At 38.4% G+C, this 288358-nt stretch overlaps 7 protein-coding genes, 2 long non-coding RNA genes and 1 pseudogene across 19 annotated transcripts; 5 read left to right on the top strand and 5 right to left on the bottom strand.

Annotated features, from left to right (window-relative positions):
- Positions 1–5462: 5462 nt before the first annotated feature.
- Positions 5463–125669, bottom strand: ksr2 (kinase suppressor of ras 2). Of its 3 annotated transcripts, XM_026187933.1 has the most exons (22): positions 124083–125669; positions 111542–111682; positions 110588–110738; positions 95709–95744; positions 93440–93941; positions 64668–64840; positions 48433–48502; positions 47127–47210; positions 46701–46786; positions 45675–45695; positions 45277–45386; positions 42326–42494; positions 41857–41898; positions 37355–37424; positions 33111–33159; positions 31771–32132; positions 28239–28335; positions 28011–28144; positions 22998–23132; positions 21301–21430; positions 18861–18994; positions 5463–10386 (listed from the first exon to the last, which is right to left on the bottom strand). In XM_026187933.1, the coding sequence occupies exons 1-22, from the start codon at positions 124254–124256 to the stop codon at positions 10380–10382; spliced, it is 2877 nt and encodes a 958-aa protein (XP_026043718.1). In that variant the 5' UTR covers positions 124257–125669; the 3' UTR covers positions 5463–10379. The 3 variants fall into 3 exon arrangements, with proteins under 3 accessions (XP_026043718.1, XP_026043717.1, XP_026043719.1); XM_026187932.1 differs by lacking the exon at positions 5463–10386 and having other exon boundaries at positions 15687–18994; XM_026187934.1 differs by lacking the exons at positions 5463–10386; positions 95709–95744 and having other exon boundaries at positions 15687–18994.
- On the bottom strand, positions 97251–97666 carry LOC113033817 (uncharacterized). The gene is made up of 2 exons (XR_003274085.1): positions 97541–97666; positions 97251–97464 (listed from the first exon to the last, which is right to left on the bottom strand). It is a non-coding gene; the product is annotated as an uncharacterized LOC113033817 (long non-coding RNA).
- A 562-nt stretch (positions 125670–126231) lies between the features above and the next one.
- Positions 126232–131660, top strand: rfc5 (replication factor C (activator 1) 5). The gene is made up of 11 exons (XM_026187938.1): positions 126232–126441; positions 126983–127047; positions 127352–127488; positions 127597–127676; positions 127806–127879; positions 128369–128528; positions 129180–129261; positions 130161–130290; positions 130570–130647; positions 131060–131114; positions 131252–131660. The coding sequence occupies exons 1-11, from the start codon at positions 126395–126397 to the stop codon at positions 131349–131351; spliced, it is 1008 nt and encodes a 335-aa protein (XP_026043723.1). The 5' UTR covers positions 126232–126394; the 3' UTR covers positions 131352–131660.
- Positions 131624–138735, bottom strand: wsb2 (WD repeat and SOCS box containing 2). 3 transcript variants are annotated; one of them, XM_026187936.1, is made up of 9 exons: positions 137973–138735; positions 137588–137756; positions 135704–135906; positions 135480–135611; positions 134863–134963; positions 133422–133618; positions 133032–133121; positions 132828–132944; positions 131624–132213 (listed from the first exon to the last, which is right to left on the bottom strand). In XM_026187936.1, exons 1-9 carry the CDS (start codon positions 138010–138012, stop codon positions 132000–132002), a joined length of 1263 nt encoding a protein of 420 aa, XP_026043721.1. In that variant the 5' UTR covers positions 138013–138735; the 3' UTR covers positions 131624–131999. The 3 variants fall into 3 exon arrangements, with proteins under 3 accessions (XP_026043721.1, XP_026043722.1, XP_026043720.1); XM_026187937.1 differs by lacking the exon at positions 137973–138735 and adding an exon at positions 137837–137966; XM_026187935.1 differs by lacking the exon at positions 137973–138735 and having other exon boundaries at positions 137588–137830.
- A 1521-nt stretch (positions 138736–140256) lies between these two features.
- Positions 140257–154921, bottom strand: vsig10 (V-set and immunoglobulin domain containing 10). Of its 2 annotated transcripts, none has more exons than XM_026188162.1 (9): positions 154618–154921; positions 154234–154539; positions 150595–150900; positions 146735–146986; positions 142432–142716; positions 142078–142191; positions 141896–141905; positions 140547–140689; positions 140257–140459 (listed from the first exon to the last, which is right to left on the bottom strand). In XM_026188162.1, exons 1-9 carry the CDS (start codon positions 154667–154669, stop codon positions 140365–140367), a joined length of 1563 nt encoding a protein of 520 aa, XP_026043947.1. In that variant the 5' UTR covers positions 154670–154921; the 3' UTR covers positions 140257–140364. The 2 variants fall into 2 exon arrangements, with proteins under 2 accessions (XP_026043947.1, XP_026043946.1); XM_026188161.1 differs by having other exon boundaries at positions 140258–140459; positions 142078–142194; positions 154618–154918.
- Positions 154922–156890: 1969 nt separating this feature from the next.
- On the top strand, positions 156891–159091 carry pebp1 (phosphatidylethanolamine binding protein 1). Its single transcript, XM_026188229.1, has 4 exons — positions 156891–157132; positions 157432–157541; positions 157767–157867; positions 158409–159091. Exons 1-4 carry the CDS (start codon positions 156998–157000, stop codon positions 158624–158626), a joined length of 564 nt encoding a protein of 187 aa, XP_026044014.1. The 5' UTR covers positions 156891–156997; the 3' UTR covers positions 158627–159091.
- A 556-nt stretch (positions 159092–159647) lies between these two features.
- taok3a (TAO kinase 3a) lies at positions 159648–224121 on the bottom strand. Of its 4 annotated transcripts, XM_026188223.1 has the most exons (22): positions 223840–224121; positions 199455–199568; positions 198740–198791; positions 191945–192184; positions 188327–188398; positions 187467–187568; positions 186798–186843; positions 185674–185770; positions 185078–185191; positions 184453–184544; positions 184164–184257; positions 181873–181954; positions 177966–178133; positions 176586–176783; positions 173811–173948; positions 168519–168755; positions 167516–167644; positions 166451–166654; positions 165611–165850; positions 164989–165201; positions 164317–164499; positions 159648–161037 (listed from the first exon to the last, which is right to left on the bottom strand). In XM_026188223.1, the coding sequence occupies exons 4-22, from the start codon at positions 192074–192076 to the stop codon at positions 160876–160878; spliced, it is 2703 nt and encodes a 900-aa protein (XP_026044008.1). In that variant the 5' UTR covers positions 192077–192184; positions 198740–198791; positions 199455–199568; positions 223840–224121; the 3' UTR covers positions 159648–160875. The 4 variants fall into 4 exon arrangements, with proteins under 4 accessions (XP_026044008.1, XP_026044007.1, XP_026044009.1 ...); XM_026188222.1 differs by lacking the exon at positions 198740–198791; XM_026188224.1 differs by lacking the exons at positions 198740–198791; positions 223840–224121 and adding an exon at positions 223562–223779.
- Positions 224122–227152: 3031 nt separating this feature from the next.
- Positions 227153–237008, top strand: suds3 (SDS3 homolog, SIN3A corepressor complex component). Of its 3 annotated transcripts, none has more exons than XM_026188226.1 (12): positions 227153–227372; positions 228956–229025; positions 229153–229208; positions 229799–229870; positions 231084–231103; positions 231223–231379; positions 231596–231691; positions 231838–231899; positions 231997–232018; positions 232213–232318; positions 233126–233210; positions 236133–237008. In XM_026188226.1, the coding sequence occupies exons 1-12, from the start codon at positions 227261–227263 to the stop codon at positions 236229–236231; spliced, it is 957 nt and encodes a 318-aa protein (XP_026044011.1). In that variant the 5' UTR covers positions 227153–227260; the 3' UTR covers positions 236232–237008. The 3 variants fall into 3 exon arrangements, with proteins under 3 accessions (XP_026044011.1, XP_026044012.1, XP_026044013.1); XM_026188227.1 differs by lacking the exon at positions 227153–227372 and adding an exon at positions 227424–228138; XM_026188228.1 differs by lacking the exon at positions 227153–227372 and adding an exon at positions 228810–228832.
- A 43170-nt stretch (positions 237009–280178) lies between these two features.
- On the top strand, positions 280179–281562 carry LOC113034188 (uncharacterized). The gene is made up of 3 exons (XR_003274129.1): positions 280179–281118; positions 281219–281390; positions 281474–281562. It is a non-coding gene; the product is annotated as an uncharacterized LOC113034188 (long non-coding RNA).
- Positions 281563–286483: 4921 nt separating this feature from the next.
- Positions 286484–288358, top strand: part of LOC113033353 (uncharacterized) — a 4331-nt pseudogene continuing 2456 nt past the window's right edge.

Consider the following 288358-nt stretch of genomic DNA (forward strand, 5'->3'; position numbering starts at 1 on the left):
TTTGTTTTTTTGACTGCCACAGTGAAAACAATATGGCCAGATACATTGTTGTCCATATGAGTGTGCTTTCACCCATTACAAATCTAGAACTTCATTCAATTGTGGGTTGAAATTGTTTTCCAAAATTCCACTAAGGCATTATAGTGGGCTCTATGGGGGTGGCAATAATTTCAAATGCATAATCTATAAGTCAGAGCATGAGCCCACTGGTGCAATTGATCTTTGAAACTTTTAATTCCAAGAACATGTTCCAAATGAGCATGAGTGTGAATTCTGTTCTGTAGTGCAATGATGTTAAACAGTTGATGTAGTTGTGGCAAACAAGTATAATGGGTTCTGAATTTCTGTAAGAACATGGCGTAAAATGACATCCAGCTAATGCCATTATTTAGTTCATTTTTAACATTATCGTCATGTTTTAAAACCTCTGAAAACCACTTCCATTTTTATTTTAACATAACTGTTATAAGGATGATAGATAAATGTTTATTTGAAAATTTAAAAGCTGGTTTTATGTATAGTTTGTGTATTTTAGTGTGTTGCATCTGCTGCAAAACCCTGCACCTGAGGCTAATCAGTAGTGAGCTACGGTCAATCAGAAAGTTTAGAAAAATTAACTTTGAAAATGCCACCACTATTTTGTTTTTGGTTGTTTGCTAGTTTTTAGATTAGACATAACCTTTAAAAAGAGAAATTAACACACAACAGTTATCACCTAAGGTTAGCAGTGGATTGCTAGCTTGTTAGCAAGGCGTATCAATAATTCAGTATGATTTTAGTTGGGATGTTAAGCTAAAAATATATCTCCCTCTCACTCCTGTTCCTCAGGCTTGGGTCCTCTACCAGAGGTCTGGGAGTTTGAGGGCTTATAGGAGTATCTTAGCTGTTCCTAGGACTGTGATAATCTGAATAGAGACTTTTGTTATGCCTGGAATTTACTGGAGCCACTTCAGGGTTACAGCTCCTAATCCTACTATACCACTGGGGCCACTTTACCCTTCACATCTGCTCCAGTTATTCCTTCAGCTCTTAGTACTTTTGCATTTTCTCTGTCCTTCTTCCTGATGTCACTCTCTACTGCCACATATATCAAAACTGTTCTTCTGCTCCTTAGCTCAGCCACCACTATGTCTGGTTGAAACTCGAAGTCCTAAAGGACCTTAGCCCTGTTTTTCTCAACTACTTTTGGTGGTGTCTTTTATCAGTTTTGGATGGACTTCTAGTCCATATGCAGCACAGATGTTCCTGTTCACTATCCCAGCCACTTGGTTGGACTTGTCAGTGTAGACAGTTCCAGTTTTCATCTTACATCTACAGAGACCAGAGACCAAAAGACTATAGACGCATAGACGTGTTTCTGCTGTAAAGTCTTCATTTTGTACCGAGATCTCGCAAAAGTTTTACATTTGGGAGATCTCACAAAAGTAACTCGGGATCTTGCAAAAGTTGTGTGAGATCTCGCAAAAGTTCATCTTTATTTATTTTTTTTCTCCAATGTCCCTTGTTATGGACATTTTGACATGGGTGACTGTGGGGACTAACCTCTTGGAGAAAACTCCATGGGGTCATGTGAGAAACTCTTTGATTTAGATAGGTCAGTATTCTCTTTCCAGTTCATCATTTGTCATCAAATATTATTCATTAATTGAGTGGATAAATAACATACCTACTTTAAACAACTGCAATCCTCATCATTATATGGCTCAACAATGTTTTTCATGTTTGAAATCATCAGATTCTGCTGCACACTGTATATTTCATCTCTTTTTTCAGTATCAGATTTCAACTCTGTGGTTGCTGAGTTGATCGCACAACTTTAGAGACTTGCTACTTTTCCATCCAACAATCAAACCATCAGGGACTAATATACAAGAGGTGAATGCAAGGTGAAATCCAATAACTGCATTTAAATGTAATTAAGCATACTTACGCGGCATTAATCAGCTATCAGAAGCATGTTGTTCAACTCACAAACCCTAACAAAACATTTTGCACCGCAAAGGTAAACAGAGAAAAAAAGCACAAGACAGAGAGTTAAACTCTGTAGAACCTGATTTAAAGCTAAAAGATACCTCTTAGGAGAAGGATAAATATAATCAGTTCAATTTCATTTATATACCGGGAATTCAGAACAACAGTTACTTCAAGAAGCTTTATACAGTACGATAAAGACCATGCAATATTATAAAGAAACTCCAACAACTATACAATATCCTTGAAGCAAGCACTTGGTGACAGTGGGAACTAATAACTGCCTTTTTTACAGGAAGAAACTTCCAGCAGAACCAGACTCACAGGGGGGCAGACAAAAAACAAACTAGAGAGTTTAATAATTGATTTACTTATGATTAAATGCAGTAAACTCATCTCTTTTCACTCTCTGATAGAGTGAAAAGAGATGAGTAAAACGCTCACTGAATCATGAGAAGCTGCCACAACAGCATAAGCCTTTTGCAGCATAACAAAGCGATGGTTAAATGTTACCTGATCCAGAGAGCTTTATCAAGAAGGAAAGCTTTAAGCCAAATCTTAAAATGAGAGAGAGTGTTTGTCTCCAAAATCCAAACTTGGAGCTGGTTCCATAGTAAAGAGGTCTGAAAGCTCTGCTTCCCATTCAGACAACTGCAAAGAGGCATGTCGAACCAGATTCCCTATATTGCTTCCCAATAGTGTACAGTCCAGTACTTATCCAGCCAAACACAGTGTAGACACTTCAGCACTAGTTCTCACAGAAGGTAAACAAATCACAACAACAGTCACCTCAAGGCGCTTTATGTTGTAAGGTAGACCCTACAATAATACATACAGGAAAAACCCAACAATCATATGATCCCCTATGAGCAAGCACTTTGGTGACAGTGGGAAGGAAAAACTGCCTTTTAACAGGAAGAAACCTCCAGCAGAACCAGGCTCAGGGAGAGGCGGGGCTATCTGCTGCAACTGGTTGGGGTGAAAGAAGAACACACTGCACGCAGCCAATCTCCAGTCTCAAAGTTTAGTGCCATTTGAACTAGGCTTCTGTTTTGGCTGCCATGACTGCCCTTCACTATCAGGTCTGTTTACTCTGATGTCAGCAACATGTTCACTGGAACCAGGTATGCTGTTTGTACCAAAGTAACCAAGACAACCACTTTGGCTTACTTGCAACAAACACTGGTTAAAGAATGGAATGCCATCCCACAGCAATGTGAGACCAAGTTGGAGACCAGCATGTGGAGGAGGTGCCAGGCTGTTGTGGCTGTGCATGATTCTTCCACAGGCCCCTATTTGTTATGAATACATTTTTAAGTTGCCAATATGTCTTCTTTCTTCAGATTCCAATCATTCAGCAGGATTAGTTGTTTATTTACTGTCAGAGAACATTTGGCAAGTTTTCATGGGTGCAACCCAGATAGTCCACTGTGCTGCTTATACTACAGGTGCATTTTAATTGTAAATGAGAGAGAATTTAAAGGGTAATAAACAGTCTCTCTAGTGGTATAAGACTTATTGCCATGAAGCATTGTTACAACAAAGAAATAAACGACCAAACACACATTTCTTTACTTTCTGTGTAAAGTTTAGTTTTTTGGAGTTTTGTTGTATTTTCATGCTTTCTGTGTGCAGCATCTTTTGTTTAACTGAGTCAGGAGTAAAGTCTATTTTTACCATCTGGTCATCAGTTTTTTTTGTCAGCCATTGGGTCAGGACTAAGAACTTTGCCCTTAAGTTGACATAATTAGGTCATTCAAATGACAATTCGAATTTTAAGGGAGGTGAACAGCAGTGCAATATTCATGCAGCTCTTCTCAACAAGGGACTTCAATTTTGTGTTACTTTTTGTTTAAACATCCACTTTCTTACAGCAATGACTGACATGTGAAAGTGCACCTTAGAGTCTTATGCATAACTCTTTGTTTCTTTATTTCTATTTTGCAATAAAGAACAGATGAAAGGTTATAATGATAAAAGCATCATAATGTATAATTTTTTTCATATCAAATCAACTAAACCATCAGTTTTTGGTGGTCTGAGAGAGAACGGGTGTTTACCTATGGTAATATTAGGCTGGGCATGCATAAAGGCATGGAGGTAGTTTCAATTTTTCTTTTATGTCCAGTGACTTTCTTTTCCTCTTTGAAGTCTGAAATTACTGATCATATCCAATGTAGAGGCTCCTGAGTAAAAGCTCACCTCAAGCTGACAAACAATTTGTGCCATTCCCTTAAGTGTGATCACTGCATTCAATTCAGGGTCCGTTTTTTTTAAACTGAGGGGAAACATGACCCATATACCAGAGCTGTGATCAAACTGAAATCTGTAAAAAAAAAAAAAATTTTTAAAAAATTAAATAAAAAGCTGGAATTTAAACTCTGAAGATAGGGATAAAAGGATGTGACTCCTATCAAAGATTAACATTGTTACAAAAGCCAAAATACCAATGACTACTTATGTATGTTGTGTGTATTTGGCTGTGAGGAACAGAACAAAAGCTGTGCCTGTTCTGGATTCATTTGTCCAGTTCATATATTTTCATGGTAATTTTGCATATTTCTTATTTTTTTTGTTCATATTTCTCACACTTTCTGTCATTAACTCTGTGAGTGGTAGTGGCTGTGTGTACCAGTTTGCTCACATTATCATAATGAATATTAAGCAGATGCAGTGTTTACCATATTCACAATTACAAAATCAAGATGTACCTTTTATTCTAAAGGTAAGCAAGCTTTTCTATCTTTAAATACCTTATTTAAAGCACATTTCATAGATTAGATTTGACTTGCATTAATAAGCAAAAAACATGAACTTAATCTAACATTTCATCCTTTTGTCAATCTCCAAAATAATGCAATTTATGAAAAGGTTTATTGGGAACCTTTGGTCAGATACAGACATTAATTGTCGCAGTCTTAATAGCCTGTATGATGATTTCTGTCCACATCCATCTTTATTCTCCTTATTTCTTATCTATGTACACTCACACTTCTAATCAACTATTTAGTAAAAACATATGTACGTTCGCTATCCATTTAAAAAATGGGCTTTAATGTTTTCTTTTAGCTGTTTGAATACTGACCAACAAATTAAAGTTGCCCCCAACCTGCCCCCAAAGACTGAAACCTAGTTCAAATGGCACTAAACTAATTAGTATGGATGTATTGAGTTCTGAGGTTTTAACAAGCTAATAGATTTTATCATTACTGTTGCCTCACAGCAACAAAGTTATAAAGTAAATACTTTGTAGATAAACCCTTTGCATCCCTACGATAAATGAAAGGGTATCCTGTAGGTGATGGAAGAACAAATAGACCGTCAGGACTTCTGAACGTGGACAACAGCTTTTAAAAGGCAGCCTCGTAGCTGTAAAAATCCAACAGATGATTAACGAATTCAACAAGACCTAATATTAATAACTCAGCTTGTAAATTGCCCTGTGTGTGTGTGTGTGTGCGTGTGTGTGTGTGTGTGTGTGTGTGTGCGCGCGCACGCGCGTGCGTGTGTGTGTGTGTAAATGTAATCCTTCAAATTACTGCCACGAGCTATAATAAAATAACATCAAATAAGTTCAGTTGGCCTTCCTTGGTCAATATCAAGAGAATAATAAATGAGCTTTCTAACTCTAATGTCAGTGCAACATAAGCTGCATTAATAGCAACGTTAATGATGTCTTGGGGCCTAACGTGAGTCATACTGTTTGCTCTTTTTTTTTTCTCTCTTTTCCATCAATCTATTCTTGCAGAGCAAACAAGACAAAAACTTGAATAAATAAAGTCAGTGGACTTCAGTGGTATTCTTAAGGGCAGGTGCTTCATCATATTTCACACTTTTAGATGTCAGATGCAAACTTCACACAAACAGCATGAACTTATCACTTAAATTTTTTATTGACTTTTTTTTTCCTCTTATGAACAGTAGAACAAACCCAAATGCTGCACAAAAAACACAAACTTTATATCAAGGCCTGCAAATGTATTTTTTCTTTGACATTCAGTTGAACAGCAGAAACTAAATCATTTTTGAAAGGGTAGAAAACTTTTATAAACTTTACTGTACAAATTATACAAATGAAGTTCCATTACAAGCTTGAATGATAGATAGGCTCTTTTGAATGAGGACAACATTATGTGTTTTTGCTGATGTTGTTATGAGGATGATAACGCTGATGACCACAAACAACATGACGGTGACTTTGATGATGAAAAAATGTATGATTTCTTTTTTTTTTTTCATAATCAAAATCAGAAATCTGGAGGGGGGGGGGGCATCAAAGTGTTGCATTATGACAGTTGCAGCCAAGCATTTTAAGGTAATAATGGCAACAAAAGAAGCAAAAAAGATATGCTTTACAGTGAGATGAGGCCTGGACAAAAATAATACTCATATACAACAAACAGTATCCACTCAAATGCTAACGACAGATTCAGAGTACATTTGAATCAGCAGTATGAGCAGTTGTCATCAGAAAGGAGGTTGTTGTGTAAATTCAGGATAATATGTTCTCTCCTTTTGGAAAAGCTGCTTGTATTTGACATCATCCTGTACATTCTCAAGTTTGACTCATTTGATGACAGATAGTTGAGTTTAAATCTTTCCAAACAAAACTCTGGGAAAAAAATGACAGAAGTATTGTAAGAAGCCCTTTCAATGCACTCCCTGGTATAACAGTCAGATTGAAACACTTTCATGGTGTTTCTCAGCATTCCTCATTACACTACAAGGCTGCATCATTCTCACATGTTTAGCCTACACATCAGCCTCATATGTATCCAGAGTTCCACCTCTCTGACCCTGCCTTGTTTGTCTGTCCTCGATGCTCTCGACAGTGAACCATGAACAGTTCTCAGCAGGAAAATAATCACCTTCTCATTTTCTCAACTGCATGTACTCATCTGTATTTGTCATGGAAAGTGGGTTTACATGGATCACTGTGTTTTGGGTCACCTGAAAATATTTCATTGATCAATTAGGCATGCAGAGGAGCTGAGAACACCTCATTTTGCAGTCTGGTGCTGCCTTTCTTCTTCTGTGAATCATTTTTTGAAGCCCTGCCACAGTGTTTGATCTCCACGGTGCCCTATTAGCCAAGTGCATGTAGGAAGATTAAGAGGAACTGCTGAGAAATAGGTCTAATGGTGGTTGTCCTCTGACCACATTGTGTACACTCACACAGGATGCAGAATACTTCATTGTCTGAAAAGCACTGTGCTAAATCAGCTTCCGCCAGCTAGGACTTTCAGACTTCTCACTAGTGTGGCTGATGTTCGCTTCACAATTCAAATTAATACCAAAGACATGGTGGAGATTTTTACATGAAAAATGGAAAGTATATAAATTGGTCTTTTTAAAAATCTTGGATTATTAGATAAAACTATTACCACAAGATAGGGAAGTGAGACTTGAACTAACAAGTATTTTATTACTTGGAAATTCTTGATTGCTAGAAAAATAGACTCACCATATACATCCTTTAATGCCAGGACACACATGGAACAGAAAAGTTGTCATTTCTTTAAGCGATCCTGTTCCAGGTGTAAAACTAAGGCAGTAAAAAGGCAGTACAGCTTCAGGCAGGATGCACATAACATAAGAGCTTGTTTGTGTCTCTTGGTTGCCACTGCCTCAAGCTTTTTAGTGGAGCATACTGAAAAGAAAAAAAACAAACCAAACCAACAAAAAAACTTTCCCCTTTTATGTTCAGCCATCATTTCACTTTAACACACACACACACACACACACACACACACACACACACACACACACACACACACACACACACACAAACATAATACATCAATCACAAAAAAGATTTCATTAATTGGGGAGGGGTGGGGGTGCTGTCACAGTATGAAACCACGTCAAAGGCTTAATCAGGCTCATGCTTTGCTCACATTATTGGTAATAATGGCATTATTGTGTGCATATAAAAGTAGCCATTCAAACAAACAACTGCAAAGCAATTTCAGGCAGAACAATTCTAATTCATTTTGTCCAAGGACGGACAAGTTTACATTTGAATTCTTTGCAAAGGGAACAATAGAGCACGATGCCATATTTAGCTATGTTGTGGCCATGAACTGAGCAGTACAGCGCCAATCCTTAAAAGTATTCTGCAGGCAGCCTCTGTAGACACTTATATGTTTCTAGTAGTGAAGCTTATGGTGGATGTGGCTTTAAGTGTTCTCACTAAAGAGTGCACAGGGAGGTCACTGAAAGCTCCATCTTAATTAGCAAAACATCATCCTTTGAGGATATGACTCCAATTTTCTGCACTATGAAAAAAAGTGACACCATCCATCAGTTCTATGTAAATGTTCGAGGTGTACTCAAAGACAAAAGTTGACTCTGACTGCTAAATAAATACAAAACACAAAACTGTCACTGATGATTATTTATGTCCATTGCTTTCATTGCATAGCTGTGAGGTCATTAGACACCTGCATGTGTGGGGAAAGTTTCAAATATTGTCTTGTCTTTCATAAACACAAATATAAATATTCCGTCCAAATAGCACATTTTTTGTCTCTGTAATTTGCTCACATAGCATGTACACAAAACATTTCTCATCACTCACAGATTCTAATATTGTAGAAGCAAATCTCTCAGAGAAAAGCAAAAACTCGCATTCATTTCACTGGATGTGAATATCAGCAGAGGTATTTTAACATTCGTCTCGTGGGTATGGAGTTTTTGGAATTCATTCCATTCTTCTTCACTCACTTGGAAGAGATTAATTTGTCACTCCAGACAAATGGGTGTGTCGATTTCCAAGTTAGTAGACCATGTAATGGAATCAATTAAACTGAGATGCTCTCATTGGAAGGTTTGATTCCCTCCACCAGCACTGCACTTCTCCATTTTTTCTTTCAAAAGCAGTGACTTGTTCAAACTTGCCTGGTAAATTTGAAAATCTTGGATTAGATTTTGAAATGCAAAGCTTTCTTTCAATCTATAATTTCTCTGTGCAAGAAGAGAAATAGAAACTGTCTGATGTGATGATTTCTGGTTTGTACAAACAGTAAAGTTCTCACATTTGGATTCAGATAGAAATGCCGAAAATCAACTGGGATAATATGAGTGACAAAAAAAGAGTCACCTTTTTGCTTTGCTAACCCCTGCTGCTGAGATGTCCTTGAAAAAGGCACTTGACCTCCCAACTGCACAGATACAGCTGCTTAGTGACCACAAGTTGTGTTCAGAATGTTCAGACGTTTGATGTTAAGAATCACATCAACCCAGCCTCTATAAATTTTACATATGGGAACTTATGAAACATGATCACTGCCTTTCTTGAAGCCTGCGTACAGGCAATGTCACGTGTATGACGCACTACATTTTGTAGTAGTGCAACATGTATGTACTGGCATAATCTGCAAGTGCTGTATGGCTGGGGTTGATGGTGGGTTTTGTTCTATAATTTATATTGCAGTTGTGATGCCAAAGGCAAGCATTTGCGTCTGTATTTTAGCAGTGACAGCATGTGTGGTTAAATAAGAGCAGACCTTACAGTGTTTTTTTAAGACATTTTGCCCTTAAATTAAAACAAAACAGCGATCTTTTTTCTTTAAACACTGACTAAAGCTTTGTGTCATACTACATCTGAGTTATTCATTCGCTGCAGATGTTCTATTTCATCGTTCTCAGTATGTTTCATAGAAATGCATTTTTTGTGGCAAGTTTGAAACATGTTATTGGTATTTCTAGAGGCCAAGTTTGTTAGCTATTACTGGTTACAAGCACAGAAATCCAGAAAAAAAATGAAAAATCAAGTGGTGCAGTGGAAATTATACATAATTTGGGTAGGGTTAGGGCCTTCAAAAATGATTTACAAATCAATTTAAAGTGTTAGAAATATCAAAACAAAACAAACAACAACAACAACAACAAAAAACAACTTGCAAAATGAAATGTTGCAGTTAACAATTTTGTAGCGAGCTGCCGTGAAAATGTCCCCCAAGAGCAAAGCTTAAAAAGCTAAGAAGGATATGTTGCACAGTCATGATATTGGAGAACATACTTGCAGCTGAAAATGAGTTGCAACGTAGCATGAATGGTGGTGTATGGATTGTTGAAAGTGTTCAACAGAAAGACACAGGGTGTTTTAGGGAAGGGCTTCAGGCATAGAGCGGAGAAAGGCCTCTCTGTTTGAAAGTCTGCGGTGTGTTTTGTCACCCACTCTGGGAAAGTGGGCCAATACTGACCGCTAAAGGGTCCATTCAGGCATGAGGGGGAACGTGTAAGAGCTGGAGCAAGAAGAAGGAGCAGGAAAGGTGAGAGTTGTGGAAGCAAGGTGGGACAAGAGAGGGTGGGTAGGTGGGTGGCAGGCAGGCAGGCGGTGGAGCAGATGTGAGCAGAGCTGAGGACGAGCTTCACACAAAGACACTGTCCCATCGATGTCTCCATTACAGCCTGGAGCAGGAAGGGGAAGGAAAACAAAAACAAGATTAAATTCTCCGTCTTAACACACAGCACCACAGGAGTCCACACTGTTAGATGTCTAACTGCTGTCATCTAACAATGCAGAACACATGGAAATCAAATTAAACACATCCTAGAACTGTATTCCAAACAGTCTCTTTCAAATTGTCACATACTGGCACTTTTCAGAATTGGTGTAAGTCTTCAGATCTTGATGCACTGTCAAGATGTGAAGGGTGTGCCTTCAGACTTGTAGCAGATTTAAAGCAGTTATTTCTATATGTTGTGCAGATAAGACATCCAAACTTTGCGTCCATGAAAGTGACAATGGATCTTTGTGAGAAGCACTGTTGTTACACATTATCAGCCAGATGGGCCAGCATAGGGCCTGCTGGAGGGGAAGACAGGGTCACATCCTCCATCCTTTGGATTATGTAAAATTTATTTTTGGGATCTACAGTTCAACCAGTGTGGGTTTGCCAAGTGGATGTCAGGCAGTGAACCACTCTCAGGCTCTTGAGCATGATGTGAAATTACCACAGTTTGACCACCAAAAACTTCTTCCCCAAACATGTCACACAGACTACCCTGCTGGTTGCAATTATTTAACATTTTCACCTCATTTGACGGGGAATGAGTCCCACTTTTGCATGGGATTTAGTGCTTACACACAGGTGTTGCCAGTCTATTTTGTCTTGGGGGGGGGGGGGGGTTAAGCTTCAAAGCTTAATGAGTATTTTCTAACTGGCACGACTTTTGGCTCAGGCAAGCTAAACCTTTAGGACATCCCCATTGTATGGCACACTTTGTAGCTCTTCTGCTCTCTCTTTCTGTTTGACTTCCAAACCCCTGATCTAATGAAATACATCTCCAGCATAATAAACCATGTGGGTGTCTTTAAATGAATAAAGAGAGCCCTGCAGTCCTTGGAGGCTGTGTGACAGAGCTAATCTAAATTTGCTATTTTCGAAATATTTATGCTGTGTGTTTTTGTAGACCTATATTATATTTGCAAAGGTGAGCACAGAGTTGGCATAATTAGCCTCATTAAGCCAATGAAGTGCCAAGAAGAACATTACATGACAAATAGGCTTTGACGCAACTATGTTTGCACGTTTAGGTGCAATGCAACTGGTGGCTGGATCAATTTCAGTGGCAATATTTTTACTTTTTTACCCCTATTTTTAATGATTGAATGGGAAGAGTTTGGGGTGGATCGTATACCATATGCGACTATGTTTAGCCAAGAATGGCACGTTGGTTGAGGTTATGGAGAAATTGTTCTTGGGGCTAAATATAAATAAACACATTTTGCACATAACTTTGGATTTCTTCTGCATTAACCCATACCACAGTTTTTCTGCATCCTTCTATGATAGCCAATCATTTAGGGAGAAAAATTGTTTTAGCTTATACACCAAAAGAGCAGCTACCTTTGCAGTGATTTTTGTGTCATTTTGAAACACATTCAATTCTCATAATACATCTTTAGTTACACCCTCTAAATCACTCTGCAATTAAACTTTATTGAAATTCTGCTGAGAATATAGTGTATAATTTTCCATTCCCTTTATTATAGTGCATGGTTCCTGTTTTGTGCTGCCATAAGGACCATCAATATTCAGTATAGGGAAAGTATTTTTTAGTTTTATTACCTGCAGCCGTGTTGCTCTTACAGTATATTTTCCTTATGATTAGCTCTGAAAGTACAACGATCTCAAAATGGAATAAATAAAAAATGAAGATGATGGACAAAATATTACGAAGACATGATCAAAGGTATCAACCCAATGCAAACATCAGAAAAACATTTTATTTTAAATGAAATAACTTGACATTTATAACAGGAAAGTGATTTTCTTTTCCAATAATAATGAATAATTTCCTAATTGAATTAAATTAAAATTATTATTTTAATATAAAAGCATCCACTTGCTTTTATACAGTCTTGACAATAACTTTTTCAAACCTCAATTTTTTCAAATCTTATTTATGAAACGTTGAGCGCAGAAAGAATTACAACTTAGTATTTGCAAGAACTTGCGTATCACTTTAGAAAGCTGTTAAGCCTGCAAATCCATTGTTCCTTTAGGTTTTTTAAGGAGCTGTGTTATTATTGTTTCTTTTTTTAATTAGGATTTTATTATGATAGCCATCAAGTGGATTATCCATAATAATCACAGCAAAGGAACATTTAATTTAATGACCTTGTGAATCCCTGTTGTTTTTATTTTTGCTTCTTATGTCAGTATATACTATAACAAGAAATGCACTGAACCTTATCGGGTTTTAACACTTTTAAGAATGTCGACAGAAACCAAACATTCATGCTCTGGTGGGCTTCAGGCCTTCCTGAGATTGGGTGATGTGGATTTTTTACACTTCGGTGACTGAGGCTGGACTTTAATGTTGGATGTAGAGGAGGAGGGCTGGTTGTCCACCTATCTATCATTTCATTTTTCTGCTCCATGCCCTCACTAACTCATTCTGTCTATTCAACCAGTGAGTCACAGGTCTGACACTGTATGACACAGATACTTGCACACACATGCACACACTATCATCAGTATGCCAGTTTGTGCACGAAAGACTGGAAATAAATGAAAGAATTTTTGTACTATTGGAACAGCTTCACTGACGTGAATGCCACGATACATGTTCAAAGTAATTCTGATGTATATAAAGTTGATATATTCAATATCCTTGGTTTCCTTATGTTTGTCTAAAATGTGCTATGAATAAGCTTCTAACCAAGGTACACAAAAAAGTATCACAGATACTTATGTATATAAGTTTAGAGTTGTGAAAAGTTAAGATAAATGTTCATCGAAATCAAGACCCCATTTTTGCACATCGCGCATTGTTATATGATTATTATCTTGATATCTTCATCATGTATTGTTGAAGTCAGATGTTAGTGCCCATGGGGATCTTTCATCATTGCCTTCCTACAGCCTTTGAAATAAATGGTTTCTTTTCATTTTAGGGGACAAAAGACTTCAAGACAAGTACAAACTGATACAGTCTACTGTCCTTTCCCAAAAAAACCCTCATATTTCATTCACAGTAGATTATAGAAAACATCAAATATTTCAGCTGAGAAAATGCACCAATTTAAGAAAAATATTAGCTCAATTTAAATTTAATGTCAACCCTACATCTCAAAAAAGTCAGGATAGGAGAACAAAGCACTGGAAAGGTAGGTGGTACTAAAAAAGGAACAGCTGTAGCAAGATTTTGCAACTAATAAGGTTAATTGGCAACAGAATGATGTGCCATCTTCGAGAAGAAAAGTTTCTCAGAGGTAAAAACAGGCAGAAGTTCACCTCTCTGCAAAGAAGAAAAAACAAACAAACAAACAAAAAAAAACAAAACAACAACCCCAAACTGCATCACAAATTCTGGAACAATTTCAGAAAACTGTTCCTCAACATAAACTTGCAATGACTGTAAATCATAACCTACAGTACATAATGTCACCGAAAGATTCTGAGAATCGGGATAAATCTATGTGTACATGGGATAAGGGACAAATTAATACCAGATGCTCTTGAGTTTCAGTTCCTCAGTGGCACTGCATTAAAAACAGGCATAAGCCTGTCATGAAAACCATTGCATGGGCTCAGGAACACTTCCAGAAAACCCTGTTTGTGAACACAGTTCGACATGGCACCTGTAAATGTTAAGCTTCATCATGCACAGAAGAAGCCATATGTGAACATCATCCAGCAACACTGGTGTCTTCTCTGGGCCATATATGCTTGTTTAAAATGGACCACACCTAAGAGGAAAATTGTTCTGTAGTCAGACAAATCCAAATTTGAAATTAGTTTTGGTAAGCATAGACACTGCATCGTCTGGACTGCAGAGGAGAGGGATCATCTGACTTATTATCAGCACTCAGTTCAAAAGTCTGCGTCTCTGATAGTATTAGTGTGTGTTAGTGCCTGCCTGCTGTCCACACATTTCACTAACTGAAAACATTTGGTGCATTATGAAACACAAATACAAAAAAAGACCTAGGACTGCTGAATAGGTTGAATCCTAAGACATATAGGACAGCATTCCTCACCCAAAATTCCAACAATTAGTCTGCTCAGTTCACAGATGTTTACGGCTGTTAGGGGATGGTAAACATCCCAGCTTTTTTGAGATGTGCTGCTGCCATGAAATTTAAATTGGAGTTTATGAAATTTGCAAATCACTGCAGTTTCCTTTTATTTTTACTTATCTGAGCTCATTTAGAGTTGGGGTTGTACATTATTTAATAATGGATTGCATTTATATAGCGCTTTACAATTCCACTATTCATTCACTCACTGGTGCAGGCAAACCACAGCTGTAGCCAAGGCTGCCCTGGGGCAGACTGACAGACGCGAGGCTGCCGTATCGCGCCATCAGCCCCTCTGGCCAACACCAGTAGGCAGTAGTTGAAGTGTCTTGCCCAAGGACACAATGACCAAAACAGAGAGAGCTGGGGGATCGAACCAGGACTTTTAATGAATTACCCATTTATTTTTGATTTTCTAAAAAGGGCAATCAATTGTGTTATCTTACTGCATGCAGGCTGAGGCATTTCCACATGACAAACCCAGCTAAACTTAGTTTATGGGTGTCATGGAAACAGTTCACTGGTAGAAAAAGTAGAAATAAACCTGTAGATTTCAACTGATGTCTTTAACCTCTTAAAATAATGGCTCATTTAATAGATCCTGTTGTGGATGTGAAGTTGGTTTTAGCCTATTCTTTCAAGATTTTCTTGAAAGAATATCACTTTAAATTGCTTTTCACTACAATTGTGTGCTGCTGATTGCTTCAGTTAATTTTTTTTCCAAAGGATGGACAGCTGGGAATATTCAACAACTAGAGAATTCATTTAGTTTGTGAGCACCTGCAGAGTGGCTGCGTGCTTTGGCACTATCTCACTGCACAGCATCTTACAATAAAAAACAGGATGTTAAGAGTTGCGATGGTTCATTGGTATTTTATCTTCATCTCTGTATTATTTTTCCACCATAGAAACAGCACATTGACTAAAGCTACTGTTCTATGTGACTAACAGCCATCTTATAAGCCTGCAAATTATATAAAATAGATATTTCAATTTTATTATGACAGTTTATTAGAAATTGAGAGCAGATCATCGAAATCTACATTTTACTTTTACTATATAAGACTGAATTTTAGGAAGTGCATTTGTTTGTGAAGATGTGTTAAAAAATTGAACCAACATAAAATATGGATAAGGGTCGACTAAGATAAAAGATGTCATAAAAGAAAGAGAAAACGTCCAAAATGAAAACATCTTTTTATTGTCATACACTTTTTAAAGGATGAGTGCAAATAAAAGAGCTTGTGATCAAAATCTACTCATCACTAAGCCATGGACCATAAGGCATCATTAAATACAAGCTTTTTGGAGCTATCATCTACATTACAGGGACGGAATCAAGGAAAAGAAACAACACAGCATCAATGCTTATGCAATTAGAAGGAAAATGAAGGAAATAAATTAAAATGAACAGATAACAAAGGCAACAAAAAACACAACACAATTTATACATTCAAAAGAAAAAGTTCAAAAAGTTCACAAGGAATATTATTATCACGGCAAGTGACGATAAAACATTGTCTACAATCTGTTATGTACACTTGGCACTAATGTTATATCTTTGATTGTTGTCCAGTCGGTTTGTTGTCAACTTAAGCATGTGCACAGGTCGTAACTTTTTAAATTTTAATTCTAGTATAATCATTTATATAATCTATAAATATGCTGCAACAATCATTCTCTCGAACAAAGCTGTTGAAAAGTTTTGCAAAGCCTGATGTAAAATTTGAGATCAAACTGCTCAATGGACAACAGGTCATCAGAAAAATGCTCACATACTTTTTATATATAGTATTGAAGGATTTTTTTTTTCTTAACAAGAATCTATCTTTGATAGTCCATCTCATGCACTTTAAAGTTGTAAACAGTACAAATATAAATGATCCACTTACAATATTTGAATCTGAGCAATTCCAAAATAGACAGACTCCCAAAAACAGCAGCAGATTGTTTGTATGCATTTTCCAACACTGGCAGATGTGTATATAATGAGGTGAAAATGGCTATTTAACATGACTGGATTGTCTCCATCTATTCAACGTGGCTAGACAGAATCAAGCAGTGTACAGCTCAAATTATGCCACAGCTTCCAATTTCATGGTGATATGACTTAGCTAGTTCTCTATAACATACATTTAAAATATATTTTGATATACAGTATGAAGTAGAAAAATGGCCAGGGGTGGTCTTCAGCATCCTGATATGTTTTATTTATTTTTTTCCTGATATGTTAAAGGGAAAATTCAGCCAGATTTAAGTTACATGATTGCAAGTTTCAGATTATTTTTAAATGTGCTCCACAGTCAGCTTTATACCAGTGTTGTTGTCAAAAATAACCCATTCAAAGCCATCATTGTAGACACAGATGGAAAAGCTGTTGTGTCTAATTAAACAATAAACCTGGCAAAGAAGTTAACACTATCAAATCTTGCCAATTATCACAGCAAATAAAGACATATATTCATTTTCTACTGCTCCAGTTTTTCTTATCCTTTAGAACTTTTATAGCATCTGATGGCAGGTATATTTAAAAACAACATCTAAGGGCAAACAACGATTTTTAAGTAACCATCAGAGAGGAACATTACATTTTATCTGCTTGCATTCACAAGGAATGCCATATTTCTGTTATATTCATAAGGAGCAGGTAGCTAAGAAAAATCACACTGACTCTGTATACCAGATGAGAATTAACTAAAATCTTACAAATGATAATTTTTTTAGTAATGCAGAGTGGTGCAACCATAACTTACGGTGGCTGACATTAGCAAAAAGCAGATTTACCAATTTATGCAATACTGGAAGAAGTAGCTTTAGCATTATCTCGTAACTCCTCAACAACAGTTGCAAAGTCCTGCTTTAATTACCTACATCTTACAAGAATGTATCATTTGTATGCATCTCTTTCTCAGATATGAATGCAGTCAAGCTGCCTGTAAAATTCATTTTGAACACACAGCTGATTACAAGATTATTTATTCAGCTTGGAAGAGTAGATCTTAAAACCTGCCATCCGAGAACAGTGCAGAGGGAGGGATTTCAATAAATATTTAAGATTAGGAAGAATTTATTTGAAGCGTTCAGTTTCAAAGTGACTCCAACACTGCTTTTAAGAAACTTTGTAACCTTTTTTAAATTTTATTTTGCTATTCAGAAGCCACATTTTTCTCAATCTATGTCCAACAGTCACTTCAGTGCAGAGATGGGGATTTTAAGCTTTTTAAATCTTTTCCATTGGATACACATATTGAGTAAACTAATGTGTAACTTGTAAAACTTTGTGATTAGGGTCTACAACTTTAAAATAACTTAAAATTACTGTACCGACTACACTGTAACAAGCTTTGGATCTATATTATACTGTTATCTGCCATTATCTATTTAAAGAAAAATAGTATACAGTGATTTATGGGAACTGGGGAATGGTTTTTTGGGGGGGGGGGGCTCAGTGACAGCACTACCGAAAGGTAATTAGTTCAGCTGACGAAAACTACATTTCAAGTGTCAGCAATTTCACAGAACATCGTCAAGTAGGGGATTCCTGGTCTGACCGGTGGCTTTTTTTTTTCTTTTTCTTTTTTTTCCCAAAGGCTGTTATTGTTCAAACATCTAGCTTATGTTCACAGGCAATATTCAAAGCACAGGCTGATCAGAGAACAGTCTCCCATCAAAGAACTGGGCCAACACATCCCCACACAAACAGGGATGCTGGCTTCTTCACATTCAAATGGTACGGTGTAAATAAAAGGGCATTTTCAGTTAGACAAAACATTTGAGACAAAGATGAAACCTGGACATCCACACATGAGACAATGAGGTAACGCTGACAAAATGGTCTACACATTTGACAGACATAAGGAATGGCAACATAATGTTATGAATATATACAATATGTGATGTTCAACGTTTACACTCATTCGAACCAAACGAGAATAAAACATGGAAAATAAACACAAAAAACAACATTTGTTCAAAACTTTTTTTTTAAGTCCAGGATGACGTGATCTGTTTGAAATTACAAGCAAGATACAGCCAAGAAATAAATATAATGACGGGAACAAGTCAATAGTAAAAGACAAAAAGATAAAGGAAATATATCCAGTATGGTGTGAATCAAACCAAAGAAAATATGAGTCCCGACTGCTTTGAGAAACTGGACAGTCAACGTATCTGTACACACACATGCCAACATTCCATGAAAATACACACAGCATGGGCAGTTTTCATCACTGGGCTGGCTTTTGGATTCAGTGCATTCTTTAAGGAGGTGGGTTATTTATGTGGAGTTATGGCGGCTGCTTTTTTATACTTGCTGATTGTTTGCCGTTTTATGTCCCTAACTTATTTGACATACTCAGCTGACTTCCAGAAGTGCCCTGGGTGGGAAAGGCGGCGGTTCCTTTTTGGCAACTTTTCCAGTAAATCTACCAGCTTGGAGAAGCTGGGTCGCTCCTCTGGCTTGTATGCCCAACAGAGGAGCAGAATATCCTGGAAAGCAAAGACACAGAAAAAAAAACGAATTATTTGATCTTTTTCAGGTGCTTATGTGATGAAAGAAACAGGTGTGTCCAGGTTGTCTAAAAACTTCATGAAGCTAGTTGGTGTAATTTGGCCTGATTATCTTATAGTGAACTGTAACACAAGCAGACCCAGCAATGGTTTTGACTTACATTTCATACATGCAAACAAGGCTGGCTGGCATATGAGCTAAACCAAGAAGATTGAAATTTGTTCCTTAAGCTGGGCTACACAACCTAAGTGTGCAATCTGTAAAGAAATATTTTCGTTCAAATGGCATTTGACAAACTTTACAACCACATAAGGGACTACCAAGACGAATGCAAAGACAAAGCCAAATATCTTCAAACAAAGGACAGTGTTTCCAACCTGACTGTGAAATCTGACTTGACACCCTTAAAATATTAGCACACTGTCATCTTTACAGAGATTTTTCAATTTCAATTAAAAGCATTCTTCAAATACCTTTTGTTGGTGTCATGTGAAAATCTACTTCAGATGAATCCAACCTGCGATTGCTTGAGCTGTTTCTACACATAAACTCATTACAAAGTGAGGAGAATCAGGACACTGTCTCCGGTCGCCTTTCTCACATTACTGTAAACCCAAATAAGATGACTGAACTCAGACAAGTTAAAGCAAATGATTGCCTTTAATTTTTCAAGTTGATGAACTTGAAAGTCAAGTGTTTATGCTACATGTAGTATTTAATTACCGTTTAATTTAAGTATTTACAAAGTCATAAGCTCTTTTCGAGCCCAACATATAACATTTCTCCCACATTTTGCAGATGGGAGAAATGTGCCTTTTAACATATGCTTTATATATGCTGGGAAAGACCTGAGTCTTAATTTATTGACTAAAACCTAACAAAATAGCATCAGAAAAAGCAAAAGTAAAATAAAATTCAAAAAAGAGGGGGAAAAAAGAATAAGTCATCCCAGTTGGGATGAAAAACTCTGATTTAAAGTCCATGTGATTAAAGTATCTGCCACCTCACCTACCTCCTGAGGCAATGTTATGACAAGTTTAGATTTCCCTCACATCGGAATACTGAATGGATATCCCTAATCATGGAAAGGGGCTAGCAGCTGCATTAACATTTCTAACAAAGTGTCCATACATGCTAAGCTGGGAGTCAGAATGTCATGGAAGTCAACATTAATATACTCAAGTCAATAAAAATTTAACCTCAATGGCAGATATAATATATATATATATGTACACATATAAATATATACACATACAAATATATACAGATACACACATATGTGTGTGTCTTTATTTTCTTTCTTTTTCTTTTTTATCTATTTAGTTTTTTACACTAAAACAATGTAATATTACAATTTCACTGCTTTAGGTAGACAAAAGTAATGTTAACTAATTAACTTCCTAATAAAATATTTAAAAAGATGTATTAGTCCTTTGACTGGCATGAAACTTTAATGGTAAGTGATGACTCATGCTTGACAAGCATCAGCACAGCAGTTTAAGGTTCACTTCACAGGTCTTCATTTTAGCACTGAGCAGGGTATCACTCTGTACATTAGTGACTGTGCTAACATGGGGACCGTAATTAACCCAACAGCTCACTTCATTCATGCTACCACAGCATCACTAGTCTAACAGGAAGAACTAAAAAACACAATTATGCAAATGAACTGTAAACATACTTTGCTCCATTATAACAGAACATCTACTCAGGAAAATCTATTATTAAGAGACAAGTGCGGACTAGCAGACAGATAGCAGAAATGGTACAGTAAAATGAAGTTATACTTGGAGTTTACTTAATCTGCTTCATTTACTTAACAACAACAGAAAAAGTGACAAAAACGTAATAATTAAATTCAAAGAATGTTTTGAAAATTTTCACACTACTTAATCTTTTTACTAATTTAAACATTTTGGTTTACAATAGCACACAGCAGGAGAATTTTCACACCAAATGCATTCTCTGAAAATAGTCAATTTGGCTAAGGCAGGGGTGCTTCATGGGGAGACAATTACACTAGACAGCTACTTGCTCTCATGGGATCAATCACGCATTGCATAAACTTTGCAACTGGGAGCCAGAGGAGTAAAGACATCTACACTTTTACATAAAGCTCTGACAGATGATGTACCGCATGTGTGAAAATGACCTTCCTGTCTTTATCAGGCAAGGTAATCTTTCAATGAGTGCTTAAACACGAAAATTATAAAGTAGCTAATTTTGAAGGAAAAGGTGATTCATGAATAGTGAAAAGTTAAAAAGAAAAAAAAGAAGCTCTTACTAATATCTCCTTCCCCATGCCAGTTTGTGCAAGATTGGGTTTCATCCCACTGCCGATCTGCCATATGATCACCTCTGCTGGTTGACTCTTGTAAGGCCATTCACGTGCGTGTAATTCGTACCAGATGGTGCTGAGAAGACAAAGAAGCAAAGTAGATCAGTGTTTTAAACTATCTGGTCATAAGAATAACAGCGTCTTCGAAAAACACCTATGGAGGATTCTTATCCAGGCAAGAGTAAGGACAACTATAAACTGACAAACTTTATTTTTGCAGTTGAATAAGCAGCTGTAGATGATGCATAATTGGATCGTGGTATGTGCAAAAGCATGATTTTGTGGATGACTTTTTGTCAGTTTAAATTTTTGAAAAACAATTAAGCTAAAAAAAACAGTACATTTTTAATTACTACTCATGGAAAATTAGCATTCACTACCTTCCCTGTGCAAATAAGGTGTTTTCATTCTTCTCCTGCGTGTCGAGTTTGAGTAGAATAAAAATAGCTCTTTGCCAGGAGTAAGGGGGAAAAGATGATGGCTGATTGGTGATGAATATGCAAAAAAGCCACGAGGGTCACCTCTAGGTAACACAAATGCTAACAGAGCAGCTGGACATGGTGCACCAGTGTTGCACTCTTCTTCCCTTTAGAATAATATAGTGATGAGACCTCCATATGGGGAACCATCTGAGAAAGCAATTGTGTTAGGAGTCAACAGAGCAGGGTCCACCCCCTCAAATGAAGCAGTAATGTCACTGGAGAAAGAACAGGAGCCAGGGGGGCTTTTTTAATCAAGTTAGGATGAATTTAAAATTGGGCTTCAGAGGAGGAGCTGGAGGACACCTTGGCTTGAGAAATCAGAGTGACACTCAGACAGGAAATCTGTATGTAATAATGGAAAAAATCAGTGAGATGTTTTCGACCAAAAGGAGCGCATGGAAAAATACATCATGCGTCTGAGCACACCTTCAGTCACAAACTTCTATTCAGTCCTCCTGCTTAGACGACTCCTTTCGTTTCTCACCATCACTATTGCAATTATTCAACCTGCAATTATTCAATCACTTTTGCACATTTGCAAAGGCAACCCCCTCTTGGTTCGCATTATTTGCTCAAATAAGATTTTAACACACACGGATGCACCAGTCGCTAATCAGTGTGCATTTTATACTTCAATTCGTTTTCCCAGTGTTCTGCTGTCTTTCAGCTGCTATTGCTTATTTGTGCATTACCCTAGCCCATCTTTATCATAAATATAGATCCAATCACTCAGTATTTCAGTCAAATCACGTAGATTAAGTGTTTATTAATCAGGTGAGCAATGCCAAGTGGAGTCTATGCCAAAATCATAATTTTACATAATTAGGTTTTAACACTGTTAATCCCATTTTCAGTAAATGCTTATGAAATGGATGTATAAAGACTGGAAATAGCATAAAAAAAATTCATTTATTATATCAGATTACTATATTAAACATGTCTTTGTACACTAGTCTTTGTACAGCAGTAAAAAAGCTCTATCTATAATGAGATCTTAAAAGTGTTAATGAGAGTTGCCTCATGTGGTGCAGAGTATTTATTAAGTTCACACACATATTTGGAGTTTGTAAACCCTCTTTGTCAACAGTCTGCTATAATCCTCCAGGCTCGGATGCCGTCTGGACAAACAAACTAGGGGGCATCTGGCAAGAGGACTCTCACCCAAAAGCAAAGACATCTGACTGCTTGGAGAAAGGAAGCTTGTCCTCTTCTGTTTCTGGAGAGAGCTGCTGGATGATTTCAGGGGCTAGGTGGCACAACCAGCCGTTGGGGATCCTCAGTTTATCTTCTCTGCGGCTGTAGAGAGAGAAAATGTGCAGATGGAGACTTGTCAGGGCTTATTGATCTACTGTATCATGCTGCCAAGCTATTACACTGATTCATTTTCATTATAGAACACTGTAGATACAAAAACCACCAATAAGATGAATCTGTAATGCTTTTCAATTACTGTTTCATATAGCTGAGCGTCATTGTTGCTGTTGCATTACTGGTAAGTTGGTGTAATTGCCATTCTATTTTATGAACATCATCTTTTACTTTTCTGTTTAACTGTTACAGTGGTTTTATCTTTGAAATAAATTGGTGATGTGTAAATGACAGTTTTCAAAGTTTTTGCAAGTCACACTGCAGGAAATTAAGTCTTGATCACAATCTGTGTTAAAGTTTTGAAGCGCATCAGATTGTGGATTTAAAATCCACTGAATTGCAACGCTACAACATAAAAACAAGAAAAGGAGATAAACAAAGACTTATCATTGTCTTACTCTCAATGTACAGTTCTTATGTTTTAACAACACAACCAAAATATGCACAGCTCTTACCTTATTGGCGTCACTTGAATTCGTGAAACTTGTTATGATTAGTGTGTGCGTTACCCATGCTAAGATGGCACACTTATGTTACGCTGATAATGGCAATATATCCAAATGTCAGCAGATGTTGTTAGAATGCTAGTGGGTAAAATTTGATCATTATTCATAGTCACAGTGGTCAAAACTACATAAAGTGCTCTGGCTAGTATTTATCATAATTGTCCAAACAGATCAGCCAGCTGTGAGGGTGACAATTTAATAAAATCACTGCTTCAAAACAAGTGACAGGGAAATAATCTTACTTCTTTTCACCAGTATTTAACTGAGAGCCATGCTAGGCTCAGTGAGACTCTGCTGACCCTGCCGCGCGGTCATGTAGGCTCTCCACAAGCTTGGTTTTCTGTTCTTTGTGTGTTTGGATTAAAAAATGTTAGCTACCGCTCACCGCTCGTCTGCAGGCTTTATTTAAATGGAAAACTTCCACAACACCATGAAGATCTTTCATCACAAAAAAGCTCTAATTACCTTCTATAAAACAAGATTAGAGGTATTTGGGGGGTTTTGTTAACTTTGGGAATGACCAGCTTTCTCCAGTTTATGCCAAACTAAGCAGCTACAGATCATAGCTTCATATTTATAATGCAGATGTCATAATGACATCATTTTGCTTCAAATGAGATGCCAAATAAGCTTATTTTTTCAAACAGAAAATGCTGATGTTGTTGCTGTTAATATATTGGCATTTGGTCTGCTTTTAAAAACACTAAATGTAACCACAGATTAAAAATGACTTATCCCTTTCAACGAGTGCAATTACTACAAGTGCAAGTACATCGTCGAAGTTTTGAACACCATATCTGTTTTAATGATAATATCTCGCAGTAAGTTTCCAGTGTTTATGCTATACAAAACTCATTAACACTTGGCTCTAGTGTCATGATGAATTGCAGATTTGAGAGAGATGAACATGCAAAAATCAATATGAATAAAATGCTTTCGTACACTCAGGTGTACGAGGTGGACTGGGAAGTTTTGCATAAACTTCTCCATAAACTCTGCTGTGATCTTATTCATAGCCTTTTCCTTTTTTTTTTGCTTTAGGTCACGAGCAGTTGTCTAAGCATTTCACCGCATATCGTACTCTGTATGACTGTGTACGTGACAAATAAAATTCTTCTGGACAGAGATCTCAGATGTCATTCCTGATACCTGTGTGAGCCACTTGCCCAGTTTGGAGGCCACTGCTTTGGGTGTTCTGAGTACCACGAATACCACTGTTGATTTTACCCTCCTCATTTCCTCTAGCTCCTCTCTGTTTTATTTCTCAAGCTTCTTGTTGATTTTATGTTCCTTCTTCCTGGTACAGTAATCATTTGGTATAGCAATATCTATCTACCATGTCCAGTTCGTTAGTATCACCTGTTTGTCCGTCTGTATCTGGAAGTCCCACAAGATTTTAGCTCAGACATTCTTAACTACCCTAGGGGGCATATCACATTTTGATTTAGGAACTTGTCACAGATGTTCTTGTATAATATTCCAGCCTGGTGGTCTTGCCTGGTGTGGTAGACCCCAGCCTTTATTGATCTAGTGCTTAGAGCTTGTTCCTGCACTGCAATAATTATTTTTCTCAATTTTCTGCTGGGTGAGGTATTCACTAGGCACATAATCAGGTGTGGCCATCTTCCTGATTAACTCATAGATATATGTTGTTTCATCATGGATAGTGGCCCTAAGACTTTCTCTAGTCCTTGGCCTTCTTCTTTCTGCTTAGCCTTAGTCTCAGAGTTGAGGGGTGACAGCTTCCTTGGAGTTTTCTTGTCTTGATGTCAGTGGCTTCTATCTGCTGCTTTGGCTAGCAGGGTATCTGATCACTGGCACTGCTGATTGCCCAAATCTTGTTCTTCCCATTCAGCTAACTCCTTAGGACTTGCCTTACTCATGGGAGATATTTGGTAATTGCGGCTTTCCTAGCAGGCTCTTCATGACTCCCATTTGCTTGTGGGATTCCCAGGTACTTGTAGCTGTCTTCAGTGTCTGCAATGTTCCCTTCTGGTAGTGCAATCGCCTCCATTCTGATTGCATTTCCTCTTTTTGTTACCATCCAACTACACTTCTCCAGTTCAACTGTAGATAAAGTATTGCAATTTCAGGAGCAGGAGCACGCCTCCAAACATGCTCCTTCCAGTTCTCATCTATATAGGCTCCCTCAGTTCTACAAGCTGTTCATTCTCGTTTACGTGCCTCACCCTCCCTCCCCTTTTCAATCCTTTAACTTCTTCACTTCTATTTAGTACATGGGGATCTGCCAGGCCCTGGAGCCGCCGTCAGTCCACTTCAAGGCCTTCCCCAAACTGCAGCTCAATTCATGCCCAAGCCATTCAACTCTACCCACTCAAACATTATCAAACCTAAAATGAGGACATGGGTCCAGCTAGTGAAATGGCAGCCCGAATTCTGTAGATCCTAGTCGTGTGCATCGGTGGTATAGAGCTTGATGTCATTGATATAGAGGAGAAGGCTGACATTTGCTCTATGCTGTAGTCAGTATCCTAGTTAATGATTTATCTGAGGTTATTTAAATCTATGCAGAACAACAATGGTGACAAAATATAAACACACTTATGCAACTAGCTTAAGGTTTACCTCCAGTGTTTTTCACCACATCCCCCACTGAATTCCTGTTGAAGGCTCTTAGGGTCCTGTTGATCAGTTCTAAGCATTCCAGGATCCATGTGTGAGACACTGAGTCATAGGCATTCTTGTAGTCAATCTAGGCAGTCCACAGGTTGGTCAGTCTGGTCTTACAGTCTCAGATGACTGATCTGCTACCAGTAGTTGGTGCTATGCTGATTCCTTTCCAGGCCAAACTGAGAAACTGAGCCATGTGCTTGTTCATCTCAGCCACTATGATGCCTGAAAAGGCACTAATGCAGATTATCGGCTAGTAGTTGGATGGAACTAGGCCCTTCTGGGGATCTTTGACTATCAGGACTGGTTTTCAGTTAGCCATTCCAGGTGGGTCTCATCCATTAGCAGCGGCCAGATGTTCATGGACCACAGTTAGTTTCTTTAGTCAGTAGGTGTGAATCATATCAGGTCCCAGTACTATCCAGCTTCACACTTGAAGTTGTTTCTTTTATATCTGCCACTCTCATGGTTACTGGGTCCTGTTCAAGGAAGTTGCTGTGACCTTCTCTTAGATTTGCAAGCCACTGAGCATTGTTGTGTTGCAATATTCTCCCATATGCTCTTCCAGTATTGCTCTGTGTTCAGCCTTGGTGGGGTTGCTCTCCTATTGTCCTCCACCTTTGAGAGTACACCTTGGATGGTTCAATGGAAAACAGCTAGTTTATTCTTCCGGCTTCTATCCCTCTGGTATAACTGAAGATGTGCAGAGGTCAGTCTTTGGTTGGGCTTTTCTAAGGCCTAGGGTATGAGCAGGTTGTTGCACTTTCTTCATCACACTTTTACTATAGTTTTAATAATTTTGCTAACTTTCCTTTACTACCTTGAGCTTATAGCAAAGCATCTAAAGGATCACTGTTGGGCTCTGTACCTAATTTTGGAGGGTGGTAATGATGATATCTCCCCCTGGATCTGATGTCCTGGCTCACCATTGCTGTAGTATAGTATGTGTAGTAGTATGTGTTGTACCTTGTCAATCTCTAGTTACAATGCAATTGTTTCTTACAGATGTTAAAACACTGAGCTACTAGTTGTTTCGATGTTAGTCTAGATGTTGGGTGTCATACATATATATTTTTTCATTGGCATGGGAAATAATTTTGAGCATTTTAACCATTGCTGATGATTCACAGAACAAATAGTTCTGCTGTACTGTTTGTAAGGGCAAATTTATCCAGCCATTATTGAATTTATTTGCTCCTCCTTGACCTGGTTACTCATGTTTTCTTTATATCTTGGACATTTCTGTTTAACACTGTTTGAGTTCTTGAGGGGACAAGTGTGAAGCTTTTATGGGAACTGTAATTACTTCCAGAAAAAAAAAACAGTTTTCAATTATTTGCGCATGAATGTAATCTTAATGGCAACCGTTATGTAAATTAGACATGTTGGAACAGAGGTTTTCAAAAACAGAAAAGGAAGCATCACCATTCATTATAATTGAACAGTGTTAAAAAATGTATGCAGTAATAATAAAAAAGTAGGGTTTAAATACATAACAAGATGACATTTTCATCACACAAATGTGCAGCGTATCCACTGCATGGACCAAAGGTTTTGTTGTCTCTGCACTACACGTGTCAGAACTTTCAGTTTCTCTCCAAGACTAATTCATGTATTGCAAATGCTAACGAAAGCATTCCTGTCCCATAAGTGTATTGAACATAATTACCTGCCAGCCTGCAGAACTCCAGATATGGTGAAGAGCCCAAAGTCAGTGATGACGACTTTGCCATTGTCATAAAACACATTCTTGGACTTCATGTCTTTGTGTAAGATCCCCTTTGCGTGGAGGTAGCCCATCCCCTGAGGACAGAGAGAGGGAGGGAGGGTGGGACACCTTGTAATACGTGGCATTCTGCTGAAGTGTTTTGGAGAAATCAGTGCCGAGTTATTTTACCTTGACCATCTCTTGTGCAATCTGTCGTGTCTTGTTAACATCCAGGACAACTTTGGCATCTCGCACTACAGAATAAAGTGTCCTGCCTTTACAAAAGCTGGAAAAGACAGTAAAATTCAGGGTTTACATCAATGCCAATAGGTAATACAAATTTGATAAAATCACTACATTATTTAGATGTTACAAGTCAATCTTAAAAAATTCCTTTCGAAACTTTTAAATGAGTATTTTCAGCTTAGTTTGTCACTGGTTTCCTGTCATTCCAATATGTCTCAATCATGCTTTGTACATCAACGTTGCAAAGAGAAGTGATTCATTAAGCTTGTAGAAAGCAACTGATAAGTGCAGGGCTAAAACCTCGTATACAAAGAAGTTAAAATAAAGGACTCCTGTACTGCTCTCCTAAGAATAAAAGAAAAAAATTCATACAAGATAAGTGAATATGGTAAATGGACTGATACTTATATATTGCTTCTAACCGAGAATTCAAAATTGTTTTGAAATCATATTTTAAATGAAATGGAGCAAAGAAGCAGAAGAAGCAGGGAACTCGAGCTGCACTATTTTACACACATATCGTGCCTTTCTGTCCTCATTTCATATACCAAACATGGCCTCCCATTTTGGTGGTCTAGTTAAGCTACAAAAAATCTCCAATGTGTCCCTCTTACATGTCAGTGTCCACTACCCAGCATTGCAGCCTACTATTTAAACCCCTCCACTGCCCCAGTATCCACCTGTAAACTCAGGGGAATAGTTAATTATAAACCCCCAATTTTACTTACATATTGATGAGTGGTGAGCTGGGTGCCTAGACTGTGAACACACACTATGCTGTGCTGCTGTAATTAATCATCAAAGTATCAACAAGCGCCTGACATGTTTATAGTCTGAACAATGTGATGTAAACTTAACTGCAGGCTTGAATGAGTCTCTTTGTCATCCCTAATAAAAACAAATACATAAGAAATGAGACTAATACTGAAACAGTCCACAAAATGGTTAACTGTTAGAGTGTTCAATTTTCACCTCTCTCCACTTCATCTAATCCTCATCTTTTAAATGTTCAGTGTTACATAAACAGAAAAAATATTTGTCTAGAAGTTCACGAGTGTGCATTACTGGAGTTTGAGACACTGTTAGAGGATAAAATGCCATCCTATGAACTAAAAGCGAAGTTCACTGTAAGCCAGAATGGAGCTAGACTGTATTTCAGCTAGACAATGTGATATTTCTGGAGGGGTGCCATCAAAATGGCATTTTAATAGGCAGCTCAACAAACACCCCCTGCCTCACACTTGAAGCCCTCAACCCCGACTGTGCCATGCAGGTGACCAACAAAGGACCCGAAGCTAACAGCTCATACATATTCATTCCTGAAACAATCTCATGACAGCCTCATTTTTTATATTTAAAACCTCTCTTTACACGTCTTTTATTAAACACAGAAATCTAACTAACAAATGCTGGCTGGTTAAATCTAAAGCCAGTTGAAATTTTTTATGCAGACATTATGTTTTATGACAGTTACTTTTATACCTACGGCAAATATGATATGGATAATCTAGTCTAAGAAGAAAGGGTGTATTTAATGGAAGACAAGATGATGGAGAACTAATGAGTCCACCTTAACATTCTGAAAATCACCTTTGTGCTTCAAAATGAATTATGCAATTTACATGAATAAAATACAGCAGTAATATCACTGTATCCTCTATGCCCAACAAAATCAACCAACATAAAGGAAAAAGTTAAAGGAAAACGTTTCAATCAATATTTATGTTCCTATTAATGCAGCCTGAAATCTTTAATAAACCAGTGTGCTTCGTTTTGCACTTTGGTCTACATGATTAATATGAAGACTATTTTGTAGTAACTTTTTTTATCCTTGTGGTGTGAGAAGCAGAGTATTAGTGGATAACAAAGCCACCTGTTGCACTGACATTCGCTATTATTTTCAGCAATCACCAGTGAGGATTTCTGAGAAGCAGCCAGCTCACCTGTTAGCTCCCCTGTGCATACAGCAATTTCAACTGGCATCAGATGCAATATCTCAGAAATCATACAACTGGTCATTTAAAACAGTAAATATGATGGAAGGGATTAGTGCATTTGTGCTAAAGCATATTTAAAGTTGTACATTTAGTAAGAGATGGACAGTCCCTTCAAAACAAATATATGCAGAGACAATGTATAAAAATTGCAAGACTTCCTTGTTGTTCACAGCCTATGTAGATGACAATAGGACGGGCAATAATTTCTTTCTGAACGTCATTAGCTCTGCTAATTAATTAAATGAGAGTACTTCTCGTGGCAAAATACTTACAGTACTTAAATCTGCCTAAAAGTAAACACTAATACATGAAATAATTAAAGAGAGAGAAATCTTCACGTCCACTCTAACCTCATATTATCTGCTGTTGCACTGTAGTGAAGACAAATGCACTATTGCTATGGTGAGTGGTTGGTTCATCTATTCAGCAACAGCAGCAGCCTGCTCTAATCATAACCTCTCCACATCCCATTGTCAGACACTCTAAACGCATATTTCTAAAGAAGGGAAGGTCTGTGGCTGATCTAGAATGAATGCTAGGTGACCAGGACTGACTGTCAAAGCCATAAAATGGTCATTCTCTCAAGTTCAGAAGCAGACCAAACTACACATTTTAGAGCTGTGAAAATGATGAACGGATGGATGGATGGACGGACGGACGGACAGACAGACAGTTACCCTGGTTAGAGTTGTATAATTTTTTTTCCTACAGATAACCCATATGAACATTTCTGCATTTTATCTGCGATGATCCATTTATGGAGTCTCATTATATTGCTTTTTATAATTGCACTGTACTTTCATTTGTTTTATGGTCAGCATTCTTTTCATTGCCATCTGTATATTATTTTTGCAGCCTGCTCAAACATGAAAGCTCAAATGAACCATTGTGTACTATAACATATTCTAATATAGGGCTATTGATGGACACCATTATGACTGCAATTATAAAGAACAATAGAGGTCGTTTTAAAAAGTTCTTCAAACTCAACTTGTATTATTTTAAAGTGGCACTTTAACTAACCTTTTAGGCCATGCAAATATTGTAGTTTCCTTATTATTCAATATTATTTCTGGACATTAAACTATAAGACATGACATGTTTACAAGTTAATTCTTTAAGGTACTCAGATTACTTTCTCGTTAATTCTGAAATTCAAGTCATTTTTTATTTAGTTTCTAAATTAAGTAATCTGTTGCTGGTAAACTGTTTGCTTGTATCCCTTTTTCTTTGCTGCCACGTAACAAAACAAAATATAAAATCCTCAGTGCATTTGTTCATGTTTCTCTCCTAGTCCTTAACAGGTAGCTACATTCAAGTGTTCATTAGCTGCTTTTTGTAGTGAAGCTCAGCTTGTGAGCCGGTAGAGAGGACAATCACACAATATAGCAAACAGTACTTAAGTGTGATCAATGTCTGTCAGAGGTGTAGAGCTTTATCAAGAACACCTTAATTCAAACTTAGATCTTTATCCTTACCTGGTAATGATGGCCAGATGTGGTGGGCTCATGCAGGCCCCCATAAAGAGCACCACATTTTCATGGCGAGTGTTTCGGTAGGCCATCACCTCACGTTTGAAGGCCTTCAGCTGGTCTTCGTTATCACGCTCAATGTCAATTAAGCGAATGGCGACCTCGCCATGCCATCGTCCATGGAAAACCTTTCCAAAGCGACCCTTACCAATCATCTCCCCAATCTCTAGTTGCTCAAAGGGGATGTCCCATTCCTGCAGGAAGATACTGGTCTGACTGGCCTTACGTGGGAAGTTTCGAGCCGACAGGAGCGACAAGTTCATCTCCTCAAACTCATCACCAGAGTCCTCATCATTGCCTTCCTCATTCTGTGATAAAGCAAAATTGAACTGTGGGTAGCTTGAATTTCCTACACATGTATGGAATCAAAATGCCATTATACACAAAAAGATAGTGTTAAATCATTCCAGCAAGATAGCAGATGGATGTTTTATTATATTTTTTATACAAATGCCATTTAAGAGAAGCATAATTATCGGCAAAAAGCTTCTCCAACCCACCAAGCTTTAGATGTAGCAAAAGCTCTGTATTCCCAGGATGAACAGTTTTTATCAGATGGTAATGTCAATTTTTCATTTTATACATACATACATACATAAATAAATCATCTTTCCTTGTAACAATATATATTTTACAATGAGTATAGCATATGATGTGATATATTTTAGCTTATAAGTAAATGTATTGAGTACTATTTTACTTATAAACAGGATTGTATATGAAAAAAAACAAACACATACTGTATGTCTGTGTTGCCTCTATATATAATGATTTTTCTGTGGCTGTTTGCACTTGAAATACTGACTGTTTAGACTGTTACCAATAAAAAATAGACTGATAAAAAAAAAGGGAAAATAACCACAGGGAAAAGTGGTTGATTTACTCTGATTTGATTTTAAATATAATGCACCGCAAGAGAGAAAATGACCTACTCCAAGGCGCCTGCTGGAATATCATTCAACGCAATCTGCATCACATTTTCTCAAATTATATCATTGTTATAGAAATAGCAATGACGAGGAGCGAAGATGTCTTTTCCTTCTTGTTGCTTTTGACGCATAACTTACCTAAAGGCTCCTCACAGAGCTGAGACAAATTATGCTAAATGAGAGAACAACGCAAATGACTGTGACAAGTGTTGGTGAGAGTGGTATTTAGTCTTCATTCGCATTCACCAGCAATTACACACTGATATTACTGGCATAATTGTCAGTACTATCAGCAATGCAAGGACTGAACAAAGCTAGATCCGCACACGCTGAAAGCACAACAAAGGTCATACTCACGTCTGATGTAGGTTCAACTTCGATTTGAAGCAAAGGGTTGCCCTCATTGCTAAAATAAAAAGGAGGAAGAGAAGAAATATATTCATAAGGAAAAATATCTTTGCAGGTTTTAAATTCTTTATTGAGTGTATACGTTGATTGTGGAGTATGAGTATTAGTATAAGCATGTTCTAAAGCCATCTATATGTATGTGCATCTGAAACCAAAGTATTTCCATGTAAAACGCTTTGAGATTCAGTGCTATATAAATAAAACTGAACTGAACTGAGTTAGTATTGCTGTAATATTTGTATGTTTCAAATAGTTATTATATTAAATAGTTTTCATGTGTGCTGAGAGCAGAGATGGTTTTGCGGTAGATATCAGTAATGTAGCCTCTACACAGAGATGTGGTACTCACACGTATGATCAGACAGGCTGATTTTTATCTGGACGACTATTGTGTGTGCACTGATGTGTGTCATTCCATATGATGTGTCACCACTACAACCTCTAAATCATTTCACAAACAGATAATGAATATGTCTGAATACCATCTGTGGATGGCAATATACTAACGCCTGTGTCATATTAAGTCATGACAAATGTTTAGGTTCTCACAATAGTTTCCAACTATTGAGGAAGCAGAAAAGTAAACACAAAAAAGAATCAAAGATCACTACAAAAACTACAACAAGAACTGCTGTTGCAGTTTTTTGTCTCTATACCCAGATGAACTGATTGCACCTGCACCTGATATATTCTAATTGGCAATAGATAACTTCTCTTGACACCCTTTCCCCTGTGTGTCTGTCACAAAGAGTGAATTGCGCTCTGTTTTACAACACCTGGTTGTTTCTGACTAAAAAGTAGGAATTTTCTTTGTTTTGTTTTTTGCTTTTTGTTTTTAAAGTTGCTATTAAAGTAGAAATGACTGAATGTCATTTGTGATGCCTTTTGGGTGCTGGAGCCCTCTCCATCGATTAAAATGCTTGTCCAGGGTTCACTGCTGTTTTGTTTTGTTTGTACTTCTTTGTACCACTTTCACAACATTTTTTTTCTTTTACAAAATGTGTTACTTTGCTGTCAGTCGATTCAACTTCCTACAGAATAACAGCAATAGATCAGTCTCGTGTTCCTGAGAGATTTTGTAGAGGCAAATGTGCATATCAGAACCAGTGATTTTGGCCAGTGTTAAACCGATCTCGGTACTTAGCATGAGAATGGCACATGAATATTTTTAAAAAGGTCTGAACCCAGAATCATTAAGCACCAATGAAGCTCTGAAGGTCTGAAATATTTGGTTTTAGTGATACTTTTTGTGCACTTTTAAACAATGCAATAAATATCTGCAGGCAGCTCTGAGACCTGCAATTTAAAAGCTGCATGCCACCTTATTTTCTGAGCCGGTAACCTTTCTATTGTGCTTTTACCTAGACACCAAAGAAGAGACATGCTGTAGATTCAGAATCCCATTATAACACATAAGGTCTTTTATAGAGGCCATTTCAATGACTATGAGATGAGCTGGTCTTTGTGAATAGATATTTTGTTATTAGATTTGTCTTATTTTAAACATTAAAAACCAATATTTCTTTTCTGATATTTCTAAATACTAGATACAGATCTTTTTTTTTTTTCACCTCTCGCAACTAGTCTATCTCCAGTGTTTACTTTATTATTAATCGTGTTTCCTTTTGTCAGTGTGTTTTTCAGGAGTTGCATTTATTTTCATTCATGCACAATTTTTCTTAGCAATGTGTCTTTTTTTTTTTTTTTACCTAAAAAAGCTATTATTTTTTTTGCACACATTACAATAAAAAGAATTACTGAACCACAGGCTTTTATGCTGTGAATCATCTGCAATGTCTCAGGTGGCAAAAAGACAATGATACTGTGACCATTTAATAGATAAATAACTACAATGTGAACAGGGGGAAATGTAAGAGAGAGGTCTTCTCATTAGTGGCAGCCTTTTTCTGACCCTAATTTTTATTTTCACATTCATTTTACGAGTTTTTAAGTGCATTTGCACCCTGTGCCCTTATTAATTTCTGACCCAGGCGTGTCCATTGTCACCTACAGCCACTCACATGACATAAATGAATCCGTTTCCCTTATTCCACTCAACCCCCACTGTCCACATAATCGTCTGTGTAACATCAGTGTATAACTCCCCACATTCTATGGTATATTAACACTTGTTCACAGAGCAACCCTTGACTGAAAAGACCATAGGTGAGGCAGCATATAAAATAATGTGATTCCTGTGGCGCCAAGGGCTGCTACCACCGGTTCGATCTCTGCTCTAATGAGGGAATCCTGCAGGGCGTTCGGGTCTAAAACAGGCCCTCATTAACCCTGAGATGAAGCTATTAAGGGCAAAGAAATCTGCCAGCTGCCACTGTAAGAGCATACAAAGAAGGGACAGGAGGGGCGATAGCATTAATTAAATCAGAAGAATGTGGGTTTTTTAACCACGCTTATGCATTCCCATTTGTCAAAAAGGCAGGGAACGATGAACGGGAGTGAGAAAGGGGAAAAATGGAGAAAAGGTTGCCAAAGATATGGGTTTTTAAATGAGTTTTCTCTTGCTCTTTTCTCAAGAGATTCATGATTCCTAAATATTTAGCTGTATGTGAATGCCCAAATCAAGAATAAATACAGATATATTATATGTTAAGAATCTAAGGTAAATTATGATGCATTTATTGACTGAAACTAATGGAGAATTTTTTGGGGGGGCATTCAGGTCAGAGTGTGCAGCCTTATGAGTCAGCTAGCATTTCTCAGTAGTAGTTGTACATTTTGTTTTCTTAATTTACTGTGGTTCATGCCTTTTCATAACTTCCTACAAGCTGGCTCTGGTAGAATTTGTTCCCAAGTTATGAACATATTTCTATGAAAAGCAAAAATAAAATACAATGTCTCAAACCTTGAATGGTTAATATTGGGGGAACAGGTAATGACTCTTATCTATTTCCCCAAGAGAGAGTACAAGGGGCTTTTCTTTGTCATTTAATTAGTGTTTTATATACAGTCTCCTGCTGCTCTGATTTCAATAAATGTTAAAACCCCGTTTTTCTTGTTGACAAACTAATATCAAGTCTTTTAGTTCTTAGCTGTCACAGTCACATGGGTGTTGTTAATTGTTAAAAGCCTAATAACAAAATAGTTGGCTTTTCATTGTGGGCTGTACACACTTTCCTTTCCTGTATACCCTTTTGGCTGTGAATAAATTCAGTCTATTAGTCTCAATAAAAATGAATATTTTGTCCTCAGTGAGATGACAAAATTTGCCAGCTGCAACTCATTCACAATCAGCCCCGGAGTGTACACAGAGACCAGTATAACAACAAAACAAAACTCATATGCATGCATTTGGAGCACCTTGTGAAAAACTGACAGTGAAGCTTTACAGCTCAACGCCTGAATGTGGTTTCAAGATACAGAAAACAATATTTCGCATCACATTATAATGATTATGGTAATGAATGTAATGCTAAATGCTAAACTATCCCAAACATGGAGTCTATTGTTATGTATGCATGCCATTATTTTTGTATGATTCCTATTATTTCCAGACTTTGCCTTCCTGTTTTTTAATCTCAAATCTGGCAGCTGCTATATAAATGAGGCATGATGACATCAAAGACAGCTTGTACATGTACAGCCCCGTACCTCAGTGTAAAAGTCATACTTTCGATTTTTTCCCAGTCTTACTACCATGTTGATTTTTTTTTAAATATAATTATTTGTTCTTGATGAATCTACTCCAGTCTTTCAGCATGACCTGTATTTCATCACAACTGATCATCTTCCTATAGATTCTTGCCCCGTTTCATGCGATATATTGAGATCTGATTTAATTAACATCTGGGTCGAGAGGCATCTCATCACTAATCCTTCTCTTCCGGTTGTCTTCCTATGACCACTGGCTTCCTCAAAGAGCTAGTGAAAATCCACTTGGCATCCCAAGTGTAGCGTGAACTAAAGGCCATGCTAACATTAGTCTCTGAGTAATCATCATGTCGTCCCTCGCATTGAAATTGCCACCCAAATATCTGTGCTCCAATAAGTTCAACTTGGCCTCTGACCAACTACCCCAGAGAGAAAGGGGGAAGAGGGGAGGAGGAGAAGGAGAGAAAGCATGCAGATGAGGAAAAGGCTGACTGACAGAGAGAAAAGATGATCGGTAGTACTTTCTTTCTTTAAATGTATTCATGCGGTTCTACTGAACTATTTCTGTCATTGATTTTACTTACCCTGGTTCAGAAAGAACGGGATGCAGAATGACCTGCGGAGCTCGGCTGGGAGGAGCCTCGGGAGCAACATCTGGAAGCATTCGAGTTACAACACATCAAATTAATGAATTGAAACAAAACTGCATTCATTAAAAGTCATTATTAACATTGGTGGTGCTGCTTATCATGTAATAGAAAAGCTAGGGAACACCAGCTACAACAGAGCCACAGTGGTGACTGAAATACCAGCTGTGTCAAAACTGTGATACTATTAAACAAGGCAAGAGTTTTTCTTTCCCAGTAAAATGCAGTAGTAGCAATGCTATCATCATTGTAAGCCTTCTGTTTTCAGCTATCATTGCTAACTATCATAATGGAAGAAGGAATACTATTATTCCAACTGTTGTTGTGATTTGGCGCTATATAAATAAAACTGAATTGAATTGAATTATGGTGTAATATCCTACTTAATGACACAAGGTAACTCTTCCTACTATACTTTGGAAAAAATAATTAAAGCATGATGTCATCTACCATAGGGCTAATCCTGTGGCATTGCTATGAATAGGTGAAATCTGATGCCAAATTATAAATTAACTCCCATTAACCTCTCCCATTAAACAGGATTTGAAGACTTCCAGGGTGCCTGTGAGTACATGGAAATTTTCAAACACACTTGGCATCTACAATACTTATTCACACAATGAAATTATGACCTTCATTATGTCAACAAAGAGACAGACTGCCATTCTGTTTAAAGAGCACCTAAAAAAACTATGACTTTATAGATTCTAAATGTTTACACAGAATTTTTTCTTTGTGTGTAAAAGCTGTCTATAATGATATGCAGTGAATTGTGACACAAATTATGAAAGGCAACACGAATTCTGAAACTCTCACATAAATACATTCTCCTTTTACATGCTCGCACTGTCATTTTTATATCATTTTCTTTTTAATTCTCACATTCACCCCTTTTACTTATATATTTCAATGCACATATTCATACATTTTTATTCTGACATTTTTATATTTTTCCTCATATGTAGTTCTCATGCACATTAATTTAATATGCATTTAATTCTATAAAGGATATGTGGACGTAAGAAGAAAAAGTGTAATTTATTTGTGTCTAACAAAAGAATACACTAGATGCTTAAAAGCACTGGACCACCTACATATGACATCGACAGGAATTGTCTAGTCATGCAAATGCATATTTAGTCAGCAGAGCTTGACGAGATTGGAATGTAACTTTACGTGATCTATCACTTCTTGGCTAGGTTCCTATAGTTCCTAAATGCTTTGCAATAATACCACTTATAGTTCCAAATGGAAGAAATTTCATGAACTGACTTCTTGCTCAAATTCAACACAATCTTTAGAATCTTTATTAGACCCATTCTTCTGTTTGCAAAGGCAGATTGTATGACTAGGTGCTCGGTTTTATACACCTGTGGAAACTGGGGACTCCAAACACAAGAAACAAGGAATACAGTGGAAATGGCATGCAGGTCATCCAATAAGAATTTACAGATTAAAAGATGAGCTGAGTATAGATCGGTTATCACGTTGAGTTATTTTTTTACTCTAGGTGATTGGTTGCTACATTGGCCTAAGCAAAGCTGACTTATTTTATTTTAGGTTCTTCATATATAAGATGTATTTTTTTGCAGGCATATGTTTGTCCTCCTACAATAAGAAAAAAAACGATGTGATCAGCTAATGAAAATTACATGTTCTCTAACTATGGCTAAATAAGCAATACTGTGATAAACAAAACAGCAGTAAAGACATTTTTTAACATTTACACTTACATTTTATTATATCCAGGCTACTGACTATAAGGACAACACAGGTTCAGTGGGGCATGTGCAGAAGATTGACACTCATATCCATCTTCAGACAGTTTCACCAGTTCAACAGCTGCCTTCCTACCAGACTGTACTCCAGATTGTGGTTACTCCTCATCACTTGAGTGTGAGAGTTATTCATTCAAACTTCTGCCTTGAACCATCAAAGCTGTATCTCACCCAAATACAGCAGCACTTACAAAGCAGGTTCCTTTAGCCAGCAGCTAGTATGCTCATTGGAAATCAGCCCTTCTAGTTTCCAGCCTTCGATGTCATCATTTGGATGTACAACTTCAGTAGTTTTAACTCTGGCACTCACATCTCAAACTAGCTCAAGTTCACACTGCCAGACTCCATTAAATAAAATTGCTTTGACAGTTTGATTTTTAAAATCAAGGATAATTTTTTAAGATGCATTATTAAACTTCATTGCAGTATTTTTCATCATAAAAAAGCTTCCCACCATAAATTTGTAGGAAATTTGCATGTATTTATTGTTAACATATGACTACAGGAATAAAATTATTTTTCCCCACATTAATGGTGTAGATTTAATTGCAATGTTTGATTTGTCATCATTATGCTGTAATGTTTAGCAGTCAAATATGACTATTTTACTGCTGCAAAAGCCTTTAGGCAGATACTTCATGATACTGAAAACCATAATCAAAGGCATTAGAATATTTTTGGAGGAAGCAGTATACTTACGATAAACACAAATAGAGCAACAAAAAATACATTTGTGTATAAAATAAAATGAAGCCATAAATGGCTTACAGAATTAAAAAGATAAATCCCCAAACATATATTCCTATCACAACTTTAAAGTACCGTGAAATTGATGACAATCTTTGAAAAATGAAAAATCAAGCTGCATCTAAGATCTGGATCTTTGTCTGGTTTTCAGAAGTCACTAGAAAATGAATTCATCTAAGCATAGGGCCCTAATGTATTGATAGCGTCTGTATTTCTTGAACCATGAGATTCTCTGGGAATATGTAGCACCTATCTGCTCAATACATTTTAATACATGAATGTAATTTCAGTTGCTACTTAATTCTTGTCAGAGACCTGTATTCGTTAAATTGAATGTGTGTATCTGAGAACAAAGAATGTATAAGCATGGGAGTCCAAAGACTCATACGTAAGAGGTAAAACTATGTATGTATTGAAATGAGAAATATATATATATATATATATATATATATATATATATATATATATATATATATATATATATATATATATATATATGTAATTATGAGTCAAAATATATGCATGTGAAAGGAGATTGAAAGTAGCTACAAGCAGAATCTACACATACAATATGTAAACAGAGAATGTGTGTATGTAAGTGTGACAATTTATAAATATGAAAGGGAAATGGAAATATGTGCGAGTGAAGATTTATGCATGTGAAAAGAGAATATCTTGATGTGAGAGCATCAGAATGGCTTATATGGGCTCTTGTATCAAATGCTATATCTAAAGTTATATCCAGCATTTATTTTTCAACTCATCTGCTGTTTTCACTTAAATGCTTCGAAGATAGCTCTACAACCAAACTTTCTGACATTCTAATAGTGGTGATAACACCATATTCTGCTGTATGAAGCACATAGAAAATAGTTTGCATAACGTGTTATACTGGTGGAGATGTGAACAGGTTGGATTCTCCCAACTATTTTTTGCAAGCATTGATCTTCAACATGCAAGACAGAGTAAGGTCAGCTGTGCTGTTGTATCCACCTCTGAAAGACATCAGAGGATTCACTGCTAGACTTGTTGTCTGTATTGGCACACTTTGACTTTTTTTTTTAATGCAAAAACACAAAGAGTGAGCCACAGAAACTGTTCTCTTTGTAGCATGGTGCATTATAAGCTGGCACCATCTCCTCACAGCGAGGGACATGTTTTTATTTTCTGTGTGGAGTCTGCACTGATGTTGTTGTGGATTTGCTCCAAAGACCTGCAAGCCAACAGGGCTGAAAGCTCTAAACTGTCCAGTGTTGGGAATCGGAGGCCCTCATATAATGATATCGGTGATCCATTTGATATAATGTCAAATTTTGTGTATCCCATGCCAGCAGAATCTCTGCAGACATATACTCAACCCCACCAAAGTGAACACTTGTATGAAGACCACATATTACTACATTTTTGTAGTCTTTTCAGAATAAGAGAGAGCAGTAAATTTGAGATGACTAAGACATTACATCCATGTATAGATTTTTTTGATTGATGGTGAACAGTAAGAAGTAGATGTGTTGTTACATAGTTTATAAAGGTAGCTGAAGTAAAGAGCATGTGTGGCAACAATAATCAGAACATGCTGCAGCTTGCTGAGCACTATAATTATGCATTTCCAAAAATCTGTCTCTTCAGATTTCACTCTTTACCTAACACCACTCCAGCTTGTCTCAGCTATAATAACCTGCCAAATGAGCAAAGACTGTATGGTACCAGTGTGGGCAAGAGCAAAGCGTCTGGATATTGACAAATCATTAGGAAGCCCAAATGAGACAGCATGAGTGGGTGTAGAGATTTTTCAAGCAGGCCAAGGTGAGGGGATGAAAACCACCAACAACATCAAAAGGGCCCTCCTTACTCATCCTTGGCTAGATGCAATGCATTATAGGAAGGGGAAATAATCAATTTTGAGGTACTTACCGGGGAATATGAACTGTTGCTTGTATTTGAAATAACTGGAGGCTGTGGAAGGCAACAAGAAGAGCTAGAGTTTGATAAAAGTTGGGTAGACTGTCCAAGTTCACATGGCAATTTGTTAGTTTAGTATTCAAAGTCAAATTAGTTTGAACCAATCTATGTTGCAATATCTATTTATTTGAGTTCATAATTTCAACTCAAGGTTCGGTTCTCAATCCCTTCTTTGGCATTTTATTTACTTTTAGCAAAGGAAAATGCTTCTATGAGAAAAAGAAATTAGCTCACAGTTGCAATTACTTAATTTTGCTTCAGCTCTGACATTCACTTCAGTCATTAGCATAATTCTTGCATTGCCAAATGCTAAGCTAAAACAGCCAACATACCTTCTTTTAGCATTGTTATTGTGGGCATGCACCAAATGCACCAAACTTTTAGAGGGGAATAGGAATTATATGTGTATTAAATAAAATACCTGTTAAGTTGAACTGTTTCTGTTGCCTTGCTGACTGTGGGGAGGGGTGCAGAGGGGAGGGTGGCGTGGCACTGCTGGGCAATGGAGGAGCTGGGGAGGAAGGAGTGGAGGAGGTGGTGGATGAGGGGTTACTGCTGGAGTCCGGTTGGTATGGGACTGGGATGTGATCCTGAGAAGAGACAGAACAGATAAAGATAAGCATAGGCTTTATTCAGACTTAAGTATTTGTAATTTTAAGGTGAATTTATAGAGTCAAATTTACTAAGTGGGGGCAAATTAGCGTGAGGCTGCAATCGCTAAAAATGCCCCCATGAGAGACGATAGCTCTGTGGTTGCTCTACGAACAATGAGCTCATTTAAACCACAGTTGAGGTAATGACCAATGTAATCTACCAAGAGCAGCAAAAATTAATGGAACAAAAATAAGCAGAGCCGATGAGGGAAAGAGTAATGTACTAACCAAAATAATATAGTGTGAGTGCAGGTTGCACACGTGTTTCTCTCTGGAAACAGCATGGCAATTAAGATAAACAAGAGGCAGTTGAAGAGGAATCAATGTTTTTGGCAAACTCTGTGGTTAGAAGTTTCCAGGGACAGTATGAGTGTATATATGTGTGTCATCGCTGGGTAAATCTGACAACTCGGGTGAAGCACACGATTTATCAAGTGCATCGCTGCCTTACCGCAAACTCTTCTACTTAAAAAAATTGAAATGTGTGTGTTTGTGTGTGCGTGACTTGGGTGCATATTAAAGAAGTTGCTGTTTCATGCATCGTTTTTGTTTTCTCTACACAGCCAACTTAAAATTTTGTAAGATTAGACATTCATATAACACACGTAAGTCCCTTTCAGCCCCATTAACTGTTGTTTGGCATTAATTGTAGACATGCAATAGATCCCATGAAGATCTAAAACAACACGTGGCTATAAGTGTGTGCGATGCAGAGAAATACAACACACACAGAAACTGTTTTTATTGTGAGTTTCTCTCCAGAAATGTGGCCTAAATCTCCAAAACTGCAATGTACAATGTTGCAATCTGCAATGAGGCTGTCCACACCTTTCAGTTGCACAATTGACACTGCACATATTTAATAAACACCAACTGTAGCTTTTAAAATCACTAAAAGAGAGTTTTATACTGACACAGTTACCAAATCTGGCCCTCAGTTTGTTAATTGTAAAAGGCTCTCACTCTGCTTTATTGTTGAACTCTCTCTCCGTCTAACTTGGAGCCTCTAGACTGATTTTCTACCTTCAAGGCAGAACTTTTTATTCATTTCAGTACAAAGTAAACATCAGAGACTTGGAACTTGCCTGGCAGATGTAATCCATCACAATGAGAAATGTAGTCAACTTTACTTTTCTGTAAAATGTTTCTCATCTTCTCATCTTATTCTCATCACATCAGATCAGTTCTTCAGCCGAAGATTTTGCAAAAATCATTTCAGATCTAGATGACAGCCCCTGACTAGACTCCATCTAGTTTAAATTCAAATAGTTACTTAATATAATCATTTCATACTGACGTCTAGTCATCCAAAGACTTGGGTGTAGCATTTTATTCATTCAAATAATTCAATTCATTTAATTTTCAGTGAAGTTCTTCCTGACTTTACAGACTTAAAATCAATTTAGAAATTAAACAATTTAGAAATTTTATCCAGAAAGCAAGCAAAAAAAAAAAGAACTACCTGATATTGATGAAAAATAGACAATATTTTTTTGTTCAGCAGCCAACTGTTAAATCTCAGGTGCCCTTGAAATGCACCAACACGTAGAGATTTCAAACTGTTATCCAAAGAGAAAACACCAGACAAAAATTAGGCTTTTCAATATGATGGATCATCTTCCTCAAGCAAATTTATATAGTTTCTGCTACTTGATTTTGAAAGCGCACTGGATAGAGAGAAATCAATGGCTGCCTGGAAGGTGGTAAAGCAACCTGAAGAGTTAGGGAATACTTTGTAAAAACAAAAAGAAAAATAAATCAGAGCATCTGTAGTTTGTAACAAATGATCAAAGTCTATTGTATAAGCAATATAACAATCAATCAAATGCAAGTTAGATTTTAGGAAGATATCATCATCTCCTGCAGAAAAAGATTAACTCTGAAAAATTATATTAAAAAGTAAAGATAGTATCAATGTGGTATGTGCAGCTCAACTGGTGCACAGCAGATTGTGCACTGCCATATATTTTGATACCTAACGTCATTAATTTAAATTATGATAGAACCACAGTTTGAATTTGCAATTTGAAAGAAACATACAAACACAAGAAAACTAAATGAATTTAGTTTCTAATTCTTTAAGTAATTATGATACGAACATGAAATAAAATCCAGGGGTTAAATGGTTATTTTTTAATTATAATCACTCCACAAGATAATTGTTCCTAATAAACTTTAAATTACATTTATCACATCTGAAGAAATTAACAGAATTTAGTGATACCACCATTTTACTTTACTTAAGAATATTTCAAAGTTTATAACCAAGATTTGAGTTTTGGAAAAGTGAATCCATGAGAAACACAAAAAATATGTGTGTTGACAAAACTAACACACTCCAGTTTCTGAAAACCTCAAACTGTTAGACAAAGGCATACATAAAAGCTGTGGCTTACTCACATGTTCACACCTGCCCATTATTTCCTAACAAGCGTGTTTGTTTCACAGTCTTTCCAGCATGGTGTTACCACCATGGGAATTTAGTGATAAACTTTTTTCTCTGGAACTGAGCTGAATTTGATAGATGTGCTGGCTGTAAAATATCCAGTGTAGGAAAACAAATCCATCTGTGTAAACATCAATATTGCTGAAGATATTTTCGTATGGTTTCCTGATTCCAAATACACAATGACTCACAAAGCTCCCAAAAATAAATGAAAGCGATATGTAGGACAAGAAATACGCAGATTGTAATACACGGTTTATTTTTTACCCTTACCTTGTTGATTTTGTTGGTTTTGGGGAGCGTCTGACTGATGTGCAGGTCTGTGTACCTGAGCGGGTTGTTGATGTCACATGGCACTGATTCAGTCCGTACCAGACGAGCTACTGCAGAAAGAAAAAAAGCATAAAGGAACAATGAAGCACTACGGGAGATTGACATTAAACAATAATTGCCTAACAGCTTTAGGAAAATTAGACAAATTCTTTATCAGACACAGCTTTTAATGTGAAAAAAATGAACAAACTGCCTCTCCTTTAACACCATCCATCTTTTATCACACACACACACACACACACACTGTTAAAACAAATTTCCTTGAGCAAACTATGTCATTAATAAACTGTCATTTTCTCTTACGAAGGCAGAGAAGACATCTAATTAATGCTCTTTACCTTGAGTTGTTCCTTGATGATCTTATTTTGAGAAGAAGGAAGGCAGAGAGAGGACAAAAGAAAAAAAGAATCTTAATTCTCATTGCAGATAATAGGAATTTCTTCAGTGCTGTCTGTGTCAGTATAAACAGCTTATGATGCACATTTGTCAAACCTATATGGCTTAATTAATCAGGAGATAGCCTATACCTGCAGAAGCAGTTTCACTTTTACAAATGAAAGCTGAAAAAAAATATAACTTCATTTGCTCAGTGGAATCAGATATGTCCAAATTTAGTTAATCACAAGAGCTGTAGAGCCATGCCTTTGGGTTGCCTAAAACAAATGAGAGCTAGATAGCTTCACAAGGCTTGACAAAGGCATTAATCCTGGCTGAGCTGGCTAATAGTTAGGCCTCCCGTACTCTCACACAACGGTTTTAGAAGTCTTGTTAACCATTTATTTATTGCTTAATTATCTGTTAAACATAATAAAATAAAAACTAATAGTCAACAAGTGTAAAATAACGTCTTGATGCATGCTCAATCATCCAGATAAGTAAATCCCAAGAGGTTGATTCTGTTCATCTGGACGTCACGTTTTCAGTGGGACAAATGTTTCGTCACTCATCCAAGTGACTGACTTTACAACAATGGGCTGTAAAGTCAGTTCCTTGATCATTAATATGCAAATTCTCATGGCCATTGATCAACAACTACTGATCAAAGCCCATTGATCAATGGCCATGAGTACCATTCACAGAGAGTTGGGGAATGGCTGCAATCACAGCATTGTAAGATGGCAAAAGATGTACCCTTAGGCCCCCTCCTGGATTCAGAGATGGCCCTTCCCTTTTCACATAAATGGCCTCCTTGACTCCACGCTCAAACCTGGAACGCTTTCGCCATCTTACAATGCTGACAACTCTCTTTAAATGGTACTCATTGCCATTGATCAGTGGTTTTTGATCAATGATCAACAAAATGTGAAAGTCCGTCAATTTTGTATAAACATAATATCAACATTGGAAATTACATCAAAAAATACCTTTGAGGGATTCCCGTCCGCCTCGCTGAATGATCAGTAAATGGCAAGGTGGGGCTTCTTTGGTGCATTTGTTGTGGCACTTCAGCCTGAGTATGCACGAAACAGAAACTTGATTAGTGTGTGTTTTGTTGTTATGTGGTGTTTATTACACAGCAATAACACCTATGCAAAGTGGGTGGAAAAAGAGACAGATGCAAATTGGAAATTTATTCAAGTAAGCTGAAAACAAAAGGGGTCACTGATGTGTGTCATGTCGAAAAACAATCAAAAGAGACAAAGAGATATAATTGAAAAACAAGCGGGATGGCACACTAATTAAACAAAGTAATGACAGGAATATAAGCGAATGTGTGGGATTAGATATTAATTACTAATGTGGACACTGACAACAATGGGTACTCAGCACTGACCAGTACTGATACCTACTTGCAGTTTTTACATTTCAGTCCAAACAACATTCCCTTTCCACATACTATGCATGTCTGGGACATCCAGTATTTCGTGGAAAACCTACAAGCCAAAAGAAGAGAAAGTGAGATTCCGAAAAAGGGCATCGATTTTTCACTTGTTGCACATCTATATGACATGAAGGAGCTGAGGATTACAATGAGAGGAACACGGGTTCTGACCTTTTGCCTTTCATAACGTTCTCTCATTCTGACAGAAGGCTTTTGGCAAACATATCTCATTCCCTGCCTAACCTTTCTGCAAGGATAATAGATGCCTGAAGAAGCTACTCCTCTGAAAGTGTTTACCTTCCTAATCTCTCTCACCTCCTGATTTAATTTGTGGCCATTTCATTTTCATCTTCCAGTAACACTGTGCGAACGAATAGGCTGTATGGTTTTTACATCAATATAACAATCAGTTTGAGTAACGGGGGTTCACAGGCCTGTGTCGCTGCTGAGGATTCCAACACAGTCTCTTCTACAATAAACAAATCCACAATGTACTTTGGTACCAACAACCAATTCCCTTCACACACTAAGTGGTCTGAGCACATATGTGACTATTGGCTGATGCAATGCCAGCAGTGTGGCTGGCTAATGGCAGGTGACTAATGTAGTCTGACAGAATCAAAATCTCTTTATTATGCCAATCTTTTTCATCAACTGAAAGGCACAACTTACTCCAACCAACTCCACCTGACTGATTTCTTTAGTAGGCTGTCAACTATGAGTGATAATATGAAATTAAGAGCCGATTCTGCTTAAAAAAATTTATCTTTCAGCACAGGAGAGGCTCTAAAGTGGTGGGTTATTCACTACTTTCCTAAATACATTTATCATAACATGCCAACAATATGATCAAGGGCACACTTCTGAAAACTGCAAACTGACATCAAGGAGGCTGCTGGATGGAATAATGGTATTTCTTAAAACCATTAATCACCTTAATCTTCAAATAACAGCTATATACATTACATTTGTGCTCAGTTTGGCTCCGTATAAAGATGCTTAGAGCTCCTCTTTCCACCTCACAGACTTTCAACAGGAAAAACACCCACGATCTCGAGGTTGCTAAAATCCTCCAACTAATACTGTAGCTATTGTTTTACTTTTTAGATCATAAGCACCCTGCTTGGAGTCAAGCAGGGTGAGAGTGAGAAAGAAAACTGAGTAAGTTACACAAGAAGCCCTTTTTAATTGGACTGCCATTCTATCACAGATGTGAGCATATGCACAGAAGGAACCTCATCCACACTCACCCACATATTTTCCTTTAGGCCTACCTGTGTTTTATTGAGTTTCCCAGATCTCGTCGGGGAATCTGTGGGGACCAGCGAGGCACTGAGAGAGTGTCTGGAGATAGAGTGGAAAGGAGAGGGCAGAGGCATGGTTTTTACTTTTTTAAGTCTGTCAGTATGTCTTTCAGAATTGACTAAATGTCTGGTATTGTGTATCACATTTAGCATGTATGGCATTTCAAGGAATAGACTGTTTTTGTAGCAACAAACTGATATTTTGGTGTCAGCTTTAATTAGCTGTAGAGAGTCAGGTTTAACAAAATGCTGTCCTTGTTATCAAGATAGAGTAGGTAGGTAGGTAGTAGAGGCAGAGGGAAAAAATCAATAGAGTATAGCGTCATGATATTTTGCATGGCAATATCTTATCGATATACTGACACAAAAAAATCCATATCTTATTATATAAATTGCAAATACAATTTGTTAGTACAAATGCTACAGAATGCTACTCTTGGCTGCTCCCTTATTCACAAGGGGTTATCACAGCAGGTAGTGATGCATGTTTGATTTAACAGAGTTTTACAATGGATGCTCTTAATGACACAATCCCAAATAAATTTGTGTCTCTTCCTGGGGGGTGTTCGCTTGTTAGGATAAATATAGTATTTAAACCACTACACCATAGATTAATAAAATCAATTAAAGTCCACCGGATGGCACTGTTAACTTTTTTCTATTAAGGTTAGCAGAGGTGACAATGTGCTGGATGAAGTTGGTAAAACAATATTATAGATTGGAGAAAGCCAAGGAAGCACCATCCGTGCTTTAACAGGGACGAGACAAAGACGATGGATGTGACACATCGCATTTACAAAGTCAAATCTCCCACACCACCATCATATGATAACAATAGCCAAGGACACCAAAGCAAACTTTAAATCAGCTCAAGAAATATGCAGTGAGTATTAAATGAAAACTAGTTTCTACAAAACCTCCTTAGTCTAATAAGGATCTCACTTTTTCCATAAAAAAGGAAAACCTTATTGTATCAGTGGATAATTAGCGGGAAAACCTGGATTCAAAGCAGAAGAACAGCTGTGTAAATAAATGATAATCTGATTGTTCTACCAGTTTTCCAGACAATTTAAAAACAGGCAGAATGCTGATGGGGCACCATCTTTGTGTATGGGTGTAACAACAACTGATTTCCAAATACCTGTGTCTCTCAGATCCTTCATCATTATTGTGCCTATACCAAAAAACATCACTAACTCTGGAACGTTGAAATAATTTAATAATTTTGAGAACCTCTAATCCTGAAAAATACCCAAATTTAAAGTCTGTTTGATCTGAGCGCATACTGATGTCACTGACTGAAAATCCCTGAACAATCGTGGCTACTGAAATAGAGGTTAATAGACTGCATTACTTTTACCAAACTATGTATTAAGTTTCCATTTATTTGAATTTTGAAGGGTTTTTTTTCTTGACAATATCATCCTGTCATTTTATTTAACTGATCCCAATTTTACTTTGAGTTGCCTTCTCCTTTTTTTTTTTTAATTAAAGAAATCGGGCTTTTCCTTGCAACTCCTGTCTCTCTCCTGTAGCTGTTGTAACCAGCCACATTTATTGCAGCACTGGCGCTATTTTCATTAATCCAGGTCTCATATAAACATAGGAAGTCCAAATAGGGGCTGGGGATGATAAACTCCCCCACTTTTACACTTTATGCTAGTTATATTCAGATTCTTCCTGAAAGATCCTGCGGCTTAGCTTTAGAGCCGCAAATAACTTTGGAAAAATTTTCTACTAGCAGTATTAACAGTCCATGGTTTACTGATGCCTGGAGCTGGCTTTGAATCTTGACTTCTGAAACCAGAAAAAGTTGAACAATGATGTTTTAACATCATCTTCAAATTCACTGGAGTTTGCAATTGGCATTTGAACACTGTTTGACACCGTGCTGACCTCCTTATTTTTGAGTGGCTGCTTTTCACTGGAAATTCTTCATCCTCAAAGGCCACCTCCAGTCCTGCCACAGAGTTAATCAAGTCAACACCACACAGGTGAGCCAGGTTATACGGCGGCCGCTCCATTTGTGCTCCCTCTTCTCCAATAGCTTATTCTTAAGCGGTCCAGGAGATGGATAGATATCCCCAGGGAATAGCAAGCAGATTGTAATGATCAGCACATTGCTCTGATGCACTTTGTGTTATATTTTAGCATATTACTTTTTCCCGTTGTTTATGGAAAACAAAGGTTTGTGGCCAAGGCATGCTCTCCATATCCAACACTCTTAGCTCCTTTTAATTGATGGCCGACTGTACTAAGTATATAACAGCTGTAACCACATGAAACAGTATTACCGCAAACTTGAAATTGTTGTAATAGATTAAAACATACTGATGATTAAAAATAAACCAGTAGAATCACAACCAGAACTGATCCCCCTGTAACAATCTTAGCATCTGTACTGCACTGTGCTGAGATTTTTAACTGTCTTGAATGTTTTCCATGTGTGAATAATCTCTTGTAGAGGGGTGGACTTCAAATTGCTTGGTTTTATAATCCTTCTCAGACTGAGAAGCAGCAATAATTGCTTCATTGATCAGAAACCATTGCTGATACAGTTCCTCCTTAGCTTCACAGGCATCTGAATGCTCCTCGACATCCTCCAGCAGTGCCTCCACAGGTCTGCATTCAGTGAAATTAGACTAGACTAATGCAAACACTTTAGTTTGTCAGGTGCATGCCAAATTTATGACACGTTTTATCAACAGCGTTATTCAGTTGGTCTGTTTGATAGACTGATAAAACAGGTACTGACAAAGTCTGCTTTTGGAGATACAATTTCCAATTGAAAAAGCAATAAATTGCAATATATGTTATTTCAATACTTAGTATATTGCAAAAAATTTTAAACTGCAATAATATTTTATTGTGCATTAATGATAAAACCATATTGTGGAGTCTCTGGTGATTCCCACTTTAAGCTCGATTGGTATCTATGTAGGCAGGTAAAGTAAATAAACAGATGAGTATATGAATAGGTATAAATAATAAGTATTGTATGAAACGAGCGAGACTACACAATGTAATACATAATAAAAAACTTCTCTCTAATGCCCGTTGCAACCTTTTGGGATGAAAACAGAATAAGCTGAATCAGTACCACCTGTTTGAATTGTTTGCTGTAGATATCCCTTGATAGCCAAGCTACTTTAGTGTTATCTGTAATCTATTATAAAGAATTCTGGCTTAAAAAAGATTTTTACCACGAAAACCTTTCACATGGTCCATTAGTGCTTTCAGTAACTGAGCAGCCCGATTCATTCATAAGCCACCTCTTAATACCAGGTGAAAACAGCATCCAACACTGAATTGCCTGTGAAGGCGGCTGGATGTGGTAGATATGCATTGAGATGATATCACACTCTAAAGATGTGCTGGCTGCAATAATTCAGTAAGAAAAGAGCAATGCTGAAAAATGCTGACATAGTCAAGGGTCATGGTGGAAAAACCCATAATAAAAGCTCATTTTTGGGTGTTATTTCAATTTCTGCAGAAACTGCACTACCACAAGTCCACAGGTAATTTTCAGTTACACTTTTACCAAAAAAATTAAGAGGAAAACATATCAAAAAAGCCATTATAACACTTACATATTTCTCAGAAGAGTCTATTTTTTTTTATTAAAGATGTTATGTATGTTATGATAGGAATGCTAGCTAGAGCAGTCTAAAGCTGACAATAAGGAGCAGGCTGCAGATAGAAAGATGCATTTCTAATAATTATTTCTAATTTTCAATATTATTTTCACACTTGGCTCTAATAATTCAGCAATTATAAACAGAAATCTGTCATAATGTGTCACAAATGTACATGTCCCACATTGGGAGAATAAATTTGTTTCATGAAAACACCACAACTGTATATATGCAGTATTTTGAGATTGTCAGTATACACAGTTTTATTTAAAATGACTCCCAGAAACTTTTGCACAACTGCAAATGCTTGTGCCACCAGAGCACGATGAATGCGAGTTTCAAAGCACTTCCATCTTTTATACTATTTATAGTTTCAATGCTCAACTTTTTATGCTCAACTGACTACCAGAATACACATAGTATTTATAGTTTCATAAAGATTTGGGTATCTACTATATAGCTAAGTTCATCCAGTCTTGCTAATAACACTTGCTAGCATTAGCGGATAACATAGCCCTACACCATCTCAGTCAAATACGGTCACTTTTGGCTTAAATAAAACCAACGTGGTGGTGATCAAATTTCTAACATTAAGGCATCCACATGGAGTTTTACAAAACTCTGTCCTTATCCATTCAAATCTAGTAAGGGTTTAAACATATTGGCATAAGCCTGATACCCAAGTCATTGGCATTGAAGCAAATTAAAGTAAAAAGAAGAAGAAAGTTTTATATTATGTTATTTTTTATAATGATTTATATTTACTAAATTACTAGGTTTTCTTTAAGTACATTAACAATTTTCTTAGATTTTTGTTACTCGAACAAGGCGTTTATCACACAAGTTTCTAAATGGCCTAATGTACTTTTAGTAACACTTTTTCAGCACGAGCGACTGGTGTTTGAAGTTTTAATAACTGCAAGTAACAAAGATAAGGAATCTTATTTTTTTCATCTGTTGAAAGGCACAGTCAGTTCTATTAATTCATTACAAGGCAGCAAGTAATCAGCAGCTGTCGACAGTGCTAATGTCATGGCCCTGGTGCCTTGAGCATTTCCTGGTTCCTGAAACACCCTTCCTCCACTCCTCCTCCACTCTCTCCAGGGGCTTGGTGTCTTCTCTCCACACTCCGATGCATTGCTCAATTACACTCAATCAACCTGATAACTCAATATAAAGGGAACTGACATCATCTGCTTCTTGTCCCCTTTGTTGGCAACTGGCAGATGATTGGGCTTGTCAGTGGTGGGACCAGAGAGGTTTGTGTGTGGTTTTAACAGCGATGATTTTCTTTAACAAAAATCTTCTATGATCCTGGGACTCCTACAAGAGCAGGTAATGAGCATTTATGTCAAGAGAACACAATGAAGGCAGTCAAGTAAAAGCATAAGCTTAAGACATGACAGAATATTCTGTTTCGAATATGCTTTGCCCTCAACAAGCTGGTGCAGTTGGCTTGTGTCTACTAATGTTTTAATTTTTCAGTTTCACATTTGATTGTGATAAAATTAGGTATATATTAGATACAGATGAACTACATTAGCTTGAAATCCACAGGAACTGTCTCATGATAACAGCCCCCCTTTTACTGTTCAGAAGCTGATCATTTTAAAGGCAGATGCCCTGTTGGTGCTGCTTCAAATTCAACAAAATCTTTAATTACACAAAAATCAGTGGAAAAGCTTGACTCTTATATTCATTTTTGTTTTTTATGTTAAGAAATACATGGAATAAACATGACATGAGCCTCAGCAATGAACTACAGGTGGTTGGGTACACACCTTCATCTCTTTAACAAGGTAAACAGCTTTACTGACCCCTGCTGCTGGGTGGAATCGACAGGTGGCATGTGCAGCATGAGGTCGTTGTGTGGCTGCTATCACTTGTCTGGCTTCTTTCATACGACAATATGAGGTTGCTTGACTGTACTGTTATATATCAAATATATCAGCTGCTCTTGTATTGCTCCATAAGAACTTGCTATACCATTAAGTGTACTAACTTGCACCATGCCTGAGAACCATTATCTGCAACACTACTCCCCTGCTGCAGTTACAATGTCCTAATGATCCAGGTCGTAATAACCTAAAGTTTGTTTCAGCATTACAGTTTTTGTCCTGGTCTAATGTCACAACTAAACACGCATTTGTTACACTTAGAAGTAGTCGTGTTATCTCACTACGAATGAAGGTGAAATAAATGCAGTGGAGTTTTAAAGACTCACACACAAACAGAACATTTGATCAGTAAACAGAAAATTAAACTAATTAAAAACTGAAATTGAGCATCTGCGGAGGTGCCACCATATCGGTTTAACAGTCCGGGGAGGAACAACAAAGTTGAAGCAATTTGACAGGGGTAAAAGAGCACATGTCTGCGTACGTGGTCACACATGGGTGACATCTAGTCACCTGCCGAAACTATCAAAACTTTGAAAAATCCAAAACCATCATAGAAATATAAACTAGGGTCCATTCTTTCTAAGTGTTTGCTTGTGTGTGCTTGTGTGTGTGACAGATGAGCCTCCAGGAGCTGACAAACCCCAAGGCGCCAGACAACAGTGTCCTCCTCCATCTTCTCTTATTGGCCTCAGCCTAATTAAGCTGAGGCCTTCCGTCCCCCTCCTCCACTTGCTTGTCATATGACACGCGTCAGGCCATGGGGTTGAGCATGTGTGTGTGTGTGAGAGAGAGAGAGCCGATGTGTATGTGTGTGTCTATTTTTATGAAAGTTAAAAAGAAAAATCTAACTACACAGAATCGCAGGGATACGCGTTTCTCTTTGTCCGTGGGTTAAACAGATGGGGCGGGTGTGTGCATGTGTGCAGAGATAAAGAGACTGCTCAAGTCTAGGAGCCTACTTACAGCCAAATATAGTTTATTTGACGTTAGACTGAGATGCCTCTCTACCTGATTGACTGAACGCTAAACACTATTCTCCATAGAGAAGAAATTTGTACTGCGGGTAGAGGAGAGAAAAGTGAAGCGAGCGACAATTGAAAAACACAGAACACAAACAACATGAAAAAAAAAATCAGACACAAATTCTAATCATTCTCATTGTCAATGCTATTACCAAATCATCTCACCCACACCTACTCTCATCATTTTCAGAATTATCAAGGTCGAAGAGCTCAATGGACAGATTGCAGCACTTTGGCAGTTTGGATAAAAGCTTCAATCAAATGGTTGAATGCAATCAACGGCACACATAACTGGCACAGTACAATCAAGAGATAATCAATAGCTTACGTCTGGAATACCAAACAAATACAGCAGAACACACCATTAGAACAGACAGTTTCTATGAGAATGTGAAGCATGTTTAACAAGATAAGGGTCTGACATGAGGGTATACATACAACGGACTGGGCAGAGCAGCAGAAAAAGTCAACGGGACTGTAAAACTGTGTGGGTGTTTGCTGCATAATGTGCTGCATTATTGTACATGAGTGTTATAGGAGTGACATGTTGCACACTCCATCTTATTATTCTTATTGTTCCCCAAAAATTACACAGTTGAACAAAGTATTGTATTTGTTTGTGGAATAGCACAAGACATAAATGAAGGAAGGGGTGATAATTTTTTTTCCTTTTCTATTCCCATGTGACAAAAAAAAACAAAAAACGAGGAACAGGAGAAAAGCAAGGTTGCACAGTTGCTATGACAACAGCAACACGCCGATCTGGCTTTTTTTTTCTTTGCAAATATACATATATATATATGAGTGTGTGTGTTATCATCTTTGATAAACAAGAACACATAGATACATAACTGCAAATAGCATATATGCACATGCACAAAAGCTGTGATACACTGACAATAGCAATCACAACGCTGGAAAAACAGCAATTATCTTGAATGAAACAAGTATCTCAACACTGCCTTATAGATGGTGGGAGTCTTTTAAGATTGCCGGTTTAAGCATGCCAGTGAGGCAGAGGGAGGAGGGATGGGAGAACAGATGATGCCTGGAGGTCTTATGGCTCGGTAAAGACTTCCTCAGTTGGAGAACTCGAGCTTCTTGGAGCATGCAGACAAGCAACCCAACCAACAGGCACAGCATGTTTTAGTAGTGAGGCAAATCTTAGCCAACAAAAGGCTTTCAGGTTCCACCTTATGTCCCTATGCACACATGTTAAGGCCCATTGCTTTTGGAAAACACTGACAGCAACAGCTATTTATTGGAGTAAATACAAAAATTTGCTGAGCAAAGTGAGCCCTTATGCCCCCCCACGTGCCACTCCATCTTATATAAAACTGAATAAACAAAGTAAATTAGGGGAATGCTTCTGTGGTGCACATATCACTCTGTAACTTAGGATAACTTTAGAGGCTTTTGTCAATTTCTCAAAATCGGTTGTTTTTGTTACATTATCCTGCTGGCTAGTTGTCTATTAAACCATTTTGTTTAGATTAGCTGAGCTGTCAGTGGGATCTTTTGTACACACAGTGTTAAGAAAGACTCCTCTGACTTGTGGCATTTCTTTCTAACACCTTTGAGCTAATATAAAGCAAGGATCAGTCTGACACTAACTAACCAGTGTTTATGGACCCATCTTCAGAGTTTCAGGGTAAGACCTCGATGAGAGAGTTTTAAGCCAGATTGAAAGTAAATTAGGTCCTGCTAACAAACTTTTACAGTCTGGAAAGCAGTTTTTACTTAGTAGTCTGATGGTACAGGACAAGACAATTAAATGAAAAGTTATTATATAGTCTTAAACAACAAACAAACAAATAACAACAAACAGTAGGGGAGCATTGGTTGAGAGGCCAAAAACAGATACACATCCACACTTACAGCAAATTTTAGAATTGCCAGTTAACCTTGCATGTCTGCAGACTGTCAAAGAGAACATACACATGCAAAAAAAAAAAAAAATTGCAGTCAGGGAAACAAATATGTATTAGGGCAAAGGACAGTGCACTACTCTACCTTCTTTCAATGCTGTATTTATTTTTTTTATTAAAGTATTCTGATCTTGTGGTTTTGATCAAGAATAAGAACAATTGTTATAAAAATGTGGTTTAGTAAGTTTTACTAGCCACAAAGCAACAAAGTGATGACTCTCCAAGCCTGAGTCATCATGTCAACAGTCTTTTCAGTTTTATGTACTAATAGCTGTGTATCTTTCCTAGAATACTGAACTGAGACCGACTAAACCGTTCTTCTTAGATAGCCAGTTTTCCTCACGCTGTTTTAATTTCAGTGGTTATTTAGAGCCCTTATCTATTTGCCAATTCTCAAAGGGACCTCCATTGTGGTACCACATTTGGTTGCTAGGAGATCTGTGACGCAACACGCAACTGCAAAGCATCTATGCAAGGTTAGGCAGAGTGGGTGACGTCACTGGCAAACATGTAGAATTAAAAAGAGTGAGTTGTGTACCAAGCACATGAACATTTAAGCCATTTATATCCACAAGCACACACTCTCAGACTCCCACACTCTCCATCCCTCCCTCTCTCGTTCTATCTTACTCACGCACAAATACACACATCAGTTTTGCAGCAGGCGTGTGTTTTGGTCCGTTGCCAGCGCTTGTACTGGATCTTCAAGTGGACACAAGGCATCATCACAAGCTAGGGAGTCTATCTAAGCCAACTGTGTGAACTCAAAACAGCCTGAGGCACTAGAGGTGAGCTGCCCATACAAAAATGTCCCTCTGTGGCTATCATAACTTTTCAGATTGGACAAACAATGACTTATCATACCACCTGGAGCGAGAACGAGAGCTCAAGAAAATGAACTCTCACTGGCATAGCCATTCTAATGTTTATTGCGTGTAGGTGTTTGGTTATATGTGGTGTACGTGTCAAAACGTCAGTAAATAGTTTCACTTTTTAGAAGCAAGAATTTTCCCCTTTTTTTCTTGTTTCTCTGTTTTTTTTGAAGGGGCATCGGTGGATAATGAAGTTGCAGAAACCTGGGCACAAATGTTTGCTTGGCAAGAGCCACTTGCTTTTCAGTAATTAGACATAATTTCGAACGGGATAAACTAGTTCATCATCAAATCATTATAGAGAGCAATTTACCTCACTGGATAATGAAAAGAACCCATCACAATACAACTTCAAATGAAAAATAAAGCAGACTTTTATCTTTTTTTTTTTCCCCCATCAGGAAAACTTTCTGCAACAAGATAAAAAAAATAAAGTTCTTTAAACCAGCAATCACACTTACACTGTGTTCTCCGGGTCCAAAGAAGCAACATTACACTTTCACAGCTGTTTGTTATGTTGGCAGTTCAGCTATCCTGGCGATAATGTGAGGTTAAAGGAGTTTATGCGCTAATAGAGCTTTTTCACAGCAGACATTTTGGCATACCATAGCATGAAAAGCACAGCTGTGATTAATACTATAAATGATGAGTGCCTTCCATTTAGGTGAGCCAATTCCAGAGTCCTAATAATGACCATGTTGGCATTGCTTTCTGACTCAGTTACTAAAACCCGACTGCTTTAAAAAAAAACATTTCACCTGCCATATTCATGCTCTGATGAGTCAAAATAGCTCCTCTTAGAGTACTGTGCAGTATCAAGCCATCCCTCATTTCTTTATGTTTTACATAAATAGAAATACAGTATATAAGGCAAAAACAGTTTGCACAATTAAAAAAAGCTTGAATGTCATTATTTAATTCTTCAACAAAGCCTGAACTCTCTTAGGTAAGCCGGTTTGTAATTTCTTTAAGTCGTCTTCGGGACTAGTTCTCCAGGCTTCTACAAAGCTATTCTTTGCATGTTGGCTGCCTTTTGTTCTGTTCTCTGTCAAGGTGATCCCACATTGCTTCAGTGTTGATGTCCAGGCTGTGAGGAGGCCAGTCCATGACTGATAGTGTTCCATTGTGTGTTTGTCTGACTAGGTATGCTATTACTGTATTGGCAGTCTGTTTGGGATCCTTGTCATGCTAAAAAAAATGAAGCCGCTGCCAATCAGATGCTTTCCAGATGTTATTGCATGGCAGGAGAAAATATGATGGTACTTTTCTGTGTTTATAGTCCCATAAACTTTGATGAGATCTCAGCACCACTGGCTGAAATTCAGGCACAAACCATTACAGAGCCTCAACCGATGGTGGTAGACTCCAGAGGTGTGGACTCGAGTCACATGACTTGGACTCGAGTCAGACTCGAGTCATTAATTTTATGACTTTAGACTTGACTTGAAAAAATGTTCTAAGACTTGTGACTTGACTTGGACTTTTACACCAATGACTTGGGACTTGAATTGGACTTGAACCGGTTTACTTGAAAAGACTTGATATTTTACCCCAAATATAAAATTTAACATGCATATTATATAGAGATTGAAAATGTGACGTCATTCACGGGTAGAACCGCAAAGGATTCTGGGAACTCGTGGCAAGAGGTACTAGCGCACACAGACTTTCAATTGAAATCAGTCACACAGCGATAAAAAGAAACACAAAAATGGCAAGAAGCTGTTGTATTATTAACTACAATAGCCGGTCGCATGACAGCCACGGGAAGCCGACGGGTAAAGAGATCGGTTGTTATCGGATTACGTCGTTGAAGAGAAATTGTTCGAGCCATGTTTCCGAAGTAACAAAGAGGCGACTGGATGGTCTGGATTGCAGCCATTCAAAGATCAAATATAACGTCCCAGAACCCTCCAGCTCACAGGTTAGTCTGCTCCAAGCATTTCCACAAAGGCAAGTCTGCTGTTGTAGTTAATACGTCATTTTCATAACATAATTGGTGATATAGGTTACAAGCAAGTCTGGCGCTGAACAGAAATTGTCTCGCTATGCTCCTTTGTTTATTGTGCATAAATAGTGAATTGTCCTGACACAATATTGCGTTTCGCTTCTGTTATTATGGTACATTGACAAAAACATACTTTTATTCACAGGATAAAACGGGTTTTTTTGTATCACTAATTGCCCAGTACGATTACAGCATACAATATTATTGTCACTGCTACATTTCTGTGATGCTACCAGAAATTATTTCCACTACTAATTAATTATCGTTGAGCTCAAAGGTCCTATTAATAAACGGTTAAGGAATGTGTATTTATGACGACAGTTTGTGAGACTGGTAAACTTATGATACGTACGATGGTCTTTACTTTCTACACGGTGCATTTCAAGGTCCTGCACCCATCCATCGGTAAACTGTACCTGGGCTTGTTGCAGTGACCGGAAGTTACTAAACTTCATGAGTGTATGCACTCACTCCAAGAACCGTATAATTATAAATATGCATATAAATATGCTACGATGAGATAGCTGACTTCATCTAACTAGCAAATGTTGTCCAGGCTACGTTGGTGATGCAGTTTTTTTTTAATGTGTATGATATTTTTGTCATGCGATTTTAAAGCCGGTCCTACAACCGCATCCAAGAATAACATGCAGCTTATCTCAGAACTGTCAGTGAAAATTATTCTTGGAGCTAGGTTTAATTGAGCTGCATTTTAAAGAGGTGCAATTTCACAATTTGTGTATATTTTCTAAGTTCACTATTTTGTCATGTGTTGAGAAAAACACAGATTTTAAAATTACATGGTCTAATATTTACATTTAGCATATAACTGCAACATGCTTTTTTTCGTTTTTTTTTTTTAAAGACTCGAAAGGACTTGAAATTCAAAGTTTCAGACTTGTGACTTGACTCGGACTTTTACACCAGTGACTTGAGACTCGACTCTGACTTGCCTGACATTACTTGAGACTTGACTTGAGACTTGAGGATAAAGACTTGAGACTTACTTGAGACTTGCAAAACAATGACTTGGTCCCACCTCTGGTAGACTCACACTATTATACTCCCTCCTTGCTAGATTTTTGCCTTTTTTTATTATGTGACTTTTAGATACTGTATATTTACTCTAGATCATGTTTTAGGCCTCTTACTTCTTCTTTATCCTCCACTTAGTCAGTTTCCAAAAGTGTTTTAACCTCCTAAGACCCGAACTCTTCCACAGCATGCATTTTAAATTTTTCTTTGATATTTGGGCTGATTGGGGCCCGATGAGTGTAAAAACAAAGAATTACCAGATTTTTTTTAACCTGATTTTTGTTTCTAAGAAAAATAAGAGCCACATATGAGGATATTCATTTAAAATTTTGATAGAACAGTAGCAGTATAATGTCCTCGTAAGTGGATATCAGGCCCTTGTAGAGCAAAATTCAGTATTTTGGTCTAAATAACCCAAAATGTGATGTCCACATATGTGGACACCAGGTCCTAGGCGGTTAAGGACATACCACATGCTATACTGAGATGCCACGATTTTTTCTAATAGTTCTTTGGGAATCAACCTTTTTGTGCAAAAAAACTGTGTTATCTTTGGCATTTTTCCGAGATTCAACTGAAGAAACTAGAGCATATTATGTGTTTATTATGTGCTTTTGTGACAGGCTGCTAGGAAACAAAAACAAATCCTAAAATTAAGTTCAAACAAATTTCTCTAAAAATGCACACGTACAAGGACCACACTAAAAATAAATGAAAAAGCTGCCAATGTCTGAAGAAAAGGTCCTTCAGAAGAACTATTGCTCAAGGCCTCCTAAAAATGAGAAGGAAAGTCCAGCACCTAGGAAGCAAAATATAAAGAAATTAGGTCTGACTGAAGATTTTTGCACAGTTCTGCATGCGATACACCAACGTGTACATGTAAGATAAATCAATTTTATCACATTTAGGACAGTCATTTAATTTCCCAGCCAAGTGTGGATTTACCATGTGCAGTGCATTTGAAGTGCATAGCATGATGGTATTATTTTTACTGGGGCTTTTTAACTCAAATAGCTCCATTAAAAACTCAGCTTACAAATATCCTCCCTTAGATGTGATGCATCGATTGGAATCACCCAGTAGGAATGGTAGAAATGTCAAAATGCAAGCGACAGATGATTAATAGATATAATATGATAGAATAATAGACTTATTATTTTAAATTGAATAAAGATCAACACACACAATAACCAGTAGCTGCAGATTAAATGAGAAACTATCTGCAGCTTGTCTCCAGAACCTAACAATGTGCCAAGGAGTGCCTGAGCCGAAATACACCACTGTAATGGAATTATATTTGTAATCATAACCAGCTTCTCAAGGTGGAAAGCCAAACAAACTGCTGACGTCTCAGCTTCAACTGGGCACTGACTCATCCCTGGCAGACAGCGTTTGGTCCTGGTTACCTCAGCCAGTCTCGTAGCTCCTCCGCATGTTTTGATTCAAACGACTTGCAAGATAAGTAATAACACTGCTGGCTGGAGGGCCCTGACGTATGAGATGGCTGTGATACCATAAACCCAAACATAGACACGGGATGGATGTTTAGCCTGGCTGACCTGGCAGTTGCATACTTGCCCAAATGCTCACACAAGCGTTCACACACACACAAACAGATTGCTGAACTACTATTCCTCTGGGCAACTTTGTAAACATTGTTTTTTCTCTGCTCTGTTATTTATAATGAAACACAATGAGCAAATAGTGATCTGATGATTCACGCTGTCTTTTTTCGTTAAGCACAATTTTGCCATGCCGGTCATTGTGTCAGCTATTGTGTAAAATTTTGTTTGTTATTTTATCAAACAAGTACATTTTTCCACCTGGTTATCAATATGATAAAATAGATTAAGCAGATTTTGTAAAAGCTTACAGTTAATTTAACACAGATAGACGTACTCCCTTTTTTTCTTTTGCAGTCAGTGCTCGAGTTGTAAATAAATAAATAAAGTTCCACATAAAAACAGAACTTGGATGTTGCCCTTCAGCATTTAGTGTAATTGACACCGGCACAAACAGTCTTTCTAACAGTCAGCTGTACTGAGGAAAACTGCAAAGCACGCCTCAAGGAAATAGCTCACATTAAAGTGAGAAATCACAGGTGATATTTCAGAGCGAGCAAGCTCAATGACTCCTCCCAAAGAGCCTTAAGGGTGTATGAAGCTGTACGACTCCTTCAAACTTGTCCACAGTAGAGCGCTTATTTTGGATTGCGGGTATAAAGGCAGGTTTCCAAACCAAGCTGTGATACCCACCGTGTCTAATAATGCTTTCTAGTACAACAGGATAAAAAAAGGCAATGTGTACTTCCTCCAACTCCAAAACTCTTTATCTACGTAAGAAGTTTATTTGTGCTATAGCCTAGAGCAGACCGTGTTAACTTGGACGATGCAGTTTGGTGGTTTTTCAGTTCGCACTCCCACGACACATACGGGAGGGGACATATAGAAGTATTTTCAATGAGAATAAAACAGTAAATCCATTCTCTGATCGATTTATGTTGTGTTTTTACAAACCGTGCTCACCTCACAGAAGCCACCACTTCTTATTTGGTCAAGCTTAAAGCTCACGTTGCAAGTTCTGATTTGCACAGTGTGAAAAAAGATACTTTTATTGTGGGTATTCACAGTCGTTTACAGCATGCTCACTTTAATGTTCTCCAGCTGCATAAAAGGATGTGCTGTGAGAGCAGATCTGTTGCTCAGGTAGCATGATGAGTTGACTAGAATCATCATCAGGACAAACCTACTCTTCAACATGGTGAGATAATTACTTATTTGCTTAAAAAGAAACACTGCATCTTTTATATATTATCTGTGGGTATAAGCCAGCATCTCTGGCTTAAAATATCTGTAAATAACTCACAATGGAGGCACCAGGTTTTCCATCTCTTATTAAGCTAATGGAAAAACAAATCTGAATTAGAAATAATAATTCATACATCACTGTTTTTCCTTATAACATACTTATTAATATTTTATTACCGGTAATAATTTTCTATCAGAAATCAAGTATGAACCTCCTTAAACCAGAGATTTTTACAAGCTTCGTCCTTTTTATGTTATTAAATAACTGATAGTTTTGGTCCAAACCTTGGACATCTGTACCCGTTTTGCCATACTAAATGCATTAGCATTTGAGACTATGCCATTAAATTCACATATATCAATTTCACCTTTCACCTCCTTTTTTTCTTTTTCTAAATGTGTGATTATTCCATGTCATGCCTCAACCAACAAGTATGCACAGCTTTGTCCCTTATACCAGTTAGTGAAGTTTTGCATGGATTCCGAACACTGAGTGTTATCCATTCATCACCCGTTTCATTGACAAGACTTCCATTACTTTGTTTCCCTGCATTTCCCCCATCCCCATCTCCTCAATCTAATGGCTTCCGCAGAATGTCTTAATGTATCAGCCAATAAGGCTGCCAGTGTGCAGCAACACACAACCTCCGGTCATTATTGTCACGACCTGATTGTCTATTTATTGCATTTACCAGCAGAGCTGTACTAAAGCATTTTTTAACAAAAATAATTACTTTCAGCAGTTAAGTAAGAGCAGTTAAAGCAAGTGGTTTCTGCAGGTGGCAAGGCATAGTGACAAAAAACTGATGAACCAACTGAGACTTGACCCAACTAAAAGCAGAGCAACATCCCAGGAATGAAACATTGCCAGAGAACTAAATAATCAGAGTAGCAGTAGAGTAGATTATGAAAGGGATACGTTCAAAGTATTAAGAAAAATGTAATTTCATTTTAAAAAATCAGTGTGCGATATTTAAAAAAAAAGATGTTCACTTACTTGCAGAGGGTGTTTCGGCATGAACAGGTGGTGTAGAAGGGATGAAAGAGGGGAAGAAGAAGGATCGCAGAGATCGTTCAGTGTGGAGGGGTGAGCGCTGTGTGGGCAGGTTCTCACAGCTGCCCACACTGCTGTGGATCTTAAGGTTCAAGGGCTTGGTCTTCTTCTTGGCTCTGGTGGACAACAGACAAGAGAAAAATATAAAATTGAGACATTAGAGGTGAGTGCAGCAAAACTAAACAAGAAACCAACATGTTCAAATGATATTTACTATAATTAAACAGTCTGGACTATTTGTTTTTGCAAAGACGCACAACTTCAAAGCTGGACAGGAAGGCTGCACAGTTTTTGGGGTATAGCTATTCCTGTAGTCACAACCAAGGTACAAACACTGCAGTCACCATCACATAGAAGAGAAAACGGAATTCTACACCAGAATAGTTCACATATGGAGAACATAATACAGTTTAGTGGCAAGAAATATTGCATATTAAGTAAGGGAAATGAAATGTACCTATCAGCCACCATCATTATTATTCTCACACCTATATATAATGTACACCCTACACCTGAACGTAACAAGAATGCAGGTGGACAAGTACAAATAAGGCATATATATTAGTTTACGTTGCATATTGTGTATTATGCATTAGAGTAATATCAATAATGTACTTATAACACCGAATAACAAACACTTAGAACTTCACTGTATGTTCATTGTACTCCAGAATTTGGAGAATATTTTTTCTCCGCATCACAAATCTGCTAACTTAACAGAACTCAGTGCAAAGTACCAAATATATGTATTTTCTGCACAATCACATAAACAAACAAAGAGGTGCGACAACATCTTGAGCCACAGCAAGTATGGTGTACCGAAATACCAGATCAGCAACATTAAGGGCTCTAGTATTAATGATAAAGTCAGGAAAGCTGGGAGTCATTTTCATAGCATGATAGCACAGCCATCGCTGTCATGCTAGAAGAAAACACACTGCTGTCGGGGTCAGAAAAGCAAGTAGGATCGAGGAACAGAAGATTAAACAAGACACTAATAAGAAAAAGAAAAACAGCCTTTTTTACTGCGATTTTATTCCAAAGTTTGGCTCCGACTCAACCATTTGTGGATGTTGGAAAACCCTATGGTACTGCTTTTTAAAGTTGCACACCTCCATATGGACACTTGCCACGTAAGTATGTAAGTGTGTTCAAACTGATGTGAAGTATCTTCATGCAATGCAATAAAAGTTACCATCTTGGCTATAGCAGAAGGGGTGGGAAGAACCGATAAATATAGGTTACAGATAGAAACCTGTAAGGTGCTTGAAAGACATCCTTTTTTAATTGACTAGTATTGAGTATCAAGTCAAAGTGAAAATCACCAAAATTTTCCCATGATCACTTCTGTTTGCCAGCCTGCTTCCACTGTGGAAGCTTGTCATTTCAGAGCTGAGGTCTGAATAATTAAGCTTGTAGAGCAATTTGTCTTTGTCAGCTGTCAATATGATTTTTTTTCTAACAAAACTTTTGTGTATTTCAATAAGGTATTCCTTGTAAGTACACAATTCCCTGAAATATGAAAGACAGACAGCTGTGAACTGAGTAAACTAAGAGACAAGCTACACAGTTTGGGCTAATTACAAGAAAAGTGTGTAATTTAACTAAAAATATCTCAAGTGACTTGCAAAACAGACTTTTCTAGCTACTGGTATATCTGGGTTCTAAAGTGGAGCCACTGGAAAGTCTGGAGCCATTGCTCATATTAAAGCATGGTTCACGGTTAACCTGCACTAGAACTTCAAACGATCACATTAGCCTCTTATCTAATGTACTCAGTCAGGCTGATAAAATGAACCATTATTCCTACAGGATCCTAAATACACTAACTTATGTTATTATTGCAGCTCAGGAGAACACGAGGTGACTTTGTGGGGATAATTGGAAATAAAAGTCGTCCTTCATTAGAGAAAATAATCCACAGACTGTTAATTACTTCCCTGTAAATTAGAAATGCAAACATTCGCTGTGATAGACGTTATCGGCCATATTTTCTCATTTTAATTTCTCTACTTTTTTTGATGTGAGGCTAAATTTACTCAGGCTATGGAAAAGATTTTGCCCGTTTTGCAAGAATGTACTGTACTGTGCAAATGTCTTTACATTTTTGTTCAGTGAGCCAGGAATTCTTGTACTTTCTCCAAATGGTATTGAGCAATAGTTGTGAAACTATTTGTGAAAGTCTTTCATAGTTTTTCTTTGGGCACTGGCTACTTTTTCCACCTAAACTCTTAGACAAGTCTGTTTACCTGACCATTTTTAGAGACACGTGTTTGGAGTTTATTTAGTTTGCTTGTTTGTTAATGCTGACCTATTCATGTGTCATAACAGAACAGACAACTTAACAGAAAACCAATGTTATATTGTATATTTGTCACAGAAATAGCAGAAATACACGTTTTAACGATTGTAGAAAAGTCTTTTTAAAAGTACAAAGTGGATGAAGCAAAACAACAAAGAAAATCCAACTCCAAATGGCAGGCAGTCACAAGGGAAGCATTCAGACAAAGACCAAAAGACTAGAGCAAGTCTATAAACACACACTTGAACAGACTGAGGGCTAATCGGAGGAATGAGACACAGCAGGGGAAATGAAGCACAGGTGAAACTAATTAAGCCAATGACAGGAAATAAAATTAAATGCAAGACCCAGAAGATACATGATTACCAAAACAATACAGGAAAATAATAACTGGAAGACTGGACACAGGAGAACTTGACACAGTAGGAAAAGGGGGGGGGGGGGGGGGGGATCCAAAAACCCTGACAAAAGAACCGAGAGGTAAATCAGGCCCTTTAAGCTTCTGATCTTTCTGAGTTAGCTTTGATATTTTGATACTTCCAAACCATCAACATGTCTGTTAGACCTCATTCTTAAAAGACTGCTCAAAGAAGTCATGCTATTAATAATTATTTGATCTTAGGTATGATCAAACCATATGTCTTTGAGGTGGTGGTAATTAAACCATTACTTAGAAACCATCACTTGACCCAACTGTCTTAGCCAATTATTGACCAATCATCACATTTTTTTAATTTCTGAAAGAGTAGTAGCAAAACAGCTAACAAGTCATCTTCATACGAATGTTTTATTTCCATCATCACATCATAGAAACAGTAAATATAAAGCAAAATGAAGAATTTTGCACAGACTTTCAATATTTGGGATTACTATACAGCAGCTTTAGAATTTCTTGGTCTACTTTATTTGTTTAGTCATATTATATAAAAAAGTCATTATACTACATATTCCATTTACCTTAATATAACAGCTGCCTTTAGGCAACTGTTGTGATTCCATGCTATATAAATGAAACTGAACTTAATTTAAGTGAACTGAAATGCAAATGTTTGTTACTGAATTAGTCAAATTTCTTCATAGTTCATCTCATATTATGAAAGAACGAGAACTTTTCACTTTCATATGAACAACCTCATTGGTGTACAGTAAAGCAAGCCATATGTTAATGCCAGGTACCTGCTAACATAAGAAGGCAGAGTAACACCCCCACCCCCTGGGACCCCACTGTGCCCCCTCCAAAAGGAGTGCACAATGTCCCCTCGTTGCTAATTTTGGAGTAATAATTACTGCTCCAGTTTCAATTACCTCTTTTTCCTGTTTTTCCCCCCAATCTGTAATTTAAATATTGTCTAGTAGACATTCTTATATTTGTAGGTGGGTCAAAAAAAAAATAGCAGAAAATTAGAAAAAGACAAAAATGATTCTGAAAATGCCAACACTGGCATGTAGGTGTGTTTGGGAAACCACTCTTGTTATAATTAAAGCCAGCAGAAGCAGAGACATCTTTGGTGCTACTATTCTTTTAAGTACTGAGTCTAACTAGTGAGAGTTTTTTAATAAGCACCATTAAAAGAATGCCATATTAGCTATTAGCAGTTCCTGACTGCAAAGTACTCACTGCTGTACAAACAACAATCCCTGGATTACTTTAACAATGTGACAAGTGCCAGGCAGGTTCAACAAAGACTTTTTTCCCCTAAAATTCTTAAGCCGATTTATCGGTCACAATGAAGTTTGGAGATAATGATATCCAAAGGAAGAGGAAATAACACCAAATGGCATGAATATGAGATTTATGTTTGTGTGTCAGGGCTTAAGAACTGTGGGTTAAAGACTGCACCAGTCCTTCTCTATGTAGATGTAATTTACTTTAATTTGCTGCCAATACTCTTAAGCCCCTTGATGCTATGTACCACAGTTCTCTTCAATGTATCACTGAGGACAGTTTCAGCACCCTTCATTGTATTCTCCATGCAACAAGAACTGTCTTTTTTTAATTTACTAGGCTATTTTAAATAAACTGTCATGTTATTCATCATCCACCCTGTATGGGTTGCAGAATATACAAAAATGCATTATCTTTAATGGCCAATTTATTACAAAAAAAAAAAAAACAAGGGAAACTGCAGTCTGCTGTTATGCATCTCATAGGATGAAGTGTTAGTTTAAAAACGTATTACTCCAGGGCAATTTCAGCTTCTGTTGGTTGATGTTTTATATAATAAATGTCCCTGCTTTTTGTAACTGTTTTTACTCTAGTATCCATCCATTCATTCATCCAAAGAACAAGGGAAATATGTGATTCTTTATATCCTCAAGTAATGTTAATCCTGTTTTAGAACTGCAGAACTTGAGCTGACGTAAATGAAACAGTCATGTAAAAATAAACAACTAATCTCCATCCATATAAATCCCTGCAGAAACATAAATAACCACACTGTAACCGGACATATCCTCAGGAATTTTACTTTAGCGACATTGGATTCACAATTGTAAAAATTTGATGTAAGACTGAAATTTAGGATTTTAAGTGACACCGAGACTGAAGTTGCAGACTGATGAGCAAACGCAACCAACAAAAACAAAACAAAAGAGTTGCACTTGCACATAGAAGACAATGAATTTTAAGTGTCCAAACAAACACAGACCACAAGGAGACAGGTGAGAAAAGGAGACATGAGGAGAGTCTATCTGTGAAAAACTGACTTGTAAAAGTAGTAAAATGAATGCTGAGTTCTGACTTATCATGGAAAGTGTTAAATCCCACAGGAATATTTCCTCCCATGTCAGTCTCCCACTCCCTACACTGAGTCATGCAATTAGACCTGTAAACCAGCCCGGCACTTCACTCCCATCTCCTGCAATAAGGAAGCAGCCTGCAGGTTATCACTTCTTCGTCACAGAGCTTTTGTCAGCTATTCCGATTAGCCCACTTTATGAAATTTGAATCTAAATTAAACCATTCATCTCCCTGCATGCATGCCTTTATCCTCTCCCCGAAGATGTAGATGTTCAGTGAGGGAAAAGTGAAAATGAATGTGAAGAGTAGGGAGAGGATTCCCAATTTTCATTTTGAAAACGTTTGTCAGTGAAGGCAGGCGGGCGAGAAGGAGGGGGAGGAATTTAACTCTACGGTGGTTAATGCATCTATTCAGATGCCTCACATATGAAAAGTTCAAGAAAGGAGAAACTTAAAGAAAGAATACACAAAACAGAGAAGAAGGAGGAGGTGGGTTACTTGTCAACTGTCAAGAGAAATCAGCCACAGTGTGAATAGTTGAGATGTCTTTTGATCTTCTCGACAATTGTACATAGTGACGCATAACTCACAGATGGAAATCACTGCGTGTTTGTGTCACATTTCAGGTAGCATTTCTGAGTCTCTTAATCCTCCTAGATGCTCTGTACTGACAAAACAGGAATGCCAAAGCTTTTTTTTTCCAAGTACCATTCAGTCAATTCGCCTAAAATATTGTAGTGAATAAGTTATCGTCTGTGTCATGTTTATTACCTGCTAATTTCTTATTCACACACTTTTTTCCAGTTACATCCTGTTATTATCCATCCCTGGGATCATTAAAAGGTCATTTGCATGTGTTTTGAAGTGAGTGAAAGCGCAATCGTAAGCTTCCCTAACATATTAATAAAGACATCACAAATTATGATACTGAAATTGTACGCAATGGGGTTTTTTTTGCTTATACTATGCATGGAATGGACTTTGTCATCATATCTATAAAGGGAGTTAAAGTAATCAAGTAACATTTGGAGTACACAGAGTAAAAAAGAAAGTAAATTCATCAGTACAACATATCCAATGTACTTTGGCCATACTTTAACTTTTTGTTTTTATGAAATTCACTTTAAATTTCCCTGATTGCTTACACGTTTTAGAAATGTGATTTGCTCTTCATAATATGAAAGCTATGGAAAAAAAAATCTGACATTCATGCACACGCATTCATCCACCCACACCCTCCACAGTCCCTTTCCCCACACTTGCAGAGATGCTAATTACAGTGACACCTTTAAGCAAAAGTTCCATTTGATCAAGGACAGAGGTGAGAGCAGGAGAGCAGTGATCCATCAAATGGCACGTTTCCTTTATATTCTGACATATCAAGAGGGCTTTAAAAATGCAGAATATTGCAGAGCTATCTGCCTAACTAGCTAGCAGTTGTTCACTATACAAATTATATATCTAAGTGATGCTGTGATCCTGCAATTCATTTGAGCTCTATCTAATTAACACTTGTGTCCATCTAGAGGGGTAATTTACTTGCAGGGTTCCATCTGCATACCTACACTTTATTCATCAGAAATATGCAAGGGAGCTCTGCCGAGACTCATACGACACCCTGTTGCTTTTTATGCAAATGGAGCTGTGGAATAATATCTGTGGCAACCACTGCTCTTTGCTGCTTTAATAAAGTTGGTGGAAAATGAAATAAAGGTGGCTAGAATAATGATTGCAACAGAGAATTACTGTGAGCCCTTAGAGTCATCCTAAGAAGGCTGTATTGTTTTCAGACGTCTGCAGAGTCAGGCTTGTGTGGAATAAAAGCAGGCAGTCTGGCATGATATTTTTTAAAAGAAATGTTGCAAAGCCAATGTCCAAACTTAGCAGAACAAAGATTTACAGTTATTATACAACAAAGTGTGACGTAGGAAACATTCTATTATAATAATGCATTTTGAAAACAGTAAAGACTTAAATTCGTGTGATTAAACACCACGTACACGAAGGATTTAAATGATCTCAACACCAAAAGACACAAAATGATGCACAAATTTCAGTTACACTTTAAAGTATGCATGTTACTTATTTTGTATATTAGGGATTTATTTGATTTTAGAGTAAGTACAGGGGAAACAAAACAGCCTTCGTGATATTCAACACAGACTTTGTTTTGCTTTTTCGAAAGGGAGGAGGTAGGATTTCACATCAACAAGAGTTCACAAAGTTTAAGCTGTGCGAATGTAACAAACAGCTAAAAATAACTGAGATAATGAAAAAAAAAATCAAGCGGTGAAATGATCAGATGGGTGGTAAATAATATCCCCAGGTTAGCTAAACTTATGTGGAAGAGAAAACAAAAGTGAACTGCATTACTACATTATTATCCAAACTCTTGCACTGTTATTGAACATACCCTGTGTGCATACCCAAAAAGTTTTACTACAACAGTTCCAAGAGAACCGTGTTCAATTTTAATAACCCAAAATCAATGCTAGTGAGAACAAGTGGACATGTTCTTAATATACAATTAGAAAAGAACAACACTAAATGATAATTGTTTTCCAAATTCACAATATTGGTTGGTTATTAAAGCAGAAGCTGGACGTAAGACACTGATGTTACAGTAATTTAAAGTAATTTAAAGAAAACTCTCCTTAAGAACAATCTCAGCTTCAAATGTGAGGTGGCAAAACCTTCTCCCAAAGATGATCAACAACTGTGCTACCACTATTGAAGAAATCACTAGACACTCATGTGGTCTCATTTCAGACATTATTATTAAACTTAACAAATGTTAAGACAAGTCTTTCAAGGACAAAAAGAAGCTATGAGTGTGTTTGTGTGTGTGCACGGATGCGTGTAGTTGTGCATGACCACAAATTATGTTCTAGTTACCTGATAATATCTGTTGAAATGGTTGGATGATGATAGCGCACAAGTGTTTGAAATCCCTCTCTTGTTATGTCCACATTAACTGCCAGCATCTCCTGCTAAGATATGGGAGGGGGTGTCATTTCACTGTCAAAGGCCAGGGAAAGCACAGTGCTCTCAGGACAGAAAGGTCATGTGTGTGGTCTGGGTTGGAACGTGAACATGAAGCTGAAGAGACAGCAAGAAACCCAAGGCGAAAAAGGCGGAAAGAAACAAGGGGTCGTAAAAAGAGCAAGCCCGTGTGAAGGACAGAAAATGAGCAGGAGGAAGAGAGAATTCAGGAGCCAGTTGCCAAATGACAAGAGAGAAAAGCTGACAGGAAGGTGGACCGTGAGATTGTCTTCTCAGCAGCTCATCAGGAATGCATTTTGGTACACAATGACAGAGCAGATATTTTCTGGTTAAAATGTGCTATTTCTGCATGTGGTAGTATCACGTGTTACGTTCCCCTGGGGGGGGGGGTCTAGGCGTTAAGGGGGAAGCAACAAAAGTGACCGGGTCAGAAAAAGGAGTCAGGGAGGCAAAACAGTTAAATAAAACAGTTTTATTGAAGTTATTCAACTAAAAGAGACGGACAAGCCGTTATCACCATAAAAGAAACGCAAACAAAACTCAGGCGTTGGTCAAATAAAGCAAAAAGTCAAAAGGAAAGCACAGCTCACCAGCTGGAAACACCACAAGACACAGCTCACCAGCTGGAAACACCACAAGACACAGCTCACCAGCTGGAAACACCACAAAAACACTCAGCTCACTAGCTGTACCCACACAAATGGCACTCTGGCCCAGAGCTCACCCTGCTCTGGGCTTAAATACCTTTAATTGCTGATGGGAGTCAGCTGTACAGGAGGGAAAGGTGGCATCACAGGTAGGAGCTAGTGGGACATGCCCACACAGGCACCTTCAGGAGGAGGCCCTGCTAGGGCCGTAACACACGAAAGCATGATATTAAATGTTGCTTATTTTTCCTTATACAAGCTTATCTGCTGCCATACCAGTTAAACAAAAGTTTGTCTGCATTAATAATCTAACATCTCTGTAAGCATAACAGATGGTCATGGCATGATGCTTCTTTCTTCTTTCTGCTGGTTCTTTTAGGGATCACCACAGTGGATCATTTGTCTCCATCTCACCCTATTCATGCATCTTCCTCAGTCACACCAACCCTCCTTCACTACATCCATAAATCTTTTCTGTGGTCCACCTCATTTCCTCCAGCGTGGTAGCTTCATATTCAGCATCCATTGATGAATATATGAACTATCCTTCCTCTACACATGTCCACACTATATCAGCCTTGCCTCTCTAAGTTTGCCTCCAGACTGTTGTCCATATAGTTGTTTCAAAGTGGCTCGCTGTTCCTTTTTCTAAGCTAGGGGCAGGATATTTTCCCTAAACCTGGCATCTTTCATTCCATTTAATTTCTGCAATCTTCAATCCCTTTCTTTTAACATTACTAGTACTCTATAACATCCATTTTTCAAGGCCAAGTCTTAGCAGTGTCATCCTGTCTCTATAACAATAGAAAAAAGCCTCTCGATCTTACTGTAACACTCATTGTTGCTCTTTGTAGGATGCACTAAAATACAGTTCCAACTAATGGAACAGAAGACCAAGCATAAAAATACAGGAAGGAGAAGAAGAGACAAAGAACATAGGTGATCACAGTGGACAAAGTTTTTCAATAAGATGAAACTGAGAGACTTTCAGTTTTCTAGTTGTGAAGTTATTTTTTTTTTCTCAAAACAGCTACGTGGCAATAGTACGTGATGTACAAATTATTTAAATCTTCAATTTAGCATTACTTTTTCAACCATCGCTTGTCTGACACCTGGAAATAATTTGCTGCTTCAAGAGACATTTTGTGGTTCTACAAAAGAGCCTATATTGAACAGATAGAACAGCTCAGAATGACAAAAACCAAATAGTAATTCTCATGTGCTGAAAGTTTCAAGATTCAATTCTAATTAAATATTCCTGGCGCTCAACTTTTGGATGTTTTCCACTAATGGCCTGGATTCAAAAACTGTCCTCCTGTCTTTTGTACATCCAAATTCTCTCTAAGTGTGTCTCATTTGCCACCAAATTGTTTGGGATAAATAGGAATTAAATGCAACTTTATTCTCTGGAGCTGTAAGATGTAAACAGGTGTACAAGCTGTCCTCAAAAAGTAATCACAGTTTTATATTGCTGGAATATTTCCTGTCTGATTTGCAAGCACGTCTTTGATTTGCACACAACAGAAATTACAACACTTTCTGTGTATCCTGCATTTTCACAACTCAAAGAAACTGCAATCTTATGTAATTAGAATTGTCCATAGCACTGTTGTAGTATGTCATATTTCCCTGAGGTAATATATTTAAAAAGAACTGCATACATGTCTATTAGCCATTATGCAGATGACAATCAGCTATAATTATCTATGCAGCCGGATGAAACAAATGAGTTGTTTGAACTTAAAGCCTTAAAACCCTTAAGTTGGATTTGGCTATGAAAACCTCAGAAACAAATTGACTAGACCTACAAGAATCTTTGAGTAATTTTAGTGTACACTATCATTAAAATCACACATTCTCCTCATGCAGGTGAAAGCCTGCCTTCTTTCACCTAGTCTAGTTTTAAAAACTCTAAGGTGATGGCAATAAAGACTAGGAGGAGTTCTTATTTTTGTCTTCATTGTCTCCCTATTAAATTCCTAATCCTTCACATGTAAAGCCTTAAACAATCATGCCCTATCATATCTTAAAGACCTCATAGTGCCTTTCATCATATGTTAGAAGTACAATAGGAGGCAGAGCCTTCAGCATAGACACCTTTAAACTTTAGCTTAAAATATGCATTTCTTTTTATAGCTAGGTCTGGCTCTGAAATATAATTTTAATGCTATGGACTTGTGATGCACTGATCACCTCTCTTTCAATCTTCTCCCTTTCCCCCTCACTTATATGCCAATCGGTTCTCACTTTGTCTTTTCTTAAAAGGGAGGGGTTTTTCCTATTGTCCATGTAGTAAGCAAATTTTGGGTTTCTGTTTAAAATATAGTAAGGAGCTTTTCTGTGAATTGGCACATAAAAAGTTGATCTGAACAAATTTTTAGAATTCAAATGCACAGAATGACTGATTGAAAAATAACATCAGTAAATAATTTTATGATTAATAACATTTTTCATTAATGCAATGCAATTAGATCACTTTGTTGTTAGCAGTTTATGAAGCCTTTTAAAGTATACTCATTTTCATGTCAGTTGTGGCAGAGCAGCCGGGCAGTATCTCTCATTGCACTGTGCTTCCTGAGATGTAATGGAAGAAATATAGACATAATTTCCTCGCAGAACTTCAGAGTTTAATTCTGTTAATGATTACTATAACAGTTTCACCTCATTTTTCATCTTGGGAGAACAGTCTTGACATATTTTTCATTGCTCACACATTCAGAAAACTTACAGTCAACTGCTTTATTTCATCTAACTTGGGTCTGAACTTTAAATAACTTTAATAAAGTGTAAATGTTTTGTTTTTTTAATATAGTGAAAACTACTGACATGACACCTACAAAAAGGCAAAACTTTTCCGTGAGAAGTCAGGACAGTGTTCTGTTCTCCTCCTCATTACCTGCTCGCCAACAGGGCTGTGTGTGTAAGCATGCTGTGTATATTTATTTCAGCTTTGAATTTAATCAGAATTTATTTTCTTAATTCAGACAAAATGAAACCATAGATCAAACTCTAAACTTTGTGATACAGGTATGAAAGAAACAGTGCAAGATGCACGACAGCTGGACGACAGCTGGACAACAGCTGTGCAGGTTAAGTGGTATTTCTGAAAAACAGAGAGCTGTAAAGGGCAGCAACACTAAAAAGTAAGAGGGGTCAAGGGCAATGTGGGACCTGCAGCAGATATTATCAGTTTCGTCTTTAACATCAGAGAGCAAAACTGATATGAAAGCCTTCACTTGATGGTTAGAATGATAAATGATGGTAATAACTTCCTTTATGGTTGTTGGGCACTAAAGCAGTCATACTCTGCTATTTAATAAATCAGAAAGCAGCTGTCAATTCACCCTGCACTAGTTGCTTTGTCTCTGTCAGAGTGATGTTTGACATAATTTCCGCACAACAAACTTAGTATTAGATCTTCCCATATAACAGATTGAAATGAGACTTTAATGATCATGTCAGGAAACTTCATGTAATGAAAGGAAAAGCGAAACAAGATTCCCACAAAATTAACTAAATGCCTTGAGCACAGCGCAACTGCAATAAATCTTTCCTTTGTTACAATGAGGTAATTTCTCACATATGATTTTTCCTCATCTTAGAAAAGAATTACTTTTAAGGATAACTTCTAATCGCCTACTTCAATCCTGTTATCCGCCCCAACAAGCTCCCACACGTTCACAAATCGCCACAGAAAAACTATCAGCCTAAATAAATCCATTTTCCACAAGCAACGGTGGCATTTAGGCTCACCTCCACTCCTAAACACTCATATAAATTCATAATCATGACTCCAATTTCTGGCCGCTGGGCGAGGCTGGGGTGAGCACTCATTATTGCCAATAGACGTGCGAATGGATGGAAGGGATGGGTGGGGGCGTCTAGCTTTTAACAGCTTGGTGGTGACATCCCCTCTCACCTGAATTATCATTAATGGCCAAGGGGCCAAATACCTGATTAACATGGATGAGGTTTTGTCCACAGAGAAAAGCATCTTCACCCTTATTCCACACACATACATATTTTATTTCACAGCAGTGACATATATATAGCCTTGTGGAGTACACTTGACACCACAGTGAACGTCACTCGCCGGAGAAAATGCAGGGCCAATAATCCTCCGGGGTCAGAGGTAATTGGCTATTGCTGTGTTCTGGATTTCTTATTGGATCACGTGGAGACCAGCTGCATTGATTCGATCTGAGCTTAAGTTTCAGGGAACACTCCAAAATGTATTCTTAAAGTAAAAGCAATAAAATTGTCTTCATTGTAACAGAGCAGTAACAGGGGATAATTTCACTTCAATTACCAAAGCAGTAAGGTTTCTGCCTTAATTGTGAGGTGCTGTACTTTTTGTACCACTGGAGTTGCTGCTGCAGTAAGAGTGTTGTGGTTTAACATGTGAGCAGACAAATCCAAAATTCCTAACAGACCATATAATTACATCATAGCTACATACCATACACTTTTGTTCCTGATTGGTTGTCTAATCCCATATTGGACAGTTCAAGCACAGTTCTAGTCAGTGGTATAACCTCCATTTCAGATCAGTGCACAAGATGTATTAAACTACAGGTAACCATAAAAAGTGGCACTTCTGCCTCAATCTGTATTACCAGATTAGCCTGGTTCCAGACCTCTGAACCATCACCCACATTTACGGTTCGTGTAGCAGCTCTGATGTTGTGCCCAATGACGGCTCTTTCATTCGGAGAATCAGCTGACCAGTCACAGCTTAGCAGGCAAAGATTGCGAATGGAAGTGTCACTTTGCTGGGTAGCAAGCAAGAGATTAACAAAGCAATATAAATTGGCTTTGTTAATCCAACTTCCAGTTATACCAACTCTGGAAACTTAGTTGATTTTGTTTTTTAATGACTGAACTCATGGAGTGTTCCTATTTAATTGACAATGGTTTATATGAACTCTCAGCATGAAAGCAGATCTGATATTTTAGATTTGTTGTCATTGTATTTCAGAGAATTCAGCTGAGCAAAACTTAAATTTGGGGACGGATGCTATAAAAAAGACAAAAACAATCACTATATTAACATCAAAGTTCATGCACTGGCACGTTCCAGCTGTTTTAATGGTAAACGACAAAGGCAGGGTGCAATTTGTGGGGAGAAAAAAAGCATCAGAGACGGGAATATTTTTAAAACTTTCCTCCATCAGAACAATTCAGGAACCATAGTGGTCCTACAGATTACGATGCCTGCAAATGGGATGAATAATGTTGCTCCTGTCATTAAAAGAATTTAGATATAAAAGTCAAGGCACTATTACCGAAAAAAGGTGAAGCAAACAAAAAGCAAGTAAAATAGCTAAGCTGGGTTAGAACAGACTAACAGAACAGCCTGATGGAGGCTACAAGCACCATGTGGGAGCACACAGAGATAGAACAGAGGGAGATATACACAAGAGGAGATACGGCAGAATGGACACAACTGGGGAACACAGCACAACACACAAAACACACATTCTGAGGAATAGAATTTGACGGACGAGACAGGGGAAGCAAAACTGAACATCGCACGCATGAAACAGACTATCAAAATAAAATGGGAAGTAACACATTCACTGAGGCCCACACTAAGACATGTCAGGATAAAAAACAGAAGGAATAAACACAGGGACCAGAACTAGAGATGACTGAATTTGACAAGACAGGGAAACCGGACAACCACGGAAACAGAGACAGAAGGTAAACAAATATGGAGACACTGATGACAGGACATGGAAATGAAACAATGGCAACAAAACACCATATCATAATCAAGCAATAAACCAAGAACTATATATATCAATAATAAAACTACATGGCTCTAAAAAATACTAAACTCAAGCAACTACATAACATAAACACTTAAATCCAAAAGAACGAAACATTACCAAAAACAAAATTCAAAATACAGGATCAGAGAGCTTGGAGCATGACAATTTCTGTAAAAGTATTTTAAATGTAATAATTTAATTTGCAAGAATATTTGACCTCTTTTAAATGTAACTAATTAATTTGTGCACTATTCTCAGTCCAGTTTGTCATTTCCTCTTAATGTGGGTACAAGGAAACACATCAATTTAAAAGTTTTAATGCAATTTCAACCCTTGGTTTTCCACTGCACCTTTCCATAATGTAAGCCACTTAACTTCAATATTATAAAATAATCTCAAAATCCAATAGCGCATGATGTTGGCCTGACTTCATAAATAATAAATGAATTAATAAAGAGTGTAGGTTTTCTGTCAATGAAGTTCCATTCTATGAATATCATTCTGACTTTAAATCCATTAAATTGCAACCACACCAGAGGAGATCATAATGTTTTGGCTCAGGTAATACAATTGAGGTTCACGCAGTTGTATAACCTGAGCCTGACCTGAATATCAGTTTGAAAGAAAGATTATATTTGAGCCCTCTGCAGGGGTTATTTGTTCACAGAGCTGGTGGTGCCGCAAAAGGGAGCTTAAATGTCCAACTCAGCTGCTCTGGACATTAAAAAATCCTACCAGTTTACCAGAATAGAGTCTGTGAAATGCCCAGTATAGAAGCCAGGGTAGAATATAACAGTTACGTGAGTGAGTGAGTGAGTGAGTGAGTGAGTGAGTGAGTGAGTGAGTGAGTGAGTGAGTAGTACATGTCTTTTCTCCTGCATGCCTTACCTAGGTGGCATCTTCATGTACATTAGGCTTTCTAGATCTCATCTCTGCCGTTACCCAAGGTAGTGTGCAACAAGTGAGAAAGGACAACTTTGGACACATCCCCTCCTAATTCTCATAACATTTTCAGGAGTTCATGAATGAAAAAAGCTTTTAATGTTCAACACTTGATCATCACAACTATACTGCAGTTTCCTTTGAACTGCAGATAGAACTCAACCCAATAAAACATTATTTTGTGACAGGATTGGTACATGTTATGGATGGCTGAAAAATAACACATTGACAGCGGTTCAAAAGGGAACCATAATGAAAGGGGTGAAGAGAGAAAGAAAAGGAAACAGAGAACGAAAGGGGAAAGGAAAGGGGAGCGAAATATATGGTGTGTACACCAGTTCAGTGAAAGCAAACAGCTAAATTAGTCATGGAAAGGATGCAAATTTGCTTCCCCTGAGTGTTGCATGGTAGAATTACCCTGAGAGAAGCAGAGGGTGAATCATGCCAACCCCCGGCACCATGTGATTTATTAGCAAACATCCAATTCAATAAGAAAGTGCTTAACATTCAAAAAGCTGTGGAAGTCTCATAAGGTGGCATTAACTATAGGATATTACCATTTCTACTGGCAGTGGGAAGGCAAGACAAGAGACATTGGAAAAAACAAACACACCCACTTTCCAGAGTGATCTTAGTATGACGCGCCAAGTGGGACTGTGACAGACGAACAACTCACTTGGCCTTTTCCACGCACGAATGTTACTACTCATTAACATAGACAACGAGGTTCATTAATTGACACTCCAGCCCAAAGAGCCTCTCTGCTTTGAAAGGGCATGGAGAGGGGGGGAGAGAGGGAGAGGGGGGATGCTGTAAAATAACTGTGAGGAGAGGAAGAGAGATAGACAGGGTGCTACATAAGCAAAATGAAATTGCTGTTGCACTCCTGCATAGAAATTAAAGTTTAAGTGGTCCTGGATATCCGGCACACTTATGTTTTCTAAGTAAAACTATTAACAAGTCTCAAAGAACTCTCAAAAAAGTATTCCACGAGCACGTACATTTACGTGGTGAGATATAAACAATTTCTTTCAGGAGGTGTTTTGTAAGAAAGTGTATTTTCCTCTCAACTGGTACTTTCATTGTTTACCAAAGGATTTGCAGACATGAATAATTAGAACCCTAGACAAAAAAAACCAACATAATTTGGCAAAAAGTAAGAAACTAATTTTTAAAAGTGTTTTGTAATCTCTCAAGTCTCTCTCAATGCTCCCAAGACACTATCTTTTCAAAAAAAAAAAACCCTGTCAGAGCAGGAACCCAAGAACTCTTACAGAATCTCAGAAACTTTTTATATGTATTTCACAAACAGTAAGGGAGATAAATAAGAATAAATAAGAATAAGTCATTTGCTCTTGGACCCAAAATAATTCCTGTTCTGGCCTTAATGATTGAAACAACACTATTAAAGTGCTCAAACATCGGCATCAAGACTGTTGAAACCTTCATACAGTAGAAGCAAAATACTTTAGTCGACTTACTCAATAGCTGAAAAAGACTTTTAACCCTTGTATGGTGTTCGGGTCTGTGAGACCCGTGTTCAGTTTTTGTCAAAAGAAAAATTAAACAATTAATTATTTTTTCACGTGTAAATGTGTTGTGTCTTTCCACTCACTCCACTTGATTATAACTGATTTATTTATAACATTTTATATAAAAGAAAAACGAGAAGCACATTAATTCATAAATGTGATCTAACAAAGGTAAAGGGAAGAAATTAACCATGTTTGCTGTTCATATGTCTTGTAATTGGGATGAAGTAAACATCTGTTGAGTAATTTAACATAAAATTGTTTGATAGTGTTAATTTGGAAAGCCAAAACTCTAGCGGGTCCACCAGACCCATGAACACTGGCTGAGTAACAAAAATACGAACACCACACAAGGGTTAAAAAAGCTCAAGCAAAACTGTAATGATCTTCACATAACATTTTAGCAGAAATTTAGGTCAGGCTCTAATAACAGCTCATGGTCATACACTCGACAACAAACTTTGTTAGGTACAACGACCTCCTGAACTTCAAATCAAGTATCAGAATAGGTAAGAGGTTTATTTCAGTTACTTTGAACGTGGTGTGCTTGACGTGCTGCTCTGAGTAGCTACTCAGTAGCTGAGTAGAAGCCGCTGAGGTTGTGGGATTTGTCCACACAACTGTCATACTGGTCGCTGAACCTAAAGAACAAAAACAGACTTCAAGATATAGTTACAATGTATCGTAAAATCGCACATGTGAACCTGAATGACCTTCCTCATCTGTACAAGGCTGACACCTTGAAGAAGGTCCATTGTTTCTGGCTTTCCTAGGCACCCTTATAAAAAAACAAAAAACAAACAAACAAACAAAAAAACCTTTTCCTTCCACCTTGTTGCAGATACTTGTATGCCAATGCACAGGACAGACTCAAAAGCTCATTTGTCCCAACTTCCAAAGTTACTTGAATAACTCATTATGTTCTCAATATTAATGTTGTTTTTTGGTCTATATTTACCACTTGTTTATTGCATTTTGCTTGATGTGTGTGTGATCTGGCTGTATAAAGAATTCCTCCTTGACAGATATCCTTGAACCATCTCTAGGGTTTACAGAGAATGGTCTAAAAAAGCGAAAGCATCCAGTGAGCAGCAGTACTCTGGGCAAAAATGTGTCTGTTGATGCCAGACACTAGGGAGAAATGGTCAAACTGCTTCAAGCTGATAGGTAGGCGACAGCAAATCAACTAGCCACTTAATGTAAAACCAAGGTTTGCAGAAGAGGATATGTGAATGCACGACACATGGGGCTACAGCAGTAGAATATCACATGAGTTCAGCTAACAGCAGGAAACTAGGCTACAATTCACAATAATCAAAACTGGACAATACACATGGGAAAAAATTGATGAGTCTCAATTTCTGCTGCAAAATTCATATGGTAGGTTCAATATTTGTGTGTGTGTATCTATCCTGCCTTGCTCAAGCTGCTGATGGTGGAGTATTGTTGTGGGAGATGTTTTCTTGGCACACTTTGGGACCCTTAATGCCAACAGAACACTGGTTAAATGCCAGAGTCTTCAGGAATATTGTTATAGACCAGTTCCATCATTTTATGACCACAGTGGACCCAACCAATGTACCACATCACAAAGCTTAAATCATCTCTGAGTCATTTCACTATATTGAATAGTGACAATTTAGTTTACTGTAGTCAAATGGCCTCTACAGTCACTAGATGTCAGTCCAGTAAAGCAGCGGTCCCCAACCACTTTTGCGCCACAGACCATTTTATGTCCGAGAATATTTTCACAGATCAGCCTTTAAGGTGTCGCGGATTAATGCAACAAAGTAAAACTACCAAAAAAAGAAGATTTATTCATAACACACGGGAAAAGACCCAAGGAAACCGAGTTAACGATAAAACACGATAACAAAATAACGATACAAACCCTGAAAACCATAAATTTCACACCGAAGCCTCAACTCTCGTGACCCAGTACCAAATGATTCACGGACCGGTACCGGTCCATGGGCCGGGGGGTGGGGTCTGCTGCAGCAACACACCTTTGGAAACAGGAGACTGGCATCATGGATGCACAGCCAAAAACATATCAATCAACTCTGTGATGTTAACATACCAGTATGGATGAAAATCTCTGAGAACTGTTTACTGTGACTTGTTGAATCTCTGTCACAAAGAACTGAGCAGTTCTGAAGGCAAAAAAGGGTATTTTCCCACATTCCCCCTTTTATCCAGTATCTCTTTGTAATAAATGCAAAGATACTATAAAATATAATCTATATTATCTTTAAATCATTATTATTTGATAGCGGTAACAATTTAGGTGTCTCAATTTAACAGTGACAACAAGAAGATCCAGGTAAAAGACATTAAATAGTGATTAGAACACTTGAGATGTGTGTGTAAGCATCACCTACAATGTTTGTGGAAGTCTGTGTTTTCAGTCAGGTCAGTAGAAACTGATTGTAAAAACCAGCTCTCACATTTCAAAGTCAGATTTGTATATGAAGGGGCAAATGATGGAGTCATTAAAAATGATTACCTAGCTGACAAGATGTTAAGTATGCTAACACGAAAAATGTAATTATCTATGTCTGTCTCTCAAGGATATATGTGCACGACGAGGCCGATTGAAAAAGAAAATTCAGAAACCTCTGGTGAGCCACTCTTTTTGATATGTAATTTAAAATTGATTTTGATGCTGCACATATTCAATCATGTCACGTAAGGTTAACAGTGGTTTGATGGCAATTTACCAGCAACACTAGGAGTCATTTCAGTTATCACAGCAAAACAAACAGTAATATTGCCACTGTATTGATACAGCGGTGCTCTTTAACCCTCTCCGTGGAAAATTCTGTCTTGAAAAATGGGTTTCCAAGCTGCATGTGTTGACATCAAGTACACATTATTTGACAGACAGGCAGCATATTATGGTTTCTACAACCCCAAAGCTAAAAAAAAAAAAAAAAGAAGTTAGGGCATGAAGAACAATGTCAATAAAAACAGAATGAAATGATTTACAAACCTCATAAACTCATATTTTAAACATAAAGGAACACAGAATACATTAAATGTTTAAACTGAGACATTTTACTCTTTCATTAAAAATATTAGCACATATTGAATTTGAAGAGAGCAATACGTCTCAAACAACACATTGGGGCCCTCAGGCTGCACTGCATAAAAATGGGCACGGTTCTGTCATGGAAATCAGTGGATAGGCTCAGGAGCTCTTCCAAAAATCACCACTGCTGAAAGTTATATACAGGTTTTACAGCAACATATGCTTTAATCCAGATAGTAGGGGGAAGGCCTTGCATAACATATACTATATGTCTTGCATGTTTCAGCAAGACAATGCTAAACCACATACTACATCTATTACAACAGCATGGCTTAATAGTGGAAGGGTCCACATGCTAAAATAGTCTGCTTGCAGTCCAAACCTTTTACCAAATTAAAACTGTTTGCACATCACAAAACAAAAAATACAGCAAAGAAGACTCAGGACTGAGCAGTGAAAATTCTCTATCAGTAAAGAATGGGATAATATTCCTTTCGCAAAAGTGCACTGGTCTCTTCATATCCCAGATGTTCAAACAATCTGAAAGAACAGAGGATGCTACATAGGTGTAAATATGGCCATGACCCAACTTTTTGCAGATGTGTTACTTCCATTGATTTCAAAATGTCTTGCTGGACTGTCTCACTGACATAAAATTGTGGATGCTGTTACATTTTTTAAATGTGAATCAGTGAAAAACAGAAGGGGTACTCTATTCAGACCTTCTGAACTTCACTCTGGAAAATTCCCAAACATCCTTGCAAGGGTGTGAGGCTGCTTTTTCACAGCTGTTTCACATTTGAAAAACAAAGAAATGCTGTTTAATATAAATTGTGAAGGATAAGAAGTTTCTCTCCTCTGCTTACTTCACTTCATCCACCCTTGCTTATTGGAATAGCCTCTTGTCCACAGTTTGTTCAAAATGTGGCAGCTCGACTCCTGACAGCCACAGGCAAACAATACAATATTTTGGCCCTTTTACACTGGCTCCCAGTGTGTTTTTGAATAGATTTTAACATTTTTAAGTGACTAAATGGGTTAGCATCTCCCTATCATTCTGACCTTTTAACCAAGTGTGCTCCTTTAAATTAGGACCTTACATCTTCAAAACTATTTTTTTGAACATAGAACATGGGTTTATGAGATATGCAAATCATTGCATTGTTCAGTTTTTATTTACATTTTACACAAGTCCCAAAGTTTTTAAACTGGTAATGTATCTAGCTGGGAGGTTAATTCATTTTGTATTTTGATCATTTATTTATTTATGTCATGTCTAAAGCAAGAAACTTGCAAGGAAACATCTGCTCGTGATGATAAAAAGCAGCATAACAAATGAAAATTAATATTAGCACTGTATTCTTCTACTCTATATGCATATTTATTGTACACTGTTGTACATAGTGTACACTGAATGACTCCGACAAATTTCAAACTAATTACTTCCCTAATTCCCCTAAACTTGGCACCATCCCTGGACTCAGCATATTTTTTTATGCTAAGAATAAACTCATTAATTATTGGAGAGGGAATACGTTTTGCTACTTTGTAGTCATCACAAATTAATATAGAAGAGAAAAAAAAGCTGTAAACAGGAGAGTTTACTGTAAAACTAATATATCTACTTGAACTCTTCTTGCTTCGGGCGATTGTTTTCAGCTTGAACAACTGTTTTGGTTTGCTCACTAAGATATCTGTTTTCAAAAAGTGAAACAAATGCAAAAAATGTTTTAGGGCTAAATATGATGTCAATGTAGATCTGAACTTTTTCACGGTAATAGAAAGGTCACTTCTTTTTAAGTACCATGCTTATCATGCATTAACTGTCATGATTATTCTACTTGTTAAATTCATGCCTGAAGATCTATTTGTACATTACACTGATAAAACAGAGCCGTAGCGGTAGATACAAAAGAAGAAAAGGTATCTGTTCAACATCTGTCTCCAAAGATGTGAAGAGACATTACATGATTTTCATTGTGTCTTCATTTTCCATTAAAGCAGTGTTTCTCAAATGGGAGTAACATACAGTCTATTTGGGCTGCTGGTACCACTCAGCACCCCCTATTTTATGATAAATACTGAAAAAAAATCAAACATACATAGTCCTAAAATATTCAAACTTTAATTTGTTCAACCAGTCCCTGGTTTCAATTCAACTCTTAGGTTTCATAATCTGTCATTTACTAAAAAACCTCGAAGAAGAAAAACATGAGCAAGTCACTTTTTAGTATTTAATCACCACAGTAATTGAATTTTCATTCAAACGAAGCAGCAATACAGGTGAAAATACAAAGAAGTAATCCACATCTGTGTCCTTTTCTCTACCCTGTGCCTGGAAAAGAGTTTGATCGCTCAGTTACCTCCCTGCCGTAGACTGTGACAAAATTAGTTTGAAACATGGGCTTTTGCTTCACTGCAGATCTGATACAAAATCTTTGGGCACCTGACTGAAGGTCAGACAGACCGAAACGTAATTTAATTAATACTCTAGCAGTAAGCGAGACAGTGTGTGGGAGTTCCATTTGATTGCTTTTATGAAGTGCAACTTATCGGAAAGACTTATTTAAATGCAACTACAATGTCATCTTAGTGTCACTGCATGATGCCAAAAGACTGGTTTGAACTGAATTTAGTGATGTATTTTAAACATTTTCAATGCAGCATTTAATTGGGGGTTTTTTGTGCTTGTTTGTTTGTTTTTTTAAATAAATAATATAAAGGCTTTTTTTTCTCAAAAAAGCTTTAGTAGTTGGAGGAAGTTCTTTGTATTCACAGAACAATTATTAAATGTCTGTGAGCAGTGCCTCCCTAGTCTTTTATTTGCATAATGAAATTATTACCTTAATTAAGATGTGTTTCTATTTAGCTTGATATCATTTACACATTAACACATCTGCCTGTTTTTGATACACACTTTTTCATTTTGTGGCTTCCTTTTGCAAAACAAAAGTCTCTTCTTGGAGACAACAGCTGCAGCCATATTTAAACATTGTTGTTTGTCCATGAACGGCACACATTTTTTGATCTAATGGCCTATTAGCTGCGGAATGCAAAAGTGTTGAATCTGTTAAAATGCAAAACACTTATTTTCCATCCTTAATTCTTCTTGGAAGGTAATGTTTATATCACTGTTGAGCCATACCTCTTAGCAAAACGATTCTCTGTAATGTTAATGAGTTGGTTTTCTAATAATTCTGCTTTGAATCGACACCTCATTAGCATCCTTAGAGCTTTCTGTTTTTTAAGCTGCCAAAAATGACCTTATTACCAGTTGAAAACGCCTACAAGTAAAGGCAGTGAGCAGCTAGCAAGCTATCTGCATCAAGAGACACAGGACAAAATCACTTCTACACAAGACTGAATATATTTGGACTAGCACTTGACAGGTGGTGAGAAAGAAGACTCCAATTTCCCCAAAAGGAGAAAGTTTCCCTCTCTCATGCATTATGACTTGCAAAATTGGCAGCGGTTTCATTCCAGGGTGAGAGTTTCTTGAATTCATAGATACACATCGGTAAGGAGGCAATTTGCTCATTATTTCTATGGAGGGATAGAAACCATCCTGTGGTTCACTGCAAGCTGAAAGGAAAACACATTATCACACAGACAAACACATTAAACCAAGAAGGACAAAGCTATCAAGCAGAAGACGAGCGTCCACACCAGCAGACCACAGTATTTGCTGAGCTTTTCAATGAAAAAAAGCATTCGGAATCAATTTTCAAGCCATGATTGCAAAAATGTCAGTATCTCAAACCTATCATGTGAAAAAATAAAAAACGTGGAAATGGAGGCTAATATACATTAGAAAGGATATGAAGATGCTTCGAAAGCCAACTTTAGAGAACGTGTACAATGCAAAAACATTTCTAAATGATTTTAGATGATATATATGCCAAAAAAGAATAACACTAAACATATCTTGAAATTGAAAGCACTCAGATATTAATATAACTTTGCTTTCACACTGTGATGACGACAACACACCATGAACATGAGTGGAAAAATGCTGAAAGCCGAATATGATTACTTTCCATTCATATCCATGTTTTATCTCCTTTTTAAAATCTTTATCTCTGAGTTAATGGTTATAGTTGATTGCATCCAAGATAAAAAATTTAAAAAAAGATAGCAAGAGGAACTCTTCACATTTTCACACATTGAAACCCCCATTATCTATCATATCATATCTGTCAAAACCAAACTCGAGTTTTCTTTCAACAAAGTATGGGGGGGGCAGTCTTGCACATTCAGCTGCACTGTCTTTGTGCAGTGATAATCAGAAATTAGATAATGAGAAATTAGCCCATATCTCATTAAGATGAAGGGAGAATAATGTCTCTTGGGGTCAGAGGGTAATCCCTGCCTATTGCGTCCTGGCCACATTGCCAGGCAATTAAGCACAAGAAAATGAGAACCCAAGGAGCACTATGCACTTATTAAAATCCTAGTAACAGGGGGCAATGTGGGAAGTATGGAAAGAGCATAGCAAAAAGCTTTTTATTTAGCTTAAAAAAAAAACAAAAAAACTTGTGTGATATTTTACGTATTTTTATCAAGGTTTTTCCCTCTGGTGGAATATTTGTAAGATTCTCATCTTCCCAAATCTTTAAGTGAAAAACCACATGACGAATCGTGATGCAGCATTTAAGAAATAATCAAACTGTATGATTCAGTCTTCAGTCTCCTTTGCATCAAGGAAGAGAAAAACAAACTGACACCTACTACTTCCTTGCACAGACATAAAAGAAACAAGAGACGCCAGAGACGAAAAACCAACCTGATGCTTGCCAGCACCATTCTGCATCCAATTATGATGTATTAGGAGAGGTACTAAGCTATCAGAGAAGCCAGCAAATCTGCCCTGTCTCAATGAGTTGCAACATTTCCAGGCATACATTTTCCATTGATTAGAGTGGCTCAATTCACAGTCTGCAGTTTATCACTGCTTTGGGACCGGTAATCAATTCTCTAATGCCGTTTGAGCCTATTCACTGGAGCTATGATCCAGTCGTCACCAAGCAGATACACACATACACACAGCCATGCCCACTGATATTGTGGATGTAGCCCTGTGTACATCCAGGCCCACACCACATATAACCCAGATGGCCATCATAAAAGCAGAGGACAGCTCTAAAATATTAACTTACCAAGTGTAGCAGTGATGGGGCACTGTCATCTAATGGTATTATCAAAATGAGTGCAGCTCTCCTGAGGCAGACTCTGGTTCCTGATTACCAAGCAGTGGTGGACCCTGTTTGTGACCAAATCTGATCAGCATAGCACCAGACATAGGGAAGGCCAGTCAGGAACTCAGCCCGAAGGCCCCTTATCTCTACCGACAGGCCGGTGGTCCTTTATAGGCAATGATGTCCTCCCAGGAATTAATCTGATTGGGGTCTGGTGGAAGATTAAGTTCCAGTAAAACTGCTAAAGGAAAGGTATGGTCCTAACCTCCCTTCTAAGCCATTCCTTTCTTGGATCAGAATGAATTACATTTTGAGACTTTGTACAGAGCAGAGGGAGGACAGGACTGCATCTCTGAATGTTTGCTTCAGGCAGGGCTTCAACTGAAATTAACTGACCACCGCTACCTTAGACTATTATCACTGAGATCATTTTTACACTGAAACAATTTGGTGAAATAGAAGCCATGAAGCTTCAAACCTAAATTAAAACAAAGCCTTACCTAATTCTGCATTTGATCCATCATCATCTGCCTTGCAAACAAAATATAATATTAACATTCCTCTCCTGGTACTGATTAAATCCCTAAAACCCTATCACAGGTTTTCACATTTGTGAAAATAAATACTTTTAAATGGCTTAGATGTAACACTGCCCCTCTGCCTTTATCAGTTTAAGTAGATGTGTGAATATGCAACATTATCAATTCTTTTATCTCCTATGGTATCATACAGCTTCAAATTTTGACTGTCTATAAAACAGCATAATATAGTTTTGAAACCCATATCATTTGTATCTGTGAATTATATCTGACAATCAAGAAATCATTGAAATAGGACCAAGTGAAGTAGACTAAAAGATACTCAAAAGCCAGACATTATGGCGGGGTCAAAGGAAATTCAGGAAGAAATGAGAGATACAATAATTTACAGCAATTCTGCAAAGATGAGTGGGCCAAAATTCCTCCACAGCGCTGTAAAAGACTCATTGTCAGTTCTTGCAAACAAAGGGCCATGTAGGTTTGGATTTATTTCCCCCCTTACTAAATAAACGTCTTCATTTAGAAACTGCATTTTGTGTTTACTCGTGTTATCTTTGTATAATATTTACATTTGTTTGATTATCTGAAACATTTAAGTCTGACAAACATACAAAAAAAAATACTGAAAACACTTCAGGTGCCATATAATGACACATGTAGGATCTTGGTCAGACTTTCAAGATAGACAGCTGCAATCCATATGTTTTTGACTAGTAAGCTTAGTATATAGGTTTGGATGCGCCAACTGTGACTTCACCACAGCCTCATAAGCATTTAAACTGGCGCACAGGGCACACTGGACTCTTCCCCTGAATGATAGGTGTTGCTACTCGGAAACAAAAAATAGCAGCAGAAGAAGTCAACACAAAGCAAAGCAAGTCATAGACTCATATTGCTTCATGAAGGTAACAAAAATCAAGAAGTGCATGACAAACCAAAACAACACCAAAATGCAGTGTGCACCAGCTGCAAGTGTATACTAGGTGTAAAGTCCCTTCTTTTCATGCTGTGCTGAAAACTGTTGTGTAAAAGTTTCAATTACCGTATTTTCCGCACTATAAGGCGCACTTAAAATCCTTTAATTTTCTCAACAACAAAAGATCGACAGTGCACCTTATAATCCGGTGAGCCTTATGTATGAATTCTATGCTTACAGACCTCGAACCGATTTTATGTGGTACACATTCTGTCAAAAAATGTTTTAGTATGACTTTGGGAAGTTACGAAGCTGCACCGCTTGATGGATTGTCGGAGCATTACGGCTCCATAGTCAAGAGCCTCGCAGAGTAATCTGGGTCCAAAACTCAGTCTGCTTCAGGTCCCAAAGTTAAACGAGCAGTGGCATCACTGAGAGTTAAATACTGTCTAAATTATTTCATCTTTAATAAAATGATCAGTGTTGCTGCTTTACCAGGTGTAACAATGAAGTTTAACATCCAGGCATCCATGAAAACAGAATTTATTAAATTTAACGGAGTTAGAAGTTAGCAGAAAGTTAACTCGCTAGTTTCCATACAGCAAAATCTCCAGTGTTAAATTAACACTGGAGAGTGTCTATATGGGTCCACACCTCTGAGTGTTAAATACAACACTGTTGAGTGTTAAATTAACACTTTTGACAGTGTTATATGTTTAAAAGTAACCTAGTCAGTTTTGAAGATTAGCAAAGACTAACACTGAGCAGTGCTGATTTTCTAACACTGGAATATTTCTAACATTTTGAGTTATTTTCCAGTGTTAGAAAATCAGCACTGCTCAGTGTTAGTCTTTGCTAATCTTCAAAACTGACTAGGTTACTTTTAAACATATAACACTGTCAAAAGTGTTAATTTAACACTCAACAGTGTTGTATTTAACACTCAGAGGTGTGGACCCATATAGACACTCTCCAGTGTTAATTTAACACTGGAGATTTTGCTGTGCACCTAAACATGATCTGACTGAGAGATTTCTGAAAAAATTAAAACGTACAGCTCTGCTATCACTTCCAACATACATGAAGACAGAAAACTAAACAGCAGTGATGTTTGTAGGGTTACTGAAATTGGACTAGCTGGTATATAATGATGTGCTACGTGATCGCTCGCACACAGCTATGTTAGCATAACATAAACAGTGAAGCTGGAGGAATAATGCTAACTTTTTTCCACTCAATAAAAGTTAACGTGAGGGTTCCCGATGGTCAGGAACAAATGCAATCGCATGGCAGGATGCTGTAAACGGACCAAACTTCAGTCAAGAGAACAAGTGAGATAATCCATCCACAATACGAGGTTAGTCATTAATATACTGCAACAACATGGGAATATAGCAGCTGCGAGAGAATTCAACATTAATGAATCAATGGTACGGAAGTGGAGGGAGCAAGAAGAATGAGTTGAGTAAAATTTGACTTATCTGACTGTTTTGTTTCGCTTAATGTGCCTTATAATGCGGTGCGCCTTATGTATGAAAACAGTGCGTCTTCTAATCCAGTGCGCCTTATGGTCCGAAAAATACAGTGATTCATTCCATAAATGTGGTAATAATAACTCATAAAGGAATTGCCTATTTGTGTTTTAATCACAGATGGTTACATTTTGTTATTGTCTTTATGTTGTTTCTGCTACTTTCTTATTTTTATTAGGGTAAACTATAGTGTCTAAAGTAAAGTCACAGGCAAAAATTATATATTTAATAATACTTTCATTCAGTGGATTAACTTGACATAAATCAGCCCTTAATTGTTTATTGTTTAGTCACAGAATTCTTTAAATGATATTTAATCCTTGGTTCTAATGCCCAAAACTTCCATATAGAGGCTCATTTGCAAACATTCCAAAAAAACACTTTGGAATACATTAATAACATTTAATTTGTTTTTTCCCATGGTTTGGGAATGATAAACGTAAATACCAACTTCTGAAGCCTAGAAGTAAAATAACCTCTGTATTCACTCAAAAACACACACAGTGCTCCAAAATGGCTGCCACTATTTGCCATTAAAAATCCAGAGAAGCACAAAACTTACTTTGGTGTCTGTGTGTCATCCAAGCGGTTCCCCAGCTGGAACTCATGGGATTTGCTGCGGTGCAGAGCGGTGAAGCCTGGCAAAAGATGGATAAGTTTGCGGCTTGGCGGAGGTGGTGTTCCTGGGGCCTTCACCTTATTCCTTCGCCGCATGGGAGGAGTGCCAGGTGGGGTCATGGTGTTGACCACCAAATGAGTCCGAGGAGGGGTGTGACCAAAATGCCTCTGGCGGGGTGATGGGGGCAGGGAGCGATGACCAGAGTCCAAGGGAGGGAAGAGCCCTGAAGAGGGGCTGTCGACAGTGAGTCGATCGGCATACAAAGGGGGGGCCAGGGCCTGTGGGCTGTGGCACATGTGCTGGTTGTACTTGGACTGGACTTTGGGGCTTTGAGAGAGCTGGAACCGAATCCACTGACTGGCCTCTGGCTGGCACACCGGAGTGTTTTCTTTGCCAGATTCTGATGTGGGCCACTGAATGGACCAGTCCTGTTTGGTCTGGCTCCCTGTTGAAAGTCCACAAAGACAGAGACAAACATCTGGTTGTAACATGTTGCTAAAATACATTTTTCACAATTTTACAAAAATAACAAAATAACATATTTTAGCTGCACGTAGTGGTTTCAACTCATGCAAATAGTTTTGGTTTCGTTTGTCCAGGTGTGGAGATATCCGTCTACAATTCAATATCCACCTACAGTACTGTACGAAAGTCTTGAGCCGTCCCTCAATTCTTTATTTTTTGCTGGGAAAAAGTGGAATAGGTGCAGTGATTCATTGACTCATCCAACAACGAACATCAAAAGATATAAGGCAAAAACAGAGTTTGTACAAATAAAACAAGCTTCATGTTCATTCTTCAACCCAGCCTGAACTCTCTTAAGCAGTTAGTCTTCAGGAATAGTTCTCCAGGCTTCTTGAAGGACATTCAAAGCTCTTCTGTGGATGGTGACTGCTTTTTGCTCCACTCTCACACTTCTTCAGTAATGTTGAGCTCTGGGCTCTGGAGAGGCCAATCCATGTCTGATAATGTTCCATTGTGTGTATTTCTATCCAGGTATGCTTTTACTGCTTCGGCAGTATGTTTGGGATCACTGTTATGATGAAAAATAAAGCTGATATATAACAGCTCTAAGGCCATGTTCAGAAGGTACTGCATGTTGGCTCAAAATCTGAATGTACTTTCCGCATTCATAATTCCAAAAAACATTAAATACACCACTGGCTGAAACGCAGCCCCAAACCATGACAGAGTCTCCAACATGTTTATAGACGGCTGTAGACACTCACTCTTGTACCTCTTTCTTGACTCGCTCTGTACCTCTAACAATTTGAGTTAACGTGTTCAAATTCTGTTGCCACTGAACTGATGACTCTGTCAGGTCTTGTGCTTTCCTGGATTTTTTCCTATTTCCTTACATGACTGTATGTACTTTTGTGTACTTAAGTACAAGAACTTCGCTGAAAATGAGTGAAAAAAACAGCCAATTTAAAGATCTTCAAAAAAAAAAAAAAACCCTGAATAACTATAGCTTAAGACCATTCTTAAAAATCACTAAAAACTCCATGGAAAAAACAAAGGTTTGAGGGGTGACTCATGACTTTTGCATAGTACTGTGTGCAATATATTTTACATGGAATAATAAATGGAATTCTGTTCATGTTTCTCACAGCTTTGTAAAAGACTACCCATGAAAAACTAAAATGCAACATTGCTCTGCAAAACAAAAAATACTTACATTTTTTTTAAATGAACCCAAAACTAAAACTGTCTGTATATCAAGACACAACTTAGATTAAAGGAAGAAGTTATTTTTTTGTAATTTGAGCATTTTGCAATAAAATGGTGCAGTTAAACTAAGCACGTTCTTCGTGTGTGTGTAATACTAAAATATCCATAAGCATTTTTTGTCTTAATTGAAGCATTTGATGAAGTCCTAGGGCAAAGAATATATTTACAACAAGTTAACTGCATTCATCTGAGCAATGAAAAATACATTTTTTCCATTATCTGATGTGAGCACACGAGCAGCAGTGGTGTTCAAATATGCTGGCGTGGAGCAGATTAAGCATCGCTTGATGGAGGAAGAGAATGAGAAATGGAAAAGTGCTCAAGAACAGAACAGGGCAAAGCTGCATGAGTTAAAACACAAGCTGACTTTTACTAAAACTAAACTTTCAGCTGAATGACAGAGAAAGATCAACAGAGAAAAAAATACTTGAAAGTGAGCAGCCAAAATGAGTGTTTTTGAGTTCAGATGACAATACTTTACCTCCATTATTGTGCAATTTATCCTCCTCAAGTTGTTCTTCAGAAAGAAACAAAAAAGGAATGTGTTTATTGATCTGGAAGAGAAACGACTGAAATAGTGTGCAGTATTCTATCCGTCTATCTACACAACCAAATGCACAACCAAAAGGCTATTTAGAAAAACAAAACATAAAGTACAATTGATCTTGGGTACATCGAAGCAGATGCAGCATCTCATGCATGACTGAGTGTGCACAAACTTGACCTCACAGTTTTAAAAAAATGTTTTTGACCGTCAAGCCACCATTAATGCAAATTTTCTGTCAACAACCCCATACTCTCTTCTTTTTGTGTGCCTTTTTTTTTTTTTCTTCCATCTGACATTGTCTCTAAGGAACTATAAGCAATGCAAATGCACACACTTTCACAATGGCAACATCAAATGAACCACGAAAATATCAGCAATAAAAAGTCCCAGAAGAATTGCAAAAGTTAGAGGAGGGTGGGGGCGATGGGGGTAGTGAGCAGCTTTTCTATAATGTTATGAAGAAGATGCTGGAAGAAATGATGAGTTATGGGAAGAGACAACTGAAGACACAAGAGTCCTGATATATGGCAAGTTTCAAGGGTGTCATTTTTTTTCTTTAAATATTTTCATTTGTTCTGCATCTGAGAATTTTTAATAGTTGCTAACACATCACCACCCTACAGAGAGCTGGTTCCACAGGAGAGGGATCTGGAAGATAAAGGCTCTTCCTCCTATTCAACTCTTAAATACCAGTACCCAAGAAACGGCAAGTAAACCAGCAGCGATCCAGAGTAAAAATCTGGTTAGATAAGATTTTTAGGGGTGAGTACAATAACCTCAGTTTTATCTAAATTTAGAAGCAGAAAAATTAGAGGTCATCCAGGTCCTCATGTCTTTAAGACATCCCTGCAGTTTAATAAATTGAGGTGTGTTATCTGGCTTCATAGATAGATAAAGTTAGATGTCATCTGCATAGCAGTGAAAATGTATGCTATGGCTTTTAATGACGGTATCAAAGGAAAGCATGTATGATGTAAAAAGAATAGGTCCCAGTACAGAACCCTATGGAGCTCTATAGTTAACCTTTGTGTGTGAAGAGTGTGTTAGATAGATATGATTCAAACCACAGCATCACTGTGCCTATAATCCCCATGGCGTTAATGCCGTTTCCCTATTGTAATGAGCTGTGAACCCTGATTGAAACTCCCCCCCCCCAAAAAAACTCCCCTGCTAATGATTTGTTCGATGCTTTAATGATTACTTAGATGCTTTAATGATTACCAGTTGTTTTTTTTTATGGTTAAAACCTTATTTGTGAAAAAATTCATGAGGTCATTACTAGTTAACGTTAAAGGAATGGTTGGCTCAACTGTGCTCTGACCTTTTGTCAGCCTGGCTAAAGAGAAACCTGGAGTTGTTCTTTTTTCTTCAATCAATGATGAATAGTGAGATGTTCTGGCTTTACACATGGCTTTTTTATAGAGCAACAAACTATTTTTGTCACGGGAGTGGAACGGACTCAGGCGCAGACTGAGGTAGCACAGTTCAACGACACTTTATTAATCACACTGGTGCACTATATACACGTGAAGGGGGGGGAAACACCAGGGTCCCGGGGATCACTTGGCTGGGGAGACACACTTCTTCGCACTCGCTCTGCTCCTCGTCCAAACAGTCTCCACACAAGCAGCTCAGCTCACTCTCCTACTCACGGGGTCCAGGGGTCACAAAAGGGCTGATCCAGGTAAACCTGTTTACACAGACGAGGGTAAGTCGAAGGCAAACACGGGAACAGTAGAATCGCAAGGAAGCCAGGCAATACTAACGAGAGTTACTCAATATTCCAGCGACGAACAGCTCAGAGCCCCAGCCTTAAGAGCCAGAGAACTGCAATCCGCTCGAGATCAGCTGCAGGTGCGTGGGCCAAGGGCAGGAGCCCAATCAGAGCTCCGCCCAGGCAGACAGGTAGGAGAGACAGAGTGAGAGAAAAACAACAAACACTTGTGGCCACACTGGGCTGGCCGGGGAGGCACAGGGACCATGACAATTTTACCAGGCTTAATGGAGATCTTCTAAAATAGTGAGACACCATTTCCTCTCCAGATTATGAGTTATCTGCTTTAAGGTGTGTGTTTGAGAATTATATGTTTGAAGGAAATTATATCTATAAACTTAGTTACACACTTTAAGAAACATCTGCTGTGGCGAAATTTATATCCCATTGCTGAGTAATCCATTATTGTAAATGTACATGTTATTAGGAAATGATCAGACAAAAGCAGATTTTCTGGGAATACTGTTAACTTTTCAGTTTCTATGCCATATCTCAGAACAAGATCTAGAGCGGGATTAAAGTTATGGGTGGCTTCTTTTAAATTTTGAAAGATGACTATCTAGATGGATGTTAAAATCACAGACAATAATGTGTTTATCTGAGCTGACCCCTAAATCAGATAAAAACTCTGAGTAAGCACCAGGTCAACAATACATAACAACAAATAAAACTGTTTTTTAAGTTTTCCAGTTACAGTGGACAAGGCTCAAAGTCAGGCTTTCAAATGAATTAAAACTCTGTCTGGGTCTTTGGTTGATTAATAAGTTAGAGTGAATGATTGTTGCCATGCCTCTGGTATGAAAACTTTTGGACCAAAAGTCCAGTTAATTACATTTTGAGCATGATTATCTTCTAGATTAGTGACCAACAGGTATTAAATCGCTGACCAATCAAATCGCTGTAAAATAGCTTCACCATTCGAGGAAAATCCCTTGGACTTCTGTGTATGGACAGCCGGAAAGTTTTTTAATAGCACCCAAAGTCTTTATGTTTCCCTAATGAACTTTGGTGATAAATATAGCTGAAACTGTTTTTTACTGTTAACTGTAAACAACTTTATAAAAATTGTATTGTTCTATAAAGATTCATCTTTGGTCCTAAAACAGGACACCTATATGTACTTGCTGATCTTACATCAAATTTACATTGAGACTAAGGAAACATTTGAATTCTGTTTTTTAGATTTATTGTTTTACTTTCTCTCAAACTGTTAAACACCACCAAAGCTGCAGGTGAAAAAAAACAAAACAATTTTCTCCTGTGTTTGAATGATAATACTGTGATATTGATACAGTAAGTCTGTTAAATAACCAGCCAGCCTTTTTTTTTGGCTTTGAATGGGCTAGACTTTACTATAGTAGATCTTTAGCGGTCGTACTGAAGAAAACACATTCTTGCAGCACTTTTAACAGTAAACTGCTGCACACATTCATGCCACTGCTTTGTCTGCAGGAGCTGTGTTGGTGTTGCTTTCCATCTATATTATTTGTGTTATCTTTTCATATTTTTCATACAATATAGTTTTATCTTCTTCTGCAAAATCAGCTGATTTGATAAAAATATAGATCTACATTTGTATGGATTGGTCAGATGCCACCAGTGCCACTTCTTTCATGTTACCACGCACTGAGGTCCCTTTTTAGAAATATAACTACATGTCATGGAGAGGCGGATGGAAATAACAGTTATTGGTTGTATCTTGCTTGTTCACAATACAAAGTTCAAGGTTCTTTATTTGCCATTTGTGCATAAAACCCTCAGTCAAGGCAAATGGAATTCTTGTGTAGATCGCTCTCAGTCTGTATACTATAAACACAATAGCCATGTTACACATATATAGTTTTCTTTTTCACAGTTTCAGAGTTCTGACAATCCTTGCATAGACTGAATCAGTTCTAAAGATCTCTCTTTTACTTTTTATTGGTCAATATTTTTTTAGCCGTTGCGTGCTTTACTACTACTGCTATTTAGACTCTCAGCATAGTGCTTTAAATCAAAAGAACTAAAATTCTGCACAGAAAAAATAACCTGGATTGTTACTGTTCTCGTTCATTCATAGTTATTTTAACCAATTAAACTGGAGATAACAGAAGGTAAAGGCTAAACAACCAGTAATATGAATATATATATATATATAATAAATAATAATTTTATATTATATTTAAAAAAAACAGTGTCCCTGATTAGTTCCTGCTCTCTGGCTGACAATTATAATCAGGGAACCTGGTATTGTCTTGGTTGTCATAGAAACCAATTGGTTGTCAGCACTGCCTGGCACGTGGTTATGCATCTCCTGCACAGAATATGTTTCCGAGAACAATGGCAAATCCAAAACTATGATCAGAATATTTATCATGCTGTAGCTGCCTTTCTGCCCTCAGTGAGGCTGCCTGAAGATCACGCTTACATATATCTAAAGCCAGAATTCATAGCTGCAAAATCCTTTAGAAAGACGGGCTGTAAAGGAGTGCTCATCCACAGATGTTCCTCAATCATCCCTTCTTTATTAGCAGAAATAAAACCATGACAAGCCACTCAGAAGTGTAAAAATTCTGCTTGACCCAACATGAATAATCAAAGACCACCGATAGGTTTTATAGCTTACGGGTGAGAGACATTAGATAGCAGACTGGGGCTGATTGAAGGGTGTTTAATACCTTCGGACTGTCCAATTACCAAATAGGTAGCTTTTGGATATGCCAACATCGATGATTTAAATTACAATATTCCTTTTGGCAGTTATACTCTTGTGTAAGCCTGCCTCACTTAAAAAATACTTTTGACAGTGTTTATTAAGCTGATACCCAAGTGAAATTTCTCTGCATGAGAAGCAATGAACTTGAATCACACTAATAAAACTGTTGCTTCAAGTCCTGATTCAGTCCATGAAGCACACTAGTATCTTAGCAACAGCTTTAGCAAAATAGTAACAGGAGCTGACTGATGAATTTCTTGTTTCAGATCATCTCACCTAAGCAAAAGCCTGAGGCAAATCAAAAACAGCTCGCTGCTAAATTAGATGAAGAACACATACTGAGCGTAACCCCTTTGAGATCTGTGATTTAAGTTAATTTGTGTGTCTTGTGCTCGTTAGACAGTACATTTTTGAAGTTGCATTTCATGGAGAGTTTTGATATTAAAAATGCTCTTTATATAATATGTAATTAATAATTTAAATAACCCTAACTTCATGGGGCAAAAGGCATATCAACAAGACAATAACCTGCTGACATCAATGCTTTGCTATTCAATCGTTTTTCTGCTGAGGCTTTCTTCCAGTGCCCTTAAAACTGCATTATTTTATGGGTTTTTTATTATTTTATTACTAAACAAAACTATATTAACTGTGTGAAACTGTAAAATGATCAAAATATACTTTGAGCCACTTTTGATTCCCAATTGATGAAAATGAATTGATGATGATGATCTGAGCAATAAATCAGTGTCCAATTCTTAAGCCATCTTATAATATGAGAGACAGTCCTGGTTGATTTCTGCTTTCATTAGCTCTGAATGTCATAATGAGATCAGATATTCTCTTTCATTTGAGGCAAACAAAACCAGGGTAAGTTTTAAATGTGATTTGATTGGAAACTCTAAAGCTAATTAATAATTCTCTTCCTGGTTCTTTTGTTTTTACATGGTGCACATTCTCGCACTGTAATAATACTAAGGAGAGTATAGACTTATAAGTGCAGGTTGTTAGTGGCACTAGATGATAAGATTATACAGTGTGAGTAAAAAAATGTTTTACCATAGAATAAAAAGGGTTTTTTTATTTTAAGAATTATAGCAATTTCTAGTACACGTGGCCCCATTTTCATGAGCTCAAAATTAACTGGACAAGCTTACTGGACAAATTTAAACTCAAGAATTGTCTTTGATATATGGATGAAAATCCCTAGCAATCCATGGACACCCCTAAATGCTCTGTTTCATTTCTTGAGATGCTGCTCTCTTCCCCTCATTCTGGTACAAGTCAATCTTGGTCCTTCAAATTATTTTTTCAAAACTGTGCAGGTCTTTTTCGATGCTTTCTGATAAAATCTGATCTTTTTCTTGGGTGGTCTTCTTGTTCTTTGCACCTTGTAGCAAACTATTTGTAATTACATTCATGAAGACATCTCTTGATTGTAGATTGTGATAGTAACAAGCCAGCCTCTTCAAGCATGTGCTTTACTTGGTTAGACGTTGTGAATAATTCTGTCATTATGCACTTTAGCTGTCTTCAATGGTCTTTCAGGCCTTTCACTGTTGTAGAGTTGGCCAGTTTATTATTTTTTAAGACTGTCTTATACTGTTGATTTGGCCACTGCTTTGATACATCTGACAGGTTTATTTTGTTTTATCAGCCTCTGACTCTTTATATCTTATATTTAAAATTCCAATGAAAAGCTACAGATTAAAGTCTTTAAATCAAGCTCAGATTTTGTTAATTGAACACTGCCAATCGGCCAGTGCTCATCAGACCCGATACCTGTCATGATGCTGGATCTGTAACCCAGTGGTTCAGTATTTGGACAGTTTGAATCTGGTTGAAGTTCTGAATTCTGAGTTTAGTTATACTCTGAGTGACTTATGTTTAGTTTTCTTGTGCTTACAAGCTCTGATTAGATCGTTTAGGTCCTTTTGCATTTCCACTTTTGATGTCTCTCTGTCTCCTTCCTGCGTTCTTTGTATTTGGTCTGTCATGTCTATCACGTAGGATAAGTTCTGTCTGAATGTTTATTCATCCGTGTTCCAGTCGTGTCTCTCACTCCCTCTATTCCTTGTATTCTGTCAGGTCGTGTCTCATGTTTCCGGTTTTATTTTGATAGTCCCTTGTCTCGTGTTCAGTGTATTCAGTTTTTCTTCCTCCCTTTCTCGTTATATCTTGCCTCAGAATTGCTATTTATAGATAACAAATTCCTAAAAGGTGTATGTAAATGCATAAAAAGACAAAAGGCTCTTCCATAAGATTCCATAACCTTCTCGGGTTTAAAAAAAAACAAACAAACAAAAAACAAAACTTTCTTTATGGTCAGGCCTTTAGTTTAATGAGCCCTTTCTGTGTTTCACCCCTTTTATTAGCAGATGTTGGCCATGTTTATGCATAACTTCAGATGTAATTCTGGAGCCACATCATCATCAATCTTCCATTCTCTGCTCTCACCTGAATAACCCTGCATCTCCACATCAACTGTCGAGAAACTGCAGTGATTAATGCAAATAGCACGCCCCAACACCATTAATGGTGCGAGCTTAACACGTGGCGAGGCTTTGAGAAATGCAGATAACAGCCTCATAATTGGACTAATTACCTCTAAATGTGTTGCTTCTTTAGGCTAAATGGCAATGAAATGCCACTGGGACAGTAGCTGGTCTATCTCACCGCCACTGTAAACAGGATTTGGTGAAAAGGGCAATGGCTGAGTTCAATATATGCAGTCTCCCTTTTTAATCTTGACTCTTTTGAATTGGGGGTTTGTGGATGTTCTTGCAGTGTAATCAGTGGGACTCAAAGTTAGAGTCTGCTAATTAGTTAACAGCCAATAGGGACCACCTATGGGTGTGCAGGAAGACAGGTGTTGGGGGTGGGGGGTTGCATCTTCTGGTCGCTTTCCTTCCCCGATGCGTCTGCTTTTTTTCTTCGCAACATGAAGACGCTTCTTCTTCACCTCCCGTTGTCATCACCTATGTCTCGCCCTAATTTTCTCTCCTGATATTGCACGTGCACCCCCATCCCCATACATACCCTCTTCACTTTCCTGTCCACCTCCGATTCCTTATCTCGCATCTTCTGTGCCTCCCTATCCACTGCTTTTACTCATCTCTTTTTCTTGCTGATGGCATTTGAAGCCAATTAGGTGTTTTTATGCATGTAAAGCTGTCTGAAGACAGGGCATGAGGACATTCCTTTCAGATGTCAAAGATTACAGAGAAAAAGCACAGAGGAAACCTGTCGTGCTGAGCAAAGATCAGCAGTATAGCTGCTCAACACAAGGACACGAATTCAAAAAAAAATTCTTCACGTGTACGAGAGTTTGTGTGTGTGTGTGGACTTGTCTGGAGGGGTGGGCTGGATAATGTGTGTATATTGCAGCACAAACGACTGACCGGCTGCCTTCAAATTGTATGACTCATCCTCATTGCAGCTCGTGGACTGCAATCCCAAGAGCCAGTAGTGAAATATTCTATTAACTTGCATTAGTTTCCTTCCTTCAACACCACATTGCAGAGGAACATACATTCACTTGGTATGTTTTGTACTTGTCTGGTTATGTGATATATAAGCTGGCAAGACTGTAAAGTATATTAATGTCCGTGCCTGCCAATTTTAACATAATTCCTGATGACTCACAAACTGGAGCAACATATTTTTTTTTCTGCTTTCATTCATGGCAGTTGAATAAATATATATATTTATATGGATTTTTGCAACAGCCTACAGATTTTTAGAAGAAATATATAACTATTAAAAAACACGTAAGAGCATCCTCCACTTCTTGCCTCGTGTGCTAAATGTTCTCATGGGGCTCATTAACCCTTAAAAAGCTTTTGCATGTGCTCTATTTATACAGATGTTCTGACAAACAGGTACTTGCACAATACCATTAAAATACAGAAACAAATACAGATGCGCAAATGTGGCAGTGTTCTGAAGCTATGACACATCTCCTTCTCTCAGCTCGTATTCTCAGCAAGAATATGAAGAACGCTTGTGTAAAACCAGGTTTTTCTCTCAGCCCAAAGTGCCTCTCACCACTTTGTGTGGTAGTGGTGGTGGAGTTGCTGCTGCGCATTCACACATCTTTAGCTTGCCCCCCTGTTAGAGAGTCCATTAGTGGCTCTGTGTGGCCAGAGCTTGTCTTTGGAGAGCCAGGGAGAGGCAGTGGGGGAAGTGGAGGGAGGTGGAAGCAATGGACCAAATGAAAAAAAAGAAAAAGGCAAAGAAAAGAATGAGGATAAAATATGGAAGACAAAGGAAAAGATGTTGACGATATAAACAAAGATCATCTAAATCGTCATAATAGACTTCGGTCATGTGACATCTGGTGGGGAAATTTCTATCAGTGCTCAAAGATTTGCTCGGGTTTTCAGGTTTAGTGCTTCTGCTTTTGAAACTGGTATTACATTTTATATGAGAAAAATAAGACTGAACCTATCATACCATTTTTTAAAGTTATGCACCAATTTTATTTTCTCTGCTGAAATAATATTAGTCGGATAAAGTTAAATCAATGACATTCCTGGTTTCATTTTTTTAAGCTGTAAAAAAAAAAAAAAGAAAGAAAGAAAGAAAAAGCTACATCCAGATGAACAGAATCAACTTTTTGAGGTGTTTTTTGTTATCATTTAGTGGAACTCCCAGTTTTAGGTTTGTTTGGGTAAAACAAATAAAAAAAGTTGGAGACAAGTTTCCTGTGAAAGAGTTCCAAAACACAAAAAGAAAGGCCAGAAGAGATACTGATAAATCAGTGGGAAACACTATAATTATCCCAGCGACACCAGGGTGTTTTAGTCAAACTTTGTACAAACCATTTAAGACATTAAGGGGACTACTGGTACAAAGCAACACCCTCAGTAGAGAGGAGCAGCAGCTGTACTGAATACTTCATGTGTGACCAGACAAAGAAGACAGCCGACCTTCAATTAAGGATGTTTTCTGTTATGGCTTCGTTTGATTTTTATCAAAAGCAGGTTTTTATTCAAAGATTTCTCAAAGAAAGTAAATGTGTAAAAACATTGCTGAGCTTTATTTGTGTGTCCCCCCCCCCTTTTTTTTTTTTTTTTAATAATCAAATAATTGTTTATTTTTAGGACAGAAGATATTTGCAGCCAGACAAACATCTCCTGCCTGGCAATAGTCATCTTGTAATGGATGACACTAAACAAAGGTCAGGAATGGCTTTTCACACAGTGGACTAACACTTGGATCTATGCCATCTGTTTCAAAAGTATGTGTACTTTGTAGCCTTCATATGTACTTTTACACAGCTATTGTTAGGTTACACTATTCCCCAGTTATAACATTTTATGTGGAAATCGTCATTAAATTGTGTTATCATCAATGTTCCACATGTATCCTGGCTATGAATGCAGCCCAGCTTCCTCAACTTTTGCATTTATTCAAAATCAGATTGAAGGAAGTGTCATAGACAGTTATGACAAAGGTGAGTTGGTCTCCATGGTCTCCAGTGATGTTTAAAGCCTTGTCGGTGTGAACCGTGAAGGACTGAGGCATCGCTGAGTGGAACCCCCTGATGGATTCTGGCATCAGGGGGTTCCACTGCTCTGAAACTGGAGTTGACAGTCTTCAAGTAAAATATGTAATGGTCTACAGCACAAACTCTAGTTTTGGTGCCAACCTAAATGAAGAAAGAGTTCAAATCAAAGTCGGCATAAACATACCAAAAAGAAAAAGGCAAAAAAAATTGACATAGCTAATAAAAACTAATTTAAACACATAAAAACGAAGCAACATCTAGTAATGGGACTTTAAATGTAACACTCGGGAATCATGTGACACTGCAACCAGCTAATAGAAAACAACAGGCCAGAAAACACAAGTTACAATTTATCAGCCTTTATGGAAAATTAACGTGTTTTGCAGTGTGGTACAGCATAGGCATTACTGCTTGCTATGAGACGGGGTTGGCCTGTTTGCCTTTCTGGATATTATCTTTCCCGGTACCCAGTCGAACTGATGAGGGAAAAAGAGAAGTTTGAGAAGCACACAGGAAGGTGGGCAAGAGCAGCAGACTGACTGAAAAACAAGCAGAGAGCATGAATATTTCGAGAGGACAGCCGAGCACCAGCAGCCTAACAAAGAGCCTGATTTTCAGACTGTGCAGTAAAAGACCTGTTCGTCTGAATGTCAACAGCAACTGAATGTTACACCTCCTCTAATAAAACACTCTTTTAATGAAGTACAGTTTTGCTTAGGGCACACTGAAGTAAAACTACTCATCAAGTTAATTTGCTTAATTATTCAGCAGAGTCTTCTGTCTGAAAGGACATCTGTTACAAAACAGAGTGTGTGTGTGTGTGTGTGTGTGTGTGTGTGTGTGTGTGTGTGTGTGTGTGTGTGTGTGTGTGTGTGTGTGTGTGTGTGTGTGTGTGCGCGCGCGTATGTTCTTACTGGTATGTGGGTGTATGTGTGGGTGTGTGTGGCTCTGTGTGTGAGTGGGAGTCAAAGAGAACCAGATATGCTATGTTAACGGGTGTACTAAAGGTTGTTACTAAAACGTCCACCCTAATTTTAGTGATACTCTACTGCCCCCTTCTGGTTCAGCTGAATCATTGCAAAAGTCATAGTTATGACTGAAAACAAAATGTGGTCCGTTTATGCCATCTGGGGGCCAACCATGTAACAAACCAAACACACTTGTTGCATCACAGCACATACCTATGCATGTAATTCTGTTACCAACAGCCACATTTGATTTTAAAATTAATAAATAAATAAATAAAAAGGGGGAAAAAAATATAGAATCAGTTTATATTACTGAGACAACTACAATTTTTACAAAATGTCTCTCCAAAATGGGAGATTAAAAAAATATTCTTTTAAAAATATCTTTATAATTTTAACCATAATTGCATAGATTTATCATTGTTAAAGGTATGTGAGGCCGCAGTAATAATGTAATGCACAAAATGACATTTAATACAAGGGTTTGACTTTGAGATTTCATTTTTCTATTGCTCAGCTGGAGGCAATATGCTATCACAATATGCTCTGCTAAGAAATATGCACTTCCATTTCTAATAACAAATTAGAACAAGTGGATGAACCATGGGAACCAGTTCTTAAAAACAGCTATTTTAAACAAATGCATCAGTGCAGTAATTTTGCATATTTACCGACAGTGTATGATATGTTAATACCACAAAGCAATGATACACATCTGACTTCCTGTTTCATTTTTGACAGTCTGGCCCCGCTGAGAACAGAAAATAAAGACATAAGCATTTTACCAAATTAATGTTGCACATGACTAAAGGACAAGAACACACTGCTCTCTGTATTGATAATTTACAGGAATACCATATTGTTTATACATTTCAGAAAAATTGTTATTCTAAATATTTTGAGTCAGAATGTCTTATCATGTTATCTATCATATCTATCATGTCTTTCTGAAAACAGTTGTAAATGGTAAATGGCCTGTATTTGTATAGCGCTTTACTAGTCCCTAAGGACTAAGGACCCAAAGCGCTTTACACATCCAGTCACACACACATTCACTCACTGGATGTAGCATAGAAGCAGGGATGGTGTTGTATTGTATATGTAGTGTTTTAGTTCATTGTGCTATGAATAAATTAAGAAGAGGCTGAGAGGAAAGGCAGATCTGTTGGTAGTGAACAAAAGAAAACAGCACCACCTATAGAAACAACAGCAATTTCACTAAATATATTGAGGCTTGAATGTCACTTCATAAGTGAGTTTACTTTTAATAAGTAATACGTTTCCCATTCACAAAAACAGCTTTTCATCATCACCCCATGAAACACCTCACTACCCAGGATATTAAGTTCAATACAAATAAACTAAATTAAAACGATATGTGAAAATGTATTATATTCAATGGAAATACTAATAAAAACTATACTTAAAAATGAAATAATACTGGGTGTTGGCAAAAATAAAAATAAAACATACAGTAAACCTTTCCATTGTTATTTAAGTGAAATTTGTCAACACAACCAATCTGAGGAAGCTTTGGTGAATATTTTTACTGTCTTAATAATGTTTGTATTATAATACCTGTTCTGACCTTCTTATGTTTTGCTGCTTGACAGTTAACATACAAAAACTAACGTTTGAAACTGATGACAACTGAAAATATGGAATGAAAGATTTTAAAAAATTAATGTGAAAATCTGTTTTGGAAAAAAATATATACAGTGGGGCAAAAAAGTATTTAGTCAGCCACCGATTGTGCAAGTTCCCCCACCTAAAATGATGACAGAGGTCAGTAATTTGCACCAGAGGTACACTCCAACTGTGAGAGACAGAATGTGAAAAAAAATATCCATGAATCCACATGGTAGGATTTGTAAAGAATTTATTCGTAAATCAGGGTGGAAAATAAGTATTTGGTCAATAACAAAAATACAACTCAATACTTTGTAACATAACCTTTGTTGGCAATAACAGAGGTCAAACGTTTACTATAGGTCTTTACCAGGTTTGCACACACAGTAGCTGGTATTTTGGCCCATTCCTCCATGCAGATCTTCTCGAGAGCAGTGATGTTTTGGGGCTGTCGCCGAGCAACACGGACTTTCAACTCCCGCCACAGATTTTCTATGGGGTTGAGGTCTGGAGACTGGCTAGGCCACTCCAGGACTTTCAAATGCTTCTTACGGAGCCACTCCTTTGTTGCCCGGGCGGTGTGTTTTGGATCATTGTCATGTTGGAAGACCCAGCCTCGTTTCATCTTCAAAGTTCTCACTGATGGAAGGAGGTTTTGGCTCAAAATCTCACGATACATGGCCCCATTCATTCTGTCCTTAACACGGATCAGTCGTCCTGTCCCCTTGGCAGAAAAACAGCCCCATAGCATGATGTTTCCACCCCCATGCTTCACAGTAGGTATGGTGTTCTTGGGATGCAACTCAGTATTCTTCTTCCTCCAAACACGACGAGTTGAGTTTATACCAAAAAGTTCTACTTTGGTTTCATCTGACCACATGACATTCTCCCAATCCTCTGCTGTATCATCCATGTGCTCTCTGGCAAACTTCAGACGGGCCTGGACATGCACTGGCTTCAGCAGCGGAACACGTCTGGCACTGCGGGATTTGATTCCCTGCCGTTGTAGTGTGTTACTGATGGTGACCTTTGTTACTTTGGTCCCAGCTCTCTGCAGGTCATTCTCCAGGTCCCCCCGTGTGGTTCTGGGATCTTTGCTCACCGTTCTCATGATCATTTTGACCCCACGGGATGAGATCTTGCGTGGAGCCCCAGATCGAGGGAGATTATCAGTGGTCTTGTATGTCTTCCATTTTCTGATGATTGCTCCCACAGTTGATTTTTTCACACCAAGCTGCGTACTTTGCGTACTTATGTCAGTAAAAGCATCAGAATTTTATGGTCAGCGTGAACAACATTTGCATTCTTTGGATAAATGTCCTCATTATTATCAGTCCAAAGTGAGATTTGAAAAAAATAACTCCTAATCTACACTGCAAATAAAAGCGTAAATTGCAGCCATGAGCCATTTAGTCAGCAAATGCTGATTATAATAACATTGCTCTAATAATTGTGCACAAAAGCTCTGGTTTGTCACTTCAGGCATTGCCCCTATCCTTGATAACCTTAAAAACAATGGGACCTCCAGGGTGGAACAGATTGACCTAATAACACCAGTATAGGTTTATAGATCAATATCAATAATTTTAGAAGTCAGCAATTCAGTACTGTAAGTGATATGTCGTAATTTGTGTAGTGAGAGCACATTAAAAGTAGTTTTTATTGATCTGTTATATGTCTGAGAAAAGTCATGAATTTACTGTAAAATCAGCAGTCTATTGTGAATGTGGACAAGTATTATTATGTATGTCACCCCCTCTCTATGTGCCTAACGCCCTCTATAATGCACGAGTTCCTAACAAACCAATCAACAAGCAATTCAACATAACTAAAGGTGAACATTTGCTCCCCAAGATGTATCATCCAACTCAAGCAAATCACAAATCAAGTTCTCCAGACAACTCCTTTTGTCTGGAAAACTGGAAAACAGAAATATATGCTCGGAGAGTATATAAAAAGAATATTTAATCTGGGTGTAGTTATAAAAGCTATAAAAGAAAAATTGAAAATTTTTAAAAATACCATATATTCAGTATGCACCCATACAGTCTGAACACACTATAAGTGAACTTTCTTAGTGTGCACAGAAAATAATTCATAGTTTATTTCATTGGTTAGACACAAATATCCTAATTTCTAGTTAACACAAACAGTGATAACGTTATATAAAGATTAGTATTTTCCATGTGTGTGAGCGTATGAGCTCATCTGTGAGTGTTTTGAGTGGACTCTCACCGAGCTGGTGGGCCTTTCTGAGGCAGGAGAGGGAAGCGTTGAGACGGGCACACTCCTCTTCACTGGCACCAAACTTTTGCAGCAGCTCACACACCTGCTCCTCGCTCATCTCCAGCAAGCCCTCCAGGGTCACCTCACCTGGACTCATTTCCTATCAAATATACACATGCAACATGCATGCAGCTTAAAGACCACCACAAATACACATCTAGCTCAAAAACCTAGATATTTAGATATACATTTAATGGAATAAGTTACCGTAATAGATAATTTTCTTTATTATACAGTGTAACAACATTAAGGATGATCAGGATTTTCTATAATGAGGCCATCAAACTTACAAGTAATCCCTGTAAACCAAATCCTCATGAAACAATTGATCTATATCAGCTCAACATCAGTTGTTTCCACTCATGACTCTCCACGATGTCAATCACAGTGCATATGTTTATATGGACATCTCCGACACCGCACATACTGCTAAAACCTCCTGCTTAAAGCAATAAAGAAAGGGGCTAAAATAGTGCCAGTGGGTGAGCTGAGGTGATACACAAAGGCCCAGTATGAGATGCATAGAGACTCCACTAGTACACGAAAACTTCGAAACTCAGTGCTATGGCATTTACAGCATTTTAGTAAGCTTTTAGCCAGAGGGTGATATGAGCTGTCAGATTTCGCTCTCAGTCACCAGTATGGAAACCTCAACTGCTAAAAGCTACAATCTGATAGTGACAGTGAAATGTTTAAATGTTAAGTATAAAAACTTTATTCAAATCTGTACAAAACATTTTTTTTTTAAAATGAGAGAAGGCAGAAAAAGGCAATGTGTTAAAAAGTTCTTGGAACAGTTTGTCAAATACAGAAAAATATCATCTGAAATTTTGACTTTGAAGCAATGATCATGAGATGTATTTTGAGTGTAAAAAATGGTTACTACGTGGTATCACGGCTTACCTGTGTGACCTCTTTCCTCAAGTTGACAATGCGGAACCAGTGGCCGAGGCGAGGAAAGTCCTCCAGCTCGGCACTGCGTTCCTCTAAGGCCACTTTGCACTTACAGGACAGCTGGCGGCTGAAGTACTTTACCAACTTCCCCTAGGAGGAAGAAAGACAAAAACAGTGAGACGATGCTTCTCCTGACCAAACTACTTTCACATTTTTAACATATCTACATACAAAAGTAATTCTCTGTGCTGAAAAAGTACGTTTCACTTCTCGGTTTCTCTTTCCTTTGTTTTCTATAAAATTCCTTTAAAACTAAAGCACAAATAAAACAATGGAAATTGTTTTAATATTACTCCGAAACCACTGGAAGAGTGGAACCTACCTCAGCTGTAATGGGTTAAAGGCAAGGTATATCCTGAACAGGTCAACAGTTTGTGTCAGTTTTGCAAAAATCCTGCCCGGTGTAGTGCTTTATAAAACAAAAGCAAACTTTACATTTTAAAAACAAATCATGTGTTTTTAAATCCTATTAAATAATCCTAATATGTTTAAATGTGCAGGAAAAAAAGATTTTAATTATATTTTTAGCCTGTTGTTGAAAAATCCCAGAAATCAAAGCAGTCACATAAGGTCATGCCAGTACCATAGTCATGGTAATATCCTATCAGTCAGTTAGGAAGAGCCTCTGGTGTCACAGAAATTCCAGGACAGCCTGGTTAATCAGCTCAGGCAAAGCAAATGAAACACTGTTTCATCATTTAACCCCTCTTCAACTCGCTGCTGAGTGATTATTGGTTGAAAGCTGTGATTATATCAGAAACCTCCTCTAAACTGAAAAATGGTGCTGATACAAAGACACATACAAGTGGGCAGATGCATGCAGGCTTTTCCTTTGTTAGAAGTCATTCTTCCTGCCACAGACACGTGGCTTGTTAGTGAAGGAGGATGTCATTTGCAAAAATAATAAATCATCAATTGGCGATAGCGCTGCAATAAATTGTAATAACTTTGCATGTGATGTTGTATATTTTTGTAAGACAACATACAGCAAAAAAAACCAAAAAAATAATACAGTTCGTTTTTTTAAATTGTATAATTTAAATTGACTGTTTATCAAAATAGAAGTCTGCATTTTCTCCCTGTGCTTGTGTGGGATCTCTCCGGGTACTCCCGCTTCCTCCCACAGACCAAAGATATGTAATTGGTGGTGTTAGGTTAATTGGAGAATCTACATTGCCCATAAGTGTGAATGTGAGTGATTGTCTGCCTCTCTGTGTCAGGCTGGCGACCTGTCCGGGGTGTGCCCCACCTCTTGCCTTATGGTATCTGGGATGGGCTCCAGCCCCCCGCAACCCCGAAAAGGATAAGCGGAAGAGAATGGTTGGATGGATGTTTATCAAATTTATTTACAGTTTGATTCCAAGTGAATTCTGTAGCTCACTCTCACACCATAAATTTATATCAATATCTACACAAATCTAAATCTAAAATAGCTATAAATAAATAAGTAAATATTATACTGGTTGATTTTTAATTGTTACATTTTTAGCTGTGTAGTTTTTAGCCAATTTTACAGGTTCACCTAACATATCAAATGCACCTGATGACAAACAGGTAGCTCTATTCACACCTTGCTCCTGATTTCATATTACGCCACTCAAAACCAGTGGTCAACACCAAACAGCCAACAAAGAAGTTGTGGCAATGTAAAGAACAGCAGTGCCAGTGTTATATTTGCCATGTCTGCCAGTATACCACAATCCACTTAGGTCCGAGTGACCTACAATTTGTCATCAAATGGTGAGCCAAAAGGCTCTGTGCAAACATTCACACACATAAAACACTATAACATGCTAACCACGTATATAGGCTCCAAGCAGGCTCTAAGCAAACTTGGGGGGGGGGTTAAATAAATGCAGCTACTTGTCTGTGGTCTCATTAATCCAACTTACAGTAAATAACACTAAAAAGCAAAATTTTGACTGAACTATTCTATTTTTCTAAAAATGTTTTACAAATGCTCAATCAAGAAGCAGTTTTATATTTAAGAGCCTATGTATTTGCAAGTAAGCATAACATTTATTCAATACATTGGTGACAGTATTCACTTTAAAACATCCTTATTTACTTACTTATTATTAACTAAACTACACTGCTAAGTTGAGTGCTTGTCCAAATTAAAGCAGTTTACAGTCATGTATAAAGAGTGCCCTCTCCCTGCAGGGAACTCTACACTGAAAATATTATTTAACACAAGTTCACTCATGGGTCAGATGCAAGCATGTTATTTAGCGACAGCAAGAAATTTGCATCCATAGTGAGTTCCGTCTGTCATTTTGAAAGTTGTGTGATTTATCACAGTTAGATCACTACACTTTTATTTTAGCTGTGCACACAAATCTCTAAGATATACAGGCAACTATTCAAAAAGCTGGCTCTATAGTTTTGTGGTTTACTCGGGGTTTTTTTGGGGGGGTTTTTTGCTTTCTCTTTTCTTTTTTCCTTTCTTTTTTAAAAACCAGCAAAAATATAAATACATTTTTTCAAATGTAACAGCATAAAAGCGCAGTCGAAGGAAGCATTGCATAATTCTTGTAAAAAAATCGGAATACATATTTGATAAACTATTTGTCAAATACATGCTTTTTCTTCATATATGACAGATATGTTCAAATGTTCTAATATTATTTCTGGTTTTCAATCAATTTTACATTAAAAAAAATGAACAAAACAACATTCATTTAGATACTTAAAACTAAAGTTCTGTATAATATACTGGGATCATCTTATCACTAAGATGTAGCTATTCTGGTGACTCCAAAAATACTACATATCAGGAAGTTACAGTGAAGTCGTGATATTGGGTATATGTCCATCATTTGCTACTTCCATGTTTCTGTTTAAAACAAAACCTAAACAAACATCTTATTTTTTTAGATGTGTAATATTTAAAATATTCAAAACACCATTGCAGATTAATGAAATATCTGAAAATGGTTACCATCAGAATGTTTACATTTGGACTAATTACCAACAAATTACAATAAAAGTAATACCTCTGAAAAATATATTTCCAGTGTGATATGCACTCACCAGCCACTTTATTAAGTACACCCATTGAGTTGATCAATAACGCAGACATTTATTCAGCCAATTACATGACAGCAGTGCATGTAGCCAAGCAGACATGGCCATGAATACTTGAAATTCAAACCGACCATCAGAATGGGCAAGAAAGCTGATTTAAATTATCTTGAATGTGGCATGATGTTGATGCCAGATGGGCTGTATAAGTATTTCAGAAAATGCTGTTCTACTGAGATATTCCCACACAATCATCTCTAGGGCTTACAGAGATAGATCTGAAGAAGAGGAAATATCATGTGAGTGTCAGTTCTTTAGGTGAAAATGCTTAAAGTGACAGAGGCCAGAGGAGAATGGTCAGACTGCTTCACGTTGACAGTAACGCAATAGAAACTCTAATAAACACCCAAATTAGGCAGAAGAGCATCTGTGAATCCACAAGAACATTGAAGCAGATGAGGTACAACAGCAGAAGACCACACTGGGTACCACTCTTATCAGGAGAAAGATGTTAGTAAGATGTTAAACCATCATGTCAATATGGACCAGATCTCTGAGGAATATTTCTTCCACCTTGTTGTATCTGTGCCTGAAGAGTTAGTGCAGTTCTGAGGGCAAAAGAGTCCAACCTCGTACTAGCAAGATGTAACTAAAGTGGCTAGTGACTGTTTGACCCACAAGTGATTTTTCCATTACCCAAGATGCTAAAAGTTGCAGAAGAAGTAGATCAATACATTCATCATTCACCAGTGTATGAATGTGAGAGTGAATGAATAGTGGTATTGTAAAGCGCTTTGGGTGCCTTGAAAAGCGCTATATAAATCCAATCCATTATTATTATTATTATTATTATTATTATTATATTCAACATTTTTATGATTTTAAAAAAATATGACAGTGTCACATATAGAAACATAAGACTCGGGGATATAAATCACCCTAATTGGTCACTTGAAGGTTAAAGGAAAGCGCAAAATAAAGAAGAGGATAATCATTTAGATGCAAACATCTCTGGAATGAGATATTTTCCCTCATTCCAGACTCTGCTGTGAGACACTTTGTTCTGACTCTATCGGGCTGCATAAAGCCTCACACCACTGAAAGCGGGACATACAAGCATCTTTGTTACTACGCAGTTTCGAGCTGAAACAGTGGGTGACGTGATGCTTGAAGACTTAAGGGTGATGCATGTAGATGGCCCCATTCCAAAAGTACACCTACAAAATGACTGCTAGAAATTAGAGAGTTCTGTCCTACATCAGTGCATACCAAAGTAGAAACCAGTGGAGGAGGGACCAGCAAGTCACCTCTGAATGCAGAAAACCCTACAGCAGCTGCCCACGGCTGCTAACACTGCCTGATAAAGAAACTGAACAGTCCACACTTACAAAGAAACACACATGTACCCTGGCTAAATCAGTTAATAGTTTACTGTATGTCAGAAAATATATCAATAAGTTGGTGAGCTTATTTTTGAACAACATACAGCAGTGTTAAGTAACCAATGAACATTATCCCATGTGTTGGAATCTTGAATGCGAGTTTGTTGAGCTGTCATTCATTTCCACTTTGACCTAGGCTGAGAAATTTCTGTGAATAATAGATGTATTATTTATTTATTTATTAATTATTGTTCCCCTTGGGATGCAGTATAGGCTATACTTTGCTGTGATCAATATTTTGGTTGTAAACACATGCTAATCTAATAACATCCCATCAGCTTTACCCGAACTTTGCTTTTTAAATAATCTCTTTAAACAGATATATGATTAATACTCACTGATTTATCTCATTATTAATCTAAAATTAAGGTTTGACTTGAACCAGCTTCTTCTTTTGACTGCTCCCTTTAGGGCCACCACACCCGATCATTTGCTTCCATCTTCTCCTATCTCTAGCATCCTCCTCTGTCACGCCAACCTGTGCGTGTTCGACTTCACATAATCCACAAATCTTCTCTGTGGTCTTCCTCTTTTCCTGCCTGGGAGTGTCATCTTCAACATCCTTTGTCCAACATATCAGCTGCCTCTCCTCTGCACATGTCAAAATCATCTCAGCCTTGCCTCTAATTTTGTCTCCAAAACATTCAAGCTGGGCTGTCTCTCTGATATATTTATCCCTAATTTCTAGAAACAAGTATATCAGATGGACTGGAAGTATAATGTAACGTGACTTCTTTTAGGTAATGTACATAAACTCTAGGCAATGTCAGGAAAATCAAGTCAGAGCATTGCATGAAATTACCCTTTCTCGCATGTGTAGCAGGATGATTTAAGCCTGCTCTCGATGATTAATTATGCCCGTTTTGAATCTGCTGATTTATTGCTGGCAGTGCCGCTGTATATAAGGAGGCTCTGTCACCTGCTTGTTTATGGTCCACCGATGGTCACATTACCTGGCGTCTTTGTCTGCCTGCTGCATGTGTATAGGTCCACTGATGCAGCATGTACATTCTGCCTGTTCCACAGAAGCTGTGGACTTAAAAGCCTCTTGCTTGTGGCATCTCCTGTTTGTGGTGTGAAGTTTACCACTACTCCCCAGGCAAGCATAATATAGTGTTGGTAGTTTTTGGACCAAAAAACTACCAACATTTCAAAGTACTGCTTGCACGGTAGAAGTTACTGGGATGTTGTGCCATCTGTTGCCACTGGGTCAGGAAGTGCTCCTCTCCTGTCAAGGTGGAGTAGTTCAGGAGGTCTGGTATATAAGCTGCCCTTTCCTCTGCATTTGGCTTTGAATTTAAATTGCCGATTTATTAAAAGCAATTTGTCATTTTTCAGATAAGCTGGTGCCGCTCTGCGGGATGCCCTGCTATTTTGTTTCTCTGTTTTGTTCATTGGCATCGTTTGGGTCAGCTGCATTCAGCGTTGCTTTGCGCACCGCTTTGCAACTCCTTAATTGGGGCCCTAATAATTTTAATGTGTGTGTACATGTCTGAAGTGGGGTTAGCTTTGGATTATGTTTATTTGATCCTGCATTATTTAACTTGTGTATTTTTTGTTTTGTTGTTAAAACATTTTGCTTATTTAAAGTTACTTTAACCTCCTGGGACCTGGCGTCCACCTATGTGGACATCACATTTTGGGTTATTTAGACCAAAATACTCAATTTTGCTCTGATTTCATTCCCTTTGTGTCCAGGCTGAGAGCTGAAGATGATGGAGGGGCTTGTTCCTGTGTTGTGTGTGGTTGGTGCGGGTTCCCTTCACGATTGACTGCATGTTCACAAGTGCCTGAGGTGATCCACTTATGTTCATTTTTATTTGTTGAGTCTGTCTCCCCTTCATGTTGACTATTCTCCTCTGTTGGTGAGCCTCATTCCTGAACACTCCTAACCCCGATTCCCTGCATGGTTGAATGTGTAGAATTTTAAAAATGTCTTTTTTCCTTTTTAAAGAAAAAAATAAATGGAAAGTTTTGCATTTTTGAACCACATCTCCTGTCTCCTCTTTAGTGGAATGAACCCGTGTACCTCACTGGTGTTTTTACTCATTTCCTTGGGTGAAAATCCCAAGGTGGTGTTGGTGACAACTTTTGGCTGCCCTAACTATAGTGGGAATAGTGAGTTTAAGGGCCAAAGCACTAATTAAACTATTTCATAACCTTGTGCTGTCACAAACGCATTATCACCACTAGAAATACTCAGTTTGATTTTGGTGAGGGGTACTGGTTGTTAGTGACTCCACATACAGCTAGGTAACAAAACAGTAAGAGAAAATATAACTATTTAACTCTACAGTCTAAGATTTATTGTTCAAAATGAAGAGTTTTGTTTAGTTTGTGCATTCAAGCAGGACCCTCAATACACCTTGTTACATCTCTTTAATGTTTCTGGCTTATTATTTAAAATATTACAAAGACTCATAACTATCATAAAGTCGCAGTCTGAGCACATTTGGCAAACTAAACTAATAACAAGAATGGACAGCATACTGTACAGCAGGTGCACAAGCATAAGCTACTTGGTCTAGCGGACTAACAATAGCACGCCACAAACTGAAAATTATCTTGGATTTTAACACTTCTCTTTTTCCCCCCCTTCTGTCTGCTTTCTGCACATATTGCTAAACAAGTTTAAATCTTCTGTTAGTGCTGCTTATATTTTCAAAGTACCTGGACATCAGTGCATCGCTAAGGCTCAGATTGGAAAGGTCATAAGGTTTACAATAGCTACCATCAGCTTTACTGAATTAGTTTCTGAAGTGAAGCAAGCTGCTCGCATTAGCATAAACTAACATTCTTTAAGCTTCATAAAGCTGGCGGGGTTTTTTTGTTTTCTTTTCTCTCTTTTTATTTATTTATTTATTTATTTTTAAAACACTAGCTGATATATGATAGCACCAGATAGCTGCACAGCAGAGGCCTCTAAACTATAATGATCAGCTGTGGTAAAACAGAATTTTTCGAAAGCAATATAATTTTGGCTAAAACGACTAAACCAACATAGCTGCTAAAATGAAGTGCTCTTTAATCAGATGAGCCTATATCATGCTATTCCCATTAGAGACATGAGCTGCACTGATCTCTTCACAACTGCTATACCGTTAATCCAGATGAACTAGAACACTTGATGAAGTTACAGCAGAGTGTAACTTCCACACCAGCTTTATCTAATCTCCTTAACTAGAGTCCAGTACTTTCCAGCATTATAAATGCCAAGCACTATAATTTAAGCATATTCAACTGCATAAGAAAGAGTGGTGCAATTTCAGACCTTTTTTTTTTTTTTTTTTTTAATGCAAAATTGCTGAACTTGTAATGCTGAATTTAGCCCACTGGCAAACTGTAGTACATTTTCAACCATCTATGTCTAAGGAAAAAAAAAAAATATATATATATATATACATAAAAAAATAAATTATATGAATAGAGCCATTCTTGTTGTATTAACAGACAGTGAAAAAACAGGAACACAAATGAAGGATATTAAAACAAACTATAGTGATTACTTTTTTTGGGGGGGGGGGGGGGTGCACACCAAAAAGGGAGTGTTGCATCCCTAAAAAGAGGCTAGGGGATGAGTTGAGTAACAAAAAATAAAACAAAAAGAATTTTCAAACATGAGCTTTTTGTTTTTTGGGGGTTTTTTTTAAAGAAAAGAAAGAAAGCTATTGAAAGATGACACTAGCTACTTACCAGTAGGTCAAGCACACCACTAAACTGACAAATACTGTTAAAGCACACAATCCTCCGCCATCCAAGAAACACAGCTATTCACTAGCAGTTCTAGCCTGTCCACACCCCACCACTGAAACTGGCCTAGACTGAGCCTGAGTAGTGCTACACCTGCTTTTATACTGTGGTGAGGCTAATTCCTGAGTAGAGACAGCTGTGCACTGGCACCTCAAGAGAAATGGGTGGCAGTTGAATGTGTGGGGCAAACAGGACATACCCACACAACATGCGGGCTGTAACAGTGAGCTTAAACTGCAGAAGTCTATGTGGTAGATGCAGGTGAAAAGAAAGATTTCTCCAAATTAAAAAAAATGTATACAAGCATCTTTTTGCAACTGTGGACATACAAGTTTGAATTATCACCTTAAAAGATAATAACATCTCTGACACACTGTCCTCCTTTTCCTTTTGTTTGGCAGCATTAAGTGGAAATACAGTTTGACACAGTAAAAAGAGTCTTCTGTGGTCATTTGCAACAGGTATAAATACTCATTCTGTTGCGCCTGGTCAACACTTGGTGTGACACAGTTTGCTTCAAGCATAATGACGTCTTTATCCTTCTAAGCTACAGTGCTTGAACTGTTCTTCATATTATTTAATCATCTGACTCTATAAAAACACCATGGTTCCACCTCTGAAGGAAAAAAAATAAACAGCTGATGCTACATTTCATGTTCAGACAAACAAGTTAAAATGTTTTTTTCATCTGGTACATTTGAACATTGATGGATAACACTAGTGACCTAATTTCTACTAGTTGAAATGCAAAATGTAATTGTGTGGCATGCTAACAAGCGTGCATCACCCTTCATTTTAAAAAATAGAAAATAGAGCCTTGCTGAAAAATTACTTGGCTGATATTATTAGTCAGTATTGTCATATGTTGGGTTATGTATATTATATTAATAATAATATATATATAATTAATATTATACATAATGACCATGTCCCAAGGTATAAAAAAACAAAAATTTTTTAGAATATGAAGCAAGAATATATGATCAGTGTATTTGAGAAATGGCGTCATCACATAGTTTGCAGTACAATAAATGAGTCTCAACAAGTGATGGTATACAAGCTTAAAGCTTTATGTTTCTAACGATGTGATGGAAAATCAAAACGTTGTTGAAGATTCTTGCCTATGTACAGACCAAACTTAGTTTCATATGACTGAAATAGATTCATTCTCAGAATATCTCAGGAAGCTCACACAGTTCTCACTTCACTAACTTCACTAACTTCACTTCACTAACTTTCTGAAATAACGCAAAAAAAAAAGTGTGTTTCCCTTTATTTGCAATAATTTCTTACTGATGATAAAGTCTTTCTTTCTAATTAATTCAATTTCTGTTAAAACAACAACAACATTAAACCAAAATATCTACACAGACTTACAACTCGTGGCTGTCAAACTGCTGAATTTGTACTATACTACTTACTTTAACCGATTCATTTAAAGCTTCCAGACATCACCACTATCGAGTTCTATGACTTAATATGGAAAAAGAGAAAACAACCCTAAACTAAGACTAGATTGAACCTGGCATCAGAGCTCTTACTTAAAAATCAGTTATGTACTACAGGTCACAGTATAATGTTAAACTTTTGAAAACATAGCCAAATAACAACCCAAATTTTTGTCCTATAGAGGACATACACATGATCTCTAATCTTTCCCTATCAAAAGCTACAGGTCACGTTGATATTTTTCTTCTATCTCCTACATACAACAAGGCTGTTGTACAAGAACTTATAAAAAAATACTTTTGGTTACTTTTTATTATCCACTTATCCTGATTAAAGTCAGTGACATAATTGTTTGTTAACTATATCAAAATTGGTGAATTTAGGAACAGTAATGACTATCATGTGATTGCAGAAAAGCATTAGTTTGTAATGTGTTACTTCCATCAGTAATTGATGAACCATCTACGAGACTAACTTTTTATTGCTGGACAACAGGAAAACTTGATCCATAATCATACTGTACATTAACCAAAGATGTATGTGTGACATTCTGGCTGTAGCAAACAAGGGAGTGACAACAACCACTGATAGTTGAGTGTAATGAGCTAAAGAAGTAGAAATTCTTTCTCCGAAGTTGATGTATACAGACAGAGCTTTAATGCACTGAAAAGGCTATCAATGTTACTTTAATCAATAATAATTTCCCTATAACTCTGCTGAGCAATTTAAATGTGACTCAGGTTTAAAAACTTTATAAAGTCAGCAACCATGATTTCCTATGTTCCAATGTTCATCTTAGTTTTGAATGATAAAAAACTGATAGCGACTTCCTTTTATTCAAAGCTTTTGCTGAAAATTCAAAATGCTAACTCTGATTGGCTTATTCCATTGAAGCTAGTAAAGGGTATTAGGTGTTCAGTAAAATTGTGAAGAAATGTTTCCACAGACCAATGTTTGCTTCAAAGTTCAAACAGAATAATAAGTGAATGTTTTGAACCTGCATTGTAACCACCTTCTTGTCTTTTTTTTAGCCTAAATTTTCCTTGGATTACAACGCCATGCAGAAATGGCTTACACTACCCCTGTTGCTTGTTGCATTCCTGTTGAGTAGAACAAGTGATACAAACTACACTAACAAAGCAACAGCATGGAAACAGTGTGTAGCACCAGTAATGTTTAAAAATTTGCAAGATCCCTTTAAGGTGGGAATGTAAGTTTGTGCATGCTTTACAGCAAGCTGCACTTTGAAAACTCTTGTTTTAAAGGATAATGTCTCTCAAATTCAGTGTCAATATGAAAAACCTCTGTCTTTGTAATGTAACAACCTGTCTAACAACCTGTGGAAGACTGAAGTTAAGCATAATTTTAAAATGACAGAGAAAGCGGTGCTCCTCGCACTCCAAATACAATCCTTTAACTCGGCTACTGAGAGAAGATTATTTTTCCTTCAACCAACGTGTCCGTTTTATACAGGTATTAGCCATGCAGCACAGTTGCTACAAACATGCTAATAATGTATGCCAAAATTTTCTGAAAAGAACTGAACACATAGCTTGGGTATATCCTAACTTTTGGTCTAGGCAAATTAAAAGGATATCCCTACCCTTCTTAAGTTTGGAGAAATAGGTCAAACTATGACACAATCAATAAAACCATTCTGATAAATCCATTCACAAAAATTTGTCAGGCTAATTTTACTGGTGAAATAAAAATAATACCCCCATAATGCTTATAACTAGTAATCCAAAACGCCTTGCAAAGCATGCAGGGAACATAGTGAACATTTATCTTCACAGTGTAGCCTGCTCATTGCTGGCAGAGCATTTGCACTTTATATATTTAGTTATCTCTTCACTTGGATTACATTCCTGTCCCCTGTCCAGCACTTGCAAACTCCGTTTAACAGCTCAGACATCGATACTTTGCAATATGTTTATGTGTTATGCACAGTCTCATATTCCTGTGGGGATGAGATTAAGTATGTGCCACTCACAAGTGATTTCTTGGTATTTTGTTAACATAGTATCTTAATTATTTTCCCACTAGGACTTAAAGTCTGTTGATGGCGCACACAAAGACTCAGTGGTGAGTTTATGGAGACCTTATCACTTAATGGTATTTGTTTCAATCTCATGAGACATCACAATAACATTCTTACAGGCCCTAAATGCCGTGCTGTGTCTGCAGTGCTCAATAGTCTACAGTGAGTTTTCAGTGAGCTTATCGCACTTTATTGCATCTTTATATCCTGTAACAGGGGTTTGTTCGACTGGTCTAAGTAGTCTCAAAAAGGGCAGCCTGATATCTCAACACACAACATGACCATTACGTAACGCAGTTTACGGAATACCCCACGGGCCAATTAACGGATAACGATATTTTGTAACAATTTCAGTAATCTGCCAGCCTTGCATAACGGCAGGGCCTGGCTGCGAGAACAGATGCGCAGGCTGGCATATTGCTAATGGATTGTAAACACGGGCTGCCTATAGGCCTCGGCTGCCTCAGATATTATTCTGGTGGAGAAGAGCCACCTTCTCTCCCCGCCACCTGCAGAATGCGCAAGTCTATAACAGCCCACTGCAGCCCCGTGGCCTCTTGATTTATTGCACTGCACAAAACAGATAGCAGTGGGCTTTAGCTGAAATCATTATATATTTATGCAGTGGCAGCAGAAAAGCAGTCTGCCGTAGAAAAGACACATAAAAATTATGCATAGTGGCCTTGAAATAAATAACAAACGGCGGCAGCCCCCCACCCCCCCGTATTGATTTGAATGTAGATGCACAGCAGAAATCCGATGATTCCGCTCAAAGGGTGCTTACCTCAAGCGTTCGTATCTCTTTTTGTGTCAAGTCGTTGGATGTGGCACATTTGGTCCGTAAACCCTCCAAACTAGAAATGCTTATGTCTATCATATTTTGCACCAACTCGCACTGCTGCAAGGCTTTCTGCAAACTAAGATGCTGCTCCTCGCTTTTTGTCATCTCCTCGTTCATAGTTTTGTGAACAGTGGACGTTATTTTTCCGTTGCACTTAACAAAAAAGGAATGAATTAATTCAAAAACAAGGGGGAAAAATATTGATGATTATTCAGGAAAAGAGCGTGGTGAAACCCACGGAACGGAGCAACCTGCAAAACGCCATGAAACGAGATGTTGAAGGTTTAGAGACGGGCTTTGAGCCGTGAGAGAATCGACTCCATTGCAACAACAGTCCTCGTAGTTCCTGCTGTTTCATCAAGGTGTCTCTGGTTGTGGGCTAAATCAAACACAGTATGAAGATACCAAGCGGGACTACGCGGTCTGCATCCATTGGGTTCCACTTCTTTCAAATGTATGTTTGGGGGGGAAAAAAAGAAAAGAACAAGAAGAAGCTGTTCAGCGCACCATAAGTAGACGCATCGGGGAAAAGCCTGCTGGTTTTAAAGGTGCTGATGTGCGGACTGGATGCAGGTACTCCCTGTCTCCCTAGGCAGCAGCTGCATCCCGGTTCTCTCCCACCACACCGACATGTTTCCTGTCAATCAAACCCACAGCAACAGCATCGCATCGCCCAGGCACCACCGTGAGGGGCCGTTCTCGCGAGATTACAGAGCAGAGTAGAGAGCTTACTATGCTTGAAACGCCAGGCTAGAGGTTAGAGACAAAACTATCCCTTTTTACATGTTTGAAACAAAGATGTCCTTTTACTGAATATGTATGATATCTATTAGTTTACTACAGGCTCATGCTGTGTGCACACTTATATAGCCTGCAGTCCACAGCCACACACACCCCTTCAAAATATTTCTAGAGAATGATTTAAATATGCTTTAAAGTTAAATGGAAAAACAAATATTCTTTTCCACTGATTCATGTGAGACATTTAATTTTGGCCTAGTTAGACAACTCTGTACTATGCCTGTTGATGTTTGTATGTGAGTAGAATCTTCTGTTTTTTATTGTGTGCCTTATCTCATTTCTTCTTCCTCTGTGCTCAGGTTTAATTTGCAGAAGAGATCTTGATCACAGTGAGGCTCCTCAGTTAGAATATAGGTTATAACGCAGACATTACAAATAGAAACTGGATTGTTCAAAAACAGCAGTTGCAGGAAAAAAAAAAACCAAACATTAAGGATTGAATTCTGTCAAAATGCAGGCTGTGATATTAAATTGTTATCCTTGACTGATGCAGTATAATGCAGCCTGGGAATCAAGATGCTTTGGAGGTTGCCAGCAACAAATCTGAGAAGTCAAGCTGATTAAAGAGATAGGAGATGGTAAACAAAATCTTGTGTACTTTACTGCTCACAACTTTTTTTCACTAACCTATGATGATCAAGAAAATGTTTCAGAGAAACCTGTCGTGTAAAGTATAGGTTAGGTGATATTTCAAATTCAGGCTCTAGATAAATATATGGGCACACTGCACTTTTTTGACATATGGACAGATATGTGTATTTTATTGTCAGCACCATTACCAGAACAGAAAATAAATGCAAAAACATGTAGAAAACATTTGTGACACTCTTTGTCATGTGTTAAGATGCTTAAATATTAACACTTACAAAGATAAACTATAATGAGATTAAGATGTCAGTGTCGTATAAAAGTGAACAAACTACATCTAAGAAGGAAAGGTGTAGACTTTCTTTTTTTTTAATTTAACAAGACGTTTAGTGACACGTGACATTTATTTAAAAAATCAAGATAGCCAGAACACTTTTTTTCTTTTATTTTGGTGATTAGGACTTTAAAGACTTGTAGTTCTTGCTGTTGGGAAAAAAACCTACTCCTGAGTTTGATTTTAATTTTCACTGATTAGGGCAAGGAATTGTTCAAAATGGGAGAGACAATATTTAAAAATGAAAGAGGAGATATATATCTTCGTTGTTATGATGTTTGATATTGTGTATCTTTTATTGTTACAATTTCTAAATCCCGTTATTATTATTTTTTTACAGCAGAGAACAAGTCACCGATACTCCGCCCATGAAAATGACAATGTGATTCCATTGGTTGTACGTGGTGACGTGTGACGTACGTTTTGTTTGCGGAGCGCGCCAAACAGGGCCATCAACAGTAGTAATCGCAGTGGCTTAAATTCTGGAACCCTTTTGCTCAGCTTGGCGTAATATTCATGCTTGGTAGGATACATGGCTTCTACAAGTAAAGCGCCGCTACAGACCAGAAATTTACCATGGTGAGCTGAAACTCGCTGTTTATCACAGAATGGTTCAAAAAGTTATTGCTAGCTAGCTAACATGCCTACTGTCAAGCTAGCTGCTCGCTGCACTGAGTAGACTGATGCATTCTGTGAATTGCTAGCTTTATATACATATAATAAATGACGTTAGTTATTACGCATAGTTGTAACATGGAAGGAAATTAGCTTGTCTTCAGTTCGGCTTACGTAAATCTTATCAGTCCATCAAGCATTAACATGGTGCCACTTCAGCAACAGGTTAACCGAAAACCTGCAGCTTCTGACTGCGGTGAAAGTACTGTAAGGTTGACGTTTTGTTTATAATAAAGGGTGATGTTACGAAAAAAAATATGGATGCGGAACTAAAAAGTGGCCATATGTAATGTGATATGTCAACGTTTGTCAGCGCTTATCATATGTGTCCGTAAACGTTTCAATAATTTTCTTTAAAATTCTTTCGAGGTTGCTTATTTGCCTTGCTGTAAACGCAGTAGTTATTGCAAGTATGAATGCGTGTGTGTGCGTTTTCCTGTTTCAGGGTTGAAAAATACAGACCACAGACACTTGATGATCTGATTTCACACAAAGATATTCTGAGCACTAGTAAGTATGTGGACTGCCAGAATAACAATACTATAAAACTGTATAACATGACACTTATGGATAATCAAACTACTTTTAAAACGTAATAAACTGATAAACTCAATGCTATCTGCCAGTGTTTTTGACTCTTGAGCTTGTTTACTGTGGTTATACCGTCACTGTCATTAATGAGTCATGGTACTAAGTCAGCTGGCTTAAAACTTTTATGTTTCAAACTATTCAAGGGGGGTGCATATGTGGATTGTTATAGAAATGTTGGTTACTTGTATTTAAACAGATTTTCATTTGTTCTTTTTATTTCCAGTCCAAAAGTTTATCAGTGAGGACAAGCTTCCACACCTTTTGTTCTATGGCCCACCTGGAACAGGAAAAACCTCAACCATACTCGCTTCTGCCAGGCAGCTGTACAAAGAGAAGGAGTTCAACTCTATGGTGTTGGAGGTATGTTACAACTCCTCATTAGAAGATTTGGATTTGCTGAATTGTAAAGGTTTTTGAACTTGTAACTCTGCCATTTTACATTAAAATATAACTAATTTTGGTTTACAGCTCAATGCATCTGATGACAGAGGTATTGATGTAGTACGAGGTCCCATTCTGAGTTTTGCCAGCACCAGGACCATCTTCAAGTAAGACTAAAACACTTGTAGAGATTTTGACCAGAAATAAGTGTTCTCAATACTTTTATGTGCAGTTAAGAAGTGCAATGGAAATGTAAGCTGCTGCCTTTGCTTTTTTTTATATATCTTGTCCTTCAGGAAGGGCTTCAAGTTGGTGATACTGGACGAGGCCGATGCCATGACCCAGGATGCCCAGAATGCATTGCGTCGAGGTAAGCCATCTGTTCGTTCAGGCATTACCCACTGTGAGGCACACGGCTCAGTGAGCAGGCAATTTGGCTGCTGCTGACTTACAGTGTATCTACTTTTAAACCTGGATATTTATTTAAAAAGCTTTACTTTGCAGAAGAGTGGAAATAATTATTGAATTTAACTGTGAGATATTTTGTAAATTTAGTCCAACCTGTGTTTTTCTAATAATGTTTCCATATTTCATTTATAAAGCATCTATTGCTGCTCAGTGCCGTTTTATATTTCTAAATAGATGCATGGTGAAGGAAGAGTGGATGATATTATTGGTATATTACTGTCAATTCTAAATTCTCAGTGAGGTGGTTTACAATCTTAGCAACATTAAGCAAGTCCTTAGGATAGATTATTCAAAAAAGTGGAGGTTTTTTTTTTATTTACTAAGATGTTGCCAGAATTTACATTTTAAACTTGTTTCCCTGCTTTCATCCCACCCTTGCTCTCTGTCTCAGTCATTGAGAAGTTCACAGAAAACACTCGATTCTGTCTCATTTGCAACTACCTTTCCAAGATCATCCCCGCCCTGCAATCTCGCTGCACCAGGTTCCGCTTTGGTCCGCTTTCGCCAGACCAGATGATCCCTCGGTTGGAGCACGTTATCCAGCAGGAGAAGTGAGTTAATGTGTGAATGCTTTCTCTCCACTTACTGTTGTTGTTGTTGTTGTTGTTGTTTTTTTACATCTCATTGAATTATTCCCAGAATTGCTAATGAACTTGCCAAATGTATTTGTACCTGTTGGCCTCCCTGGGCTCCGCTAATTTGCGTATAGTGAGAGAAATAACTATTTGATCCCCTGCTGAATTTATAATTTTGTTCATTTCCTTGTAAGTGAGCATTCTCTAATTTTTATGGTAGTTTAATTTTAATAGAGACAAACATAATACCAACCACATTAAAGATTGTTTAAAATCCAGAGTCTTTGTTCTTATGTTACGTTTCTGTTGGGTAATGTTTAGAAGTTTAGGGCTTCTCTGTGTGTGTTTGAAAACAGTTTAAATCAGGGTGCAACATCAACCCTGGCCTCTCAACTGTACCAGGCCCTGAAAAACCAACAAATGCCACAATAGGAAATAAATGTTCTCATTGTTTCACATTTATTGCTATATGCAACTTGAGATAGAAGAAATTAATGAACAGACTTGGAATTATTTTTGATTGCTCTATTTATTAAATGTCATCAATTATGTGTTCATGTCGCAAGTTTTAATTTAACGTTGATATGATTTAAAAATAGTTGATTATGTCATTACTTTTTGTGACAGTATTGACATCACGCCAGATGGAATGAAGGCTATTGTGACCTTATCAACAGGTGACATGAGAAGATCGCTCAACATACTGCAGGTATGGCCAGAAGTTCATCATCAGCGTTGTTTAAGATGTGGATGTCATATTCAGTGTGGCCGTTTTTAAACAGCGAAAATATAGCCACTGGCCACTTCATTAGTTGCGTCCCCCCTTTTGCTTTCAGAGCTGCCTTATTTCTTTGTACCATTCCTTTGAGGTGTTGATCCATATTGAGATGATTGAATCACACAGTTGCTTCAGATTTTTCTGCTCCACATTCAGGATGTAAATCTCCACTACATTTCGCATCCAATATATCCCAAAGGCTCTATTGGATTGAGATTTGGTGAGTGTGGAGGCCATTTAGGTACAATACATTTATTGTCATGTTCAGGAAACCAGTCTGAGATGATTTGAGCTTTGTGACACAGAGTGTACCAAGAAAATATCTCCCACACATTACACCATCGCCAGCCTGAACTGTTGATACAAAGCAGAATAAATCCATGCTTTCAATGTGTTCAAGCCAGATTCTGACCCTGTCATCACAGTGTTACAGCACAAATTGCTTTCCGTTAAGCTGCACGTTCTTCTCTAACATCCAACAGCGCATTTTCTCCCAGAGAATAACCACATACTGGATATTTCCTCCTTTTTTTTTTTTTTTGCACCATTCTCTGTAAACCCCAGAGACAATTGTGTGGGAAAGTCCCAGTAGACCAGCAGTTTCTGGTTACGTTTCTTCCCCGTTCTGATACTCCGTTTGAACTTCTTCAGGTTGTCTTGACCATGTCTACATGCCGTAATGCATTGAGTTGCTAGCATGTGATTGTATTTGCATTAACAAGAATTCAAACAGGCATATCTAATGAAGTGGCCAATGAGTAGTATATGTTATATATCCAAACTGCAGATGGGTAGACTGTACTGCATGTCATCCATCTCTGTGATTTCAGAGCACCAGTATGGCCTATGGGAAGGTCACAGAAGACACAGTGTACACCTGCACAGGGCACCCCCTCCGCTCAGATATAGCCAACATCCTCGACTGGTGCCTCAACAAAGACTTTACTTCAGCGTACAACCGTATCCTATATTTAAGTTCTATGAAAGCTGCACATTTCTTGTTTTTGACTATGCCATTTTATACTTTGAACATTTCTTATGAAGTTTAGCATATTCCAAGAAAGAACATTTCTTTCTTGCAAATAAAACTTTAGGTTAATAGAAGGTAGCTGTACCTAAATGCTTTGCAAATGTTTTTAAAGATTCGGTGACTTTTTTTTGAATGGTGGGTTAACGAACAAAAATTCATATTAGTAGTACAGTTTATGATCTTGCATTTCTTTAACACATGGATGAAAGAAATCCTTGAGCTGAAGACTCTGAAAGGTTTGGCTTTGCATGATATTCTCACTGAGGTTCATCTGCTTGTACACAGAGGTAAGGAACATGCAAGGGGGGGAAAAAATCACACGTTTTTATTTCTTTCTTTAATTTAAGCACCCCAGCACAAAAGCCACCCTCCTTTTATGCCAACATTTGATTGGCTGCCTCTCGCAAACATAAGGTTTGAACAGGTTGGATGGGGTTGCTGTGCTCACAGACCAGCCCTAACCATAAAGTATTTGGAGCAGTCTTTGGCCACGTGTAACATGAGTGTCAACCATAGTAACAGCACATGTTAAAGAAAACACGCAATGGGGCCACTTTAAAACCCACTGAAAGGTTGGCGGTTAGTGACGTGTTCAGTGTTAAAGTTTTAAGCTCACAAGTTTGTGCATTAATGAAAGTTTTTCTGTTTTTACTATCAAAAGCAAAGTATCTAATTTTTAAAAATGTTTTTTCTTTAAAGTGGATTTTCCTCCCGCTATTCGGATTAGTCTGCTCATCAAGTTGGCCGACGTAGAGTAAGTGTGATGCTTTTTAAAAAAATATTTACAATGTAACAAGTCATGTTAATATAATAAAGACACCAACATGTTGATTTCCACACGTTGTGGCAAATTTTTTTATTTCCATTATTGCTCATGTTTCATCTCTTCAGACATCGGCTTGCATCGGGAACCAGCGAGAAGATCCAGCTGAGCTCCATGGTTGCAGCTTTCCAGGCAGTGAGAGAGCTCGTGGTCAGCGAAGCACCTTAGATACAGTAATGCAACGATGGTCTTTTTCCACAGTGGGGTGGGGGGGGCGGCAGTGTAAAAGATGTCTGGAACAATGCTAGCAGCTATCTGAATCACTCAAATCTGCATACAGAACCAAGATGGAAGTCGATCAGCACAGTGGAAAAACGAAACAAAAGATCCTTTTGGCACTTTTGATTTAAAAGGTGGACTTGAAAAATCCTATTTTCAGTTTAGTATCACTGCAACCAGGTAATCAGTTCATTGTCCAAAAAAAAGTCATTGAACATGTGTATGTTTTAATCAGTTTAATAAAACCCTTTCTTATAAGTCCAGTTGCTGCAATATTAATGTGCCAGTACATTAGCAGTGCATATAATGGTAAACACAGGAATTAGAAAGTATATATATCTGATATTTACACAATAAATTAATAGTATAAAACTGTTATTCAAGTCAACAATGTGAACACTGAATGTATGCTTTGTAGTACCGCAGTAGTGCAATAAATGAAATCTTAGTGCAGGAATGTTGCATCTAAAGTATCTTAAAATATGCTTAATCTGCTTCATCAAGCTTTCAAAGCATTTGTTATCAGAAAATACAAGGCGTTTTTAGGATCATAGTTAATCGCTGAAAATGTCAGTTATTTATTTTTAAAGTTCCTATTTAACTTTCCCACTCCTCTTCATCTGAGGAGCAGCAGGACTTGAGGCGTTCGGGGATGTTTTTGTATGTGAGGTACTCGAGGATCCTCTTGGGGAGGGGCAGCGCCTCAATCTGGTGCGTGGAGATAGAGTGGCGCAGGATAGATCGACACAGGTGGCACAAGCTGGGCACCGCACTGGGTGCCCTCCAGAACCTCACGTGGCCATCTCTGGTTCTGCCAAAAGAGACACATTTGCATGTTTATTCAGGGGCCAGTTTTCACAAAGATACTTTAGACTGGTGTGTTCAGGGATGGTCCTAATTTTGCTTGTAGATTTAATGCGTCTAATGCAAATCAGATGGTGTCAATAATGTAAAGACAGGTCTCATTTTCACCTTTAAATGAATCAAACTTCCGTACTATCTCAAGCCTAAGATTGATGTTACCATGGTACCGACAGGTAGCTTTGACTATTAGTACTCGAAAAGACAAAATCGTTGCTTGTAATTTACCAACATTATGTATTAGAACAGAGTTTTAGATACTGAATTGCTTTCAGCCACTTTTGTATTTTCAAAGGAGCCACTGCACTAGATGGATCTGCATATCTGATCCCCCCACCAATATATTATATTTAACAGCTTAATAACTGGGGGTTTTTTGACTAAAAATGAATGATATGAGAGCCTAATTTCATGGATAAGTTTAGCTGTATAAATATACTTTATAAAAAAATAAAATAAAATAAATAAAGCTAGGAAGTGGGGTAAACTGAATTTTGGCATATAATGTCTATCGACCACCCTCTGTAATATTGTGAATCTATGCTGAAATGAAAGCATCCTTACCCCGTAGCAACAACTCCCCCTTGTGGATGGTACTTGCAGCACAGTCCATTAGAGTCTCTGTCTCTTTTCGTCTCCATCACCATCCCTTTCTCCCCCAGCTCCCAAATCCTAAGAGCTCTGCAAACGCAACACATCTGTCTGAAAGCATCTTTCCAGTGTGTAAAACATTTAAGTTATATAATACAGCATTTTCAGATAACTGACCTGTCGTCTGTCACAAGTGTCAAGTGCAGACCGTTTGGAGAGAACTGTATTGCTGATATTTGGTTTTGCCCATAATCTTCAAAGTAGTCACTGTGCAGAAGAGAAAGAGCGATGACTTTGAACTGCACCAAGTCAAAGTCAGATGCTCCACATAGTATACATAGAAAACAGATTGCAAAAGACAAGGACACTAGGACATACTTTCACATGCCGTGTCATACGCAAACAGAGATAATGACAGTGTGGGCTGTTTGGTTCACAGATTTAAGCTTCTGTACTTAAACTCAGTGGTAACAACCCGTTTATTTGAGTAATTTGCGGTCTTCTTATGTAACCCATAGAATGGAGTCTTTGTGCACAATTTTAACCCTCAAAGTTGTACAAACTCACGCCAGAGTGGCCAGTTTCTCTGCTGTGTATGGGTCCCAGAGGTCGATCCACCAACTGGAGCCGCTGAAGGCTGCAGTGGCGAGAATTGCCCCGTCAGGAGAGAAGTCACAAGAAGACAGGAGGTACACGGTCTTGTGGGCCCCTCCTGTCAGGTTCCTGATGAATGTATATGAACGTAGACTCCACAGACACACCATCTGATCAAAGTATAATCATGCAGGGTTAATGAGACTTTATACCTTGCTGGAAGGGCTGTTTTTAATTTGGAAAATTAATGTAGGTTTAGTCGACGCTCAAAGTAGCTTGTCCCTGGGGTAATTAATTGCTGCAGAACTGAAATTTTTTTTTTACAAAAGCTAGTAATTTGTCAGTGATGTACTTGCTTGGTGTCAGCAGGACACCCTGAACCACGCAGCAGCGAGTGACTATGCTCTTAAAGTCTAATATTACACAACGTTATGCTGTCTGCTTTCCTTTGAAAATGAGAATATGTGAAATTGCCAGTTTGACTGGAGTGTTAAGACTTCCTGGTGCTCCAGAAGTTTCTAGAAAATGCTAAATGGCCTAAAAACATTTTAATAGCAGGAGCAGGTAAAACAGACCACTACAATTGATATTCAGAAGCACCCACTAGCAGATAATTTCACTGAAAATGGATATCTCCTATAGGTGTTTAACTGGGTTGGTGTCAGCTGACTAAAGACATAAAATATAAGTCTCTGTATTTTCATACTCAAACCAACCAGAGCCTTTAGATAGTGATATTGTCATCCTGTGAGAGACCACCCCCATGAGGACAGAACTGTTTCATCACCAGATAAAGATGATTACTCAAAACAACATGTCCTAAAATAGCCCCACAGCATAACAGAGCCACGCTCAGTGGAGAGATCAAGCATTCAGGTTTTTCCTATAATTTGTCCAGGACGTATGCAACTCATATCCATCAATACTGGTAGCTGTCAAAAGAAAACACCACTAAAATAACTGAAGTTTGCAGAAGATTAAATACTTTACATAAGCAAATATCAACAAACTTGTTAGGAGCAAGAATTCAAATAGGAAAATATTTGAATATACCTTCAAACTAATTTCATTGTCCTAGAAAATTAACGTGATGCAGGATTGCATTTAAAGCTGCCCTTTTAGACAATTTGTATCACACACTTTGAGCCATTCTCCTGATTAGACTTGTGGACAAACAACATTAAATTTGACACAGAGTTGAATGAACAGGGTCGCCCAAATTCATGTTGATAATGTTCATTAAAAACTGATAAAAAGAAGGACAAAAGGACACATTCAGCAAGCTTAGAGACATTAAGCATTTACAAGTGTTTGAGTTTTACATGCACAAACAAATTACTTAAGTTATCTTTTACAGTGCTCAGTACTTGATGAATATGACCTAATACGGTACTTTTGCAATGAAACACCTCACCCTGTCAAATCTCCCGACAGATGCAATCATGCTACAGTCAGATGATACGCAGCAGGAACTAATCCAGTCTTTATGGCCATAAAGCACCTGCACCTTTTTCCCTAAAACAGACAGGAAAAACATGGATGTAAATGTAGACGAGAGACTACAAAGCCTCATTATTTTTACTTTATTTTTTAAAATGACAGTACATCTCAGCTCCTGATTCCTGAATGTGTAAGCACAGCCATCTGCTAGCTTTAACCTCTTACATTAGAACAGAAGGTTTATTTCAGCTGAGTTTCACAAGATTAAACAGGGGTGAAGTAATGAATAGACAGCTTCAGTCATTAAGACCCTGTCTGCAAAGCCTCCAGAGTTGTTTGGTGACACGTGACAGTTAATATTTAACAGTTTTTTTTAAATGGGTGATCAGGCAAGCTCGAGGTGTACTTTGACATTTGAAAATTCAGCTGAAAAGCCTTGCAGTTCTAAGGTTATCTGCAAGAAAACAATTTGAGCCCAAGTAAAAAGGACGCACCAAATATGTAGATTATATTTTGTCCAAAACATTTTTTAAAAATAAGACGGTTGTGACTGCTACTCACAGGTATTTCTCATAAATATCTGAAAAATACCTTTATGAGCCAGGTCCCATATCCTCAAAGTTTTGTCCCGAGAGGATGATATGAGTGTGAGCGTCCCATTCTGAGGAAACACCAGGTCCCTTACAACCCCTTCGTGGCCGTGGAGATCAAAAACAGCACTGCCTAGAGGAAAGGAAAAGAAAAAACAAGCGATTTGAAAATCCATTTAATTCAGCCAAGCAAAACTAACAGTCACAGAAAAATAAAAATCTCACCTGTTAAAACGTTCCAGATTTTGATCACCCCGTTCTCCAAGCCCGTGGCCAGAAGCAGGCTGTTTTTCCCTTCTGATCGTGCTTTAGCCGGACACGCTGTTGCATTTGATTTTGGAGGTCTGGGCCCGAAGGCGAGCCCCCACACTGGGTGACCACAACTGAAGCTTTTGTCTCCTCTGTCAGTCTCTCCATTTTGACTTTCTCTGTGGGTGAGAGGAGCACCAAGAGTGCAGATGCCATAAAAAACTCCAGTGTAGGCGGTGTGAAGCTAGAGTTGGTGATTAAATGATGCAGCTTTCAAGTGTTGCTGGTCACAGCAGATCTAAACAACTAAACGGTAAACTGAGAGCTGAAATTTGAGTCTTCATGTTTTGCTTTTTTCTTTCACGTTAATCTAAAATAATAGCTGGAATGAATACATCCACTTGCATTCTTCTGCCTCCTTCCATATGTTTTATCAAATGTACCAACAAAATCTACTGAGTATTTAAAGTTGTAAGTCACATTTTTTTTGCCTTATTTAATTATTTAGGCAAATTCAAACATTGTTCATGGAGCAACAATTCTTTACTGCAACAAAAATATAAAGAAAAAAATAAAGAGTACTGTTTTGTTATTTTGTGTGGTATTGGCAGCAGTGCTGAGCATTTTTCAAACAAATTGGCACTAATGAACACTGCTGAGCCGAAGGGAAATTCTTTGTGGGCACTAGACAGAAAAATACTATAATTTCAGGGGCCTAATTTAGAGGTGTGGGGGTGTAGGGCATAACAGCAAGACCCAAAAGTTTAATATTAAATACAGAAAAATTAGAATTTTTAATAAATAAATAAATGAAAAAAGGAATAAATGACATTACTTAAAGCTATTTTTAAAATCTATATCTGGTCTTACTTTAAACAATAGATGCTTTTAATGCTTATTTTCTGGAGTTTTTATCGCATTCATGCCTTATTTCCAAAATACTGCTCAGTTGCATGAGGATATTTTCACATACTGATTAACTTTCATAACCACACATAACACTAAACACTGGATCTTTATAATACAAAAGCCAGTGCAGAAATGGACTGTGATCATTATTGTGGAGTTGTGCAAGACAGAGACGGGTTATAGAAGCCAAAGGATATTATCATAAGGTTACATTTTAACTGTTTACTTGATCTAGCCGAACATGAAGTAATACTTTTTCCCAGGTGGCTTGATTTCTTACATAAATACAGGCGTGTATTAAAAGAGAAAACAAGGGGTTAAATCTGATTGTCCACCACCATCCCCACCCCACCCCACCCGTGCTACTGTTAATCTTACAAAGCCCAGCGTCATTGTATAAGAGCAGTTTGGACATTTACTCGAGTACACTTTTAATGTACCTATGTTATTCGTCTTTTTGATGCGAGTATAGTACTTGTTTTAACGCTTCAGTTATTTATTTTGTAGATTTTGTAGAGTAACTGACACATATTGTTCGGTATTACTACAGATAAAACTACACACATTTTACTTTAGGTAAAAATAAAATATATTTTTAATACTATTAGACTTACCGATATATTTTGGATTAAGTAAAGATTCCGTCACTTTGCATAACAGTTACTGTATATAAAAAGATGTTTACACTTTTTGTGTAGTAGCCTCTGTAGAAGGAACAGGGCTGCACTTGAGTGTCCCCGGTATTTCCGTCACTGTATTCATTTCGAATCAAGTGTTCTTGTTACCTGCGGGCGCCTCTGTGCCACAATTAATCAAAAATAAAAAATAAAAATCAATCAATCATTCGAAAAGCCCGTGCAGGACCTGCCACCACCACCTTCCACGGAAACCAGAATCTTCGAGGGCGACCTGAATGCATCACGTGCGGATTAAATATACAGTAAAACCTACTCGGAGTCGAGAGGCCAGGCGACGACCCAGACGATCCCGTGTCCCATGGACCAGGCGAACCAAGCTCCATCCGGAGAGAAGTCAACACTCCAGGTTTCACGTCCAGCTCTCTCCACCAAGGACGGAGGTCGCCTGGTCTTCAGCTCCAGGAGAAGAGCCGGGTCGGACGCTGAAGGAGGATAGAAAGACACCACATAATCAACGTTTGGCACGTTCATCCTCTGACAGCGCTTGCAACTCTTAACCCACCAGCGTCCCCTGCTCGGTTGTATACGGTGCCTCTGGAGGTTTAAGGCCATCTCCAAGTAACCGCTGCCTAGTTTCTGATCGTTGCGATGACAACGTACTCACCGAGCTCGGACGACAGTCGCAAATATTCACTTACATGTCGGCTGCAGCTCTGGGTTGTTTTCCGTGGAGCACATCCTTTCGCTTTTCACATTCTTCGCTTTGTGACCGACTTCCTGAACGTGCCCTCCCCGGTTGACCGCAGCATTTAAACTAAAGGAGCTCACACTTTGTACGTCCGCAGAGGGCAGGGGCTCGGCGACAGAGTGCTGTCTGTCAGAGATAACGTGACAAGAAGAAACGAAATGTTCAGTGAGTTCCTGTTATCTGACTCATTTGTACCATTGCCCAACGTGATCACGTCTCCTTTCATGACGTAACCTTATTATAACCCTTAAACCACACCCCCCATGAGATTAAACAACAATCCAGCTTGTTCCTTACACCGTATCCACTCGTTATAACGAGAGTTGGCTTTATTATACCCAAAGTCAGTGATTCAGGGACGTGGAGCGACTTTTTTTTGTTAGTGGGGTCTCTCTCTCTCTTACACACACACACACTGACACACACACACACACACTGACACGCCCCTCTTATGATAGTGGAAAATACCCTGGTACCTTTGGTCAACTGTTTGGGTTGAAGTTCACATTTAATATGAAAATTTCTCACTAAAATATTCATAAACAATGTTTAGTTTTTTTTATTTCACCCAGAGCAACAGAAAATGTGCAAAACTACAAAGTGAAAAAGCTGTGAAAACTGAGCCTTCATGTGAAGTTCATTTGCAAGCTTTGCTCTCTTGCATCATGCATGATTATTTTTGGCCTACTGTACTTTGGCCTACTGTACTTTGCTTGCTTGTTTTTTTCTCGCTGTGATGAACAATATTATCATTATTAGTTGAGATCACTCTGAATATTTTTGACTTTTTAAGGACATAAAATTGTTCAAACTGAATTACAGGGAATGAGTATTGATCTAGTAACAACAGGGACTTCTAAATTTGTGAATTAATTTGTGCCATTGAAAAATACAATTAGTGGGTTATTTCTTGTTCATGTAGATTGTGTTTTATCTATTCCTTTTTGAAAAAGAGTCTCTTTAGCATACAGTGATCGCCTTTGGGTGTTTGGGTGCAAAAATCTTTAAAGAAAGAATTTTGCACCCAAATTTTATACTAGAGTAAAATGTTTCTCACTGATATAGAGTACAGTAATGTAATATTTCTGTAGACGTACACAAATATTCACAAAATATTTGCTTATGTTTTTATCCTTTATTTCCCCTTTTGGTTCTGCCCTGCAAATCATGTATCAAATATCTGTACAATAACAAAAAAACCATTCAGAACAACTTTCTATACAAGTGCATGAAAACAGTTTAAATACCTGATGATCCATAACATTTTTTTTTTATATACATGTTCATTTCATGTCGCATTGTCTCCTGTTGTTTTTCTAACCGGTAAATTCTTCTTCAGTTGGTGTCCATGTGTGACTATTAAGGTTTGTTTTAATGTAAAAGAAAAATATACAAACTTGATGTGATCATAGCCGTAGAATAACATTATAGCTGCCTCAAAAGCAGTGAAAAAGTCTCTGTACTGTGTACACATCATCTTAAATATGTACCATGAATTATTAATATATCAGAGCACCTATTTCCAGACTGTTACGTGTGAGGCTGGATCTCCCTTTAACAGCCTAATGCATTATTAAAGCCTGCAGACTGTTTGGATTTAAAGTGCCATTCAAATGATCCATCTGTCTCCTTTAAAAGAAACACAACAGCACTACATTTTTTATATGATTTTGATGGTTTTACACAGTGAATTATTTAGACTATTAATTATCCAGTAAAATCTTCTTTATAAAAACTGAGGTGACTTGAGAGACTCAATTGTACTTTTGCATTAAAAGGACACTAATAATAAATTCTAATAATATTGAATAATTTTGTTTAAATCAACAAATTTTTTGTCAAACCCTTTAGAGTTTTTAATTTCAGTTTTCCCTCTCACGTAGATCTCGTGTAAATATTTTCAAGTGAGTGAGTCAAGTTTGTTTCACACGTAGCATGAATCTCAGATGAGTGACGAACTGACTCTGCTGCATTTAAAAAAATAAATAAATAAAAATAGTTCTGCAGGAGAGTCGCATTCTAGACCGAGATAGTCAAAGGTCACATATATTGGTCTGCATAGTGTACATAGTGAACACCTTTAAAAATACAAAACTCATAAAAACATGCAAAGAATATTTGTTCAAACACATTTACTGTATTACATTTATTTATTTTTACATACTGTATAAACAAATCAATCAAAATAAATTTACAAAAAATATAGAATCTTAAAAAAAAAACAAAAAAAAAAAACAATAGAAAGGAAGGACAAAAAGGTTTCTGCCACCGATTCTGTTCACATTCTCTTCAGGAGTAAATTTACCTAAAACTAAACATTGCTCTAAAAAATTCCCCAATACCTAAAATTCTACAAGTTGCACTGGCTCTTCCGTCTGTACGGTATCCTCCTGCTGCTGTGGACTTGTGTCAGCAGTTTCTGCATCCTCGTGATCACCTGAATAAAAAGAGGGACATTTTTATATTACAAAATATTTTTACACTGAAATTAGAAAACTTATAAATTGCTGTGATGAAGTCCTACTCGATGGGATTCGATGTATCTGCACAAGTGTTGTGTGATGTCCGTTGGTTATTGGAGGCAGCCGGGGAACTGCATCTTGGAAGACTTGTTCGTCATCCGACTCCACCAGACTCAGAACGTCTCCACTGTCGTCATCCACTTGCCTGCAGAGGTGAGAATAGTATGACACGGGCGCACACGTGCAGCCAGATCTTTAAAACTGATCTTCGCCAAGTATTTGTTAGACAGTTTTGTTCAGTCCACATTCCAGAGATGGCTTTGACCAAAACCAAAGTCACCATTTTGGAATTTTTGGCCACTAAAAATCCTTTGGAGAAATGTGTTTAATGTGAATGATCATCATAAAGACCACAAGCTAAAATTCTTCAGTTTAGCAAATTAAGTTTTATATGTGCTAGTCCTCCAACTAAACAACTGCAACAATTTAGCTGAAAAACGTGTTTTACGCAGTTCTGCCATGTAAGGTGAAGAGTTTTAAAGAAGCATTTTGTTTTTAAACAAGATTGAGGCGCCAGAAGCGGAGCACACTTTCAATCACAAAACTGGAGTTTGACCCCCTCTGTGCAAGCTAAAATGTGTGGGCAGACATCAGTGACAGCAAAAATCAGTTAGAAGCTCTATGAAATGGAGCAGCTGCAAGTAGAGGTGATTTGCAAAGCAGCTTGTAAAAGCAGCAGCAAGTGTGTGCAGGCTGAGCATGGTATCAAGATATCGTCTACTGCTCAGAGGTGGAATTACTCTTAAGGGTGCTGAAGATGTATAGATGGTAGGATTTACTTTTTGTCCTTTCTCTGAGATCCTTCCATATTTGTAAAAGCACAGATGCTCAGAATTTTAGATTCCTTGTAATCTAACTTAAAAAGAAAATAATGGTAAGATTTTTAATAGATACATCTATGGTGTCAACTTCAAAATCCTACATTGCCTCGTGCTCGAGTTATTACAATTACAAGATTGACCTCTGACCTTGACCTGAGAATGAGGTCACTGAGATTGGAACTTGTCTGAAACTTTTAGTAGATACACCTATGGTATGAACTCGATACTCCTATTTCGCGTCGTTCTCGAGTTATCACATTCATAAAGTTGGGTGTACAAATGACCTGCCCACCTTCCCATCAGGCAGTGTGACCACAACATCCCAACTGCCTTTTACAGCCGAGGGGTAAAAAGAACTCCTAGAAAATAATGGTACTACTTGATGATTGGCTTGCTTTTAAATGGGAAAAAAACAATGCATTTCAAATGCAACACAGATGTGCATAAAGTACTTTAACTCAATCTATATGGACTGTGCAACTAAAGTAAGCATTTAGTATATATGACAAAAGCAAATATGAAATACTCACCCAAAGCCACCTATTGACACAAAAACACAAACACAAAGAATGGCATCAGTATTAGTAGATTTTCATGTTTAATACAGTTCCTATTAATTTAAAATGCAGATACAGCATGTGGATTGTTATTGATCAGAGGCTGACGCTATTACTGATGCAAAATTTATTTATGAAAAGAAAAAAAAAATTACCCAGGCAAATCCGGTCTCTGCTGTTGTAGACAATTTTGGCTATGATGACAGCTGACCCCATAATCAGTGCTGCTATAAATATGCCGATGACTGCTCCTGTGTACGCGGAAGAGGCTGCTGAAACCAAAAAAGGCAACAGGAGAAGCTTATGAAGTACAAAAAAGGGTGGAGCAGCAGGTTTATCTGGATTCCAGAGGCGGAGTCAACACCTGTAGTGACTAGCATGCTGTTTACACTTCTGCTTAATGTCTATTCGTTATCTCACGCAGACATTGAAAAAAATGCAAAGACATGCAAATGATCTATTCTGTAAAACTACTAATGCCAGGATATTCCTCTTATTCAAAACTCAACTCTTCACAGTGAGCTCCACTTCTAGCTCGCGTAGTCCGAGCGGGTTCTCACTGTGGCAGAAATAGAAGCCTTCGTCCTCTTTAGTGACGTTTACTATGGTCAGCTTGAAGACCGGGCCTTCCAAAGACAGGATGTACTTTGATCCAGATTCAATGTTGTCCAGTTGTAATCCCTTTCTCCATGTGGTAATTGCAGGGGGCTTGGACGTGGTCTCAGTGCATGTGAGTGTTACGTTGCTTGCCTCCAGAGCAGAGACCATTGGTTCGCCTTCAGGGAAGGGAAGCTCTGACAGAGTGAGAGAGGAGGAAAAATAAAAATAAAAATCAGATACTTTATCATTTCAGTCAGATATTTTTTTAAAAAAGTCAAATGTATTTACATTTACAAAACTTGATTTATGTGGGATATAAAGCATATGAGGAATCTTACTTGAAAAGTATTTGCCCCACTCCCAAATTCCTATTTTTTGCACATTTGTCACACTTAAATGTTTCAGATCATCAAACAAGTTTTGATATTAGACAAAGATAACAACTGCACTTTACTTGGGTTAAATAATTTCCAAGCCGACCTGGCCTATGTGGAAAAAGTAATCGCTCCCCAAACCTAACTGTTTCTACTACCCTTGGATGCAAGAACTGTAACTGATTGCATTGCTGTGGAGGAATTCTGGCCCACTCTCCTTTCCAGAATAGTTTTAATTGAGCCACATCGAGCACGAACGGCCTTTTTAAGGTCTTGCCAAAGCATCTCAATCTGATTCAAGTCTAAAAGCCTTCATTTTGCCTTTACTGAACCATTCAGAGATGGACTTGCTGGTGTGTTTCAGATCATTTTCCTGCTGCATAATCACGAGTACGCTTGAACTTCAGTGTACAACCGAAGGCTGGACATTCTTCTTCACAATTTTCTGGTAGCAGAATTCATGCTTCCATTAATTATACCAAGTTGTCTAGCCACTGAAGCACCATCGCACTACCATCAATATGTTTGTCTGCAGGTATGATGTCCTTTATATGAATGCCAGATGTAATGGGACACAACCTTGCAGGAAGTTAAACTTTTGTCTCATCAGTCCACAGAATATTTCTTTCTCTTTCTTATTGTTGAATCATGAACACCTCTGCTGAACCTAAGTGAGGCGAGTAAGGCTTGTAGTTCTTTAGATGTTGTTCTGTGTTATTTTGTAACTTCCCGTTGAGTCATCAATGTGTTCTTTGAGTAATTTTGGTATGCCAGCCACTCCTGGGAAAGGTTCACCACTCTTCCAAGTTTTCTCCATTTGCACTTAATAGCTGCAACTGTGGTTCACCGGACTCCCAAAGCCTTAGAAATAGCCCTGTAACCCTTTCCAGACTTTCAATAACTTTGTTTTTCATCTGTTCTTGAGTTTCTTTGGATCATGACATGATGTGTTGCTCTTTAAGATCTTTTAGTCTACTTCACTATGTCAGACAGGCTCTGTTTGGTGATTTAGGTTTGGCAGTAATGAGGAATGGTTGTGTAATGAAATTTAACTCAGCTTTCCAAAAAAAAAAATGTGGTTAATCAAAGTTAATTTGTGATTTAACAACTTTTTCACAATAGTCAGGTAGTTTGGATAGCTTTTTAGCTTCATCCTTGAGTTATCACATTCACAAACTTGGGTGTCCACATCACCCAAGTTTTAAGGCCGAGGAGTGAAAGCTGCACTTTGTATTTACCTGGGTTTCTGATCTGAAACATGCAAGTGTGATAAATATGCAAAAAAAGAAGAATAACAATCAAGAGGGGACAAATATTTCTGAGCAGAAAACACCAAGTTGTGGCCAGGAAACATTTCAGCACAACATTAACACTGTAAATTAAAATGAAGACCAAAAACCAGGCCTGACCACACTTAAAAACAATTTCAGCTCTCTAATTAACCCTTACTTTCAAAACTAGCATTTTGTGGTTTACTGAGGTTTGAGCCAAGATCGATAAATAAACACTGGAAATAAGCTGTCTTCTTGCAGAAACCTTACATATACTGTACAGACATGAAAGCTGTTGATCTTCTCGTCTTCTTATCCAACTCTTACCAAGAGAGCAAAAGAGCTTATGATCATACTGATCATATGTTTTCAGTAAAAACAAAAATGCTGCTTTTAAAAAAAAAAAAAAGATAAATTAACACAATATGTTTGGGGTTTTTTTGGTCTGTTATTAAGACCAAACAGTCCCTTTCTATGAGTCATGCTGGCTGATGAGGACAAAAATACACCAAAATAGCTTGCTACATGGCTAAGCTCAGAAGTGGAATTTTATAGCTTCTTCTTCCCCTCTGGTGACAGTTTTGGTACTGCAATAATATCACTGTGTTGTTTTCATGCAAAAGCTGAAGGTTTGTTTGTATTTTGGATGAATTCCAACTTCAAAATAAATGTGTTTTCAGTATTTTGACACTTTTCCACACCTTTTCTTGTTTTAAAATTTTACTTTTTTACATTTCAAAAACACTAATATCCGCTATTTGATATATCAACCAATCACTCCAGCTCTAAACCTGACATTGTTCATACTTTTTCATGACCTCCAAACTGGTTGGACTATTGCTTTGTTTGTTCAGTAAATATCAATTGCAATTTGTAAATAAATAAGAATATTTTGGAATTTTACTCATTTTGTTTGACAAAATGTCATTTTTGTTCAGTGTTTCTGATTCACAGAAGAAGGCTGATCAGAGAACAGCAACTCACATCCTGTTGCATCAACTCATTGTTTGAATAAGGCATTCATGTGATGATAACCTTTACACAACTGGGTGACTCACTAACTGCCCACATGCCCTGTGTTGTGTTCTCATGAGCACACTGCCAAGTGTTATTCTTGTCAGGGCTGGAAAGCTTAATCGAATAAATATTATGGTACTTCATATGAATATTAAAAACAATACCCAATAATTAGGATTAGTCCCAATCAAGTTACTTTTACATTTATGACGAGCATGGCAATGTTAGCCATATTTCTGGAGTAATGCTAAACATAATCAGTTTTCCTGGGTTGTGACTCTCTCACATTGTGACCAGAAATTTTTGACCTGTTGGCTTCAAGGGAGGGTGCCATCATTCTCTAAGTCAAATAAGCATTGCTCACATAGTTCCTACTCCTGCAGCACATATTTTTCCTCACATACGTCACATGATATCTGATCATGCGGATGGTTTCAGTTTACTGTGACGTTTTTACAGAAACTCTGTCCCTGAAGGAAAAACTGTATGTTAGACAAAAGTGACATTGTGTGTGATATCTTCTAAGACTTTTTTCACACACTCTTATTTTGAAAATATTATTCAACTATAGGTAATGTTCCTGTTAAGAACCATGTAATTTTATAGGGCTGTACCATATAGCTGTTTCATCAGATTTAATTGGACTTTTAAATTGAAAGATCATCTGACAAAATACCCACAATGCACTTTGCATTTTACAATTTTAAAAAACTTGAGACAAAATAATCTGGGTGTAGACCTGCACTAATTTGTTTTTTGTTTTTAATTTGAGGAGTCTGTGGTGGCCAGTGCCATCCACTGGTGTGCTGGGGCAGCAGAGGGTGGTGTACACCAACAGGCTCACACTGATCTGGAAGGCTGGTGACGTTGTGGGTGTGGCGCTTCACTCTGTGGAGTCAGTGTGAGAAAGGAGGATGGTGTTCAAGTTATGGACGAATCCTATGACTAATCAGTGATTACAGACCGATGCCCGAATTATTTTCACTTGTCATCATCTAGTAAATGTTGCACGTGATATTGTTTAACTTTTATTTTGCTTTGAGTGTATATTTTTAAATACTACAGTGTTTATTTATTTTTATTTGTACTTCATGCACTATTCTTTTTCATAGTTTGTTCTTCGTCCAAAGGGAGAGAGTATGTAATTGATTCTATTTGTTTGTTTGTTTGTTAGCATTATAGTGTCCACAGTTTTCAAGCTATCATGTTGAAATTTTGTTGATAGTAGATACCAGTAACAGCTTGAGCTGATTTGATTTTGGTGTAAATTGAGTCAAGGTCACACTTTTTGCGCTCTCTGAGTGGCCTTTTTTTTTTATTGTCACAAAGTAACTTCCTCGCTGAGAATAATAAACTATTGTGATTCTGAGTAATCAAATATACTACCTGTACAGAAGCTCAACCATGACATAAATGTGATGTCAGAACTGCAAACAGTGATTGACAGCAGCGAGTGTCACTGTGGCTTCTTAAGTCAAAAGTACATTAAAGATTCAGCATTTGCACATCTCAGGATCGTTAAGAGGCTCATTTCCCTACAACAAGCTTACCGAGGGTAAACGAACACAACTTCTCTTTTTCTGGGCCGAGGTGCTGGGGCTGGGCTGTGCAGTTCACGGTCTGCCCGTCTGACAGCGTGGAGCGGCTCATCGTAACATTGAGGCTGTCCGCCACCTGCAATGGTCCCATATCCCAACGTAGGTTTGGGGTGGGATAAACTTCTAACCAAGTGCAGGTGAACTGGACTAGAGAGATGTTCTGTGTCAGTGTCCATTTACACTCAGGGTGTCTGTCTGAGACATCTAATTAGGAGAAAAAGAAATAAAAATAAAAGCATCAGTAATGAGCAGTAGGAATGCACTCCTGAATGTTCAGGAAAGGATATTCAGATCATTTCAGTTCCATTTTATTTACGTGGAGCCAAATCACAATAACAGTCACCTCAAGCTGCTTAAAGCAAAACTCAAATTAAGAGCAAATTTTAATTGAGATTTTTCTGTTAGACCTTTACCTTTACGTGTTTTTTAATGTTTTATTTACTAAAAATATTTTGTTACATATAACAATATTACATTCATCGCTTAAGAATTCCCTCGCATTGGGTTTGCCTTGTTTTCCTTAACAAAAGCTGCACTTGAGCTTCATGAGCGCCACAAGTTGCTTCCAACTTGTGGAATGTGTTAACCCACAATGTGTTAAGTCCAAAGACATTCAAAGATGTCGGGAATGTTATGCCAGGAATGCTTGGCTTAATCAGGCCTCAAGATCCCCCATAAAGGGTTAATCACAGGTCACTGCGTGGTACGTCTATGCCAGTTAGTGTTCTTTGATGTTCAAATCGTTTTTGAAAAGCTTTGAGGTGTTCGCACAAAGTGTTAGCTTGTATCTGATCTGAAAAGCTGCTTTAGAGACTACAAGCTATTGTTACGTTTCGGTGTTGTCAGTGTGTTGTTTTTGGCGTGACTGTTATGTGTTTCCTGCTTTACTTTGAAAGTCTGTGTTATCTTAGGGTGTTCAGTTTACTTTTCCTTGTCTTGTCAGGTCTAATTTTCCCCAGCTGTGTTTCCCTCCTGTGGTCCATCCCCTGATTGCTCCTTCTATGTATTTAAGCCCTGTGTGTCAGTTGGTCATGGTCGTGATCTCCCCCGTGTTGTAAATAGTTTGGTGTTTTGTTGTAAATAAATAGTTTGTTGTAAATAGCTTTGTCGATACTTTCGTTTTGGGATTTTGGTGGTGAGCTTTAGTGGGGGGTTTTTTGTGTGTTTTTTTTTTTTCTTTATTTTTACTTTTTTCGTGTTGCACTCCGGTTGCCTAGGCCGGGGTGTAACACTATCAAGTTCTGCACTTCTATCATTCAGTTAACACATTTTTATGTATCGATCATTCGATCATGGGCTCACTTTCGGTCTGCCTGATCCTGTTACGAATTCTGTAAAGTGTTTAGAGTGCCATTGCACATTCAATCTATCCATGATTTTGTACTAAGAGAGCTTAACTTTTCTTAGAATAACAATTTCACTTTTGATACTTCACTCTTATGTCTGGGGTTGATCTAGGGTCAACCGAAACAACAGACAGTGCGCGAGATAGGGAATAGAGAGAGTAGGCAGGGTGGAGTGGGTAAAAACGAGTGTCGGGAGGGGGAATCTGATAGAAGGAGTGAAAGGGAAGATTTACAAGATAATAGTAAGACCCGATGAGATGTATGGTATGGAGATAGTGGCTCTAACAAAAAGAGTGGACGTCGAGCTGGAGTTGGCAGAGTTGTTGAGAGTGACCAGGAGGAACAGGATTAGAAAGGAGTACATCAGACAGCCCAGGTTGAGCAGTTTGGAGACAGCATTAGAGAGGCAAGGCTGAGACAGTTTAGATATCTGCCAAAGAATGAGAACAGATATACTGGATAAAGGATGTTTAAGATGGAGTTGCCAGACAGGAGGATAAGAGGAAGAAAACAGAGGAGATTCATGCAAGTAGTGAAGGAGGACATGCAGAGGGTTGGTGTGACAGAGGAGAATGATAGAGATGGGATAAGATTGGAAGTAGATGCCTAAAGGGAGCAGCTGAATAAAGAAGAAACCCATCTCTGATGCCATATTTTCCACTAATTACTAAATGTTCTGGTGAAACTTAAAGCATCTGAGTGGCCGGTCCTCCCTGAGCCTGCTTCTGCTGGAGGTTTCTTCCTGTCACAAGGGAGTTTTTCCTTCCCACTGTGACCAAAGTGCTTGCTCATAGGTGGTCACATGATTGTTGGGGGTGTCTCTGTATTTTTGTAGGGACATTACCTTAAAATATAAAGCACCTTGAGGCAACTTTTGTTGTGATTTGACACTATAAGTAGGAAGAAGAGGGAAAGCAGTTTGAGTTTAGTTATCCTGTGTAACCTTGATATAAAGCAAAGCAATCATTTATTATGATTTCATTAATGAAAATTTCTTCTTTCAAACACAGCATAAAAACCTGTAAACATTTGCATACTGTTGAGAAAAGACTGAAATAATTTGCTTAAATGGATGTATATTAGTTTACCTCTGTCTGTGCTGTCAACACATTTACATAACAATTGTGCTCAAACAAATTTTAAGAAAACACTGGAACTGTAAAACAAAGTGTTACCTGACATATAAAACAAGCCTATTATTTCCAAACATTCAGTAAAAATGGATTTGATTTTTCCGTGTTGAAAAGCGAGCTACAGGAAGTCAGCGAAAACAGGGAACAAGCTGCGTGCAAACATTTCAGGAAGTCAATTCAATGTATTGTTATCGCAGTGACTCAATAAACCGCCACAGCCTCCTTACCCTGCACATAATATAGTATTTTTTTTCCTCGTAACAGAAGCCACATAGATAAAATCATTCCACAGTTACACCACGATTAATCATGACATTCACAGTGTTTGAGTGTAATATTTTCAGTGAGGCCTGGATAGCATGTTTTGACCTTTCCTGGCATTCATTTTCCCTCATCTCAGCTGCTGGTGGGTACTGACTCAGCTTTTTTTCAGCCCATCAAAACATCTCTCAGTATGCATTTTTTGTTCCCTCCACAGCCTTGCTTGCCCTCTATCATATTCTCTCTTGTAGTACAGCAAGAGGTTAAGAGGGAAAAAGTAGTCCCCACGCCACTCTGAACTGGACTGGATTATCTTTTAATGCTTAGCTAGCAGTTTTACTAATAAAACTGTGAATAACTAAATATTTTATTCAGCTTTTCTGTCCAGGAATGTCTCCGTGCAAACATTTCAACATGTCTACAGTTTTGTAGCTTACTGACTAACATTCATTATAAACCTAAAACACTGTACTAAGTTTCTTTTTGTGGATTTGACCTCAAGTTGTACTTGAAGAGCCATTTAGTTTTTTTTTTTTATTCCCACTGAGTGAATTATAAACAAAAATGTATCTAAAACACATATTAAAAATTTAAATTATGAAATGTTTTCTGCTTTTAAGCAATATAACCCATTAATGTATAAATAAAAAAAAATAAAAAAAAAAAAAAACAGGTTTTGGTGAAGCTTACAGCACCCAGGAGTGTTTCAGCTCCACTCTCTGGCTAAATTGTCACATGCAATCTTCAAGATTTTCCTTTTGTTTCCTCTGCTAAATAATGACACCACTTTATAGGTAGGCATGCTAAAGTGAAGGATGTGTTTTTTAAATGAAAGGGGAGAATGCATAAACAGTGGGTGTGTTTATATGAAAATTATCACATTAATATCAGTACTAAAACTCAGGCCTGCATGTCAACAAACTTAAAGTTATACAGTATTCAGCCCTGCTGCAGTCTTTGCCATTAAACCAAAGCTCAGTCTTTGATTCAAACATACATAAACATACATAAAATCCCACTTTACACTGTCAAGCTTACAGTCACAGCAGATTATCCTGTTTGTGATACTTACAGTACACTAGCAGCTCCGTGCGACTGATTACTGTCACATTTGAAACAGGGTTGTGGGCCATGCAGCTGTAAACTCCTTGAGCGCTGGGCTGAATGTTTTGTATGGTGAATTCCAGGGACGATCCAGAGCCTGAAACCAGCGAGTCGTTGCTTGACGAGTCACCGCTGAAGGCCCAGGTCAGGTGCTGAGACGGGTAGGAGGAGCCGGAGCACCTTAAAGTAACGGATGAACCCCGATCTGTGTAAAGGGTCCCATTGGACAGTGCAGTGGCAGGACTGATGGATGTAGACACATTTTCTGGTCCACCTGAGAGAAATGCATACAGTGCATTAAAACTTAGTATAACCTCACTCAGAGTAACTTCTAAATTTATGAGATCAGTAAATACTGTAAGCAACTTTAAAGATATGTTTGTAGAGGAAAATATAACAAGTGTCATTATGAACCAATAAAAGCAGGAAAAACGCATTCAGTGGATCTGTCTGTCTTATTATACAATGTGTTCTGAGGTTGTCTTTGGCATATAAAACAAAAATACTCAAGCTAATTTCAGATTTTGATCCGAGCCATTCTGCAGCACATTTACTTTGATGTTTCAGTTTAATGTCCCGCTGTAGAAAGGTGCAGACACCTTGAAATTATCCTGCAAGATTCCTTGATAAACACATTTTGCCCGCCAAAACTATTCAGGAGAGAAGCAGCAAAAACAGCAACCAATCACACTTCACCCTTTGGATGATGTTTTCATGCTGGTGCCCAAGACACACAAAGTGGATGTTATTTCTGAATAATTGAGCTTCACTTTGTTCACAAAACATTTTCCTGGCAGAAGAGTGGAGTGTCAAGGTTCTCTTTAGCAAACTTGTCCTGCAGTGGTTTCATTTGGTATTAGAAAGAAAACCTACCCTTATTTTCAATTTTAGCCTAGAGCAGTACCGTTTAAATATGGATTTTAGGTTTGCAATCAATTATGAAAACCAGAAAATCAAGATAAAACAATGACTGTTACAGTCTGTTTCACAGAGAATCTCTTGTACTTTGTGTTACACCTCCACCACACCCCTTGTCTTTAACATTTGTACACACCCATTCCTTAAAGTCCAAACTTACTCCTCATAAGGCTGTGAAAGGAGTGTTTTCTCAGACAGATATGGAAAACCAAACAACTCAACAAGTAATCATATTAAATAAACTACATTTGCCAAACTCAGCATGATGACAATTCTCTTCCATAATCAAGTAGCCTGATGTCCAACCATGATTCTATCTAGTAAGCTTCAGAGCACAGATGTTAACTGGCTCCCACTACTACTTAACACTTCAGCTGTTACTCTCTTTTCTGAATGATGTTACACTCTTGAAATTTCTAATATATCGACGCGTGATCACAGAACCATCAAATGTTTTGTTGCCAATAGCCAACAGTGTCAAAAGAAACCTGAGAAAAACTAATTGCTAATTAACTGCGAATCAAACGCTGACCTGCCAGAAACCAATCATCCACCACTGCTGTCCATAACAGCAACCAGTGTTGGTCAAGTTACTTGAAAAAAGTAATCAGTAACTAATTACTGATTACTTCCCGAAAAAAGTAATCCTGTTACTTTACTGATTACTTATTTTCAGAAGTAATTAGTTACTTAGTTACTTTTTAAAACATGATTTATCCCGGAATAGAGATAGATCTTTCAGCCCAATTCTACTTTTTCTGCATAATCCATCATATAAAATGTAATCAAATGAAAAAGTCTCTTTTTAAAACTTTTATTAGTTTTAATCTTTTAACTTCTGTGTTTTACGTGCATCTATTTGAAAGGTGAGTGTAAACACAAAAAACTATTTTATTTTATATGCTGGAATATGCAGAAAATAGGTTTAAATGTTAAACAAATTTCTTCCAGTCAGAGAATGTTGCATATAATTTAATATTTGCCTCATGCGTGAAGTTAAAAGATTAAAGCTAATAAAACTAGTTTCAAAAAGAGACTTTTTCCATTTGATTACATTTTATATGATGGATTATGCAGAAAAAATAGAATTGGGCTGAAAGATCTATCGCTTTATTACCTACTCAGGTTGTAAATCATTTTTTTAAAAAGTAACTATGTAACTAATTACTTTTGAAAATACTTTTTGGGGAAGTAATCAGTAATTAGTTACTGATTGCTTTTTTCAAGTAACTTGACCAACACTGGTCATGAGACACTCTCGCAAAAAAAAGAAAAAAAAAAGAGAAGAAAATCACGGTTTTAGTAACGGAGTAACGCAGCGTGCTTACGGGAAAGTAACAGTAATCTAATTACCTTTTTTGTAATAGTAATCCCTTACTTTACTCGTTACTCAAAAATGTAATCGGATTATAGTAACGCATTACTTGTAACTGCCCATCTCTGACTGCAACCTACATATACCCAGAAGTACAAGGTATTCAGTGTATTCAGGACCAAGAAATATCTCAAGACAGATTTTTGAGCTTTTTGTGGACCAATGAGATGGTGTGTGACTCTTGATGGACTAGATGAGCGAGCCACAGCTGGACCAGTAAACAGCTCCACTTTGAATCAGGCACCAGGAACCTGCAGGTAGGGTACTGGTGTGGGCTGATGTTTTAAAGGTGAGCTAGTTGGATCTTTTTTTTTTTTTGGATGAAAATGGACTTGAAATGAGCACCCACGCCTACTGACAGTTTTCAGAATCTTTCTTCAAGCAGCGATAGAGGAAAAAGTCTGCATTTTTCAAGAATGTCGTGGGCGACCGTGGCTCAGGGGGGTTGGGAAGCGTATCTGTAACCGGAAGGTTGCCGGTTCGATCCCCGGGCTCTCTGTCCTGGTCGTTGTGTCCTTGGGCAAGACACTTTACCCTACCGCCTACTGGTGTTGGCCAGAGGGGCCGATGGCGCAATATGGCAGCCTCGCTTCTGTCAGTCTGCCCCAGGGCAGCTGTGGCTACAACTGTAGCTGCCTCCACCAGTGTGTGAATGCGAGAGTGAATGAATAGTGGCATTGTAAAGCGCTTTGGGTGCCTTGAAAAGCGCTATATAAATCCAATCCATCATTATTGTTATTATTAAGAAGACTGATCAGGTATTGCAGTACTCCACTGAGTGGTTAGCTGATAAAGACCTTAAAGATCAAAGAACGATGACCATAGCCACCTTCTCAAAGTGTAGCTATAAGCGCTTTACAAATAGACCCATCCATCTTCTTAACCTCAAATTCAGGGTCACAGGGCCGTGGGAAACAGTCTCATTTGTCGCTGTCCATAAGGCCAGGTACACCCCTGACACGTCAGCAGTACATGACAGGGCAAACACATGAAGACACACTTACATTCATGTTCACTTACATTCACACCTATGGCTAATTTAGACACACTAAATAAACAGTATGTATGTCTTTGGACTGTGGAAGGAAGCTAGAATATTCTGAGAGAAGCATGCAGCAAAGTGAAGGCCTGGCAAACTCCACATAGCACATTTAGACCCATCTACAAAAGTCAGCCGCTGTCGAGAACTGGCCCACATGTTATGTAGATGAACCAGTTTGCATTTGCTAGAAATGTTCCAAGAATTCAGGCAAGCAACACCTACATTACCTCACCGTGAAGAGCTCATTGTTCAAAATGTGCGCATACACTTACTTGTTACTTGAAGCAGCACACGTGCCAGGAAGGAGCTGTTGTCAGATAGTGTGGAGTTGCACAGGTAAATCCCCTCATCTCCAGGCATCGTCGCGCTGATGTTCAAACTCCCATCAGGGTTCACGATGAGGCGCCGAGTGGGATCTCCGCCTGTAACGATTTCCCGTCCATTTTTGGTCCATGTCGTTACCACGGGTGTTACTTTACCTGCCGAGTAACACGGAAGTACAACGATGTCACCCGGTGAAGCTGACAGGGCCGTTTCGCTTGAGACATTACCCGAAACTTCCGCTGTAACGAGATCAGCTGAAAGGAAAAGAAAAAAAAAAGATTGAAGCGGGGTTTTTACACTCACCTGTGTTTTCCGAGTCGATCCGAACTCACCTGTTGCAGAAATATACAACTGCAGAAGCGCTAACGTTGCTACTACCTTCATGATAACTTTCCTACATTGCCTTCAGAAATGAGTGAACAGTTGCGACTTCTAGGTCAAACCTGTCTGACTAGTCCACCTGCGGGAGCACCTCGGTGATACGCAGCAACACACCGGGCACCGGTCTGCCCATTACACACCACAGCACACGGAACCCAGTGTCGGCAGATGGCAGCGGTCTGACATGATCCGACTTCTGTCCTTCTCTTAGGCTTCACCAAGATTTGGTAGAGGTGCTCTGTTTACATGAGCATGCCAAGCCGGAAACTTTACCAGGACAGAAACCACACCCTGACCTCACCTTCTTAAAGGTGCAGTAACACCACAGCCATTTGTTTTACTTTTCTTTTTTCTTATCGCAGGTAATAAATTAGCTCATTTTCTTGCCTTTTTTAAAGGTAGTAAAAGAGATTGTAGTCAGAAAAGATGGATGTCAGGCTGTCATTGTAACAAACGGACATTATAAATAGGGCTAAGATAATACAAAAACATAGATATCACTGATAGATATCATAGATATCAGTTGTCAACCGTTTATTTGGTTAAAATTCTGTATTTTTAGGAAACAATGTATCTATTTCTACTTCTTTCTCTTAAAAATTCAGTTTTCAGTTGTTTTTATAATCTTATTAGGTAATTACTATTTTAAAAATACATCTGTTTTCATGAAATGTTTTTCATAAGCCAAGCCTTTGCATTTATGATGGCCTTTGATTTCATTTCCATTCAGTTCCCCGAGTAACTCCACGAGCAACCAAAATGATGCCTCAAACTCCACAAATACACAACAAAGTATGCTTCTCTCTGCATGAATCATCTGAAGGGGGCGAGCTGCCAATGTTGTGCCTTTTTCCAATATTAATAATATTAATAATATAGGGCAGAGCTCATTCTCCTAATGACTTTATGGATAAGCAAAATTTGTTGGATTCGTGAAAACACTACACAGCCTTATTGTATATTGTAACTACTTTATGTGATTACAGTCCCAGATTTTTTATTCTAGGCAGATTGTGGTTCTCAGTAGGACTACTATCTGGTGCAGCTGTAATGTCACACAGACTAAAATAACAACCTAATTACAATCATGAGCTTGCATAAGGATACTAAAAAAAGTTTGGCCTGCAGGAATAGGAGTATTGCCTGTGAAGAAAGGGAGAGAGAGCTTTCACGGGAGTCTTACACCTCACAAATCAACACAGCCTAAGCTACAACCATACTCTAACCTAATTTAAAATTGTCTGGAGTCAGAAGGCTAAGCATTTAACATATGCTTACTCATTGTTTCAGTGTGTTTCATTTTCATTTTTTTCTTTTCATTTATTAAACTCATTTAATCTGAAATGCACTTTCCTACCCTTTACAAATACTAGGACTGGACTGTCAGACTGTGGTTAAAGTTAATGCATGCCCTGTTTTTTTTGTCATTTTCTGCAGGCTGCTAAAATTTTAAGGAGGGCTGACTGTAGGATGTGCTTATTCCTGAAAAGACAAAAAAACCAACAAAAAAAACCCCCCCACAACAACAACAACAACAACATACCAAAAACAAAACATACCCTCCTACCACTACCCATAACTTTAATAATAATAATAATAATAATAATAATAATTTCTTTCTTTTGCTCAAGTGTCTTGAGAAAACGTTAACGCCCATTGTTTAAAACAGTGTATAATGTCAACGTTTTAAAGATGGAAAAGTCTGGAAACATTAAGTTTGTTAATGGAGCACGTAAGGTGGAGAAGGGAGGAGCTCAGGACGGGTGATGTGATTGACGGAAACTTTAGCAAATCACAATCCACAAAAGAGTAACGGGACTGCGCCCTCTGGCGGCGTTTCCTGTAGGTTTTTGTTTGTGCCCTTCAAATTGGAATCAGATTACTGGGAAAACCATGATTCATCATGAAAATAATAATAATATGTTAATTCACGCCTCAAATAAGGGCCATATGCTGGAGAAATGCCGGCATTGAGCACCATATATTTATCAATAGTAGGCCTATGTGCAAATGGGCAACATTTTTCATAATATTAAAGTACCAATACCAGGAGCTAATAGAAAAGGATGATTGACAAAAGAGTACAGTAATTATAGTAATTATAGTTTTTGAAATTTGTGTTTGTTAAGGGTTATTTCAAATTTTTAAAAACGGAATATTTTTCTTTTTGAACTGTAAGTGTTTGTTTGTTTTTATTCTAACTCTTAAACACGCGGAGTCGTTCCATGTCGCACATCTTCTGCTGGTCCATGAATGCAGCACCGTTGGCAGTTCTCGTACATCTGCAAGTAGCGTTTCAGTTTGAATCGTCTGCAAAGCAAACGCCTCAAAATGCCTGTAGATTTGAGCCAGTGGACCGGGTCTCTTGCCCTGCAGGAGGTCGAGGAAAAGCCTGCAAAGCCCCTGACTGTAAAATACGGATCTGTGGAAATAGATGAGCTGGGAAAAGTGCTTACTCCAACACAGGTTTGTCAGCTAACCACTGTCTGTTAGCAAGTGTAGCTACTAGCGTCGCTTCTTGGTGATGGGTTTAAATGCTGTTTAAAGTACTGTACTGCATTTCTCTAAACTAACACTGCATTATAAATGATTACGTGGGATTGGTAAGATTAGTAAGTATTGTAACCGTCTACCACAAATTAATTGGGTTACATAATGCTCCCTGGTAGTATGCCCTTAGTCGATGGCTTTTAGCGCCCCCAAACGGCCTCAAACTCCGGCATAAAAGTGAAAGTTGACGCACTTTTGTCCGCGTGTTGCTGCAGGTGCAGAATCGACCCACTTGCATCGAATGGGAAGGATGTGACTCCAGTAAACTGTACACTTTGGCCTTGACCGACCCTGACGCTCCCAGCAGGAAGAACCCCAAATTCAGGTGAAAGGAGCATGTTAATGGAGCACAGACAGGACCTACTGGGAGGCCACTGAAGTGGGCCTAGGCTTTTCATTGTGCCGCTTACATTTGACTCTTGATCATGTTCAAAAACACAGTTTCATAGCTACATTTTTTTTTTTTTGCACGAGGGTAATGACAGCTCGAACAGTTTCTGTACAGTTCAGATTTTCAATATCAAACTGATTATCTTTTCTTTCACTAAAGGGAGTGGCACCACTTTCTGGTAGTCAACATGAAAGGAAACGATGTGTCCTCTGGCTGCGTCAAGTCTGACTATGTGGGCTCTGGTCCTCCTAATGGCACAGGTAAGAATGAATGAAGTTTTACTCTAATGAACCTTTGGACAGTGCTGGGAGAATCAAAGTTTCCCAGGTGGCAACTGCCACAAAAACGTCCATTAATATTCAATCTGACTCGCTCTTAAATTTTAGCAGAAGGCTCATAGCTGTGGTGCATGTGTGAAATTAGATTTCAAAACACCAATGATGCCCTGATGCACATGCACTGTGATAACAGAAATGACACAAATGGAAATTAATAAATAAGTAAACGGAACACATGAACAAGTGGAGTCTATAGGTAATTTGTAGAGCTCGTCTTGTATAAGCAAAATGTGTTTGGCACAATTTTGCATACAGATCACAATTCTTACTGGTAAAAGCTGCCAGGCAGGAGAGGGCACAAAGTTAATGTTCTCTTGTGTGAAATGTGGGGAAAAGGTTTAGACATGCAATTTTCTTTTCATGGTATCTGCTGCTCACGCTCTTTGGAGTTTAAAATAAACTAATTTTTTCTTTCTTAGTGTGTAATTCAACGTTTAAAATCCTGTGTGCTTGTCCAACTCAGGTCTCCATAGGTATGTGTGGCTGGTGTATGAGCAGTCAGGCACCCTGTCCTGCAGCGAGCCTGACCTCACCAACCGCTGCGGAGACAACCGCGGCAAATTCAAGATCCAGAGCTTCAGGGAGAAATACAGCCTGGGAGCACCAGTGGCAGGAACTTGCTACCAGGCTGAGTGGGATGACTATGTCCCTAAACTGTACGAGCAGCTGTCTGGAAAATAAAACCCCCCAAAAAGGACTCAACAGAATCACCCCAGCAGCATTATTAAAAACTATTATTTTCCCACTGTTGCCTACTCATGCTGTGAAAAAAAAAAATAAACAACTCCTTGGCATAAACCTGACATGTACTCAGCTGCAATAAATCTGATGGACAAAAAATGGTTGTGTTCCTTGGAGAAATGTTTTCTGTGAGATCTAGAACACCTTGCTGTCTGTCAGTCAGCAAGATTATGCCAAAACTACCAGGACAAATTTCAGAGGAAGCTCTCAAATCTTTACAGCTGATTTAAGGAGCCTTTTTTTTTTTTTTAGCTGAAGGGGCAGCAGAGGGCGCCACCAAGAAAAGGAATGAATTGATAAAATCATTCCTACTTCTAACCAAAAAAAATAAAGACCTTCAGATTTTGAAAATACAATGTTGATATTTCTAAGCTGAAATAAAATATTTTGACCATGCCCACAAAATGCCTCTACTAATAATTTGGTTTGTGCCAGGAATGTAAGGCTTGGGTAAAGGATGCATTTCTGTTCGAACATTTTTTTTAAATGAAAATGCAATAAATCATTTTAGGAATTTTCCTTTGAGACCTAAAGTGTTCTATAAAAGTTTCATTTTGAGAGTTTAACTATATTTAGTAATTTATTTACAGCGAGGAGAAAGTGATTACCATGAATTTTGAAAAAAAAACAAAAACAAAAAAAGATCACCAGGCTTTTAGTGACCTTTGTCCATGTAAACAACTACAGTAGTAGTTCCCGCTGGACCATGCAGATGAAGCTTAAGGTAGAATATTAAAGTTGTAGACATGGTTGGTTTAATTCAGCCCAACTTGGTTTTTTAAGGCCTGAGATTTGAGTTCAAATCTTCAGTGCACTTCTCAGGTAAAACGCCAAACGTCCAGGTGGTTGCAAAATTAAACAATATGATTAAACTGAGTTTTTTCCACATCTAATCTTTTTTCCATGCTTTTTCACAGTAAATTCCCAGACCATACCTTAGACATGTAAAACACCTTTTCAGTTTGTGTGATGAGCACTTTATTTACAAATATAATTAAAAGCTCTGACAGATTCATGCCTTTATTTTAACCTGGAAAAAAAAATTAAAGTGCATGCAATAATAAAGCATCATACTGGTCTGGTTTATAAGAAACTACACAGCTCTAGAGTTGTGTAAAGCAAGAAGTGGGGGGGAAAATGAACTGAAAAATCCATTGATAGATACCTGGATTTGGAATACTATCTGAAGAGAGGGGGAGGGGGGGAAAAAGCGCTTTTAAAAATTATTTTTCTGATTTAAGTGACAGTTAAAATACAATACGAAAATAAGTAAAAGCTCTCCATAAATCCTTCTATACACAAAGTACAAGTCCCCCTGCCCTCCCCATGAAGCCCTTTGTGCTAGCTGGGAGTTCACATCTCACGTGTATTATATTTCACATTGGCTGCCAGTGCAGAGAAATCAGTACAATACACATGTTGAGTACCACGATTCACCCACCCTGCAGTAATCACATGAAGGAATCACATATACTATAAGTGTACCTGTATGCACATTGTGAGTTTTTCGTCAAAGTATCAAATTATTTAAATTGGTCCTAAAAATGTCTGCGTGAATAAATACCAAAGAAGCAGCCCAGACGAACAGCTGCGGAAGGATCGGTTTGATTTTTCGCTTTGAGAGATTTTTTTTTTGCGCTGCTCGAGACCAAAAAACAAAGTAACAAATATATTTATCGCCTCTGAAAAAGCATGGTTTTGAAGCGATTTTTGCTCATCCTACGACCTTCAATTTTGTCTCCCTCCTTTTTCTCAATTTCCACTTTTAGTCACACCAAAAGTGTCATCATTGCACAAGAAACAAGAAACACTGTGACTATGTTATTCTTACAAAAACATGACAACCACAGGAAGTTATCCAGCATATTTTTTTGTCATCTTGTGACACCACAGAGGCAAGGAGGGGGAGGGAGTATAGGTTGGTTTGTCAGGGAAGGGTGGGGGGACACTCAAACCTGCCATCGACCCTGACTGACTGGCCCAGAGAACACACCAGAGCTGATCTCGAAGCAGTTTCTTTCTTTCTTTTTTTTCTCTTTTCATTTTTTAAAGTGTGTTTGAGGAAGGGCATCAGCAGCTGTGAACACCTGCACTGTCAGGTCAGGTCAAAGGAGAGGTGGGGTGTTCTGAGGCAGACGGTTGCCCCAGGGGGACTACATGAAGATGGCGGCGGCAGAAACAACGGCCCCTCATCTGTAGTCGTCCTTGGGAAAGTCCAAGGTGCCCAGGTTGTTGAAGCCCAGACGCATGCTTTCCATGTCAAAAGTGTCGATCTCCCGCTCCTGGCGTTCCAGCAGGTGTTTGATGCGGTCGGTTCGCTCCTTCTGAAGGGAAACCAGCTCCTCTTCAATCTGCAGGTGACATGGGAACAAGAAATATTCAAAGTTAAATGTAGTTTACTCATTTCTAAGATACATTTGTCTGTTCTTGATGATCATTAGGTTTTGATTTTCCCTCCAGTTTAAATATTAAAAACTTTTTTGTAAGCCTGAAACAGATATAAAGCATCTTCAACACTGCACTTAAAAAAAAACAACAAAAAACAAAAACAAATACAACTTTGAATGTTCAGTGCTTTAGAAAATAATAGAGGGCAATGTGGGATGGCCGTGGCTGAGGAGGTAGATAGGGTCAACTACTAATCAGAAGGTTGATGGGTTCAATCCAACCCACATATCAGCAAGTGTCCTTGGGCAAAATGCTCGACTGATACTCCAAACAGCGTATCAGGTGCCCGATGCATCCATCAGTGTGAGAGTTGAAGCGATATATGACACATTGCATGGATGTGTGTGACTGAGGGGGTAATGCTTGTAGTAAAAATCTCTTTGAGTGCTTAATTTACCAATATATACAATTAAAATATAAATATAATAAACATACTCCAGTGATTATTTTCAGGCAAGGAAAAACCTAAACTGGGTGACACTATAAAACGTGACCTATGCACCTTAGTTATTCATTAAAAAAATCAGTTTTTCTTTAAGTATAGTGTATTTGAGTTTTGTCATAGCTCGACTTGTAAAAGCAGAAATGGCGTGGAAGCATTAATGACATCAATAATGCCTGTTCGCAGAGCTGAGAATAGTTTTCTGGTGATGTAATGCAGGACCTCTGAGTAACTGGTGAAACCAGTTAATTTATGCAAGAAAAGCAGAGATTTGCAACAATATTTTTCAACATTATTCTTGGGTTATTTTTTATTGTTAGATTGTTCACTACTCGGTCACTGGGGCAGACCTTTTTGTTTTTAGTTGATATTTTTAATATGCATACCCAAGATTCTTTTTTTTAAGTCTAGACAGTGAGCATGAGGTACTTTGCTTCCTTGATCAAATGTGTCTTAAGTGAGAATGACAACTGCAGAGCTGTTCATGCTGGGCATTTTTTTTTAAATATCCTCACAACATTACAATGAGTATAACTGCAGGCACACTTCATGAACTGCTTTCGTTACCTCAAAGGTGCAAGTCTGTCAAGTTGTACTCACCACAAACACAACTCAGCACACACGTCCACAGGTGAGGACAAAGCAGTGTGTGGCGCAATACGGCAATCTTGCCAACTACTGAGCATGCACAGAAAACTCCAGACTCTGACCATGAACCGAACCGGAGGACAATAGTGCTTCTAAAACCATGACATCATCCGTCTCGAAGTGCAGATCTGGATGCTGCCAGGAGATGGCAACAGACCACCACAGCCTGCACCGGCTACACTGGATGGCAGGCGGCATTTCGAAGGTCCCTTTCTTTGTTGTCGGAGTGCTGTCTACTAGACTGTATCGATGACGTAGGCCACTTTTGAAGGAGGCATACTCTCATCTTATTACATGTCATTGCTATACCATACAGGTTGTATAAAGGCTCACGTTAAAGACAGCAGATGTCTATCAGGAGTGTCTTGCATCACATTACGGGACAAAGACTGGTACAACTATCAAATGTTTGGAAAATTATAACAAAGGTGATAAAGCCCCATGACAGCTGCTGATATCACAGGTGAGAGCAGGTTGCACACGTTTTAGGCACTTTAGACTGAACGCATACAGCAACCTATCATGAACAAGCTTAATAATAAGCTACACCACATAAACTGTTAGCTGTTAAAAATAGAGGATGATGCTGTAATAAGGGCTCAATACTGTTGTCTAGAGATTTCACCATCATTACGAGTGTGTGGGAAAGAAATGGTTGTCCGCGCCCCGCAGGAAGCCATGCCACTGTCATCACCACCTATGGTGAGGGAAATCTGTGTGTCCGTGTGAACTTGTGTATGTCTGTCGGGGTCACCTTTAATGCCCATGCTGCTTGCTGATGTGGATGCAAATGAATACCCCAATCTGTTTGCTTAAGCTTCAGGTGAACTAGTTGCTTTTCAGCAGATTATCGCCTCTAGACGAAGCTTTAAAAAGTCTCCTTCCTTCATGGATTAATAGGAGTGACGTCAAAGAAGGATGTAGAAAAAATTTATTCAAAACTTAAAAGCAATGCAGTATCAGTCAAAGAAACTGACTTCTGTTTGCTTTATATCTTATTTTTTCATGTTTTGTTCCTTCTAATAAAAGACGGCATGCTACGCTGCATATCAGACTAGGCTGTATATAAAAAATGGACACAGAGTTTCTTGATTTGCAAAGTCAGGTCTTTGAAGTCTGAAACTGAGATTTTTTGTTGCTTTCTCATGTTTGAAACTAGGTGTGATGCATTAGAAAAACTGCTAATACCAACTTGGATCATAATTAGAAAAAAGAACCTTATATTTTATTAAAGAACATTTAAAACTATTGATTGAGATACTATTTTTGCCAGCATGAGTAGTTGCCCCCTATTGGCAATGAGAAAGAATAACGAATTAAAGCGCTTCTGCACTGGCTTCAATTTTCAGACCTGGAATCTTTTATATAACGTCTATGGAAAAGTTAGATGATGTCTGGACAATCATCACTATTTAGGTCTTTAAAAGATTTTACAGGAGAAATAGCGATAAGAGCAAAAACTTTTTTTTCCCCAATTTAAAAGGCACTTAATACAGTGCAAAACATTTGAACTATGGCGGGCTCCAACTAACTTGCAACATCATACTTTTACTCTGCATTAACCCAACTGTATTTTTAATTCTTTCTTTCTGAAGCCTTATGTTGCACTGGAGCAGTTGTTGTCTTACAGGCTGTCAGTAATACAACTTTTCGTTTGTTCTAGTCTTGCTTATGTTCCAGCTCTGTACTGAAAAAGCACATTAGGTAAATTGTATTTTCTTTGATGATGAAAGTCACAGATTTAATTAAATTGATGCAAATATTCTCTATTTGTTGAATCAGTGGGGATACTTTAAGTTGATCAATAGACTGAGGCCAAAAGCTAATTTGTTCTAAATGTGAGGGGAAATAGCACATCCCTATTGCCATGTCAGTGATGGTGTTTTATTTATTAGAGTTTGTCTTGAAGTGTTTGAAGAATTCATTCTCTGTTTTAAAGACAGTACAAAAGATGTTCTCCTTGTGCGTTTCATTTATGGTTACTAAACTGACCAATTATGAATGAACAGGATTATAAAGCATGCTCTATGAAGGCTTGAAAAACCCCAAATGTATAGCTCTCATTTAAAATAAAGTGTTTATTTCACAACACCTTTTGTTCCAGGTGTGCTCGGCGCAGCGACACCTTCTGCTCCAGCTTCTGCTGCTCACGCTCATGCTGCGCCTCGGTCTGCATCTTGATCTTGCTCTGGTAGGCATTGAGCAGCTCCATCTCCTGCTGCAGCTGCTGCCTCAGGGCCTGGCACTCCGCTTCCTGGGCCTCATCCAGACGCAGCTGACACAGCCGACCATGGGCGGCAACACGGGAGAGAGAGGTACAAAGACACAGAGAGAGAGAAGTTGGGGGCGGGGGTTACACGGACAAGGAACACACAAGGAGAGAGTAGAGAGAGAGCGGGGAAAGAAGACACAGAGATGAAATAAGGCGGGGAGGTGGTGACGGAGGGATGGAAGATAGTAGAAGGGCAATGGGGACAGACAGGGCAAGGAAAGCCAGTGGAAAGGGGCGGGAGGAGGGAAGGTTGGAGTAAGACATGAAGGGAGATAGTAAAGGAGTAAAAAAAAAGAAAAAAGGGTGTGATACGACGGAGAAAGACAAAACACGAGACAAACAAACAGGAGAAAAATACAAGAACATAAGCAACAGGTGGAAAGAAAGGCTTCATATACTTCATTCATTTAACGTGACCACCTGCACTTTAGTAAAGAGAAATTCTTGTTTAGCAAATATGATGAAATATGAAATGAACGTCTCTCTGCTCACCGCCTGTGAAGCCATCATTTCGTTGATGCTCTGCTCATACTGCTCAGCCAGAATGGCCAGCTTGCGTGTCTGCTCATCCTTCAGGGCCTTGAGCACAGTCTTGTGCTCGGCCTTAGGCGTAACTTCCATCTGGTGGTGGCGTAGGGCTTTGTACTGTTTGGTCTGCACCTTACATGTGTCCTGAAACTGCTTCTTGATCTGCAGCTCCAAAACCTGAAGGATGGGCCAGAAAAACGGTGACAGTGAGAATGAAATCAAGAGTTAAATAGAGCACATTTTTGAAAGGTTAGAGGTCTAATGTCCCAATCAAAAGGCACAGTTCGAGGCTTTGATACCTTAAAGTCAAATTAAAATGAAATTCATAGGTGACATATTTTGGATATTCTTACACCATTTCCCCGAAATTAATTAATTTGTTACATTCATATTGCATCACAGTTTTATCAAAAACTAGATGTTGCTCATCACTTGCACAATCTTAGAAGTGGATCCCAAAGGCAAGGGATTTTTTTCCTTTTAAGGATGATGGGAAAAAGGGATTTGAAATATTTCAAGCACTTATATATCAATCCATCAAACAAAATTTAAGATATTAGATCGACTGGTCTCTGCGCTGACTCACTTTGAGATTCTTGGGTTGCTGCCGGAGCTCCAACACATGCTTGCGATGAAGTTCACGCTCACGTCTGTTGTTGTACTCAATCTGGTTCTCCAGCTCCGTCTGGTGCTGCAGGCGGATGAGGTCCATACGCAGCTTCTGCAGGGTCTTCAGCTGCCTCTGCTCCAGTTCCTGCGTGGACTCATCGTGGCGGATCAGCATGGCATGCTCCATCTCTTTCTGGGTCTTCTTCTTGTTCAGCTCCTAGGCGGGCCACAAGGAGACATGGAGGTTACAGCAAGGGAATAAAAGGATGAATCTCAGCAAGTACTATTGATGAGCATCAATTTTACATCAACATATTCCCTTGCAGAAATCAATTTTACTGTTTTGTGCTTACAGCATTGATTGCAACTAGTAACAGCTGAGAGGAAAAAGGAAGAAAAAAAATCAATAAACATCACATATTTACTTTCCCCCCCCTCTTGCTTCTAGTTTAATCACATTGATTTTGGAGCATTTTCCCACAGAAAGTTTTTGGATTTCCTTAAACTCACTCAACAGCTTTTCAGATTATGGCATTGTTGGCTTGTTTTGTTGTGGATTAATCCTGCTTACAGTTAATATAAAACACCTGACAGATCTAAATAACACACTACTGTCTGCTGTGAAAACATTTGTGGGACTTTTGTACACCAAGATCATAAACACTAAACAAGGGTTTAGTATTCAAACTCGCGATGTGGGCATATATGGTTTGATCAATTCAGTCAGAAGTTTACAGTAGTAAAGTTATCCAAAAGCAAAACATTTATAGATTTACAACTTGCACACGAGTTTTAGAAACTTGTATGTCCTCCACACCTCTCTGATCTGTTCCTGCTCCAAATCGTGCCTCTTGATCATGACTTTGCGCTTGAAGGCGCGGCAGTTCCTGTCGTAAAAGACCCTCTGCTGGGACAGCAGATGGGCCTCCTCCTCGGCCTGGGAATGTTGCATGTTCTCCTTGTGCTTGGACAGACGCTCCTGTTTCTCCTTCTTGGGTGTGCTGTGGTCCTCGTTCATCTCCTGATGAGAGGTGGAAATTCCAAGTAGAAGGGGGAATAGAGAAAGGAGATTGTGTTAACATACACAAGACAGAAGATAAAAGTATTACTAGTAAAGCCTTCATTGTAAGCAGTCAGTGGTGAACTGTGTAGTTTGGGATGTTAATGGATATGTGAAAAACAAATGTTGCCTAAACAAGCTATTTGTAAGCCATTTTTTGCTGGGGAATAAAATAGAACCTCTATTCAAATCAACTTCATCAAATATTTTTAGTAAGACCATTTGGTCAACTCAAGGTGACCTTTTATTTTGAACAACAGTTTACTTTTAAAGCCAAAGGAAGAAAAAGAAAATCTTTTTCTTCTAAATAAAGGAATTTTCTTTCCCTTTCATGCGCAATCTACAACTCGCACTAATGCACTTAACACATGAGCCTGATCCCTGCTCTCTGTGGTGTCTAATTCCGTTATAGCCCTCAGTTGGTGGGAAATATCTCTCTCTGCCAGCGATGCTTTCTCCTAACTGTGCTGACCTAATTTTGGTCACTTATCATGTAACTGAAAACACAGTGTATCACACTGCCAGCCCACAAGAGTATTCTCTGGATTCTTTTACAAGGTTGTGGTGGTTCACAAGTGCTCCGGTGAGCGTATGGATTTCTGACTTTTCTTGTTTGTGTGTACATACATGTGTAGGTACACAGTTGGTAGGGTGAGTGACTCAACACAACTTCCAAAAGACCATGCTGAAGTGGAAGTGTATGTTTGTGTGTGGGAGCCTGATTCTTCAGCACAGAGCGCAGAAGGTCACGTGTCACCCATGAGAAGGCGTGCGAAGGAGCGCGCCTGAGAAGAAAAGAGGAAACCAACGAGCCCAGCATACCTCCTTAATCTTCTCCTTGCAGAGTTTGTACTGCTTTTTCTGATTATCCAGAAACGTGGTTAGCTCCTTCTTCTGCTGGGCCACGATCTGCTGCTGGAACTTCTTCTCGTCTGCTAGCGCCGTCTTCATCTGGGCAGAATAGACAAGGACAAGAGCATGGTTAGATGCCCCTGACCAGCAACAGACAACACGCCACCAAACTGTGGACAAATACATTCATGCACAAACCTATATAAGAACATTAAAGTATATTAACATATATTAACAAAAGTATATTTGAAGACAATAAGTTGGTTGATTAAAATTCTAACACAAACAATGTCCTGCTTAATTATAATATGACCAGTTAAAAATTCTAGTCTGCACTTCAATTCTAAATCAGATGTTAGAATTCAGATAAAATTGCCATAACATTTGTTCTTCTAGATGATGAAACAACCTTTTTTTTTTTTTTTTAAAGAAAAGAGACATTGCAGTTATAGTTATAGAATTCTATGTAAATATCTAGTAACATGTTGGTTTGTGACAGCCACATGTCACCTATTCATGACACCGTTTAGATGTACAGACTCGTCTACATAAACAGATAAACTATCTCCTTGACTGTTGCAGCACGCACGCTGGGTGCTAATCACAAAGATATACAATGTGTTTTTCAGAGCGTGACACTCTGTGACCCAGTTCTGCCCCTGTGTTTCATCACATGTATCATTGGGTGGCAGCAGTGGGTTAAGTTCTAACAAAAACGTCCTCATTACTCATTGCAACACTGAACGGCTTTAAAATAGCAACACTTTAGAAAAGAATAGAACTTTTTGACATGTTTTTCTTCAGCAGCATTAGAAATGTCACAGCTTCAATATTATTCCCATTTTTTCAAAGCTGACCAGGTCCACCAGCCAACTGTTGCATTGTACATGTAAGTCAGTGCGATCATTTGTGAAATAACCTAACAGTTACTGCACTTATTCATAATGTCCTGTAACCCCATCAAAAGTCCCACCTCTTTCTCAGAATGCACAGCATGCCGTTTTGCCAGCTTCTCCAGTTCAATGTAGGCGTTGTTGGCCTGCGTCTCCACCTCTTTCTGCAGCTTGAGCCGATGCTCGTCCATCTCGGCCTTTAGCTTGTTCTCCAGGGCGATCAGCTGCTTCTGGTGCTGCCGCCGCATGCGCTTGTAGCCGGACATCTGTTCTCGCAGCTCACTTTCCTGCTCATGCTCATGAATCTGTTTGGTCACCTGTGGTGAGAGAAAAGTTAGAAGATGCAAATCAAATTACTTCACAAAAAAACAAAAAAAACAAAAAGAAAAACCCCAAACAGTAATGCCTAACTGATTAATTCGATATGATCAAAGTATCTCGGTTCATTTACGAGAAGAACCTCAAACAAAAACGTTACAAAACAAAACCGTTCACCTGTTGTAATCAGACTACATTACTTGCTAGTTTTACATGTACAAGAAAGAATGTTCAACATGTGATATGAAAATAATGACATCAAGAAGCAAATAATTTGAAATCCACCACTTCAGCTGAACAAAAGCTCTTTCATCTGACAATCTCAGATTCGCAGACACTGCACAGAATAGCCGACTTCAAAGTTCCTCAAATGTATTCAAGTCAGAGCGTGGGAAAGAAAACAAAAATGCTGTAAAGACAATAAACATCTACTGTATGACTAAATTTAACCTGAGGCAATGACCTTACTGGTATTTCTTAACACTTTCACTTATTCTTGCTTTTAACCCAAACCTTGACCTGACCCACCAACCTGAGGACAAAAAGGGTTCTCCACATCTAGGTAGTACTCGCTCCGCATCTTCTCATAACTTCCACCTGAACTCCTCAGGCCAAACATGATGGCAACTTTAGCCAAGTGCACCAGCATCCAGGAACCTTGTGCAGCATCCTATGCCCGACAGAACCCTGCCTGAGCTCCGATGCCACCCTGAGACCCCCCCCCCGACACACTTTACTGGACGTTGAGCCCCCTCCCTCTCCTTGGTTCGCGCCCTGGGCACGCAGCGGCCAAGGCAGACGTGTGAACTGTGAATGAGGCAGTTGGACACCACGGGCCAACAAGAGCACAGAGCGGCTCTTTAGTCAGGCTAACGCTAAGCGGCGGACAGCAGGTGGGTCACATGAATACCTCATTGAGAAAGACTGAGAGAAGTTGGAGGGGGGTGTTAGAGAGGAGCAGGCCGAGAGATGAGGGGAGGGAGGGTGATTGCAAAGGAGAAACAGCAGATGGAGAGTCGCTGGGAGAGAGTTAAACAGGAAAAATAGAAATAATCAGCAGTAAAATAAGAGCATCTACATGGAGAGAAAAAAAAAAAAAAAAAAAAAAACAGGGTGGGGGGAAATGGGGTGGAAATATGTGGAGGCTGAGCTCCCCTTCTCCTTAATCTGCTCTGAATCAATACCTCTACTGTAATAGAACCTCCCAATCCTAGTCACTTGCTTCGCTGCCACCATGCATACAGCCACAAAGGGCCAAGTCAAGTCATGTGACGGCTTCATTCACTCAAGGCTTTGGGACTGGAAAGGAGATCATATTCAGGGAGAGGAGGGAGGGAAGGCATGCAGGCTAAAGGTGAATGTTAGAGTGAGTGAGAATTAAGCGCCCAAACTTTAATTTTTGCTTATTTTGCAGTTCAAGATGATCCGTCTTCACAGAGTTTAACTTGTGTGAACGTGCAAGCCTACTTAAATAGAATTATTGCTGGTGGTGACTGATGCATTTTTGTTTGCAATAAATTATAACTACAACAGTCCACTTAGTTTGATCTCTGTGTTTGCAAGGCATTTAGCGTCAGTGAATATGCAATATCACAATTGTGACTTTATGATAACACAACATCGAGGGCAAGAGCCAGACCTGCATCGATATCAAGAGCCTCAAAACGCCGAAATCCAAGTAAATATTAATGCTCCTGGTAGGCAACAGAAGAAGACTATCCCCTTGTCAAACCTCCATGATTCTTCTTTATCGCTTCCTTATTACATTAAGGAAAACACATTTCAACCCTGGTAGGTACCACATAGAAAAAGCATGGTTGTAGTTTGAATGTTACTGCAGATGTATAGTAGCATGTAGCAAAGACATCTGGTTTACAGGAGGAAGCAAAAGGCCTCAGACCTTTGTATAGCATGCCTTTTTCCTGCCAAATGTGAGGAGATCTCCCTTCTCAAGTCTGATCACAAAAAATAGGACTCAAATGCAAAAGATGTCCATCTAGCTTATTCAATTCTGACACTGACCTGTAAAGAACAAACATCTTAATATATATAACTGCATAACATGAAAGTTAACAAGTACAACTTTAATTCTGCAAGTTGCAAGAAAACTGATGGGGGAGGAGCACATTTTGATATGCCTTACACTACACTTTAATTTCCCATCAGCGTTTATGCTGTCAGGTTACAAACTGCAACCAGCAGCTAAAGAATAGATGAAGTGAAATATTTTACAACAATGTTGTCTCTCACACCAGCTTACACGTCAGTCAGTGGCTTCATCTAACCTATAATAACCCCTGCCCTCGCTCTCACTCACTGTCTCACATTCGTTCACCTTCTCACTTTGCATCCATGTCTTTCCAGTTTTCCTGTCCCCTCATCATTTTTCCTTTTCCACGCATCCCTGGATAATTTTACATCCTGCTCTCCTTCACCTTCTTTTCATGCCTTTTCCACAATACCTCTCATGTCTTTGGTTTTACCCCTTTCTTCTCTTGTTTCCCCACTGCTACATTTATTCAGACTCCACACTTCATTTCACCAGTAAATGTGATGTTCTTTGGGTTTTTTTTGTCAGTTAAGATTTCAATCAGCACTGCTCTTAAGTCTCACCTTTGTTTTCCTATCCTTTTCTCTGCCCTTCTTATCTCCCCAATATCTGCCAGTGTCCTCTATGATGCCTTTACTTTCTCTTTCAGTTCACTAAATCTTTAATCTCTTGCCTTTTCCCTCAAATCACCATGACTTTTCTTTATAAAATAATAGTTTCTAATTATTTTGATTTTAGCTAATAATTCCCCCCTATTTAAACCATTCTTAATTGTTTATGTTTTCTCGCTTGTGTTGCTCTCCATCTTCCTATCTGGCTATCAATTACCCCTTGCCATCTGGACCCCCCCATACTGTCCTACCTCTCCCTCTTTGTCTACCTGCTTCCAGTCTCAGTGAGTCGAGGCCAATGTGAGGATGTCTGTGCTTGGAAGAAAAAGATGATGTAATCTCTTCCAGTGCCGGTGGGCAGGACCGGCACTGTTACACTACAGAGAGGCTGCCTTTTTTCAGTTAAACAATGTGTAATCTCAGCTGCCATTATCTACAAGTTTAATCCACCGCAATATGCATTAGATCAAAAGTATTTTCAAGTATGATTAGAAGTGTTTCTTTAAAGGATAAATGGTAGAAAAACAATTAACAAAGAGTTAAGGTGAGGAAGGAATACTTTTTTTCCGTTTTATGGTAAATTTAAGTGAGAAAATGATCCAGGATACAATTTTCCATCTTTTGTGGCTAAGAACAAATATCTATAAACTCCACAATCCCTGTTTTCTGATGAAAAAGGCATCTCATCATCTTGTGAGGAGGTAAAAAAACAGCAGGCTTATTGCCACTGTAATCTTTCATGTCAGTGGGAGAACATGTGAGGTTGTTTATGTATACATCAACTTCTTTCCCTAAGTGCCATAAAGGGAGGACTTTAAAAAGTGTTTTTTTATTTATTTATTTTTTTAAATTATATGTGATTAAATGATATTAAGCAAGGCATGATCAGTTTGTAAATCACATTGTTATATTTCCTTCTAATGCAGTACTGTAGGGGTTTCCTAAATTCAGAAATCACATTAGTTACAAATCAAAATATTACTTGCTCCTAATTTTCTGCATAATGTGTGTACTAAAAAAACAAAACAAAAAACCTCAACAAGAATAGATTGACCTACGGTTTTGCAAGAAACTACTTTCCAATGCTGTGAAAGTGACAATAACTCTTCCCAAGCAACTCTTTGGTTTTAAAAAGGTAAAAACAGCAGACCTAAACAGTTGATGATGCATTTTTCCTAGGCTGAAACGTCACCCACATACTGCGATCCATGGTCAGCAGCAGTCGGAAGACTACATCAGTTCACAGTTATGCGTGAGGGTTTTCAAACTACAGTTCCCAACTGCAGTCTTACATATACCATGTATCATTATCATCTGTTAATCATCTGCAAATCAACAGAGCCCATAAACATATGACATAGAAAAAAAAAATCAAAAACAAAATCATGTAACCTTCAGTGCCGGGGAACTACGGTTGCGGTCAACAGAAAACACACACAGCATCGGACGGTCACTGGTTCGTGCTCTCTTCAAGGACAATATGAGGACACACAGTTTCTTGTGCACACAAACACAAACACACACACACTTCTTTGCTTACATTCTCTTGTATGTGACAAGATTTCTGGTTTAAGACCTGGCAGCAGAGGGGAACTCACAATTAAAACCAGTGGGTCATGGTTGGGTAAACACACACACACACACACACACACACACACACACACACACACACACACACACACACACACCACCACCACCACAACTACTTTCTAGTTACTAGAGCCGGTTTCCATGACAACAGACAGGGAGGGAGAGAGAAAGAGAGTCATAGAAAGAAAGAAAGCGCAAGAGAGAGAAAAAGAGAGAGAGAGGGAGAGAGAGAGTATTCCACCCCCTTCAACTCAGAATATTGAGTCAGATCTGAGAATGATGTATTATCAAATGGAGGCCAGGAAGAAATAAAGGAGAGGGTGGGAGGATGGGAGTGGTAATGCGAGGCGTAGTACAAGAGGAGAAAACAAAAGGAGTGGGGTGAATGAATGGAAAAAACAGCAGAGAAATAATATAGTAGACAACGATCCAAACAAAGTGAAGACCAAAAGATGGGAAATAAATATTTCAAAAACATCTAAACATGGAGACATACAATAACATTACCCACTGAGACTGGGGTCATTCACGCACCACATTCACAGTAAGCTTTTTAACAAAGACAAACAAAAAAATGCCCTTTAATGCCCTCATAGAGCTGTGGTGTGAACATGAAACAGAGATTTGAGCTTCTTCAAGAAGTAATTTTTAAAAAATTTGTTTGGCCTTCCAAACAGCGCAACTTTTAAGTCAAATAAGTAGAACAAATTAATGACACTGAAACATTTACAGCATGCAGAAAACATGCTTTAGGACCTTGAAAAGAAAACACCAATAGAAAGAAGAAAGTTTTAGGTTCTTACCAGTGAGGCAGACTTAATGGTGGCAAAGCGGCCCTGGTTTTTGTAGTTTTGAGCCTGGCTGCTCTTATCAAAGGAAGCTGGCGTCGGCTCTGGCCGATGGTCCCTGTGGATCCCGTCGTCCCAGTTGTATTGATGGTCCTGTTTGAAAACAAAGGAGAGAAATTTAGGACTGGTAAATACTAAAAGAAAACAGAATAAATAACAACCAAGTGATCAAAGTAAAAAAAAAATGATAGTGTAAACTATGTTGCACTGCAGGGCACTCAACTTTTTTTTTTTTAACTTATTAAAACTGTGCCAGTATTGAAATTCGTCACCATAATTCTGTGACTTACAAAAGAAATACTCCCCACTGATTTAACCCATACAACTTCTACACTTCACAAAGATTCTTCATCATTTGATAAAACTGTGTCAACTGTAAGCTTGCATGTCATGATGAAACATCAACACCCAGCACCCCCAATAAAATCTGACTGACAAACATGCAGGGAGGCCCAGGGACCAACGAGTGCTTTTATGCGTGGAGGGAAATTCACCGCCATCAGAAAACAATGTGTGTCATTTTTAATTGTTCTCATCACAGCCCCTGAACTTGAAACAGCACACTGGTTGTCTGTTCATAAAGTGACAACCTTATTCAAGCTCTGTCAAAATACAAAGAGCAAATGAAGAAAGAGAATGACAGAAGTGACAGTCCTCTCTTCACAGAGTTGATTTCCAATGCGAATGTAAAGCACAGTATTGACCTGTGTGTGTGTGTGTGTGTGTGTGTGTGTGTGTGTGTGTGTGTGTGTGTGTGTGTACACAGGATGCCACATGTGCAAGGGGAATTTGCTCTGCTGCTAGTTCACATGTATACACGGCCTTTGTTCTCAAAGTGTGAACGGTGTCAGTGATGAACTTGAAGCAATCTGCAAACAGTGAGGACTGTCAATGGTTTCCATGGTTTTGGGGGGAGGGGTTTATGCATACTCTTGAACGGTGCGAGACACCAAAGGATGTTTGCACAGAGCCATGTTTCCTTTTCATTTGTTAAGTGAGACAGTTATCAACCCAGAAAAGAAGTGAGTCAACCAGTAACAGTCTTTGTTTCTTCTTCCATGCACTGAACTCTGGGAAAAGTGTTTAAGACTGTTTACTAATACCATTTCAAAAGACAGGAAAAATGTTAGGTACAAAGTTGTCCTTGTGCTTAATTCCACTTGGCTTGACTTTTTTGTCTCTCTTTCAGTGGGGCATCTCAGAAAACAGACTACAAATCTGATTTGACCTTTGTTGTGACTTGGATTTCTCAGACTTTATAATCTTCTTTATTTTGTAGCAGTAAAACGATAACTCTGAAGTACTGTACAGGTATCAATGACTTATGCAAGAGATATTGTAGAAGGAAGAGACATGTCTCTAAAACTAAATGTTGCAGTTTTGTTACCCTTGCCCCCAAAATCCATGAAATAAAAAACATACTCATCAAGTTAAAGCGGTGTGGTGGCAGGAATAGCTCTCTAATCAATACCCAAAGCAAAGGTGTGGCTATGTGTAATTTATAAACTTGGCTTGCTGAGTTCATATTTGTTTGTTCCTCCCATTGGAAGAGTGCACTAGGATGATGTTTATGTCAGCACTCTGGATTGAGCAATTAATGGAGCTGTAATGTTGTGACATATGTGCATACACAGCTGAAGTAACTTGTAGATTAAAGAAAACTTTAGCTAAAATAAGCTAAAATGATGGCAAGTTTCCAAAAGTTTTAACTTTTTTTTTTTTTTAATTAAATTGATGGTGATGCTATAGATTTTCTTTTTTATGTCTCGGTGACCACTGAAATGAAAGCCATGGCTCTCTTTCCATTCATTTAAATAGGGGCCTCAAGATAACCCCTAATCAATTCCAAGATGGCTGTCAAGTTGTAACACTCTCCATCTAGATTTAAAGTGATGAACACTTTGTAGTCGACAACTGGTTATATGACACATTTCAGGGTCTGTTTGTACACGGCACCAACTTGCACTACATATTTCCATCCATCCATCCATCCGCTTCCGCTTATCCTTTTCAGGGTCGCGGGGGGCGCTGGAGCCTATCCCAGCTGTCATAGGGCGAGAGGCAGGGTACACCCTGGACAGGTCGCCAGTCTGTCGCAGGGCTAACACACAAGGACAGACAACCATTCACACTCACATTCACTCGCACATTCACACCTAGTGGCAATTTGGATTATCCAATTAACCTATCCCCACAAGCTGCATGTCTTTGGATGGTGGGAGGAAGCCGGAGTACCCGGAGAGAACCCACGCAAAACACGGGGAGAACATGCAAACTCCACACAGAAAGATCCCGGCCTGATGGTGGAATTGAACTCAGGACCTTCTTGCTGTGCGGCAACAGTGCTAACCACCGTGCCACCTACATATTTCCCACTTGGTTATATATGAATCGAGTATCCTTCACACCCTCTGGTTGTCACTGCAGTAGCTGATCTTAGATGAACTCAGTATTTCAGTGGTTGTTTGGACGGTTGTTGCTAGTAGTTGTTGAAATTATTCTTTAATTATTTCATAGTCTCCGGCTGTCACAAAACTGTCTCCAGTTTTATATATTTTTTAATTAATTAATATTTTAAATTGTATTTAGTTTAAAAAAAAATGAGATTAACACTGTTTGAGTATGATGGCTGATGCTCAGTTAAAAGGCTTTGGGAACAATAAGAACTCCCAATAGTGGTTTCAAACTTTCAGCCTTAATCACCATCCCGTCTTCACCCTTAATTTTTACCTTCTTGGTGTGTGGGGAGGAGTCCAGGGTGCTGCTGTAGTCTTGGGGATGCATCATGGTCATATCAGAGCAGCTGTCATCCAACACCTCCTGCATGCTGTTCACGCTGCTGCTCTGGCTACCCGTGCTAACCGAGGTGCTGGGAATAGAGTGGTTGCTGCCCAGGCTGTTCATCTTACAGCTGGCTGCCTCGCTGTCCTGCAAGTGCGCACAACATATACACGTGTTCAGAAACACAAATGTACACAAACACTCAAGGAACATGCTACTGAAATATACAAAAGTCACCCGTGACCTTCGCCCAATTATACCCAGGCTTTCTTCAAACTGTACCATTAAATGGAGTTGCCTCAAAACAAACGGCGGGGGGGGATCACTGATGCCCTATAGATTGCATTAGAGTCAAAGTCATGCTAAATTGCCTATTAACCTCTAATTGTTAAGATGTGTGTGTCTGAGTCATTCAGTAGCATCTGAGCTTATGTTAATGGGCAGTGGTCAGACAGAGGTCTTCAGATTACAAGTCAACTTGAAGGTGTACAAGACAGATACGGGATGAAACTGTGTAGCTTTTAGAAGCAAAAGCCAATTCACTTAGGTCTAAGGCAACAGGACAGGATATTTACTCAGTCTTTCCACATAAAACAAGGATTGGTACAGCAGGTTTTTCAGGGTAAGGCTTTCAGCAGTGTCTTGTTGCACCAAGGTCTGGTGGCTGCTGTGAATTGTGTCACATGGTGTAGGATGACATTACTGTCGCTACGAGCTGTCCATAACTGTTCACTTTACTTCAGGCCAGGTCAGCTAAAGGACATTTCATCTCAGGCTACCAAGACTGCATGAGAAAGACTCCCATTTGTTGTGATTTCAAAGTGCTGAAGCAGTACTGACTAGTGTGGAGTCACCATCTCTGAGACTTAAGTGTCATCCTGAGGATGCAGATAAACTATGCTGTCCCTCAACCTTTTGTCTGAAATCATCTGTTGGCCTACAGATAGAGAACTGTGTGAAATAATGAGCTTAAACTCTGTCATTGGTGTCAAGTACAAGCACTTATTTTATGTAGTGGTGATGGAAATTTTAAATATAATAATTATTTCAATTACTTTGCGAAAATACTCTGCAGATTAACTGAATCCAAACCTCATTTTAGTGCAACTCTGCTACTTAAAGACTGTGGCTACATATATGCAATTTTTCATCTTCATATTAACTATTGTTAAGAATTGAAGAACTGTTTCTGGTGCCACTCCCTGTGATCATGCACTCTGCAGAGTTTTTTCTTTTAACATTAATTTGTCTGTTTAATATTTAAGTTTGATGCATAAACTGTTTCCCCATTAACCTCCCTTCTCCCTTTTTTTTTTTTCTTCCTCCCACCTCCTCCTCCTCCTGGCTCTCTCCCAAGGGCCCGTTGTGTTTCTCCTGGTATAGGATCTTTTTCATCTTGCGGTACTGCAGATTGTCGAGCTCACGCACTGCATCCTTGGTCCTCTGGATGAGGTCAATGAGAATGCGTGGCGAGCGTTCCCGACGTACAAAATCATGCTGAAGAGAAAAAGACAGACAGTCAGTTACTTCGTTCAAGGTTTTAGTCAGACTTTATTACAATACAAGGAGGAAAATACTTGGTTTAGAAACTAAAGCTAATCTTTCTATTAGGGTTATCTTTTTTATTTGCATTTCAATTGCTGTCTTCATGTCATACAGTTTAATTTAAACTGAACATTATGGATGTTTTCTTCCCAGTTTTTCAATAGAAATTCAGAAAGTATTGCCTCAGACTACTTACAATATTGGCAGTAAACATTTAAAAGGGAAATAAAATAAGCTGAACCGGAATGAAGATGAAAATTTTATATATTAACTACTTTCTTTTGCATTATCTTAAACATTGGCACCATTTACAGATCTTTTAAGTTGTTCGTAAATATTTGGAAGTCATTTAAACATGTCTAAAATTTTATTTCAATGAGCACAACAACTCTGGCAATCACTAGAGGGCGCCTGTAGGTTGTTCAACCCATTCTGGTCCCAGCACTCAATACGCTCTACTACAGTCTCTGAGAAGGTCCATATAATCGATTTTTATAAATACTCCTAATCCTTCTCATTTCAATAAATACTGTTTGAAATGCATTTGGCCTTGCACCAAGTTAATGAGAACTTTAATTAAATCAGGTCATATAACAAAAATCCCACTAAGCATTGATAATTGAGAGATTTTAGTTATTTAATCTGTATCCTTTGCTTTTGTGCTTTTTTTTTTTTTTTTTTTTTAAGAATGAGCTACACACATTAACCTCTGTGGAGGAAAAACAAACATACTTAAGAGTTTCTTCTATCAGGGCATAGCAAAGCAAATTGGACCTTGTTATTTACTAAAAGAAAGAAAAATCCTTCCAGAAGAAAAAAAAAATATGTGAAAGGTCAGACTTCCTTTTAAAAATATGATCAGTGAATGATATAATGGTTTCACACTTCTATGGAGATCATTTAGGTGATTATCATTGCTGAGTCTGTCCTTTGCAAGTGAGATGAACCTCTGTAATCTAATGTAGGTGCAATTTGGTGGAGGTTGGGACATTGAATAATTACATAAATGCACAATGAATAACCAACGGGTCAGAGTGGGATTGGTGGGAGGTGGGAGAGAAGGTGGGGGTCGAGTGATAGTGGATGGCTATTTTTAATTTGTGTTTTTTTCATTTGTTTGTTTTTGTTTTATTTTTTACAAACAATTTAGGGGTGTCAAAAAAAAGAATAAAAAAGCAAAACAAATAAAAACAGAACAGATATTTCTGCCCAGCACTTCCTCCCACTACAACACACAAACATGTTCACACCTCCTCTTAGTCAGTGTCATTCATAAAATATTGGCTGCATAAAAGGCTAAAATGTATTCAACCTAAAGGTACGTATTCTGCATGAAAAAAAAATACATATATTTAGGTGTATTTTTAGCCATCACTCTCTGCACACCTTCCTCTCCATGTGACAGATGCCGGTGTAATGGGTTAGTCAGGACACAGAGGAATGACATCACACACTGAAAATAGAGATGAAAGTGATTTGTCCCATTTTCTGATTGACCTACAGCAGAATGTGGGTGGTTGGCCACCCCCATCCCATCATCCAGTGAAGTTATCTCAAGGATTCCTCCTCATTATGAGGTTAGTGTAAAGAAGAAGTGACAGCAAATCTACAGCACCTGGAGTCTTGTCTGGTATATGTATTGTGGCATCACTATTGCCTTCTACCAGAAGTACTCATCCATACTCAGTTTTAGCCTGTTCTTTTAGGATAAATTTGTTTTTGACATATACTATTACCGGTAGTAACTTTTCAGGCTACCGTTACTACTTTAGACCAGTCCACATCTACTACACTGATAGCAATAATAGCCACTAAAGGAAAAGGCTAATATGTTGGATGTATTCAAATAATAGTTCAACATTTTTGGGGAGATTATAATTTTTTGGCTTTCTTGAAAATAATTAGATGAGCGCACTAGTAAAAATCTCATATTTGCAGGAAAGTATATGGATGAAGCAATTAGTCATTTAGTTAAATTTTAGCATAATAACAGGAAACAAAGGGAATTCTGAAAATATTAAACACTTCATGAACACATCATATTGTATGTTGTTTCACATACAAAAGATAAAACAGGTTGAGGTTAGTGGAATTTTGCAAGTTGGGCAAAGTGAGAATTAGTAGACTAAGTATTCTAACCAGCTACTCGCAACACATTATCTTTGCAAACCTTATCATTTCCTGCTTAGTCTAAGCTACACATTGCATTGAAAACAATCACAAAATACTCATTCATAAATCGGTTATTGAAATCATGAATTCAAAAAAGCAAACATTTAGATGATTCCATCCACTGAACTGATTTTTCTTGTAAAATAGGGCAACTCAATTATGCTATTAGTTTTAGATGATTAGTCAAACACAAAATTAAATTTGAACACTTCCTTTCATGCTCTGGGAAGTTGCTGTTGTGCTGTAAATATCTGTAGTTAGTAAGTAAATTTATACAGCTGAGAAACTCAGAGTTAGTTTCAACTATTCAAGTGAATATGTTCGTTTAAATGAAGTGTACTTACGGGGGGTTGAGGCCACTGAATGGTTACTCTTTTATTTTTCGTAATTACCATTATTCTGAATGAGGTTTTAAAGGACAGAGAGTGAATTTAACCTGAAGCCAGTACACTAGTAGCTCAAGGCCCACAGATTAGTGACCTGATTTTCCCTTTAAAGCGCTTGGAGGGGCATGTGCCTGTGTGTGTGTGTCTATGTGTGTGTGCTTGCACTAAAATGAAGAGTAAATTTGTGTGTGTCTCAGAAGAGAAAGTGGGGTATTAATCATAAACTAACACCCCAACCCCCAAGCCCTTCACTTTAAAGCAGGCCCTTGGACACTGATCCAAAGTCTGTTTGGTACTTATCCCTCTTTAATGGTTTTTTCAGTAAGGATTTGGGTCAGGGGTGCTTGGAAGAGTGCATTCCAGTCAAAAGCCCCATCCTATCCAGACAACAGTCCAGATCCCTTTAGTTAACCACTTCCTAACCTCACACCTTCCTCCATAAAGTGAGACAGGTGTGAAAAGTCCTGCTTGGGCTTCAACACCACTGAGCGTGATCACCAAGAACTTAAAACTCTTAGTGCACCAATAGGATTACCTGTTGGTCACACAAACAAAAAGATCATCTCCTCAATCACAGGGAAACACAATGGACATGCATGGATTATCAGCGTGTATGCTCATTGTGGTTTTGGAGATACATATGGGCTGTCACTGGCAGGATGGCTTTAAAAAAAAGAAAAAACAACTTGCAGGTTTAAGCGTTAAGTTTTACGAGATTATTTTATCTGTGTTTGACAACAGTAACATTTTGCGTTTTAAGGGGTTAGATGAGTTATATTATATATGAGTTTTAAGGTAAAACAACCGTTGCGGTTCCACAACATCAGTACTCAAATGCAATTATTTATGTCCAACACAAATTTATTTTCTTTGTCCTTCTACTCATTTTATTACACCATATAAAATGGAGCTCAATTGTCTTCCTGTGTCTTATCCCTTGGCTGTGAGGCAACGGGGGGAATAAAATTAAAAAAAATCTCAGTAGGATGCTTGATTCCTGTGCTTGAAGAAGACAGTGTATATATGCTTGCGTATTAGGGAGCCGTGGGTGGATGGGAGTGACTCATCCTCATGACTGACTGAGACAGGAAGTGAGGTCACAGCTAGAAAGATTACTGAGGAAACCCACTCACTCGTAGCAGCTCCCCCGACGAGGGTCTGTCCTGAGGAATTTTCAGCAGGCAATAGTCAACAAAGCTGCGAAAGAGGTCAGACCTAGGTAAAGAGGACAATGAGAAAGAAGTCAGTCATAGTCCTTCTTGGACTAATATTTTTAAAATTAGAAAAATTTTAAGTAGAAATGACAGTGACAAGCTAAAAAGCCATGCCATCTGTCCTTTTTGGCAATTAATGACTAATGTACAAGGAGGAGCAATCCACAGCTCTTTGGTGTTTAATATATCAGTGACTTAAGTAGAACAATCTTGCATAATCTCTTAGTGTAGCCCCGAATGGGAATTATATATGGATTATGTAAATATGTGGAGCAATAAAAATATAGGCCAGTGGAGCTGTGGTCTAAATATCTAATCATGGTAATCTAGCACGGTAGATATACCACCATATGTTTTGTTTGCTGTTATGAGTTGTTAAGATAAAATAGACTGGAATGCTCTTTACGTTTATTAAAATACACACTGAGGGTATACGACTGAGATCTCCCTCAACCTCTACTTCTCTCTCAGTTGCTAGCATAGATCCATGCTTAGTCTTGTAGGTCATGCGAATGTGTTCACAGTCTGGCCTTGTGTTTGTGTATGAAGCCAATGTCTCTACTTGTCTCATCTGGATGTTGCTAATGCCTCGGGCCCCTGGAGCTCCTCCAAAAATACCACAACCCTGTGCTGTCCCACACAATCGCTCACCTAAAGCACGATACTAGAAATCAACACTAATTTTACAACAGATGTCATAGGCAGCAAGTTTTAACTTTAAAGAACTGCCTTGCCTCACGTTTCTCATGACCTGCTCACAATACTCGTGCCTACTTAAAGGTTTTAAAAGAAAGGTTGTTATTTAATGAACGCTTGTGTGGAACTGATGCACATGTTCTACAGTATGAGGCAGGTAAACGGTTGCATTCAGCTACTCCTGAGGAGCTGTGTGACAGAGACAAATTTTTACAACATATTACAAGGAACTCCTGCACGACACTGCATACCTAGGACATCGCATGCATACCATGGCAGTCACAGCATGGCAGAAGTACACAGGAGTAAATTACAGGGAGAACATCAAGCACAGGGTTAATATTTGATGAGTGCCGTTTCCCTAAGGACAATCATACCACACATGCTGTGGTTACAGCAACTCAATGGAGCAGTAGCATATTTGTTCCTTTGCTAAATTCCTGCAAGTGTCTTGCATTTTTTGCTAATTGAGATCACCTAGTTCTCGGTCCATACATGCTGCTGAATATGTATCCGCTTTTCTTCTGTTCCCAAATTATTCCTTTACTACCAAGATTGTGCTAGCTAATACTGAGCCCATTGTTCATACAATAAATATAAAGATATAAAAATATTATATAGCTTATATAGCATTTATTCATTAACTGAGAATAAAAAACATAAAAAGCTAAGCTATGGTGGCTTATGTAGAGTGCTTGGATTATTCTACTAACTAAGCCAACTGTATATTGAATAAATGATTTCACTTCTTATAGTCCTCCAGATAAAAAAAATGTATACCTTTTATGATGAGATTTGTTGTTAAACAGTAATTCATTTAAGCTTTTTTCTTGACTTTACAAAAAAGCATATCAGTTTTAAATGCTGTTTCTCAGTTTTTTAGATGACCTAAACATTTCATGACAATATATAGCAGCTCCGCTGGTCTTGTCTGACAATGGTGATGCAAAGAGACAGCAAAGAGCTGTTTAAAACCTGCTGGCCTAAATTAAATTGCTAAATGTTTTTTGATGTCTGGAAGGACATTCCCTAGAGAATCTATTAGCTTCCGCAGTCATGAGCTGTGAGGCTGAAAGCTGCATAAAATAATGCATAAAGCAAGCTGTTTTCCCATATTTAGAACACCTCATACGTGCATGGAGGAATATATTTGTATGTTAGTATGGCAAGCTTAAAGTGTGAGTTAAATTACTTGGAATAGCAGGAGAATAATCGTGCTGTTTTGTTTAGATGCTGCCTCAAAGCTCAGTAGAAATGGTGTGGGTAGCTGCAGTGTGTTTCTTTGGTAGCTGTTTCCCAGGTAATTACATAAGAGACTTAGAGTGTGCCCTTGCACATGGCCTGTGGCAGGGATCACAGGTCATGCAGATTAACACAGGGATGTCTTACTCTGGCTGAACCCTGACTAGAATGGACTTTAATGTTCACGGTTGACTGGATGCATTATATCAGTGGTTATACTGGATTTTTTTGGGTGTATGGTAATTTTGTAACATCAAGGTGCTAAAACTTACCACTCATTGGACTGCAGTGTGGGAGAGTCGTTCTGGGCAATGTGATATAAGGCACTCATGGCATTCATGTTGAACAAGGGTGGTTTACGTTCCGCTAAAATGAGAAAGGATGTGAGAATAACATATACAGTGTGCACATTTTCGCATCAGCTTCTCCTTGAATGAGGGAGAAGCTGAAGTCTAAAAAATAAGTAGTACAAACAAATAACTTTTAATCAGCTTAAGTCTGCTGAATTTCAGTCTGAGCCAATAAATGTATTATTTGACCACTGGGTAGGTGTTTGCTCACCCAGTTCAATACAAGTGATCCCCAGTGACCAGATGTCCACTTTTCCTTCATACTGGCCCTCGTCCATGGCTAGGATCACTTCTGGGGCCATCCTGAATACAAAGGCAGACACACGCGTATGCACACACTTTATCAAGTATGGAAAAAATCCATGAAAATGTTATAATCTTCTAAGCTTCTCAGAGTTTTTAAAGACTCTGGTATGCTGTGATAGCAGCTTAGTTTTTGGAATATATGTTTCTATACTTGTGTGACAATTTTTCCACCAGTATATGGGATGCCTTTGTTTACCATTAAAGCTGCTGTGAATATGTGAGTGAATATTTTATTTTAGTGCATAAACAATTGAAAGCCAATTGCGGAAAACTATTAATATGAATTAAAAAAAAATCTTGTCAGTTCTTTCTCAAACTGAATTAATAATGACTAACATGTTGCATGTCTAGGTGCATGACTCTAGAACAACAAACATCTACCAACAACAATGTCTAAATAAAATTGGCAGAAAAAAAGAAAAAAAAGACATAAAATAGCTCATTTGTACTGAACATGTGCAAGATAAAGAAGAAACTTAATCTTCTCTTCTCTGCAGATGAGGTTCCATGTTTGTCTTGTGTGTACTGACCAGTAAGGTGTGCCCACAAAGGAGTTGGCAGGTGAGGCAATGGAGGCGGAGCCAAAGTCAGCCAGTTTGACTTGACCCAGCTCAGTCAGCAGGATATTACCAGCTTTCACATCTCTGGATAAGGGAAAAGAGCATGAAGACAGCAAAGACAGAAAAGAGAAAAAGTCACATTAGCTCCACTTATATATTATGCATATGTGCCAGGTGACTGATATGTGCCAAGTTAGTCCTACCTCCAATGAGCCAGTCCAGTTTTTATTCACTTTTGACCAACACAACACAGTTGGGTATTTAAAGATATCATGTTTGATTTGACATTTTAAATCTATGCCCTTTGAAACTTAAAATGATACAGAACAGTAAAACGGATTTATTTGATGTGGTTGTTGGATGCCAATCATATCTTCCCACCTTAAAAGATACAACTGTGTACAGCAATAAGGTGGGAAGGTGATGTCCAAGAGTAAGTATAGACATGATGTTTTACAACTTAATTCGTAAACACTGCAATAAATGAAGAACGTAACTGTCTTATGTTATCATGTTCCATGTTTTCACTCTATGTTGCCTGTAAGCAAGGAAAGAAATAGACTCACCTGTGAATCATATTATGGGAATGTAGGTAAGCCAGTCCTAGCAAGGCACCATGGGTAATGGCAGCAATTTCCATTTCTTGGAGTGGTTTTTTATGAACTATGGAAGAAATAAGTACAATGAATGGATTGAGCAGAAATAACATGAATGATTCAAATAGTTATTTCTATCCAAGATTGTGGAAGTGCAGACTTCATGTGCTCAGCTCTGGAAAGCACAGTATCATGGCTTTAATAATTAAGACCAACTGTACTGATCTGTCCACACACTGCAGTAATAAAGTAATCCCAGTAAACAGTTGAGTTTCCTAAGCTGGCACCCCGAGTCCTGCTGTTCTAAAAATTGTGCCAAGGCAAAAGGTCACTGCAGAACTACGACTGAGAATTTTTATATAAAGGCTAAACTCCCCAGAACAGTCTGGGAACGACTGTCACAACTGTGTACTCTGTCAGTAGTGAGTATTTGGGTGTTTAAAATAAGTCAGTAGCTTCAAGAGTGGTTAGAGGATGGGGAGTTCAGGGAATTCAAGCTCTTAAAAGTGATATAGATATTTTTTGCCAGGCGCTGAAATCTAAGAAACAAATATGTTTTCCATCTGCGATAAACAGTGGTTTAAAATGTAGTACTATTACAGCAGATTACACATTTACATTACATTATCTTGCTCCAGTATCCAAGGACGCAAATGGGGAGAGTGCCCCTAAGCATACAATCACAGAAAATATTTAGTTAGGCCCACAAAATGAACCAAATAATCACAGAAAATTGGAGAACATGAGGTTTTACAAGTTTTTAAAGATAACTGCAGTTATCTGATAGCAGCCAGTTCCTTATTTTTTGGTAGTCCAAAAAAAATCCTCAATAAGGTCAAGCAGTCATAGCCTACTTCTGCTCCTAAAACAGCTTAAATTAGCTAAAGGGCATACTTTACAGTGCACAACCAAGCTAAAAGACCAAAGTTACTTTTCATTAGTTTTGTTTTGACAAGTTTCGGGTTTACAAAAGTTTCAGGAGTGACTTCCTGGAAAAAAAATGTTAACACTTCCACCCTGTTACTGACAAAAAAGCCATTATAAAATTATGAAATATCTCAATGTATTGGCATATCAAACACTGATAAACATACCCTCCAGTAAATCTGATGCAGAGCCCAGACAGTACTCCATCACCAGCTGAAAGAGAAAATAGTTAAACCTCAAATAAAATGGAAACTAATCACTCACATGGAATGAGCACCGTTATAAATTTTAATTAAAGCTTTAAAGTTTGTGAAAAGTCCTAGTCTAAAGAATGTAGAGGAAGTGGGCGTACAACAGTTAGCCACAACATTAAAATCAAACAGAAAAGTGAAGTGACTAACACTTATTATCTTGATGGCAGAGGTCTTGCGTAACAGGACAGTGTGTAGAAATAGCTCAAGCCCTAGCCTCTAAACTCTGCAGACTCAAAACTGGTCAAACATCAGTGGGATCTACCAGAGCAGGCACAACCCGCAGAAGCACCACCCAGCAATCAGCAGCCAATGTTCTTATGACAGACACCAGAAGCCCCAATGGGACAGAGTTGATTTGGCAGTGCACTGTAGGCGGTTTTGATGTTGTGGCTGATCAGTGTACACAAAGAAACATAAGTACACAGTAGGAAAACATACCGAGCAGGACATGAAAACAAAAGAATGTAAGTAAAGAATGAGAGAGAGCAGAAGAGAGAAAGATAAATCAAGTATCCTGCCAGACTAAAAAAAAAAAGAGGAACTTGAACAAAAAAAAGAGGATGTAGAAAAGGATCTACAAACCCAGGCAGTGTTGTCTTTCAAGTAGCAGCCTTTGTACTCAATTGTGTTTGGGTGTCGCAGCTGTCCCAAAAACTTGACTTCCTTAATGATGTCCTGCCACTTCTGCAAAAGGAAAGAATGATTCCAGCCTTTAGGTACTATTAAACTAACACTTAACTAAGACTTTAAATACAATGCATTAACCAGTGACAGATATTTTACATCTGTATCTCTCTTGCTATTGTCTATTGACAGAAAGGTTTTCTTTAAAGGCACTGCACCAATATAAATAATAAACAAACTGAAAGCTGGCTCCACTTCAACTAGTATGGAAAAGTTGGACAATAGCTTGCAAGTGCCCTCACACAAAATCATCACTCACTGTTTTATAAAAAGATACAAGTTGACTAAACCACTGAGATGTGGGCTTGAGTTCAGCCGAAGTACAAGCTGTGATCCCATAGGATGCCTTCTGAAATATGCTTCTGCCTAAACATTTCCAGCAGTTTTCTTGAGGTAGACACGTGTTTGTTCCAAGCTTTGCATCTGGTGTGGGCAATTATCTTCCATTATTTTCACATTATTTCTGTTCCTTCAGAGTAACTAACCACCACATGAGACATCTCACAACTTCACAAGCATAGCATCAAGCTGTGTGAAGTAGCAGAAAATGATGTAATGCTGCTTTTTGCATTCTGAGCTATACCTCCCACATCATAGAAAAAAAAAAAGGTTATCTGACCAAACCTAACCAAATGCTCACTTGAGGTTTTTCTTTTTTTGGTCCCTCTGATATGGTTCCACAGACAAAACCATCTAAAACTGGAGCATTCACATTGTATGTGCCATATCTACATTTTCCAGCATGTATATTTTCTTACTTCAGTAGTCTGCTTGCCATTATAGGACATCTTTTTGATGGCCACCACCTCGTTGGAGTAGGAGTTCCGAGCCTGAGAGAGAAAATAGAAAAGATCACACTCTATTAAGGTCTTTAAACACAAGGTCTAAATGCTTAGGAAAAGACAGCTCACACGAAGACAAATACAGTAAACCTCCCACAGGATATAACAAGGCCTCATGTTTGTTTTTGTCATTTTTTTGTTTGTTTTCGGTACCTTTAGGGTACCTTTTTGGTCCCCTAGCCACAAAGTTATATTGGCATTCTACAACATAAACATACATACATACAGACTCAAAAGTGATCTTAATGCCCACAGGGTAACCTTTGGTCTTCTATTAAAATGTGAAAGTTAACATCAAAAGGTCACTACATAAATATTATATTTATAGAAAAAATAAAACATAACATGTACTGTACCTAAAAAGCACGAGCTATAGCAGCCTGTTTTTGGACAGTGGTACTTATTAGTTCAGGGACCAATCTAATGTAAAACATCCAAGTGCAAGTAAAACTAAATACTTACATTAATCTAAAATAAATATCCACCTGAACAACGTAAATCAGGTGAGGTTTATCTATAGCCACTTTAACTGTTTGAGTTATCTGTCCACATTTACATTTGCATGCTAAACCCATGGTGTTAACCTCTGAGGCACTTTGCCTCAGGGACAGCTAGGCTGTGGCTCAGCCTAAGCCCTTATCTGAGCTTCATCCCATATACAATTGAATGGGAAATTCATGTTGAGATTCAAATGGAATTACAGTAACAGGAGGCAAGAGAGTATTCCCATTTGACTTTTTTTCAGATTAATTTGATCCCAATGATTGCCTGTCAGTTTATGCATAAGAGCATGCATTCCTCTTATTATAGGATACAGCTAGATGGCATTACATATGAGGAAACAAAAATCAATCAAAACTAAGAAATTTAAATAGGCTAATTGTATTGCTAATTGCATTAGAAGGGAATGTGTTACTAATTACAAACTCTTTAATTCAGCAACCATTATCAGGGTGTGTGTGAACCCCTTGTTGGTGTTGGGTCTGTGTTCTCAGGAGGTAATTTCCCCTTGTTTCCTTCTGTAATGGGAGTTACTCGTTTGTCTTTACACAAGTACAAAAGCAGTCACAGTTATAGTTAGGGAATTTTATGTATTTGACAATGCACATTTACTGTGGTAACTACTGTATTTTTTTTCTCCTATAGTCATTACTTTTACAGATTCAGACTAACTTCAAATAGAAAACAAACAAACAAAAGGTGTCCTTTGAGTATCCACTTTCTAAAAATCAGGTGAGAGAAGCTCCGATTAGCCACTAGTAATAGATAACAGCAACTGATTCACTGATGTACTGATTCATCTCTCAGGCAAAAATTCATACTAACCCGTCTTCAGGTTGGAGTGTATCAGAATGGGTTAAAAAAACAAAACAATAAAAAAAACAACCTTACCTGCTTTGAATAGAAAATATTGTGATGTTTAAATAAATACTGTTCTTAAAAGATATAATAAATTAGCATATATGAAACATAAGGGAGTAAGTAGTAGTAGTTTTTGTAAAGCTGTAAACATGAGTTGCCATTGACAATGATTTTAGATATCATTTTAGATGATAGTATCGTATGTATCGATTTTGTATAACACAATAAAAACTTTTCTTTTTTTTAATTATAATGTATCCTTAGTTCAATCACTGAAAAAATAAAGCTATTAACAACATTTACAAAAACTGCCCTTGCTGACAGCAAGCACTGTTGTAATAGGGGTAGTACAAGTGTGTCAGTGAGCACAGGATTGACATCAGGGCAGGATTTAGACACACACTGGAGATTGTCAGCCAGACGGACATGGGTACTAGGACTACTACTGATGTACTGGTCGTGTGTACGTGTACATGACATGGGATAGTAAAGCCCTGGCAGTCAAGAAAATCCTCCCCCTTCATTGACTACTACTTTGTATTTATATATCAACAGAACAGCTGTCTTGCAAGGCAGGGAGGAGGCTTATCGCCCCTAGTCCTGCATCTGGAGGAAAAGGGAGAAAGGAGGAGAAAAAGGAGAATACAGGATGCTTTTCATTCCCTCCTCCATGCAGCTTTAATATCAAAGCTTGATGAGTAATTAGTGATGATGAGATTAATAAGAAACAGAAAAAGTGCTGAGAGAGGATCTGTCTCCACTTAACTGCTTTCAAAGAGCCATAATGTGGTGCACTACATTTACAGCATACATATTCCTTTATTCAGCAGGAAGTGTAAGTATGTGCGTATGTAACTAGCTAATAGGGGTGGGTTTTTATAATCGATTCATCGATTAAAATCGATTCTGGCTTGGATAACGTAAAATCGATTCATTAAAATCCTGAATCGATTTTTTAATATAAATTTATTTTGTCCGAAATGCCAGAATCTCTGGTGACATCTCACAAAATTTCAAGAACCACCAAACAGTAAATGAGAGCAGGTACAGGGATTCTGCACATAGACTTAAACACACAGCGCAACCCGCGGATCAGAATCAGTTAGATGTCGCCTTTCTCACAGTCGGGGCTGAAAGCCGACAGCTCGCTGATCCGGGTCTGCGCTTTGTGTTCACGCCCTTTATGCGCTGATTCTAAAGCTGTTAGTTTGATCTCTCTCCAAACAATATTGACCGAACCAGCAGCAAAAGAAGATCCAAACGCTTCACATAAACATCGTCATGAATTCACTCTTTTACTGTTTTGCTTCCATTGCGATGCACAGCTCCCTCTCTCCCTCTCTCTCTCCCTCCCTCCCCCCCCCCCCTCTCTCTCTCTCAAACAGTTTCGCTTTCTTCATTATTCGCTTGCTTGTTACGCACAAGTCTACTGTTGTTTACAGCGCTGTCGGCCGCTGTTTTTTTCCTTTTTACATTCTTCCGAAAAGAAAGCCTCATTTCTGCTGTTCAATACTGAACAAATTTAAACTTTTTAATATTATTCAAAATGCAAAATGCTTAGCCGTGTGTCTAATAAAACCGCTGTAACGTCAGAGGCAATGTTCATTAATTAATGGTTTTCTTTCGTTTTTGATGTACTGCAGAATATTTGTATAAAATCCCAGGCCAGGAAAATCACCTTCATGTTTTTCTGTGTTTTATCTTCAGCTACTTTGACACAAAGGCATCTGCTGTGATGCTCACACCTTGGATAAAGTCTTGCGAGTGTCAGCTTCCTTTTTATAGATACAAAAATATGTAAATGTTCTGATCTGAATTATACTTCTGACTGTCAAAATTTCCCAGATTTAAATCGAATCGAATCGAATTAAATCGAATCGTGGATCAAATCGATTTGGGACCTTGTGAATCGGAATTGAATCGATTCTAGAAATCAGTGACGATACCCAGCCCTACTAGCTAATAACAATGATAAACTGCAATATATAATGTTAGAAGTGTTTATGCAACTTCTTAAATGATCCAACCACTTTTGCTGTTCTTTCAGATCTGTATCACTAAAGCTGCAAAACTCAAATTAAGTGCTTTAAATCTATCTCAAAAAGAATAATTTCTAATTTACTTCAAGGCCTTTGAAAGCCAGAGTTACCATAATTGTGAACTGATACTTACAAAGTAGACGGCCCCAAAGCTGCCATGGCCGATCTCATGTAGGTCACAGAAAACGTCCTCTGGGTCATCTTTGAAGAAGAGGTCAGCCAACTCGGGGTCCTTCGGTACTCCTTTCCGTGTGGACGACGGCATTATGTGCTGGACATGGGCTAGGCGCCAGGGACCGCACTCACATACACGCTACTTCTGCTACTACCACCACCAAATATCCACGACGGGTCCGGCATTGGCCAGCTAGACCTGGGAAAAAGAAAGGTCAAGAGAATAGACTATTAGGCTGATATTTACTGCCGTGCACTGGATAACAACACATTTGTTTCCTAGCATATATGCTAAAATTAGATGCATTTATACCCAAGGATGGTTGTTGATACTTGTGAACATCCAGACACTGTTTGATTTAATGTCACTTCACAGAATATCCTTATTTCATGTGCAATATGCAGGGCTTCTTTGAGTATTTTCATTAGTGCTTCTCATTGACAGCTGATAGGTGATAAGACAGGAAAAAAATTAATAAAAAAATGTTTGCTAATAATGACGACGATAGCTGTCTAGTCCTGCTGCTCATCACACACAGTCACACTTGCATACACAGTCACACGCACATGTTTGACAGCAGAAGTTGAGTCACTGATGCATCATTTCCACACATGGACATAGTGCCCGCGCACACACACAAACACACTAATGCTGACTGTTTTGTATCACAAGGCTGCAGCCAGGCCATCAAGCGTGTATGCATCCTGGACACCCTGCTCCAGTTAGCTTCGTTGAACATGCAACACACATTCACACCCATGCACGCAGGCGCACAGCATCTCTCTGATACCAGTGTCTCTCATTCTCTCCCTCTCTCTTTCTTTCTACCATGAAATCAGTGTGCACATCAGCCAGATGCAGCAAGTAAATCTGGCTCCAAAGGCCAGCCCCACACAGAGAAAGCTGACATACAGGCAGAGGCAGCAAGACACACAGGCACCCAGGCCAAGACACGAAGCATCAGCATCATCCTAATCCTCTGCTCTTAAAGGGATCTAAGCCATTGCACCCACTCCAAAAATATCAGTCTTAAAGGCAAAGTCCTGAGCCCTCTGTGCCATAGCACCAGACGCATAATGATTCCAGCCTTGGGGTTTTGAATATGGACAGAAATATGTGTCACTAGGCTTCGTGTATGTTTTGGTTATTGGAATTTCGTTTGAGAAACATGGATTTTTTTTCCAACACATGGCCACAAAAAGCTAAATAACAGCTTTTATTGTACTTTAAACTGTCCACTTGATGTAACCAGGAAGCTACTGTTAGCTTCTTGTGCTACTCTTGATAAGTTTTTCCACAGATATACTGGGCTGATGACACTACCCAATTCAATGTAAAGGATATGAGCTTGGACATAAGTAAGTTTTAAAGACTTTTGAAATATCAAAGTAAGTAAAGTGAGTGGTTTGGAGCAAAAAGACTTGTTGCTGTGCTTCATATTCCAAAATCTAAATATAAATCAAAATATACAGTGACACTGCCCACAGTCTATTTCAGTGAATGTTAGAAATAATGATGAAGAAAACCACAATGACACACATGCTGCTTCTTATGAACTTCTGCATACAGAAAGGTCTCCTGGAGCACTGTGACAGCCTGCTGCCATTTAAAAAGCTGCCGTAACATCTCAGCTTTGCGTAAATCAGTTGTGCTGTAGCCTGACTAAAATCAATTTCATGGCATTTAGCCCTGGCTTCTCTTGAAGAATGCTCCACAACATTCTTGTAAGTAGCCACAGATTTACACATAAACAACGGCCATGGTTCCAGTTTATCAGCCTGTATAAGGTGAGAGATCATACATGCAGGTTTACAAATTAGTTTAAGGCATCTATTGGTCATAGAGGGTTTTTTTCTCAGAAACATAAAACCCTAATATGGCTTCTTCATGACTACAATAAAAATCTTACAGTTGATGAAGTGTGTACAATATAGCAGTGTAGCTGTTTGTACACAAACTTCTACTGCGCACAGTTACTGGTGCAGCTCGAAGCTCTTTGTGATCTCATCAAATATCCAATCAATGAGCTTTTTCAATAATGTGGGTTGTAAATTAAACATTAGTACTATTTTATTAATGTGTATTTTATATTTATTCCAACATAAAAGTGCAATAAAAGAATATAAATCAGTTTAAGAAACGTGCATACATCGCCTTATATCTGGATGCATGTGTGTGCAATGTTTATTCTTACATAAACACACATATACAGCAGTAAGTATTTAATTTGCTTTTTCCTAAGTGCACCTACAATATGAACCTGTGTGTGTCCATGTCTGTGTTAGTGACTCTGAAACATTTGTCTGTGTGTCTCCTGGTTGCATCAGCCCCGTCTTTCTCTCATCTCTCCTGCTTAAGCTCTCTAACATAACTACTTAAAAAAAAAAAAAAAAGCCTGACACAACCTCCATCTCACCTTTCTCCCCACACCCACAGCATATAGTGCACATAAGTACAGATATACATGTACATACCCTCACTATGATGCATTCATTAGTTTGTACAGGGTAACAAAAATGAGAGGGGGGAGAAAAAAAAATCCAACAGAGTAAGTGGGCTTTACCCAAACTCTGAAAGCTGATCTAAGCCACAAAGATAGAACAATCTCCTGACTGTTTCCAAGAGACAAAAATGAAGCAAATGAACACCTAATTCATGTGATCACTCCAGAGACTGAACACCTTCTCTCGTTCTTTTCCATTCTTCCTCCTCCAGTCTCCCGAAATGTGTGAAGTGATGCAATGTGGCAACAACAGGTTGTAACTCAGGGGGCTTCGTAAACCTGTTACTAGCCCAGCAAAGCCCAGTGTTTGGACAGTTTGCTCTGTGTGTGTGTGTGTGTGTGTGTGTGTGTGTGTGTGTGTGTGTGTGTGTGTGTGTGTGTGTGTGTGTGTGTGTGTGTGTGTGTTAAGGATCTATGAATGGCATTGTTCTGAGAGAGCTGCTTAGGCAAATGGCTTAGACAGATTAAATGCTTGTGTGTGTAAATTTTTTACAACATACTCAGAGCCACATTTTCAAATAATGACACTATACATATGCGTAGGTGTGAATCTTTTTGCATGTGCAGAAATAATGTACACCTAGTGTGTAAATGGGATGTGTGTGAGGTGCAGGTGGGTAATTAGGCTACCGGATTTGCTATATACAATAAACTATACATCATAAATACAAATTATGTGCAAAAGAGATTATGTGATTTATGCTAATCTGACTAGTACTTACACAAACACAGCTTCACTGGAGAATTTAATATGTTTTGAAGAGCAATTAGAAGGATTTTCCACTAAAATTCTTGATAGTGAGTTCATACATGAATTGGCAGTGTTTGGTCCCAAAAAATTTAAAACATACCGTTTCCAGGTAGGGGTTAACATTGACAAGCTTTTATCAGGTATTACCAGTAAAAAATCCTGTCATGATATTTACAAATGTAATGTATTATCTTTCTAGTGTACATATTTGTTAAAAAAAAAAAAAAAAAAAGTTTAAAGCAACAACAGTGCTTGTATCTTGATACACTACACCAACAACACATTTATTCTAATGTCAGTAAACACAATCAAAAAATATTTATGGGACATATATAACATAACATTAGGCATATACAAGAAACATACATGCATAACAAAGCATATCCATAATACCCTTAGGCCCCCTCTTAGCATTGCTATCACTAATTGATGTGCCAACGTGTTCTTAAGGACCACTCAAGCTGACAGATATGGCTCTATACCATCTGCGGCACTGCAAGTATTTAAATGGGACACCGCAATGTAAATAAGCCTATATATCATAAAATGGTTCAGAAAGCCAATCATACCAATACTGTTCAAATTGAACATTTAGAAAGGTTTTCAATACAGGATTTGTATTCATTATTTTTTAAATGATTATATTCTTTTAAACAATACCTGAATAATAGACTGTGCAAGGGCATAAGAATTAACTGGGCTACCACATAGACAGATAAGAGAGAAAAGAGGAAACAGAATTGTTTTTGTATAATTGATATTATTGATAAATGAAAACAGACGACAGCTTCACAGAAATATTGAGTGTCTTCTGTGCAAAAGGTGAGTAAACTAATTCTGAAACCCACTGTATTGTACAGGAGTTATTAAAAAGGTTTCTAAGACCGTATCAATAATAATCAATAAATGACAGTATCAATAATTGCCTGAAAAAGACAAGCTTGGAGAAAGAAGAACATTTTCTTTGCATGCAGTCATTTACAGTAGGTTCACGTCTATCTAAAGTCATGTGTGCACAAATGAAGTACATGCTTCTGAGGTTGTTTGTGTACATTTACATCACAAATGCAGGTATGCACTAATGTATGTATGTTTATGTTTACACATGGATAAACAGGGTACTGTACACAAGCATGTATCTGCACCAATACATCAATGAGAGCACACAATTGCCCATATGTTTCTGTATAGCCAGGGGGGTTTAGCAGCTTACTGGCCCTCCTCCCAGCTTTAGACAGGAACAGGAATTAGACAGACTGTGGGAATTCTTACTGGGATTCAAATCACCAGCTCTAATCAGAAACGGGGAAAAAAAGAAGAAGCAGAAAATCCACCAAACTGTACACTGAGGCTAGTCCTATGGTGGGTATGTGTGTGAGAGTGCAAGAATAAGAATTACGTAATAATCCAGTTCTCTCAACTCCTATCATGACATTATAGAAAGCGGGCTTAGAGCCTTAGTAGTGTGTATTAGTGTAGTAGTGTGCGCAGATAGAGCCTCACATCTCACTGGAGTAGGAGAAGGTCCTTGGAGGATACAGCATTTGTGTGTGTGACATGTGCATGTATGTGTGTGTGTTATGCCTCTTCATGGCATAAAATGGGTCAACCTTGTTATTGTATGAATAATATAAAAGCCTACTTAAATGCACAATCCAAGGTTGTATAGTGATGACAACAAGCCAAATTAAAGCTACAGATGTGATAACACTCTTTCTTATTGTGGAAAGTCTGTGAAGTGTATGTTCTGAATCAACACAAATGGCCATTTATTAAGGATAGACTACATATATTTGGCACAACCTCAATAGTATAATAGCTTAATTTGAATGGTAATTCTCCAGACTGCTGCCTGGCCACTGAGTTCAGGCAGATGTAGTGAACTGATGACTCTAAAGCACTCACAGGCAGTGGTGGAGTCCCCACTGAAGCACAAGCCTGAGGGTCATTTTGACCTGTCCTGAGGTTGAGCAATGATATTAAAATCAGGAACAAGTAGATAAAACTCCAAATGCAAGCATCAAGCAAACTGCCACCATCAACTATTAAGAGCATTATCTTTCTGCAATTTTGTAGACTCCACAAAGATGCACACATGCAACCTGCACCCTTCTCTCATCAAAGGAAGCAAAGTCTACCTGCTTCTATATGCATAATATTAGACAAATCACCCATCATTACATAATAAAGGATTGGTGGAGAGAGCAATAATAAAAAGGATAGATAATGTATTTGAAGAAATAGGTGTCAGGACTGTCAAAACAGGTATATCAGTATTTTGCACATGTCTCAACTCTGTATATTTTTATATATTTTATTTATTGTTTACTCTATTTAATTTGTAAAATATGTGTACACACACACACACACACACACACACACACACACACACACACACACACACACACACAAAAATATTTAGTATACACATCCAGAAATGCATATACTATTATATATTGTACATATATTTATTAGTTTCAGATGTAGCCATTCTTGTATTTTGCTTGTTTACATTATTGTATTTTGCACAACTCTGTTGCTTGTGAAGCTCGCACACAAAAATTTCACTCACGTGTACTGTACCAATGTACCTGCACATGTGATGTGACAATAAAAGTGACAATAAAAGTGATTTGATTTGATTTGATTTGATTATTGGAGCTTTCAGTTTAAGCTCAAGGGTTATTTTTTTGTTTGTTTTTAAGGACAGATTTTGCAGTTTGTAGCTCTTATCTGTGTACTACAAATAACCCATCAAATTAAATTTATTATGGGCATGATATTCAGTCAAACAGAATCTAATATTCTGACACATGGGGTTATCATGCAAGATTAGCAGTCTGTTGGTTTGGTGAACAGAGTGGCCTGGAATGGAGTGAAATTCGAGGCCTAAATTATTGTTGCAGTCTGTCTCTGTTCACAGTTAATTCATCTTCTTTCAAATGGTAGCCACACTCACGAGGACGTATGCAGGAAGCATGAAGAGTTAGGCATATTATATAAAATAAACACAAAAAACCCTTTCATTTCTTTGACAGATAGATTTCCATTCTCATATGAAGCCATGACACAAAGCTGCTAAGGGCATTAACATTTAATCAGGTGGCAGAATCACTTCAGGCTATATGAGCCCCTGTTTTCCTATGAAGAAAGTGAAGACATGAAACATTTGCAGCTAAAGTCAAAAGTTCACTCCGTTTCATCCTCGACACCTTGCCAGTTACATTTTTAAGCAGTATTTGTGACCTGTCTTATGGACCTGATTGTGAAGCAGCTCTCTAAAGTGTGAACTTAACAGATTCTTTGCCCTTGAGCTCACAAGACTGACAGTGAGGGGAAGTCGAGACATTTCAAATAAGTCTTTATCCTTGCCTAGAGAGGCGTTCTGTAACCAAAATCATTCCTCTCTACCACACCCAATCCCCACAAGCTTTTTTCCTCCCCAATCAGGGTGTGACTCAGCAGCAAGTTTTGCCTACGGAACAGAATGTACACTCACTCACACACGCGCGCTTTCCTTTTCACCGATTCCAATGATGGCTGTGGGCTCTCTGTGTAAAGATGACAAGTTGGCAGAAGGATTTACATTTTTGCCTAATTCATAAAAGACTGCAAACCACAGACAAACCTCAAGTTCTTCAATCGCTACAGCTTAGTGGTGCCCGAGCAAAATTACTTTCTATGGAAAACTGAAAACAACTGTGGTATAACAAAGTAAACCAAACAAAAACGTTCCTTTTAATGCAACCCTTGTCCACCAAATTCAACTGCAGTACTTAATCAGAGTCACTTCAAAAACACAATCACCATGACTATAGAAAAAAAGAACAGTGATGTAGCTGTGACATAACATGAACTTTCATTTTAATTTAAACTGCTGTTAACTTCAAAACTGGTCCAGGCAAGAAAGTTTTTTTCATGTCACAACCTGAGGAAAAATTCTTGCAAATCAGTGTGAAAGAGAGGTGATTGGCTGTTAAGTACATCAGAGAGCCAGCAGGGCAGAAGCTTTCAATATTGACCCAGTTTGCATTTGGCTGATCCCTGTGTCATCTGTCTTAACTGTAGCATGAAGGGGATTTCTGACACACAAATGAATTCATTGTATTAAAAATAAAATAAAACAAAAAATAAAAAACTGCTCATAGACAGATTGTCATAATATGCAAAAACAATACATCAAACAGCCTCAGAGAGTCAAATACATAACCTACCTGTAGAAATGTGTTGAGGGGTATGTAGGACTAGCCTGTCTTCCCTCTCTCTTCTCGGTTTAAATCCAGTGTTGCATTTTTTCAGATGCCCTCATGACTGGTGGAATACTGCTCCTGGGGTTTAAAAAAAAAGAAAAAAAAAAGAGGCAAAAACAAACAAATAAAATTTTGGGTGGGATATTTTAGACACTATGATTATCAATTTGATCTCGTATCATTAGCTTCACTCTGAAAGTGCCTACTTTGTCAACCATTTAGTATTTTTTCCCCATTTCACAACATTTTACAGTCTCAACAAGCATCTGAACTACATTTTATATCATCTTCCTTACTCTAGAGTACCAAAGGGTTGTTCATTGGCTCATAAAACAAGAAAGGAGGAAAGTAATATTTACCAGTAAGAACCATAAGGAATTCTTTACAGCCATAGGTGTAGTGCTCACAGAGTGTACGGTAACAAAGGTCACTAAATCATCACTGAGCGTAAATAATCAAAAGTGTCATGTAAAAATTTAATTTCGATTGATTGATTCATCAGGTCAACAGCATATATATGAGATACACTAAATTATAACTGTAACCATGCCATAGGTGGACTCTGGAACTGAAACAAATAGCATGACACATCTGATAACAGCAGATGGTGAAATGACTCAACAGCCAATGAAAATCTTTGTAGTGATAGATACTTATTATGTTCTCAGTTTCGGGAAAGATGGCAATGTAATTTCCATAACAAAAACAGAAAATTTAGCGGAAATGTAATCTGTGTACATTTTCTCAAAAAGGCGGGCTTGAGATGTTTTTTGCCTTAAAATGCTCATTGGTATAACTTTATTCAGTGCAGCAGTAAAAATACAGGCACCATCTTCATGGATCCACAGTCTACCTTTATGCAGAACGACAGATACAAAAACCATGTTCGTGTTGAGTGATTTTCTACACCCACTTGGCCATTTTCACAGGGAGCTCGAGGTCTATGCCAGACTACAGTCAGCTGACAACATCTCAGGCTAGATATCCGAGCATTTTATATGAAGAAGTGCTTCCTATTTTGCAGACAAATGCATCTTCTTTCAAATACATGAGTTCAAGGACACTACATACAGTGCTTATGGACACAAGCTTTTGCAAGCACACCCACAAGCAAGCATAATATTTTGTTTTCATCCACGTACACACACAGTATTACACATATAGTCGATTCACACATACACATCAAATCTGAGAGAGTTGTTCTGACAGCAGAGCGCTGTCAGCTACTGGGCTTTATTTCGTTCTGACAAGCAGGTGGAACAGCATCAACTACCAGTGAATCCAACCTCACCCACAACTACATAATCGTTTTGAGACGGGCACACAATAAAAATCAATTGTTGTCTCGGACAATCAAGATTTACAGTAGATCTGTTATTTAGGACACAAATGACACTGTGACCTTTTTGTTTGAGCAACCGAATTCCTGTGTCTAATCAAACTGGAATGAGTCCTTTCCTCATCTCCTCTGCCTCCCACATTACAGCCATTTTTACCCTTCTCTCTCTCTCTCTGTCTTATTGGTTAACCCCCACTACTTCCTCCTTTCTCTTTTTGATGGTGCCGAGTGGCAGATTGGACGCTCAAAGGAACCACATTCAATAATAAAACAGGGAGAGGGGATTCAGAGATGAGAGAAGAGAGATAAAAATGTATTGTGCCCCTTCTGAGTGTCCCTGAATGATTTATAACACAACTGACGCTTGCATGAGCCTCTGGGAAAGTTGTGGCTGCACTTCTCCTCCTCCTCGCTTACTCCACCCTGCCTGGCATTTATGACCAAGCAACAATGAAAAGAAAAATATGTACAGTCTATGTAGTGGGAATAAGTATAACAGTACAGGTTTATTTGCATCTTTTATTTGAGTCTTCGAGTTCTTGACGAGGTCAGTTTTATTTGATGGACTGATAAGAACATAAAGGCAGCATTGTGAGTGTTTTAAAGAGGTTTCGATTGTCTTCACTTTGAAATAAAATAATACATTTTATACTGATGTACTGTACTGTGTGAGCTATATAAGGGCTTTTAAAATACACTACTTTGAAATGAGTCAAAATCTTGTTCAGTTAATTATGTGACATGGCTGTACAAATTGTAATAATTTCATTGAAACAATCTTTTATCAAATTGGATTGCTGATTAATTATCTGTTAACTGAGCAATTAGTTAATGGATTAAGGGTTAGAGGTATAAACACAGAAAATGCATGCAGACTGTAAAGATACTTCATTTGAATAAAAAAAAAAACATGAATATTTTATGTACAGTACAAAAATGAAGAATAAATCAGCAGAATGAGTTACAATAGATAAACCCTGTTGTCACAAGCGAACATAATCGAGTCCTAAGGCAATTTTGTAAATACTGGTCCTTTACACATTTTATGTGAATGAAACAGAAAAGAGGTCATATTAAATTTAAAAAAATGAAAGTTAAACTGGAATGTCTCCTGGCCTGGTGGCTGAGAAGCATACTGCTGCAATGCTAACCAAATGTTTCAGAGCATTCAGTGGATGTGCATACATGTGAGTCGTGGTGTTGGAGGAAAAGAGAAGGTTATAAAGGTTAGCGGGCCAGCTGCAGCATGACATGATGAAATGTGCTTTAACAAAGGAAAAAAAAAAAAAAAAAAAAAAAACAGAAAAATGGCTGAGACTAAGGCACAGAGCATGTGGTAATCACTTAAACAGTAAAGTTTAAAAAAAAAAAGGGTTAGGGATATTGTGGGTTTGTAGAAGATAAGTTAAAGAGTGTGACAGCCCATGTGAAAAGTTTCTGATTTTAAGGCTCTTAACTAGTCCATGCTCACCTGTACAAACATAAATGAGTGAAATACTAATCAAATTACTTCTTATTCCAAGTTCAGAAGAATTAAGGTAACGTATGCTCTGGAAAACATGCATAACAGCATCTCTGACATTCTATGTTAACATTCTTTCATAAACTTCATTAGTGTATTGCCTAGAAATCAAAATCCTGAAATCCATCTCTTACTTTCTGTTCCTCCTGTTATGACACACTGTGATATGAATCAGAAATCTTGAGTCACATGTTGTCAATTTCCAAGACACAACTTGGCCAACAAAAACTGCTTCAACCGCCTAACATTGCATTTCTTATTTTTGGTTGAAAAAAAGAAAAAAGAAAACAAAAAAAGAAAAACTGCTTTCAAGGGGATTGGCCAAACAATTCATCAAGTGAGATGTCAGGGTGTCAAACATGGACTTTGTCCAACTTTAATCCCCTTTTAGCTTCAGTTTTTAGATGTAAAAACAAAATGTCACAAAACTGATTGTAGACGTTATAAACAATGACATCACTTCCTTCATGAAAACCTGGGGAATTTTGTGCAATCTAAGAACTGAAAGCACGAGAAATGGTGTCAGTAGCCAACTTTTGAATTATGTGCATAATTGGAGCACTAAAAACCAGTTAGGCTAGTTTGATAGTTCATCCTTCTTTTTTGAGTGTTGATTTTCCTAAATTTAAATGAATGACACTAATACTCAGAGTTTACAAATGTAATCAATGACTCCCAGTGTGGCTGAGGATGACTGAGGTGGGTTTTTGATGAGTCATTTTGGAGTTGTGCTTAAAATCATGTCCCATAGTGACACACCGCTTTATTTAAAGCCGAGGCAACCAAAATGCGAGGCTATTTCAACAACACGAAAAATTCTTCCCGGATGAAAATAAACTAATCCAGCGAGATAGAAAGAAACTAAACATTATGTTCTGATTATTCTGCCAGGGTGGCATGGTGTGGATTTTTATAGCAGTGACTCATTTTCACACAGTGAAGAATACACACATACACATACATAGTTTATGCTGTAAAGCAGGATTTGGAGACTTCAGGGCAGCTCTCATCTCAAGAGCTTAGTGGCACTACTGAGACATGCATGCATACAAACGCACAAACGCACACAAGACTGTTACCTTCTCAGATTAGTTTTAAGCCTAATGCCAACATAAATGTAGGCGTTGGTGGATTGAGGGACAAATACTAGACAAATAAGTGGCCCATCCACCGACCTAAACCCTGGGCCAATTCTTACTCATTAGTTTATTTGAAGTGATTCGCTCTTGTTGCCTTAAAGCAACAACAGCTCAGAACCTTACAGTGGGTACTTTATTTGTGCTTTAGATGACTTATGATGAACTCTGCACAGATTACTTTGATGGACCTCTACATTTCTATCTCGCTTAAGCACCGTGGGGATGAAGTACAGATTAGAGATGAGCTAGTGTGCCTACGATCGTGACTTAAACTAATGCAGAGACAACAAATGTAATCTGCAGCTTTATCAGCAGAATGGGTTTTTTTGTTTGTTTGTTTTTGGGGGGTTTCCATTGTGTGAATGGAAAAAAAAAATGTGGAAGACTTTTGGTCAGTAATCACATCCTTAAAGAAAAAAGGGAAAAAACTAAGTCCCCACTCTATAAAAAAAACTATGTCTGGATCGCCATAACTTTCACAGGAAGCATTTTAAAAATCATGCATAGAGCTAGAAAAGGCTCCGTGGCATTTGTCAGCTCTAGGTAAGATTGTCTGTTTACTACTGTGTGAGGGGGAGGGGGAAAAAAAGAAGAAGAAGTGTTGTTATGCTTCCTACCACTGATTACCCTGAAAATTCACATAATGTAAAATAAGGATGCAAGGATAGGGGAAAAAACATCTGCAGAAGTCTTGATTTGACTGGCCAAAAACCCTCACAAAAAAACCCAACAAAAAACAAAGGATTCATGTTCCCTGTAACACAAACACTAAATAAGAATGGTGTTAACAGAAGCGCAAGATGAAAACATTTTTAAAGTATACTCCAAATAATATCAGCTGGATGTTCCACAACACTTGTGGATGATATTCTGCAGTCACATGATTTAAACAATTTAGAGGGGGGCAAAAAGGCACCGCTCAACAACAAAACTGTATTCCAGCTGTGAAACATAGTGGAGGCCAATATCATGGCTTGCTACCCCAGGGCCTGGATGCTTTGCAATAACTGAAGAAACTTTTAATTCAAATCTGAATCAAGAAATTTTACAAAAAAAAAAAAATGTCAGGGGAGCAGTCCATGACCCTAAAACGTCAGAGAGGGTGAGTGATGCAAGACAATTACCCAAAACTCAAAAGCAAATGAACAACACGATGATTTAAAGAAAAAGAGAGCACAAGAGAGACAAATGTCTTGTTTACCAATGGCCGCTGTGCCATGACCTGAAGAGAGCTTGTCAATCAAGTCATCCAATAAATAAGCCAAACCCATATTTTACAAAGATGATTTCTCATCAAAACAGCTTGGGTTCACTATATTTTGTTAGTAATCAATGCCAAAAACTGGTTATTCCAAATGGTAAAGGATTCAAAAACGTTTGTTCTTGCAAATACACTGCCAGAATACATAACAAAAACAGGTTTAAGAACCAGCATTTAGACAGAAGATAATGTCACTGGGTCACTAATGGTGGTGTATAAAGTGCGTAATACTGTGTCTCCAGACAGCTTTTTTGATCATTCAAGACAGAAAACTTTGAATAAATCTCTAATTGTAAAATAATGCCACCCAAATGTTCCCTGTCACTACTGTCATTAACACATGTTGATAATCTTAAATTCTTTCAGCCTTTAAAAGATATTCACTGTTAAAATGCATTTTCAAAACAGCCATGAAAGTCCCTGAAAGACAATGCTTCAAAGCGTCACTCTGTGCTGTACTCTTATTGAAGTGAAATTAAAGGCTGATACCCATATCTTCCAAAAGGTCAAAGTGCAAGTATGTGTAAATTGTGTGTGACGTGGGTCCAGTGTTTTGAGTGAGTCTAGTGTATAAGAGATAATGTTACCAGCACATTGCTGCAGCTACTGTGAAGTACATCCCGAAAGGGGTGATTAAGTTACTGTAATCAACCATAAAGTGCCAAGACATGCCAATTCACTGTATAAGGTCCTGGTTCATCCAATATTACCATAGTGTTACCCAGTCCCTCTATTTAAGCAGAATTGGTCAGAACAGAACCTAAGACTTTAGTTATCTACTAGCAACGAATGCTATGAAATTTATTCCATTGCTTCATTTATGTTTATGCTCTTACACAATACTGAAGTTGAAATCCTGCCTCTGAAAGAGGCATATTGTACTTTATATAAGCCTGCAATTATTGCAATTTCAATAATTTTAAAAATTCGGATTCAGGGGCACCTCCAGCAACAATGGCCCTAATGTTACTCGCAATGTCTATTACAGTAGAATGGCTCTCAATAGTCCCAAGTTACACAATGCACACTTGTGACAAAGCAGAGGAGGACGGCCCTTTTGTGTCTTACAGCTTTGTAGGTCAATGGCAATTTTAATCTCCACATTGATGTAGAAAAGCCATTTTCAATTATGTAGACCTACAGAGTGTTATGTAATGAGAATGGAACAAGCACAACCAAGACACATAAAAGCCTTCACACATGAGAATGATTTGGAGGCCTATTATATCTTTGGCTTTGGGCCTCTTAGACTTGAGAGGCCTAAAAACTTAATCTAATCTAAGACGTGGAGAGAGTAGTGATGAAAATGTATTGAAAATTTCAATAAACAAACAGTTAATTCATTTCTAAAGTAACTGAATGAAAAATAAAAAGATTTTCAGATAGAAACATTTTGCATTTAATTCCATGTAAATTTAAATCTTAAATTTAAAAAAGGTTTAATTTCTGTTTGACAATGTGTATTGGAATAAAAAAGTAAATGCAGGACAAAAAGAGTTCTGTGAAGATAGAAATGTTGGTTTGCTAAAAATAAAGTCATTACTTCTGATTGTTTGCACTGGAAAAACTGCTTCTATCCATCTCGGCACAGTGAAAGATAAAGCCAGCAAAATCAAATCACACAGATAATCTAACATAAGTCTCAGCATATACAAGGATCATCTTTGAAATGTTCTTTCCAAGACCTAAAAGTTCAGAGGAGATTATTCTGAGTTGCTTTGAAACATTTTTCCATCCAAGAAGCTACAAAAGTATTTTATCCTAATTTGGAGTCTTGTAAAGCAAATTCACAGTACCCAAGCCTCTCTATACGAGTGATTTTCATTTGTACTGAGGTAATGAAGTAGCCGACCTGTGTGGTATCTAAAACATCCCCCAATTAATGCATCACCAGCATACCTTGTGCGTTGGACACATGTGCACTTGTCTGAAAATGGTAATGAAAGCTAGGCATACTCACACATATGCAGGCACACAAACATACGCACAGCACTGGTCACACTCATTCTGCTGCACAAAGACCATCCTTCATTCACTGTGAAAGCTTTTTCAGAGAAATCCCATGAATACAGAGGGGTCGGTCTGTGTGTCTGTCCCTCTAGAGCAAAGCCTGGAGTTTTCTCATTAAAGCCATTCATCCTCTCTGGCAACTATCTGTGCTAGTGCCTTTTCAGCTGAACATTTTCTTCCAACCCTGTCAATAGTGTGTGTGGTCTACTGTCTTGTTTTTTTCCCCCCAAACTCACAGTCTCTCTCACACACTGTCTTTTTCCAAACCCCTCCTCCCTAAATAAATACAAACACAGACACACACAGACACACACACACACACACACACACACACACACACACTGAAACAAGTAAACACACTAAGAGCAGTGTCACAGAGCCCCATCACCAGGCTGCTAAATTATTCAACAGTCCCTCACAGCCAATTTTGCACATAAGAGAAAGTAAAAGGTGAAGAGCAGGAGGTTTATCTGTGGGCACGTCTGGCTGGGAGCTGTAGGATCAACAGGTTACAACCACACACACAACAAAGAAAGAAGTAGAGATGACGAGCAGGAGAAGAAAGCATTTAACTACAAAAGCTCAGTATTGAAGCTGTATTAATGAAAACAAGAACAGCAATTTAATGCATTTAATTGGCAATTTAAAATGTTGCCTCTCTCTCAGAAATATATGGAAGGTGGTGAGACCACCATTTTCATTGGAATAGGTTTTGTTCTGAACAGATTTCTGGTTTTAAACTTATTCAATCCTAACTGAACAATTCTAAAGTTTGCACCAAAAAAGTAAAGAACCACCCCAGCTGCTTTAAAAAAAATCCAAGCAAGAGTTAGAAGTTCTGTTTTTATTTTTAATTCCCAACAGAATAAAACATATTTCTAAATGTAAACTGCAGCACAGGATTTTCAGTTGTTTTTTTTATCTGACAGCTGCATTCACCACTGTTATCTTGATAGTTTTAAATGATAACTATGCCATACTGTGAAATATCTGCATAGATAATCTAGAGTTCAATAGTTAATTTTCCCCTTAATGAGGAAAAATATACACAGAAAATCTGATCTCAATACGGTAATAAAAACTTATTAAAGTATCAGAAAATATGTGTGAGAGCTCAGGTAGTATATGCACATTTCTACAAGTGGATAACATAACATTCAGAGGAATGGAAAATTAGGACCAAAATTTGTGACTGCTATGAGGGTAGGGTGACTGCTCCTATAATGCAATGGCCTTGTAAATATTTTACACCTAGACAGACATTCATTTCATAGTTGTGGTGCTTTTTGGCCAGTGTAGGCAACAGCAAATCAGTGTACTTGACTTCTTTATGGCACTTTTATGTTTGTCAGACATTCGGTTTGTCTGAGGATCCCACATCAAATATTTCCATGTAAATATTTTATCTACAAACTAAATCAGAACATCTGACAACTACTCACCTCACACTGGCTTTAAAAAACTGAACAGGCAGGAAGCTATAGCACGTTTTGTTTGTTTGTTTGTTTTTTGCGAGAACAAATTGCATCTTCCTTTGCAACAGTTTAAGTAAAGGTTTCTATTTACAGTTCAAATAAACAAAACTGATATGAAAAAAGCAAAGGGATTAAAGAGGTTAAAGATGGGCTATTAAAAGAATTGAGAACAAAAAAAGAAGGACAGGGAAGCATGCAGTCAACAAGGCCAACAAAGCACGAGACAACAGAGTTATTGAACTTTGACATCAAACACAGACACACCTTTGTTCCACTTTAAGGTGGATGAAAACATAACAGGATTTTTATTACTCTTTTCTACACATACAGACAGTGCCAGAGAATGAAGACTGTGTTTTGATATTTATGTTTTTTGAAGTAAAAATCTTCAGCACTTTCAACTTTGTTGTAATTTAATATTGATTTTGGTGTTTAATAAAGTATAGGCTCTAAAATTTTAACTAAAGAGAATAAATCTGTTTCTTTAACTGTTAAGATTCAGTATTAACACAGACATATGTCAAAATATAACCTTTTAGGAACTGGTATTACCATAACCAGTATAAAAATATTTTGAATCTTACCTAATCTCAGAAACAGTTAAGCTCCAGTGTGCTATTTTATGACCCTTACAGCTGCGTCATGGCAGCTTTCTGTTGTATATTTTATCTTCTATGACGTGCCTGCAATTAAAACATGTCTAAATGTGGGAGGTCCATGTTTATGTAATTCCTTTTCTCCTGGGCAATCATTTTGGTCAAACTCTATTTTTTTGAAAACCCTCGTAGGCCCTGCACAGGATCAGTTCATTATTTTAAAAGCACGACTCCACCAGCGCCACCTCCTCTAAGCTGACTCACTGAACAAACACCAACATGCACATGTTGGATTTATGCAAATTATATCCAAAACATTCAATTAATCTGAAGCGGTTTGCAGGGTTTGCGCGCACCTTAGCAACAATGACTTACTCATGGTCCCCAGGAGAACGTGATGTTAATAAATAAATATAAATACAACCATAAAATAATACTTGAATTAGCCCCAGGGCTCACACTAACCTAGATATTCTCTTTTTAGTTTGGACAAAATTTGTACGCTGGCTTTGGGCTGTGTGTCAGTATGAGTATGTACAGTATGAGTCAGTAAAAGTACACTTTCCTGTATGTGTATACAGACAGAGGCAATATGTGCTAATAATGGGTCTTTTGATTAAAATGAGAGAAAGACTGATGGCAGATATTAAGAGAGGATAAAAGAGGTCTCTGTCTCTAGAGCTCATAATAATGTTTGGTCTTAGTGAAGTAACTGGTGAAATGAAAGTAATTGCATCCTTCTTCAGAAATGAAGAAGCCTCTTGGATGAGAGGTGAAACCATTTTTGCAAACCTAAAGTCCATTTGGCTTCTTTTGTAAAGCTCTTAAGACTAATTGCATCTTTATTTGATGGACTGTATTCATCTATGTTTTTACACAGCATTTTGTCTTGAGACCCCTTCAAACAAAACACATTTTAAAAATGTCTCCAAATTATGATTAATTCAAGAACTCTACGACTTGATAACTGTACCTTTGTGGTCTGAAGTCACAAGTGACTTAATTTATGGCCCAGAGTAATTAGAAAAATGTGCCTCTCAAAAGTATTTGTTTTTCTTTTTTAATTGGCACTTTCCAGACACTAAACAACACAGATCAAATTCCTTTAAAACACCATTGCCTTTTAGGGAAGTTTCAAAAACATCACAAGAGTGAAAGCACAGATGGTATTAAAATGACTGCATCACTTTAAAACTGAAATAAACAACTTTTCACTGATGGGATTAGTTACACCTGTGTTTTTCTTGCTGTGAAGTGTTAGGATGTCCAGGAACAGATAAACAGACAACAGCTGTAGTCCAAAACAGTTTCTCCACAAAATTACCATTAGTAGATTGTTGATGAAGCCCTTTATCATTTGCAAATCCTTTCATTTTATCTTTTACTTAGACACTTTTATCTCTTTTAATATGCTTTGTCAGTTGTCTTATATAATTAACTTTACAATTATGTGAACTGAAAAGATTATTTGGTTTGCCTCAGAAGCATTTATATTTTTGTATGAAACTCCTGAGGGTGGAGAGCTGCATCGATCAACTGACAAAGTCCTCCAGCAGCTCTTGTAACTATAATGGGAGCAAAGGATAAAGTAAGGTGACATCATTACAAAGTGTGGAGTGGGAGTGGTGCTTAAGGTGAACCAATGGCTTGGGCAAAACATTTGACTGTAACATGAGTCTTCTTTCAATCCTGGCAATAATTGTTCAAGTTCAAAGCATGTTTAAGTTCCATAACAGTAAGGTCAAGGCACAGACAGATGATCGCATCCTGCTGGGGGCATCAGATCAGAAAACAGTTCACTATGTAGCCCAAAAGGGCATGGACTAACAATGGCTTGGTAAGAAGAAAGGGATGGGAATTCATACAAAAGAAAACAAAAACAAATAACACTTATGTCAGCCTACTTGTTGTTGCAAGAGATGTGGATTCCTGCTTAATAAGATTTATGATTTAAGTTCTTTTTCCTTTACTGAGCCATATTTGATTCATGTTGTTAGACAGTTTACAAACAGCAGAAGTCAAAACTCTGTCATAGGTCTTAAATCAAGAATGCTATCCTTTCATTGTTTTGTTTTGTTTAATGGATTTCTGTATCCTGAAATGATCTTCCACTCAATTACATATCAAGATACCAGCATTTTGCAAAACATTTTGCTTCATCTTCAAATTTGTTATGACCTGCTCAGGTGATAGTCCAGCTAGCTAATGGGCCTGCACTATAGATATTAATGACAGGGTTGGGTGACTGAGGCCAGTCAAACAGAGCAACAAGGTGTAACCTGCAATCATCATCCCACAGACAAGCCTAATTTAATCCGTAAAACTCAATTGTGTGTCACCAAGTTTAGAGTATTTGTCAGACTCTGTCTACAGACTGTCAGGTGATGACACCTACTTCCAACTAACAAGCACAATCATAGCTCTCTAACCCCAGCAAATTACTTTTTAAAATTTTTAAGGTATTAGTGTCTTTGCATCTTTTACAGTTTTACAATGGAAAAAACCCATCTACGGCCATATTAATAGCTATAATTACCTGGTTGGAATATTCTAAATCTTAATATTGCAAACATTAAATTTTCTACAGTAAAACAGAAGCTACAACATTTTTAGCAGCTTCTAAATAAGCAATCAAAACTTTTACATCATTTATGTTTTGAAATTTAAACACTAAATTGATTTATAGATTTTCACAGGCAAATGTATAATGTGGTAAGTGAGGGTAAGCATAATTTGAGAAAAAAAATCCTTCCACATGGGCAACCTGTAATTTCTATGGTTTTGATTCACCTAAGACAGGTCCAAGCAAAAAGCCCGAAGACAACCATAAAAAAGGGTATGGAATGATTGCATGCTATGCCAAGGATGATGGCATTTGGTTTTGAACCACACTGAATCAAAATTTGAACTGGTTCTTCTTCTGCACATGCTCCATTCCTCTCCCTAGTTTCAAAAAAATTGTTTTTATTGTAATCTTTTAATGTATTCTTGCTCATACAAATAGATTGACAAACACATAACTGTATACATATATCTGCCCTGTATCTCACCTTGAAACAAAAAAAGCATGTATTTCAGACGATTTCCACTTCACTAGGCCTCTACTGCTTTTGAATGCTTTAACAAAAGTGGCATAACCAAAAAACTACAGTCACATGAGCAGAGCAAATTATTCTTTCAGAGTATAGTATGAAGGACATTTACTGTAATGATGTCATGACTAAATATATACCCATAGTTTGCCTATGATAATGGGTGGGTGAAAGGCAAATCATGGGGCCCAGCACGTTGATATTTTTCCACCATGTTTTCACACCTAAAGAAATCAACTGAACCAAGACCCATAGTTTTCAATTTACACAAGTCGAAAATGATATTACAGTTACTGTGTGAAATGCTTAAAATGTTCATTTTAAAAGCCATTTCTGGTGCTAATGTAGTTTAGGTAAGAAAATAGGAAAGTAACAAATTTACTTTGAAGTAAAACCAGGGCTTTGTGTGTCTTTAAATCATTAGGGGAAAAATCCCTTTTTTGATTCACAAAAAAAGGAAAACAATTAGGCGTAAATGCCTTTTGGTCAAAGAGGTCTCAGCATTCAGGTACCAAGCTGTTACTGGCACTCTGTGACACACTGGACTGCTTTTGGTTGTAAACTGGTATAAACGTGTGTAACATCCACCGCCATTGGGCATATCTATGCAGGCTCAGCTGGGGCTGGATGACTAGATAGGCCATATCGACTAGGCAATAACCATGGGACTGTTTATGACACTATCAATTCTCAACTGTATTGATTTTCATTGTGGTTGAAAAAAATATTCTTCCGTTCCACACATAAACACACAAGAGCTGTGGATAGTTGCTCAGGTGGTAGAGTGGATTGTCCACTAATTATTTGATACCCAGCTCCTTTACATGCCAATGGGCAAGATACTGAACTCAAGATTGCTCCAAATAGCAAACCAGAACCTTTCTCTGTTGTCAGTAATGTGTTTCAGTGTTTCAATGAGCAGTCAATAAAGTACTTTCCAGCACTACTAAGGCTAAAATGAAATACATAATTTGCCTTCTGTTGAATACCCCCCCCCCATCAAGTTTTTCAGATGGGCTGTATTGTTGCATAATTCCAATAAAAAATTAAAAAATAAAACTAAGAAAAAACACACCCACAGCACAAACACAGAGGAGATATCCAGTTCACTTAGGCAATAAGGCCTTACAGACGCCATTAATATTTAAAGGAATATGATTTGAATTCTTTACTTAAAACATGACATGGCAAGTACTGATAACTGAGGAATTTTACACACTACTGTACTCATCAATTTTAAGTTCTTCAGAGACTTGAACACTCTTTGCTCTTTGAGTCTCTTAGCAATAGCCTTCACTAGGCATGTCCTTGAGACCACAGTAACAAGTGGTAGTGGTCAGATGCCCACACCAGACAGTGAATCATCCAACTGCTGTAGCCCCATTCTGCTTTCCCAAAAGGCCATGCAAAATGCATGAGCTTGAACGTATGAGAAAATGCTCACACACAAACACTTTGTACATAAACACAGTCACACAAGAATACACAGTCACTACATGAAAGTATAGTCACTGAGGAAGGTGCACAAAAACACACAGACAGGGATTTTAACTTGTGGAAGTACACATCAGCTGATCTAGTTTTAAATGTGCGCATGCACATGTATAGTGAGGGGCTGAGTTGAGTGAAGTGCTACTCTAAAGCCCAACAGGATTTTCCAATCAAGCAGCAGAAAGATTAATAGAGGCCTACTGCATGCTTTATGGTGAAAGCCGTGCAAAAGAGAAGTCATTAGACTGAGTAGGACATGTAGCCGCTACTTGCTGAGTTTTGTTCATAATGAAATTTTAATAAGAGCAAAATTTAATAGGCAAGTTGAGCTGCCATTAGCTGGGAATGACTGGAGCTCCAGTGCCATCATTGGAACTCAAACTACTACGGTCTTTGCATATGAGCATTTGCCTCCAACAGGGTGAGTGAATCAGATTTCCCTAAATTCTGTAATCTGGTGCAAGAGACTTAGAACAAAGATTCAGATTCCTTGCCTGGAGAAGTATCTTAATCTTTTCAGTGGCCTTCTTTTCTTAATCTGCGGAGCAAGGTTTGTCGAATTCAGAGCAATACTGCCTTCTTTTCAGACAAAGCCAAAGCAATGAACATGAGTCTACACTAAATCTCACAGCTCAGTGAATGGATTCCATTTAAGACTCCTATGTGGGACAGATGAGACACTCTTTCTGACTTTCTTGAAGGCCGTGTTCTTGGAGGAATAGCGATGATGTCATGCAGTCTTTTGTTGAGGCCTCATGGGATGTTGCATATCACAGTTATACATTAATGGGTAGGCCTCCCAAAGATGTCAGCCTTATAATAGACTGAATAAAGCCGTCCTGCAAGCGCTAGCGTACCACTGCCGTTAACCGTGAAAAAACCAAAATAATGATTAAAAAAAAAAATTTATAAGGAGTAGGGCCATAAGAGGTGTGTGTCAAAGCCTGCATGTTGTTCTAGACAAACACAACAAACTTTGCTTGCTCATGTCACAGTGCCTCAACTGATTTAGTTTTATGTTAATGAGAATCAAAGGGAACATGTATTTTTCTTGATTGATAATCTGTCAAAAGTATGTCTCAGTGCATACAACACATCAGGAGAAACAGAACCTATAACCTTTTTTTCTTTACTCTGCCTTTTAAAAAGAAAAGACAGCATGCTAAAGTAAAATGAAAGAGAAAGATGAAGGGAGGAAATTAAGCAGAGGAAACCCCAAAAAGGAAACATGCATCTAGGCCACTGAGTCATTTCCCGTGTGTTTTGCTTTTTCCTCTTCTTTTTTCAAATATACACTGACAGTATAAATTATGTACATCATCATTGGAGTTTACACAGAGTGGGAGAGGGCCCATGGGTTTTAAGCTTTAGGATTTCAGCTTTTATCCCCTGTAAAGTCTGCCTGCAATTAATCTGGGAATTAATTCAGGTTCAGAACTTAGCCTCCCCCTTTCCTCTTTTAGATCTTTACTGATTCATCCAAGCCTCTTTTACTCACACTCAAAAAAAAACAACAAAAAAAAAAAAACCGACATGGGGAATAAATGTGATATCTTCCCCATGGAGGCCAGATTTTACCCATACAAATAACTTAAAGGTAGCACCAATGTTATAGAGAATTTTATTTAAAAAGTTAATGATTTGTATTTTTATGCCATATCGTGATGAGGATGGTTCTGCATATATGTGCATCTATTAAGGAGATGTGGTTGGTCTGGTCAATTATGAAGAGAAATAAAAAATAAGAAATTACGTAACACTTCCTGCTGCACTTAAATGGAACATGGTTCAGTGATCCAGCTGCAACAAGTGCTACCAGTAAACATTCTAAGTCGAGATTTTATGAAGTGCCTCGCAGTATTCAAGACTCAACAAGGTAGATGAGATCAGGAGTACAACCAGAACCATGCTCAACAGTTTCATCAACATTCACACGGTTCTGCACTTTGATTCTGTTCCCCAGGGCCAGAATGGCAGTGCTAAGTTTAACTATAATGACCTAAGCCATCCGAGGGAGGAGATTCATTGCAAAAGTCCTAATCTGTTGTATGTATTATTGTGCCAGTGCATGCCCACTCCAAGCTATTTCTATGTGGCTTTTTTGGCCACACCAGCAAAATTATGACTCCTAATTTGCCCTACATGCCAGAATTGAGTCCAAGTATATTTGTTCTGATTTTTACATAAATTATGTCCACTTATTTCTTTTCAGCTGTCTCTCAGAAATGAAACGACTGCCATTTTGCTGTTCTCAGTTTCACTTTGTATCTCCTCTTCTTGGAGGTGCAGGCACACACAAACACACATAGTGTAACAGTGTGCAGAGGAGAGCAACAAAAAAGCAGTCAGATACTCATCACAATAGGGGGCATCAGGTGACTCATAGCCTGTAAAAGCTACCCAGTGTTTTTTTTGTTTTTTTTTAAAGGCTAAAGGTGTTAACAATCTTTTCACGCTTGTGTTTCATGTTCAAACAGTAAGGTTGGAAATGAAATGTAAAAGGGGGAAAGGTGTGGATATATAGGCAGCACGGTGGCACGGTGGTTAGCACTGTTGCCGCACAGCAAGAAGGTCCTGAGTTCAATTCCACCATCAGGCCGGGGTCTTTCTGTGTGGAGTTTGCATGTTCTCCCCGTGTTTGCGTGGGTTCTCTCCGGGTACTCCGGCTTCCTCCCACCGTCCAAAGACATGCAGCTTGTGGGGATAGGTTAATTGATTAATCCAAATTGTCACTAGGTGTGAATGTGTGAGTGAATGTGAGTGTGAATGGTTGTCTGTCCCTGTGTGTTAGCCCTGCAACAGACTGGCGACCTGTCCAGGGTGTACCCCGCCTTTCGCCCTATGACAGCTGGGATAGGCTCCAGCGCCCCCCGCGACCCTGAAAAGGATAAGCGGAAGCGAATGGATGGATGGATGGATGGTGTGGCTATATATTCCAGTCTGAGATGGTCATGCTCTAGAGCAGTACTCAGTGGTCCTGAATTTTGTATATAGCACTTCTAAACTTTTATTTTCCGAAGTTATATCTAGAAAAAAAAGGAAATTCTCCTTTGATTGATGAATTATTTTAACAACTAATGTATTATTAAAATGTTTTTATCATTTAATTTTATGCCCACAGATTTAGTTTTAATTAGCTGTTAACTGACAATCAGGTAGTTCTCGCAGCAAGATCTGTAATACTAACAATCTCAATTTCATTGTACTTTTTATGTGATCCATTATTAGAACCAGATGGAAAAAGCTAAAAACCATTGTGTGCAGCCTAGCTGTATGCAACTATCACAATCACAATTTTGAAGGTATTCAGCCTCATTTCCTGCTCCAGGACACATGTAGAAAAATAGCAGTGCTAGACAGATTTTAAGAACAGTGTCATTAATCAGTAAATCACCCTGAGCTTTTTTTTTGTAATTATCCTGGTGTTTTCCCATCATTTCTAGCTTTGACTGGTAGTCCAGGTTGCTGCTCCTGGTGGGACCTATTAAGTTCTTCAACGCCTCTGGCACCATGTCACTTTGGAATTGGTAAAGTCTTACTATCCCTGCATCTCTGCTTTAATTGTGCACTGTGATATCACTGGTACACACTGATAGAAGGTCATGAACCATGTGGTCAACAAAACTCTACAGTTCTTTATGTGTTGCCAAATCAATAATTAATCATGTGCGTTTTTGTATTGCAAATATTTTTTGGTACAGGGAAGTGGCATAAATAAATAACAGGAACATTTTGTAACAAATAGCCAAATATATCACAGTCAGAGAAAGGATGTTTTCATGTTAGAAGAGGAATAAAAAGGAGTGGCAGACCAACAGAAGCTTTTAGACTTGATGAATATCAAGTACTGACCAATGCAGTGCCTGCAGCTGGTTCTCTGTTTCATTTATTATCAGAGCAGTCATGTGTAATGGAGTACCAATGCTCAGCACAGCTCATTTAATTTCTCTATACAATGAACAGTTTGAAAGCTAATCAATGAATAACTTCTTAATTATACTGTGTATTATAATAATCACAACTTAAACAAGCAACTTGAAGCTTGGCATCTAATCCAGCAGTAATATTGGCTTGATACTTCATTCTAAATTGTTTATGAAAGCACAATAGGCTTTCCTATCTGACATGGCTCCTGTATCATACCAGGAAACAATAGCTGGACGCGGGTCAGGCTGGCTACCGTCTATGACAACCCAGTGAGGGTGTGTGCATGTCGGCTTCTTTGATACCCTCTTGGCCTAACAATGCAAGTACTTCCTATCTCGCAGTCTGGGACGATATCATCCTTGCAATTATGCTAAGGTTTGCAGCCTTCTGGGTCATGATGAGAGCCTGTGTGTGAGAGAGTGAGTGAGTAAACTATAATGACTGAGGGAAGCAGTGGGGCTGGGTGTTGACTGGTAAGTCGCAGTGTAATTGGACAATTGTTCAGTTTAACCCCAGGCTCTCAGGGTTCATAAAGGCATCAAAAGCTCTCCTGGTAAATACTATTAAGCAAGAAAGGGGTGGCTGAAGTACTTACTTTGGCTGGCCTTACATTTTTTTCCATGAGAAACTCCTATGTTCCTCATTCATTATGACACACAACAGTCCGGTTGATGAATACAGAGATAACACAAAAAGCTTGGCTGGAAAGTAGCAACTATGGGAAGAGACGCAAGTGCAAGAGAAATTCAGTGTTGTTTCTTAGTCCAACCTCCATGCCTTGTTTGTCCTAATGTTTTCTTGCCTTTTAAAGAAGTGCCTGTGAAAGAAGCCAGGCTGAAATACAGAGTTAGCTAAAAATGAAAAATAAAACTCACATTTATCTTGATACACTGCTGGCTGGTGACAGCACGGTACAATCTCCCCCAGCTTCATCAGAAACAAATCTCCACTTGCCCCAATGGAGGCTGTCCAGTCACAGTATTAGAGCTGCACAGAGCTTGGGCAGAGGCCTAGATTCCCTTGGGACCAGGGCGTTTTTGGCATGCACTTTGGTAGCTCACATGATGAGAAGTTATCAAACATTCACATCATGTTAGGTAGCACTACTGATCCTAGATGCCCTATAGATCTTTCAGAAGTGCTATGGAATAAAAGCTATTATAATGGTCACTGCTGGTCACTGTTGACCACAGCATCCACAATTTTGCCAACATGAAGGTTCTGAACCTTCACACCAATGAAAAGTGCTCTGAAATAAATGAATGAAGTTTTGAGACATGTTAGCAAAAGTGCTGAGTGAAAAATTATGGTGAATAACTGTGTGACACAAAAGCGCTTTGAGCAGCCAAAGGAAGCTCCCAAAATAGATGTGGTGCGGTGCATTACCTCACCCCCACTCACATCAGTAAATGTGTCCATCACATTCATGCATCCTAAGCCCTGCTGACATGCCCCACTCTATGAAGCTCACAGTGCATACTAGAGTTTCCCCAGTTGGCTTGCATGCAGGGGAGAGTCAGCAGAACAGAGGCAAATGGTAGGCCTATGACATGACACTTTCAATTTTTTAAAGACCCATATTACAGTGAACCATGTAGTTCTAAAAATAGTCCAGTCTGAGTCTTTTCCGCCATTCTGCCAGGCTAAATTAAGCCTTAGGCCCAGGAGGGGTAGTGGTGGGCAGAGATAAGACAAGTCAGCCATCAGCATTGGTAATGTCTCTTTGGGTGATGGTGATGGCTCCTCATAATTCCTCAGCACTTCAACTTGGCCTAGTCATAGAAGAGCAGGGATAGGCTTGCACATTTCACGAAAAAAAAAAAAAAAAAAAAAGGGAGACAGATGTAGTTGGACATAATAGGGGTTGAAAAGAGGGTGGGTAGGGGGGCCTACTCATGGTCACAGCTGCAACCTCGCCAGGGGATTGGATGCGCACTTCTAATAAAGCTCTGTAATCAAGTCACTCGTGCTAACCTCCCACACCCACAGAGGCTAACTTGCCAAAATGCCTATCTTGTGACACAATTTGAAAAAAACAAACAAAAAAAACAATGAAGGAAACAATGGACATGTAGTACATTAGGAAGAATGACGTATTTAACAACCAATATGTGGTGCATAATAGTATGCAGCACATACATTATTGTGCTCAGTGAAGAAATTGAGCCAGATGCTACACTAGTGAAAAGCCTATAAAATCCAATAGGAATTTCCAGATGAATAAGCACACACATACTTAGATCAGAACTGCTGCAATAATTACCTTTTTAGGTGTGCAATATTTTCATTGTGAAAACTTCAGTGGGCGACAGCTGAATACTTCTGCTCAAGATCTAAAGTGGTTGGTCTGACTAATACAGTTTTCAGCTGTGCAAGGTGGCAAGTAAACAGCAGAAGTGGCACACTCACTGGGGAGGCATTTGTTGATGAGACATCTGCTGGGCCGTGGCTTCCCCCCCTCTGAGACAGCTTTCAGTAGACCAAGGCCATGACTCAGGTCTGCACCAGCTGCTGGGCCTTGACTAGATCCATTTCACATTTTTCCCCATGATGGTCAGTGGTGCAAATACGCCATTGCCATAAAAATCCAGAAGTGATGCCGATAAAAGAAACTATGAGCTGGACATGAATCAACAGATGGTTTATAAAAAGGGCATTTGCTTTGAGGAACTAACCATCTTCACATTTAATTAAATAGACACTCTTAGTTGGACACAAACGCTGCTTTAATGCACACCAAAAGAAGATTTAGGAACGCACCCACTGTGAACATGCACACGTGTACCGTAGGTAGTTCTGACTGGCTAATCAAACAAAGTGCTTCTATAGATTAATCCTGCTAACACATATCTGTGCTGGTACTCTCTCTTGCTGGCTTCACAAGACTATGATCTTGCAGCAGTACAGAGTTTTGCTGTCAACTGAAATCATCATTAAAAGCAGTACGCATGAACACATCAGTGGTGGGGGTAGAAACGGCATAATTCTCCTTACTATCTGAGACAACATTCCTGTATCAGACATCCTAAACCAGATCACTGCATAACATTAAGCCTGACAGAAGCCCTTTAATATTGATGTGCCCTGCCACTGTAGCATAAACCACCAAACTGCTGTGGCACTGGATAACTGACAATTCTGTAATATAGGTTTCAAAAGTCAGCCTTTCATCATGTGAAAGGAAAAAGCTTTTCACTTCAACAGGTTTCACCTAGAAGCAAATTCAGCTCTTTCTCATTGAGGGGTTAAATTGTTGTAAAATATCACAATTGCTGTTTCAAATATGTGGATATGACAATGCCAATAACCTTATTACATAATTGTTTCCAAACTGTAAGAGGCCTACCAGTAGGCTTGTCTAGGTTTTTCAAAAGAACAGGTCAACTCGATAACTTTAACATTCACATAGGGGGACTGGGAGTTTAATTTCTCGATTATAGCTGATACAGTTAAACACTTCCCATTGATAAGTTTTTGGGTTGTTTTTAAAAAAAAATCCCATCTTGTGTAAAGCTAGTAGAGGGCTTCAGTGGCTTCTAGTTTCTCTGAAATAAAACAAATCAGGATTTCACTGAGACAGACAGAGATTGCATTAGACGCTGCAGCATATTACAAGACCTATAAAGGGCACATAGAGGTCAGGACAACTGTTATAACTAATGTAGTCTGTTTTATAAGATGGCAGTATCTGTTGTACAGATAATCTGCTGCAGCCCATTGTACATCCCAATGACATGTGGACAGACCCAGAAGAAGCAAGCCCCGTCTGTCATAAAAGACTGGGAACTGTGGTTTCCATTCTGCTGAGTCCATTTCCTCTTTGTGACATTAATGCAATAATTTGAAGATCCCAACAGAATAAATTCTCTCATTAGGATAAGGGATTTGGCTATGGAGTAGAACAACAGAGTCAGAGCACACTAAGCCATCATATCTCTCACTCTCTCTCTCCAGCATGTTGAATCCTTGCAGGTTTGAATTAGATTACTAATTTTGAGGCTGTCCTTCCCCACTGTTCTATTTCATGATGCCTTGCCTTCTTGAAAGCACTAACTGATTTCCTGAATTCATGAGAATACAGACACACACACGCGCACACACGCACCTCTGTCTCCTCTACATCTGTGCACTGAGTATTTGTTTAAATAGTTTAGATTAAATTTAAAAAATTAAACAATTAAAAAAATTAACAAGATAAAAACAAATAAACATGCAAACAAACAAACAGGAAAACACTCATTTTGTTAATATACAAGGTAATTTATACCCAAACAACTTTTCTTTTTTTTTTAACATTAAAGACAAAACATTCTGTGAACATTGTAAAAATGGGTATAGGATGGCTGTTGCTCACTTCACACTGATTTCCTATTAGATTTTAATATATGTGTTATTCTATCTAGTGGAAGAATTGACATTATTTATCTTATCCTGTGGGTAATATTTGGTTTTTTCCCCCACCCAAAAAACACGTCACAATTAGCTCTTTGGCATTCAAACAACTGAGGTTCATTAATTGTTCTTCATTTTAATTGCAGTCGTGTCCTCCTGGCTACAAACAGAAAAAAAAAAGCTTGAGGTTTAGTGGAATTTCTTTTGAAATCATTTTAGCATATATCACTCCGACCCATTCCAAAAATGTTTTAATCTTTCTACACTGTCACAGTAAAAGCACTTCTTGAGCCTCTTTTAGTGCTTACATAGATCCCTTTTCACTTTGTGGTTTGATCTGAAATGTGAACTAAAATACTATGTCCATCATTATCTGTGCACCATTATGCTACATGTACCTTTAACATCTAGTCTATGTTGTGACTGGGATCGAAACATTCAGAGAAAATGGCACAATCAAAATCATAAAAGGAGATACCAATAAGGAAGTGTGACACTTTCTGTTCCCTATGTCAGTGGAACTGCGATTGGGTGGTCGATGAACCGATTAGATGTGAATGATGTGAAAAACGGACAAAACACACTTGCACAACAGTGACGTATTTGCCCTTTGAACAAAACCGAAGTAGGGCAGAGAAACTCGGACATAGCACAGAAAGACAAACTTGACAGATGTTATAAAGGGGAACTGACATCAGTTTTACAATACTCACTTAACATTATCTCAAGATGAGTAAACCACTGTGTAAAACTACAGTGTGCAAAATTGATTCACACAGGGTTTTCATCTACAGTGCATCATTCCTAAGCTAAATGACATAACAGAAAAAAAAAGAAAAAAAATACTACAAATCGATGTGAATGGCATGCAGGTGCAGTGTCATAATACAGGATTAAATTCCCGCGATCCATGCCTGAAATTGAGTGGGCAGGCTTCTTAACATAAATCTTTACAAATGACACAGTTTAGCAGTCAAACACGGGTCTGCTTCCTCTCACTCATGCGCTCTACACACAAGAGATGACATCATATTGGGTCAGCTTGGGTTTTAGTGCTCAGCTTGCTATCTACATCTGCCATTTCGAGCGCGCCGTATTAGCCTACATTTACTTTTAACTACTGCCCATTTAATGGAGCACCGTCTCGTGTGCAGGTGAAGATGTCCGGTACAATTCAAGCCATGAATGACTTATATAATAAAACAATGAATGACGTACCGTTGTTGTCTTTGCATTAAATTAGTGCAGTCTAATCCTACAATCTAAATCCTAAACCCCCCACAAAAGCAGAACAAAACAGGGTGTGCAGATCATGATCGCCTGTGTAAAAAGGCTTCAGATAGACGTAGTAAAAGTATGCGTAGTGTCATGCATAGTGGACGTTACACTGTCTCAACCGAAAGCCATTGTGACCGTGCGTTGATAGTAAAAGCTCACTCACAACAATGTGCAATGGAAGGTACCACAGTCATTTTGGACGTGACAGATTCAAACGGACTGACACTCACACTGCGTGAGACTGCTAAAATAACACCATGGACAAGTTTATACACCACCCAGCCACCTTGTCTGTTGCAAAAAAAAAAACCCCAAACGTTCACTTCACTACAAGCTGTCATTCGTTTTCTCAGCATACTCACCCCCCGAGGAACAAACCAAACAGCAAAGCTTCTTCTTCGTCAGTTCACAGCGTAAAAAAATACCCACAATTCAGCCTAGGCTTTAAAAAGGTGCAATAACGAGCAAACGTGCACACTTCGTTAAAGCCGTTAAAAACCAAACCTACGCACTTAACTCCAGCGAGCTGATGCTTGTCTCAGTACTCACCACCTCTGAGTTGCGTTCAAACAACAAGCCGAACAACGTCGAAAACAGGCGATGATAGTCATTACCAACTTCAGGTGCAACCTAATCGACACTACTACTCCTTTGTATCCACTTTTACCGCTTTGACATTTAGCTACAGTAGCTCAGCCGTTGAGCCAAGAGGAAGTGTCATTTTCAGTTCTCAGCGCGCGAGGCTTTTAGCACGAGCTGTTAACCGTTACAGTGGATGGGGTCAAACGTTGACAGCAGCTCAACAGCAGAGTGAAAAAACTACTCACCTTTTGTAAAATTCGTCCTTGGTGAAAACCGTACGCAGTTCAGGGTTATTTTGTCCGACTCTAGAGATTTCGCTGTGACTTCTCGAAGTGCTGTCAGTTGGTCTAGACTTCCTGAATGACGGAGCAGCAGGAGCACAACCCCTAGCCCGTGTTTGACAGCCACTCTGACAGACAGGCGGAAATAAAGTTGTCTCGTGTTGGGAACCGACCGCTGGAGGATGTGCGCTCTGCGCGCTTGGTATTTTCCACATAATATATATCTGACTGATTGTTTTGCGTGTACTTTATGCTCAGTTGTTTTGTCCGAATTCAATACAAATTTTTAAAGTATGAATCATTCTTACAGTGGCGCAGCATTCAAAAATAAAGATATTAATAAAGAATTTATTAAAAGTGAACGACCAACGATCCTTTACCCAATTTCCTTTGCAAATCATTAAAGATGCATGGACTGAGTCATCCCGATTCTGTTGCAACTTCAGAGATGGCAAGCCAGCTAGTCTGCTAAATATGCTCAGTACGATGATGCCACCTGCTGTTGTACTTTGGAAGTTTAACTGTAAAATTATTGAGTTTATTCTGCATCAGGGCCGTTTCCAGTAGTTTTTGCAATAGGATGGCCGGGGGAGCGGGGAGACCAATGAAAACCAGTGGAGGAGTAGGATGGGGCACAGGAAACCACAATATTTGATCCGAAACGAATACCGCGTATTCACTAGCAAGGACCTCAACCTCGGATGCAAATGAAGAATATTTGCTGATAATGATTACTGGCTCCTGGCCTAACAGATTCCACTGATACCTTTTGGATGACAAACAGAGGAAAAATGGGGAGGGAGTGTGCGGCGTGGAAATGAGGACATGTGTAGGCATAGATGTAAGGTGAGGAGAATGTCTGGATTGTAGTTTCACTCCTTAATATGATAATAAAAATGAACTCAAGTATTATAATTTTCAGGCTTATACAGACCTGTTTCCTAATACAGACATTATGCCAGAAGTGGCACTTGAGAGTATAAAAATCTAGATCTGTTTAAATTAATTCCATTCTACTGAATAGCTGTTTTGTAATGTGGAGAAACAAGTATTCAGACCATCAATAAAAAAAGTTGTATTCTTACTTATTTTCCCCAATAAATCAAAAGTTTTACTTTTGATTGTTTAAAAGGAACAGTGCATGTTAATGGACATCATATAGACATATAAAATGTAGACATGCCAGATTTTTTACCCAAAACTACTAATTTACATCATTACTACTTGGGCAGGTAACATGAAACTATGGAAAATACTGTAAAAATACAAACAGACCTGAAAACACAGATTGTAAAACAATACATCATGTTAAGTTAAAAGCAATCACAGATATGGTTTGCCATCAGCCATTGCTTGAGTTATGCCCTAAACATAGGATCTTTACAGTGTCTCTTTGTTGTAACTGGTAAACTATTTAAACATTTATTTCTCTTTTCTCTTCTATAAATGTGAAGTGCCTTTCTCTTCTAGAGGTAGGCCTAGTAACACTCCCAACATCAATTCTTTGTTAATAAATTCATTTTAAGGCAGAATTAATTTAATTAATGTAAATGTATTTAGCATTACTGCCTATTAGTGCAAGCAAAAGTGCTTGCAGAATCATATGCTTTGTAACACTCATTCACAATTAATGATTTATTATCGTGTCACTTTGGTGTTGATTAATTAATCATATTCTGCTGGGTAACTTTATCTACAGTAGATTTATGTTAGAAATCTGAAAATATAATAACTAACTCAAGCTTTAAAATACATTTTATGGAGTAAAAAATACACTATATGTATAAAAGTATTTGGGCACACCTCCTAATTGTTCTTAATTCAGATCATTTCAGTCCCATAGCCACAGGTCCACAAAACTCAAGCAGCCACACGGAGTACACACAATGGCACACCCTGCCTTTACAAATATTTGTGAAAGAATGGGTCATTCAGTAAATTTGAGCATGCCCCTGTGGGAAGTCCATTTGTGAATTTTCTTCCATTCATTTATACCACTAAATGGTGTTGTTGCAAAGCCACACTTGCCACAGTAACTCAGCCACACAGCGGTACACCATGTAAAGGTTACAAAGCAGGGTCACAAAGTGCTGAGGCACAGAGTTGCAACTGTCCCTTAGTATTAAAATCAAAACTGTGCATCAGGAATTTCGTGGTGCAGGTGGCCCAGTATTTTTGTCCATATAATGTATCATATTTGAATTCAAAATATACTGGAGTAGAGCGTCTCATGTTTTGATAAAGTTAAGTACCAAAGTGCATTACTGAAGTGCAAGCTGTCTTCGAGTAGAACTGGGCATTATATGATTAATAGTATTCTCGTCCACTGGCATCACTGGGATCACACTATCACTTTTTATGTCTGTCCAAGTACAACACTGAAGACACCACCTGATAAATTTGCTGTTAAAATGATAACATTTCACCAATTATTTGACAGAATTATTTCACTAATTTAGTCAAATTCATATCTAATGACCAAAAACAATGCCAAAATGATACCAAAATTAAGGATGTAAATGTCAACGTTAACCAAAAAACAAAAACTAATTTCCATAGACTGTCAATGAAAGATCGTTACTGAGCATATTCTGCTCATATAAAGTAAACTGCATTTTCCTAAAGTTTAGGTTTTCAACATAATACACTAAATACACCAAAAAAGGTTAATAGTAAACCATACGTTTTTGTTTCTTTGAATGCTTTTGTGATTTTTTTTGTTTTGTTTTATCTGTTTTTTTTTGTTGTTTTTTTTTAATAAAGCATGCTAAATCTGCTTTTTTAAAGGTTTTGCATACTTGATTCCCCCCAGCTTAAGCAGTTGTAAAAATTCGAGATTGTTTTGTTTTTCTTCAGCTGTCCGTAGATTTTCTGTAAAACTACTATAGAAACACAAACACATTTTGTAGTTCTTTTGGTCACTACTGTTTGAAAATGTTTCTGAGTTATTGTGTGAGCACTGGGGCGAGGAAGAGGCAGCTGGCAGGGATCAGCAGTGGCCTCAATGAAAAAACTGGCGTTCACCAATCACCTTCCGATGCTAATCCTTAGAGTAGTGAAAAAAAACAAAGAAACTTATTAACTATCCAAATGTGATAGGAAATGTGCCTGTTTAGATGTTTTTACCATACATTTCAAATCACTCATAGAAAACTTGGCCTCTATTAATTAGCGGTGACTGTTTCAAAGTTTTTGTGCTAGTTCTATTAAAAACTGCGACTAAATGTTTTATACGATTCGTTTATTATCAAAATTCTACCCAGGCGTATTCTTGGACAGCTTGACACCCGGGGGTCCTACCAGTTGTAGGCGCTCTTCCAAGCAAGCTGCAAAACACAAATCGATTGTTTATTTTATGTTTGTTTACATTTTTCGGAGCGCATAAATGACTTCGACTTTGCTGTCGCCCATGGTGGATTATTACAATGATGAAGAAGAACTCGATAGCGTGGATGACGACGACGATCGGAGTTTCAGGGGGAGAGACTCGGAAGAAGGTAACGTTTTCAACAATATCTTCCCCGATTGTCGGGCTCTGTCTAGTTGTTGGAAAAAACGGAAATGCGCGCTTTATTGTATGAATTTGGATGTGTTTTCTTAAAATGCAGCATTTAAGTCGTTTTCCCCCTTCCAGTGGAAACCGTTTGTCCATGTAGCGTAGTATGCGCAAGTACAAAACAAGTTAAAATGTATTTCTCGCTCCCAAAACTGGAAAGCTACTTCAATGCAGCCACACGTTACTTAGTTAGCTTTCTAGCTACGTTTAGGTACACAGTGCCACGAGCAAAGAGTCTGCCTGGTGAGGAACTGTCTCAGAAGTATGTGATTTAAGCTCAGTAAGCAAAGCAAACCGTTCGGTTTTTTCAGAGTTGGCAGCAAGTCGAGCGAAAGAAATAATCAGTGATAAACACGCTAAGATTGCTAGCATTAATTTTTTAGCGTTATACACAAGAGCATGAAAACACCACTGACCACAGTGCCTTGACGTACATGTGCGCTTAAAACAGTGCTCCCGAAGCACAGCTATAAATTTCAACTATTCGTTTTTTTTCTTAAAAAAAATTATGGCAGTTCAAACGTTAATTAGCCAACTTGCTACGTAACGTTAGCTCCGGGCATTGACAGGTCGGCAGGAAGGCAAGCGAAATCCTGCGTGCTGTGTCCACTGCTCTGCCCTTTTCACACACTTCACTGAGACAGAACGGATTGCAGGGAAAGGGAAAGAAAGACCGGATCAGAGGAAGGCGATGACAACACTGCAAGGTTAGCCAATTCCCTGACATTGACCTCCAAAGCGAACAGCTGGACTTATTTTTCTTCTCCTCTCCGGATATGTTCTTCTAAGCCTAACTACGTAAGCTAGAGTCGGGTTACACTCTTTATCAGCAGGCGCGGCTAACTTATGCTAGCACATTAATGCTAGCCGAAAATGAAAGGTGCTGTGTCAGCTTGAATACAGAGAGGGGCCTTAGTCTTTGCTCGTCTTGACGTTTCAACGTAAAGCCGGTGAATTTTTTTTCGTCAGACATATGTGGTTATAACTTGGTTCCCGAGCTTCTGACATCAAACCAGGTTTGGTGAAACATGCTGGCGTTGTTTCGAGAGAGTTGCTGTTGGATTGACAGCACTACCAAGTTAGCCGGGATCTGTACTGGTAATTACACCTTGCGAAAAGTGCTTAAAAATATAGATCATCACTCTTTCTATAAATGTCATCGAGAAAAAAAGCCCAAGGGCAGTTAAGCAGATGTACCCACTTTAGTTTGGTTTAGCTGAGCGTTTTCTGCAGTCGATTCAAGAATACGTAGAGGTATCAGCTGTTATCCTGGCATACGTGGATTTCCCACTGTCTACATTATCAACCCCAGGGCATTCCCAAGCAGGGTGTAGACCATTACTTCATCTGTGCCACGCACGTACTTTCATCTGCAGATATCTCTGCCATCTGTGCATCAAGGTTGTTTTTGAAAACTTATGCCTGTAAACATTCCTGATATGATCACATGTGAAGTATTTGGGGAAAAAATGTTTTCAAATTTTAGCTGAGAAAATCCTTTCTTTTTTCTTCTTGATTTTCCAGACACTGAGGATGCCAGTGAAACTGATCTTGCCAAACATGACGAAGATGACTATGTGGAAATTAAGGAGCAGTAAGTTTCTTGCCAACTGTGGATAAGCAGCCCTAACCTTTCACTGAAAATCATTTTTGGTGATGAAAGTTTTAAGTTACTGTGCTATTGTAAGGGGGTTGGGACTTTAGCTTTTCTTTCATTGCAGAATGTATCAAGACAAACTGGCCTCTCTGAAAAGGCAGCTGCAGCAGTTACAAGAAGGTAATCATTTTGACTTATTTTCACATGAATGGAGGTGTCAGGAATTATCCATATTTGAAGGACTCCTGCCTTTTATTGTGTGGTACTGTGTGTGAGCATGAGGATTAATTTTGACTTGTCAAGGGCATAGCTAAAACCTTACTTATTAGTCATGGTGCTTAGTGGTTAGGAATTACATCATCAGGCAGAAGAGCAGTTTAAAAGTGCTCGCTTGTCATTGGCTAAAAAGATAAAACAGTGATGACAAATGGCCCTCTGCCATGAGCTCATTTTTATTGTTAAGACTGTCTGTTGTTTACTGATGCAAACTGCTTCTAAACTGCTGAGTGAGCTGTTTGAAAGTACTGTCAGCTATCCCAAAAGGCTTTTACTGCTCATGCTGATGATTGTAGAAACTGCAGAATGATAAGTTGTTTTGCAAATCCAAAAGTAATTACAGTGTCAGTGTATTCTAGTCTACCCTGTGGTTCAGTGTAAAAGGTGTGGCAAAAATAAATAAATAGTAGTGGGTAGTCTACAATACTGTATGGTGTGTTTTCATGAGTGAACAACGCCCAGCATTAATATCTAAAACACATTTGTCTTGTCAGGCACACTGCAAGAGTATCAGAAGAGGATGAAGAAGTTGGACCAACAGTACAAAGAGAGACTTCGGAATGCAGGCAAGAACATGAAGTGCTTTACTTCTGATGCATCCATGCCAACCAATGTTGGACATACTGTTTAGATTTAAGGAAGCTTTCTGCTCTAGTTTGGCTTGTTCATTCAGGGAAATGCACAGAGCTACAGACGACTGTGTGTACCTGAAAATAAAAATAGCCGCTACCATGGATTTAAGAAGAGAAGTATGGGTAATGAAAGAATCAAGCCAATGTCTTGGTTGGACTTTTTAAACTGCAATTTTTCCCACACACTTAAATTGACCTTCCCATATAAGGCCTTCTTTTGAGGTGGTCTTCAGTATCATTAAGCTGCTTCGTAAGAATAATAGTAGTCCTTGTTCTGCTCTGGAGATCTGCTGTGAGCTGGATAATATAAACCTGCATCTACTGCAAACTGATCCTACGCTAGGCTTAAAAAGATGACAAGATATAGTTCCAGGTGGTGGATTTGGGAGTTTTAGCCACATTATCAGAGACTAACTGAAGAGACAGCTGACGATATTGCTCAGTTACTTGTTATAAAAGCTATATATGTATATATTTTAAGTTTTTTGGTGGTTGACTTCACACAACATGTGTGCCTTCTTCCGCAGGGCTCCTGCTCACATCCACATGTCCCAAACACATAAATCCATGCGATGCACTTAACTGTATTGGGTGGAATGAAAGCGCATACTGTCTACTCATTTAAATTAACAGGATGCTGTTTTGTAAAAAACTGAGCTTCTTCTCTCTGTTTCCAACCTGTCCTCTAACCATTCGGCTGCTTTAATTATATTGGATACTCGGCTTTTGTTGACTCCGTAGCTTGTCTTGTTTGTGATCAGCTTTCTCCTTTGCTTGCTGTGTGCCAGAATGGAATGTACTTAGTTTTTTGCTGATCAAAATGAGTGTTTATTTAGTTAGGAATGCAGTGCCAAAAGGCTCTGGTAGTACACTCATAATCACTGCAGTGGAGAATAAAAAGTATGTAATTACCAATGATCAGTTAATTTCTAATGCTAAAATGACTAAAAGATAAACAGTCAGTGCCTTATTGTTCTCGGAGTTTTACTTGAACTTCAGTATTTTACTATAAGCTTCTGGTACTTTGTGCTCCTGTGCTATAAGCATTCTCTTTTATGATTTTTGAGGGTAAATAAATTGAATTTAATGACACAGAACAACGGTTTGCTTCGTGTGACCAGTTGTGCTTTATTTTTCCCATTTACAGATCTATTTCTCCAGCTTGAGGTAAGTGCAACAGTATCTCAGATGGTCTGACGCTAATGTAAAATCAAAATCAGCCATTATTTTTTTTATTTTTTTGGACATACAAGCATAAATTTCTTCTTGCTTTGTACCTTCTGCAGACAGAGCAGGTGGAGAGGAACTACATCAAGGAGAAAAAGGCAGCAGTGAAGGAGTTCGATGATAAAAAGGTTGAGCTAAAGGAAAACCTAATTGCAGAGCTGGAGGAGAAAAAGAAGATGATTGAGAACGAGAAATTAACAATGGAGCTGACAGGCGGTAAGGGAGCCAGAACAGGATTATTAATCAGGGACTTGCTCAGCAAAAGAGAGATGGGGGGGGAAAAAAAGTATGTGGGTGGCTGTATTTTACTTCTTTCTACATATTTTAATATTAAGTCATCAAATGAAATCTGAGTTTTCAGATACAGTTAAGATGCTAACCTCTATTCATCTATGCATCTGGAGCTCACACTCATATTTCTTCTATTCATAGACTCCATGGAGGTAAAGCCTATCATGACCCGGAAGCTGAGGAGACGGCCCAACGATCCAGTCCCAATACCAGACAAGCGGCGAAAACCTGCACCAGATATCCTTTGCATAAACTTGTGACTGTAAAATATTCCAGATTATTTATACTTGTAGAATTTGTTCTTGAGATAACTTAAAATAAAAACAAAAAAATGATTTTGTGTCTTAAAAAACCCCCAAAAAACTTTCTTTAACTCTTCAAACCTCAGCTAAATTATTTGCTAACAGATGAGCAGATAATGGAAGATTTAAGAACACTTAATAAGGTGAGTGCTTCTAAATTTCTAGATGTGACGTGTTTATGGAAAGCAATATAACTCAGCAATTCCTTATAATAAATCTTTTCAACCCTGCTTTTTACAGCTGAAATCACCAAAGCGACCAGGTATGATTGCACGTGCCTTCTACTACGGATTTTTATAATGAACATTTATGTGTGTACTGAGTTACCTCTCAGACGAAGAGAGTAGCATTGGTCTTCTGCTAGGAGAAAGGGTCAATAAAATGCATCACAGTAATATTTTGTTTCTTACATGTATATTAGCAGGGGGCATTAATCGGGTGTTTCTCCCTCCCTAGTGTCTCCCTCATCTCCAGAACATGTCCCCTCTGCTCCCATGGAGAGCCCCACCCAGCGTTATGAGGCCCGCATCGAGGATGGGAAACTTTACTATGATAAAAGATGGTGAATTTCAAGTTTTAATCTGTGCATCTCTGACACGATAGCAATTCATACACAGCGTCGCCACTAGATGGCCACATTGTTATGCGTTGGATGTTAGCTTGAGCCTGTAAAGATATTTTACAACCACTGTGATAGCAGCCTCATTTTTTTCTGCGCTACAGAAAGAGAGATTGCTTAGGAGCTGCTGAATACTATGCTTAAAGGCACTGTTAAAAATGCATATTTGTAGAATATGTCTGCACAAGAACCAGCAACGCACTCCCTGCTGTTATACCAAAATAAGAGTGAAAATCCCTGAATAGACACAGCCCTCCCTTGCCCTTCTATTTCAGAGCTGAGTTGTGAATCAGACACGTCAGAGCATAAGGTCATTTGAAGATGGGTAAAAATAATAGAATTCTGTCCTATTAGCTGCTCATATAGACAAAGTAATTTGAGAAGACAGAGCTATGTGCACTTTTCTTTCAAGGCAAAGTCTCATTTATTGATGGCTAAAGAAGATGCCACCACTGGAAAGCCTTCTCAAAAAGCCACAGGGAGGCACATGCGTCATTATTCTTCAGTGGGCCCTTAATAATGAAGTACCTTCTGTCAGTCTCTTCCTCTAGGTTTGTTCTGTCCTCTATAAGGTTGGAGCTATTAAAAAATAACAGACTTTTTGTTTTGATTTTTCATTCCAATTATCTACTTAGTGCCTTCTCAGGAGTAATGTGGTTTATTCAGCTGGGTAAAATTATTTATAATGAACTTCCCTCCAGTCTGCACTTGTTTGTTTGATGTTTAGTCTGTGTGTGTTTATGCTGACAGGTACCACAAGAGTCAGGCCATCTACCTGGAGTCAAAAGACAACACAAAGATCAGCTGTGTCATCAGCACAGTAGGAACCAATGAGGTGGGTTTTAGTTCTCATTCCAAGCATCAGCATCTCATTCAATTGCGTACAGAACTGTATAATTAATTAAGATTGAAGTATTCTGTGTATATAGTCTTTAAAAAAATTGTCATTCCTATAAGATGACCAGACAAGAAGACCATAAGCATTGTCCTATCCAATAAGATAGTCTAAGCTCGACATCGTATGTTTCTCCATGGCATAGCGCTCAGTTGTTTTCCAAAAAAACATTAAAAAGACATCAGCAAGACACACTGTTGCGCGGGGCAACATATTCCATCATTACCAGACTCTATGCCACATGTACTATCCTGCTGCTGTGAATAGTCACCAGAGCACTAAATGTTTATTGATAAACAGCTGAAAATAGTCTCTGAGTATACAATTCTGTTTGAGGAACATCTGCTAAAAAGTATGGTGCCCAGCTGTTTTAGGATATTAGGGAACAATTTGGGAGGGAAAAAAACAAAGGAAAAATCAAAATGACATTTGAGACCAATTGTGCAGCAGTTGTACTTCTGGGTTTCCACAAGCACATTACAAGCTTGAAAATGCCTTGCTTTTTTCTTTTTTTTCTTTTCTTTTTTTTTTTTTAAGTTAATATATTGTATTGATATCTGATAGGACTTCTGATAGCTTTTACAATTTACTAAAACAACAATAACACATCCTCACATAAGAAAAATGGTACACCCTCTATTAATTCTAAGCTTTTTAAATACAGAGACATTATAAAACTTATGACTCCCTTTCCAGGTTTTAAAAGTTAGATGAACAAAACAGGAATATTGAACAATTTCATTATTTATTTAACAAAAATAAAAACACACACACCATGATTTACTGTCTTTTAGCAGCAGTGACTTTAAAGGTATAGTAAGTAATTTTTTGCGATTATTTAAGAGAAAAAACAATGTTGTAATAATAAATGTTCATTGATGAGTGTGTAATTGCACTTTTCAAGAAATTAATAATCTCACAAAACACATAGGGGCATAACCTGGTTTGTGAAAGTCACCATGGAAGTTACTGTTTCATTTTTATGTATGTGGGTTGAGACCAGCTACATACATAGTTTGTCTTATAAATTCCTGATAAATTAAAGATCACAAACAACTCTTCCAAACTGTACATGGCCATTAAAATTTCTACATGCATCCTTTTGACATCTCTTTCTCATTATGCCTTTCTCCTCCCTCATTTCCACCTAATCCTCTTCCTCCACAACTCAGCCCTCATCTCCTGAACTGAAGGCAGGGGGCTAACACACTAAAATGTGCATAAATTAGCTTATTGTTGCAATTTCTTATTGTCAGCAGATTACATATGCAACCCTCTGGACAGCTGACTATGAGCTGGCTAAACAACAACAGCTGGTTGTAACCTAACATTTTGACAGCTAATGTCAGGCTTGAGTATACTTTAAAAAAAATAAAATAAAATTGCACTTTCACTCTGGTAAAAAGTTTGTTTATGTTCTCACATTGTATGAAGGTTTATTTTCCAAGTTTCAGAGTCCAAAAATATTAGATTCAGGGAAATTTCTTTACTAATGCCAGGAAACAGCAGCTAACATCAGTAATGACAACAGCACTTACCAATAGAAATGTGCAAGATATGCTCAACAACTCACCTCAGAAATGCTGTGATCAGACACAAGTGAGACTCACTGACTAATCGGTCTGTATCAGACTTCTTTAAAAAAGCTTTATAGCCTCTTCCAGAGTAAATAGACATGGACACATTATTGAGAGCTAAGGTAAACAGCAAGCTGACTGCCTATACTTCAGTACACATGAAGGGTGACCAGAGTTGTTTGTCCTACTGCGAACGCCGTAGCTCGGATTATGCACCTGAATTAGGAGAGGTAATGCCTGTATTATTCTTCAGTGGAAAATCTACATTGTAACGAAACAGGAAACCCCTTTTAACTCTACACTCCACCCTTCCATGCTATCAACTCAATGTGTAGTTTCTTTTCTCGACAGGTGCGTGGATGGTCACGGCATAGATTTCCCGCAGTATAAATCAGACTTCAAAACCAGAATTCAGTTAAATGAAATCTACTGACATCTACGTGGTTAGACAGCTCTCTTAAGGTCCCGCCACAGCATTTTAATCAACTTGACGTCTGGAGTTTTAAAAAGAATCAAGGTGTTGCAATGGCCATTCAGTCGTGCTCAGAGGAGTTTATGGTTGACACAATGCCTGTAAGGTGCTCAAGTCCTGTAGGTTCAAAACAAACCCCAATCAAGCCTGTCTGTAGTTCTTGGGGTTTTGGCAGTTTGTCTGAGCACTGTATGGTGGCCTCAGGGTGAATTTGCTGGAACATCTACATTGGAAAAACTGGTAACTGCTTTGTACTTGTGAATAATCTTTCTCATTGTAGAATAATGAACTTCACTTTGTTTGGAAATTGCCTTTTAACTCAGGCAAATGTTACAACTCAATACGGTTTTACCTTTTCAGCTAACCTTTCCCTTATGTTCATTAATAACGATAGACAAAGTTATTCATTACTGATTTTTGAATGAGGGTAACTTCTCCCTCTGGTATAGCCTACATTATTTGTTGTCATGCTTGATGTCTTTGTGCAGCTCCCTTTTTCTGTTTGTGCCATACATTATGCATTATGATGGGTGAATACCATTACATTAATGAAGTGCAACATTAAAGTTTTGCTTGAGTAGTTGAATGAAAATGGATATCATCAACTGTTTCATTGCACAGATTTGACTCTTTTTTTTTTTCTTTTTTTTTGATTCACAAAACAAAATTTATTAAAATGGAAGGAAAACTGTTCATTTTTAATGTTAAATGTGAATTTATTCATGAGGAACTTTTCCAGCTTCCTTTTAACGTGCACATGAAGAAGAAAGCAGTTTGGCTGTATTGAGGGTTTCTTCTGTGTGTGATTTCCAGATTTGGGTGAGAAAAACAAGCGACAGCACAAAGATGAGGATCTACCTGGGGCAGCTGCAGAGGGGAGCGTTTGTCATTCGTCGGCGGTCGGCTGCGTGAAGCATTACCACACCCAATCCCATCTGTGCGTTTACCCATCCATCCAGCCAGTGGCTCATTCATCCAGTTTTGGAGTCTAACATGTGGCCTCACATTCATATTTCATTATCTTATATACACTACCCCCTAAAACACAAATATACACAGACGAGGTCTTCTGTGGCTATGAATATCTCATCCAGTTTTTTCCCCTCATTAACCAAATGCTACTGCAGTGAACATGGCCAGATATCCAACTGTTTTCCAGCCTTATATTTGTCACTATGTGGCATGCATGTAAAACTGGTTTGTGGTCACAAAGATGACTTGTTTTGATTACAAATCTTTCCAAAGCAATCTTATTTACATTTATCATTAAGTTATTAAGTAGTTCTCAAACAGCCTGATTTGAATAACAGAAAAACTAGCGATGTGTGACCGATCAAGTACTGGAGGGAAAGAAAAAAACTATACAACCGAGGAACTGCTGCAGGTTGAACTGAATATAGAAATCCCTCAACTAAAATTACAGTTACTTTATACAGGAAGCAATGCCATTTTCAAGAATATGCCTTTTTTTTTCCCAGTATCATTATGAAGTAAAAGTTTCTTCCTATGCTGATCTGATGATTTTTTTTTTTTCTTCATTTTTTGTAATTTGTTATTTGAGAAATGTTTTTTGTGACATGACCTTCTCCATATGTGAAACTCCTGGATTAGTTTACCAGTATTTGCATGTGGAGCATTATTTTGTGATTTGTACTGTATTCCATTCTATTAAAGATGTTTTCTGCTTAATTTCAAGCTTCAGTTTTATTGTTTGTTTGTTTGGTTTTTGTTTTGTTTTTTTACTTTAATATGAAAAGCACCAAACCACAGTTGACAATCTAGAAAAAAACAATTCACAACACAAAAACCATTATTTATGGGTATTTAAGACACTTGAATAACACATAGGCCTGTATTTACTGCTGGCATATAAATTAATGACTTGTTAGTTTGGTGTCGCTTCAAACAACTGAAAGTAGTGGTTCTTGGTATGATTTGAGTACTGGCCCTCATGAACTGGGAGCCTCTGGCTTTTGGGCTATATTTATTTGGAGAGAAATGTTCAGGTGATTATTTTGTACAGGGACCTCATTGCTGTTATTTATGCAGAGACTAGTTCTTATATAGTACTTTTCTTTTTTTTTCTTTTTTTTTATTATAGTATAGTACTTTTCTAATGCAGCATGTCTCTTTCACACATACATTCAGAGAAGCAATTTTTCCTACATCTTAAGCGCTTTCTAACATTCACAAGCATTCACATTGTAAAAAAGCATCAGTATTTTCCCCAGGGATACTTTGAGAGACTTGGTAGACTTCCAGCCTTCTGACTAGTAGATGACCTGCTTTACCGCCATAGGCACCCCTCACCATAGTAGCACATGTCTTATACTGGTCCTTTATAGGCCCTTTATGGAATCCTTAAATTTATTTTGTCTGAAAAATGTCTCCAGTCCCCAAAAGTCCCCTTATTTCTGATTGGCTTCCCCTCAAAGAACTTTGAACTTCCACTTTGAAAGGGGAACAGTGCAATGAAAATTTATGAAATTAAGTGTATAAAAATATTTTACTGAAAAAGTGGTTAAGTTGATATTTGTTCTGGAACACTCCTTCAGTTATAAAACCTTTACATGCCTAAAAAAACCAAACAACAACAACAAAATAAAACCCAATGTGAATATCTTGATGCAGTAATTAAATATTAAACTTCATCAAACTTGGCACAAAAAGTGAAACATTTGTATTTGATTATTTCTTTGTTACAATAATGCTTGTGGGTAAAAAATAAAATAAAAATCTTGCACTCTTGGAAAGCCTGTTTGTTTCCCCATAAATGGTGTCACAGTAGTGAGGAGTTGAGTACGTGGGTTGTGCTCATAAAAAACGTGTCAAATCTTCACTGCCAATGTCAAACAGCTTGTTCTCTGGGTTGGTGTCATTTTGTCTAAGAAACATGACGTATTGGTAATTTAACAATTAATTAATTAAACAAACAAAGGCCTCATTAGCATGTGGAAGAATCATACACAGTCACAGAACCCTGGCACCTCCTCCTTGGCACACATTCACTTGACACCAATTTTAATTTACAGCACGAAAAAGGTGATGTGTTGATATGCTCCAACGGTCCAAAAAGTTCTGTTGACCTTTCACTTTGTTTTAAAAAATTACCTTAATAATAATTCATAAATTAGATAAATTTGACTTAAAGACTAGTTGCATTTGCTCTGGTCTGTGATGCCTGTAGAACATAAAGTTAACATTATATGAGTGCATCACAAAAAATGAGAATATTGCAAATGCAAAGGGCTTTCTTGAGTGTGGAAAAGAGAAGCTGTCAAGAGCTGCAGAGGCATATGCTATTTTTCTGCTGGTTATTAGGAGTGGCCTCTGTCACATGTAAGTAGTTTTTTGATCCGCTGATCATAGCTGCTATAAACGCTCTATTGACTGCAGACAAGACCCCCAGGGGATCCCTGGACCATTTAATGTTTTAACATGTTTAATAAAGCGTTATTCATTAAGCAACATGGTATAGTAAAGACAAGCATTTCAATTGCTGTTTATTTTTCCAAGTCAGCCGAGTCTGTGTTCTGTGTCCAAATCATCTGTCTATTTTTTTCCTGGATATTTTTTCACATCAACTTGCCGATGTATCCAAATAATCAATGTGACCGTGTCACCTCCCGGTTCCAGTCCTCTCACAGAGTGACTCTCAGCCATCCTTACACTTTGTAAACAGCTGAATTATTTGGCATTCAGCACAGATCTCTGTTAGCCAACCAGTCTGCCTCTTCCCTCTTGTGTGTCCTATCACTTTAACCGGATGGCATGTTTCACTTTGCCTGACTTAATGACACTGTCTGACAAGGAGGGCAATTACACTTTTGCCATGCTGCACAAAATGCAAGGCTCATCTGAAAGGGCTTGTTGTCCACAAGCCCGTCAGGTGTGATTGCTCAGTCTCTTGCAGGGACATGAAATGAGCTGATAGTGAATGTGATGCCTGTCTGCTCCCTTTATTGCACTGCATGTCTGACTTTTGGTTAAAGCCACAATAACATACACTCAGGCACTTAATGTGAGATTTACAGGGCTTGGGTTTATTTTAAGCGTGGCATCGCATACAGCTCATTTAAAGTGATCAGCAATCAGGGGCAGAGTACATAGCCTTCTTGGTGTATTTGACATTTCCTGTAGTTCTTTTTCAAATATTCATTTTGGTGTCTCACTGTGGGTATATGCAGACTCCCGTATTGCCAAATAACCTCATCTGAACAACCATCTTTTACACTACGAAGTCCTATGTGGCCCCACACGCAGGAAAAGGTCAGCAAGAAATGGTGCAGGGTCAACCAAATTATAAAACCTTGCAAAGGTCAAAAGTGAAGTCCTGCTGCACATATTTCTTCTATAGACACGTCCCTAAAGACAGCTATTACTGTAGTGCGGGGGTGTTAAATACAGGCCCGGGGGCAAAAATCGGCCCAGTAAAGACTACCATCCAGCTCACTGGAAAATGCGAAGGAGGGCATAAGTTTTAGACTAAGTTTTATAAGTGTTTTTTAACGTTTTCCTACCAATAAAGACCTTCCCCATGGGCATTCATACTACATGAAAGTAATTAAGGAATAGGTAAACAATTAAATGACACAAGTGCTCCTGTTTTTTCATCTGCTATCGAAATTTCAGGGTTTTGTTTTTCAGTTTGGTCACAGTAAAAAAAGGTCATAGCTACTATAAAGAATTATTCCATAACTATTCCACTAGTTTACTGTATGAAAATAAGTGCAGGGTATTTCAGGAGTGGTGTGAGAAATCGGTGTACTCTCTCACAGAGTGTAATTCTAGGGTCACAATCAGGTCAAATCCAGCATTTGTAGCCCAAAACCCTTCTCTCTGATTGACTCCTTTAGAGTTAGGGGCATGAGTGCGTGGATGCTTGTTGTCTAGTGAGGAATTTATATCCATTTTATATTGAAATGAAAAAGACCTTCAAGAGGTCCACAAATGCATGCTATGTTCAAGTCCCAGTGGAAATTGGGACATCTGGGCTTCCACAGTATTACAGAGTTTTTTCAAAATAAAATGGATGTTTCTTTCTTCTAAATAAATAGACTGCACTTCAATCTTGTGGCAAGGTTAAAGTAACTTAAATACCGTGCCTCACTGGGGCACACATTAGTTAGCATATACTTACTTCAGAGGATGTACAGTACAACCATGGTAAGCTACGCACTGACTGACTTTTCAAAGCAGAACCACATACAGCTTGTAGCAGCAGCTTATTTAAACAATGTATTAACCTTAATGGGCTACTCTGTAGTGTTTGTAATTGGTAAATCTATGTTTTTGGGTGAAGTGGTGACAAAATGATCAAATTTTTGAAGTTGAACTTAAAATGTTCAAGTGCATAAATGACTGCTAGTTATTCAGGTTTGGATGAACGCATTTGTAAAATAGTTTACCATGTGATCAAATTGCTTTGTATTTGTGTGTGGATTGGAGTATGCATTTATGATCCCTCAAATGGTCCACATAAAATCAGTGTTACATTTTATTGTACACTTGTAGATCACATCATAGATATTTTGTAACCATTTTGACAAAGATTTCTAAAACATCAACATACTGAAGAAAAACTACAAGAAGATAAAACAGAACAAAATAATTGTAATGTAATGAAATCACCACATAAACAATTATGACCTAAAATGACAGTTTCCAATTTATCATATTTAAAATGTGATTATTACTCTGTGTCTGCCTGAACTGATTTTCTTAACTGATCAGAGTAGTTTACTCCAGTGTTTTGTTTTTTTTCTTTTTTTTTCGCACGTATTCCATGTTAAATAGATTTCACACTTAAGTGATGAGTTGATGGTCCATTCATCTACCTTATAATCTTCATATTTAACCAAGGAGCAGCTCTTACCCCTTCTTGTCCACATTTATGACTTTCAAATTGCTCATCTCTTGCTTTCTGGGAATGTATCAGTCGCAAGCTTTCACTGCAGGTGGCTGTTTATTCTGTTTTAAATCAATATGCTGAGTAAGCAAGGGAACGAGTGGGTGCACTTAAGCACGTAGACACTTCTCCGGTGATGGATCAATTTTCCTCATGTACCCCATCTATTGTGTAAAACACCTGCTCACACTCACCATGCACAAAACAAAAGGAATATCTCCAGCTTTCCATGTCTAGAAGCCATTACAACACTAACTGTGGTTAGGGTTTGTTGGTAAGTCTCACTGGAGCTGTAATACTCTTTGGTTGTTATTGCTTGTACCTATGCATGAAAATTCACATAGGGCATCAATACAAAATCCTCCACGCAATCTCCCACCAGCCCCAGCTTCAGCACCAAATTCCCACTTTTATCCTCTGCCTTCTAATTTGAGCATTTGCTCCACTGCATGTTAGCATTGAGATACATGACTACAGGGAGGAGAGTTTCATCTCGCTCTGCTCTATCTGGTGGGAATTGAGTAGGATCCAGGCAGACTTAGATTTGCCTCCGGTGTTCAGAGGAGAGGACGGTAGGTCCTCAACAACCCGGTATATGTGTGTATATGTGAGTGCGCGTCTATGTCTGTTCCCCCAGTTTATCACTCTCCTGCAGGTCTGCAGTGGGAGCAAAATTCATTTACAGTACAAGCTTCTCATTTGACTGTTGATATTTGACTCCAGGTTATGGGACAGAGTTGGAGCCTCACTGAAGCCTCACTGCATTTCGCAACATTATTCGTTTTAAACACTAAGCGGCTATTGCTCATTTGAAAATCAGGTGATAGGTTGTTTTTACACACAGTTGTGTTTAGCTGCTCTTTTGATATTAGACAAAAAACAAAGTATGTAAGGAAGTGCTGACAAACACCTTTCTCCAAGGTTAGTGTGTGAGCTTTGGACAGGGTATTCTCCATGTTAGATAAGAAGTTTATGTATTGAGAGGTTCATTAATCTTTTGCCGGTATTACTGTTGGATGTTGCCTGTTTCTTCTACTTATCAGAGTCAGGAAAATGTAATCTTATATAAGATTAAACTTTTCTCTATATTCTTTTCCCTCATGGCCTTCTATTAGCAATGATAGTTTCATTATCGCCTTTTATGCCTATCACTTGTGTCTTGCAGCCTTTTCTTTAATTTTGATAGTGGATTTACTGTTAGAGGTTGAGATAAGATATTTTCTAACACTGCAAAAGGAAATTACCAAACTGAAAAGTTCAGTGTAGCAACTAATGTATTTAATAGTACAATTTCACCAGTTAAGTACAACTTTATGAAACTCACATTTGAGTGATTATGATTTAAGCACATCATTGATACCCATGAGAATTTTTTCTTTTTATGTCAAAATTTGAATGCAAGTCTTTTACTTTTAATGGATTGGATTTGGACCTATGGTCACGAGCTGTGGGTAGTGACCGAAAGAACGAGATCGCGGATACAAACAATAGCAATGAGCTCCCTCCAAAAGGTTGCTGGCCTCTACCTTAGAGATAGGGTGAGAACTTTAGCCATCTGGGTGGGGCTTGGAGTGGAGTCGCTGCTCCACATCGAATGTAGCCAGTTGAGGTGGTTCGGGCATTTGACAAGGATGCCTTCTGGGCACCTCCTTGGTGAGGTTTTCCAGGCATGTCCCACTGGGAGGAGGCCCCGGGGCAGACCCAGGACACGCTGGAGAGATTATATCTCTCGACTGGCCTGTTCCCCAGGACAAACTGGATGAGGTGGCTGGGGAGAGGGAGGTTTGGGCTTCTCTGCTTAGGCTGCTGCTCCTGCAACCCAGCCCCGGATAAGCGGAAGAAGATGAATGAATGGATGGATATTGCTAATTTATTTCAGTAGAGTAGTTGGATTCATTAGGCACATTCTGAAGAGATATACATTTTTTTGTTTTTAACTTAATCTAACATTTTTCTGAATGTTTTCTTCTGACATTAAAGCGGCTAGTTCAAAAGATTTTTTCACATTGCTGTTACAGCACACGTGCTACATGGCTCTCAATATGTCTATACATTACCCAACAAAGGTGGATGTGCAAAAAAATGCTTCTGATGCACTCAAATCTGACAATAATTGATTATAGCACAGAGAATATCACAGGTTGTTGGGTTAATAGGTGTCATGTTTTTGCACGCTCTACCCATGCATTGCCCCAGCTTAAATAAAAGGAATTATTTTTCTAGTACTAGCAACATGTCTGAATTAAATTATCTCCCGCCTGTGTGCTAGATGTGCGAAAACCCCAAGCTGATTCTGACAACATTGTCAGGAGTTCATGTGTGAAAATGTCTTTTATAAAGGAGAGGTGGAAACCTCCTGACCTGCTCAGGTTGTTGTCACACTGCATACATAGACAATCAAAGCAGGATGAGTGCAGAAAATAAGTAAAGCCAAGGCCAGAACAGATAGTTTGTACAAAAAAGGTGAAAGAATGACAGGCAATCCCCATAAGGGAGATTTTTTTCACTGTTGCAGGAACTACCAGTGACAAAATGCAGACAAGTGCTGGAGTGGTCATAATCACTTTAAAGAAATCCCTCCTGGGTTTTTGTTTTTCCCCAGCAATTCAGCTATGCCCTGTGGGAAAAATAAAAATAAAACAAAACAGCAAAGATAAAAAATCAGCACCCTTGATACCATCATAGCTATGTTATCTGTTTATCCATATACTCACTGTTCCTAATCTTCATCTTGGTTTCAGGTTTCAGGGATAGCTCAGTAGGTAGAGTGGTGGCCCCATGATCGTAAGGTCAGGGTTTCGATTCCCCTGAACAGCTACCCTGAGGTACTTCCACATCTCGGCCACATCGTTAAACCAGATGTATCTGGTGATCTTCAAATTCTAGTTACAAATGAAAATAACTGTGCCTTATCAATTCCAACTTTGGAACTAGTTACCATTTCCTATTAGGTCTGCTCTTCATTTTCAAATTATATCTTAAGAGACATTTAATCTTTTATCTTAATAATTAGGAAGAAATGGCTGAATAATTATTTTATGCTTACTGTTCATATTGCCAGGTTGTCTACTTTACATTTGGCTGCTGAGTGTCTTTCAATAGCAGTAAAGTGCTAAGATTCTGTATTTTGAAATATGCTCTATAAATAAACTTGATTAGATCAGCTTAGCAACTGATTCTAGCCTTTATAGTCCTGCTTTGTAGGTATTTTCAGCACATCTACAACCAATCGGCTTCCCTTTTACTACCAAAATAAATTACTGAAGACTGTGTGAGGCACAGAGACACTATCATTTTGACTTGAATAATTTAACAGGTGAGAGACTAATAAAAAGTTTAGGAATCAAATGCAAAGGGCATAATATACCCTGTGACAGGAAAATGGAAGTGATGTGATATGTATTTGTTGAAAACGTGTCATGTGTTATGCCTTTAAAACTGATATTCTGAGGTAGACGCTGCTGGAGATAACAAAAAGCTTGTGTGTAAGGACTGTCTAAGGTCGCCTTGACTTTTTGCTATTTCAAGGTCACTTCATGTATGGAGACGTCTGTCAATGATTGGTGTTACTGTATAGATCTGAAATCATTTCTGACACCATTGATAGCAATTTTTTTTCCTATTCTATATTGTCCTCACAGCAACCTTGTGAACGGATGCTATTAAAATGTTGCCGTTTCAACAGTATGTCTAATAATGGCTTCTCGGCTCTAAGCAACACCCTTCACACCGACTTTGACATTGAAGTTGGAAAAGTGGGATCACTCTTGCACTGATGATATTTTTTTGAAAAGAGTAAGCCATCTCTACACAAGGTCCTTAAAGGAGTCAAAACCTTGCTCCTGCTGTAACCTCTTTAGAAGCATTTCAGCTTTCTTCACATTTTATTCAGAAGCATTCAGACGTAAAGGAAAGCACAGAGGCTGTTATGGACCTCACTGCTATGGACCTCACTGTCATCTGTAAGTATATAACCGTTTTCATGCAATTTTTGCATTCATAGGCTTCCTCAAGGTGCTCCATCACATCAAGTGAGGTCCTTACCTTGAAAAGATAGATTACGCCTTGCCTTGTGGGAGGCAGGTAGGCATATGGAAGATGCTGATGATGTACAATATATCTCCCTTTTGAATGGTGTTTTATTTTTGCTACAGGACTGAAAGGAAAGGACTGAAAACAAACAGGGCTCATCCTTTTCCTGAGGTTTGTTAGGTGTGGATATAAGTGTCTTCACACCCTTGAAATAAACTTGTTTTTTTTGTTCCTGTTCCTTTTCTTTTTTGCAAAGATGAGAACACTGATGCAACTCTGTTTGTTTATTATAAGGCACATACTAGAAAAATTGAGAAACAGCTAGCACGACTCTGCCCAAAGAAAATACAATTCATCGGCTCCCAGCCAGCACTTCTGAAGCTCAATAACTAACTAGCTGTGTCACATTTGTCTACTTCATACAAAAAAAGAGGATAAAATGAAGTGATTTATCTTTTCTGTTTCGTGACTAGGTGATTCTGCCTGCAAGAATTTTTTGTTGCTCTTTCTGAGACAAAAAAAAATGGCTGCTGGGTGTAGTATCTTCTTTAAGTAATGTTTGCCTTCATATCTAAGTCTGCCTTTGGTACATTTAGTACCATTTTGGTATATTTAGTCAAGCATAGTGAGTATTAACTAAATTTATTTACACTAATAATAGTTAAGGAGGCACTGTAACAAATTTCCCTGTTAAAGTACTATTAAATTTACCAGATCTGAGATATTGCGTTATCAGTGTTGGGAAGGTTACTTTTAAAATGTATTCCGTTACAGAATACAGAATACATGCCCCAAAATGTATTCTGTAACGTATTCCGTTACGTTACTCAATGAGAGTAACGTATTCTGAATACTTTGGATTACTTAATATATTATCGTGCTTTTTACAACAACGTGAATGTACTATTGCTGTGTGATTTATTACTATTACTGAAGGTCCGCGACTCCGAACTGTAGTAAAGGGACCTCTGACTAATACGGCGGGGTCCCTGTCGGCTCATAGCCGAAAAATAGCTTTACTTTGTTGTGTGGGTCAACTTTTCTTGTGAGAGACAGAGAGAGGCGTTGAAAGGCTGCTCCAACGGAACTTATTGTTTCGGAGGAAAACACGAACACGGTGTACAGTCGAGTCTTAATAGCTTACTTACAACTGGGCTCGTCAGGCACTCTTCTTGGCTGCAGTGGTTATTATTATATTTACATGCTTCCAGCTCCCGTTTTTCCTCCACGACAACTCGTACCTTTCCACTCTCCTTTTTCTCCCTCCTCGCGCTCACAGACACATAACGTGTATGGCAGTCCATTCTCCCTGCAGCACGGACTACTACTACACTGGCCATGATGCTACATTCTTTAGAGCTATGCTTGTAGCATTCTGCCTGTTAGCTTAGCACAACAACAACAACGAAAAGGCGCTCTCTCACCCAGGAAACACACAGTCGCAGAAAGAGAGAGAGAGCGTCGCCCTGTAACCATGGCAACCGTAACGCTGCCGCCTGGAACGACAGAACGTAGCTGTCAAACAAAACCCAAACAGTCCTGACCCGCGACAAAATGAAACAGGAAAGTACCGCAGTGTAATCCATTTATTTCAACAAAGTAACTGTATTCTGAATACCACCTTTTTAAACGGTAACTGTAACGGAATACAGTTACTCATATTTTTGTATTCTAAATACGTAACGGCGGTACATGTATTCCGTTACTCCCCAACACTGTGCGTTATAGTTTCCAAGTGCTGTCTTCAGTAAATCTTAGTGTATAGTGTAGTGTGCATAATATAGGCTTTATAGTATGGTACCAGCTCTTTTGTTGGCACTGTACTGCTGTTTCTATAAACTGTTTTTTAAAGTGAAAAACTATTTCTTTGAAAGGCGCATTAGTCCTCCTCACTCATGCACCCACAGCTTCACCAATTATCATCTTTGAGGAAGATGATAATTGGTTAGGAAGAATATCTTAAATGATTGTGGTCAGGACTCACCAAATTGTCTGGTGAAATCAAACTGTAAACAATCAACACAGATGATTGTGGCTTTTTGAAAAGTGAAAGTAAAGTTTTGACAAGCAAACCTAAAGAGAACTCAGGCTTTAAGAAAACCACTTAACAGTGAAGCTAATCTGCAAAACAGGGCTTTGTAAGGGAGGATAAAGATGGGACTCTGGAAGTATGAAAACAGATCTGATGAATCCAGATTTATCCTCTTTCAGAGTGCTAGGTGTTTTAGTGTTAGGTTTTCTGTATTTTGTAGTTTTCTTTTATTTCTACACTGAAGCACTGTTGAAAATGGCACAGGAAGGAGGAGCTCATGATTGATGCACTCATCGTGTGTCTGTTATACAAGCCTATGGAGCCAGTGTTACAATCTGGGGTTGCTTCAGCTGGTCAGGTTTAGTTTTGGCAACATCATGTGTGCAAAAAAAAATCAGGTCAGGTGACTGCCCTAATGTGCTGAATGACCAGGTTTTTCCATCAGTAGATCTTTTTTCTACCGTGATGGCACAGACATATTCCAAAATGACAGAGCCAAGATTCATCTGGCTCAAATTGTGAAAGAGTGGTTCAGGGAGAACGAGTCATCATTTTCACACATGGTTTGGCCACAACAGAGTCCAGACATTAACCCCATTGAGAATCTTTGGGACACGCTGGAGAAAAGTCCAACTTTCTCATTGTGAATGCAAGATGTTGTCAAAAAATGTATTGTGGCTCTGGAGAGAAGTTTTTGGCTAGATAGTGTAGCCAATGCAGGGACACCTAGTACAGCAGGATTTTGACTTAACTGAAAAGAGTACAATATAACAAGGGATGGTATCCGGCTATTTACATTGCTCTTAAAAGGAACAGCACTTTAATATCAAAATATAGAAAGAAGAAAGTGTACTTTATTGATCCCCGTGGGGAAATTCCTCTCTGCATTTAACCCATTCACTCAGTGAAGCAGTGGGCAGGTATTGGGCACCCAGGGAGCAGTGTGTAGGAACGGTACCTTGCTCAGGAGTACCTCGGGGTAGCTTTTCAGGGAATTGAACCCCCGACCTTCCGATCATGGTGCCACCACTCTACCTGCTGAGCTATCCCTTCCCCCCCCCAATATTTCTAACAGTGTGTGGCTGTTTTTCTTCAAGGCCTCTGGTTTTAAAAATAGCTGATTTTTGTTGTTGTTATTGTGGAGTTTTCTATGTCATGTTGTGCGTTTCCGCTACCTTGGTCAAGTGTCTTTTGTAATTAGGCTTCCAGGTAAAATGGGGTAAAACATAAAACAAGTAATACAATGGCACACAGCTGCACAGAAACACATGTTTGCTTGGCAATAGAAAAAATTGAGGTGTTGTTCTCACCAAATTCAAGATGAGCTTGAGAGTTCAAACAAACTGATCCAATCGCGAAATAAGAAGTGAGTGGTGCAGCGGCCCTGAGAAGAAGGCTGAAGCTGAAAACACAGGCAGACATGGCACAGGCAAACAAAGAAAACATCCACACCTCTGCCAACACAGAGGCTTTAAAAAATGCTTCAGTGTAGTTGAAAAACCCCTACAAAACACATAAAACAGAATCACACAGAAAAACAGTGTGGTTAGTAGAAACTGTTTGGAATAATAGGATTCAAATATTTAAATCAACACCTTTTCAGATAGTTGACTTCACGTGTCACTTCAGTCTGAGGTGTTTCTGTATTTGCTTGGATTTTCTCACTTTGTGGCATTTTTCCTAATTGCCGTCTCTGCACTGTCAGATTAATGACTTGCTTGTACTGTTTTGTGTATTTGCAGTGTGTTAGCCAGTCAAAACAACACTGAAGATACTAACTAATTGTGTGCGATGCAACAAGCCAGGGATATTGGGGCAAACACATGTTCAATTGGAATTCATAAGTGAGCACTAATCAAATGCAGCCCCAGTAACTGAGGAGCACAGATTAAAAATGAATGCATTTGATTAAGACCATCATGCAGCTTTGTCTCAGCGGTGTGCCATTTTAAAAATGAGCACAATGCTGTGGGGCTGATATTTTAAGCCTTGGGTTGTCATAGTTCTTAGAATTGAAAATGCAGGCGAAGTGGGCTACATAACCAAAAATAAACCTTTAATCAGACAGTAAACAATAGTCCAAAAACAACAGTCAAAGAGAAATACACAAATTGTCATAAGGAGCATAAGCGGGTAAGTTACATAGATGCTAAGATGAAGAGTGAGGGGAAGGTCAGGACTATTTACAGGAAAAAAACAAAACAGAAATTCAGACTTTGATAAATGAAATAAAGATACCAAACTCAAAACATGGTCAAACACGGGGACTGTGACATGGGCAGAGAGTTATTTTAATCGGGAATCTTGTCACTTGCTTTCTTTCTGTCTCTTTTGCTTTCGTTGCCATGGCAAATAGTGGTAATACTCGAGTCCTTCAGATGCCCAAAATAAGTGGATCCCACATGCTGATACTGAGAGGTTTTAATAAAAATGAAGACGATGCTCAGAACATTTGACTGCAGAAAATATAAATAAAATAAATAATTAGCAAAACCAATATTAAGCAAACCTTAATTTAACCTATTCAGCTCAGCTGCCAGAAGAACAATATTAAAAACCCTTCTTGTCTCATCTCAGTCTTGGTCAGTGCTGTATCATATTTAGATTTAGATTTATTGAGGTCCTCACCTTTTTTCCCATTTATGTGAGCTTCCTTTTTCCTGTTTTTACTGCTGTAACAGTCATTTTTAATTTTCAGGATAAATGAAGTATATGTAATGTATATGATAAGAATTTTCCGGAACCCACCTGAGGGATTAATAAAATTTCATCTAATCTAATCTAATCTAATCTAATCTAATCTAATCTAATCTAATCTAATCTAATCTAATCTAATCTAATCTAATCTAAGATGAACTAAGATAATCTAATCTAAGAAATGTTCACTTGCAGTAACAAAGAAATGTGTGATAAGCTCTGCGGACCTGTGTAACATGTTTTTCATTTTAATAAGTCATCAGTACATATTTGCTTGTTTAGTTGAGCTGTTCAAGATCTTCTCCAGATGTTAGCAGTCTAAACACAGTCTACACTTTAGACTGTGTTTAGACTGTCTAAACAGTCTAAAGTGTACAGTGCAACTGGCCTATAACATATCATCCTGTCTAAATGTATCCAGCAACTAAAGCGAGATAAGCAAACTACTTAAGAGACTAGTGAACAACTAGCAATCAAGCCAAAAATCTAGTAGTTAAATATTTACTCAGTAAGTCAAAATTGAACTAAAACAAAAGTTAACTTTCCTTCATCCAATGACAACAACAAACAAATGCTATGTGGCTTTGGTTCTAATGAGAACATTGTAGGTTATTGCATCATGATAAACTTATGACCCTTTACCTCCCTAAATGCTGTCTGTCCACCCACATTGACATGGTGCTCCTTTCACTGTTATTAGCTTTGATTGAGCTTGAGGCATTTTCTCCTTTTTATTAATGGAGGGGAAAAAAGGAAGGAAAATGGATGTGATTAAAGCCCATTGACTGAGATGTCTTCACAAGGCACTAAGGAGAGCTCTGAGTGCTTGCAGAGGCCTCATTTGGAGTGGAGAGGAAGGGATAATGGATTCTGTCTTGCCATTTCTGCCTTCTTTATGGTTCGTGACAGAGCTGGGATGTCATCAGTTTGATTGCCCTGTCGACGGTCAGTTGTAACACACTCCTCCATTCTGACTTCTTGTTGCAGCTATAGGAGCCTTTTGGTGCTACATATTTGCTGTAAGCATGAGCTAGTAAATCGGTAACAAAGATGCACCATGCTTTCAGAGATATATAAGCTAAAAGAGAAATTTGCCAAATGATGACATGATACCTTGGTTTCCATAAGCTTTATTACGACTGAGTGCAAAATGACTTCTGATTAGAAAATCCTCAACAACATACTGTCTATGCATAATAATATTCTTTGTCTCGCACCCCCCACTTTTGCACCCACTGTTTTTGCACTTGACAGGAAATTGTTTAGCCTCTCTGTTGGCCTTTCGATAATTTTGTGTGCAGCTATGTCAGGGCTATTGAAAAAAGCAATTTGCTTCTTTCTGTGTTCTTCCACATGCAGAGTAGATAAACACATTAAAAAAAATGCATGAAAATTACCACATGAACACAGCTTTGTGCGTGCATTTGGGATCCTTTCTCTCTTGCACTTTGCCTCGGTTAGTGAGTGAGGTTGTTATTTACAACTGGTCCCAAAAGATTATTTCTGGTGTGTAGGAAGTGTGAAGATGAAAAGCAGCACGATGTCTCTCATGAACCAACTGCCTGGCAGGCAGCACGCTGTGCTAGAGATGCCATGTCCCATGGAACACAACATCTGTTTCCATTAGGTCTGATTATAGCAACATCCCGCCTCAGAATACATCAACCAGGCTCTGGCATTAGAGGCGTCGCATGCTGATGACTTCACTTCCCATCTGCCACAGTTTGAATAATGGCAAAGGAATATGTCTAAGTCATCGGAGAGTGAAATGCAGTTGCATAATCTCTCACAGTGGAAGCACATCAAGCTGCAGTGCTTAATCTAAGATTTTTTGAGGATTGTGACACAGCAATACAAGCAATTTTGAGTTTTTTGTTTGAGGAGGTTACAGTTTTACACAACATAGCAGCGAATTTAGGAGCTCAGCGATGCAATCTTCCCCAGAAATATAATATTTCTACAAGCTACGTCATGTGTCATGAGTAGAAGAAATGTTCACTGAATCCCTCACATAAAATAATTCTGCAACCCAGCTGGGCACAGCATGAATGCCAAGCCCTGGATTTCATTGTGCTCATGACATTTTAAAAATAAGCATTTAAAAGGCTAAATTATGGCATTTTTTGTTAGCCTTGGGACCATAAATTTTAAGTCTGATGAAAAATCACAAACACTGTTATTTTCACTAACAACAGCTAGATTCCACACACCTTAGATATTTAGCTTATTACCTACTTGTAGCATTATTTTCAAACCCAGCATTATTTGACAACCATATGCATGGTCCATCCATGGTGTGTTTATTACCCCACAGGAAACAGGGTAACATTAACAGCTCTGCCATGCTCCTTACTGCATTTACAAATGTTTGCATCCTAGCAACTCCAGACGGCGTTTCCCAAGATAGCATTACACTCTCAGAGTCATTATCGTTCTCATTCTAAAAACATTTTCAATTAATGGGTTACAGAGAATTCCACTTTATTTCAGCCTGCTGTTTTCCCCTTTTCCCCTTTTCCCCTTTTCACTGTGGCTCTGTTGATAATGTCATTGTCATTCTCCACTATTGTTGTAGAGATGCAGGAACCATTATAAATGTCTGGCTTAGTCTGCACTAGGGATCTCCATCAAGGACACCTAGAGTGCTGAAATAAACCAGAATTATAACATGTTGTGTGAAAATAGAAATGTGTGTCTGAGAGTCAAACATGATTCACTCTAACATCAATAAAGAGAACCACGGTTTAGTAGAAGGTCAGTATGTCACTCTAAAATTCTCAGACAAAATCTCTATATATGCATATATATTTTTTGTAGGACAAAACAAACACTGTCCAGTTATAAAACTCCAATGCAAGGACACCAATTTTCACCACCAGACCCGAGACAGCTGCAGGCTTGAGAGTATGACCAGTGTGGCATTACAAACCTTGGCTTGAGGTTGTCTCGGGAGGTCTGTTTGACTGAGGCAGTGTTTAATGATGCTGCCGTGTAATGATGGTTGGCATGAAATTATGCTATTTATATGCAGCGGAAGTATCTACTTTGTGTTTATGGCATAAAATATCAGAGATGCTATTTACATCTAGAATACAAACTGTCCTCCATTAAAAAACAAGTCCATAAATCAATTATTGTGCCAGCAGTTTACCGGTATTACATTTCATTGTGAACACGCCCTCTAGTGGCCTTAGTATTTATAACATTAACGTGATAAGCAAAGACGGCTGTTCGGGGAATTTGTTTTAAAGCCTCGCTGTTTATAAAAGGAGGAGGTTGGGATTGATGGATGGGTGTCACAACTGTGGATTCAACACTAGAGACCACTGTTTGCATTACTCTTTCTGAACAGCATATACCATGGATTACCTTACCTATGATGCCCTCTATTTGAACCAAAACCCTGACATATTTAATTTCTTTTCGTTTTACTCTTTGTTCAAGGAAAATAACACAACACTATAAGTGACTGATTGGGTTCAAAGGTTAGAAGCAATCATAATTTGTTACAAAGAGCATGCAAGCTGACTTAATAGATAAAACCTGAGCCAGGCAGCTTATCTCAGCTCCCTGTGAACCTAATGGCAGACACCTTATTGTAAAGGCTTTCTACAACCATTAGTCCACCAGTGTCTGGAACTAGCATCTTCCTTAATGTGCTCTTCCCACCGTATTGGGAGTGCCAGCATTGTGATCGTCTTGATGGATCTGGACGAGATAAGCAGATCTGGTCTCAGTGTGGTGCTAATGATGTCCTGTGGGTAGATGGTTTCCTGCCTGGTGTTTGCTCTTATGACCCTCTGTAGCCATGTACAAGCTGCACCTGGTTATTAGATGCCTAATCTTTCCTTTAGGTAAGTGAGAATAATTTGTAGCCTGAAGGAACAGCAAAAAAATAAAAAATAAAGAAGAAAAGGTAGATAGATAGAGTACTTCAAGCTATCTTGTAGGACATTGTATCGTATGAAACAACAACTGAATAGAGCAGTTGCACTGTCTGTATTCATCAACACCATAAAGCAAGAATAGTCAGTCTGCCAGTGAAAACTTCAAGCACAGAATTAAAAAGTTACTTTGAAAAGTGGTTAATAGTGTGGGAGGAATGGGTCAAGGCCTGCCTCTCTTCAAAAGAGGAGAAAACACTTCCATGACACACAGACAGTATTTGTGGAGCCGTTAATTACAAAGAATGAAAAGCATTACTTTCTGGCGAAATTACAGCACAATGACGTCAAGTCAGCTGGTGTTGATTCTTCAAGTCAAAGTTCTTATAAGAGAGGAGAAAAACTGCTGTTGAGCAGTAAAGCTTCATCTTGTCACTTATGAAAAATAAAGCCTCCTCATAATAACAAATTCACAAACATTTAGGGGGTTGAAATAAAATCTGTAAATGTGGTTAAAGAAAACAAAGAAATCTTTGGATTTGCAGCCTTTTAATGCTTGCTGTATATTTTTTGTATATACTAAAGAGTAACAGCACACATCAGGAAACAACTTCTAGTACATTATTATTATAATGTTATTATATTATGGTTGTTGCTTTCTCAACTAAAGATTTATTTTTACCTATACAAGGATACAAGTGAGGTGACCATCTTCTTGTTGCTGATTGTTTTGTGTGAAATATCTTGATTTGGGGATCAAGGATCAACGATATCCTTCTTATTCAGTTTTTGACTGTTTGTCCTACATGTTGGTGTAGAGTTTCTGTGTACAGATAGATGCCGCTAGGATCAGCCAAGACAGGGCGAGTCTTAATCTTGTATAGGTGAGGAAGGTCAGTCAGGGTCATACCTGCAATTTGGCCGCAAGCTGTAACTACACCTTGATCCTTGAAGTCGCTTCTTGTTTCTTTTTTAGCTTCAGTGACCTGTACCAGCTGACAAAACTAAATGTAACAACAGATTCAATAAAGGAATAAAAGATTTGCATAAAAGTGCTGCTGACATGAAACACACAAAGTTTGCATTTAAAGTATATTCATTGCTGGGCTTTTCTACAGACAATATCCACCTGAAGCTCAATTACAGTGCAGTGGTATGTATACTGTGCACAGACTCAGCAGCCATATCCTTTGTTATCTCTCATTTGGCGTACACATTCATGTTGCCCTCAGGGTGAATTGCAATAACTCTGGTTGTTTTAAAATGCTCAGTTTTGTAAACAGTAATATGAAAAAATGGAACAAAAATGATAAAATAATTTCCACAAACAATTGTACTAAATTAAAGTTATACATTGCTGTTATAGCCACTTTATGTGACAGATGGGTGATGACTAGGCACTTAAGTGTTTTACTGTTGATTCACTTGACTGGACCGCTGGACCAAGTTTGTTGCGTTTGTGCCTTGCTATTTATTTGTGCTGTTATTTACAGTAACAGCCAAAGTCTAGGCTCGGGCCTTTATGAGGGAAATAATAAATATTTAATTTGTTATTTAGTAGTAATTAGAAGTTATCTGTGTGCAGCGTACCCATATTGCTAGCATATGCTAGTGGTGATAATTTAGCAATTCACTCTGCCTTTTAGAAACTGGTCACATGATAAAGTAATATGGTTACTTTTGGCTGAAACATAAGAAAGAGATGGTGAAAGTGACAATATTAAACTAGTGTCTTCAGAACAGGACTAACTGTTTAACTATGTCACTGACTTCTACCTCTGAGACGGGCAAGCCATCACCTTCCTCCACAGAATGACAGAACACACTCAGATTTAGATTAGGCAGTGACAAAGTGTTGAAGTCCCTAAGAAGGATAATTGAGTCCAAAGAAGTCTAGGTGCTCTGAACAGTCACAGACATTGGACGTTGGTCTCCAGGCTCCCTTGACTGGCAAGAAAAGAAAAACAAGAAGCGATTTCAAGGTGCGCAACCCATATGGTGCTTCTTGCAGATAGTAGACCTACAGGAGGGAGATGATTTAGTAATTTAAGTCAAACCCACTTTTCTAAAGACTCTTGTGTCAGTCTCCATTTTATGATGTGGCTTATGATCCGGGGTATAACAGCGGATTAACCTGTAGCTATATGAACAGCTGTCAGTATGAGTGTGTTAGCATAATAATGTTAGAATTTCACACAATGTGTGTGCTTATCATGGAAATATTCCAGGAACTGCATCCCCGACTCAAAGATAATGTGTGCTCACTTCAGAGAAAATTGCTCTCTTAGCATGTAGGTGAAAATGTTTCCTAGCTTCTGAGTCTCTTTCCATGTTGTTTGACTCACTGCACATGCCCATTAGTACCCTATTTCCCGTGTTGGCCCTCGCTGTGAGTCTGCTTTTTTCTCTTTTTAATACTGCAATACTGCAAATGTTCACAGGAACAAACTAGCTGCAGTCAAGAGTGTTATGTCCTGCTCTTTTATAGCATATACCTGTTGTTCCAAAGCATCCTACAGCCACAAGGCCAATAACATCACCCTAGTCTTTATCTTATTTGAAATATCGCCTCTGTCAGTGCGCCCCAGGGTGGCTGTGGCTACAATGTAGCTTGCCATCACCAGTGGGTGGATGGCAGGTTGTGTAAAGTGCTTTGGGGTCCTTAGAGACTAGAAAAGTAAGTGCTATACAAATACAGGCCATTTACCATTTTACCATTTACCATATTCCCAATAATTGCTCCTGTCAAGACAGTAAATAGTTATTAAAGAACTAAAAGAAAATCATACAAAAGTTCTCATTGGCAGAGTAATGATTATGCTGAGACAGATTGGCAGACTGCACAAGCACTACCCCTGAGTCTGATGATCTGAACCTGCTGAGAAGAGGCACTGCAGAGGGTGCATTAATTCAAAGGTTGAAAAGCTGCCTTAGAGGGAGGATTTCATCAGTAATGGAAGAAAGGATGCAAATCAAGACCAAGTCCAGTTGTGATGCATTGAGTGTAGCTCGACTGAAATTACCATACTGTAAAAAAGGAGGTTATTTTTCAATATGACAGCAGCAAATTAAAATTTTGCCTTCATCTTCATGAATACTACATAAAAAGGATGGCAAACACTAAAGATATGTGAAAATGTCTAGAGGAGAGCTGCTTTCCGGAACAGACACGAAATTTTGTGAAATTCAGCCTTCTAATAAGTCTCACACACTAGACTGTAAACTCATCATAGGCAATAAAAATAAAATGGATGCAACAGTAAACATGCCATGCTGGTATAAATGATGTCTGCAGCAGTAAAGGCCAGTCAGAAACATGCATTATCTGTCTTATTGGGCCAGTAGTGATTAGGCCTATAAAGGTTTCAAATGTCACCCTTTCATTATACTGCCTCCATGGGGGCCCATCACAGCTGCTTGATAAACCAAAGGAACTGCACTTATCACCTGCACATCACTTAAAGCAAGCCTTGAAGGTCACACCTTCTTTGGCTCCTTTTAAAAAGCAAAACTGTGGAAACTTGACGCACGGATGCCAAGGAGGTCATAACGAGCACATATCAGGCTAAAAAAGGTCAATATCAGAGACTTAGATGTTATTGCAGAGCAATGTATAATTCTACAATGTATATATAAAGGTTCACGACAAACACAACCCTGCTCTTGTATGCTTTCATGCAAACTGTAAGCACAAGCACACGCACAAGTAAACACCATCTCCTACCTTATAAAGCCCAACAGTGTGTGTTTTCTTCTTCCTGAGATCCCATGCGAGTACAATATTGGATCTTTGTCTCCACTTTAGCAGGACTGATAGCATCTCTGAGACACTACAAAGGTCTTGCTAATCAAAGCTGCTGCATTATTGGAACATTTCTCACCTATCTGTGAAAAAAAAATCCTTTGTCTGCATCATTCTCTTTGTTCCTTTTGTCCAGGCTTACGGACTGAGATGGTTCCAAGAATTAAGATCTTTTTTTTCTTGCTTACTGTATCTGCTTTTGTTGGAGGAGAAAAACAAAGGTTACTCTGACTGCACCTTCTCTCTGTATACACAATCAGCAATAACTATGCTGGTGCTATCTGTATTAACAGCTCAGCTTAGTGGAGGCAGGTTTACGGGAATGAATCTGTCCAGCCATCCATCCATGAATCCATACACTCCAGATAAAATTCATATTTCTTGTTCTAATAGATACAAGTGACGCTTATGTTACAACAGTGGATCTGATTAGAATTTAGATGGAGTGATTAGCGGGACCAGATTAAGATGATGTTCACATGCAACACAGACTTTGTGTCATGGTGAAAAAAATAGTTGGAGTTGGCTCCTTTTACAGTGCTCACTCATTTTCACTTCACTGTCTGTGACTGTGTTACAGTCTACACTACACTCTCCCTATAGGATCTTACCCAAACTCTGCACCCTTTACAGTTTTTTGTTGCCTTCTTAGTATAAATGTATGTGCATATAATTGGTAGTAGCTGATAGGGTGGTTGATGTTGCCTCACAGCAAGAGGGTTCAAAGGCTGGCTAGTGTCAATTTTTACTGTATAGAAACACAGAAAATTGCATTCTTTGATTTGCACATAACAGCACAGCATGCCAGTCAGAACTCTAGTCAGTACTGACGAAATGTTCGGTGCTTTGTTTTAGAAATTGCACTGACTATACAGTGTAGTGTGTTTTATATATACACGGTCATAAAATTCAAGCCTTCTTCTTGACAATCAAATCAAAACACAAGCAAAACTCTGGAAAAAACTCTTTAAGTGTTTCTTTGCTTGCAGACTTTATCTACTCTTTAGATTTGTTTAAAGATTGAGAAATGTGTATGTCCACATACAGTGGGAATGCAAGAAATGTATTTTACTTTTTATATTTATTTTACTAAATTGGCTAAATTAAGGATCAACAGCTAAATAATTCAAATAGCTGAAAGAAATAGATACAAAAAGTGAATTGATGAAATCAGCCTAAAACTAAAAGTTAAAGATATGTTTTAAAAGACAATTACAAACAAGAACTACTAACGCTACAAAGGTTGTTATTAGATAATTAAATAGTTTGAATACATAATAACCATTATGTGTTCCATAATTAGGGAATACTTTTTTTCCTGCCCAGTGAGGACAATCAGTTATAGGAAGCCCACCTACTCTGTAGCTCAGAGGGAATTAAGACTTTAGGAATACTTTATGTGATAAATGAGATTAGTCAGTTCTTGTCACTGCAGAGCTGAGACTGATCTCTGAAATCTGCTGCTTGACATTTTCTGGAAGGAATACGATCCAATCTTTTCTCATGCCTCTTATAAATTGAGTAATGCAATGTCTTACATACTGAAACCCAGTTTGGTTTGAATTTAATAATGAATCAGAATGAATAGAATCTGTGACCATTTACCTCATACTCTGCAGTAAGTATGGATAATTCATCCTGTCTGAATAAGACTGCTTTTTCATCTATAGAGCCAAAGATCTGCCAGTCATAACTGCTCTGTACAAATCATCTGCTTCTGGATTAGCTTTGATGTGCTGCATCCTTCTTCATACACTCTGGTCAGGCTCAGTTTTTAAAAAAAATATTTTTTAAAGTACATTTTGAAGAAATGACTTTTTCCTACTTACACTGTAATGTTACAATGCTCTTGTACAATAGCTCTTGCTGAATAAAACACTGTATAATCTTTGGTCAGGCTGCATTTGGGTCCGTCTTACATCTCAAATTTGGAATGAGTCATACTCATGGCGGAATGAGTCACAAAGATAAGGCTACATGCTTGACTCTGAACTCATTTTTATGCTATTGCAAATCTCTACTCTGCAGCTTTCACTTGTCCTTGCACCCCTAAAGGGCCCCATAATGCTCATTTTCACCTCCATATTTTTATTCTTGGACTCTTCTGGAGTATCTTTGCATGATTCATAATTGTAAAATAATCCGTAGCCATCTTGTTCTGGCCTTGGAGGAGCCCCTCAGTTATTTTTCTATTTGAAAGAAGCTGTTTTAGCTCTCTTCCATTTAACTCAGATTTTTATTAATTGTCTGCTGCTCACAAACAAAAGGATAGGAGGAAGGAGAGACTTCTGCTCACAGCCATCATATGTCCACAAACTAAGAATGTCTGCTTTCACTGACATTTTACAGAAGGTAAAATGGCTAAAATGAGTGTTAAGAACAGTGTGATGCCTGAGAGTACACTACCAGTCAAAGTTTGGACACACCTTCTCATTTAATGGTTTGTCTTTATTCCGTGACTATTTACATTGTAGATTCTCACTGAAGGCAAAACTATGAATGAACAAATATGGAATTATGTAGTAAAGAGAACTGGGACCAGAGAACTGGGACCAACAAGAGCACTTGCTGGTCCTTTTACCTTCACTCTGCAGTCCATCTCATCCCGAACTATCTCGATTGGGTTTAGATCAGGTGACTGTGGAGGCCAGGCCATCTGGCACAGCACCCCATCACTCTCCTTCTTGGTCAAATAGTCCTTATACAGCCTAAAATATAAAATATAAGACATATTCAGAGTTAATTATCAATTTTTTCTTTCCTATATAATTCCATATATCTTACTTGATATATTCGATATCTTCAGCATGTACCTACAATGTATAAAGTAGTAAAAATAAAGAAAAACCATTAAATGAGAAGGTGTGTCTAAACTTTGACTGGTAGTGTATATATAAACACCTCATGTCGATATCAACTTGGAACATCAGCAACATTAACAGTGAACCTGACACATTGGAAACCTCAAATTGAGGTGAGGCGTTCGTCTTCTTTGTCTTGAACAAAAATCTGTATGTGGCTGATGGATTGAAAAAACCATTAGAAATAAATAAAGCTGAATTACATCTGAAAGCGGGTCTGTTTTGAGCTGCCATGTGTTATCGTGTATTTGTTTAAGTGATAAAACATGTGCACTGTTTTTTGTTGGCTTTGGAAAGAAGTTATAGAGGTGGCAGTGATCGAGGGCTGCGTTGGTGGTTCTACAGAAAAAAGAATAGCTTAGAGCAGCTCACTGAAAAAGTGTAAGAAATTAATATGAACTAGTTCATTTTGGGAACTGTGAACTCAGTTGGGAACTGTGAATGTGAACAAATTAATTTCCATCTAATTCTTTTGAACTGAACTTTGATCTGGCTCCCTCAAAGCGTGAACTTGTACAACACCGACAGCATTCACACAGTAAGTTTCCCCAAAATAAGTAGAAGCATTGATATTTTACTCAAATTTATATATATTTTGAGGCCAATTTTGTGTTCTGTGAGGGGCTAGAATAAAACACTCAGAGGTGGAGGAATAGAAATAATGAAAGTAAAACCAGTAATGATGGTATGAGTCAAAGTTTTGAAGCTTCCTGGTGAGAAATCCTGCTTGAAAGCTTTGCTGCTTTTAGATATGATGAAGTAAATTTCCTTATACAGATCAATTCTTCTTTCATATTTGTTTCTGGCATGAAAAACTACGAATCCCCTGAAAACTCAAGAAAAGAATTTATTTGTAAAAATGTTTATTTAAAAAAAGAAAAAACAAAACTGGCTGATGCATTGGAATGGAAACTGATCTGAGCAAATGAATCATTGCAAACATGAAACTGGTGGTTTAAAAGTCACTCATGCTTCCACTCCACTGAAGAGATAAAAATAAATCTGATCTCTGTGGGGAAATGACAGCATTGTAATTATACTTTGCATTTGATTGTTTTTGCATTGTTTCAGGTTTGACTGGTGTGCTTTTTAATCAGGTCATCTCATCACACCATGTTCCTCTACAATGGTTTTAATGGTACTTGACTGGTGAATTAGTCCCAGCAATGCCAGCTCGGGAGTAGATGTAAATGCAAATTATTTTTACTTATTTGTTTTTCTGGTTACAGTTTGTGTTGCATTTCTCAGATTTTAATGTAAGAAAAGACACATTTTAAACCTTTTTGAAGGCACATATTCCCGTTGAATAACAATATGAACAATATGAACATTACTCTGAGCACTTGGGCTGGAAGAGGAGGAAAGCGTCTCTCTCAGACGGAAGCTCTCAAAGTAATTGCAGCACCACGGACAGTGACAGGAGTCTTCTGTCTGACGCAGAAGACTCTGCTTTGTGTTTTCATCCTAAGTGCCTGGCTTCCATTTCTCCAACCCTTCTACAGAACAGTGGATCAACGACACATCACCAGATGTTGTGTCAAAGCCTTGAAAACGTGTTCGAGGTGCAGTCCTCATCAGTAGCTACAATGCCTTATTTCCCCACAAAAAAGCGCAGAAAAAATGCCTTTCCTGATTACCATCTACCATAGTCATTTCTTTTTTACATCTTCATAAATTTGTAGCAGTGATGTTTTGTCTCCTTCCAACATGATGTAAAGGTTTTAATTTTTTTTTCAATTTTATTGCCTAACAGTTGATTAACTGATATGACTTTTATACATAAATGCAACAGCTGGCTTATGAATAAACATGAGTAAACAGTGGCTCACCCACTATCTTTCCACACACACAGACACAATGCAGATGAACCCCCGTGTTATACAGTTATGTTGAACTTACTGCAACAATGACGACACAGTGCTCTGCTGTAAACAGATTGGCCCTCCGTAGCAGTTTCATCATCAACTATTGCTCTGGGCTAATTCCTCTGCCCAAACCAATAATCATCATTTTCCCAGGGTTATTCATTGGATAATTTGCATTCATAAGAAGTTGGGGTAACATAAGATTGGACTTATTACTGCATATTGACTTAATGAGCATAGAGGCAATCATACAATGCAAATAACTATTGTCCTTTTTACCTGGATAAAGTATACCATAGTAATAAAAAAGATGAATATATTACCAAAGGACCACTGTTGCCTTCACCCTCCTCATCTTCTTTAGCTCCTCGGTCAGCCTGTGGGATTTCACAAGCTTCTTCCTGATGTTGTTATCACTTGGTATAGCTACATCTATCACTATAGCCTTCTTCCTTTACTCGCCTACCAAGGTTGTTTAACCAGTTTGTCCTTCTGTATCTGGAAGACCAATGCGATCTTAGGTTGGTCATTCTCCACCACAAAATAGGCATATCCTATTTTGACCTTGGGACTTTCAGTCGATACTTGCCACAGATGCTCCCGTGTACTATGCCAGCCATTTTGCCCTACCTGTTAGCATCTGCTGTTATGCACTGGACCATCTCAGGGGCATTCTCAATATCAATTTCTTTTGTCTGCCAGCAGTAAATACTGTGCAGGGGCCTATTCTTCCATGATGGTTCATCTTCTGGCTACTCTTCTTTCTCAGGTTTCTTCTGCCTGAGGTATTCACTATATTCACTATATTCACAGGACATTTCATCCCTGATAGTGGTTCTCATTCTCACTCACTACCGAGGTAATCACCTCACTCCTCTCACTTCCTTTTTCCCCTGTCCTTTCAGATAACAATTAAGTCTGAGCAGGAAATAAAACCAATAATATAAAGACTAAAATTCATCACTTAAATAACAAAGAGTTCCACATGGGAACCATAACTCAATAATATCACAACAACCAAAATGTACAATGTACAGGAATGATAAAATCAAAACAGGGATCAGAAAATTTCCATAAAGAAACACAAGGATCTCCCAGGAACATGAGAAAAAGAGTAATGTCACACTGTGTGACAGGTTGGAAGCACAATACTTTATTTTTAGTTAATGTAATTTTATGTTAGTTACAGTATTGGATATAAACCCATAAAAAGTTATTATATTACGTGGATTTTATGACTGCGAGTGAGACCCCAGAGATATGCAAAAATTTGGTCCTGTGTTATTCTTGTAAGATGACAGCATTTCTGCAGACTCCAAAGGCTACCAATGCAAATGCGTCATGGTTGCAGGCTAATGCAAAGAAGAAAGGGAAAAACTGCATAAAGTCTTAGATGAACTAGGAAAACATATTGAATGGATAAAGCAAAGAAGCTTATGTTTGCTAAAGAAAGAGGAGAAAAAAGCATAAAACCTCCCTGGTACACTGAATAAAGAAAAACACGTCATAACAAAAATAAATAAAAAATCAAAATAAACCTTAAAAGTTGACTTTTTGCATATTGAATGCCAGATGAGGTAAAGTCTACCACCTGAAGCGGGTGAGAGCAACTGTGCGACCTCACTTTGTTTTACACAATTTCAGATATCAGCTTTTAGGAGCAGTTTTAATATTAGTGAAAGAGGAGGGGGAGAAGAAGACAACATTGCAAACTTTGCACAATGCAAAATATTCAAAAGAGGCTTTGCAAATGTTTTGAGGTTGGAAATGTGTTTGTTAGATCACAAAATGTGTTTTTCTTGCACATTACAATTCACAGGTAATTCACAGCCAAGTGTTGGCTGGCCTAACGCTTTCTTTCATCACCCAACAATACATAAACTCAAAAACTAATCTTCCAAAAACTGTATTAAGTTAAAGAGGAAACTGTTTCATAGTCATTACACGTGTTTTGGTGATTTGGGGGTTATGTTACTGAGTTTGAGCTGAGGTGCTAGGAAAGCCACGTTGGATGATTCCCAGTTAATACAGACTTACAGGGTTTTTTTAAACTCAGGAACTTGGACACAGTTTATTCAGTGAAGACTGAATCTTAAAGAATCATTGATTTGTTCATGAGGCAGGCTGACACTGACCTTAAACCTCTGATCACTGACTGGGATCAACAGTGCTCATCATTTATGCCATGGCATACTGCTTGTGCTGCACTGTGCTGCATTTTCCCCCCCTGCCATTTTACTCTGGGCAGATTATTGCTTCTTCTCGGCTGTTCAACAATATAGAATCAAAAATATGTTGCTCAAAAATTGGAGCCTCTTTTTCATGAGATAAAGTAAGTGCTAAAAGATAAAACTGGTCGTCCTCGTACTCTGTACAGTCATTAACACCCATGAAAACCACCAACAGAATGATGTTAAACTTCCAATGATTGCTATACTACATCAAAGACCTCTGTGTCATGGAGCTTCATTTGCAATAATGTGTAGTTACTTTCCTCGTGCTTCTATCATCCTAAGCAGCTCTCACCAGGCTCTTATACCAAGGCTGCTGGCCTTCCAGGAACCTGAAACTGTCAACTGATAAAGTCTTAAAAACTGACATCATGAAACCACAAAACCTAAATCCTGTTACAGAGGCTGAGTGGTCTGGTTTTAAGTTCCTTTTGGAGCTTGTTGCTTCCAGACAGGTAAAAAGATTTAGATTGGGATAAGCCTCTTTAAAAAAAAAAATCGTTTCTTTTATCTCTTGATTCTTGGTCATTTGGAAGGCACCTTCCAAGCAGTCACACTTTCTTTCGCTTTCATGGGAAAACACATCATTCTAAAGATTGTGACTGCCAGTTCTCCAAATCTGATCAGCAGCTGTAGTATGCATTTGCACACTGGCACATTTCCTGACAGGACTTTAATCAGGCAGTGATGAAGGAAACGCTTGATGAAGTGTCACTTGGCTGTGATTTGATTTGTTTTCTCTTGAAACATAAGGGAGGGGGAAGCCTCTTACTGCATTTAATTTGTTTTTCCAGCACGTCTATGGCAGCCATGACAAGAGGCATTGTTATTTCACTTTTTATGTCTTTCTTTATGGAAGCTAAACATACCTGTCTCATTGTCTATGAACTTGAGATGTCTTGAACTGCTTAAGAAATATTCACCAGCACTTTTGATAAAAACTCAAGAATTCATGCAGCTGACATTTTGTGCAAACATGAAATAGAGAAATAGAGAACAAGAAGAATTTTACTCTTTTTTTTTTACCTGGAATTGCCCTGATTATTTTAGGTTTTACACTGTACCACACCTTCCACTTAAGATTCAAACATCATCCTGTTGCTGACATAAATAAATTGGTATATACCATTAATGGTTCACAAAGAGAGACACCTGCAAGATTGAAATTACATTTTTTTTTTAGATTTAAAGAGGTTCATAATCTTACTGACTCACTTTTATACCACCCCCAAAACAAACAAACAAACAAACAAACAAACAAACAAACAAACAAACAAACAAACAAACAAACAAACAAACAAACAAACAAACAAACAAACAAACAAACAAACAAACAAACAAACAAACAAACAAACAAACACAAATCAATAAAAAACAAAAAACCAACATGCTTTAAAATAATAGTGACAAATAACCCTGTTTTAAAACACTGGTGATATGTTCTAACAATCTAATGCATTAACATGATGTGGCATGTGCCTAAAGCAGTTTTTTATTTATATAGAAATCAGCAATATTACTTATGATTTTATCTGGCTTGTAACATTTTTTGTCTCTGTTTTTGGCTGTTAAAAGCCCTTTGTCTTATTTACATGACCAGACAACAACACATAATCAAGTGCCCCTGCTGGGCACTTAATGGTGCCCAGCAGGGGACTCCATTGTACTCCAGGGGGACTTCAGTACACATGTGGGTAATGACAGTGTGGCCTGGAGGTGTGTGATTAGGAGGAATGGCCTGCCAGATCTCAACTAGAGTGGTGTTTAGTTATTGCCTAACAATGATTTGTCCATAACAAACACTATATTCAAACATAAGAATATCCACAAGTGCGCGTGGCTGATCGGTTTTGTAATCATTTCAGACTTGTGGCCATATGTCTTTGGTGAAGAGAGGAGGAGAACTTTTCAAATGACCACCACCTGGTGGTGAATTGAATCAGCTGACAAGGGAGGATGCTAGGCAGACCTGGCACACCCAGCTGTACATTGAGGGTGTGTTGGGAGGGTCTAGCAGAGGCCCTGTGTAACACAAGCGAGTTAGTGGACCCTGGCACAGCACACACACTGCTTGTGTTATAGGGTAGTGATGTTTATTTACAGTGAAAAACAGTACCATTCTCATGCTCTACGCTCTTGACAGTTTTCCAGTTGACGAGTCTCCAGCTCAGCTCTCCAGGTCCGGAGATGACTGTATGGGAAAGAGTTGTTGATTAAAGGTTAAGAAGCGAGATAATGACGAGTGAGCAACATTATGGCTTCATGCTGAAAATTAAATTACTCCAGTGTTGTTGGAGAAATATAGAGAAGGTCAGAAGGAATTTCACTGAGTCTTAGAGGCTCTAGAGAAAACATATGACTGGGTGCCAAGACAGGAGCTGTGGGACTGTAGGATGAAGTCATGAGTGACAGAGAAGTATGTGTGGGTGGTAAAGACATGTATGAGGACAGTGAGACAATAGTGAGGTATATAGTTGGAGTGACAGGTGGGTTCAAGGTAGGAGTGAGGTTAAATCAAGGTTCTGCCATGAGCCCCTTCTTGTTTGCAGTGGTGATGGACAGGTTGACAGATGAGGTGAGGCAGGAGTCTCTGTGGACTATCATCTTTGCAGACTGCTTTGTGATTGCGAGTGAGAACAGGGATGTAGGAGTATGCTATGGAGGAAATCAGAAGCAAGACAGAACACATGTGTGACTGAAAAGGAGGTGGGCATGGAGATGCAAGGAGTAAAGGGAATGAAGGTGGATGGATTTAAATACCTGTGGTCAACCATCCAAACAAACAGAGTGTATAACGAAGTGCAGGCAGAGTGGAAATAAATTCCAGAAGTGCTTTATAATAGAAAGGTAGCAGCAAGTGTTAGAAGGGAAGATTTTTAAAATGGCCTGCTATGAGACCTGCTCTGATGTATGGTTTGGAGATGGTGGGCACTGACACCAAAAGACAGGAGACAGAGCCGGAGGTAGTAGAGCTGAAAACGCTAAGATCTTTAGTGCGACTGACCAGAATGGGGTCAGGATTAGAAATGAGGAGGGATAGCTCAGGTTGAGCAGTTTGGAGACAAAGTTAGAGAGGCAAGCCTGTGATGGTTTGGACACATGCAGAGGAGGGATAATGGATGTATTGGACAAAGGATGTTAAAGGTGGAGCTCCCAGGCAGGAGTAAAGGAGGAAGACGACAGAGGAGATTAGTGAATTTAGTGAAGGAGGACATGCCTCTGCACTGTTGGTGTGTGGTTTGTATTAAGCTGAATGAACACATCTGTATGGTACCTGGATATAATATTATTCTTGCCATGTATGTAATGTAGACCATCAGTATTGTCTTTGTCATTATCTGTACTTTTCTGTTTATAAATTGTACCACAGCTGTATGTTTAGCATATTTAAAACAACACAATATCTAAAGTAATGGGAGTGAGGTCACTTATACAATTGTCATTCATTGGCTCTGCCTTGGCTTTACTATTTGATGTAGTCTCACTAGTCTCATCAGCCTTTCAGCAAATAGCTCTGTTAACTTGGTTTCACACTACCAGTGTGGCACTAAACTCCAGAACGACAAGGTTAACGTTTTGCTGATGACCATAATGGAGCATTAAGCACCAGAAGAACCAGAGGAGCTTTAAGAGTTGATGAAGACTGAAACAGACCTAAAGACTGTGTTTGTTCTACGTTATTATGAAGAAAAACAAGACAAAACTGATAATAATCCCCAGAGATATTTCCATTTGTCCACATGGTGGGAATTTGTGTATCATGCAACTTACTGAACCGATGTGAGGGACAGTAAATTCAATTAAAAATGTAAAAATCTTAAATTAAAAAAATTCAAATATATCTCTATAATGTATCTCCATACAGGACAATTGTCTCTGCCGCAACCTATGAGATGGGTGTACTTTGCATTCAAATCTGCCTACAGTGCAGCCTTTCGTCAAACCACACCACGAGCAGTTGTGACAGGTGATAAGTGTATCAGCTCTCCCCTTCTCTCTCTTAGCATTTGATGGAGTGAAGTTCAGCGCACTAGCGGGTAATATACAACACAATGACCATGTTTCTGAAATGTTTGTGTCAGACACTTTCCTCACCTAGCACCACATCAGTAATGGCCGCGTCATGTCACAGAGTGGTTTGGGGAGGCTGGGAGCAGGTGAGGAGCAGCAGAGGGTGTAAATGGAGCTCTAATGTGGTAAAGTGAGTGAGTTGCTGTGTTAGAGTCAAACAGACCACTTGCCTTGTGTGAAAAGGTATTGCCGACTATAAGGAACAGGAGAGGTGTTTCTCTTCTGAATCATTGCACAGCTTTTTTTTTTTTTCCATTTTGTTACTTTGCTGTTATTATTTTAAAGTTTGTGGCTCATGCGAGACTGTCTGCACTGCTGGTGTCAGCAAGCTATGGAGCAGAATGGAAATGTCCTACTTAATCCATTATGTGCAGTGGCCTTGTTATTTTTCTTTTCTCTTTTCTGTTGCTGTGACTGCTTTGTTTGCGTGAGATATGTTGTTTATTTCTTTAGGAATAAAAGAAAGAAAAAAAACATGTCGATACCAACTAAAACCCATAACCTGTATATAAAAGATGGTAAAATTTGGTCAAGGTATTTTTGGTCAATTATAGATCTTTTGTACAGGGCTGTAAATATGCGTGTCCTCCTTATTTCTGCTGTAAATTTGGGCATTTTATGCAAAGACTGTGTAAAAGATGCATCTGCTCTGAGAAGTAAAGATGACATTCAGTTTCACCAACATTGTAATGGCAAAAACTCTCGGCTCGAGTCTTCAAGATGGGTCATCACAGAGTCTACATCAAATTTTATAACCATGACATTATACTACAAAAAATGCGATTAAATTAGCTATGATTACTTACATCATTTGGAACAGTCACTCAAAGCTAGACTGAGCACACAGTGTTTTTCATATGCTTTTAATGGCAGAGTTGGGTGTCACAGCAATGCCATATGTGACACAGATAATAAGCAGAGGCAGAAGATGACCCAAAATGACTGACAGCATATAAAATGATTACCCTCAGAAGTTGTTTTTGTGTCAAAATTGCAAGAATTGGAAAAGCAATGAGTGGAAAATATTAGCTGCATATTAGTGTGTAACTGGCTATTAGTGCCATCATGCTGGTCAGTGCCATGGCCTTTATGAAGGTGTTGGATGCTTTTGCACTGAACTTGCAGTAATAAATGTTTGTGGTAAGGTGACACCCCTCCGAGTCACAGTGTGTTCACAACTTTTTAATGAATATTCCAAATGTTTGTCAGGCACTGCAGTTGGCATGCGTTCAGAGTTTTAGTTTGGGAAGCAGTGACAGCTGATAGCAGAGGAGACAGATGACCTGCATCACATTATATCTCTTGTGATCCTTTATGGCCAATCAATAATACTGATTAAATTCTGTATTGTATAACCATTTTTTTTAAAAGCAAGTCTCTGGCTGATGAAATGGCAGGTCACTGCTCATATGAATTCTTGCATTATTGCAGCATCTGGCTTATTTTCTACTATATCCTCAGAATAACAGTGCTCTTAACTTGCTACTGTAATTCTTTTTACGCTAATGTAAAATGTGTCAATGTGTGTACCTTAAGATCAAATTTTATGTTGTTTGTGTTTAAACTGTCATTGTATGAAGTATGCTTCGTGTTCCCAAAGACATCCATCAATGATAATGTGTGTTCTTTTTTTCAGAGTAGATCTCTTAGAGAAAAGATAAACAATAACAATGAAAGTTACAATGCTACTATGGAGGAGAGGACCTGCATACATGAAACTCAAGAGGAACTTAAACAAAAAACCCTTTAACCTTCTAGGACCTGGCGTCCACATATGTGGACATCGCATTTTGGGTTATTTAGACCAAAATTGTCACGGGTTGCTTAGAGGATCCACTCGCAGGACTCCTGGGTAGCGTTCAAACAGAGATTGTTTATTACAGATCTTCCCCAAGTGTATGTACAGACAGTGCGAGATTAGTGCTATATACAAGGCGTGAGGGGCAGGGGTCCAGGGCTCCAGGGAAAACGGGGAAGTCACACACGCGCTCAGAACAGCCTCTCTCCACTCCGCTAGCAACCTGTCACTCCTTCCACACTCCACACGGGGAAACAGGGAATCTAGGAACAAAGGAACACGTTAAGTCTCTGAGACAGAGGCACGGGAAACTTGAGCTAGGTGTGTACTGACAAGAGCCTTCACAACAATCCAGCGTTGAACAGCTGATCTCCTCCTTCTAATATATCAGCTGGCCTGATGAGGCCCAGGTGTGCACGATCCGGGAAGGCGTGGACCGAGGGCGTGAACCCGCCATGAGTTCCGTCCCGGCAAAACAGGGGAGAGGGAGAGAGAGAGGAAAAAGAGAAGAGAAGGGGGGCTAGGAGTGAAGAGATGCTGATCAGCGCCTTGCCGATCCCGCAGGTCGTGACAAAAATACTCCATTTTGCTCTACAAGGGCCTGATATCCACTTACGAGTACATTATACTGCTACTGGTCTACTGAAATTTTAAACGAATATCCTCATATGTGGCTCTCATTTTTCTTAGAAACAAAAAATCAGGTAAAAAAAATCTGGTAATTCTTTGTTTTTACATTCATCGGGCCCCAATATGCCCAAATATCAAAGAAAAATTAAAAATGCATGCCGTGGAAGAGTTCGGGTCTTAGGAAGTTAATGTTTGCTTTTGAAAACCAGAAATACACAAATTCCAAGCCTGAAACAAAAATGTGGTCACTTGATGAGAAACAGGTGAGGAAGAAGGCACAATCAGGAGGTAAAACAAGACACAAGAGAAAAGCAAAGTAAGCTAGACAAAAAAAAAGATGCAGAGACAAGCACATAGATGAGACAAAGGGGTCACAGACAAGAAAACAGTGGGGAGGCAGGATATCAAAATATCACCAGAAGTCAGAAACATTACCAACCTTTGGACTATTACACATACGTGTATATCTCTACAGCTATAGTGCAGGTTACAGTACTAGCAAACAAAGATGTCGTTCTAATCCAAAACCTTTTTTTCCAGTTAGACACCAATGAGAAACATTTTAGGTTGTTAATCTTTTATCCTACTTTTCCAGAGTGTCAGAACAGCGATCAGGGGCTGATTGCTTGTTGAGAAGATAGATCATTGGATTAAATCACCCATCCTTTTTTTTATCTGTTATCCATCTTTGGGTAACGGCTGGTCATACTTTATATGGTGGCCCTATATGGAGCGGAATGCTGGTCAGCCACCAAGAAACACGAGCAGATCCTCAGTGCTATGGAGATGAAGATGCTCAGGTGGATGGTGGGCTTAACCTGTATGGATCGCGTGACGAGTGAAGGTGTTCGAAAATGACTCCAAGTTGCCCCAGTCGAAACGAAGATGAGGGAAGCGTGTCTACGGTGGTATGGACACATCATGCGCAGTGAGAAGAAATCGGTGTCAAGAACACCCCTCCAACTCGACCCTGCAGGCTGCCGACCATGAGGAAGGCCGAAGAAGCAGTGGATGGATGCAATCACTGGAGAAATGAATGCAGTGGATCTAGCCCCAGAGGACTCCCAAGACCTATCCAAATGGAGAACACAGTGCCATGCAGCGGACCTCGTGCTGGGAGGATGCTAGGAAAGAGAGAGATCCCTCTTTGGGTAACAGGGGCCAGTTACATCCAATAAGAATCATTATATAAACTTTCATGCATGTCTGGACTGTGGGAGTAAATTCGAGTAATGCAGAACAGAACGTCCAGACCACCACATCAAAACCAGGAAATTCAAACAGACCTTTTTTATAGGCAACTTGACAGTATTTTCCACATTACCAGGCTGGACAGGAGAATTTATGTTAAAATTTAAATTGTGGTGGGAAAATGGAAAGCAGCAAAAATTTTGAATTAATGACAAGAAACTGTGAGATTTCATTGAAATGAAGTTGGAAATATCAAAAATCCTCATTGCACTGAAAAAAAGACTCATTGAATCATGGATAGGAAATATATCCTGTGAAGCCAGTGCCTGGGTGTCTATAAACTACAAAAACACACCATGATTCGTGAGTTGAGAAGAAAAAAAAGAATGCCAAGCTCTTTTATCGTTAAGAGGAATACGCAATCACATAGTATTATCGCATTAAAAAGCAATCACAACAGAAGAAAACAGGAAGATGAAAAGTGCTTAATTACTTGGGATAATCCACTGATGAAGACAAGCAATCAGACTTCAATGGGAATATTGAAAAGTAAATGAAACAAGAAGAAGAAAGGAAATAAAAAGAAATTTAAAATATCCAAAAAGAGCTGCTAATAACACTGGAACTGTCATGGCCCCTATGCTCCCAGTGCTGCTAGATTATATTTTACCTGCTCCTTTTCTCCTTCTCTCTGTATGTGTGGATGCTTTTCATGATGCTACGTCCTCTCTTCTCCAGTGATCTGAACTTGTTCCCTCTCCACCAGCATGAAGTAACCTCTAATGCTTCAGTTACACCTTGAGGAGTAGTGAGGAGAAAGAAACAAATGCATCTACAAGGAAATGTATTTTCACAGCACATAATTTGTAGTGTTGTGCCTAGGGATCAACAGATTTATAGCATGTCAAAGTTACATCTGGAGATGCAACATCACATACTCTCACCCTTTAGCCCATGAATCAAATTATAATATGTAGGGTAATTTTATTGCAATGTGTTGTAGAATTATGTAAAGCTCCATTAAAAAAAATATAAGCATGAAACATGCATACTGCGTTGTGTTGTGTAATACTGTACAGGTAATACTATAGTGTAATTCATTTTGAATCAATTTAGAATCTTAAATGAATAAATACCTCTTGTATTTCATAGATCTATAAGATAAAACTGTAGATATTTGTGTCATACCAGCTGAGGTAACTGACTTCCTTTAAAACTGATACTGTGAAACCAAGGATATTTCATCTGGAAGCTTTGGTTCCTATTTCTTCCATCTACAGATGCGAGGAAAAGATGCAAGTAAAGGAAGCGAGGAAACATACTAGCTTTCTTTGTGAAGATCCCTGGAGGCACAGACACTCTGGTTCCCTCCGGATACTTTGCTGGCACACACCTTCAGCTCTCTGCAGCTCCAACACAGCTTGTTGTGTCAGCTGTTGAGTTAGATAAATGTGTTCAGACTCCCCTCTTGTGTTTTTTGCACTTGTTTTGATCCTCAGTGTGCCAGCTAGCTTTCTCTGTGCTTTAGACTCCTTTGTGTGTGCTGGCCAGCTCCCCGTTACCGCTACTCACCTGCAGACCGAACTCCTAGCTTTCTAGCTAATCCCTTCCTGCCATTCTCCGCTGTCATTTCAACCATCAGTCACCTCTCACATCTCTGCTTGTCAAAGATACTCCGGTGCACATTCAATCCTTGTGTAATAATAAATGCTTTAAACTTAGTCTCTGTGTTTGTTATATTGCGTTTAAGTCCGCAAGTTCTTGATCAAACATTAACAAAGTTGAGTTTGAAAAAAAAGAAAAAGAGGGATCACTGCTAATATGTTCAAAAACTCAATGACAAATACCAGGCTAACAGACGATATGACCTTCCTTTGCTCTGACACCAGCCCCATTTACACGTGACTACACGTGTGACAGCTACAGGTATTACTATATTACAGGGCTCATTCAATGCGAGGTATAATATGAAAATAATTTCTGATTAAATAAAAGAAAGTTTAAAAAAAAAAAAAAAACTTAACCTACAAACTTGATCCTGATACTAAAAAAATATTAAAAACCTGTGAAAAAAAAAAAAAGACATGAAAGTCTTCACTTTAAAGATCGAACTGGATTTCTTTTTCAACACACACGCACCAACATACTCACGAGCCAGTGACACGGTTTAATAAACCAGCCTGTCACCTGCAAAATTGATCACTGAGACCTCCTTCCTTTGTTTTGTTTGGTATTAAAGAGTATGACAGCTGTCCCATGGGTACTTGGTATTCAGTCAAGCTGTGGGAATTGAAATGGCAATTTCACCTCTAAATGAAACCCACACTGTCCCAAAAAATTGAGCTGTTTGTCACTACAAAACAATAAAGCTGCCAAAGAAGAAAAGCAGGTTCCCACCTCTTCTTCCCCTCTGTAATTATGTATATTTTTTAACTCCCCGAGAACAGAAAAACATTACTTATGTGTTTAATTTTCATAGAGATCAATTTCCTGCCCATCGCTCTGAAATTTGAAACCTCCTCTATGGCATACATTATGCACCAAAGACAAAAAAACCTCAAGAAAGTTCTGACTTTTATTTTGTGGAATTTATGGCAATGGCAGGTCTTGTAACAGTTTCTTAAAAAGGCTCATTAAAAACACAGTGTCTGCTAAGCGTTTCATTTTTTAAATCAAATTCTTTCAACAAAAGCAGCACAGACAACACAGGCCATTTCTAAATCTTCTCCCTTGAAGAGTCCTTATGAAAGCCGAGTAATCATACTCCCTTTTAAGATTTTCTTTTTCTTTTTTTAACCATTTGTACATATCTTAAGGACAAAATCATTAAATACAGCTAAGCAGTTGATCTCCCTGGCTGCACAGTTTAAATACCCCATGGTACCTTTATGTAGGCGGTTGTGTTGATTGAGCCCATTGAGCCCTCGCCTGAAGTTCACCCTTAAGAAATTGAGAAAAATCTCTTTTTACACTCTTGTCTCATTTGCACACCAAAGCACTCTTAATTTCCACAGATGAAAAGGATGTAGCGTCTGAAGAGGTGAAAATGGTTTTCGAGGAAGTTTTTGAGGATTTTCTCAGCTGGTCTCACATTGTGCATCTGAAGGTGGATGAAGATCTTTTAATAGCAGGCAGACAGGAATTTTCAGATCACAAGACTCTTAAAGTGAGATAACTGATTGAGCAGAAGCAAATCAATTTCCCTCCTGTGAAAAAACTATTCACACAGACTGCCATCTTGCTTGTTGTCAATACAATCCTTTTTGTTATAGAGAAAAAGGACCTCCTATTATTCTACGCTTGCTTTTAGTTTTTTTGAGACAAGAAAGAATATGTGTGCAAGTTTGGTGGCAATCATAACCAGCGGGCAGCAGTGCACAGCATGCTCTGTACGAAGATAGAACAATAACAAAGGCCAAAAAACAAAACGCCACACCATGAAATTCTAATGAAAGAACAAGTGAGGGAAGAAAATGGTTTCAGATGTGTGTCAAATACAATAAGGTCACATTATGCTTATAGCTACTTGAGTCATCATACAGAAATAGATGCAACAACCCGATCAAATTATCTATAACAGAAAATGACAAGAAGGTACATTGCAAAAGGGAAAAGATGAACACCATCTCACTTAGAATGCAACAGAAAAGGAAAACTTTTTTCTTTTTTCTTATTCGGTATGATTCATCAATGTGATGAATCAAGAAGTGTCATGTTAAGAATATCCTTAGATAACATCCGTGACAAAAGACTTTGCAAGAAGAATTGTGGTGAAAAGGTTTGACTTCAGGATGTGTAATAACACTTAATTTGCAGGCCATAGCAGTAAGATAGATTATTTGAAGATGACACGGCCTGTCATACATCCATGCCTGTTATTCATGCATTAATATGATCAAGTATAAAAGATTAACTCCACATTTTGGGAAAGGTGCATATTTACTTTCTTTCCTAGAGTTACTGCTAGAAGGATGCTGATTACAACTTGGTTCACATTTTTTTTATTTGGTCATGGTTACTTTTAACACCTCTGAAGATTGTATTGGATTAAGATGAAAATTAATTAATAAATTAAAATCGATTCAGTTTTACTTATATAGCACCAAATCACAACAACAGTTTCCACAAGGCACTTCATATGGTAAGGTAAAGACCCCAGAATAAAACTGATAAAACCCCACATAACAAACTGGTGTTTGTCATCTTGATTCATGCATAGATGAAGATGGGTGTCATCCTCATAGCAATGAAAATGCTATGCCTTCTAATGATACTGCCTAAGGGAAGGTTGTTATAAATAGAAATGGTCCTTGCTTGGAACCATGTGGAACTCCATAATTAACCTTAGTGTGTGATGTGTGCATGAGGGTTCCCAAATTACATGAACAAATTGGAGTCTACTAGATAGGACCTGCTGTGATTTTGACCCTGTATGGATATGTCCTGCCATGTCTCTTAAGTGCTCCCCTTTTTGGTTTTCTTTCTTACAAAGGTAATAGTGGCTTGTCCCTGTGTTTTAGTTTAATTAGTAATACAAATATTAATAAAATCATTTAATTTACTTTCTCACATGCCCTGGACTTTTTAGGGGAATGTAACAAACCAAAATAGAGCCATTTGTCTGTCAGTCTGCCCCAGGGCAGATGTGGCTACAACTGTAGCTTGCCTCCACCAGTGTGTGAATGGGTGGATGACTGGGTGTGTAAAGCACTTTGGGGTCCCTAGGCGGGACTAGTAAAAAGCGCTATACAAATACAGGCCATTTACCATTTACCATTTATCATTTGACAACCAGACCTGACAACCAGATGGAGTGCTACATCACTATTTTAACATGTACAATATACTTATTCACATGGATTGCTAATTGTTGGCTGTCTGTCTGCATTTGGAAATTAGATGGCAATACTTTGTAAAGCTTTTCAAAATCCGAGAGTGATTGCAGTCCGTCTAAGGTTGAGTGTAACTGTTTGAAGACATGTTACCTGTGCAGTTGTCTTGTGATTGAAAGTTGTTGTCCAGTTGAGGGTATTGCAGACTTCATCTCTGAATGACAAGAAGTTGGTTGTCACAACTTCTTGCAATCAGAATCAGAATAATTAATCCCTTAATCCCTATGGAAATTATGTGGTTACAGTTGCTCCAAGACAATATGAACAGTAACAGACTGAACTAAATTAAATAATACAATATATTAAAAAGGTACAAAATCATAAGAAAATAAGAAATAGCTCTAATATTTACAAATAGCTCAAATATAAATATCCAGAATATTAGATTAATTAATTGATTTTCTCTGCAAACTGTAAAACTTTGTTATTTTCACTGTAGAGGATGTGCAAAAAGGGTGAAACTATTGCATTGTGTACTGGTGCATTAGATGGAGGAGTTGTACAGGCAGGAATCATTTTCTGTGTTGTCCAATGGTGCATTTGGATAATCTCAGTCACTCACTGAATGGTGACTGGCCAGCATGTCATGGAGAGGGTGGGAGGTTATTTCACGCATTGTCCTTTTCTTGGACAAGGGAGTCCAGCTCCATCCACACAACATTACTGGCCTCACCGATCATTTTATTGAGTCTGTTGGCATCTGCCTGCTGCCCCAGCATGCAACAGCACAGAGGATGGCACTGGCCACAGCAGACTCATAGAAAATCCTGAGCACTGTCTGACAGATGTTAAAAGACCTCAGCCACCACACAAAATACAAATGACTCTGGCCCTTCCTGTAGAGTGTAGTGGTGTTATTTAACCCAGGCCAGTTTATTGTCTATGTGTACTCTGAGGTATTTATAGTCCTCCACAATGTCCACATCAATCCCCTGGATTGAAACAGGGGTTACTGTTTTTTTTGGTCCTCCTAAAGTCCACAATCAATTATTTGGTCTTTTTCATGTTGAGCTGCAGATGATTCTGCTCACACCACATGACAAAGGAGTCCACCAGGACTCTGTCTTATCACCCTCACTTATGCATTAAACCACCACAGAGCCATCAGAAAGCTTCTACAGGGAGTGCAGAATTATTAGGCAAGTTGTATTTTTGAGGAATAATGTCATTATTGAACAACAACCATGTTCTCAATGAACCCAAAAGAGTCATTAATATCAAAGCTGAATGTTTTTGGAAGTAGTTTTTAGTTTGTTTTTAGTTTTAGCTATTTTAGGGGGATATCTGTGTGTGCAGGTGACTATTACTGTGCATAATTATTAGGCAACTTAACAAAAAACAAATATATACCCATTTCAATTATTTATTTTTACCAGTGAAACCAATATAACATCTCCACATTCACAAATATACATTTCTGACATTCAAAAACAAAACAAAAACAAATCAGCGACCAATATAGCCACCTTTCTTTGCAAGGACACTCAAAAGCCTGCCATCCATGGATTCTGTCAGTGTTTTGATCTGTTCACCATCAACATTGCATGCAGCAGCAACCACAGCCTCCCAGACACTGTTCAGAGAGGTGTACTGTTTTCCCTCCTTGTAAATCTCACATTTGATGATGGACCACAGGTTCTCAATGGGGTTCAGATCAGGTGAACAAGGTGGCCATGTCATTAGTTTTTCTTCTTTTATACCCTTTCTTGCCAGCCACGCTGTGGAGTACTTGGACGCGTGTGATGGAGCATTGTCCTGCATGGAAATCATGTTTTTCTTGAAGGATGCAGACTTCTTCCTGTACCACTGCTTGAAGAAGGTGTCTTCCAGAAACTGGCAGTAGGACTGGGAGTTGAGCTTGACTCCATCCTCAACCCGAAAAGGCCCCACAAGCTCATCTTTGATGATACCAGCCCAAACCAGTACTCCACCTCCACCTTGCTGGCGTCTGAGTCGGACTGGAGCTCTCTGCCCTTTACCAATCCAGCCACGGGCCCATCCATCTGGCCCATCAAGACTCACTCTCATTTCATCAGTCCATAAAACCTTAGAAAAACCAGTCTTGAGATATTTCTTGGCCCAGTCTTGACGTTTCAGCTTGTGTGTCTTGTTCAGTGGTGGTCGTCTTTCAGCCTTTCTTACCTTGGCCATGTCTCTGAGTATTGCACACCTTGTGCTTTTGGGCACTCCAGTGATGTTGCAGCTCTGAAATATGGCCAAACTGGTGGCAAGTGGCATCTTGGCAGCTGCACGCTTGACTTTTCTCAGTTCATGGGCAGTTATTTTGCGCCTTGGTTTTTCCACATGCTTCTTGCGACCCTGTTGACTATTTTGAATGAAACGCTTGATTGTTCGATGATCACGCTTCAGAAGCTTTGCAATTTTGAGACTGCTGCATCCCTCTGCAAGATATCTCACTATTTTTTACTTTTTTGAGCCTGTCAAGTCCTTCTTTTGACCCATTTTGCCAAAGGAAAGGACGTTGCCTAATAATTATGCACACCTGATATAGGGTGTTGATGTCATTAGACCACACCCCTTCTCATTACAGAGATGCACATCACCTAATATGCTTAATTGGTAGTAGGCTTTCGAGCCTATACAGCTTGGAGTTAGACAACATGCATGAAGAGGATGATGTGGACAAAATACTCATTTGCCTAATAATTCTGCACTCCCCGTATTAAAGCCATAAAGCCTTTGAATGAAAACAAATGCTGTTGTGACAGTGATGTACACTGTCTTGGCGGTATATGTATGATTTCTATACATTTTACATCAGACAAAAACTTTGGTTGTAAGATTCAGATAATTATTTATTAAAAGCTAGACATTTTAAAGGAGAATAAGAAAGAAAAGTATTTGTTTGTGCCCCCCTTTCCCTGTTAATGCCCTACCTGGCCCCCTGGCAAAACTTTGCTAGACCCACCCCTGCACAGTTACTGTCAGGATCTGGAGACTCGACTGGAAAGTGCTATCAGGCACCTGAGTTCCTTGGTCTCCACCCCTGGGCGGAGCCATCTCCCTGCTGCAGTCCTGCACACCTGAGACTGATTCGGGGCAATCAGGTTGAGGATTTAAGGCCCCCCTCAGACTCTCCTTCACTGCCAGTTTGTCAACGACCTCATGTTGGTATTGACTCTACGGCTTTTTGCGCTATTGCCACTTTTTCATTGTTAACGTTGGTTTCATGTGCTTCAGATTTCCTGGACCTTCGTTGTCATCACCCTCAACCCCAGCTCGCCTTGGATGATCTTCATATTCATGAGGAATACAAGGACCCTCTGTGACAAAGTGGCTAGGACAGAATTCATTTGCCATTTGTCACTTGCGTATATTGTTATTCTGTGTTCTGTTATCCTATAGTCTATCATAATGCTTTAATGTAAACACAGCACATGTAACCTTAGCTCTACATACTATCCCGGGTCTGTTTGTGGTAGCATTGGTTATATTTATGTCATCTGTGCAATTGTACTTAAAGCTAAATGTCACTTCATCATTAATTGATTTGAATCTTTCATTTGTTTATGTAGTTTGGTTATACTTACCATTGTGTGTTCCTTTGGACAGGTCCTATGTGTAAAACAGGTATGTGGGAAGGGCCACCCCAGTACTTCCTGATTCTACAGGATATGATGTCACTGATCATGTCAATTGGGTGTAACCAAATGAAGGGGTGTTTATTTTGTGTAAAATTGTTTATTTCATTTAAAATAACCTCATGAGTCAGATTAGGTGAAGAGTGACTTTTCAAACTGTTTCGTTGGGTGAATGAGTTTGTTAAGTGGAAAAATGATTTTATTCCTGTTTCTTTGTCTAGACGGTGTTATTTAGTCTACCCTGTTTTCCCAATGGTAGAGGTTAATGAGATCCAGGTGTGAGTGGAATTCTATATAAAGCAGGTGAGATTTTGACTCACAGCTTCTGATGTTTTTGAGAGAATTGTTGAAAGGCGACGCCAGAAAATAAAGAACACCTAAAAGAAACTTGAACGGTCTGCAGATGCTGTCTTCCTATCACCTTTCATGCTGCTTATGCTATGCTACCTCACCTGCCTGCCCTCCGGCCTCACTCACCACCTTGGACACAGCGGAACTCAGGTCTGCCAGCCTTTCCACTACACCCCTGGACTACCACCGCCTCTCCCTCAAAGCGAGGTTCATGCCGGTCACCAGTAAGCGATATCAGTCAGTTCCACCTCTGCTAGGATACCCCGCACCTGCCGCCTTCCTAACCCTGTTCTCTTTTTTTCCCCAGACGCAACCGCTCCGTTCACCCCCCACTGATCCCCAGCTACTTCGTTAGCAACTCCTTGTCACGAATTCACTTGTTGACTAAATAATAAACACTGCAAAACGTTTGAGCCGTCTCTGTTTGTGGTTATCTGCAATCGAGGCCATTGTGACAGTTACCAGCTCTCAGCTACTTAGAAAAGATCCTGGTGTTATTTGTCTCTCAGAAACAGTTCATAACTTCCCTTCAACTCATGTCACCTAAAAGGTAAACCTGCTTCTTCATCACCTGTTCAACTATGATGATTCAGTAAGGACATCTCCTGGTTTCAGCTTCATGTTTCCCTCTCACCACATATCCAAACCGACATGACCAGCAGCTTTTACAGCTGTGGCTCCAGCAAACATCAGGTGATACTAATAATTAATATTAAATAAATTCTAACAACAGCTGATCAAGCTTAAAAGTGTTGCTGTTGTTTAGGGTGACCTCCGCTGGTTTCCTCTTTCTGGCGCAAAGTGAGCGATAAACAAACAAGAGAGAAAAGCTGATCAGCTGATCATTGATCATGATTGAAGTAGCAACAGGAGAAGGAGGGGGAGAGAATGAGAGAAGACGAAGCAGCTGACAGCGTAAAGACGCAGAATAACTCCAGCTTTGTTTCATTCTAGCTGAAGTACGGGACAATCGCGTTCGTTTTCGGCTCAATACGAAACGTGTAATATTTACTCTGAATATGGGATGGTTGGTAACTCTAATAACTAACCTTATGAATAAAATAACGTTCACTATCAGTAACATCATAGCACCCACCCAGCTGTATATAAACTCCATGCTAGCTAGTAAGCAGTACGAGTTAACTGACTGTAAAATGTCAGCACAACGAAAATAAACTACACCTAAACTTGGTTTATATCTGACCCAGATAGACTGCTTAATGTTTATACTGTTAAACCCTCCCCCCCCAAAAAAACAAACAAAAACAAAACAAAACCCATCGGCCCATAAAAATGAAAAATCACCGTATGCTCAATGGCTAGTCCAGCTATGGTCGCGCCATCAGTTAACCCTTCCTTCCCAACCCGACCCCTGACCTAGAGTAAGCAATGCATGCAGTGTGTAGCTGCTGCACCACAGTCCCATTCCACAATGAAACTCACAGTTCTACGACAACAAGGAAGAAAAACTCACATGTTTAAGACAGAGCTATTAAAACAAACTAACACTAACATTTTTACTAAAGTGTGACTCAGCCAGTACATAGGTATTTTAGGTATTCTTGCCTGAACTGGCCTGATGCAATTGGTGCAACCTCAATGCTTTTGCAATTTGCAACCAATTTTCCACATTTCTAAAACTGTACTGCATAACTATATAAATCATTACTAAGATTTTAGAGTCATGGACCCATTGTTTAAACTAGACCTTGGGTAGCTTACCTTTACTATGCCAACCATTCTTTATAATTGCTCTTTGACATGTGAACATCGTATGCAACACCATGACAGCTTGAAAAAGGAGGAACTCAGTTTCAAAACTATTTTACAAGGACAGAATTGTTTTCAGCATGTTTTGGGGCTCAAGGATAGAGACAATGTGATGTGGCGAGAAATACTGTTATCGTTTTGTTTCCTTGAAAAAAAAAAAGACTACAAACTCTGAAGGGTACCTTTAGGGTGATTTGAGAGTGAGCTGTGTGTGTCACACAGCCATCTCTGTATCTGGTGGAGAATATTCACTACTGAAAAATTTAACAAATATATCAGGCTGTCCTTTGATTACGTGTGCCATTAACTGCCTGATTATACATGTACCCCATGAAGAAACATGATTGTTTGCATAAATAATATTTATACAAACCTTCCACTGAGAGACGATTTTTTTTGTTATGCTTCACCAGCACCCCTGAATGACTTCTTGTGGATGCTGTGCACAAAGCACTATTCTTTCTCCCTGCTTGATTACATGTTAATATATTCCAGAAGTTAAAAGTTCTGAGTGCAAAATGATAGATTTTCTTTTATCCTGCAACCCCACCACAGTGACTGAGGCAGCACTTTGCTACACCCCCAGAGTAAACGTATTCCTTTGGTCACACTTCGAGTCTCGGAAGCAAAGCAGAGGTTTAAAAGTAGAGCGCAAAAAGGATTCCCAAACATCTCTGACAAACAAACCTATCCCCTCCAGACGTGAACCTCCACCATGCTGTGAACCTTGTTAGAATAAAGACATTGCCAATCCAGCTGCGAACCTGTGATAGATGCTTAGGTAATTCCTAATTTCAGCTCACATTGTGTGACCAACAACTATGGAAAGAAAACAAGCATTCCACGAAACACTGAGGTTCATATTTTACTTTGTTGGTTTTTAGCATCATTCATCGTCTAGAGTTCATGACCTGTGAATGTTTGGCATTAGTGTTTCTGGGTGGTTAGTTCTTAAGGCTATGACAGGATTCAGAAAATAGGGTTAGGGACAGTCGGGAAAAGAATGAACTAAACTGCAATATAGTCTTCAATAACAGAAATGGTTTAAGAAGTAAACAATTGTTAGATATTTAGGTATGATAATTTAAGCCCCCTGATACAATACGCAACTGAGGCTAACAACTCTGTGATTCAATTACAGCTACTATTAGCATACCAACATGCTTACAATTGCTTTGCTAACATAAGAAAGCCTGTGTTGGTGAAAACACACAACCTGTCTTTCTTTTTTGACCACCAATGGCCAAAAACGAAAAAAAAAAAATCCCCCAAAAATGTGGCAAAAAAAATCGGAAGTCCACCAAGAACCCCTCACAGAACAGACAAGACAAATGACATGAAAAATGGAAGGAATATCATGACAGAGAGTCAAGGGAGAAGGTGTGAGAGTCGCTAGGAGAGGAAGCAGCAACTGTAAGCTGATTATCCACCACACGCTCAGAAGGATATCAGCAGAACCAACCATCTGATGTGGACTCCCATTTGGATCAGCTGATCTGCTGGTAGCTGGCTGAGCTCAACACAGTATGCTGCCTGAAGTAACAATATGTTCAGCTGTTAAAAGCCAGATGTTTTTTCTTCTTATCTGAAACTGTATTTCAGCTGTGCAACCTTTTGAGACCTGAATGCAGATAGGAAAAATACTGTAAGCACCTGAAATCAAACTGCAAATCCATACTGTTGTAATGTGTAAAAAAAGTAGTTTATATATCGTTCCAAACACATCACTTTAGAGGTATCTTTAGAAAAACTGGATTCATTTGCAATAAGAGATGGTGCAAGCAGGTTTTAACATAGCAGCAATCTAATCAGCATAAACACAGAGCTACCTCCCATATATATTAATTCAGTAACACAAAAAAGAAAACAATAGCAGACCGCAGAAAAACAGAGCCTAAAGTGTGTCATCACTGAGAAAAGGCCACGAGGTTACTGGTGTACTTACAGATACCAAGTTAAAGGTCAAACTGTTAATCCGAAGTAAAAAGTCATACTACATGTTAACTGTCTATGACCACAGACTCATACAGGAACGCAAATGAGTTTTATTTGTACAGAAGCCTGCCACATATCCTTGGTTGCAGCATTCAAACATGTTCTGAAATATGCTAACATAGGTTTCAAAAATGTTCACTGATGAAGACTCCCAACCAAGGCGGAGGGCTGAATGAAGGTTAGGTTTTGCAGTATAAGTAGAGAGCAAGGGAAAAGGGAAGAGAAAAGACTTAGCTGTGACCTGTTTTTGATGGACACTTTTTGCCTCAAGCTAAATGAGAATACTTTATTTCTGGTGAAGGATTAAAGGAAACCTGAAGGAGAAGTGAGTCTGGTCTCATGCAGTTTGTGCAACTGACACATGAATGTGAAGCAAACTGCTAATGAAAAAAGTTATATATTCCACATGAATTACACAAGCTGTATTTTAAAATCACAGTGATGCAACTCTACCCTTAATTGTGTCTCCAGTCACGTTGGACTATAATGAGCTGATTCTCTTTAAGGAATCTTTGTTAATCACCACCAACACGGCATGACTGTGGGATTAATTTTGTCTGTTAATTTAAGTGTTGATTTCGTCAGCCAGAGCTGTTTTTTTTTTTTTTTTTAATGAAAATGAGACAAAAAAGTAGCTGCTGAAATGCATGTCGCTTTGAGACATTAAGCATCATACTTAAAGTTGTGATAAAAAAAGACTTCTACAGAGAGCAAGATAGGGCAAGAACATTTTGGTACATGGCTACGTGGTGGCAGATTTCTTTTCTGATGTATTAATCACATATTTTAATCATGTCACTTTACTATAGAAAGATCACTCCTGACACAAATTGTATGCATGCATGTAGAATGTTAATGTTATATTTTTTAAGGATGGGGCTGATGGTATAGCCCCCCTCGTGAGAGCGGCCAACATGTAAGAGTTTGTGGAATGTCTTTGTCTGTCTCTGTACATGACGTGCAAGGTTGGCGGCTACAATTCAGAGATTATCCTAGTATTCTGGCTGGGATGCTTCTTTCCACATTGCAATGTGTTTATTAAACAATTTCAAAATGCTCACTGGTACAGTGTGTTGCAGGTTATTGGTAAAATTTCCATAACAATGGCATGCAAGAAAATTAAGCATAACTGGTGTTTAAAACAATGAATCATGGAAATATATCTGGCTAACTGGTGGAGATATCGTCTGAATTTCAGGAGCGGGACCACTCCTCCTTCACGCCCCTTCTTACCTCAGACTATAAATGCCCCCTTCTCCAATGCCCGTTGTTCTCATTTCCATGACAGTGGACAGCTTGGAAAGTCGGCATAGGGGCAGCGAGGGGTGGCATCCCAAGTTGCATCTTCCGAGAGGAAGATCCCACTAAAGCTACAAGTCAACCTACTGGAAATATACTCCCAGGGATTCCCGAGAGGGGGGGTGGAAGAGAATCCCACCGGATGGATCAAAGAAATACGACACTTGGCAATGGTAATATGACAACGACCGCGGAATGCATATGAGGCAAGATATGCAAGAACCGACATGGCCTGCGGATCCACCAGGCCAAAATGAAGTATGAGGAGAAGGTGTTGGCATCACAGTGCGCAGGAAGCACACCTGGTGAGACGAAGGAGGAACCAGGCCCGGAGTCACCCCACACTCCCCGGAGCCTCCAGGTGATGCAGGCCCTTGAAGCTCACAAGTCATCAGAACATCGTCGGGTGCAGTGGCCTCAAGCTAGCAAGGAGAAGGAGTGGCTCCAGTTCGACGAAGACGTTGATACCATCCTGCAAGCAACTGCCAAAGGACAAGTTGAACAATGCCTAAAGACAATGACAACAATGATAGGTTTGGACAAGAGGAGAAGCGGACAGCGAAGCCTCTACACCATGAACAACAGAGCCAACAAGATATATCAGCTAAGGCGGCGAGTGAGAAGGAGAGGGGACCCCTTGCATAATTACGTAGCATAATCCACAAGAGGTTAATGACCTTAAGGCGACCACTACCTTAAGGAGACCTACAGTAACGAAAGTAGAGAGCAAGATCTTGGTCCCTGTCACGCCCTGATCGATCCATCTGCACCAGAGCAGGAATTCGATGGGGAGGAGCCCAGCTGGAAGGAGATCCAGGAGGCGGTAAAGAGAGCAAGCTCTGCTCCAGGGCCCAGTGGAGTACCTTGCAAAGTTTATAAGAACTGTCCGAGGCTACGGACTAGACTCTGGAGAATCATGAGGGTGATTTGGAGGAGGGGTAAGGTAGCAAACCAGTGAAGACAAGCGGAGGGGGTGTGGATCCCAAAGGAGGAGAAGAACATCGAGCAGTTCCGAACCATCTCGTTGCTGTGTTGAATGGAAGATTTTCTTTAGATTTTTCTTTAGCATCGTCGCTAAGTGACTGACAGAACATCTTCTGAAGAACTCTTACATCGATAACTCAGTCCAGAAAGGAGGGATCCCGAAGTTTCCAGGGTGCCTGGAGCATACAGATGTGGTCACACAGCTCATTAGGGAAGCCAGGGAGAACAGAGGGGACCTGGCAGTACTATGAACCATCTTCAACGTATGCTGCTCGGTTGTTTGTTAATTGCCCCTTGGGGATAAATAAAGTATTCTGATTCTGTTGGCTTGACCTTGCAAATGCCTACGGATCTGTACCCCACAAGCTGGTAGAACAGGCACTGAACCGGTATTACATCCCAGAAAAGTTCAGGAATCTTATCCTGGATTACTACGCCGACTTCCACCTGAGAGTCTCTTCCGGAACAACAACTTCCGACTGGCTTGAGAAGGGGATTATCACTGGATGCACGATCTCGCCCATCCTTTTCGCTCTTGCTATGAACATATTGGTCAAATCTGCAGAAGTCCAGTGTAGAGGGCCACTCACCAAGTCTGGAGTCAGGCAGCCACCCATCAGAGCTTTCATGGACGACCTGACGGTGACAACTACGTCTGTTCCAGGGTGCAGGTGGATACTGAAGGGTCTTGATGAAATGATTTCTTGGGCACGCATGAGGTTCAAGCCCACCAAGTCGAGGTCGCTTGTGCTGAAGAAACTTAATGAGGCGCCCGTGAAGAGCATAGGTAAGGTATTTAACCGCAGCCTGAAAGATGCAGCCTCCAACGAAGACCTGGAGACCTGGCTCTCATCAGTGGATAAATTTGGCCTTCCTTGCAAGTTTAAGGCCTGGATTTATCCGCATGGAATTCTGCCCCGGATTTTGTGGCCCCTCTTAGTCTATGAAGTTCCCATCTCAACAGCGGAAGGATTCGAGATGAGGATCAGCAGGTTTCTGCGCAGGTGGCTGGGACTGCCACGAAGCCTGAGTAGCATTGCTCTGTATGGTCATAACAACAAGCTGAAGCTCCTCTTTAGCAGCCTAAGCGAGGAGTTCATGGTGAGCCGGTCCAGGGAGCTGCTCCAATATCGGGAGTCCAGTG

The sequence above is a fragment of the Astatotilapia calliptera genome, chromosome 12 (genome assembly GCF_900246225.1).
Source record: "Astatotilapia calliptera chromosome 12, fAstCal1.2, whole genome shotgun sequence".
NCBI classification, from domain to species: Eukaryota; Metazoa; Chordata; class Actinopteri; order Cichliformes; family Cichlidae; genus Astatotilapia; species Astatotilapia calliptera.

Bases quoted from the DNA above. Each gene is read 5' to 3' on its own strand.
- wsb2 (XM_026187935.1), bottom strand. From the start codon at position 137,805: ATGAACGTGCCAAACGTTGATTATGTGGTGTCTTTCTATCCTCCTTCA. The intron at 133,122-133,421 runs GTGAGTTTGTAC...TCTTCTGCACAG, and splicing joins GAGAAACTGGCCACTCTGGC to TGACTACTTTGAAGATTATG. The intron at 132,945-133,031 runs GTCAGTTATCTG...TTGCGTTTGCAG, and splicing joins ACACTTGTGACAGACGACAG to AGCTCTTAGGATTTGGGAGC.
- pebp1 (XM_026188229.1), top strand. From the start codon at position 156,998: ATGCCTGTAGATTTGAGCCAGTGGACCGGGTCTCTTGCCCTGCAGGAG. The intron at 157,133-157,431 runs GTTTGTCAGCTA...GTGTTGCTGCAG, and splicing joins AAGTGCTTACTCCAACACAG to GTGCAGAATCGACCCACTTG. The intron at 157,868-158,408 runs GTAAGAATGAAT...TGTCCAACTCAG, and splicing joins TGGTCCTCCTAATGGCACAG to GTCTCCATAGGTATGTGTGG.
- vsig10 (XM_026188161.1), bottom strand. From the start codon at position 154,669: ATGAAGGTAGTAGCAACGTTAGCGCTTCTGCAGTTGTATATTTCTGCA. The intron at 154,540-154,617 runs GTGAGTTCGGAT...TTTTCCTTTCAG, and splicing joins GTTGTATATTTCTGCAACAG to CTGATCTCGTTACAGCGGAA. The intron at 142,717-146,734 runs GTAAGCTTGTTG...TCACTCTGTCAG, and splicing joins GTTGTGTTCGTTTACCCTCG to AGCTTCCCTTCCCTGAAGGC.
- taok3a (XM_026188222.1), bottom strand. From the start codon at position 192,076: ATGCCGTCGTCCACACGGAAAGGAGTACCGAAGGACCCCGAGTTGGCT. The intron at 181,955-184,163 runs GTAAGTTTTAGC...CTCTTTACCTAG, and splicing joins ACACTGCAGTCCAATGAGTG to GTCTGACCTCTTTCGCAGCT. The intron at 165,851-166,450 runs GTGTGGAGGACA...TGGCCCGCCTAG, and splicing joins AGCAGGAACAGATCAGAGAG to GAGCTGAACAAGAAGAAGAC.
- rfc5 (XM_026187938.1), top strand. From the start codon at position 126,395: ATGGCTTCTACAAGTAAAGCGCCGCTACAGACCAGAAATTTACCATG. The intron at 127,677-127,805 runs GTAAGACTAAAA...CTTGTCCTTCAG, and splicing joins AGCACCAGGACCATCTTCAA to GAAGGGCTTCAAGTTGGTGA. The intron at 130,648-131,059 runs GTAAGGAACATG...TTTTCTTTAAAG, and splicing joins TCATCTGCTTGTACACAGAG to TGGATTTTCCTCCCGCTATT.
- suds3 (XM_026188226.1), top strand. From the start codon at position 227,261: ATGACTTCGACTTTGCTGTCGCCCATGGTGGATTATTACAATGATGAA. The intron at 229,209-229,798 runs GTAATCATTTTG...TTGTCTTGTCAG, and splicing joins GCTGCAGCAGTTACAAGAAG to GCACACTGCAAGAGTATCAG. The intron at 231,692-231,837 runs ATATCCTTTGCA...AACTCTTCAAAC, and splicing joins GCGGCGAAAACCTGCACCAG to CTCAGCTAAATTATTTGCTA.
- ksr2 (XM_026187932.1), bottom strand. From the start codon at position 124,256: ATGAACGAGGAGATGACAAAAAGCGAGGAGCAGCATCTTAGTTTGCAG. The intron at 110,739-111,541 runs GTAAGCCGTGAT...TATATTTGATAG, and splicing joins TGAGGAAAGAGGTCACACAG to GAAATGAGTCCAGGTGAGGT. The intron at 47,211-48,432 runs GTAGGCCTAAAG...TTTGGCTTGTAG, and splicing joins GGAAACTCAATAAAACACAG to GTTTTCCACGAAATACTGGA.